The sequence below is a fragment of the Lepidochelys kempii genome, chromosome 4, assembly GCF_965140265.1.
Source record: "Lepidochelys kempii isolate rLepKem1 chromosome 4, rLepKem1.hap2, whole genome shotgun sequence".
In the NCBI taxonomy this organism is placed as follows: domain Eukaryota; kingdom Metazoa; phylum Chordata; order Testudines; family Cheloniidae; genus Lepidochelys; species Lepidochelys kempii.
This window is the reverse complement of record NC_133259.1, coordinates 32292045-32522980: the sequence shown is the minus strand read 5'-3', so window position 1 is coordinate 32522980 and position 230936 is coordinate 32292045. Positions and strand designations below refer to the sequence as shown.

The 230936-nt window shown below is 41.4% G+C and overlaps 7 protein-coding genes across 10 annotated transcripts; 3 read left to right on the top strand and 4 right to left on the bottom strand.

The window, feature by feature from the left end:
• Positions 1-16067: 16067 nt before the first annotated feature.
• On the bottom strand, positions 16068-32585 carry LRIT3 (leucine rich repeat, Ig-like and transmembrane domains 3). The gene is made up of 4 exons (XM_073340894.1): positions 32470-32585; positions 30655-31130; positions 19801-20106; positions 16068-17376 (listed from the first exon to the last, which is right to left on the bottom strand). The coding sequence occupies exons 1-4, from the start codon at positions 32583-32585 to the stop codon at positions 16310-16312; spliced, it is 1965 nt and encodes a 654-aa protein (XP_073196995.1). The 3' UTR covers positions 16068-16309.
• A 1633-nt stretch (positions 32586-34218) lies between these two features.
• Positions 34219-43784, bottom strand: RRH (retinal pigment epithelium-derived rhodopsin homolog). The gene is made up of 7 exons (XM_073340049.1): positions 43544-43784; positions 39602-39792; positions 37929-38028; positions 36965-37118; positions 36412-36580; positions 36126-36304; positions 34219-34663 (listed from the first exon to the last, which is right to left on the bottom strand). The coding sequence occupies exons 1-7, from the start codon at positions 43680-43682 to the stop codon at positions 34561-34563; spliced, it is 1035 nt and encodes a 344-aa protein (XP_073196150.1). The 5' UTR covers positions 43683-43784; the 3' UTR covers positions 34219-34560.
• Positions 43785-48752: 4968 nt separating this feature from the next.
• Positions 48753-60022, bottom strand: GAR1 (GAR1 ribonucleoprotein). Its single transcript, XM_073340889.1, has 7 exons — positions 59862-60022; positions 55998-56236; positions 55759-55913; positions 52085-52144; positions 51289-51412; positions 50253-50327; positions 48753-49885 (listed from the first exon to the last, which is right to left on the bottom strand). The coding sequence occupies exons 2-7, from the start codon at positions 56224-56226 to the stop codon at positions 49872-49874; spliced, it is 657 nt and encodes a 218-aa protein (XP_073196990.1). The 5' UTR covers positions 56227-56236; positions 59862-60022; the 3' UTR covers positions 48753-49871.
• Positions 60023-66705: 6683 nt separating this feature from the next.
• On the top strand, positions 66706-96777 carry CFI (complement factor I). Of its 2 annotated transcripts, XM_073340886.1 has the most exons (16): positions 66706-66839; positions 68317-68605; positions 69279-69432; positions 75031-75206; positions 76309-76416; positions 78435-78551; positions 79919-79948; positions 80346-80369; positions 80557-80586; positions 81964-81999; positions 85282-85320; positions 87352-87455; positions 90242-90348; positions 92622-92899; positions 94654-94755; positions 96351-96777. In XM_073340886.1, the coding sequence occupies exons 1-16, from the start codon at positions 66777-66779 to the stop codon at positions 96566-96568; spliced, it is 1875 nt and encodes a 624-aa protein (XP_073196987.1). In that variant the 5' UTR covers positions 66706-66776; the 3' UTR covers positions 96569-96777. The 2 variants fall into 2 exon arrangements, with proteins under 2 accessions (XP_073196987.1, XP_073196988.1); XM_073340887.1 differs by lacking the exon at positions 80346-80369.
• Positions 96778-105188: 8411 nt separating this feature from the next.
• On the top strand, positions 105189-116292 carry PLA2G12A (phospholipase A2 group XIIA). Its single transcript, XM_073340888.1, has 4 exons — positions 105189-105774; positions 108017-108093; positions 110090-110255; positions 115141-116292. Exons 1-4 carry the CDS (start codon positions 105585-105587, stop codon positions 115257-115259), a joined length of 552 nt encoding a protein of 183 aa, XP_073196989.1. The 5' UTR covers positions 105189-105584; the 3' UTR covers positions 115260-116292.
• Positions 116293-121051: 4759 nt separating this feature from the next.
• Positions 121052-141606, top strand: CASP6 (caspase 6). The gene is made up of 8 exons (XM_073340885.1): positions 121052-121287; positions 128536-128577; positions 129603-129645; positions 133607-133753; positions 135985-136061; positions 136551-136726; positions 139178-139337; positions 140684-141606. The coding sequence occupies exons 1-8, from the start codon at positions 121248-121250 to the stop codon at positions 140920-140922; spliced, it is 924 nt and encodes a 307-aa protein (XP_073196986.1). The 5' UTR covers positions 121052-121247; the 3' UTR covers positions 140923-141606.
• MCUB (mitochondrial calcium uniporter dominant negative subunit beta) lies at positions 141264-214610 on the bottom strand. Of its 3 annotated transcripts, XM_073340884.1 has the most exons (9): positions 211669-211689; positions 167918-168010; positions 155564-155639; positions 154920-155090; positions 148491-148595; positions 147838-148007; positions 145686-145889; positions 144270-144386; positions 141264-143224 (listed from the first exon to the last, which is right to left on the bottom strand). In XM_073340884.1, the coding sequence occupies exons 1-9, from the start codon at positions 211672-211674 to the stop codon at positions 143147-143149; spliced, it is 1020 nt and encodes a 339-aa protein (XP_073196985.1). In that variant the 5' UTR covers positions 211675-211689; the 3' UTR covers positions 141264-143146. The 3 variants fall into 3 exon arrangements, with proteins under 3 accessions (XP_073196985.1, XP_073196982.1, XP_073196984.1); XM_073340881.1 differs by lacking the exons at positions 167918-168010; positions 211669-211689 and adding an exon at positions 214283-214610; XM_073340883.1 differs by lacking the exons at positions 167918-168010; positions 211669-211689 and adding an exon at positions 214283-214590 and having other exon boundaries at positions 147847-148007.
• Positions 214611-230936: the final 16326 nt, after the last annotated feature.

The window sequence follows — 230936 nt, the reverse complement described above, 5'->3', positions numbered from 1 at the left end:
AGCATAAGCTTTCATGAGCTACAGCTCACTTCATCGGATGCATTCAGTGGAAAATACAGTGGGGAGATTTATATACACAAAGAACATGAAACAATGGGTGTTACCATACACACTGTAATGAGAGTGATCAGGTAAGGTGAGCTATTACCAGCAGAAGAGCAGGGGGGAACCTTTTGTAGTGATAATCAAGGTGGGCCATTTCCAGCAGTTGACAAGAACGTCAAGGAACGCTGGGTGGGGGGGTGGAATAAACATGGGGAAATAGTTTTACTTTGTGTAATGACCCATCCCATCTCCCAGTCTTTATTCAAGCCTAAGTTAATTGTATCCAGTTTGCAAATTAATTCCAATTCAGCAGTCTCTCGTTGGAGTCCGTTTTTGAAGTTTTTTTGTTGAAGAATTGCCACTTTTAAGTCTGTAATCGAGTGACCAAAGAGATTGAAGTGTTCTCCGACTGGTTTTTGAATGTTATAACTACATAATTATTTAAAGCCAATTTCAGTCTGTGGATTGCAAATCTCTGCAGATGACTCACTTTCTCTCTCTCCTCATCTGTAGGCTTGTTCCTCTATAGTAAATAAATGTCTGAGTCTATTCTAAGGTTTTCTTTACAAACACTTCCTGAGAAATTTGGAGTGGTATCTCTTGATTAGTTTCATGCATTAGCTCCCTTTACTCTGACAAGTTTGTGTGGCCCCATATCTCCAGCTAGCTTGATTCTCGGCTAACTTACACCAGCTTGACACAGGTAAATGTGTGTGTTTGTGTGTAACGGGTGTGAGAGGAGAATCAAAACACATATGAGGACACACAGAGATACACATGTATGTACACACATTTACAAAAGGATCCTGTAGGGTTCCTAATTTATGTCTAGTTAAATCAGATACTGTCCATAATACTATGGCAGATTACAAATGAACAGATGTAGACGCAAACATCATCGTAGGCCAGTTTTTCAAAGTAAAAAATAAACAGCGCCTCTTTCCATTGTTGTGGCTGCGACTGACTGAGATGTGGAACTCCTTGGGGGCAGATGGCAAGACATTCTTAGTGAAGGGTGCCAAACTCTGGCACTCTCTTCCTCCGACAGTTAAGCAGAGCCTTTGTTATGACTTTCTGAGCACAGTGAAATTTCCATTAATTTAATTTGGCAGAAGGCATTGGTTTGAGGGGTGGTTTTGGGGGTGGCAAAGAGCAAAATTAATAAAATGTGTTGCCAATTGCTGGCGATATTTATTTATCTATTTTTAACTGTGTATTGAGTAAACAGTGAGGTGATCTTGGGATGCAGAAAATGTAATGAATAAGTTGTAGAACCTCCTGAAGAATCCACTTAAGGCAGAGTCTTGCACTGAAAAGTGAGCAAAGCTAGCTGCAGTGCAATTTATTCATCTAAAGGTACTGCATAGATCTAAGGTGAAAAATATATGGTTATTTGGATCCTTCCCTATTGATCATCAGAGTCTTGTATGTGGATCTGCTGTACCATATTAGGAAGTAATTACAGTTGGTAGGGGAAGGGGCATCTCATCGGCAAGGGGCCCAGCCATACACAAAGCAGTCTGACCTGACACAACTTCAGAAGCAGCCTCACAGCTGCCAAGAGACAATGCCAAAGAGCCTATCATGGACCTCAAATGCCACTGTGAGAACGATATCCCGGAACTTGGCATCCAAGACACACCCTGTTTGAGGCCACAGCTGTCAATTCTCCTCTTGGGGAAAGACAAGAAAAAGAGAGCAGGGTGGGAAGACAGGCTGCAGTATTCGATGCAGGCACAACTTATGCTTGATTTTTAAAGGGCACTGATGGTTTATCAGATAAACTCACTGCTTATTTTAAATCTGCAGACAGGTGTCTTACTTTTGGAAGAAGTGAGTTTTTTTGCATATGGAGGCTCAGATTCAGGCTTGAGTGGATGCAACATCTTGGAGTCAGAATGTGCAGGTTTTCAGAAGAGAACAAACAAACAGTAACGCTACTCTGTTTGTTGCTGCTGCGTGACAGGATCTATGTGATGCAGTAATCACAAGTGTGTTTTTAGTAGGCAGCAGACAGAAACATGACTATTCCCAGAGGCGGCGCAAATGGAGGGCACGGGGGCCAGCCACTTTCCCTTTTTTGCCTCCCCTCACAGCCATTAGGTCTAGGTGAGGCACCTTGTCAAGCATATTGTGCAACTGACAAAACGAGGTGTAAGAGACACAAAGGGCTGGAGAGAAAGCCCACTGCACACTCACCCAGCAGCAGCAGCTCCTGTCCTATAGGGCCTGGCCCAGATCCCCGCTCTGTGCATTGCAGCATGCCACACAGGGTCATGCGGCACTGTGACCCCAGGCACCAGGACGCAATGCCACTCACTCAAATTTGACCTGGCTGCCCCTCTGTCATGGGATCAAACCTGAACGGCGCTGTGAACCCATGTACCAGGTCTCAGTGCCCAGAGTGGGGAGCCAGGCCACGCCCCATTGTACAGGAGCTGATGAAGACAGGTATAGGGGGGTTCACTCTTCAGACCACCACCCACCCAATTGCAACACCTGGCTCAGTCACTGAGTATTACCAGAGTGCTTTTCATGCAACTAAATATCCTAGGGGCCAAATCCTGCTTGGTTTCCCACACGTAGGTCCATTGACTTCATTGGAGACTACTCAAGGGAGCAAGGTGCAGGGGATTCAGCATTAAAGGGCTATGGGAAATCGCTTCATTGTAATCCAGTAGTGGAGTGATTCTCTTATTGGTGTACAGGACTAACAATCAATCAGCAGCATACCTGCAAACTGTCTACTCAGTTATATGGCAATGTATACTAGCTGCATAGGCTATGCTTGGATGCACAGTTTTATCGGCCACATTCGGACAGATCTTGGCTCACGTGATGGTCCCTTTGTTCCTCTCTGGGCAAATTAGGCTTCTCCTGGTCGGGGGACGGTGGGGGTTGGGGGCAGCGCGAGTGATACTCCGCTAACATAGAGCTGGATCTGCACCACTCTGTTCCCTTCCCACAATGTAGGAGATATGTCAGGAGCAAGCTAAGGAGAGAGCAGGCATAGCTGGAGTGCTGCTGTATTCTGGCAATCCCCAGCTGGCAAAGCAGCCCCTTTAGGGGCTGTATCCAGCCAGTGAGAGTTAGAGCAGCCTCTAACTTACACAGGGGTGTAACCCAGCATCTGGCAGCCTTGGGAGGAAAAAGGTGGCATCAGGCATTGCTCAGCCATTATATACAGAAATGAAAGGGAAAAAATAAAAGTCTACAACATGTAGTTCTCAGCCTGCTGCCTCTGTATGTACGCTGAGCATCAAGGAGGCCTGTGTTCTGTTTTCCTCTCTGCCACAGACTTCCTGTGTGATTTTGGGTAGGTCACAATCTCTCCCCACCTCAGTTTCCTTACCTATACAAGGGGGATATTGATACTTCCCCTCCCTCAAAAGACTGCTTGAGGCTTAGTTCATTAACATTTGTAAAGTGCACTGAGCTCAGATGGAAGGTGCAATTCAAAAGTGCAAAGCACTTGTTATAATTCATTACTACTAACAGAATACTACATAGAGAAAACAAATATGGGGGAAACAAACCAAAAAAAGATCCAGTTAGGATTATACTATATTTGCATTTGGAAAAAGTACTGATGAATTGTACCATGAGTATGATATGGTATTATCATAACATTTCTGCAAATCACTGAGAACTACTAAATATTATTTACTGTCCCTTAACAGTAAGTATCTTGAATATACATGTCTACAGTATGGTAAAATATATCAATTTTTCATTTGAGATATGTAAATATTTTTATTGCATACTGAAATCACTACACTGTATCTAGGAAGCTAAGAGCAAAATGGGTTAACTATGTAAAGTCCCTATACACACCGAGATAAGGCAACATGCAAAGGAGCCCTCTGTGATTTTACTAAATCTAGCAGACCACATCTCTAGAAAAGTACTAAGGTAGTTGAAAATAATCCGGAAACATTTCTCAGTGATCACTGGCTTGTACACTAGAAAGATAGCTACCTCATCCTCTTGTGTCATTTTATTAGATACCGCCATTAAAAATTACTGTGTTTTATTTACTGTAATAGCCCCAAAGTACTGTACCCACAGTTTTCAAGAGTGTTCCAAATACTGCAGTATCACCGTTACAAACAAGAGTGTTTGCGGCTGTTCTGTAGTATATGATAGTATTTACAAGTCATGCTCAGTGGGGTACAGTTTCAAAATGGAGTCAAATCCTTCTCCGCCAGGAAAGTGGGAAAGGGTTAGGTTTACCTCTCGGGCAATGCTTTGAAAATTAACCCTCTGTGTCCACTTTTCCAAAATGAAACAAGACTCTAGTAAGGGGAGAGGGGCGGGGGAATTCTATTCTGAGAGTTTGCATGTGTTTCCAAATGCTACTGAAACCTCTCCATTTGTGAGTATGGAGTTTGCCTGCCTTATTTGGAGCATGGCTCCCAGGCAATGCAGAACATGTTGTCAAAAAAAAAAAAAGATTAAATACCTAAAATACCTGGATCAAATAGTAACATTCTAATAATATCTCAATATCCATAGACAGACATCTCAGGACTTACCTTAAGCATGTTGGCATAAAAGTCACAAACCGATTCCTGTGTGAATTCTCAGTGTTCACAATCCCTTGATGCTACAAACATGTGGACCTCGGGCGTGGGCTCTCATCATGTTGCTGGAGCACATGCCCTTCCTCATGTTCTAGGATTAAGAATCTGGAGTGACAGCTCTTCCCCTCTAGCTATACCGCATATAGGAAATGATCATGCTCAATTTAATGGCAAAACTCCCATGGATTTCAATAAGCGGAGAACTAAGTCTATCTACAGCAAAGGGACAGATTCTCAGCTAGTGTAAATCAGTGTGGCTCCACTGAAGTAAACGTTTTTTCAATGGGATTGTGAATCTGTCAGGATGACCATGGGTCCTTTGAGAACAGGATATTTTAGTCTTATGTTCTGCAAGTTATTGTTTTTATCAATTATTATTATTAATTTAATAATTTAAAATGTATTTACCCTAAATCTGAAATCCTTACTCCATCTTAGAGTCAAAACTCCTACTGAAGTCAAAACATGCTTTGTCTGAGTAAGAATTGAATAAAACCAGATCAAGACTTTAGGATTTGGCCTCTACTGTATATTATTTTATACCGGAGTCCACTCTAGGCTGTCAGGGATTGGGACATACCATGTAGCCATTTCTGCATGTCTCTTTCATTTGTATGGGAGGGTTCAGTGACTACAGCAGCAAGCGATTGAGGTCAAAATGTCTAGTCCCTGCTACCAATAAAATCACTTGTAATTCAACATGCAGATTACTCTTCAGAAACATGAGCTGGTGAAAATATCTTAAATTGACAAGTGCTATTTTGGATCAAGTACAGTCTCACAGTTACCAGTACCTCAGCCATAAAATGAAGGAGAGGGAAAATTCCATTAAACAAGGAAAAATTCAAAACCAGAAAGCAACCTGAAATATTGTGGGGAGAGCTGTTTGTGTAGCAATGCTGAGTGGTTAGTAGGCTCTGAGCGTGCAGTTACACAGCTGGTGGTGTCCATATTTTTCTTCCTCAGACTGGGATCAGGATTGGATCCCCTGGTTTAGGCTTTGGGAGTATGTTCAGATGGTTAAAGAAGATAGAGTTCCTAGTCTTGGCATATCAGCCTCACATTCTTAATGCAGGGCCATGTATAATGAAGATTTATCTCTGAAGATGGCAGAATTCAATTTTCAACCCATAAACAAATGAGCTGGGCTACTCCTATGGCTGATGGGGGAGTTGCCCTATGGTCCAATCAAGATAATGTGGAGTCCTTTTGTTTTAGAATTCTCTTGGCAAACTGAACTGCTCAGCCAATTCCCACACAGGTGGTGAGGACTGGAAATAATATGCCTGAAACTATATTGCATCCCAAAAGTGTGGAATTCAGAGCCGGCAAATTACGGCTCAGAGTTAGGGACTATTTCTTCCAGAATTTCAAAATGAGAAAAAATATCTTTTATAACTTTTTCATGCCCGGTTGACTTACGAGTCTACTAAGAAGCAGAATTTCCACAAATCTAGAAAACCATGCCTCCTTCTGCCTATAGGCCCAGTGCTATCCTTTTCAAAGGTCTATCTGGCAAAGCGGTGGTTATGTGAGGTTCTTTGAGCTGTCTCTCTGGTCATTTGGCAAGACTTGCGGGATTCTAACCTGTATTTTAGGTCCTGCTCTGTGCTGAGTTATTACACAGACATTCAGGCTTACTCCCAGCTTTTTGTAAGGCCCCCTGGGTCTTCTAATAATGTTATTCTGTAAGGAATGTAGGACTACAATGAGATTTCCATAGGTAATTAGAATTTTTGCATAAAAATCACAGGCTGGATATGGACCCCTGTTAAGTAACAGGGCCAACTATCTCTTAAAATCATGGATAGTTTGCTGTTGTGTATCAGCATTAGCAGATATTTTAATGAGTCCTAACTCATATGTTGAGGCTAGCAGGAGATACAGGAGCACAGGTAGATGCCACTGAATTGTCCCAAGCCTCCGGAGAATATGGGTGATTAATAGGGCTCCTCAATAACGTGTCAGCCACCCATAAGGATCTCCCTGGAGCATATTCAGAAAGAGGCTTGAAATTCATAAAATGCATAAGCAATCAGATATCTAATGAACATCATATCGAAATCTTTATTGTTTATTAATAGAACAAGTAAGTTCTGGTCTGTCACGATCTTGAAGCTATCAAAACCTTGCAAACATTTTGTGAATCTCTCTCATGCTCATAGACTTGTCAATCATTCTCTCTAGTTGTGTGTACTTGATCTCAGCATCAGAAAGCTGTCTGGAACAACATGCTACAGGATTTTAAACATCTCACTGAAACTGGAGTAGTACGCCAACAACTCTAACTGCTGGCATCTGTTGAAACGGCTGTAGAATTGGAAGCATCATCAAATGCCTGTTCCAGTGATGTGGTCAATAGATTATTTAGATCCACCAAATTTTCGTGTGCTTTCTCTCAAATCCACACAAAGTCTGCTTGAAATAGTTCATAAGGAGACTGGGCTTTTGTGGAATGTGCTCCAAAAATTTACCAGAGGAAGAATAAATTTCATCATTTCAGATATACTTTTAGATCATGGTATTTCAACTATAGCTGTAACTTCCTCTGGATCTGGCCCCCAGCCCTCTTTATCAATCACATGCCCTTTGAACTATGGTGGGATTTCTTGTAGCATACATTTTTTCTACACTTATTTGTGTCAAACAGCTTCTACTACCTTCAGGACTCAAGATATGGTATAGTCCTTTTTTCTATGACACTGACAGACCCCACAGGAACACATCACTCTGTCAGTGCTTTAAGTACACTATTTCTTCCTCTCCTACCCAGTTCCTCCTGTATTGTGGAAAGAAGGCAGATTGGAACCCTCCAGACTGCATTCTACACACAAGGAAAGGCCCTTTTGTTAGTGCAATCCACTCTAGTTGTCCTTTAAGCAGGTAGTTTTCACCAAACATGGTTCCAGCTTCTCCTTTGTTTTTTGTGAGGCCCACCTCAATGATTGTAGTAACTTGCAGCGGCCACCTTAATAACCAACGTGTCAAACACATACTTCCTTGCCTTTGTAGATAGTATGGACTTTGAATTAACCCAAACATCTTATCTGTGCATGGGGTCAATTGAGCACTACCCAGAGCTGCTCCAATTTATGACTGGAAAACACCTCCTAAAAAGTCTGTTTACAAACCAGTGTCAGACCTCAACACCTGAATCAATTTTAAATTTAGCATTCAAATCCTGTTCAAGAATGGTGTGTTTGGATGCTGATGCCAGGAAACAAGCATCATTCATCTTTGCTTTGGCTATCATTCTCATCCCTCTGCTTCGACTGACATGGTCCCAATGTCCTTCTCTCTTACCTTACTTGCACATGCCTCCGCTGGTTGGGTGCACCTCATTTGAATGTGTTCTTCATTATACCTCCTACTTTTCAGTGACTCAATGCTCCTAAGCAGTATTTTTTATTGTATTTCTCTCTTCCCTACGGGAATTTTTTCTTTGGTACTTCTTGTACCACGCTTCCATGACACTCTTGTTACTAACTTGCACTTTCCCTAGATCAGGCTATCAACTTCATGGCCTATTTCAGAGTGAACTCAGACATAATTAATTTTTCTGACATTCCCGCGTTTAAAATTCCAACTACTAGACAATCCTTGATCTTATGCTTGTTCATATTATGCCTTTATTAAGGCTTCCATGAAGTCTCTGGGCCTCTGCACACCCATAAAAGAACATCTGTTTGAGTATTACATTCTTTTAAGCATCAAAATGCTGATCAAACTCTCTAAGAATGATTTCATGGTAATGGTTATTCTTCTTCTTTCTCAATGAAGGCAAATGATTTTTAAATATCTCCAGGCTCCAGCTTAATTCCTTGTTGCATGAACTAATGACTTGATCTGTACTTCATTGCTGTGTTAAGATTTGTTGGGTTCAAAATTCCACCTCATCAAACTGAAAGGCTTGTGGAGGGTTGAACTTTTGGATCATCTTTTATTAACCCTGTTTCAAATTCAGTCAACTTCTGACACTTGTGTCATGTAACAGTGGTAAAGAATCACAGAACAAGTCACTTTCTTCTATCACATGTCAGTTCAGCTATCAAAGAGTTAAGAACAACCAAATGCTGTGGTTCTGTGCACTTATTTTAAAAAATGTATATAATGCAAACGTAGATGCAAAGTAGAAGCAACAGGACTTTTGAGCAACCTGCCCCCATTAAATCCTTCCCAGGTTTTTCAATCAGGATAAGGCTTGCCAGGACAGAGCTTTGGAAGGGTATTCAGTACTGTGTGGATATTTATGCAATGCAGATACGACCAATGAAGCCAATAATAGAAAGGTGCCTAAGTGAGTCTCAGTGCTTAGATTTACAGAGCCCACAGCAATCTGGGCATAACACAGCCCCTTTAGGCTCCTGGCAGTGGCAGGTACAAAATGTCACACAGCCAGGCCATCTTGTGCTAGGGAGTGGGAGGAATATATTATTTTGTGTTAAGCAATCATCATGAGAAAGTTCTCTCACGACCAATAAAAGTAAGCTTTGGAAGAACAGCCTTAGATGCTGCTGCCTCCAGTTATAATCTGAGACCAGGAGCATAGTGCAAGATTACTTTAACAAAAGACAGAGGCTCCCACCAAAAGACAGACCAATTACTGAATTCTTCAGCAAATGCAGAAGCTAGCATAACTTATAGATATTCTGAACTTAAAAGGACAGGTGCATTATTACAGTACACTCATATTTTCCTCCCCTGTGGCTCAAAGTCCCACTAATCTTAAATGCAAAGGACTGTGCTGAGGAAGACTTAAAAAATACAATTGCTAAGAGCTATTTTTGGAAGCCTGAATATTTGGCCCAATGCTAGCAGCTCGAAAATTCAAGACACATGACTCAGAGGTCAACCTGATCAGTCCATGGCATCAGCTGTGTTAAGAAATTTAGACTTCAGCATCATTAGTTAATCGGCTTCACATGAAAATAAATACTTATGGGTACTGGATTTAACTTTCTCATCAACAAAGATGTAATTGTTTCAAAGACTGGAAAAACTTGCTACAAGGCTAACGCCCTAGGTTGTTTTATTCCTTGTTTTAAAAAAAAATTAAACTATGAGAAATATACCAGAGGGGAGCAAGAACATGATTTGACAATTAGTTTTTACTTTCACTTTTCAGAGTTTTGGAGAAAGAAGCAATTGTTTGAGAACTATAATGCTATCCCACAAGTGTTCTACTTATTGAATGAAAATATTAACAACTTAATTACAAATTATTTGTTTCATGCACTTAACTGCCCAATGGCATTCAAAATGGACTTGTGCTAAATGAATGTATTGCCATACTGGATCAGAGCCAAAGTGCATCTAATCCAGTATCCTGTCTCCAACAGCGGACAATACCAGGAGCTTCAGAGGAAGGTGCAAGAACACTGCATTAGGCAGCTGTGGGATAATCTGCCACCCACGTCCCTTTGTTTTGTGTTACAAGACAGGGAGAATAAAAGTTCCCAATCGATTTTTCTCTAGACTATGTGTTATTTATATAGTTTTATCATGACCCTTTAAAATTAGTCTCCCTTCTACATTAACATTCCTAATCTTTTCCATCTATATTCACGTGAGAGATTTTCTAGGGCCTTGATCATTCTTGCTACCTTTCTCTGAGCCCCTTCCAGGTCTGCAACATGATGTGACCCTGTGTTTTGTAGGGAAGTTGGTGCTCGACTTCAATCACCATCCAAGGTTCAGATTCTAGTCATCTGTACAATAGTCTCTATTCATAAACTTCCAACACTGAACAACTTCAGGGCTTGCAATACTGCCAGACCTAGAATTTTACCAAAGATGAATATGTACCTGAAAATGGAATTCACATTGGCTGCAGTAGTTGGAGTAATTCCTGATTCTTTTCTAGAAACGAAGATGGGAAGTCACTTCATAGTCAAACTCACTCAGAAAAACTCCATCCCTTTTCTGAATACTATTTGGGTCTTGGGACAGACATCCTTTAGCTCAAGTCTCTTTACTGTGATGATAGCTGTAAAGATTCCTGTCCTAAGCATTGATCTATGCTGTACAGTACAGGCAGTGTAAACAGAATTTTCATCACTGGCATTCATTGCTTAGGAACGCAATTCAAGATGGACTTTTGCCATTGTTGGGAAAGAGACCCTGTGGGCTTCAATATTCATTATAGTGTGGAAAATGGTATTTATTAATCATAGGAATACTTTGCATCCTGGTCCAATTGAAGACAATGGGAAAGCTTTGTCACTGATTTCAGAGGGAGCAGAATTTGACCCTCAGTCACTTTCACACACACATACTGCTTTTTTACAGAGAAAATCAAAAGGGTTAGCTCAGAGTTTCTGTAGTGAAACCGTACCATGTAAGAGAATCTATTGAATTCTGCAGACCAGTCTAAACCTTCAGTTGGAGATGTCCCACAGAGCTCTTGTTATATATAAAACCCTAGCAAGCAGCAATGAGCAATAATGCTAAAATTCAATCAGGGCAGCTGGCACTATCATTTAACTGCTCACTCACCACTAAGATATGAAGTGGGCAGCACAGGTCAAAGCATATACAATACAAGTGTAATAAGGTGACATATGGGTAAAGATGAGTTTAAGTCTACAACCAGGTAGATTGTAAAAAAATATAGTTCAAGGTCACTGTGGTTCTCCCATCTGCCCAAATAAGAAATTCAATTTGTCTTCCTCTCCCAACAATGAATATATAGAATTTTCTATTATTAATGGCTCTCTGTTAAAGGAAAGTTGTAGTAGACAGCAGCCCATTATGTTCAAGTATTATTATATGTGGGACTATATCCCTGTCAAAATCTTTACTACACATTTTTACACTTGCACACAGCATATGTTAATTATTTGCATGGATGCCTACTGTATAATAAAATATCCACGATCAGCAAACCTGCATTAACAAAGAGTTAAAATTGAAAGAATTTTTCAGTGGAATTTAGCTGACATCCCCCAAAATTGCACTCTTTACTTTAAAAAAAAAATCTAAAACTTCAAAAGAAAAAAACAAAAATACTGTAAAGCTCAAGATATTAAAAAGTCTAGGAATGATCAGTTAAGGGATCTAGTCTTTTTATATCATCCCACTTCGCTTATATCATTCACCCAAGTTGAACTTTCCCCTTTGTTCTGTTCTGTAGTGGAACAATGTTTTAAAATGTATAAATCTGATTTTATATTTTATGTAGAGTGTAGATGTTGACAGGAAATGCAGTCCTAGATTACATTAAGTTCAGTTTTCCTGTACTGTGATGAAACTGGTTGAGGAGGAGAATATTTGTGTGTATAGAAATAGAATGACAGATCTGATTTGATGTTCTGAATTGTGTTGATTCTACGCTGTTGCAGGTTTATGCACATGTATTTAGAACTTGAAAGTTTGTATTTTCAATTCTGTTAACCAATATATATAGTATTTTGTCATCAGTAAATTGTTGTATGTGTTAGTTTTATGGCATATCTGAAATGGACACCCTGAAGAGGAAATGAGATTTTATAATCCATTAATTTGTTGTTTTGATTTTTGCATATATTTTTGTAAATTTTCGGTTGCAGAGTTCAAGATGAGTGGAGTGACAGTGAGTGATGGAGGATTATATGGCAGCAGGGGGAATGGCTGGGATTCTTAACTGCTCATTTCAAGACTTCTTAGCATTAACAGGGTTGTTTGTTTTTGAAATTGTAGATTTTTTTAAAGAAAGGAATTTAAGGTGTTAGCTGAACCAATAGAATCACACCTGTATCCTATATGTATCCTATATGTATGGAAGAAATCTGCAAAACCAGATGTATGGTGCACCAGAATTGTCATGTCATACTGCACCCCTTCTGAATCATCATGATCATTTACTGTTATATAGTAGAGCAGATTTTGCCACCCTTATTCATGTTGATTAGTACCGTTATCTGCAAATAGTCCCACTGAAATCAATGGGACATCTCCCAGATTAAGATATTATTCATCTTGAGTAAGGGTGGCTGAATCTGTCTCACAATGATTCTATCATGATTCTCAGCTGCTTGCAGTAAGAGACTGAGACTATGAAAAAAGGTTACCTGGAGCTGATTTAGAGAATTGTGTTACTCATATTATATCTCTCCTAGCAATGAATTCGCAGCATTGATGCTCAAGTTTATGATTTTATGGTAACTATGAGTGAAGGTGTGCAAATGTGTGTGTTGTGCTGGTAGAGTTGTGTGGAATTGTGTGTGCATAGTTTTGTGCTGGGAGATTTGTGTTTTATGTGTGGGTTGAGTTGAACTTGGAAATGTGTATGGCTGTGTGTGTGCTGGTTGTGTTGTTGCATGGGTGGTTGTGTTGAATAGTCTGTGGATTGCATTGCGCTGGGAAAGTTGTGAAGGTTCCCAATGAAATTCACTGTTAAGTGCAAAGCAATGAACACTAGAAAAAATATTCCCAACTATACATACATAACGATGGGTTCTAAATTTGCTGTTACCACTCAAGAAAGAGATCTTGGAGTCATTGTGGATAGTTCTCTGAAAACTTCATCTCAATTCGCAGCAGTGGTCAAAAAGGCTAAAAGGATGTTTGGAACTACTAGGAAATGGATAGAAAATAAGACAGAAAATATCATAATGCCAGTATATAAATCCAAAGTATGCCCACACCTTGATCCTATGCCCAGTTCTGGTTGCCCCATCTCAAAAAGGATACAGTGAAACTGGAAAAGTTTCAGAGACTGGCAACAAAGATGATCAAGGGTATGGAATGGGTTCCATAAGGGGAAACTAATATATTAGGGCTGTTCAGCTTAGAAAAGAGACAAGGAGGATATGACAGAGCAGTGGCTCTGAACCTTCCCAGACGACTGTACCCCTTCCAGGAGTCTGATTTGTCTTGCGTACCCCAAGTTTCATCTTACTTAAAAACGACTTGCTTACAAAATCAGATATAAAAATACAAAAGTATCACAGCCCACTATTGCTGAAAAATAGCTCACTCTCTCATTTTTACCATATCATTATAAAATAAATCATTTGGAATATAAATATTGTACTTACTTTTCAGTGTATAGTGCATAGAGAAGCATAAACAAGTGATTGTCTATATGAAATTTTAGTTTGTACTAACTTCACTAGTGCTTTTTATGTAGCCTGTTGTAAAACTCAGCGAATGTCTAGATGAGCTGAAGTACTTCCTGGAAGAGGGAAGGGGGGGGAGGGATAGCTCAGTGGTTTGAGCATTGGCCTGCTAAACCCAGGGTTCTGAGTTCAATCCTTGAGGGGGCCATTTGGGGCAAAAATTGGGGATTGGTCCTGCTTTGAGCAGGGGGTTGGACTAGATGACCTCCTGAGGTCCCTTCCAACCCTGATATTCTATGACTCTATGAAGACCTCTGTGTACCACCAGGGATATGTGTACCCCTGGTTGAGAACCATTGTGATAGAGCGCTAAAAATCATGAATGGTGTGGAAAAAGCAAAGAGAGAAATGTTTATTTACCCCTTCCCACAGTATGAAAACCAAGGGTCACCTGATGAAATTAATAGGCAGCAGGTTTAATGTGAACAAGAGGAAATACCTTTTCACACAACACACAATCACCGTGTGGAACTCTGCCATGGGATGGTGTTTTGGACAAAAGAAAGAATCTTCACAGAAGAACTGGATATTCATGGAGGATAGGTCTATCAATGGCTATTAGCCAAGATGGTCAGGGACCCAACCTCTTGCTAAGGGTGACCCTAAACTTCTAACTAACAGAAACCAGGAGGGAAAGACAGGGATGAATCTCTCCAGAACTGCGCTGTTCTGTACACTCCCCCTGAAGCTCTGTCAGCTCTGGGCACTGTCAGAGACAGGATACAGGGCTAAATGTACCATTGGTCTGACCAGTAATACACTTCTTATTCATTTAACAAACTACAGAGCTATTATGCAAATAAATTTATCAAGCACCTTTGACTACCTTACCTGCTCTCTGCCCACTACTCCATATTTCTCTAGCACTCCTTTTATCATCCTAACCCACTGAGCAGCTTCAAAGAGATGCCTCGGTGTGAGGGGTTTACACTAAGTCAATTTATGACAAAAATATTTCTTCTTCCTTACCCAAATTTTCCCCACAGATTAAACCTGCCCAAGATGAGAAAGATTTAATCCCAGCCTAATAATACCTAAAAATGTTACGCCTTGAAAACCCATTATGTCATATTATTGCAGGGGCAGAAACAGGAGCTTTATCTTGTTTATCCAAGAGACCTGGGTTCTATGCCCAGCTCTGCCACTGATCTACTGGGTGACCTTGGGAGAGTCACTTTAACCACTCTGTGCCTCAAGTTATTCATCTGTCAAATGGGGAGAAAGACACTGACCTGCTTTGTAAAGCACTTTGAGATCTGTGGATGAAAAGCACTACATAAGATCCAGGAATTATCATCATCCCATTGGGAAGGGAAGATTCCCAGCTTCCCACAGCACTCACATGGAAAGGCCCAAGATATCAAAGATACTTGCTCTTTTTTTTTTTAATCCATTTTGGCATGTATTGTGGCTCCCTGTTTACACACAGTGATACTCATGGAGTTGGAACCTGCAGCAACAAAGTCAATAGGTGTCTTGTCATGGACTTTAATGGACGCAGGATTGGGCTCATGATAGGCAATCCTAGATGTTTATTTTTAAAACATATAATATGATTCTGGAAATGTCAAGTTGTGCTCATAAGTCGCTGACACAATCACGCGTTCCAAATGTTACCCTCATCCTCTCGCCTCATTCCCTCCTGCTATTTGTTACATCTCCTGTTGCATCTTGTCTGTAGCTATTGGAGGACAAGACCTCATCTTACCATGTGTCTAATACATACACGTATGTATGATATATGGTGTCAAAGGTAAATAACTGTCAACGTTAATTAAATTGCAGTATGTATAATGTTCTAAGGCTCTGATTTTGCAACAGGACCATATTAAGTAGTTTCAACTTATTGTCTCTTACAAGGCTACACACAGCAAAACCTTACCTTAAATTCACAAGCCACGAGAAGCTCCTTCCAAAAGTATTTGTAGCTTGATGAAGATGGTCTATGTTGCATCTCAAGAAACAAAGCACATGACCTCTGGGTAACAGACTTGAGTTTTGATTAACCCAAAATCACTCCCACTCCAAGAGATTATACAATGTAGTGCTATATCACATTTTGAAGCACAAGCTGTCATCAGAAAATCTGTATTTTCAAACGTTAAGTATAAGTAACTATCTTCGACGCAAGCAAAGCCAGAGTTTAAGCTCTACTCCTATAGCTTTTCTCCAGTACATAACATTTTTAAAAGAAATGCGGGGAATATTTGATGGATACAACTGGCAGGTTGTACACGTGAAATCAGATGACAAGATAAATACCAGAATGTTTAATAAAAACAGAAAATATAAGAACATAAATCAGGCAGAATTACTTTATGCTCTATTTACTCTCCTAGGAACATCACTATCTCATATCAGAAGTCACAGGATGCATGACAGGATGTAAAAAAGACAAAAAAAAAACAAATACTGGTGTCAATTTCCCTTTCCCCCTCCTACCACAATAGTCTGAGTTGTATCAGATGCTATATCTCATAGTGGCATTTCCTACCTGGCACTGATCTGCTTTCAGATACAAGACTGCAGTTTGGAATTAGTTTTACCCTTAGTGTATTTCACATTGTCCACTGTATACAACACTCAACAGAAGTACTCAGACCTGGAGCCCTCACTTTTGAACGTCATCTGAGAATCCATGCTTGACCTAGAGCAAAGCAGAAGTCTTTCTGACTCACCAGTGTCTCTTCGAGTCCAGAGCTCTCCTCCTGTGCCCACTGAACGGGGCTTCAAGGAAAGTGTTTCAAATTTGACATAGGTCTCTTTTGCAAGGTCAGCTTCCCTAGCAGATTTTGGTTTCCTGTGAAGTTTTAAAACTTTATAGAGTAAGAAAAATATCAAAGGTAGAACAATCACACATGCCACACTGCTAGTCATGACCAAAATGGAAACTTGAGAACCACTCTCATCATGTATTCCATCAGTGGAGAAAATAATGCATTGATCTTTTGTAGGTGGGACTCCTTTGGGACAGACACATGCCATGTATTGTGTACTAGGCTGCAAACCATCTATTGTGACTTTGTTTTTGCTGGGATCTGTACTCAGAGGCAGCATATCTTTCTCACCATACTTTGAGTACAATACAGTCACTGCAGAGTTGCTTGTGGCATTGATGGTTTTCCAAGTTAAGGTAACTCTTTCGTCCGTTTCACTAATAACTTTCAGGTACTTTATGGTGACATTCTGTTCAGCCAGTGCTGCTGCATTCAATGAAGTCTCCTCATCTTTTTTGCTGGTTTCTTCGGGCTTTTTGTTGTTTCCATTTGTTACTCCCTTTGAACTTTTTTTCCCATCAGCAATGGACTTGGATTGCTTTTTGTCTGTGATCTTGGCACCTGTTGGCCTTTCAGTGGTAGCCATTGTTGTGGGTAGCGATGTTAAGGGTGGAGGAGGTGTGGTGCTTTTTTCAGATTCTTGCTTGGCTTCCTCCTGTGTGTTATTTTGTTGGTCTGCTTCAAACTTCTTCCCATACTTTTGTGGTGACACAGTCGTAGTGACAACACCTACCACAGTGACAGTAACAGCAGCTTCTGACATTCCCGCCAAATTTTTGGCCTTACATCTGTAGTCCCCTGCATCCTTGTATGAAATCCCTGTCAGACTTATTATGGACCATCTGACACCTTCTCCTGGAGTTTCTTGAATTACTAAAGGAAAATGAATGCATATAGTAAAACAGTGTAACAGGAACATAAAAAAAAAGAGAAAAAGCTATGACATTACCCCTTCCATGCTTTTGCTATGTTAGAAAGAACCATTTGAACTGAACATATTGGTTTTTTAAACACAACTTGCAAAACTCCCTGCCATATGATAGTATGGAAAAAAGGAGTTGAGGTCTGGTCTGCACTACAGACCTACATCAGTAAAACTACATCACTCACTGAAAAATCCACACCCCTTAGCGACATAGTTATACCGACTTAACCCCCTGTGCAGACAGAGCTCTGTCAGCAGGAGAGCTTCTCCCGTTGGCATAGCTACCACCTCTTGGCATAGCTACCACCACCCGTCAGCAGAGAGTGTCTTCATTAAAGTGCTACCGTTACATCGGTGCAGCTGTGCTGACGCAGTGTTTTAAGTGTAGACTCGCCCCGAGTACGCTTCAAAAATAAAATTAGACATTTATATGAGAAATAAAAATATTTGCCGTTTCATTATACAAAACAAAAATGGTTAAAGGGATATAGGGTAAAGTTTCAAAAGTGCATAAGTGACTTGGCAGCCTGAATTCCATGGACTTTAGAAGCTAAACAGACTGTCAACAAGACTTCAAACCCTAAGCGTCTAAGTCACTTTAGGAAATGGTACTTTGGCTCCTAATTCACTTAAATGGTCTTGAAGGTTTCACCCATCAGCTCTTATGTTTAAGGGTAAAAGCTTGCTGCTGACTGCCTGAGGTTAGCAAGAAACATTCCCCATGGGCAGGTTATTGCATAATTACCCATTAAGGAGCTTGACGCAACTGTCTGAGGCACTGTTTTGGACTACATAGAGCACTGATGCAACCCCATTCGACAATTATCATCATCTAATCCAGGAACTTTATACACCACCTCACAAGGGAGGCTAAAGTCTAAACATGTATTGGAAATTGAATTATCCTGTTTCACTTAAAGGTAGCCCTCAGCTCAGGACTGGAGCTTGTGGCTGGAGTAAGAAGCAGCAGCCTGCACTACCCAGGCTTAACCTGTCCTGTAGACTGAACTTTCCCAGTGCTGTCTATCTAGAACCCTTAAGAGTCCCCCAGCCCCTCTCCTCCAGTTTTTTAAATCAAGATTAAGAGATTAAGTTAGATCCGTAACAATTAATAGATTTATATCTATTTTTATTATGTGGATTTTACTCTTCACCCTGTATATTTTAATTATTGTAAGCTCCCAGGGTGAAAGACAGGCACTATAAATAATAAATCAATTGTAATGTATGACATCTCGATCTTACAGACTTCTGCGTCTCCACTATTTGTGTGCTCTACAATGATAGTTGTGACATGAACAGCAAAAGCAAAGAAAAAATTTTATATATATATATATATGTATATATAGCATTCCAGTTACAAAAGCTCTCCACCAAAATTTTGGAAAAGTTTGGCTTTGAGTTCAGACTTCAAACCCACCTCTACAGAATATGTAATCATCAAAACACTTTGAGTTATTAAAATAATTGAGTTCTGAGGCAAACAGTTTAATTTCCAGGCTTTTCTAGGAGCTGCAGATTTTATACATTCGCTAGCTTCCCCTACTCTCAGCCCCTTCCTTTTTCTATCTTTTCTCTTCTACAGTTCTTCCTTAAATCCTACAGATAATCCTTAGATGCTAACTATGTCATCTACTGGCAGCCTCCAGTACTGCACTATAACAATTCATTTCCACTGATAAGCTTATTTTGTTTTAAATGAGTGATATTAGCTTACTGCTTTGAGTTAAAAGAATTTTTCATAATAAATATAACAATTTATGATTGTGGGTTTACAATAAGATGTCATACAGTTTCATTCTCATGAACCCATTACTTAGAAATAGGAAAACTTCTGAATTGCTAGATGCAATTACTAAAATTGGCTGATATTCAAAAACAATATCTGATATTCACTGTCTCTTAACGTTCGGTATGGACATTGGTTGTAAATGACCAAAATTCAAAAAAACTAATATTTATTGCAAAGCCAATGCTTATAATAAAAATTGCTGTGTTTAAGTAGCTCAGTTATGGCTGCACTGTCTTTTTTAACTTCCATTTTGTACCGGAGACAAGCCAAAACTGAAATTTAAAGTCCAAATTTCCCTCCAATTTTGGGAAACTGAATCTAAGCCTCCTATCCAGTCTTGGTTCCATGTCATGTTCAGAATTGGAAGTGACCTGTTTGCGTTGTTCATGTTCAGATATGGATGAATTTAACACAAACAGGAGTGAAGAGATTCTGGCCCCAAATGGTGGAAATATTGTGAGAATATTTGGTCTTGTTCGTTTTTCACCATTCATCAGTAATGATCTCAAAGATCATTTCAAAGCACGAATGATCAATATTTCTAGGTTCTCATATTTCTTAGTAATAAATTATGAAATACCTGTATAGTTCACCGGTAAATTGTCTGACCTGATCCAGGTAAGTTGTGGGGTTGGATATCCAGTGGCATCACAGCGTAGCAGTACATTGCTTCCCAGAGGTGATGTGATTTTTGTTGCTGAAGTCATCACTGATGGTTTAAGACACTGTTCCAGCTCTGCTCTCTGGAACAAGATACCTGCCAGGCTCTCAGGTCCACTACAAGCCACAAGAGGATCCAGAAGTATAACAGAGGTGTCCACTATTTTGGAAAATTCAATTAGCTTTGAAATCCGACAGTCACAAAACCATGGATTGTCCTGCAAACCTTAAGCAGAAAAAAAAGTATACAGTTAGTTTCAAGCATTATTTCGATTTCATAATTAGAATGGGACATACCATTGTATCTAAATGCTAATAGGGAGAGTCATGTGCCTCTTAAGTTCATTAAATATTTAATTTGTTCCTTCTATACTCTTTTTTTTATTATTTATTTATTTTTGGAGGTTCAGGAAGGAGTGTTAAAGCTGTTTTGTTAACATTTGATAAACTAGATCTTTTCCCCACAACCACCTGCACAGAAAATGGTACATGAGTTGACAAATTCTACACTAAATTGTACCATTTTTCAATTCCTTTTGAACAACCTCAGAAGGAGCAGCCTTGGTTAGCTGCCAAGTAAGGTATTTCACCAGCGTTTGGCTTCTTGGCAGACCCTTCAAATACAAGTAGATCTTCTAACTATGGACAACTATGGTTGTCTTTTGACTTCCTCTGCTCTCCTTCCCCTTCATTAAGTATGGAGTTTTCTAAGCTTCTCTTTTCTTTTCAGGCACCTTTTTCAGTGCTTGGATTTTGGCTGGGGAGAGAACAATGATAAAAGTGTTTATGACTTATACCAACTCTTCTGCCATAGAACAGAGATGGCTTTAAGCGAACAAAGTTTAGATCTGGATCTGAACTTTCCTTATGCTCAGGGGTGTTTGGATTCAGAGATCTCATTCAGGCCAATCTCTTACATACAAAATATTTAAAAGTTGTGGGGGGATGTGGAGAGAGAGGGAGGAGGGCAGAGGAACTGTCGAAAGAATTAAAAGATATTCGCATTTTTGATGGCACACAAGGACCCAGACCCGCCCATTTGACTTCAGACTATTTGCCCTTTGATTATGAAGAGCATGAGTGAGGGGACATTTCTTCTCTTGTTGAATTTGATTTCAGGTGAATTACACTGGCCATTTTATAGTAATGTAGGTCCAGATCTTATATTGGTGTAACACAGCATAGCTCTGTTGACTTCAATAGAGAAATATCTGTTTATACCAGCTGAGGACCTAGTCCACAGCATTTCATTCATGCCTTTAAATAGTTTCTGATCTGACTTTAGATCTTTGTACAAATCTCCCTGGAACACTCTATTTCCTCTGAATATTAACAATAAATAGAACTAATTCCCAATCCAAGCTATTTTTGTAGGTAACACAGGACAGCCTCCAATGCTATCATGATGGGTGCATTAAAAGTGGGCAGGCAGATATAAAATAAAAGCTACTACTTTGCAGTGAAAACCTATAATTACTGGACACTCTGAACAGTTTAGCAAACCAGTCATGAATGAAACCCAGATAAGGAGACACAGTACACAGCTCATGATGTGAAAAGATGCATTAACTTTAGGAATAATTAAATAAAAAATTGGAATTATTCCATGTTACCAACACCTTTCTTTTTCCCCTTTCTTAATATTTCATTGGCTTCTAATCTCTTTGCATTTTTAGAAAAAAATCTGTAGATGTAGAAATATATGCTTCCTTTAATCACCTGACCAAGATTAGCTTTATCTTAAGCACAAAGTCAGTGATTGGTTATACCAGTGATAAACCCTGACTAATCCCACCCTTAAAAACAAGACTTGACCTGAAGAGATTCCTTGACTATAAATTTATGACATCACAATCCAATTGTACTCCTTCCAGACACGAATGATTTTAAATCTATTGACTAATTATTACCCACAAGAAAAGGAATAGGCAAATCCAAGAAAACTGGTTCAACTATTGTATTTTTAAAAGCTAATCTGCAAAGAGAGAGAAAGAGAGAGCACGTGCACATGCTTTGGAGAGTATATACAGCTGTGGTGATGTTATATCATATACAACCTGACAACCTCTGGTGAACTGGGCATATTATTATTATATATATATATTTTCACCAGAGGTGAATTTCAACAGGTTTCCTTTAACATCAGTCCATCCTATCTGTAGCTGCCCCTTTGCACTGTATACTTAAGGTGGGGATGTGGATAAAACTAGCAGGGGAAGGAGAACGTTGATGTTCTTAATTTCCAGCCTACTCCCTTAGTACATAAGATAAACTTCCTTCCAATTCATATATGTAGTACAGGTGTCCCAAAAGCCATAAATTGCAAACAAATCCAATGTAAGGCCCCTGGTTCCCAGGATGTGTAAATGTACATGCCATGTAAGGATCTTGAGACCATTGTGCAAAGTAAAGGTGTCCAAGAACATAAGAACAGCCATGCTGGGTCAGACTAAAGGTCCATCTACCCCAGTATCCTGTCTACCGACAATGGCCAATGACAGGTGCCCCAGAGGAAATGAACAGAACAGGTAACCATCAAGTGATCCATCCCCTGTCACCCATTCCTAGCTTCTGGCAAACAGAGGCTAGGGACACCATCTTTGCCAGGTTTACTTAATGTTACTTACCCACATTTCTTAAATATACATTTCTCACATTTTGGAATATTTGTATGTTGCTGAGTTGGGACAATTATGTCTCTTAAAAAAATTAAATAGCATAAATCACATTTTTTAATGGTCTGATCCTGCAAAGTCTTACTCATGTGAGTAATAATGATAATAGGGATTTGCAGGATTAATCCTTTAGACAGGTAAATTATTCACCAATATGGCCAAGTGATTGAAATATATAAGTCTACTATGAAACTTTTAAAACATAAAAAGGCACACAAAAATATCAACAAATAATTCCACTGAAAGCAATTGTGGCAAAAGAAAGTGAAGGTTGTAGGATTAAGAATTTAATAGTCAGGCACCTCATATGCAAAGGAGCTTCTTAACTCAAATTTATTTCTCACTAATCTGTCCATGCTTCGCAAAATGCTTCTTATTAGGGCAATACATGGTTAATGAAGTTTGTGAGACATATTAATGCCGTATAGTAAAAAAGCAACATCCTACTTAGAGAGGCAAGATGGGTACAATGCAGTTGTAGCCTTGACTCTCTAATAACCTGGGACCAACACAGCTTGAACAACACTGCCTACATCATCCTGCTTGTGAGTCAGGATACTGCCACCAATCTCACTGCAGAGAATTAATTGTAAGACAGCTTCTCAGTGTCCTCCAGCATGCTCTCTGGAGCACATTTATTCTACTGAAAGTGGTCCTAATGCCACAATCCTTTTCTTAGGAAACACTCTCCCTGAAATCAGTGTAAGTTTTGCCCAGGAGAATGGCAAGATTAACTGCAGCATTTGTTCCTACTGCCGTCAGAAAAACACAGATTCCAGACTGACAGGGAACAATGTTTCTCCTAGAGCAGTGGTCCCCAAACTGGAGGAGGGTTGGGGGGGCCCACAGGGCCCAAGCCAACCCCCCTCCTCCCAGGGTGCCACCCAGCCCCCTGCTCTCCCCCTGACTCGTTCCAACCCCAGCAACAGCTCCACTCCACCCACTTCTCTGCCCCCGTCCAGCTCTGCCCTCATTCCTCTCCACCCCCGGGCCAGCTCTGCCTCCTGCCCCAGCTCCTCCCCCATCCCCAGTTCTCCCCTGGCTCTGCCTTTAGCCACAGCTCCTCTGCTGAGCCAACTGTGCAGTAATGACCTACGGGAGGGGGCACGGACAGATTCCATTACTGGTAAGGTGGGGCGGCAGGAAAAGTTTGGCCACCACTGTCTTAGAGGAATGTACCACTATTTCAGTTGCACACGGGGAATTCTCTTCCCAAATAAAACATTCAGTGCACTTTAAATATATGCTAGGATAAAATTTGAGCTGTAATAACACGTTAGGGAAGCTTCTTGTGGAATATGTTGTCTCATTTGAGGTATTAATGTCAGGACTATTTGAGATTTGTTTTGTGCTGCATTAACCTCTAATAGTCATTGCAAAATTCTTATGGTATATAAGGTGAACATTTAAAGATGTGTGTTACTCAAAAAGGCGACTAACCCTCGTAACCTGTTGAACTCTCTGCCACTGGAAATTATTAACATTTGCAGAGACAGAGTTTCAAAGTCAGGCATGTGCAACTGCACATTGACCTTTGAACATGACTAACTGATGCCTGAAAATAGCTGGTGTTCATGAACATGTCAGATACAACAGCTGAGGGTGTACAAATTGAATGCCTGCTGTCCATGTGTATATGCACAGATATTTGCTCACAAGTCCAACTCACTCAAGTACACAACTGCATGTGCCTACCTTTAAAATCTGTCCAGTTTTATTTTTTAACTGTTCTGGAGGCGGAGGCTATTCTTATTCAGAGAAATATCTATTCCTTCTTGATATTTTACAAAATGACCTGTTCTCTTCCCTATGGACTGGAGAAAAAGAGTACCGCTAAGATATTGGAAGGGAGAGTGGCTGCTCCTGAAACAAGCCCTTAAACACCGTCAGCTTTCCACACCAGTAAATTATGCTAAAAGCCAGATTAACTACCCTATAAGGCCTCTGTTCTTTCCTGTTCAAAGAGAGTAGAAACATACAGCTGAGGGGATGCGATGCAGTGGGGAAGTGAAGTTCAGGCATGAGGAGACCCCAGGATTTCCAGAGTTAGAAGTTTGCTTTCCGCATGGACCCTCAAGATTGGTAGGGCGAGCAGCTTGTCTCCCTTCACAAGGTGGCCGAGTCTTCTCCCCATGGACAGCTTGTGACCAAGCCTCGTTGGCTAACTTTTCCCCTCCTGCAGGTTTTCCAATAGGAAGTTATGACTTGTTATTTATTGCTCATATTGCAGTAGTGCCCAAAGATTCAGTCCAGATCCAGACTCCACTGGCTGAGGCACTGTACAAACAAACATATGAGACAGTCCCTGACCCACAGAGTGTATAATAGAAATAGACTGAGCAATGAGTAACAAACAGCAGAAGAGAAAGGGAAGCAAAGAACAAGGTAATACGGTCACATGGTTATTTAGGCTAGCCTTGAGGCTTCCATATCATTTGGAAGCACTGGATTTTGTGAATGGGGAAAGCTGTAGAACCCCAGAGCTACTCACCTGGCCTCTTTCCCAACATATAAATATACTCCTGAATCTGCAGGTAGAGACAAGTGGCTCTTTTCTTAACGTCTTCCATAAGGGAGGCAAAGATTTTCGTAAGTTATCTAATTGGTTCTGAGATAAATAATTGTTTTCACTGCAGCCAAACAAAATGCAGTTATTTACAGTTGATTCATTAACACTGTTTCAGTTCCATATGTCCAACATTGACCTCTGAGGAGGTAATTTCCTCATTCACATGATGGCTATTTCCAGCCAGTTATGAGCCAGGGTTTTCTTCTAATACGAAACCAACATTTTAAATTGTTGCACAATAAGCACTGATTTTCCATACATGGATATGATATGGTACAAGTAGACAGCACTGTACAATAAGCAACAGACAAAGCTTCCTTCCTAATGAACCACAATGGAGTTTTTGTGCAAATGGACAGAAAATGGCCACATCCCACAAAGTGTCCTTATCTGATTCATTTGGCGACAAGCCTGGATGCTGCAGTGATCACAACAAACTCAAATAATTTGCTTCCTCAGTAACTCACTTGGTTATTCATCCCCATCAATGCCTAATAACAGCCCATAGTTACAACTGTGAATTATATACTCCAATGTGTATCACAGAAGAATACATTTATGCAGTCCCTTCTTCTTGGTAAACAGTTTCCCCTGCACCAGTACATGCCACTGTGTCAATATGGACTTTAGCTTAAAGGCGAGCTATGTTGGAAATTTTCTCTGTAAATCAGTAACCAGCCTTGGAGCGTAATTAAATGCACATTATTCCCCTTTCACTGGGTTGTAAAGTGGCAATAAATAAAATAGTCAAGGTTCAAAACGAAACCTGGATGTCATTAACAGGTGATGTTTCCTCCACCCCAGCTGTGATGTTTCTTCCACCCAAGGCTCTCTGTAACTACAATACCATCTGCAGCCCCTGCTGCTCCTCTGGGGTTTAGTCAGTGGCTTCACATAGATTTCATGCAGTGCAAACTGCAGCTCTGTCATATGCTGTATTCCATCGTACTCTCAATGGCTCTCTAGGAGGGAGACCACAAGGGGAATGATATTACCATTGTGCATGCCTCAGATTTCAAAGCACAGTATGCTCCTACAGCCCAGCCCTGCCACCACAGACTTCAGTGGGAACAGAATTGGGCCCTTAGTGCCCAAATTGACTGAAGAAACACAAGGAATCAAAATGGGTCAAGCAAAAGTAAAGTTGGGGATTACTAACAAAGGCTAGGGAAAGGCCAGGTTCTTGTCAGCTAGACAAAAGCAGCTCCTGGTATTCCAGGGGCACAGGCAGTCACGTCGCCTGAAGATTTGGAAAGGGAGCCTTCTCCTGCACTCTCCCCTCCTCAGGTTCACTTATAACACTGCAGCTAGCCGAGCCTTCTAAATGTTAAAAATCACTTGGTTTGGATTTTGTTTCAACACAGCAGCGAATAATCTTGGTTGTCCTGGTTCCGCCAACCATTGCCCACATTGAGCAGAACCCTAACTGCCATTTTACTGGCAGCATTTCAACAACTTGACTTTGCTGTAAGTACTGCTAGGAAGCTCTGAGTTTCAGCTTCCAGTGACACTATGCTTTCAGCTAACAAGCCAGCTAGAGATAGAGCACCTAACTGGATGCTCCCGCTGGAGGGGGACAAAGTACCCAGGACTCTCTGAAGGTTCACTTTGCAGAATTTTCATCCAGAGAAGGCAGAAGGTGCAGAAAACTGCAGATCTGCGAAGAAGTGAAGCTTTAGTCCAATGGAGGGTCAGCTCCTTTGGCCCCTTCTTACCCCTGGCAATGTGGTTCCTGCAGGAGAAATGCTACCATTAGCAGGCCAGCCTCTCTGAGAGGTGCAGAAATGTAGCCTTAGTTAACACGAATTCAAGCAGAATTAATTAAGGCATGGAATCCAAGCAGATACTCACCACCTCTGGGAAGGGGGAGAGTGCTACACAGAACAACTGCTCTTTGGTTCCTTTCCCAGCCCCGAAAGCCTCAATGAGTCCCAGCTGATCTTCCATGGGTTATCAGAGAGGGCAATGTCACAGAGCCATCAGTCTCCCTTTTTCATTATTTCTACCCAGAATCCCTTCTGCTTGGAGAAGTGAAGAAGATAGTCAGGCCCATATAAATCCTACTCAACATGGTACATTTTTAAGCAACAAAAGTACAACAGGGACGGCCTCTCTCTGATGTTGTCACCAGATCCTAAAATCTATCAGGTAGTTACAGCCCTGTCCCTGTGGCACAGACCTGAAGGTGAGACTCCTGCAATGAGTGGGTGTGTGCGTGTGCGCACGAGTGTGTGTCCGCTTATGCGCTCACACATGAGTGAGAAACATGACCAGGGCACCACAGTAATACAATCAATAAAGAGGACGATATAGAAGGTTTAGTGGGAAGGGGATTGTTGGCTGGTCATGGAACAATCCAAAACACAAGCGGCGTGACACTTCAGATCTCCAGAGGAAATGTTCTTGTTCACCTTCCAATTAATTGTATAACAATCATTATCTGATCGCACTCTACCAAAGCCATTTATTGTGAGTCTATTAATGACTGGAAATGAAGTCAATCATTCACAGCTAGCCTAATTTATAGTTGCTCCAAACTCTACAAAGAAATCATCATTTTATTTTCAGGGTATTTGACTTTAGTATGTAAATCTGAAGATAGGCAATTGCATACCATCTCCACAGAACATAGGATCCAAAAACTAGAGGCAAATTGACACCTGACATCATCTCTGGAGATACAGGTTCAAATCCAGACTTGGTTCACAAATGAAAATGAGCTAACGGTCTCATGCTAATTCTCCTGAGGACATTTTTGCACATTATAAAATCATCACATAACATGGCACAATCAGTCACACGTGCTGAAGAGAACACAGGTGCTAGGGCTGCAAGGCTTGTCATGATTAAAGGCTGTTGACAAAGACTGGTGAAAAAAGTTTACACAGTTCCTGCAAGCACTCAACCAGATTCCACGATCTTTGCACAGCAAGGGCAGCACAAAGAGACTGGAAGTTGGCTAGAACTCCCGAGATGAGGATTTCGACATGGGGTAAATCATCAGCAGGTTTAGAGCTGACATACACAGCAGCAGGGAGGTTTAATTCCCCAGCACAGGTAGATAGACATACTGCTCAGGCTAGCACTTAAAAATAGCAGTGTAGCCACAGCGGTTCAGGCAGCAGTTCAGATTAGCCGCCCAAGTGCATAGTCAGGGGGTCAAAAAAGAGTGTGTCAGGGCAGCTAGCCTAAGCTACCACAGGCAAACTAGCTCATGCAGAGTGAGCACAGGTATGTTGACCGGCACCTGCACCTCACAGCTGCTGCACAGACATACCCATAGCCAGCTCCTACTCTCCTCCCTCCTGTAACCATCAGTGTAGAGCAGTGGTTCTCAAACTTTTGTACTGGTGACCCCTTTCACAAAGCAAGCCTCTGAGTGTGACCCCCCCCCTTATAAATTAAAAACATTTTTTTATATATTTAACACCATTATAAATGCTGGAGGCAAAGCAGGGTTTGGGGTGGAGGCTGACAGCTCGCGACCCCCCCCCATGTAATAACCCTTGAGGGGTCTCTACCCCCAGTTTGAGAACCCCTGGTGTAGAGGGAGTATGCAGGGATAGGGACAGAACACTCTGTGCTCCAGCCATCACCAGCTGTGTAGATTAGAGCAGCCCCCACCTATTCGAAGGCTGGTCATCCCAGGATCAGGGAGTCAGCCCCCTGCTCCCACATGCAGTCCATCCCCTCCGTACACTCTGCATCCACAGAAACTGAGTGCAGTGGAGAATCCCTCCAATTATACCTAGTCCTACACACGATTTTTTTTCTGAGCACCCAATGATCAACATGTTCTAAAAAGCAAGTATTAGCCGAAACTTTTACAGAACTGATGAGTGATTCCTGTGGGCCACACAAGTTACAAAAAGCTAAGTGTGTTATACTAACAGTTTAAGGCATGCATTAGTATTTCCTACACAGCATTTGTCCAGAACATTAGCGGTACAAATATTTAAAATAAATAGCAGGCAGCAATCAGCATAGTATAAGCAGTTTCACACTATATTTTAAACTAACATATTAGCACTGATATAACAATATGTCGCATGTTTATATCACCTTTTATCCTGAATGATCCCAAAGCCCTTTACAAACTGTGGCCTCAACCCTGCAAACACTTATTCATACAAGTAACCCACTGGCACCACTCACATACAGAGTTGCTTACTTATATAAGAGTATTAGCAAGGTGGGCACAAACTAGTTCTCACTCACAATAATTATTCTTACCTTAATAAAGGTTTGCAGGTTCAGGCCTCTGCAGTGGAACACAATGGCTAAACACAACATTACACAATGGTATTTAATTACAACTATGGGACGGAGGTTCCCCAAGCTGTGATGTATGGACTCACTGGTGGTTGTCTATGGAGAGCTGGCTGGTTACATGGTGCTAGCTCTCCCATTGTATTAAAAGATGGCTAACAGTATATAAATAAATGGAAAAATAATGTCAGGAAAGAAAGCAATCACTAGAGCTACCCTGGTGATATTATGCAATTGCTAAGTGGGGCCAGCAGGTAGGACACAAGATTAGAAATGGGAGGGGAAGTGCAAGGTGGTCTGTGAGATTGCAAATAGGAGGGGTAGGTGACCCAGAGGACCCTCTCTCTATGATGTGGTCTAGACTAATAGCAAGTTAGGGAACCCAGCAATAGGCAGGATATAATTATGCAAAATTGAGTTTGACCAGAGCGCCAGTTCTCACATCCTTCCCACTACCACTGTAGTGATAAATGCCAGGGCATCTTTAGAAACCACAGGGCTGATTCTACTCTGAGTTACCCCAGTGTGAATCAGGAATAACTGCACTGGAGTCTGTGGAGTTACACCAACATACAGCCACTTTGAGAGGGGAGTTAGACCCCATGGGAGTTCAGGGCCTCCGTTGAGCATATCATCTGGAACATAGCTCTTCTAACAACTCACTCTCCCCTGTCACCATGCAGGCACAGTAGTTCAATAGTAGAGGGAAAAGTCCCTTCTACTGAGCCACAAACACCACATCCTGCAGTACTTATTTGAGGCATTCCACTGAAGTGCTGATCAAACCTGCCCCCTGCTTAGTTTGGGCACATTTTGAGATCATTGCCTGAGATGGCATGGCTGTGTTTCCAGTAATAGATGGTGTAATGCTACACCAAGTAAATTGACAAGGGAAATCTCATCTTAAATACATATATTCTTTAAAAATCCTTAACAATAAAAAACACAAGTTTTTATGACAGTTGAATATTCCATACATCATGCACACTTACGGGAAGGATTTCAGCAATATTTACTTAGCTCTCTTAATCTGGAGATACCAACCTATTTTATGAAGAGGGGAAACTCTCATTATCTCCACTTTACAGATGACAAAGATAGGATAAGTGATCACACAACAAGCCAGCAGCAAAATCAGGATTAGAATCCAGATCTGCCGACTCCCAGTCCAGGGTCCTATCCACTAAACTAAGCTGCTTCCCTTTTAAAGAGAATATTTAGAGATGTTTTAATAAGGAATCCAATGGCCTCGTGAGCTTACCTAATATGAGTCTCTGTGCTGCCGGATCTGTGTTCCTGGACGGTGTAGCTTCTGAGAAGGGGGGCCAAATGTCCATTAGGTCTGATGGCAAGGTGATTAGTTTGTTGCTGGATAGATCCAGGTAGGTGAGGTTTCTCAGGTATCTACCGGCCTCAGATGGAATGCTGGTCAATTTGTTGTTATGTAAATCAAGGGTTCGTAAATTGGGCATCTCCACAAGAGACTCCCAAGGGAAACTTGACAGCAAATTCCCATCCAGACGCAATTCATGCAGCTGCTTCAAATTATAAAAGCTGCTGGCATCAATGTTAGCCACACAATTGTAGGTCACCCACAGGTATTTAAGGTCCACCAAGTAGTAAAAGGCTTCAGTGGGGATTCTTCGTATGACAGTTTTTTCTACACGAAGTTTTACTGTGTCCACAGGAACATTCACAGGGATCTCAAACATATCAGGGTCATTACACAGCACAGACCTAGCACCAAACAACAAAGAAAGATCTGTATTTCATTACCAGAGACTTGCATCTCAAATGCATATTAAAGTGTTAGTACCATTTCCACCACCACTACTGCCAAAATATCAGATCACTTGCAGTCTTCTATGTTTAAAAGACAGAGACAATTAAGAGGTGGACTTTCTTTCTAAAGAGAAAGTGAATATAAAATATTAATGATACTGCTGCATTAATTCCAGATAAATTTAAATGCTATCTTTTATCCAGTCATTTTAGGGCCAGAAATGTAATTCAAGAACAGAAGGATTTTATTTGTATTTTTATCATTGAAACAGGAGATTCATGACCTCTATTTTAATAAAAAGTCTATAATTGTTTGTGTCACTTTTTCTAATTTCTCTTCAAGTGTGGAGATATCAGATATTTAAGGCACTAGGGTAAATATATTTGTGGAACTTTACTTTTGTAAGTAGGTTGAAGATTACAAATTTTTCAAACTCAGTGCTTAAATTTAAGCTTCTAAATCCACAGGTAGTCACCTAAATAGAAGTGGCCTAGTTTGCAGAGATTCTGCCGACTTTCTACTTCCATTGACTTCAGTGGTGCTGGGTTTCCTCAGAACCTCTGAAAATTAGGCCATTTCAATTTATTTTAAGTGCCTATATATGGATTTAGGAGTCTAGGCATCCAGGTTTGAGAATTTTGATCAAAGTTAATGTCTCTCCTTTCTCTCCATATAGATGCTGATTTACGAAGAACATCCATTTTCCTTTCTTCCCATCAGAACTTTGTATCAGATATAGCACAAGAATAAAACTAGCTGAAATTGTAATTCCCCAAATGAGCAATAATACAATGTCCAGTGCATCTGCTATAAAATATTTCAAAGTGGTTAAGCTTTTTCTTCGTCATCATACTTTTTCTATTGTTGAACAATGAGATTTTCCTACAGATTAAAGGAAATGTTTGCATTTATCTAAAACCAGGATTACCATACCATGAATAACTGGTTTGAGAAATGGAATTTTCAAGGAAATATCGACATTTAGTAAGTTAGAGTGCAGAGAGAAGTCTCTTTCTGTAAAAATTGAAGATTTAAAAGGCATCCAGCTGCTAAGTAAAAATCAATAAGACAAGAAATTATTGCTATCTGTTAACATCCATGCACATTGCTTACTATGTAAAGTGGCATAAAAATGGAATAAACTTTCCCCTTTATACTTCTAAAAAGTACATGAACTAAAACTAAAACTACACAATCTGTATTCATCAGTGGTGTCAGAGAATGTTATTCTAAATTTCCATCAACCTATTTTCCTATAATTACGTTGTGTAACGGCAATAAAGAAAGGCATACCTTGTTCCGGTGCCATCACTTCTGCCATGGTAAATGCAAGTGCATTGTGAAGGACAAAAACTGTTTACCTCTTCAAAAAAGCTAATCATGATGCATAAACAAACAAACAGATACATGACTTCCTCCCAGCAAAATTGATATGAACAAAATCTAAAAACTTTTATTCCCAGGCACTCGTGTGCTGTGTGCTATGAATGTGAATGTAGACATCCATTTAGTAATAGCAGATTACAGTGGATTAGTTGAGATCTGTAGCTACTTAACCTTCAAATGTATCCTGAAAAGGATCAGTTGAACCAGTTTGTTCTTTATTATGCCAAAGGAAAATATTCTGTTAAAATTATACCTATCACATATCAGTGCAATATAATTAACTATCTTTATAGTTAATTATATTGAATATAGATTTACTAGATATATTTTGAGATATCCCTTTACTTCACAGGGGTGTTGTGCAGTTTAGTTAGCTAATATTTGTAAAGCACTCCGATTGTGGAAGAAAATGTACTATATAGGTGTAACATGTCAAAGACAGTATGAAATAATAAGCTCAAAGGGGCATATTCTAAGACTGAATAACTGTACAATGCAGAATGTACCTGCATTTTAATATTAAAAACATTCAAGATTAATAGCACGAGTTAGGTTTTACAACTTTTTTAAAACAATTTTTTGGGGCTTTACCAAAAAGCTTAAATATATTTAAATAATAGTTGCATTCTGAAAAGAATGTAGATGACTTCATATAAAACTTAAATGTTAATAGAACAGTCAAAGAAATAAACTAATTGTTGGTGCCATCTACTGATTATCAATTGATAGCACCAAAAATATCATGTGAAGTGAAATCCCCTTAGACTGTGCTTTAAAATGTGTGTTCTTCATTCTTCCTTGAAGCATTAGAATGTTTGCTTTTTAGAACAGATTAGCAGATGTCAGAACAAACTATATTCTCTCTCTGTTTTATTGTCAGTGAAAGGTAAAAAGTTCAACATCCAGCATTCCAAAAGGGTCTGTGTCTCTTTAAAAAAGGCACAGCAACTGGATAAGAGGAAGTGAACTCAATATGTTAAGTCGCTGTAGTTAGATGAAGCAGTTTTAGTTGAGATCTGCCTGAATGTTGTTCATATTTTATATTACTGGTAGACAAGATATTTATTCTCCAAACATCAGAAATACCAATATCAAGTTAACTACCACCTATAACTGAATCTTTGAAAAGATATTCATCCCTTCAGCCCTGAATAAACTGATTCTCCCAAGATGGCCAACCCTAGGCATTCAAAAACCATGAGTCAGGCCTCAAATATCATGAGATTTTCTTAAAATAATAAATGTGGGGGGGGGTTTACTTGCCTTCTGGTTTGAACTTCTAACATGTGCTTGGGTCACATTTTCAAGATTTTCTCTGCAGTCACGAAGGTTAGAATCTTACTATTTCTAAAATGAAAGCTGAGATTCTCACATAATCACTTGACTCCAGAAGGCAGAAAACCACATAATATCGCAAAACTGATAATAAAGAGAGTTGGCAATACTGGAGTTAAATAGGCCTGCATACTACAGTACGCACAGAAGCAACCTTTTCAGGTCAGATCAATCTGTGCATTTAAGACACGGAAGGGAATGCAGGATACAGTAGTACTGTGCCAGAAGTTTTGGGAACTGGTTTAGAGTTCAAAGAGCGAAATTACACATACCAAAAGAATTACGCATACACAAAATTTATTTCTGTTACTGTAGCACAATTAAGCAGATCCTGCTTTATTCTCCCTTCCTCTCTCCCACACCATTTTATACCACTATCCAAGAGTTACAAAACACAGTGAGCATTCACGATCGCCTTTCGAGAGGGATAAGCATATTATGCCAATTGGCCTAGTCTTCAGTACTAAAATCTTGGCATTTTACAAAAAACTGTATTAAATATTATTGAGACAAAGAGAAACAAACTGGCATGTTGGAGTGGATTATTATTACAGTGTAATACAAATTTAATTGTGGCCCAGGTTTGACCACTTATTTCCATGTAGTGTACAAAACATATACGATAGGGTAAATAAAGTGGCAGTGCTTTCAAGCAGCTTCTCGTCATGTCAGTGTGCTCTGAGAGACACTCATTGGTAAGGTGTTATTAATAGTTATCTCCTGCCGAGTTTGACATCGAACCATTGCCAGGATTGCTCTCCGGAACCTGCAATGTGAGGAGGGAAGCAAAAATTCAGATGATTAGAGGCATAGATAAAGAAGCAAAAACAGAGATAAATTAAGATCAAATTCCTCAAATGTGCTATAACAATAAGGCTTTTTATTTTAATAAAACTTTTAGAATTCAATTAGTCTCTAGTCTCGTCTTCTGCCAGTGTAAATCAAGAGGAACTCTGTGGAGGTCTGTGGAATTGCATCAGTGTGAAACTAGCATGCGTGGAATTTTGTTCGAGTGACCTTTACAATCCATTTTTTTCAGGACAGTCCCATTTTTCATTTTTTGTCACACATCACCTCCATATTGGTGCACAAAACAAAATTCATTCCACACATGGGTGGGAAAAATTAGAGGGAACACTGGTCATTTCCCGAGCAGGGGATACTGGTGCAAACTCTAGAACTTGATTTAACTCAGCCCTAGCCCCTGGGGAGAGCACCCACAGCAGCACTGCCTGTGGTGCTTGGTGGACCCCATGAGTCAGGCCAGCACATGTTGGGCTGCCCGCCAGCACAGCTATGTGATAAAATGTAGGGACATGAGTCGGTGAATGGAAGCATGCTGGTTGTGTGGTACATGAGGGTCTAGGTAAAGGGCAGATCTAAACCAACAGGGTTGGAGAGAAGAGTCAGACCATATCAACTACTCAGCAGTAACAGTTCAGCTTATCTGTATGGATGTCCCAGACCCTGCTTGCAGGTTGGGGAATGGGAAGGGAAGGATTCCAGCATCCCCAACCCCTGTATACTTCCGAACCACAAGCAAAACCCTTTTGATTTTGGCTGTTTTTGTGAGACCAGGAATATGTCCCAAAATTATTATCTCAATTCAATATGATACCTATGCTCAAAATATGATATAGTTTTATTTTGACAGAAGAGGAGCCAGCAGCTTTGTAGGTTTCCTCTTAAACGTCTCAAACTACCCCACTAGGACACTTCCCAAGCCAAGCAATTATATCCATGGGAGCTACATGTCACTAAGGCCCAGATCCTCCAAGGTATTTAGCCTCCTAACTTTAATGGAAGCTAGGAGGCTAAATACTTTGAGGATCTCTTGGGCCTAAGCAGCCATACGTTTTAGCCAGTTTAATTAAAAGCAGACAGTCCCAGATTCAGATAGGATTCAAATTTCACCCTGATCCCATCTTGGCAAAGGACTGTATCTGAAATTGTTTTGCAAAATATTTTTATGAGGATAAAATTGAAGATATCATGGAAATGTTGTCAGACACCTTCAGACATATATAGCACAGATACTACCCCCTACCTTTATTAAAACCTGTCCAAAAGATCATCCAACTCATCACAGATAACTCAACACTGGTTTAACCTTTCCATCTCTTTGTTAAACATTTTGTTGTATCTTACAGAAGGTCTTTCTACACAACTAGGATGCCCAGTAATCATAAAGTAGATGGAGGCTGTTAATTTAAAAATGGGACACTTACTTTTTGTTTGCAATGACATAAATACAGGGGTTATAGAATGTGGAAGATTTTGCAAATAGAGGTGCTATGATGGCCATTGCAGGAGAAATCTTCTTTGGGTCTCCAAAGGAAGACCATAAGCATACAATGGAATATGGAGACCAAGCCACCAAAAACATCACAATCATCACAATAGACATCTGTAAAACAAGAAAAAATGTTTGATAGACCAAACCATTTATATATGCTTACCAATATCAAAATCAAACATTATATTAATTTAAGAATTAAGACCCTCCTCCATCACCTTTGTGACATCTACTTGATCAGACCAGTCTATGTTGATGCTCTCCAGGCAGTTACTGGTAGTGTACTGTTTCATTGTTCGGGAAATATTGTAGTAACAGTAAAACATGACTGTTAAGGGCACGACAAAATTAACAGCAATTACAGTCATTGTATAAGAAACAAAGGACCTGTAAGCCAAAAAATAAATACAAGATATTACAACTGTGCAGCTTTGAAAAATGACTGAAAAATGCATTGTTCCCCTATGTTTTATTATTAATAAAACAGTCAGAAAAAACATTTTCAAAAGGTAAGTACAATTTCTTCAACTTGATACGTTTTATTAGGCTCAGTGACTCTTACACTTAGGATTCCTAACGCTTTCCAATGTCAAGTATTCTAACATCCTTTTCTGATTTATTATAGACTACTTCAGTATCTACTTCTAAACTGCCATTGACTTTTAGAAATTGCATGGTATGTTCTTAGGAGAAAACATTGACCACAGTGGTGAATAAAAATAAGTGATGGGTCTACATTTGAAAAGTAAAACAAAGTTTTCAAAATCTTACGCATCATTTTTCCGCCAGTTTATTGTGCAGGTGGCTCCTGTTGGATCTGGGGCATAGCTAGCCCAACCTACAATAGGGAGCAAGGCCCAAAAGACTGCATTTATCCAAGCAGCTAGGATCAGGGAAGTATAGGTACAGGTAGTCATTCTTCTTCCTGTAACCAAGCAAATATTTTTACATCAAACCACTCTATTCTTTTACCTCTCTCCAAGGTTTTATTTGAACCAAAAATGTTTCCAAGCAAGACAATTAGCATAGTAATTATAAATGATCCTTACAAACACCTGGCACACTGCAGCTCACCCATTTTACTTAAGCTCTCCTATATCACAGATAAATGACATTTAAATACACCCAGAAACAGAGCTGGAATAAATCTCAGCATTATCACACCTTCCCCCACACAAAGCTAGCAATAATAGATGTTGCTGATGCCATATCAAAGAATTGAGAGAAAGAAAAAGACCGGGGGGATGTAGGGAAAGTGAAAAAATTAACCATTATAATTTTTAAACCCATAATAAAGATCAAGGGAAAAATACAATATAGAAAATGAATGATATTAAGAATGCAGGTCAGCTTCAATTAGTCTTCTTAGTATTATTAAATTATTCACAGACCTGAAGAGCTCTGCGTGGCTCAAAAGCTTGTCGCTCTCACCAACAGAAGTGAATCCAATAAAATATATTAACTAACCCATTTTGTCGTCGTCCCCCCCCAGCTTCAATTATTGTCAGGAAACATTCCACTAATAAAGGCCAATGGCTTCCTTCTATATACATGACTTTGTTAGCTATATATGGGATAGCTCACATAACCAATTACTGCAGAACCATGCCCAAATTTTGGAAGTAGGTTTCCACAAGAGGAAATAAAAGAACTTGCATGAAGGTTCATAGATGTCAACTAATAAATGATTAAAATGATCATTTTTGTGCAAGAGTTATATCCAAGAGAACAGTACCTATATCAGGCCTGCAGATTGTCAGGTAACGATCAATTGCAACAACTGTAAGCAACCCGATACTTGCCATTCCAAAGAAGATATTTAAGGCAGCATAGATCTGAAATTTAAAAAGATAACATGTCCATTGCACTTACGACTGCAAATGCTTCCAAAGGTTTGAGTCTCCTCCTGTGTCCTGAAGCTAAGTGTTATCATGGGTCATATTCAATGCATTCATCAATGACCAATTTGTTTAACAAACTATTAACAATTTGACAGGTTTCAGAGTAGCAGCCATGTTAGTCTATATTCGCAATAAGAAAAGGAGTACTAGGGGCACCTTAGAGACTAACCCATTGATTTGATGCATCTGATGAAGTGAGCTGTAGCTCACAAAAGCTTATGCTCAAATAAATTGGTTAGTCTCCAAGGTGCCACTAGTACTCCTTTTTTTATTAACAATTTTAGTTGCTTAAGTAAAACTAAACATTTTAAGATAAGTGTGCTTGCATAAGACCTCATAAATCCCATTGAAGAAGTTTGCCAAAAGTCACCATTTATTTTAACTCATGTTAAATAATGAATTTCATGATCCTGGGATGCAAAGTTGTTTATTTTTTAATTAATGTTTTTGTTGCATATTGGGGAAACACAAACATTTTTCTTACTGCAGAAGTTATAAACAGAAATTCACACTATTCTACGATTTCAGTTTACAGGATTTCTTCAGTTTAGATCAAGTTGAGTTTAGAGTTCTGAAGATCCTAAGAACTCAAATCAAGGCACAGTGGAAACTCTCAAATCTCATCCACAAAATATGTCATCCTAGATGCAATTAAATGAGCTGCCCTGGATCGCTGGTGAACATTGGCTAAAATTTGAATTTGAAATTAAATCTGCAATCAGGCAAGTTGTGTGTGATTTCAGATCTTGTTGGGAGCATTCTGCTGTCCTGTTTAATTTTTGCCAGACAAATATTTGCAGGGTGTATAATGAATATGGCTGCTAAATACTCATTTAAAATCATATTTAAGTAACTGCATGTGCAGTAAGCAAAGATTATTACATTTCTGCTAATGATACAATGTTTTTAGTGACAATTTTACATGAAGAGAGAAAAATTGTGCAAATTCTAAAATAAGATGGCCATTTCTTTGAATATTTACCAAGATTTTCAAGATGACTACTGGTTATGCAAAAGTCTATTTTATGGGTACCTTAATAGACATGCCTTAAAGAGGCCTGATTTCTGAAAGTGCTAAGCTCCCAAGCTCTGCAGATCAGATACTTTAAAGTGTATCCGTTTGACCACCCAAAGATTGAGGCACCCAAAATCACTAGTTACTTTGAAAATCTTGGTTACTGAGTGATGAGAAGCATCCATGAATTCTACAATAAGTAATGGGATTTACTTTATTATAGTTATTTTAATATTGTATATTTAACATCAATACAAGTTTATGCTTCAATAATCTTCCAAAGTTTAAATAATGAAAATTAGCAATGAGTCCTAAGCAACTCCTCAGAGCCATATACCACTGAATTTTAAGGAAGTTCAGATCCAGACCTGGACCCATTGCTAAAGAACATTAAAAAAATCAAAAGGAAGGTATTTTTCATATATTCAGGTTTGTGTTTAATTGCTTAGTACTTGTTTGGTCCTTGATTTAATATAAAAAAATCCCAAATACCTGGCATCCAGTGTAGCCAAATTTCCAGCTTCCATGTAGGTCTGAAGCAGCAGACATAGGATAACCAATGCCACTAACACCGATGTCGGTAAAAGCCAGGTTAATAATAATTGCATTTGTTGCTGTCCGAAGTTCCTTGTACTTAACAAAGATGCCTAACACAATTATGTTACTGAGAAGGCTTATCACCCCTGTGAAAACACAGAAAAAGGAAGCCTTACAAGTGGCAGAAATAAAGATACAGTATAGGTAGTAACAAACCAAAATACATACTCATAATGAAATCTAAATATAGAATGGGTTTATTTGAATCTGCAGAGATCATATTTAACAGAGAGAGCTTTCCTAATTTACGGTCTCAAACTCTGATTCACTAAGGTTTATAAGGACATGATTAATTTTAAGTACAAAAGGTACAAAAAGTATCTTGATGAATCAGGGCCTCACTATCTGAGCTCAATGGGTATGGCAAGTATCCAGAATCTCTCAGACTAGAATCTTAAAAGCTCCATCCTGCTGAAGTAGTGCTGAGCCCTCACTAGCACTGCTGAACACACTGCATTGTCATGATCCAGCAGAATGAAGTACACTGAAAGGAGTGGGTGCGGCAGGCTGGTTGGGCTGGCAAAAACACTCTGGCATTGAGCTGCTGGCTGTGATACTGCTTCACAAGATGCAACAGAAGCCTTTATGTGGAAGACCCTCCCAGCAACTGCAGTAACTTGCTTTCTGCTAAGGACAGCTCTGCGGCAGAACTCTAAAATAATGAAAATGGCTACTATGCACAGAATTTGCATGTGCTAAATTATGAGTAAGCTAGAGTGCCTTGATCATCCATCTCCATCCTAGGCACACCCACTTCCTCCCTGCTCATCGGTGGTCAGTTCATTGCAGGCATAGGAGTTTGCTCACATTGTATATATTCCACTCCTTTAAGTCCAGTCCTGCTTCCTTTGAGTTTTCCAATTGGCTTCACGAGTAGCATGGTTGGACCCAAAGTGAGGGCCATTCTGCACAGCTGCTTTGTGCTGAGCACTAGCCCTTATGCTGGAGACACTATTTTCCGTGTGCTCAGCATGCTATCTGCAGGATCAATATGAATGAAGTCTCCATTTTCTTGTCTCTCCATTAATGATTTCATTTAAAACAAAGCACCCTAATTTTTCCAACATTCTCAACCAGTAGGGACAGCTTCACAATGAGCATCAGTGTATGGTTGTCTCATTGAATATACAGCCAGAGAAACTGAAACAACAGCACCAATTGAGTTCTGAATCTTATTACAGAAACTATTATATTTAAATCAAATATTTTAAACACAAATGTAGCAAAGTCTTGTTGATTTTTCAGCTATATTGCATTCTTTTTATTATCACAAGCTGTTCAGAACATTAGCAGCTATCAGAGTGGGCATGTGTTCAGACGGGAAAAGTTTCCTGTACAGCATGCATTTAAATGACAAGAAGGTGCTGAGTGTACCTAAAGGCCACATATGTTTTGATGATTACCAATGGCAGGAACGGCACAGCACAAACTATTAAAATGAAGGAAAAACGTATCCAGATTCAGAAATAGCATAGGGATGCCTCCACTTTGTTCTGTGAGATGTCTTGGCATGAAAGGATTTCCTCAATTAAACCTTGTGATATTTGCCACGATCAAGGTAACAGAGCCTTGTACATTTTTTGATCAAGAACAGCAAAAGGGGGCTCCCCTCTCTTATTCTTCTTTCTAACGGACGGGAAGAAAATTAAGGCAGTCTCTATTCAACAGGCAATAGAGCAGGACCCTGTTACTGTGAACTTCAAAATAATTAAGTAGAATGTAACTCCTGAATAGATACAATGTTTTAACTACAGAGGGAGTTTGCAGCTTCAGTTAGTAATCCTTCACTTGTAATGAAGCTATTCTGTGACTATGAAGCACTTGATTTAAGATGGTTCCATTTCACCATTGTGAGCAAGCCACAGAGACAGAAATGGTTTGAGCATACCAGTGGTCAACATTAAAACAAAAAATAACCACCCTGTAAACCAAGCTCCAGCAGTTATTTCATTTTCAGAGCATGGTGAAATATCTGCTGATACTATAGCATGATAGCTGTTGATAAATGTTGACTTAATGGTGACCACTGTATCTGTATTTCCTTTCCTTTGTCATCTTCTCCATCTGCTAACTAATACAATGAGATTAAAGTCTTCCACTGATGAGCTCTTTCTCCCATGACAATGGAACTCAATTACTGACCAACATGTTCAGGATGTGAATTTGTTAGAATGAGGTGTTCAGAAATGGACCAAACTCATTGGCAAAAGTTCCTGCACTTAACTTTGGTTCATACTATAGCTGCAATCATTGCTAGCACTGCTTCCCTAATCAACTAAGACAAAGTAACAAGAAAGAGAAAAGGAAAAAGAAAAGAAAAAGATTTTTCAGCTACAGTTATTTCAGACCGTATTTGTAACAGTTAGTAAAATGTTTTCAGACAGAAGTGTGAATGTTGGGTAGACTATGTCCCTTTAACTCAAAACCCAGCACTGTAGGTTTACACAACTGGCAAATACATACAACAGACCCACATGTCAGTTGCCCAGGTGGGAGAGAAAGAGGAGAGGTTTTTGCCTTTGCTAATCTCTGTATCTCCTGGTAATATTGCTCTTCATAAAATGGTCAAATTATTTGATAAACCAGACATTGTTACAACCCTAATCCTGTCAATTTGAGTTAAATCAAAGTCTGGACAAATGACCTACATTTCTGACAGTGCCAGTATTATCCATTTATCTGCAGATGATCTGGTGGCACCAATGAGTAAAAGAGCATATCTGGAGTTTCAATAGATTATTATTGAATACAATAGATTCTTAGCAAAACTACAAGGAGAACTTAAAAAAGATTAGAGCTGTTTAAAATATCAGCCTTGGTATCAAAAAAACTAAATGAGTTCATCTTAAACAGAAAAACGATTTGTCAAATTCTATACAAAAAAGATTCACTGAGTAAAATTTGACCTTCGTAATTACTGCACATAGACCATAAAAATCAGAATAATTAGTTGAAAATTCTTCATAAACTAATAACGCTGAAACTGGTTGGAAAAAGTATGCCCAAAACTTACAATATTTCCTAACAAAAATATGTATACCTCAAATGGCTTAATTTTTCAATTGAACAGGCATAAAATAAACCCAGACATATTTTTAAATGTGCTAGATTGTAGAATTAAAGAATTTACTTTTGAAACATTCAGTTATCGTACTGAAATAAACAAGTTTTGAAGAAAAGTTATTTCATATTTGATCTTATTTATTTCATATTTTGATCTCAGCTCCTCCAACTCTTATCCCAAAGCCCACTGCAATGAGTGGGAGTAAACTGACTTTGGATCAGGCCCCCAACATGTGTGCTACTTTTCCTAAAAATGGGTCATCAGTGAAACAAACATACTACTGAAACAAGAGTCTCCTTATCTCCCATCAATGAGCAGTCCCCTCCCTATCAGTGACATTCCAACACTTCCGCTTACAACCTCCACACAGACACCCATGCACATGCTCAGATTACACATACATTGTTGTGAACATGTGACCCTCAGAGGCATATCAGGATAACTTCAAGCATATCAGTGAAAAATGCAAAATGTTGCAACTTCTATTCTTATTCCTTTTGCACACTGGCAGAATTCCGCAGTTTTTGCTATAATCACGTATAAGCAAAATACACTTTTTTAAATAATGCAGTCTTAAACTGTACCCCTCATTTTAGAAGTTTCTATACATTTTACAGTCACCGGTTGTTTATCTACTCATCTACCTTCAAGTTGAGAGACACTAGACCTTTTGCTTTTTGTATATAAAAGATATTTCATTGGCAATAACCCAAAATGAATATTGAAGCCTAACTTCCCATTAAAAAAAAAAAATAACCCACCAACCTTCATACCTGCTGTTATTAAGTAAGCTGCGACTATATTGTGCTCAGTCTGTGAAAAGACTGACTGAGCTTCATTTTCACTTTCTGAGGAGTTAGCTGAAACATTCCAAAACATTTTAGACTGAAGAAACTGGGGTATTCCCTCCATGTCAGTTCTTCAAGAGGACATACACAAAACACTCCCAGATCCTTTCAGGCAAATTCTTCCATTATGAAACAGACTCACTGAACAATTTTAAAAAACTCCCGTCCCCCCACCCTCCGCTGACAAGCTACCAATAGGATTTAACTGGACTATGCAAAGGAGTTTACATGCCCAATTTGTGCAAGGAAAAGCTTCTAAGCAAAACAAAGAGCAGCAAAGAACTAGGTGCATTTCCAACAAGATGCTTACATTTCAGAGTCTTATTGCTAAAGAGATTAGCTGTCACATGCCCCCACACTTTTTACTTCAACTTCTTGTGCAACATTTCAGAAGATCTAGACAAGAGTTGGCTAGATTCAATAGAACTTCAGCCTTCTTTGGAATTAATTCTAATAATCACAGAGAGCACAGGATAGGAACACTAAAAATAAAAAATAGTTTCTCTAAAAATGTAGGATACACCTCATCTAAACTCCACTTTTACTCCTTACTATAACTTCTCAGAAGTCTTTGTTGATTCGACTTAAATAATCCTACTAGTAAATATTAACCTTTCATGATTTCTGTATGCTAAACTCTCATAATTTTTTTACATGTTAACCACAATCCTTTTTATGTTGTATATTTATATGTTTAGTGCCCTATACCTACTGAAACTGAAAAGTTCTTTGTCCTTCAGTTGAACCTAGTACATGAAGGGAAAGTGAACCCAGTAATGGAATGTATGTAACCTTTTACCCTGACCTTACAAAGATAGCCAAGACATCCAGGGAAGGGACCCTATGGAAGTATGTTAAAATAAATAAGACTGGGTAATTGATAAGGGGGTGTTTATAATCTCAATTACGTTCTGTCATTTATCAGGGACATTTCATAAATCGCAGAAAACGTCTGTGATGACAAATTATGACCCACTGAAAGATATTTTTAACTCAAAGGAAGTGGTTATTACAACAGGTGTTCTTAATAACTGAATTAGAAATTCCTTTAGCTTATCAATTATGTAAACTAAGTTTCCATAAAATAAATTCTGTAAGTAAACACATAAAATGAGATATCAAAAACAGAACACATAGTGAAATTAAGACTGGGAAGGTAGTTTTCCCACCAAAAAGTCATTTTTGCCTCACACTCTATAAAAGGAAAGTTTGGGAATGACCACAGCCAGAATTCCATCAGTTACCAAGGAAGAGACCAGGGTGCCGTCCTTTCACCATTAACAGGAGGAGGTAATGAAGGTTTCCTTCACATAGTCTAATACTGTATTAATTAAATAATTTTCAATATTTTAAATTAAATAATTCCATTTGAGCCTGTTATTTTGCCATTTCCCTGTTAGTAAATTCAAACACGCTACGATCAAGTGAATGGCTGAAATGAGAAAAAACAACAGCCAATATTTTCAAAAGTAGCGATTTTTGGCAGCCAATTTGACACACTTTGAAGGGGCCTGATTTTCTGAGGGTGGGTGCTCAGCACTTTCTGAAAGGCAGGCCCTTTTGATGTGGCTCAAGTTGGACAGCCAAAACTTAAGGCGCCTGTGCTGGAATGCTAAAACTAGGTGGCTTCATGCGTAACATATCTTACCTCAGTTGGTAACAGCCATACTTGGCAGTGGATTACAGTATCTTAAGAACACATCTCTTGTATCTCTCTCCAGGATGGAAGCTCTGTAGCAAGTCCAAACCTGGTACAGAAGCCTGACCTGCTAGTAGCAGCCCTACAACCTAATGTGTACATGACAGCGCCCAAAATCACTAATTCCATTTGAAACTCTTGACCATTATAAACATTTTAACATTATCATTTGATATCTACATTATAGTAGCACTGAGAGACCAACCAATTTGGGGTCCCATTGTGCTACATGCTGTACAGTGAATGACACTCCGTCCCTAGAGAGCTTACATACTGCAATTTTTCTCAGTACAAAAAATGATTACAAGTTGTAAAGTAAGAGGTGTGCCACCGCTTTCCCCTCATAAAAGTCTTTTTGGCTTTGCTTTTAGACTGCTGAGCACATACTATAGAAGATCCTGGGTAAGTCTGTGAGTTAGCCCCATCTCTTCTATTAGGACTAGAGATCTGCATTCACTTGTGTAAGTTCTCACATTGCCGCTAGTACTTGTACTTCTTTGTCACAAGAGCACTTGAGTCGGTCTTTGGAATGGGGGCAGGGTGGAAGAGTCTGTGAGGAGAGAAGAGATGATGTTGTCTTGGCAATGAAACTACTCTCTCAGCACCATGCTTTATTTTACAAGACCAAACCACAAAATGTTTCTCCTCCACGAATACGGATATCTGGTTGAAATCTGTTCTTTGCCTACATGTTTTGGCACAATTTTCAGAAGTTCTATAGCTCCTGTAAATTCCATGTAAGTCGAGAGAGGTTAGCACCTATGAAAAACAGGCCACAACTATTTCCATTCTAAACTGAATTTCAAACGCAGGTAATGGCTAATGAAGACTAGGTATAAAAGTTTGCATGTTATCAGAAAAATTGCAGTTTTCTGATCTGTGCAACCAGCTAAATATCACAGAGGTATCATATTGTTTTAGATACCTTATATTCCCAAATTTAGGATTTTTTTTTAAAGTAAGGAAATTCTCAGCCAAAAAATGTCAAAATTAAATTAAGACTAAGAATATCTGTCATTAACTTAGGGATAAAAATTCTTATAAGAACACTGCAGTTGGCAAAACAAAATAAAAAAAACAAAGCAAGAAATTTAGAATTAAAGCATATAATTAACCCAAATATTTGGATGTGCATATGGAAATGCACAATTAATTTACCAAACTACCTTAAATATATAAATACTTAGCACTTTGCCTCTTGGCAAGACTACTTTTATCAGTTAATAAGAAATAGTGTTACCTGTGACAAGAACTAGAATGATTTAGTCTTATAGCGATTATGCCACATCTAGCCTTACTAAATGTCAAAGCCACTCCCCAGAAAATGTTATTTAAAAAATTTCTGAACACAAATAGCTCACTGAAGGCAATCATTCCCCACTCTGTAAGGGCCCAGTCATGCAAGGTTGCAGAGGGTGCTCAGTACTCTGGTAGGCAGTGGATTGAGCCTTCTAATGCTGATCCAGTGGCATTAGATGTAACCAACAATGGAGATATGAAGGAGGAAAAGCCAGTGCTCGGGTACACATTTTTTATCCCACTTGTGAACCTACAAGTTCATTAGCTGTTTAAGCCATAGGCTGGAGCCTTCTCAAAAGGTCTTAGAAAAAGTTGACATCCAAAACCAGCATCTTACAAAAAAAATGCAAGAGTCTCAGAAAAGATGGGATACTGAAATTGTCCAGAATCAATATTAAGGTAGTGTGGGTACCTTAACTGTGAATTTGCATATTTTCAAGTGTTTGGGTTTCTTGTAAGCTTACTCTAAAATTTCCTGCCCTTTTAATGGCTGCTTTTTGCTACTCACAATTGGCTTGTAACAACTTTTACCTATAAAAAGTTTTACAGCTTGTCTGTGAATTACTCTGTATAGTTTCACTAGTATGTGGAACCACTAGAAAATGAGTTGTTTGATGCTAGTGAGTTCTGCTCTGAGTTATTCTCAGACTCTTCATTCATCTTAAAAGGATACAATATCTATAGTGCTTGTTTCCATCCTAGACTATTTGTAGGTTTCAGATAGCTGAACATCTGAGCTGGACAAAAAGACTTAACACAACTGTAACAAAAACATCAAACTCTCTTCTCTGGCATCCTGACTCTTGTATTCACCCTTAAACTCCAAGATCACCTTTCTCACCACTGCTCTATCACCAGGCACCACCCCACCCTCAAGTTTACAATGGATTTTATTTTCCCCACAGTATCACGTTCAACACTCCATCCTACCTTTCAAGGCTATACATAGCTCTGCCTCACATCTAATCGCCTCCCTTCCTTTGTGTGTGCTATGCATGCAAATTTGACTTTTCCACAAGCAACTACTCACTCTCTTGCATTCCATTCCTAGAACATCCTCCCAGTCTGAGCACTAGTCTTCAAATCCTTCTCAAAACATTTACACTTCCATCACTGTCCTCCACTCCAGCCCTTTTCTCGGGACACTATTCCCAAATTATAGTAAGGGCAAATTTGCAAAGGCAAAAAGGGCAGTTAAGCACCCGACCTCTCTTTGAGCATCAATAGGAGGTGAGTGCCTGACCACTCTTTGTGCCTTTGCAAATGTTCCCCTTGTTAAAAAATGACAGGGGACCAAAGATTATGCATACGTAACAGTAATCGTCCCATGTTCATTTTCATCCTCTCACTTTGTCAGTCTTTGGTATGTTAAATATAATCTAAAATTGTAACATCCTTTGCCATAGCACATCTTTCTTGTCCATAAAATACCAAGCCTGTCTGTTGGACTGTATGAGTAATGCAACACAAGATAGGGGTCATGCTTTGTGACTACAAGAAATGGAACCTTTCACTTCATTGGATCCAGTTTGGTTAAGACCAATGGAAAGTTTTTGTTGTTATCCAATAGTCATTAGTGGCATCAGTAAGAATATCTCCACCTGTATCCAGCATATAGATATCTAAATCATGACTGTTAATGACAACAGATAAGCAAAGAACTGAACTAAACATGGAGACTCAATTTACACTTAACAGAACACTACCTAAATACATTTAAAATCTCGGTTTAAGTGATTAGTTTAAGGTTTAACAGCAAGTCTGTAGCAAAACTAGGAAGAAAATTTCTACCTCCTGAATCCAAGAGCTCCTGTGCTTGAACAAGTAGACACAGTTTCCTCCCATAAAACGCAACTACCAGAATTTTACTTTATACTCTCCCATCTGTCTGTACCCATCTATTATACTTAGATTGTAAGCTTCTTGGGGCAGAAACTGGGTTTTTTTGCTCTGTGTTTGTACAGTGCATAGTACAGTGAATTCCAGGTCCATGACTAAAGCTGCAAGGGGCTATGGTAATACAAATAATAATTCACCAAGTACGGCAAGGACTGAAAAATAAATATTTTACCAAGGGTGAACATGTTAAAATATATTCACAATAAAATGAGCTTAATATTAATGAGAATATAAAGGTATGTTCCACTCCAAAGTTTATTTTCTTCCATATTGAGAACACTACACAAAACATATATTTCCACTTTATTTTGTACACCTCTTATAAAATGTCCCAGTACATGGTATAAATGATATTACCAACAGCTTCCCCTGCTGATTGATAAGAAGGTTTTACAAAAATCTTCTTTCACGTTTGCCTGCAGAGTACAGATTGTCCCCCCCCACCCAAATTCTGAAGAGCCACCGTAGTTATTAGCATTCCACCCATCCCACAATGCACCTCATTGGACAACCCTGCCAAAACCCAGATCCATAGGACAAACACACGCCAGCAGTTTGTGGAATCCTTACTGCAACACTTGTCTTACAGCACACCTGTAAGGGACTAACACTTCACACCATTTCATTATTCCACGTAATCTGGGATGAAGACTGAGGTGGCCTATAGAAGTACATGGTATTAACAACCTGGACTTTCCCAAAAGTTACAGGCCCATTTTTACTTTTAATTAAGATTTATTCAGGAAAGTGTATTAAGCATTCTTTACTATCCTCCTTTTCTTGCATGGTGCATTTTATACAAATTTTCAATTTTTTAAAAAGACAAATGTTGAAATATTTGTCTTTTAGACTCTGTTAATCATTGAAAATATTCCAAAAGAGTAAACAAGAGAAAAAATTAAGCGCGGTATGTGCAAGATACAGAGCATAACAAATGCAACAATAAAAAGACAGGGAGAACAAGACATCAGCCATGTGTAACACAGATTCATATCTGTGCCCTTAGAGAATCTGCAGCTTCTTTTTTACTTCTTCAGTGGATCGTATACTTTCAACTTCAACATGAAGTCAAGCACTAACTAAAACAGACTGTCAGAAATGAAGAATCTAAAACCATAAAATTTAAAGTCTGCTTCGATAATTAAAAAACGTTCAAGTATATTTCAAGTGAGGAATAAAGAGCTGCCTCCAATTCTTCATCAGGGAACACGTCCTCTTCATGTGTGGATACGTATCCATTAGTTGTAACAATTAAGGTTGGCAATACATTTAGTTACTCTGATTGCTTTAAAAACAAATTTTTACTTTTCAGGTCCACTAGAAAATTCAGCAGTTAGATGCCAATATCTCCACTTTTTAACGTCCTTTACCTGTTTTGAAAGAGAAAAGTGTACATTAAAAAATTCATACCCTGAAGCAAACGTCTGAAATGCACAAATACTGCACAAAGTACTACACTGAGAAGCCAACTAGAGCGGTATCCATTCTTATGCCCCATTTTTGCTCAAGTTAGTTTTGGTCTTACATGGAAATACAGAAAACTGAACTTGGACTAGAGAATCTGTTGTGAAGTGCAGAAACTACCACACAGGTAACTTTTTGCATAAAACTAGTAGAAATGTGTGCTTCTTTACAAGACTGATGGCAGAAAAATTAAAGTGAATCAAGTATTCAATAACTTTTGTGTGTCCTGAAATTGTCTTTTAAAAACACCCTGAAATTAAACAGCACTCTTACCCCTGAAACCACGGCCACCACCTCCACCTCTTCCTCCTCTGAAGCCTCCACCACCTCTTCCTCCTCTGAAGCCACCTGCAAGAAGGCAAGGAAATAAGTTTTCAGAAGTTAGTTCGCAAGTCTGTTCTGTGCTAAGAATGTAACAAGTTACTGCACAAACATCCTCTGTATGAGAAAATGAAACAAAAATAACTGTTAAGACAAGCAAGGTTTAGTGTTCACGCCAGTCCCCTTCTCCATGAGCCACCGCAACTCCTGTCCCAAAATACCAGAAGCCATTTCAAAATACCAGAAGGCATATCAAAAACAAAACATATTTGGAATTTCTATACCAAGCCATTTTGGACATATAGAGAGCCAAAACATGCTAGTTTTTTTTTTTTTTTTTTTTTTTAAAGTAAACCGGTAAAGTTTTCAAGACACTATAACTTTGAAACTCATGTTTTACATGAAACTTCTCAGAAACTATCTACTCTTGGAGGAGATGCAAAATAAAGTTTCAGAACAATTTTTTCTTTTTTGAGAAGTTAGGTGTTTGTGTGTACAGATGCATATCAAGAGAAAAATCAGTCTTTTAAGCAGAGGCCTAGCTTTGACCTTTATTTGTGGAGCAGCTACTACAATGAAGTTAAATGTAATAAGAGATGGAAGAGATCTAGCAGGTCATCCAAGCCCACACCCCAAAACAGTTTACCAGACACTATATTGAAGTATTTTGTCCAACATAGATTTTAAATGTGTCGTGAAATGGGGCTTTTGCCATTAACTTTGGGAGTATATTTCGTCATCTAATAGATTTTACCACTGGAAAATTATCGCTGGTATTCACCAAGTTTTCTTTTTCGTAATCTTGTGCCTTTATTTCTCCAATAAGCCATATTTCACGAGCTTTCATTGTGGTCTCAGATAAAAGTATGTATAAAACGTGTATTTCTTTAAAAATATACTAATGAAATACAACAATTCACATGAGTGCTTGCTTGGCTGTAGGTTTTAACAAAAAAATCTGACAATTTTTTTTTAAATAGACACTTACCACCACCTCTACCGCCTCCTCTTCCACGTCCTCCTCTACCACCTCCTCTTGGAGCGCCTTTCTCACCTGGAGGCCTAGGCAGAAACCTTTGCAACGGCAATAACTTTGCTGGGTCAATATAAAACTGCAGGAGATAACTGCTGTTAGGCTTCAGGAAGAGCATAACATGAGTGCAATATTCACCACCTTCCTCCCTCTCTTCTATACATGCAGAATTTTGGCTTATTTTTTCTTTATGTCATCAACATTTTTAAAGTCTTCTTTGCAAAGAGGGACATCAAATGCCCAAAACTTTTAAAAATGTAGTTTGTGTCAACATCATAAAATTATTTCTGTAACCAGATTAAGATTTGTGGTTAAAAGAGTAGATTTTGCAAAGGCACCGATTTTTTTTAAAAAGAGGTAGTTAAAAAAGTGTACATGAGAGCAGACAGGAAACATAAATGAACACAAATTCTGATAATGTTAACAGAGAACTAATAACTATAGAAATAAACAGATTAAAGATTTTTGGTTAGAGTGTCATGTAAAAAAGAGAGTAAATTCCTAATGAGATTAAATGTATATTAAACCAATGCACAACATAAAAATAGTTGTTTACTGCATATGCATTTCATAAGGTCCCAATTAAACATGCACTCTAGTGTTTTTCACTTCAATTATGAATGTATTTTTAGATAATGTGGTGATAGGAAATTCAGATTATATAAAGGTTTATTTGGAAATTCTTCATAAGGTTATATTTTCTTCTCTCATTGAATATATCAGAATAATTTTATGCAATTAAGATACCCACCTTTTGTAATTTTTTAAAGGAAGAAGCCTTCATGTTCTCTGACAGTTTAACTGAAAAATACTGTTAGTTTGTTTAAGGAACATAAAAGGTAACTTAACTGCATTTATAATTCTCAGTATAAACGGACAGATGTTGGTATTCTAAAAATGAGGTTATCAATTTAAATCACAGCCAGCTGATTTTTTTCTTTACTGTTACACTCATGATTACTATAAGTGAAAGATTAGAGACATATTTCTATTCTTTTCAGTTTACTTTGTGCATTTGACAGCATTTTGTGGGCATGGTTAAACCTTAATACGGGAAGGAAGAAACTCAGAAACACACCAACGGGAGGAAAGCAAAATGGTAATAGTAATCTGCATAACCACACATTTGGCAGGGGAAGAGACTAGGCTTCAATTATCTCTGGCGTCTTGACAATCAAAGACTGAGACAATGAAAAACTAATGAGCTGCAGATTTTAAGTGTTTCATGACTTAATACATTAAGGCCAACATTCTCAAAACAGAGTGCCAAAAATTAGGCAGTCAACAGGGACCTATAAACTTAAGTATCCTGATTTTCAAATATACTCAACACTCCAGTTCCCAATAAAGTCACTGAGTGAGAACTGCTAGGAGGCATGCATGTTGGAAAAACCAGGACACTCAGTTAGGTACCTAAATATGGACTTAGGAGCCTAACTTCAACCATCTATGGTAAGTGACAAAAAAGGAGGGAGAAAATTTAGCAGTAAAACTAAAAAGGTGACAAATCTATTAAACTTGCTTTGTAGGTTTCTGCTTCTGTCTACCAACCCCACTTTAAATTCATTATGAATACCATCAACAGTAAAGTGAAAAAAGCAGCAAAACAAAGTCATAACCCACACACAATCCAGAGTCACCACCATTTGGAATACCACATTAATGTCTAAAATGTATGCTGGTGTAACTTATTAAACACAGTATTTTCACCCATACGTAGGTTAGTATTTGTTTAATACACTTGCATTAATGAACAAATTAATGCATTATTAAAAACGATATGGGGAAAATGAGAAATGAAAGTCAACCAACTTGCCCAAAGTCACACATGGTGGAAAAAGATCCTGACTTTCAAAACCCAAACTTAATCCTCAATACCACCCGTGTTTCAAGTTCAGATATTCCAGTACTGAGTGCTGGTGGCAGTTTTTTGTGGGGTGAGATGGAAATGGAATTGGTTGAGTTTTTTTAAGAGCTGATAACTAGGATGATTCAATCCTATTACCAATACCCAGCACAGTGAACTCCACTTAAAGAAATGAACTATCCAAACAAACTATATTTGCAAAAACCCCACTGCCTGCCTGTCTTGTTCTATCACTACAGTCATAAAGTTAGTCTGTTTTAAGATATTATAGATTCTCTGCTGCCCATGTGGATCCACCATCTCTGCTCCTCCTGCAGCGTGCCCTTCAGTAGATCCATACACAAGTTTTCACAGAACGTTGAGATGACCCAGACTTATAAACAGTAGTCGAGTTTTATAAATGGAAAATGCTATTCTTGTGGTTCATAGTAAAAGGAAAAATACTAAGTAATGTAAGGACCCTCCAAAAACAATATCTATTCCTGAGGGCATTCTGTGCCAAAAAGATTAAAAATTCTGTGCACCATATTTTAAAATTCTGCATGTTTTATTTGTCAATAAATAAATGCAAAAAGAAAAGGAGTACTTGTGGCACCTTAGAGACTAACCAATTTATTTGAGCATAAGCTTTCGTGAGCTACAGCTCACTTCATCGGATGCATACTGTGGAAACTGCAGAAGACATTATATACACAGAGACCATGAAACAATACCTCCTCCCACCCCACTCTCCTGCTGGTAATAGCTTATCTAAATATGTATGATAATCAAGTTGGGCCATTTCCAGCACAAATCCAGGTTCTCTCACCCTCCGCCCCCCACACACAAACTCACTCTCCTGCTGGTAATAGCCCATCCAAAGTGACCACTCTCTTTACAATGTGTATGAAAATCAAGGTGGGCCATTTCCAGCACAAATCCAGGTTTTCTCCCCCCCCCCAAAATAAATAAAATAAATGCAGAGGCTCCAGCATGGCAGTGGGGAGCACAGGCCACTGGCTGCACAAAGGTGGAAGATCACCCTTCAGCTCCCTATAATCCCCCCAACACAGACTCAGTGGTGAGGCTGCACCCGACTCTGACACAGCACAAAGCCTGGGCCTGCTCCAGAAACACCCTGGGACCCTGCCCCTCTGCACCAGGTGTACCATGTGTGGGGCAGGTAGGCTCAACCAAGCAGGATCCAAGTGTGGAGGGGATCCAGGTGTGGGGTGAGAATATTCTGTGTGGGACAATCTGGGCGCAGGCAGCTCAGTGGAGGGTCTAGGTGTGGGGGGGATCTGGATGCACAGAGGCTTGTTGGGGGCGTTCCAGGTGCAGGGGCAATGGGACTCTGCAGGGGTTTCCAGGTAAAGGTTGTTGGGACTCAGCAGAAGAGTCTGGGTATGGGGGTCTTAGCAGGGGATCTAGATGCTGGGGGAGTGGGCCTTGGTGGGCTGGGGGTCTGGGTGCAGCTGTTTGGCGATCAGTGGTGTGGGGGTGGGGCATGAAGGTGGGAATTTGAGTGCAGGGACGTCAGTGGGGAGTGATCTCAGTACATGATCCGAAGATCTGGGCTCCAGATGCAGGGGTTGAGACTCAGTGGGCTACGGTTTAGGTATGGAGGGCTAGGGGGGTTCTGGCTGTACTGGTTAAGGCTTGGCAGGGTGTCTGGGTATGGGAAGTCCAGGGGCACAGGGGTTGAGTGGATGCGGGAGCAGCTCCCCATATAGTGACCCCTCCCCCACAGCTGAGGAGTGATGTGGGCAGGAAGCAGTGGAGGATGCTGAGCTTCCTGCAGCTGAAGGAGGTGTCTGGGGGTGGGTCTGACACAGCCCCAGCCACTCCTTGCGGGGAAGAGGAAGTCCTATCCTCTCCTGCCTCCAGCCCAGCCAGGACTAGCAGCTGATCCCAGCTCAGGGTAGGAGCCACTAGCTGGGGTGTCCCCAGCCCCGCGGTGATTTACCTCTCTGCCAACTGCTCAGGGTGCCTGGACTGCTACGGAGGGGTTCGTGACCACTCTTGCAGCTTCCTTTTCTTCCCTGTGAGGAAGTAATTTTTCTGCGGGGAAGCACAGCAATCTGCAGGGGACATGAATTCTGTGCACGCGCAGTGGCGCACAATTCCCCCAGGACTAAATATTTATTTATACGACTTATATTAGGCACGAGTCAAGAAAAAATAATTCAGGTTTTCCAGTGTCTAAAACAAAGAGGCTAAGGGCTTCTTTAACAGGAAAGTTATATCAATACAAGTTAAGGCCTAAATTTAAAATTATATAATTATGGTGGTAAAATTCCTCTTGTAGAAACACTTATCCCAATATAAGATTCCCCCCACGCCCCCTTTTTTTTTTTTTTTTTTAAGTTTAGCTTACATCACTTTGGAAGGAGTTTAAGGTAAACCAAAAAAAGCCGTCATTGTACCAAAATAAGCGTCCATACTACATTGGCATATCACTTTGACTAGTAAACATTCTCGTGTACACATATCCTATGCTATTTTCAAATGGCAGAGCAACTCACTTCAGTAATTGGCTTTACCACAAATATCCAGAACAATCTACTTTTGAAGGATACAAAGTCTCTTAGCTGTCCAAATATTTCATCCACTTTGCCAATCTGTTCTTTATTATCCAAGTAAACTGGTGCATTGAAATAAGGCACTCTGTTTTCTTCTGTTGTGCATTTACAAACAATGTCATCTTCACAAGGATGCATGAACTCTCCCAATACTGCAGTAAGGAAAAAAAAGATGTACTGAAAACTGGAACATTCATTCCAAATGAAAATGAATACAATCTCTCGAGATAACTTACTAACTACACTTTCAGGAGGTCCTTGGTCATATCCTCTGTTGAAGCCTCCACGTCCACCCCTTCCACGCCCAAAGCCACCTCGTCCACCACGATTGAAGCCACCTTGTCCACCACGATTGAAGCCACCTCCGCCACCACGATTGAAGCCACCTCCGCCACCACGATTGAAGCCACCTCCGCCACCACGATTGAAGCCACCTCCGCCTCCTCCTCTGCCTCTAAAAGACATTTTCTACCTGCTAAATGGGGAGAGGAAGGGGGAAAAAATCAGTCAATTAAAAAGCAATGGTCAAGGGCACTTCATAACTTACTACGTTTCCAAAAAGAAAAGGAGTACTTGTGGCACCTTAGAGACTAACCAATTTATTTGAGCATAAGCTTTCGTGAGCTACAGCTCACTTCATCGGATGCATACTGTGGAAAGTGTAAAAGATCTTTTTATACACACAAAGCATGAAAAAATACCTCCCTCCACCCCACTCTCCTGCTGGTAATAGCTTATCTAAAGTGATCACTCTCCTTACAATGCGTATGATAATCAAGTTGGGCCATTTCCAGCACAAATCCAGGTTTTCAAGCTGGCTGAGACCATACAACTTCATTTGCTGATTTAACGCTTATTGATTTGGCTCTTAACTGAAATATATGTTCATTGATCAATTCAAGATTCCATCTAAAATTAAAGCTACCACAAAGTCCATTCATAGAAGCAGAAGGGAAAGGAAGGATTTTAGACTGGTACTTTTTACACACACAGTGCTGTACGACAAACTTCTCCCCCTTCTTTTTCTATGACTGGACACTGCAACAGATTTCAGCTATGACACAAATTAATGATTGCCACGAAACAAGCACGATTTAGCATACATTTGAATTTTTTATCCTGAACGTCTCCAAAATGAATCTTATTTACTCCCAGTATTGCTGCAGGCTAAGTAAGGATACACAGAGACCAAATATTTCATCTACCTTGCCAATCTAGGTAAAATCCTAGTGGAGATGAGTCAATTTGTAGTTTTTATCTGAGTAGGCAGAACGAATTAGGATATGTCTACACTGCAATAAAAGACATGCACCAGCAAGTTTAAGAGCCTGGGTCCACTGACTCAGGCTTGGGCTGCAGGGCTAAAAAAGAGCAGTGTGAACATTTGGGCTTGGGTTGTGAGGTCTCAGAACTGGGCTTCAACCCAAGCACCTATGCTGCTATTTTTAGCCCCCCACCATGAGCTCGGGTCAGTTGACCCAGGCTCTGAAACTTGCTGCCACGGGTCTTTCATTGCAGTGAAGACTTACTTTTAGGGTACATCTACAATAAAACACCTGCAGCTGGCCCATGTCAGCTGATTCGGGCTTGTGGGACTATAAAACTGTAATACAGACATTTGAGCTCAGGCTAGAGCCCAGGCTCTGAAGTCCATTGCTGCAGGGCTTTTACTGCAGTGTAGCCGTACCCTTCGGGTAAGTCTACACTGCAATCAGACACCCACAGTTAGCCCATGCCAGCTGACTCAGGATCATGGGACTCAAGCTAAGGGGCTGTTTAACTGCGGTGTAGGTGTTTGGAGCTCTGAGACCCTCCCACCTCACAGCGTCCTAGAGCCCAGGCTCCAGCCCAAACCTGAACGTCTACACTGCACTTAAACAGCCCCATGAGCCAACGTCAGTTGGCATGGGCCAGTCACAGGTTTTTAATTGCAGTACAGACATACCCTTAGAAGGCTTAGAGACAGCGGTAGCCTAGAGTTTATCTTGATGTGCTAACTCAGGAGAAAACTACAAACTGCCTTGTCTGTACTAGGATTGTACACAAGTTAGCTGAGTGGAGCTGGGACACCTTTCCCTGGCACAGACACAGCCCGACATGACTTCAGCATATTCCACACTGCAGGCTTCTCATGTGAACCTGAAACTTGTCGGGCTGAGGCATTATTAGAGGCCTGCAGCAGGAATATTTGTGCCCCCTTCAATACTAAAACAGAAAAGTTCTTATAATAAAAGTTGAATTGGGGCCCCCTTGAGGTGCTCGGGGCCCTGAGCATTTGCTCAGTCTGCCTATGCTTAGTGTGGGTTCTGCGTTTACTGATCAGCACATCCCTTTGTCAGACGCACACGGGACCCGGCCAACAGCGCCAGCTTAGGCACGGGGCACAGCATGGCCTGGCCACACACGGGGCCTGGTCCCAGCACTGCTGGGTTCTCTCTCTGACTATCCCCAACACCAGGCCACTGATGAGGGGGCAGGAATCTGCAGCCACACCCCACAGCAGGTGGAGGGAGAAGGTGAGCAGTTCGCATGTGGCTGCCCACCTCAATGCTGGGGCATAAGCCCAGCGATGGCCCGTCAAAGCAGCACCAGGCGAAGGTGAATGGGCTCAGAGAGGATCAATTGCAGGCAGTAGCCTCAGGCATGGGGGGGAAGGACCTCTGACATTGAATGGAACCTACCGGTGGAAGGGGAGCTCTGAGGTGCGATGGGACCCATCCCAGAGACCGGGGGAAGTGGGGGGGGGGGGCTCTGAGGTACGATGGGACCCAGCCCGGGGACCGGGGGCTCTGAGGTGTGATGGGACCCAGCCCGGGGACCGGGGCAGCGGGGGCTCTGAGGTGCGATGGGACCCAGCCCAGAGACCGGGGAAAGGGGCTCTGAGGTGCGATGGGACCCAGCCCAGAGACCGGGGAAAGGGGGAGGGGGCTCTGAGGTACGATGGGACCCAGCCCGGAGACCGGGGAAAGGGGGAGGGGGCTCTGAGGTACGATGGGACCCAGCCCGGAGACCGGGGCAGCGGGGGCTCTGAGGTGCTTTGGGACCCAGCCCGGGGACCGGGGCAGCGGGGGCTCTGAGGTGCGATGGGACCCAGCCCGGGGACCGGGGCAGCGGGGGCTCTGAGGTGCGATGGGACCCAGCCCGGGGACCGGGGGCTCTGAGGTGCGATGGGACCCAGCCCGGGGACCGGGGGCTCTGAGGTGCGATGGGACCCAGCCCGGGGACCGGGGGCTCTGAGGTGCGATGGGACCCAGCCCGGGGACCGGGGGCTCTGAGGTGCGATGGGACCCAGCCCGGGGACCGGGGGCTCTGAGGTGCGATGGGACCCAGCCCGGGGACCGGGGGCTCTGAGGTGCGATGGGACCCAGCCCGGGGACCGGGGGCTCTGAGGTGCGATGGGACCCAGCCCGGGGACCGGGGGCTCTGAGGTGCGATGGGACCCAGCCCGGGGACCGGGGGCTCTGAGGTGCGATGGGACCCAGCCCGGGGACCGGGGGCTCTGAGGTGCGATGGGACCCAGCCCGGGGACCGGGGGCTCTGAGGTGCGATGGGACCCAGCCCGGGGACCGGGGCAGCGGGGGCTCTGAGGTGCGATGGGACCCAGCCCGGGGACCGGGGCAGCGGGGGCTCTGAGGTGCGATGGGACCCAGCCCGGGGACCGGGGCAGCGGGGGCTCTGAGGTGCGATGGGACCCAGCCCGGGGACCGGGGCAGCGGGGGCTCTGAGGTGCGATGGGACCCAGCCCGGGGACCGGGGCAGCGGGGGCTCTGAGGTGCGATGGGACCCAGCCCGGGGACCGGGGCAGCGGGGGCTCTGAGGTGCGATGGGACCCAGCCCGGGGACCGGGGCAGCGGGGGCTCTGAGGTGCGATGGGACCCAGCCCGGGGACCGGGGGCTCTGAGGTGCGATGGGACCCAGCCCGGGGACCGGGGGCTCTGAGGTGCGATGGGACCCAGCCCGGGGACCGGGGCAGTCAGTATTTCATTCTGAAGAGACCGTTAACCCAGTTATTCAAGGAGCCGGAAGCTTCGACCCCCCGAGCAACGCAGCCAACTAGGAGAAAGTAGCGGCAGCCCCCCGTGCGAGTACCCCTCACTCACCCACTACAAGCGCCCCACGTGGCTCCCTACACAGGCCCGGCCAGCCGGCCGCTACCGATGTCGTCAACAAACCGCGACCGAGCACGGGCGCGCGCCTCGGGTCGCCCGCGCCTCTTCCTCAGCCAATCCCAGAGGCGGACAGAGGAATTTGCCGTAAAGCAAAGGCCGTTTGTCACCAACGCGGATTTGCTTTTGCGTCAGTTAACATGTTTACGACAGTCTGGGGGCCGCGGCAAGCCGGCGCAGCACTCGTGAAACGGGGGCCGGCTGAGCGCTGCTGCGGGACCAATGAAAGAAAGCCTCCTTCCTTCGCGTCCCCGCCCCCTCGGCTGAGAGTAGCGCCCAGAGGAAGAATTTCCTCCTCAGTGGCGACACGGAGGCGCGAAGAGTAGGGAGGCGCATGCGCAGGAGGATGGTGCCGGCGTTTCCTTTTTCCCTCGCCAATCCTAGCACGCCCCCCCCCGCCCCGCGCGCTCTCAGGCTGTTGCTTGCCCTGCTCAGCGCGTGCTGCCAGCAGGGCGCCAGGCTCCCTGAGCGGGCTGGGGTCGCCCACCTGCGCACGGGGCGGGGGGGGGCGCGTCCAGGTGTAGCTGCTGTGCCCTGCTCTAGACTGATGGGGGGCGCAGGCGGGGGCCGTGGCCAGCCTGCCAGATGCGCTACGCATCGAATGGACGGGCCCGGCCCAGCAGATGGGTGACCCCGCGTCAAACCACACTTCAAGGCTTTAGACGCTGTCCCACTTGACTGTATCATGAGCAAACTCGGGAGACTAGAGGGAGTCACTGTTGGGGGTGCAGAACTGTACTGAGTGGTTCACTTGCAGACTGGCTGGCTGCATCTACTGGGGTGCCTCGGGGGGGCTGTCCTGGCTGGCTGCATCTACTGGGGTGCCTCGGGGGGGGGGGCTGTCCTGGCTGGCTGCATCTACTGGGGTCCTCGGGGGGGCTGTCCTGGCTGGCTGCATCTACTGGGGTGCCTCGGGGGGGGGGGGGCTGTCCTGGCTGGGGCTGATACTGTGTGGTGGTTTCCTTAGCGACTTGGATGATGGCATGAAGAGCATGCTTATAAAAGTTGTGGATGACACCAAGCTGGGAGGAGGAGTGTGGAGGACACTGTTAGAATTCTGAATGATCTTGATAAATTGGAGAATTGGTCTGAAATCAATATGATGAAATTCAGTAAAGGCAAGTTTAAAGTGCTACAAAACAAAACGAATGCACAGCTACAAAATGGGGAATAGCTGCCAGCCACCAGTACTGCAGAAAAGGATCTGGGGATTATAGTGAATCACAAACTAAGCACTATGCTACACTACAAATTTATGTCAGTAAAACTACATTGCTTAGGGGTGTGGAAAATCCATACCCCTGAGCAACACATAACTAGGGTTGCCAACCCTCCTGGAATAGGGCTCCATCTCCTGAAGGCTACTGAAGCCAATCCGGAAGATTTTAGGCTGCTAAAAGTCTGGAGGCACTGTGGGGCTAAGGCAGGCTCCCTACCTGCCCTGGTTCCACGTTGCTCCCAGAAGCGGCCGGCATATCCAGCAGCGGCGCACCCAGGGGGGTCTCTGTCCAGAGCGTCGACTCCACAGCTCCCATTGGCCAGTAATGGGAACAGCCAATGGGAACTGTAGGGGCGGTGCCTGTAGCCAGGGGTCTGGCTGCCCCTGGGCATAGAAGCTGCTGCCGGACATGCTGCTGCTTCCAGGAGCCACCCGAAGTAATCGCCGCTTGACCAGAGCCTGCACCCCAAATCCCCTCCCGCACCCCAAACCCCTGCCCCAGCCCCCTCCCTCACCCAAACTCCCTCCCAGAGCCCTCTCCTGCACCCCAACCACCTACCCCAGCCCTGAGCCCCTCCTGCACCCAAACTCCCTCCTAGAACCTGAACACCATCCCGCACCCCAACCACCTGCCCCAGCCCTGAGCCCCCTCTCGCATTCCCTCCTGCACCCAACTTCCTGCCCCAGGCTCAGCCTGGAGCCCCCTCCCTCACTCCAAACCCCTTGGCCTCAGCCCAGAGCCCGCACCCCTGCCCCAGTGCAGTAAAAGTGAGTGAGGGTGGGGGAGAGCAAGCGATGGAGGGAGGGGGGCTGTAGTGAGCAGGAGGCAGGGCCTCGAAGGGGCAGGGGGTGGGGCAAGAGTGTTTGGGTTTGTGCGATTAGACAGTTGGCAACCCTACACATAACACCCACCTAACTCCTGGTGTAGATAGCGCTGTGTCGACGGGAGGGCTTCTCCCGTCATCGTAGTTACTGACTCTCGGGGAGGTGGAGAGCCTACACCGATGGGAGGAGGTCTCCTGTCAGTATAGATAACATCTTCACTAAGTGCTACAGCAGCGCAGCTGCAGTGCGGTAAGGATAGACAAGTCCTGAATTTGAGACAACCGTATGATGCTGTTGCAAATGAGGCTAATTTCATTCTGGGGTGTATTAATAGAAGTATCATTAGTAAGACACTGGAGGTAATTGTCTCGCCATTACCAGGCAGTGATGAGGCCTCAAATGGACTCCTGTGACCTGTTTTGAGCACCAGACTTTTAGAAAGGTAACACTGCAGAGAGTCCAGAGCAAGAGAAATGATATGAGGTTTAGAAAACATGATCTATGAGAAAAGGTTGAAAGAATTGAGTATTCTTAGTCTAGATAAGAGAAGGCTGAAGGGGGATGTCATAACATACATATGTAAAAGGTTGTTTTAAAGAAAACAGTGATCAATTGTTCTCCATGTTTGCCAAGGGTTGGACAAAAAATAATTGGCGTAGTTTGCAGCAAGGGAGATTCAAGTAGATATTAGGAAAAACTTAAGCAGTGGAACAAGTTACCTGGGTAGGTTTTAAGAACGGGTCAGACAGACACCTGACGGAGTTGGTCTAGGTGGACTCAATCCTGCCTCAGCCTGGGTGATGGACGAAATTATCGTTTGAGGTCCCATCCAACCCTGTATTTCTATAATTCTAGAACCCTCAAAAAGAAATCTAATTAATCTCAATCATATTAACCCAGTAGTTTGAGGTCAACATTTCTGCCCTGACCCTGCCTCCTAATATTTGTTATTGCACAATCACATTTCCCTGATTTTAAAAACATGTTCCCCCGTTGCTGTTTGAAAAACCCTTACAAGTAGCAAGGGAATCTGTATAAAGGCCCTGATCCTGCAATATATGCCAGCAGTATCACACTGAAGTCCCTTTGAACTGTGAAATTCTAGAGACCTCTACGATCTTGGGTTTTTTCAGCTACAGCTAATGTCAACAGCTGTTGTACAATATTTTGTCTATTCCTGCTTTAAACTTGAATAAGCTTTGGGCTGCATTTGTATGATTAAAGAAAAAAATTATATCAGAGCCTCTGATAAATGTGTCTGACACAGCCCACAACCTTCATTGCCAGAACTTTTGCCAATATTTTGATATCACTGTTAAGTGATATTGGCCTGTCATTGGAGCACAGGTATATCTTCTTGGTTTAGTAATAACCGATAATAGAGCTTCCCTTGTGTGTAGGGAAAGGTGGTCTCCAGAAGTGACTCATTAAACAGTTCAAGCATCTTGACAGTGGGAGTTCAAAGAAGCATCTATAGAACTTGGCAGAGAAGCCATCCAGCTGGGGGCTTTCCCTACTTTCATTTTCTTAATTTCCTCAATTAACTTGACTTCCATTAGGGGAGCATTAAGTCTTCCACATTGGTCAGGTGTAATTTGTGGTAATGTAAATTTTTTTAAAAACAGATCCAAAGCATGTATGAAAAGGTTTGTTTCCAATTTGTACAGATCATTATAAACATTAAAGAACTCTTTATGAATATCTTTAGGTGTATGTAAGCATATTTTGGCCCTTTCCCTCCCTCTGCTCTTTTTAAATGCTTCAGCTGATTTTGCAATCTTTCCCTAGTATTTGGAATGATTGAGAAATACAGAAGTGAGTGATAAATTAGCAGAGTTAACTATGTTATTTTAGTTCCTCATATTTTAAATGTTTATCAATTGAGTGATAGCTGGCACTAACAAGAATACTGATGCGGTAGCAGTAATTCTGTGTATTAACTCACTGGTTATCTATCTAACTCATTTTATAAGTAAAAGTACTTTTATTGCATATTGATTTCATGATACTGCTGGACAAAATAATGGAAGGATTTGGGAGTTTAATTTCTTCTTATTATTTTCTATAGCATCTATGCAATGAATTACAGCAATTCCTTCACTAAATTCTGGTCAACCAAGTAAATAATCTGCATTTTGAAATGCCTTTAGATTAATGTTTTCACCAGAGATTATTACAACACATAAAGTCATTTAATATTAATATAATATTACTTCATTTAAATTACAATATTTTTGGAGGCAAACTGTAAAAAAAAACTCACTAAATCAAAGTTAAGCCTAATATTCTGTCCTTAATCTGCAATGCAGGGTGTGACAGAAATAAATTAAGGACTCATGTTTTGTGCTCTCCAACATTTGCACTAGCAGAGGGAATTAAAACCCGAGAGAATGAGGACATGAAAGAGGAGGAATGCCAATTCTACAGTATGCTCCCTAATTCCCTACAGCCCCACAAAATTCCTTCTGTGTGGGGTTTGGGTATGGGAAGAAAGGAAGTGGAGCTGGGGAGCAGACACTTTCCTCAGTATGTTTCCCTCCAAACTCTTGCAGAAATCTATGATGGAGTAAATGCTGCATCCACATTCAAGGTTTCTACTGCAAACTGTATAGGGAAGGTTTCAGAGTAACAGCCGTGTTAGTCTGTTTTCGCAAAAAGAAAAGGAGTACTTGTGGCACCTTAGAGACTAACCAATTTATTTGAGCATGAGCTTTCGGGAGCTACAGCTCACTTCATCGGATGCGTACCGTGGAAACTTCCACGGTACGCATCCGATGAAGTGAGCTGTAGCTCACGAAAGCTCATGCTCAAATAGATTGGTTAGTCTCTGAGGTGCCACAAGTACTCCTTTTTTTTTTTGTATATTGGGAAGGTAACTCCTGGACACATGGCTGCTGAAGAAGCATCAGAGGAACAGTGCAATAGTGCTTCTGGGATGCATGGGGGTGGAAGTAATGTTTCTCAGGGTTCCCTGGGCTCTGAAGGCTCCTGCATTCTCTGCAGCCTCCTAACCCACAACTTTAAAGGAATCATGAGAAGAAAACACCAAAAGGCCTCTCATACCCTTTAGGTTTTTTGAGGAGTGGAGGGGGAAATAATTTTAAATGTATTTAACATCCATGAGGAGTACCTAATTACACCCCAGGACAGTGAAGTTCTCTGTGTCAGAATGGGCAGCAGTGTTGCAAGCCTTAGACCTTGACTTGGATCTCTCTTAGTGAGGGTAAGTCTCCATCCCCTTCGTGCAGTGGTCATTGCTGAGACTGCCAACAAGAGTGCAAGCTGTGATGGAAATTTTTGGGACATAGACACTTGTCCTTTAAGAACTGTTCTGATTCCAATTCATTTCACATAGGCAACCAAACAGTCACTAGTGGTAATGACCTAGGCTGGATTCAAATAGGTGATTAGAGATGAAAGGATCCATTTCCCATTGCTAGTTATCTAGTCTACCACATTTCAGCTGTAATCATTAGGTTTATATATTAGAATTCCTGGGGCTTGAGCATTTCCTCATGCACAATAAAACATGCAAGTGCTGGAATTTACATCACAAATTGCTCAGAAAAACAAAAGCTCCAACTTTTAGACTTTTAGTAATACAAAGTAACCCTTGTGTACAGGAGGCAGTTGTCAGGGCCAAGTGACCAGAGGGTTCCAAAAGTAGTCCGAATTGCAGCACTTCCTTGAAATACAGGGAGGAATCAGTCAACACACAGCTCCCCAGAGTGCTGCTGTTCCAGCCTAGGATGCTAGAGCAAATAGCTGTCTGGGGTTCAGTGATCACTCAGGCTATGTTTTTGTGCAATCATAGGGTATGACCGTAGCTCAAGTAGGCATACCCTGGCCTATAATTTCCCAGGTTCTCTTTGTACCTCTTTTTAAAGCTAGGTACTATGTTTGCCCTACTCCAGACCTCTGGGACCTCACCCATCTCCATGAGTTCTCAAAGATCACTAATGGTTCTGAGATTGTTTCAGCTAGCTCCTTAAGTACCCTAGAGTGAATTTTGTCAGGCCCTGCTGATTTGAATACATCTGACTTATCTAAATACTCTTTAACCTGTTATCTGATGATCAAGCCTGTCTTTTTGTCTGACTACCAAGGTGTTATTTAAATAAAGAGAGTATAAGTGTGTGTGTGTGTATAATTCTGTTGTTTGCAGTTTTTTGGAATTGGGGTAACTTGTGCTAGAGGATAGCCTTTCTCTGGTTTTGTTTTCATTCTGGTGTTCCTAGGAACTGACACTCCCATAATAAACCACACAATATACACAGACCTTTCACTTGCCAAGCGGTTGAGTAACATGTACTGAGCATAATCTTGAAATATTAAATTACAGTACTCAGTACATCCTGGTGTTCCTGCTTTTTGTCTGTTTTGCTCCAGGATAACTCAAAGGAGGAACATACGTAAACAGCTAACAACTAGTGTAGAAGCAATGGAAGCAGCCTGAGCATTTCAATGGTATTCTTTGGCAAAAGTCAGCAGTGGAACCAATGATTGTGAGTTAGGGCATGGAAAAGTAAACTCCTAATGGGATCCTCTTTTTAATCATTTACTTTAAAGACTTTACTTTTGTTATCTTGTATTACAGTTACGGTAAAAAACGTTAGATTGAGGCAGGATCCTTACTGAAGAGTTCAAAATTATCTGTAAATCTGGAGGTTCTTGCACTTTATTTCTAAACAACCTTTTTAAATATTTTACTAATGGTTAAAAATTAATCACAGACAAATACCTAAGCCTAAAAAGAATCAGACACAGAGAAGTTCTTCTAGCTAGACAGAGAAAAAGTCTTCATCATGAAAGTATTACTAGTTCTCTTGGTTTTTTCATGCTCCTTCTTTTGTATTTGTGGATTTCAGGTAAGAATTTATTTTAAATAAGGTGATTCCTCTGCAAGTTTTTCTTCAATAATAACTGGTGAAAATATCTTATTTTTAAATGTTTTCCTGTAATGGTACTGATGCAATTATTTTAATCCAAACTTGAATACTTGAAATGTGACATGCATTTTTATTTAATGTAATTACTGTAATTGGGAATGTATGTCAGAAGGCTTCTGAAAAAGGGGGTTTAGAGAAAAATTACTGCAATTATAGTCCCAGGCCCCGTCCTGCAAGGAGTTCTGAAGGGGCCCAGGGGTCTGCCTACCCTGATTCAGTTGCAGAATTGGGACCCTAGCGAATCAAATCCTGCAGTCCATTTATACTCAGGCAAAATGTACAGTGGAGTAATGGGAGTTATGCCAGAATAAGGACTGCAGGATCTGGCTCTTAGTTTGGGCTGTACATTTAGAGGCATAATTAGTTTAACTGAATTAATTACTGGCCTCAGAATAGCAGGAAGTATGTAATACGATTACAAAACAGGGTAAAGTTTTTGGATGAAATCCTGACCCCTCTGAAGTCAACAACAAAACACTCATCAGCTTCAATGGGGCCAGGATTTCACTCTTAGTACTAAAAAGAAAAGGAGTACTTGTGGCACCTTAGAGACTAACAAATTTATTTGAGCATAAGCTTTCATGAGCTGCTTTAGACTTGAGTTGTATTGATTTAATGGACACATTCAAGGTTGATAGTCCCTTTGGTTTATCTTTTTTTCTATATGCAAATTCCATGCATGCAACTTTTATGCTTCAACGTTCTTTTTTCTTAAATAATAAGCCAATAAAAGCACTTTGTTTGTGATGACATCAGGGGGTTTGCATTTTCAAGTTTCCAAGGGGATGTTATAAATAATTGTCACTTCAGTTGACCTAAACCAAATCAACAAGTTAAGTGTAGATTCATGTTTCTTTCTTTATTGTTTGGTTACCTGTGGCTCTTTAAAAATATTTGCAAGTTACTTTTAAAATTAAACAAGAGTAGGCCAGTAAAAACATCTGTTTCCAAGCATCCAGCTGCAGACTTTTTAATTACAATTTACTGTAAATCCCACTGCCTACAACACCAGTATTTGAGTTTGTTTAAAAAATCTATAATCTGTTGTGCTGAAAAGTCAAGGACTGTTGGAAGCAAATCAGAGAGCGCAGAGCTCATCCTGCATGAAACATCCAAAAAGAAAGAGAAGAGGGATAATCAAATCCTAGAAAAATAAGAAATAAGAAAGGTGGAGTGACCAAGGATACTACTGCAAAAACCTGAAGTGAAACACTTCATTGTTGCACACAGAAGACAGTAAAAATACAAGGAATAAGCTAGTGATGGGACTGATCTAACGCCCAATTGGAATCAATGAAGGGACTTCCCAATGTTTTCAGTTGGCATTGGACTGGGCCCTATATATCGGCTGATTTGCTACTTAATCTTATTTGATTTTTTATTTCCTGTCTTGCAGCACAGAGCCTCTGAAGGTGAAGAGCAAGTTCAGCAAGAGACGTTCCTGATAAAAGAATGCTTAAATAATCAGTACACACATAACTCTTGTAAGAAAGTTTTCTGTCACCCATGGCAGAGATGTGTTGGAGGAAGTTGTATTTGCAAGCTTCCCTACCAATGCCCAAAGAATACCACTTCGGTTTGTTCTACCAATGGAAGGACATTCAAAAATTATTGTCAGCTAAAGACCTATGAATGCCAGCACCCGCAAGAGAAGTTTCTGAGTAAAGCAAAGTGTGGGCCTTCAGGTATTGAAATATCCTTTTCCAAAACTGTATCAGTCACTGTTAGGTGGATGGTGAATGCTCAACTCTTTATTCTCAGAGAGCCTGGTCATTTATTTGTAAATGTTTAATTGTAAAATGTGAAGCGGCAAAAGAAAAGTAATTGAAATGAGGCAGTATTTATTGATACTCATAAAAAAATCAAATAATTGATAGACCTACCTACCTACATGCACTTCTGTTCCTGGCAGCCCAGTCCTGCTTCCACTGTAGACAATTGGAGCTTTATTATTAATTTAGTGGGAGCAGGATCTGACCCTTGGCCCAAAGTGTCAGGGCTGTGTTATCAGAAGTCCCATAATTTTGGTATTTCATAGATAATAATAAGAGCCAGCATTTTTATGGAAAGTTTTCTCCATAGATCTCAAAGCACTTTACAAAGGTGGGAAACTTTATCCCCATTTTACTGAAAGGAGAAACTGCGATATATTGAGATGAAGTGACTGGCCCAAGATCACAAAGTCAGTCAGCAGAAGAGTAAGAAATAGTACCCAGGCCCTTGATTCCCAATCTAGTGCCCTATCCACTGATGCATTTCCCATCCATATGAATGTTATTTATCTACAAGTTCTAAAATAATGACGTATTTGTTGCTGTGGTTGTCTACATCTGATACACTCTTGCAATTTTTTTTTAGAAAAATTTGAAGTTTCTTTGGACTATGCAGATTCACAATCAGAGGGTCTTATTCAAGTAAAGCATGGGAATCATACTGAGAAGTTATTTATATGTAACAGTGAGTGGAGTATGAATGAAGCAAATGTTGTCTGCAGACATCTTGGTTTTAAAATGTAAGTTTTTTTTGTGTGGGGGGGTGTTCATTTAGATAATCACAATGTTTATGAAAATGCACTCCTGCTTACTTGTGGCCCACCTGTGGACAATTATGTGATTGGGCAGCCATGGAGAGTGTATCTACTGTAATCTTCTCATAAAGACTATGTAATTCGTCATTTGAGAGTAAAAGCCAAGAGATTTCTATCCTGATAATCTAGTATATTATCAATAATTGTTACACACTTTATATTCAAATCATAAGCATTTTTATTTAAAATACCATTAACTGCAGGCGAGATTGGGAATTTTCTCTCAGCCCTATCTTAGGGACAATTTGCAGATCTGCCACCCCAGAAAGAGCTCTGGGAAATAATTGTAACTCAGAGAGGAAATAATTTACTGTAGCCCTTTACAGGACACAGCTTACTTCTCCCACACCTGCCAGCTATCATAGAATCATAGAATATCAGGGTTGGAAGGGACCTCAGGAGGTCATCTAGTCCAACCCCCTGCGCAAAGCAGGACCAATCCCCAACTAAATCATCCCAGCCTAGGCTTTGTCAAGCCTGACCTTAAAAACTTCTAAGGAAGGAGATTCCACCACCTCCCTAGGTAACGCATTCCAGTGTTTCACCACCCTCCTCGTGAAAAAGTTTTCCCTAATATCCAACCTAAACCTCCCCCACTGCAACTTGAGACCATTATTCCTTGTTCTGTCATCTGCTACCACTGAGAACAGTCTAGAGCCATCCTCTTTGGAACCCCCTTTCAGGTAGTTGAAAGCAGCTATCAAATCCCCCCTCATTCTTCTCTTCCGCAGACTAAACAATCCCAGTTCATTCAGCCTCTCCTCATAAGTCATGTGTTCCAGTCCCCTCATCATTTTTGTTGCCCTCCGCTGGACATTTTCCAATTTTTCCAGATCCTTCTTGTAGTGTGGGGCCCAAAACTGGACACAGTACTCCAGATGAGGCCTCACCAATGTAGAATAGAGGGGAACGATCACGTCCCTCGATTTGCTGGCAGTGCCCCCTACTTATACATCCCAAAATGCCATTGGCCTTCTTAGCAACAACGGCACACTGTTGACTCATATCCAGCTTCTCGTCCACTGTAACCCCTAGGTCCTTTTCTGCAGAACTGCTGCCTAGCCACTCAGTCCCTAGTCTGTAGCGGTGCATGGGATTCTTCCATGCTAAGTGCAGGACTCTGCACTTGTCCTTGTTGAACCTCATCAGATTTCTTTTGGCCCAATCCTCTAATTTGTCTAGGTCCCTCTGTATCCTATCCCTACCCTCCAGCATATCTACCTCTCCTCCCAGTTTAGTGTCATCTGCAAACTTGCTGAGGATGCAATCCACACCATCCTCCAGATCATTTATGAAGATATTGAACAAAACTGGCCCCAGGACTGACCCTTGGGGCACTCCACTTGATACCGGCTGCCAACTAGACATGGAGCCATTGATCACTACCCATTGAGCCTGACAATCTATCCACCTTATAGTCCATTCATCCAGCCCATACTTCTTTAACTTGCTGGCAAGAATATTGTGGGAGACCATGTCAAAAGCTTTTCTAAAGTCAAGGAACAACACGTCCACTGCTTTTCCCTCATCCACAGAGCCAGTTATCTTGTCATAGAAGGCAATTAGATTAGTCAGGCATGATGTGCCCTTGGTGAATCCATGCTGACTGTTCCTGATCACTTTCCTCTCCTCTAAGTGCTTCAGAATTGATTCCTTGAGGACCTGCTCCATGATTTTTCCAGGGACTGAGGTGAGGCTGACTGGCCTGTAGTTCCCAGGATCCTCCTTCTTCCCTTTTTTAAAGATGGGCACTACATTAACCTTTTTCCAGTCGTCCAGGACTTCCCCCGATCATCATGAGTTTTCAAAGATAATGGCCAATGGTTCTGCAATCACATCCGCCAACTCCTTTAGCACTCTTGGATGCAGCGCATCCGGCCCCATGAACTTGTGCTCGTCCAGCTTTTCTAAATAGTCCCGAACCACTTCTTTCTCTACAGAGGGCTGGTCACCTCCTCCCTGTGCTGTGCTGCCCAGTGCAGTAGTCTGAGAGCTGACCTTGTTCGTGAAGACAGAGGCAAAAAAAGCATTGAGTACATTAGCTTTTTCCACATCCTCTGTCACTAGGTTGCCTCCCTTATTCAGTAAGGGGCCCACACTTTCCTTGACTTTCTTCTTGTTGCTAACATACCTGAAGAAGCCCTTCTTGTTACTCTTAACATCTCTTGCTAGCTGCAACTGCAGGTGTGATTTGGCCTTCCTCATTTCACTCCTGCATGCCCAAGCAATATTTTTATCCTCTTCCCTGGTCATTTGTCCATTCATCCACTTCTTTTTTGTGTTTAAGATCAGCAAGGATTTCACTGTTAAGCCAAGCTCGTCGCCTGCCATATTTACTGTTCTTTCTACACATTGGGATGGTTTGTCCCTGTAACCTCAATAAGGTTTCTTTAAAATACAGCCAGCTCTCCTGGGCTCCTTTCCCCCTCATGTTATTCTCCCAGGGGATCCTGCCCATCACTTCCCTGAGGTTGTCAAAGTCTCTTTTCTGAAGTCCAGTGTCTGTATTCTGCTGCTCTCCTTTCTTCCCTGTGTCAGGATCCTGAACTCAACCATCTCATGGTCACTGCCTCCCAGGTTCCCATCCACTTTTGCTTCCCCTACTAATTCTTCCCGGTTTGTGAGCAGCAGGTCAAGAAGAGCTCTGACCCTAGTTGGTTCCTCCAGCACTTGCACCAGGAAATTGTCCCCTACACTTTCCAAAAACTTCCTGGATTGTCTGTGCACCGCTGTATTGCTCTCCCAGCAGAAATCAGGGTGACTGAAGTCTCCCATGAGAACCAGGGCCTGCGAGCTAGTAACTTCCGTAACTTGCCGGAAGAAAGCCTCATCCACCTCATCCCCCTGATACGGTGGTCTATAGCAGACTCCCACCATGACATCACCCTTGTTGCTCACACTTCTAAACTTAATCCAGAGACTCTCAGGTTTTTCTGCAATTTCACACTTGAGCTCTGAGCAGTCATAGTACTCCCTTACATACAATGCAACTCCCCCACCTTTTCTGCCCTGCCTGTCCTTCCTGAACAGTTTATATCCATCCATGACAGTACTCCAGTCATGTGAGTTATCCCACCAAGTCTCTGTTATTCCAATCACATCATAATTCCTTGACTGTGCCAGGACTTCCAGTTCTCCCTGCTTGTTTCCCAGGCTTCTTACATTTGTGTATAGGCACTTGAGATAACTCGCTGATTGTCCCTCTTTCTCAGTATGAGGCAGGAGCCCTCCCCTCTCGCGTGCTCCTGCTCGTATCCCACTTCCCCACTTACCTCAGGGCTTTGGTCTCCTTACCCCGGGGAACCTAGTTTAAAGCCCTCCTCACTAGGTTAGCCAGCCTGCTTGCAAAGATGCTCTTCCCTCTCTTCGTTAGGTGGAGCCCATCTCTGCCTAGCACTCCTCCTTCTTGGAACACCATCCCATGGTCAAAGAATCCAAAGCCTTCTCTCTGACACCACCTGCGTAGCCATTCGTTGACTTCCACAATTCAATGGTCTCTACCCAGGCCTTTTCCTTCCATGGGGAGGATGGACGAGAACACCACTTGCACCTCAAACTCCTTTATCCTTTTTCCCAGAGCCACGTAGTTTGCAGTGATCTGCTCAGGGTCATTCTTAGCAGTATAATTGGTGGAGAAGCAGGAAGTAGTAGGTAGCAGGAAGGTAGTGATCCGAGGGCTTGATGAGTCTCGGCAGTCTCTCCATCACATCGTGAATCCTAGCTCCTGGCAAGCAGCAGACTTCTCGGTTTTCCCGGTCGGAGCAGCAGATAGATGACTCAGTCCCCCTGAGGAGAGAGTTCCCGACCACCACCACCCACCTCCTTCTCTTGGGAGCGGTGGTCGTGGAACCCCCAACCCTAGGACAGTGCATCTCATGCCTTCCAATCAGCAGAGTCTCCTTCTGTTCCTTTCCCTCAGATGTATCATCTAGTCCACTCTCCGCATTAGTACCTGTGGAGAGAACATGAAAATGGTTACTTACCTGTATCTGCGTTGCTGGTACATGGACGCTCCCCTTTCTTCTTCTGGAGGTCACATGCTGCCAAATTTCTTCACCGTCCTCCTGTCCCCACAGTGCAGCCTGCTCTGAATCTTCAGAATGTTGTGTCTGTAGAAGCATATCCTGACATCTGTCCAGGAAATCTACAGTTTCTCTTATGCAACACAGGGTTGATACCTGTTGCTCCAGATCTTGAACCTTCTCTTCCAATATGGAGACCAGCTTGCACTTTGTACAGACAAAGTCACTTCTGTCCTGTGGAAGAAAGACAAATATGCCACATCCAGTGCAGGTCACAACAGCTGAACACTCCCCTATATGACCAGCTGTGCTCCACTGGTCAAAATTTTGGGGGCTGGAGCCAAGCCTCCACCCACTCTCTGCCCTCTCCTCCACCACCACGCAGCCCACTTTGTCACAGGGCAAAGGAGCAGCTCTACAGAGCTTGTTTTCCACTCTGTGCAAAGGAGCAGCTCTACAGAGCTTGTTTTCCATTCTGTGCCCAGACTCATGATCTGGGTTATCCAGGCAGAGACACGTAAGGGGCCAGCCTTATTCTCCTGTACTCCCTTACATGGTCACGTAGGGCCAAGTGACAATCTAAACATGTGTGAGGGCTGGACATCTTGCTGGAGTGCCCCACACCGTCCCTATGAGACTGGGGTTTAATTCCCAGCCCTGGTCTTTAACTCTTCAGACAGCACGGGCTGAGCCTTGTGCAGAGACAGAGCGTTCAGTCCTAGATGGGGCTTACATGCCTGACCTAGCCATGGCAAGACTCTCTGGTTCCTTATTTACTTGATGCAGATTTCTTGCATGATGATAGGGCACTAATAAAGTAAAAATAAGGATACAAATCAGATGACTAAGGTAGTCTAATTTGGAACAAGAACAAAGTTGCAGGATGTTTTTAAAGACATATTTGTTGTTGCAGTTCTGATGGTCAGGAAGATTAGACAATTTGGAGGAACTCTGGCAGTTACTAAGGTTTACAACTTATTCTTATTAAGGGCGTGATCCAGCAATGTCCTCAGCACCATAAACCTGTGATGACTTTAATGGTAATTGAGGGTGCTTAGCATCATGCAGGATGGTCCTAAAATTCTGCATCATTAGAACCCACCCACAAATAAAGGTCTGATCTTACACGTTGTTCCACATGAGCAGACCCCTGTGGCCTTGCAGAGACCCAGATATTTAGGTGCCTAACTTCCACTAGACACGTAAATATTCTTCAGGATCTGGCCCTACTGACTTTGATGGAGCTGCACACAGGCACACTGTGAGGAAAAATTTGCAGGATGAGGGCCTCATTTTGTTTCCAAAAAACTCATGCAGTGTGACCTAGTACCTTTTTGTGTTGTCAGGAGTTGATGTGTGTTAATTTTTCCCAGCTATGTCGTAAACACCTTTACCTTCATGGTACAGGAGGAAAATCAAGTCACTGCTACACAGTAACTGATATGGATAATTCTCTGTGCAAGGATAATATATTTTGATTTTTTTATTTGCATCTTCATAGAGGAGCTGAATATCACAAAAAGACCTTCCAAGTCCCAGAATCTGCCTTAACTTCATCTCAATGTCTTCATGCTACTTGCAGAGGGCTAGAGACTAGCCTGGCAGAATGTACTTTAATCGAGAGCCGAAATAGTAATGAGGATTTTGCTAGTGTCGTGTGCCATAAAGAAGATAAAGGTTGGTAAAATATGTGTCTTTTTTTAAACACTCTACTTAGGGTTCTTCAGTTTAATCACTGCATCCAATTAGGAAGTTGCATTATAACCTATCAAGTATGGTACCACAGGCACCGCCCCTTCTAACTGTAGTCACATTTTATAGTCTTTAAAATAATTTTCAGCCTTTAGTTAGTTCAACAAGGAAAATAATTCATCTTCTTTCACAAAATATTCTGAGTAAAATTTCACAAAAGAAAACATAGCAAAATGTTGTGCCTGCAACTCCCTTCCCCCTCCAAGCCTAACGAAGGCCCTGAAGCTGAAGAAATGTTTCTTAAAATCCTTCTCTTGGGGAAACTTGTGCCATCTCTAGTAAGTTCTGTCTTTCCCTGATCAGCTGGAGGGGTGGCCAGTGGCATCCTTTTAGCCATCGCTCTGTACAGGATGACTATGTCATGCAATTCAGAACATTGAAGAATCCAGTAGCCTGGTACCAGCCAAGAGCCTGATTGTGTGAATTGCTAGTGCTTCTGCCAAGTGCTCAGCACCTTGCAGCATTGGTCCCAATTTAATTCCTGCACTGGTGTAAACTAAACCAGGTGTTTGCTTAAAACATTTCATAGTTTTGTATTCTATGTGATGAAATTGACAATAATTGGGCTTTCTTTGGCTGCTCTAGTATCATCAGTGGGAGATGCAGCTGGTCAAAAGAGAGATACAGATAGAGGTTCTCTGTCTTTGACCCAATGGCAAAAGCAAGAGTGTAGAGGCACCTAAAATATGATAAATATCCTTCCAGAAGAAGAGTGTACACCACATTACTCACGTGCACCACCTAGCAGTGGGTCTGAAATGGCATCTCCATCTTAGTCCTTAACAAAGAGAAATGCAGATCCCCTTTGCCAAGTTGCTGGAAGTTGGATGGGGAAAAGAAAAGGCCATGTTGAGGGTCTGATGCAAAGTCCATTGAAATAAATGAAAAGATTCCTGGGCTTTGGATCAGGCCCTAAGAAGGCTGTGACCCAAGTGTTGCAAAAATAAAATAAACAAAATTTTTCCTTGTATGTTTCTGATGATGTAGAAAGTTAAATAAGAACTTTATTTTTCTTCCTGCTTTGCAGAATGTTCAAACGAATTCCCTTGTGTCAATGGGAAATGCATTCCTTTGACTGAAACCTGTAATGGAATCAATGACTGCGGAGACCTAAGTGATGAATTGTGTTGTAAAGGTAATAGTAATTCTCCCTTCTAAACTGTCTCATAGTTATGGACAGTAATACAGTAGAAAACTTTCAAACAATTCTTAAAGTTATAAGGCACTATCAGTACATTTCAATTCCGTTGAGGAAAAGGTCTTTCAACTTTCTAAGGTGACAATACTACAGCTTCCTTATAGTTACGCAAGAAATGTTAGGCACCAGTTAACTTCTTGAATCATGTGGATGATCTGTCAGTATTAGGACAAAGAGAATAAAGATTTTTAGGAAGCAGGCAAACTTTAATATAAAGGTTTACTATTTAATATAAAGAGTCACAGACCAAGGAAAAAGTGTGGCTAGTTGGACTGAAAATGGATTATTAGAGATGGACAAATAATAAATAATTCAACAAGTTTACATCTTTTTTCTGTGAGCAAATTGTCCGTAAAGCCAATTAATATTTTTTTTAAGTTATTACTTATAAAAAATTACTCACAGAATAATATCTTTGCCTGGAGCTTGTTCCTGAGCAGTCACTATGGTCAAATATTTAAAATTCCATCTGTTTTGACTGGAAACAAAGACAGGCCATGTGATCTGACTGAATGAACATACTTTTAGAAATTGGATTTCAGATGCCAGAACTCATGATTACAAGTTCAATATTATCTTTCCCCAAATAATGTTGATTTTGTTGTTTTGGTGATTGTTCCTGCCAGTAAATTCATTTGCATGAATATTCTCGGAAAGTGAACAAAAAAGAGGTTCAAACACAGTCAAAAGGTAATTTTTTAATAAAAATCTAACATATATACATGGATTTTTAAAAGTATTTGCCAGTCTTAGTTATTACTTTTTACTTTTATCATTGCACCCAAAGTGTGCCTACTAATAGTAAGACGTGTGAAGGTAAGGTCCCTGTCCTGACATTCTTGCAATGTACATAACATTTGTGAGGAAAGTGTAGATAAAAATTAGATTTTTCGGAGTGTCAAACAAAATCTCACCTTTTCACATGGTATTTAGATTATATTCACAATACTGAAATCAAGTTTCTAAATTTCAAAGATGATGCTAAACTATGGGAACCTGAGGAACAGACCTCCTGACCCCAAAGCTTGTGCATGAAAGGATTTACTCCAAGAAGTGCTTGTTCATGTGACTAGTGCTGTTTTTCATCAGTCTGGCCCTGATCCAAAGCCTACTGATATCAAATGCACTCTTCCCCAAGCCTTATACTGGCATTAAGGAGCCATCAACTTTTCCATTAAATAAAAAATCCCTGAATATAGATTTACATGGGAGAATATAAAGTAAGTCAAGAAAACCTGGCAAACCATTGGCTTTGCCCTTCAAAATGTATCACATTTTTGTGCTAATAGAGCAGAAAGTCAGTTACCTGAATTTATAGGAATGTATCACCCAATAGAGGAGTGCCTGACTGTAATTAAGGGCCATGGTCAACATTTTCACAGTACAAGCCTAAAGTTCAGTTCCTAATCCTATATTTAGGCACTTCCCAGTAGGATTTTCAAAAGCATTGCAGTCAATAGAACTTGTGCTCCTAAATCATATAGGTGCCTAAATATGGGTTTAGAATGCTAACTTTTAGGCTCCTACTTTTGAAAATGTTGGCCCTAGTCTTGGGAAATGTAGAGCACCCTAAATTCCCATTGAAATCATCCAGAACATTAACAAGACTGAAAGGTGGGTTGGTGTTTGGCTCGGTTTGTGTGTGGGCAGAAGTTCTGGAAAAAACTGGTAACGGGTCATGCTCAAAACATTTGAGAACTACAGCACTACACTGATGAAAGCCTGAAAAATTGAAACTCTGCTTTAAAGTTGGAAAATGGGGAGTCTACAGCATTGGTAGCATCAGTTTTGCTTTATGTATCCAGGGTCTGGTTCCATTACGTATTTATGAACAGTTTACTTTTGTCATAATTGTGGCTGCATTGTAGTGAAGTTAAATTAGGTCTCCTACAGTGGTGAGGTTTGTGAATAATTTGACTCCATCCCATACAAACTGAGTTCTCTTTTTGTTACAGAATGCAAAGGCAAGAGTTTCCATTGTAACTCCGACGTGTGTATTCCAAATAAGTACCTCTGTAACAGGGAAGCAGACTGCCTTGCAGGAGAGGATGAATCTCAAGCTCTCTGTGGAGGTTAAACTTTCATAGATTTATCTTCTCTGTTCCAGTCAGTTTAAACTAGAGAATAAAGAATTCCTACATTTTAAAATATGCAACTGATTGCAAAACAAAGAGAATGCACCATTCTCCAAAAAGTTTTGCAGACATTTGTAATAATGTTATGTTAATGGTTTCTGTTGCGTTACAGCCTGTTTCTCCTCTTCCTTCTAGAGGAAGAGGAAAAGCAAGACAACTAAGGGGCTGGGGAAACAGAACATGCCTTGGGGACCTTCATTGGAAGGGAATGTCATTTGCGTCTGGAGTATTGTACTATTCTCCCCATTTTCTCTAGATTCTGCAAAGAGCCACTGGTTGTACCAAAGATCCATGGCCGGGGAGGGGGTAGTACTGGAAGTATTTCACCCCAATAGCTCCATGAGGAATCCAACCAAATATTAATGCAACCTGTCTATGCTACCAGCCCACTCTTCAAAATTTTTTTTTTCTTTTAAGCTTGATATACTCTCTCTTGCTCTAGTTCTTACACGGTCATCTCCCTTATCTGATTACCTCCAAATATTTCCCCAAATTTTCTTCTGATGGAGGGCTATCCATGAAAAACTTTAGACAAATTTTGTTTGATTTGTCTAGGAGGTGAAGGAAGAAAGGCAAAATATAGTTTATATCAGAAAGCTAATCACTGTGTTATTATTTGTACTATGGTGGTGTCTAAAGGGAATTGGGCAGTATGTTGCTCTATGCACTGTGCAAACATAAAGGAAGAGATGTCCTGAAGAGTTTACAATCTAAATTTAAGACAAGTGAGTTTGACAGACAACAAGGATGGGGGAGATAAGATGAAGGTAACAGGGAGAAGTTTGTGTTTACACAGGGTAGCTATATGCACAACTTGATGGTTCTGAATTATTTTAAAACATTGGGGTACTGAGAAGAGTGTTTTGCCTGTGATCCAACCATCATAAACTGGCTGATTTCTAGTAAACTGTGCAGTAGAAGTGGGGCTTTAGGAAGGATTTAAGGTTGTATCCTTACAGATTCGTTGAGGGAGGATGTTAGAGGAGCAGCATGGAAGAAAGAACAAAGATGGTTGAGGAAAAGAGGACAGATGATCAGTCCTCAAAGGTATTTGGGCACCTATCTCCGTGGAAATCAATAGGAGTTAAGTGCTTGAATACTTTCAGGATCTGGGCCATAGTTATTATTTGTACTGTAGTGGTTTCCAAATTGGGCATCCCATTGTTCTATGCACTGTACAAACATATAGGAAGACTTGCCTGAAGTGTTTACAAAGTAAATTTAAGACATATTTTGTTTCAGGAACAATGTACAGCAAAGAAGTGTGTTCAAACTATGCTGTTGTTTTTGTGCTTTATTTCTAGGTGATCAAAAGCCAAAGCCAGAAGTTCCAGGTAAATATTTTGGTGTTCTGTTATTTATAGATTTATTTGTGTGTGCGCGTGCATGTGTGTGTGTGTGTTTGTATTTACAGACATTTCGGTCACTCTAATATAATAAATATTTTTCAGAGCAATGCAGTACAAGTGTGAGAGCATTTGCGTGTGTATGTCAGACGGAGAGCAAGAATTTTGTATATATATTGATGTTTTTGTGTTTTATTCTCAGTGCATTCAGGTGCAAAGGTTATAATTAAAAAAGGTTAAGCTTTTCCAAGGTTGTCCAAACAATTATTGCCTGCTTTCTGCAAATTCAGCAAAATGCAGGAGTTGAAAACTCTTTGTTGCACGAACAATGTACAGCAAAGAAGTGTGTTCAAACTATGCTGTTGTTTTTGTGTTTTATTCCTAGGTGATCAAAAGCCAAAAGTTTCAGGTAAATATTTTGGTGTTCTGTTATTTATAGATTTGTGTGTGTATGTGTATTTACAGGCATTTCAGTCACTCTACTATAATAAATATTTCTCAGTGCTATGCAGTACAAGTGTGAAGCATTTGCGTGTGTTTGTCAGACGGAGAGCAAGAATTTAATATATATTGATGTTTTTGTGTTTTATTCCCAGGTCGTTCACATTCAAATGCTAACATTCAAGGTAAACATTTTGAAGTCTTTTTTTTTGTATGCTAATTATAGACCGCCACTGTGCAAAGTTCTCCACATCAATTAGCATTTAATCGTGACCTGCAACACTACTGCTACTGTGGTACAAGACCTGCAAATGGAGGTCCGAATTATCAAAATTCCTATTTATTTCAATGGGTGTTTTTATTTGGATAAAGCCTGAAGGTTAAGGTCCAATAGGAACATTTCATTTACTTTATTATGATCCAAATACCCCCAAAACCAGGCTAAAGGAGGCATTTAGCACAGAACTCAAATCATCATCAAACACACATAGTCTACTGAGGACTGTTATGCCAGCCAGAGTGACCACAATTGATGGCATCACACCAGGCATCGTGTAATGAAGTTCCCAGATCTGGCTCAATCCCGCAAATCCAATAATCTCTGGGATGGTCCCACAGACAGCATGAGGTAAGGTCGGAGCACGCCCCCTTTTGTATGTCAATGGAGAGTTTGAGAGCATGGTATGCTGGGTTATTTTTTGTCCATCCTGGAGATATTGCCAAAGTGTATGCAACGCAGCTTTTCAAATATAATGAGCAATTGAAGGAAGGCCAGATCTCTATGAGACAAAGACAAACCACTTTATGCTCAGGATTTAGCACTGACAGCACATATAGATTGCCTCTAGCCACTCCAAGTCTGCCTGCATGAGAGTCTGGGCTTTTCATCTGTATAGCAATATAGGTAGTACACAAGTTTGATAGATCCGGAACTTTGTCTTAGCGCAAAGACATTTTTGCATCCATTAGCAAGATATGGACGTCACACAGGAGGCAGCAAGCCTTATTCATCGAAGAACATCCATTTTGCTTTGACTGTTTGAACTCTGATTGCAGCCTCGGTAGATGAACTCGTCAATGTACACAATTTAAAATAACCTTGCCACATACTGCTCCTTTGAGTGCCACAAAGCTTCCTGAGATGGGTGTCACGGAATGATAAATTTTGAGGGATTCAGAGTGGAGGAGGATATTACTTGAAGGAAACCAAAAAGAAACCAAAAAGAAAGGGAGGAAAATATCAGTATGCAATTGTTTAGATGCAGAATACCCCTCTAATCTTGATTAATTGTCTATTTAGCACGTACATATGAATTAGACCATTTGTTATTTGCATGCTAATTTTAAGCAGAGAAAGCCAAAGAGTGTCATATTATGTAGAGATTTTAAAATTTAGAGAAATATTTACAAAGAACTGGGATGAAAGAGTATTTCTAATAATGTGTGGAACAATATATTTTCATTTTTTAAAAACCTACCTTTTTAACACAAACATGTTTAAGTGATAGTGTAATTTAAAATGTTTATAAACATTAAACTAATATTACATTATTTTATTACAGAACAAAAAGACATCTCAACTTCCAGTATGGATGGAGGTAAGATTGATTAAAGCTCCACTTCCTACCTGGTTGCCATGTCATGGGATGAACTTTCCCTAAATTCTCTTCTGATGGAGGATCATCCATGAGAAATTTCAGACCAGTTATGCTAGTTTTGTTTAACAGGTGGTGAAAGGGAGTCAAATTCAGTTTATATCAGAAAGCTAGATCCACAAAGGTATTTGGGCACCTGTCTTCATGGAAACCAATGGGAATTTGGTGCCTGAATGTCTTTGAGAATCTGAGCCATAGTTATTACTGGTACTATTGTGGTTCCCACAGAGGAATGGGTATCCCATTGTCCTAGGTACTGTACAAACACATAAGAAAACACATCTGAAGAGTTTACAGCAGTGGTCACCAACTGGTAGATCGTGATCTCCCAGTCGATTGCAGTCTCCGGCAGTGGAGCAGGGCTGCTGCTAAGGCAGACTCCCTGCCTGCCCTGGCTCCACGCCGCTCCCAGAAGTAGCCAGCACGGCTCCTGCCTGCAAGCACTGCCCCGTGCAGCTCCCATTGGCTAGGAATGGAGAGCTGTGGCCAATGGGAGCTGCAGGAGTGGTGCTTGCAGAGAGGGGCAGTGTGTGGAGCCACGTGCCCCCTGTTCCCCACAGGGGGGTGTTGGCCCCTTCCAGGAGCAGCATTGGGCCGGGGTAGGCAGGGAGCTTGCTTTAGCGGCAGCCACACTACACCGCCAACCGGGAGCCGCCAGAGGTAAGTGCTGCCTGGCGGGAGGTCGCACCCCAAGCCCCAGCCCTGAGCCCCCTCCCAGAGCCAGCAACTCCAAACCCCCTCTTGCACCCCAAGCCCCAGCCTTGAGCCCCCTCCCAGAGCCAGCACCCCAAGCCCCCTCCTGCACCCCAAGCCCCCTTCTACACCCCAAGCTCCAGCCCTGACCCCCCAGCCCAGAGCCAGCACCCCAAGCCCCCTCCTGCACCCCAAGCCCCCTTCTACACCCCAAGCCCCAGCCCTGAGCTCCCTCCCAGAGCCAGCACCCCATACCCTCTCCTGCACCCCAAACCCCCTTCTACACTCCAAGCTCCAGCCCTGACCCCCCAGCCCAGAGCCTGCACCCCCTCCTGAAACTCAATCCCCTACCCCAGCCCGATGAAAGTGAGTGATGGTGGGGGCGGGGGCAGGAGAATGGAGTGAGCGGGACAGGGCACATCCTGGGTTGCCCTTAAATTCAAAAAGTGATCTTGGGCATAAAAAGGTTGGAGACCACTGGTTTATAGACACATTGTTAAGACAAGTGAGTGTGACAGACAACAAGGAAGAGGGATATAGGATGAGGGTAATGGGGAGAGGTTTATGTGGTTACACAGAGTAGCTGTATGCACAGCTTGATGGTGCCAAATTGTTTAAAGCATTGGGGTTTGGGGAAGGGCGGTTTGCCTGTGATCTGGCCATTATTAGCTAGCTGATTTCTAGTAAACTGCAATAGAAGTAGGCCTTTAGGAATGATTTAAAGGAGATGATTATGTCTTTACCGATTTGTTGAGGGAGGGTGTTTCAAATGTAAGGGTCAGCACAAATAAGGTTTTAGGAGAACAGGACAGATTAGCAGTCAGAGCAGATGGTGCAATTGGGAAACGACAAATAAGAGATAAGAGAGAATAAGCGGAAAGGACAGAACCTAAGTGCTTGGATGATAAGAAGCTTGAACTTGAAGGAGTAGAAAATGAGGAGCACATCCTTCTAGCTATTAATCCTACATTTATGTATTTTATTTGTGTAGAATATGTCCAAACATTCCTATCTTTAATTGCATTTTGGATTGATAAACTGCTCTACAGTGTCTTGTCCACTGACTCATCTTTACCTGTCTTTTGCTTGGCTGTGGGTTTTGTTGTAGTGAAATAGTCTAATCAGGCCGAAGCTTCACATTCAGGTTATGCATAGCATATTCTGAAAAGACTATATTTCTTCTGAATAAAAACAAAAAGACTCTTGATTCATATAATCCGGGCATTTTTCCCAGCAGTCATATCTAATACAACCTTGGAAAATCACCAACAAAACGTAGTAGCGAAGGCATAAAACATATTCACCTATCTATGAGGATGATAAAGAAATTAACAGTATTTTATTCATCCATCAAATAAATAAATTATTTGGCCAAGGCAAGTAGACTTTTCCAATGCTGTCCAAACATCTAGTTAATGACTGCTTTCTGCAAAATCAGCAAATGGTAGAGTTGGAAACTCTCTCACCAGAACAATGTACAGCAAACCAGTGTGTTCAAACTGTACTGATGTTTTTGTGTTTTAGCCTTACATGAGCAAAAAACAAAGTCAGACATTCCAGGCAAATATTTTTATGTTCTATTATTGTATGTATATTTATAGTCATTTCAATCACTGCAGTATAATAAATATTTCCCTACTCAATGCTGTACAAGTGTGGGGAGTATTTGCATATGTGTGTCTGTGAGAGAGAGAGAGAATTTGGTGTATATTGATTTTTTGTATTTTATTCACAGAGTGTTCATATGCAAAGGTTAAAATGCAAAATTTTATTTATTTTGAAATATTTTGAAGTCTTTTTATTTTTATATATTTAACTATAGACTGTGCAAAGATCTCCATATCAACTAGCCATTTAATCTTGACCTGCAGCATTTCTGCTATTATGGTATAGGACCAACAATGAAAGCACTTTCATTTCAGCCCTTATTTAGGCAAAATCAATAATGATTTCACTAGATGTTTTGTTTGAATAAAACTTGGAGGATCATGTCCAGTAAAGGAACTTCATATGTGTCAAATTACCTCCATTAAGCAAGCTAAAGGAAGCATTTCACACACGACCGCACCATCGAAATATAAAATAACCCTGCTGCATGCCTTCCTTTGAGCTCCACAAAACTTCCTGAGATGGGTGTCAGAGAACGAAGACTTTTGGGGGCCTCATAGTGGAGGAGAACCAGATGATATTACTCAAGTGAAACAAGAAAGAAAGGGAGGAAAGTGACAGCATGTAATAGTTTAGATGCAAAATACCCCTCTAATCTTGAATAATGGGGTATATATTTATTAATTGGATCATTTGTTATTTGGGGATCACTTACGGAGAGACGGCCAAAGAGCGTCATGTTACGTAGTGATTTTGTGATATACAGCAACATCCACTAGGAACTGGGATGAAATATGTGTTGTTGTTTTTTAAGGAAAATAACATGCTACCATTATTTTGACACAAAAACATATGTTTAAGTGCTAGAGTAACTTGAAATGTTTGTAAATATTTGGGTACTAATATTTCATTATTTTACTATAGAACAACATGACTTCGTCCCAAATTCTAATATGGATGAAGGTAAGTTTCATTAAAACTCCAGCCTAGGTGGATACCATGTCACAGGGTGAACTTTCCAAAGCAATCAGGCATTTTTCAACTGAGCATTTACATTGTTTATCTAAGCCAGTGGTTTTCAAACTGTGGGTTGCGACCCAGTACTGGATCGCGGAATGTAAGGCACTGGGTCTCGGCAGTTCTGGTCAGCACTGCCAACTGGGCCGTTAAAAGCCCTGATAGTGGTGCTGCCCGGCTAAGGCAGGCTAGTCCCTACCTGAGCTGACATGGCGCTGCGCCCCAGTTCCTGGCCAATGGGAGCTGGGGGGACGGGACAGTGCCTGCAGGCAAGAGCCACGTGGAGCCGCTTGTGCGCCTCTGCCTAGGAGCCGGACTTGCTGCTGGCCGCTTCCAGGGTGCAGCACGGTCCACGGTGCCAGGACAGGCAGGAAGCCTGTCTTAGCACCCCCACTGTGCCACTGACCAGGAGCCGCCCAAGGTAAGCCTGCGCCCCAATCCCCTACCCAGAGCCCCCCCCACCCTGGAGCCCCATTCTGCACCCCAAACCCCTCATTCCCAGCCCCACCCTGCAGCCCTCACCCCTGGACCTCAACCCTCTTCCCCAGCCCTGAGCCCCTCCCAAATCCCAAACCCCTCTGCCCCAGCTCCGTTGGGTCATAGGCATCAACAATTTTCTTCAACTGGGTTGCCAGAAAAAAAGTTTGAAAACCACTGATCTAAGCTATACAAGATTTTAAAAACAAAAAAGAGCAATAAGAAATTGTGGCCCTGGATTCTTTGTTACTCTTGTCCTGAACCCAGCATGCAGAGTATCTCACAGATGTCATATTTTCAACAAGAATTTAAATCAGTCTCCAATTTCTACTGTGTTGAATTCCTACAATTGCTGAGGTAATTGTGGGCCAGATTCACTAGCAGTTAGGCACCTAGGTCCAGCGTTCATTGGGATTCACAAAACCCCCATTCAGCTGCCACCTAACATTCCTAGGGCCCAAATTAGTGCGGGTGTCGGGGGGAGTTGTTGTTGTGGGTTGTTTTATTTTTTTGTTTGGTTGGTTTTTTTGCCAGTGCAGATTTGCACACAAATTGAAAAGAAAAAAAAATCACTCTTGAGTGAGTGGCATTGTGACCTGGCACACAGGGTTGCATCATACCACCACTCAAGTTTGGCCTGGCCTCCCCTCCATCATGACGGAAGGGAAGCTGGTCCAAATTTGAGCAGCATTGCAACTTGTGCACCAGATCACAGCCACCAATACCTCCTCCTGCAAGAACCAGCTTTGGTGTCTAACTTCAGGAGAGTGTTCACACCTGTGATTCCCAAGCACAGATTGGTGCCTCCTTGTGATCTGGATTTAGATCCCTAGCTCCCTTTGAGGGGTGGAGCTCCGGCCACACCCCTCTCCTGGAACTTCCTAATGCAGTGGTCCACAAACTGTGGGGAACGCCCCTGTAGGGGGGCAAGGACGAATTTTTAGGGGGGTTCATGGCAGGGCCTGGGTCAGTCCCCATGGGGGCGGGGAGGGAGAGCCGCCCAGCTTTGGGCCGGGCCGCAGCACCTCTCTGGGCCACAGCTCCACTCCACCCCCAGGCCAGTTCTGTCCTCATTCCCTCTCTAGCCCCAGTTCAGCCCCCAGCTCCACCTTTAGCCCAAGCTCCTCTGCTGAGCCAACTGTGCAGTAATGGTGGGGGGAGCATGCAGACAGATTCCATTACTGGTAATCAGGGGTGCGACAGGAAAAGTTTGGGCACCACTGTCCTAATGGCTGGTGTAGGCAGCCGGAACCCCACCTCCCCCACTCAGCTTGCTGGCTTTTGTGGATTCCATTCTTGGGTGCCTAATTCTCCCTGTGCATTGCATACTAGGCACCTAACTGCAGGCTGTGAATTCCACTTGGTGGCAGGTGCCTAAGTCCCTGAATGTCCCTGAATCTTGCCCTGAATGGCCATAGAAATAAAATTATTTTAAAAAAAAATCTCATTTTGATGAAAATTAATGTGTTCCTTAAATGACATGCTCTTTCCTTGTTAAAGAAAGGAAAACATTAAAGACCTTGTTGCCTCAGTTAAAGTGTGGTGTTACAAGCCACCCAGTAACTCGACGGAAGCGAATCATAGGAGGAAACACTGCTAGAAAGGTACAACAAAAGTGACCTAGTCTGATAAAAGTTGTATATGGGCACTGTTGTCTTTAGCTTTTCACCACCTTGATGTACCAATGGAAGTATTGTCTTAAAGCATAATAAATGCAGAAACCTAATCAGTGTGTAAGATTGCAATTTTGAACAGAAGGGGTAAGTCTACACTTCAAGCTAGGGGTGTGATTCCCAGCTTAAGGAGACATAGACCTGCTATTCTGATTGAGTTAGTATACTAAAAATTAGGGCTGTTAATTAATTGCAGTTAACTCACGTGATTAACTACAAAAATTGATTGCGATTAATCACACTTACAACAATAGAATACTAATTGAAATGTGTTAAATATTTTTGGATGTTTTTCTACATTTTCAATATTGATTTCAATTACAACATAGAATACAAAGTGCACGGTGCTCACTTTATATTATTTTTTATTACAAATATATGCACTGTAAAAATGATAAACAAAAGAAATAGTATTTTTCAATTCACCTCATAAAAGTACTGAAGTGCAATCTCTTTATCATGAAAGTGTAGCTTACAAATGCAGATTTTTTTTTTTGGTTACATAACTGCACTCAAAACCAAAACAGTGCAAAACTTTAGAGCCTACAAGTCCACTCAGTCCTACATCTTATTCTGCCAATTGCTAAGACAAACAAGTTTCTTTACATTGACGGGAGATACCGCTGCCTGCTTCTTATTTACAATGTCACCTGAAAGTGAGAACAGGCATTCACATGGCACTTGTAAATACCTTGCAACACTGGAAGATGCCTTGGAGGACTCCCCTAAACACACCAAAGAGGAGGAGGGCCAGGAAGGGGAGAAGAAAGTAGAGAACAAAGAAGCCCCCAAGGAGGGAGAGAAACAGAAGCCCAGGCCCCCCCAAAGGGGATAAAGAGAAGAACAGTGACCCCACTGGAGTCCCGGACGCAAGAGAGGCCAAGCCAGAGGGGAAGGAGAAAGCCACCGCGGAGGAAATCAGAGATCACAAGGAGAGTCTGTAGCTTGCCGGCCTTTCCAAGCTGAGCTGATCGTCTGGGCTGTTTCTTTCCTGCTGGGCTCCCTGGGTGCTAAACAGTTTCGTTCCTCATCAGCTCGTCGCGTCTGCAATTTGGGAAAAAAGAAATAAAAAGAAATCAGTAACACTAACCATCCCGTCTCTTCCCCCCCACCCATAGCAGGGCGCATGCTTGTAATAGTGATTTCTAGGAGGCGCTGATCAGTTGATTTGAAATAAAAGCGAATCATCCCTTTTAAAAACAACAACCAAACAAACAAACAAAAAACACCAACTACAGAAGTGCCATGCCAACGTCTGTTCTCACTTTCAGGTGACATTGTAAACAAGAAGCAGGCAGCATTATCGCCTACAAATTGTAACCAGCCTTGTTTGTCTGAGTGATTGGCTGACCAAGAAGTAGGACTGAGTGGACTTGTAGGCTCTAAAGTTTTGCACTGTTTTGGTTTTGAGTGCAGTTATGTAACCAAAAAAAAATCCGCATTTGTAAGCTACACTTTCATGATAAAGAGACTGCACTTCAGTACTTTTATGAGGTGAATTGAAAAATACTATTTCTTTTGTTTATCATTTTTACAGTGCATATATTTGTAATAAAAATAATATAAAGTGAGCACCGTGCACTTTGTATTCTATGTTGTAATTGAAATCAATATTGAAAATGTAGAAAAACATCCAAAAATATTTAACACATTTCAATTAGTATTCTATTGTTGTAAGTACGATTAATCGCAATCAATTTTTGTAGTTAATCACGTGAGTTAACTGCAATTAACTAACAGCCCTAATTTTTACATTGTTTTATTTTTGAGTGCAGGCTTTTTTGTACATAATTCTACATTTGTAAGTTCAACTTTCATGATAAAGAGATTGCACTACAGTACTTGTATGAGGTGAATTGAAAAAATAATTTTGTTTTGTACAGTTCAAATATCTGTAATAAAAATAAATATAAAGTGAGCACTGTACACTTTGTATTCTATGTTGTAACTGAAATTAATATATTTGAAAATGTAGTAAACATCCAAAAATATTTAAAATAAATGGTATTCTATTGTTGTTTAAGATCACGATTAATTTTTTTAATCGCTTGACAGATCTACTAAAAATAGAATGCAGCTGTACCAGCACGAGCCACTCAAGTACATTCCTATGGTCTCACACAAGCACGTACTCAGGGTGGCTAGCCCATCGCGCCACTGCAAATGCATGCTATTTTTAGCACACTAGCATGATCAGAGCTAGTGTGAGTATGTTCCTTGAGCTGGGAATCACACCCCCAGCTTGAAGTGTAGACTTACCCAAAGATGTCAGGAAAAGCAATAGTTAAGGCTTGAATAGAAAGTTTATTTCTTCAAAGGAAGTTGAGTGTGTGTCACAGGATTGGCTCCAATATGCATTCTTAACCAAGATTTTTGCATTCAATTCTCCTTTTTTTAAGATAAGAAAATAAAGATATTAGCTGTAAAACTACTAGTAGTATTTTGAACAACTGCATGTGTTTTTTACTGCACCATTTTAAAGAGCTGCAAACTGTACGTTGGAGTTATGTAATTCAGCACTGCAGAGTGGGTGGTGTAGTGAAGATACACCAGCAAAAACTGGAGCAAATAATTTAGCAAAATACTGTAGCTAGAAAGAGTATCCTGTCAAAGCAGAATTAAAACTTGAGTAAAGTGCCTAATGATACAGTCACATATTATATTTGATCATATAGGGTCAGATCCTATCACATGAACCATGCAGATTTGTTTTATAGGGTGAATTCCCTTGGCAAGTGGCAATTAGGGAGGGTAGTGGTACAGTGAACTGTGGAGGAATTTATATCGGTGGCTGTTGGATTCTGACTGCTGCACATTGTGTCAGGTAAAAACCATTCTGAAAACAATTTGCTTCTTGCAAAGTACAGAAAACATGTTATAGGCTCTTGTACTTCTCATCAGCTTTTTTGCTGACTCTCAATTGCATAGAGGAAAAAATACATTGAGTCGCACAAGTCAGCAAACCAAAAATTATTATAATGAAACACACCAAAAACCCAGGAGAGAGTCTGCACACCAATATCTGTGCTCCGCTCCTCAATTCTTAGTGTCATTGTCGGGTAGATTCAGCCCGGTCAATATCATCACATCAGACTCCCTCTAGCTCTCTCAGCCCCTCAGCATGTTCACTGATTCTACCATAAAGGATTTCCAGATGGGGTCCTTCTTAATGTCTGAAAAGCCTTTCCTGCTTTTTAATACTGTCTATCTAGGCATTTAGACAGCGAACAGCACTATGGTATCAAAATTACATAATTCTATAATTAGGGGTCTTCTTATAAAGCTGAATTCTCTTCTCCTTTTCAGGAGGAAGATGAGCCACGTGTGAGTTAGAGAAAATCTTAAGGCTATTCTGCCAGCTCCTGCATGATTCTCATGCAAGTAGAGCAGCCTCCAGATTCTCCTAAATTTACTCTTCTTTCCCCTCTTCCAAAGGCAGACAGTGGAGAGGATTTGAGTGCTTTTTCTCTTTATGTGTTATGGAAAAGCTATGGCAAAAGGATGGATCTTGCAATTTGTCCTGAACGTGGTCTTGTTAGGTCTGCTATTCCTGAGGAAGGGAACTGCATAGTCAAGGGCCTGCAGCCCAAGTGGCTTTGTTTCCAGCTCCCTCTAGTCTTAAAGCCCCATAATCCCCCACTCTCCCTGGGCTACAAGTTCAATGCTGCACCTCTGAAGCACAGCACAGATTCTCACCCCAGGAATCCAATATATGATTACTGCAGCTCAACTGCTTGAAGCAGCATTAGTACACAGCCAGTGGAGGGGAGGGAAATCAGTAGGGGAGGTATGACAGGGATTATGATCTACTGTGGGACACCTCCTCAGGCGACCTGCTCTTTTGGGAGCTGAATTTCCTATCTGTTCCACAGGGGTGTGGGGAGAATTGGGGGAGGGGAAAACAAAAGCCTGCACATACACCTGATTGAAAAAATGAACAGGAAATTCCTTGAGTCAAAACTCTCCCTTTCCTTTCCCCTACGTGTGGAAAAACAACATAGAGCAAATGTGAGCTTTATTTTGTCACCATTTAATTTAACTGGCAGGTTGTGGATTAGAATATCAGAGTTTGCAAGAAGGCTTTAGTGGTGCTGCATGAGTACCAAGTCTAAAATTCATCCATATATATTTTTAATCCACTTGTTCATTTAATTTGTTCAGCCAAGATACATATTTTATTTGTTTAAGATGTTATTTACTGTTAAAGAAGTGTCACTGTTGATGTACATTTACACCTAGAAGATGAAAAGATAAGGAGGTCTATGCAGTTGCTTGATGTGATTTGTGGTGTTTCTTGGGTCATTGGTCTGACCCTGCTCTCACTGAAACCGTATGGCAGAACTCCCATGGACTCAATAACCATAACATGTATAAATGAATGAAGACAACTTTTCTGTCTCTCCTACATTTTACATGAAATCTTAAGTTATACAATGCATAGGTGATGCAGGAAAACAGAACCTACTGCAGAAGAATTAGAGAAGGCAGGGTGTTTGGGGTTGGCGTAGTAACTGAAAAAGTCCCTGTTGCCCGTGTCAAATGCAGAGCATGCATTAAAGGGGAGGTTGTAATCTTTCACTGTCCTTGTGGGGGGGAGGGGAACAGGAACTATTCCCTGTGTGTGCCCCTTGGGAGTGTACTTTTCCCCAAAGGGTGCACAGATGAATGGGAAGAAGGAAGTGATGGTCCCAACATCCTCTCCACTCTGGCCCAGGGAGTGGTCTGGGCATACCCGCACCAGAGTGGGGTGAGGAGAGAGGAGTCTATACCACAGTACTTCTATGTACTGGGGCACAACCAGAGAAGCATGATCCTCCTAGTGTTCCTCTTTAAGCAGTGGTAACAATATATTTTGGCCTATTAAATTATTTTTCCATGTCAGATACATCACTATACAATAAGTGGCATCTGTCTCCACATTTGATACAGTTCAGAAAGCCCTGAGCAGAGGAGTAGTAATACTTAATATGTGTAGTATTAATTATTGTTCTACAGAAATGTTGATGAATTGCTAAATGGAATAACACTTACTGCAAGCCAGAATTTACATCTGTGCTTGTATTTATTAACAAAATATAACTGACATTTCTTTTACAGAAAAAGTCGAGTTCATCAGTATCGGATATGGACCGGAATATTAGATACAATCCTCTATAATAAAGAGATAGATACTTTTAGATTAAACCAAGTGATAATCCATGAAAACTATAATGCCTCAAACTATCTGAATGACATTGCTTTGTTGGAGATGAAAACTAATGAGAAAGGAAAACCATGCTCACTGGCATACAGCACACCTGCCTGTGTTCCTTGGTCAGAATATCTGTTTAGATCTGGACATCAATGCAAGGTTTCCGGCTGGGGACTAGCAGACGGTATTTGATTTTTAGTTTATAATGAATTATTTATATTATGGTAGTGTCCAAAGGCTCAAGTCTGGATCAGAACCTCACTGTGCTAAGTACTGTACAAAATGGTAGGAAGACACAGTCCTTGTCCCAAAGAGTTTACAATCTAAATAAATTTTAAAAAGAAACAAAACAAAAACATATGGAGAGAGGTGGGGAAGGAATACAACATTCATGTAAAGTGATCAACTAAGTCATGTTAGTTAAATGTCTATTTGTCGTATATTTGTTTTATTTATAACAAAAACATAACTTTACAATTGGTCTGGAGTGAGGAAGGCACTCAAGGTTGAAGTGAAGAGGAGGATATTATTGTTGGTGTGAAGGGGGGAATTACATAAAGGGAGAGCAAAGCTGAATGGGAAAGAGGGGAAAGAGAAAGAGGGCAAAAAATATGGTGGTAAGGAGAGCCAGGCTGGGCAGCCAGGGTACTGCAGTGATGGGAGAGGGGCAGGATTAAGGGAAATAGTAAGTAAAACTCTGCATCCTGACTGATTTGCACAGATGAATGGTGTATTTTGATCACTTATTTGCCAATCTGCATGGGGTAAAGGCCTGGACGTGTGTCACAGGGAAGGAACCTGAAAAGTTCGCATCCACCTATTTTTCTTTATCACTCTTCTCTTCTTGGACCTCAGCCACACAAAGGTGCAGCCCTGTGCTCCAGTCCTCCAAGGAGTGTAAAAACACTGGATATTTTTAATGAGCTCTCCTTTTGCCAAAGAGGCGATCATTTCCCTCTCGAATTACAGCAGTGGATTAATAGCATATGGTGAATTAAAAGACTGGCATGGAAGCTACATTTGCAATGGCTACAATTATATTACCCTCTTGTGACACTCCACTTAGAAAACCAATTTCCATTTTGATCGCAAGTGGCCTGTGATTAAAATGGTACAAAAGAGACTACGCTCTATCAAATGTTGTTGAGGGACAAAAAAGTATAGTTTGTCCACAAGATAGGATGTGACTCAGTCATCTGGTAGCCCTCCTTTTGTGAAAAGAAAGAAAAGAAAAAGGACAACGTAAGAGAGATCAAGAGGGAGGGGAAATAAAGATAGGAAAGATGGGCGGAGGAAAGAAAAAATATTTGAAACATTGAAAATACTGCAAGCTATCACAAGAGTTGTTTACTCTGAACAAGATCGTGAGGATTTATGATGCTGGTCCATTTAGGAAGCCAAGATGAAGAGCTAGAATGGGAAGCATGACATTTTTATCTAGAGGCCCCTAAAAGGTCAGACTGAAATTGAACAAAAGTAAGTCTTGAGTGCGGTCTGGATTTAATTCTTTAAGGATTCTGATATTCCCAGATATAGATAATGTCCTCCCTTAAATGAGATTGCCTAGATTAACATTCTCCTCCTCACAGAAAATACAAAAGGCATTCCACCACTGTTTGTCATATTGTGTAGTCTATAAATTGAAAGCACCGACAGAAAATGAGGAAACAAACTAGGGGGTCAAGAACTGGGATTAGCTAAAAATGTGTTAGAAAATGTAACTGCTGTGTGTGATTCTGTAGTTAAATAGAACTTCTTTTATCTGGCTGATGTGCTTGCACTACATATATGGAGAAAGTATGCATGCATTTAAATTATGTATTGTATATAACACAATAGGTTATATTAAGTCAGGAAAACAAGTATGAAACTTTTGATTTATGACAATGTATCTAAAATGTATTTCAAATTCAAAGGTTCTATTCTTTTCTTTTTTAGGTTTTACCAAACAATTTGTTCTTCGATGGGGCAACATTAATTTATTTCCAAACTGTTCAGATATCTATAAAGAGCGCTTTTTTAACAAAATGGAATGTGCAGGCAAGTAATTCATCACTGTTATTTCTTTCTGGTGTCCTCATCAAGCCCACCACCCTGAAAATCTGAAGTCCTACCACACAGTGCTCTCTTATAACCCTGAAGTACAGTAAACTAGATACCACAGTGAAGCTCTTAGCAAAGTGGTAAGGAGCCAAAATGCTCTTACTAGATCTGCTGTAAAGTGATGCAGACTTTTAGTACCAACTTGCATGTACAACTACACAGCCATGTTTGTAAATGCAGTTATCATGACTACATGCAATTACTGTGATTATGCATGCAAATATCAGCAATTTTGTGAGAGATTTTATGTGCACAAGTGGGCTACTGTCAATTGAAAATCTGGCCTTTACTGTCTTTGGCCCAGATTCAGAAAGGTATTTAAGTGCATGTATAACTTAAAGCACATGAGTATTCCCATTGAATTTAATTTAACTATTTGCATGCTTAAGCACTTTGATGGGTGGAAATGACCTGATCCAACATTCTTTGTCCCCTGGAAGATGTTACCAACTTTTTAAAAGAAGAAATGATCAAACCTGGTCAGAAAGCATTAGCACTCTAGGCTACTGTTCCAAAAGCTGAAGTTTAGAGCCTTGAATTCAAAATTTTAACTTCAAGCTACTAGAAGAATTGCCACAAGCTTTCTTAAATTTAATATGTAGCCAATTAATATGACAGATGGTTCTGTCCCTCCTTTAATTCAAGTAAGCAAAGGCAATGCTTAAAAAAAAAATAGTGAAAAGTGGTCTCATTAAGATGTGAGAGAATTGAGTCTGATGCCTGCAAAGTATTGGGTCCTGTGGGACGCATGTTATCTCCTAGGTCTGCCATACTTTTCAACTGATTGTACTTTTATGTGGAAGGCAATCACCTGTTGCAGCAATGGGCAGCAGTCTAAAAGCCTAAGATATTAATCAAAGGTGAATTTTTAGAGAACTTATCGACTTCCTAGACATCAAGAAGAAAAGGGGAAGCTTTCTCTCCCCACAGCAAACACAAACCTTCAATATGGTTTTGGAACGGAGGACTGCTACTTGTGAGAGTATGTACCCACCAGCATGAGTAAGGGTTGCATAATCAAGCACTGTGTGGCTGGCCATCACACTCCACTGTCCACATCACAAAACACACCACCACCATCAGCAACAGCTGACAGTTTTTGGGAAAATTCAGAAGAGAGGCCACATTTTGATAGGCATGGTGATGGCCTCTTATTAAGAGAACAGCTAAAGTCCTAGGCAATGCTCTAGTACTGTGGCAATGGTGCTGCATTATTGTATTTTCACATTCTTCATACTTGATCTATTTTTCAGAACCACTGTATTCACTTAAAAAGGATGTTTGGTGCTTATTTTGGTTCACTTTCTATAGATTACTTTTGAAACAATATAAAATACAATGGACTGAATTCTGCTCTGATACTCTGGTATAAAACTTCAATTACTGTCTAGTAACTGAGTGAAGGTTATGCTAGTGTAATGAGGAGAATTTGGCCATCTATGATTTTAGAAAATAAGTTCTGCAGTCTTCACAATAGGAAAAACATGCATATAACAAATTTGCCTTGGTGTTTTTCCTCTCTTTTGCCTCAGGTACCTTTGATGGTTCCATAGATTCCTGTAAAGGTGACTCAGGAGGACCCTTGGTCTGTCTGGATTCAAATAATAGGGCATACGTGTGGGGTATTGTGAGTTGGGGTGAAAACTGTGGAGTTCAAGGATATCCTGGAGTTTACACAAAAGTAGCCAGATACTTTGATTGGATTAGCCGTCATGTGGGAAGGTCCGTTATTTCTTTATATAATGTGTGAAGCTTTGGGAACTAAATACTACATTCACAGCACCTACACACAAAAAAGAAGATTAGTTCTGCCTTAGAATCAGCAATCTTATTACATACTTGCAATTTTTGGAAGAAATGTTTAAACAAATCTTTGAAAATGCTGTTAGTGTTCGATAAATGTAATGATTCTTGTGGAAAGTGTTTTGTACTGAAATTAGTTCACTGCAATAAATGCATGCATACTATAAGGAAATTAAAACATCCGATTCTTTGGGGAAGGGGGATATTACATTTCATGTTTGTGCAGTGGGATGGGCTGTTAAAATGGAAAATTATGCTGAAAACAAGAAATAATCAAATGAATACACGACTGTTCAAACCGAGCAGCGAGTATAGCAACCTTAACACTGAAGAAATCCAGTCAGTCACACCAGCATGAGTATGATTACAAACCTCGAGGAAATGCCTAAAGCCTTAAAACAGACACTCAGAATAATACGTTCCACCAGCACCAGGTACAGAGGAATGAAACACTAACGTAAACAAAGGATGCATCAGCCAAGAGGGAGAGTAAGGGTCTGATCCCACACAAAGGAAGTCAGTGAGAACTTTGTCATGGACCTCAGTGGGTACAGGATCAGCCACTACAGCTTGGGGCCATTAACAAAAAGGGAGCACAGAGCAGGAGTGTTCTAACTCAATTCTGGTTCCTCCTAAATTTATGATGAAGCCACTCTACAGGACTTCTTGTGCTCTACATGCATGTGATGATACAGATGGGCGTTCTCAAGCAGAACCTAGAGGATAGACCATGCTCCGCATGTTTTTAATACATATGCACGGTGGCCATAGATGCTGGAACTAGAGGTGCTGGCCGTGCTGCCGCAACCCATGGCTTGAAATGGTTTCCATTATATATAGGGTTTACAGTTTGGTACAATGGCTCTCAGCACCCCCACTATACAAATTGGGGCAGCACCCCTGACTGTGGCCTGGCCTGAGGCAACTCCATTCCATGCTGGATATTCTTATCTCTGGCATATAATAATTTGTACAAAGAGATAAGCCTAGATCCAGGGCAAACCTGAAATCAGGCCAACAACAGTGGGCATTTGTGTTCTGGCCAAACCAAGAGAGCCAGAATTTGGCTCTAGGGCTGACGGTATGCTCTAAACATTAAATTACTAACCACTGTTGGAACTATTTCAAAGAGAACTATAGAGTCCCTAAAACAGTTTAGAATTTAATTGGAAATTAGTGAAAATGTTTGCATTACCTACTTCTAATGAGACATTACTCCTTTCACTTAATTCTCATATTATGGTAAAATGGTATAGACATTTTAGAGCGAATTCATAACCATCCGATTTAAACTGTACTTTTTATTTTCATCCCTCTTCCGCTATTTTATAGAATCACAAATGAGTGAATTTGTTTTGTGAGGTCTGACATATCGGAGTGCAATCCAGACCAGTGAGGGGCTCTGTCAACCCTGCCCTGCAACCCCTACCCTTACAATACCTTCCTGGTAGTAGCTTCCACCTGGGCTGCTCTCACAAACAGCCTTCCAGCATGCAAGTCACCATAGGTGCTGACTCAGTGGGTGCTCTGGGGCTGGAGGCACCCATGGGAAAAGAATGGTGGGTGCTGAGCACCCACCGGCAGCCCCCCTACCAGAACCTCCCCCTCCTCCCAGGGTCTCCTGCCCACCAGCGGGCCCTGCCAATCAGCGCCTTCCCCTCCCTCCCAGCACCTACTGCCTGCCACGGATTAGCTGTTGCATGGCATCAGGAGGCGCTGGGGGGGGAGGAATGAGGGCGCAGCATGCTTGGGCGAGGGAGGACGGGGGGTGGAAAGAAGCAGGGCAGGGGTAGAGTGTGGGCAGGACCTAGGCACAGCTGGGGAGGAGCACCCCCAGGTAGATTAGAAACTTGGCGCTTATGCAAGTCACACTCTAAGTGTCTGTGTGTAATTGTAGTCTGACAACCACACTTGGGTTACACTGTGGCTTTCATCAGCTGTGGTTATATCGCATGGTGACACTAACATACTCCCAGTCCCAGATTTCCCCCCATAAATGTAAGTCTTAGAATCATAGAATATCAGGGTTGGAAGGGACCTCAGGAGGTCATCTAGTCCAACCCCCTGCTCAAAGCAGGACCAATTCCCAGTTAAACCATCCCAGCCAGGGCTTTGTCAAGCCTGACCTTAAAAACCTCTAAGGAAGGAGATTCTACCATCTCTCTAGGTAACGCATTCCAGTGTTTCACAACCCTCCTAGTGAAAAAGTTTTTCCTAATATCCAACCTAAACCTCCCCCACTGCAACTTGAGACCATTACTCCTTGTCCTGTCCTCTTCTACCACTGCGAATAGTCTAGAACCATCCTCTCTGGAACCACCTCTCAAGTAGTTGAAAGCAGCTATCAAATCCCCCCTCATTCTTCTCTTCTGCAAACTAAACAATCCCAGTTCCCTCAGCCTCTCCTCATAAGTCATGTGTTCCAGACCCCTAATCATTTTTGTTGCCCTTCGCTGGACTCTCTCCAATTTATCCACATCCTTCTTGTAGTGTGGGGCCCAAAACTGGACACAGTACTCCAGATGAGGCCTCACCAATGTCGAATAGAGGGGGACGATCACGTCCCTCGATCTGCTCGCTATGCCCCTACTTATACATCCGAAAATGCCATTGGCCTTCTTGGCAACAAGGGCACACTGCTGACTCATATCCAGCTTCTCGTCCACTGTCACCCCTAGGTCCTTTTCCGCAGAACTGCTGCCTAGCCATTCGGTCCTTAGTCTGTAGCGGTGCACTGGGTTCTTCCATCCTAAGTGCAGGACCCTGCACTTATCCTTATTGAACCTCATCAGATTTCTTTTGGCCCAATCCTCCAATTTGTCTAGGTCCCTCTGTATCCTATCCCTGCCCTCCAGCGTATCTACCACTCCTCCTAGTTTAGTATCATCTGCAAATTTGCTGAGAGTGCAATCCACACCATCCTCCAGATCATTTATGAAGATATCGAACAAAACCGGCCCCAGGACCGACCCCTGGGGCACTCCACTTGACACCGGCTGCCAACTAGACATGGAGCCATTGATCACTACCCGTTGAAGTGATCACTACCCGTCTTGTACTGCCCAGCCCTCTCCTGGATAATCCAAAAATATTAAGTCCATTATTCCTTTAAGGGAACAACATACACCAGTTTACCACCTTAAATGGAGTTACCCGGACACTAATTTAAACACACTGGATTAGATAAAACAATGAAACAGGTTTATTAACTCCAAAGAGACAAATTTTAAGTGAGTACAAGCAATGAGGCATCCAAGTCAGAAATGGTTACAAGAAAATAAAGGTAAAAATGTTTAGTGCCTAGCTCCAAAGGAAAGTTTCTCACCGCATGCTTCCAACAGTATTACTGTCCAAAATTTCAGGTCAGGATCCCTCCCTTAAAGTCCAATGGCTGTTTACTTTGTCTTCTCAGGTGTGGACAGTGAGATGGACAGAGAGGGGAGGGCACCTCTTGAGATTTTTGCCCCTCCTTTTTATAGTTTCAGTCTTTCCTTGAAAAACAATTTCCACTGAGAACCAAGAGACAGGGTGTCTGGTGGATGAAGGAGACCTCATGCTATGAATGAAGGAGACCTTTGTTCAGATGCAGATCTTTGTCCCTGCCCCCTTTCTTGCCAAAGGATGGCCACTTTGTTGATACCTGGATGGGGTATCATTAGTTTTCCCTTTGTCTTTAAGAAACTGGTTTAGTCTCTCGCCACACTCAGTCATGATTTCAGCTTATGTTCATAACTTTGCACATAATGTTTCTACATGCATTTTACTATGATATCACTGATCAGCAAGTTGTGAATTTTCAAATGATGCCTCAAAAGGCATACTTTGTACAAAGATTACTACAACACTGTTTAGGGTGTGACTACAGGGGTACATTCCATCACATAAGGACATTGTCAAAGTAAGGGGTGTACAGCTCCCTATCTTCTTCCTAATTTGGCTCCCAATTCAGGAAAGCATCTCTATTCAGCAAAGCATTTAAAGAGGTGCATGTGGTTAAATCCTATATGGGAAGGCCCAGATCCGTAAAGGGGCTTTGACCCAGATCCAAAAAGAGACATAGGCATTTCAGTGATGAGGGTTGCAACATCTAACTTTTAAGAGCCTTGAAAAATCACAAAGCCTGAGTTAAGCACTCCCTATACAATACATGGGGAAAGGTAAACACCTGAGAATGGGCTCCACAAAAGTCAACACACCATGCAGGAAGCTGCCAACAAGAGGTATGCGTCCTAAACCCTGCTCTTCACAAGGAGTTTGGTGCCTAAATCTGGGTTTGGGGGGAGGAGCCCCCTCATCACCACCAATCTCTGCTTATGATCCACAACCAGGAACACCTCTCCTGGAGTCAGGTGGCTTAAGTACTTCAGTTGTTTCTTGAAAGAATGGCTTAGGCACCTGCCTAGCTCCACACAAAATGTCTAGCAGGACCCCATATAACCTTTAGTCTTAATGGTTAGAGCACTCACCTGGGATGTGGGCGTACCCCTGTTCAATTCTCCCCTCTACCTCATGAAAAGAAAGGATTTGAACAGGGGAGTCCCACCTCTCCAGTGCCCTCACCCCTGAGCTACAAAGCCATTCTATCTCTGCTCCAATTATTTAATTATTCAATTAAAGAATCGTTTAAACAAGAAAGATTGAGAAAAACCCACCTCAGAATATCCCATAGTCCAATGGTTAGAGCAGTCACCTGAAAGGTGGGGGAGCCCTGTTTAAATCCCATCTCATCAGGACATGGGGGGAATGAAACCAGGATCTTCTACCTCTGAGATGAGTAACCTAGCCATTGGGCCAAAGATTGTGGGGGAAATCTCTTTCCCCACCACTGTTTTGTGTAGCGCTCAGCACCCTCTGAAAACACCTATCAGGCCAGCCCAGCAGGTGAGATAAGCAGGGTAAGCCTATCTCCACCTGGTTTGAGGACCAGCTTGGGGGTGGGGGGGAGAGAGGACAGGACAATAGGCATTAGCACTGAGGCAACAGAACAAGTGTGACGAAGTACAACCCTTGTCTAGGAAATTTGTACGGGGAAAATGAAAGCGACAAGTGAATTCAGGTTTAGGCATCTTAGGTTTAGGCAACTTACAGGGTTAGGCATCAGCTGAGCAGGAGCTTCATGGATCACAGTGGTTCTTAAAAGTGGGACATTTGTGGATGCAGTCTGAAGTGCTTTCCTGAATGGGGGCCTTGGTTCATTGAACACCGGGAGAGTCTTAGAATATCAGGGTTGGAAGGGACCTCAGGAGGTCATCTCGTCCAACCCCCTGCTCAAAGCAGGACCAATCACCAATTTTTGCCCCAGATCCCTAAATGGCCCCCTCAAGGATTGAACTCACAACTCTGGGTTTAGCAAGCCAATGCTCAAACCACTGAGATATCCCTCCCTGCAAAATAAGGTCAAGGAGGGTACTTCCTTCCTCTTTGACAGGTGGGATAAGAGCTCCCCCCTTCTCTTTCAACTTGCTTTACCCAGTGCCAGTCACTTGTTCCTGTGTTTCTGTTGGTACTTACTTGAAAGTAATCATTTTATATCCTTGGGTAGAGAAATGAAACAATAAAATGCCGAGTGCATGGGCCTCTTGCCTGGATAGATCTTCCTGCTCTGCTTCCTGACCTTACCTGGGAGCAGGACAGCAGTGTCATTAACCAGCTTTCTGCTCTGATTAATTGTTAATTCTGTCCTGAAATTTCAAAAGCACTACATTTGAGGGGGTTGGTACATCCAAAAATGAAGGTCTCTTTGCCAGAATGAAAAAACTCTCACCACAATCCTAGTTGAGCTCATGTAAGTAGTACTTAGGATTTTTATTTGTTTACAAACTTAATTTCCAGAAACTCCAAAATGTGTTTTGCAGGTGAATTTACCTGGGCCTACATGTTCTCCTCAGCAAAATAGGAGTGGGCTCTTCATATTTAATAGTTTTACCATCATTCTGCCTTTTCATTACGGCCCAGTCCTACAGCCCTGTCTCACACAAGTGATTCTATCACTGGAGTAGGATCACTCGCATGAGTAATTGTTGCACGATTACTCTCCAATCACATTTAACAATGCCATGAAATAAAATACTGGATTGTATTGCAGAAATTAAATATATATAAATTCATTCACTATGTTCTGAATCAGTATACTTAAGATATAAACAGCCAAATCTTGCTAGGCATATGCGCACAAGCAATCCCATTGACTTCAAGTGAATAAGGTAATTATGATTTGCCCAAAACATAGTACCTCTGGTTTTGGAAGTAGTGTTTGCTCAGAGGAGTCCAACTGATGAAATACTAAGGTTTACTGATTTGTCAGGTCTCTGGGCTTGTTCTTTCTCCCACTGCACTCAATGTATAAGTGATATAGCTGATTGGAAAACTGGACCATTTTCCTGCAAAACACGTGACTGTGATTTCCTCCACCATCCAATCAAAACATTTCAAAAAGATTGTAAATTCAGCCAGCTCTAACAAATGGTCTTTGCTAACCCACTAAAACACCAAAGATTTGACATTACCACTTTCTACTAATGTCACCCAAAGCCACTGTCTCTCATGTGGTCAGCTCACAAAAGGAACTCTCCCAGTTCTTTACCTATCTTATTTTGAATCCATATCATTTCAAAATAATCTGTTCTTGAAACAGACATTACAAACTCAGGCGGAAAGGCTGCTCCCCGCCCCCAAATGACTTCTTAAAACATAAAAAGAAAAGGAGTACTTGTGGCACCTTAGAGACTAACCAATTTATTTGAGCATGAGCTTTCGTGAGCTACAGCTCACTTCATCGGATGCATACCGTGGAAACTGCAGAAGACATTATATACACACAGACACCATGAAACAATACCTCCTCCCACCCCACTGTCCTGCTGGTAATAGCTTATCTAAAGTGATCATCAAGTTGGGCCATCTCCAGCACAAATCCAGGTTTTCTCACCCTCCGCCGCCCCACACACAAACTCACTCTCCTGCTGGTAATACCCCATCCAAAGTGACCACTCTCTTCACAATGTGTATGATAATCAAGGTGGGCCATTTCCAGCACAAATCCAGGTTCTCTCACCTGGAGATGAGAGAACCTGGAGATGGCCCAACTTGATGATCACTTTAGATAAGCTATTACCAGCAGGACAGTGGGGTGGGAGGAGGTATTGTTTCATGGTGTCTGTGTGTATATAATGTCTTCTGCAGTTTCCACGGTATGCATCCGATGAAGTGAGCTGTAGCTCACGAAAGCTCATGCTCAAATAAATTGGTTAGTCTCTAAGGTGCCACAAGTACTCCTTTTCTTTTTGCGAATACAGACTAACACGGCTGTTATTCTGAAACCTTCTTAAAACATAATATGGAATAGATTAAGTCTTACTTGTCGTGGAGCTCTACAGTTTTTAACCCCTTTCCAAACAAAATAGAATGCACTATATTAGGAATATATGAAGTCCATATCTTCCCCATATTATTAATGCAGATGAGGATTTTTTGTTAAATGACTACATTTCACTGGAGAGGGAATCTACTTCAAGGGCATATCTTGTAGTATTCATGGTTCCACAATTCTTGCACAGCAAATCAAATCAGGAATACTATATAAATGCTACAAAAACCTTTATGACCTAAGCTGCTTCTTAACTTATTTTGAACCACAAGTTGTTTTCTATAGCAGAATATATTTGAAGAAGGCAAATATTTCAGAATTTAGCTTTAGCTTGGCTTTAGTTTAACCCAAAGATTTATTTATATAATGGGGAGAAACCCTCACAAAGATCTCAAAACTGCAGAGCAAGTTACAAACAAATTATCTAGGAACTGAAAAGCCTGGTACACATTCTTTGTAATGACAGGTTTCAGAGGAACAGCCGTGTTAGTCTGTATTCGCAAAAAGAAAAGGAGTACTTGTGGCACCTTAGAGACTAACCAATTTATTTGAGCATGAGCTTTCGTGAGCTACAGCTCACTTCATCAGATGTTTACCGTGGAAACTGCAGCAGACTTTATATACACACAGAAATCATGAAACAATACCTCCTCCCACCCCACTGTCCTGCTGGTAATAGCTTATCTAAAGTGATCAACAGGTGGGCCATTTCCAGCACAAATCCAGGTTTTCTCACCCTCCACCCCCCCACACAAATTCACTCTCTAATAGATCCCAACTCCTGCACAGGCTTAAACGTGCTTAACACTTTACTACCAGTAGTCCCATTGAAGTTAATGGCACTGTTAAGTGTAGTTAATTAAGCACATGTATTTTCAGGATCCAGGCCTAACCCATCACAACTCGTCTGACCTAACTCACAATATGTGAAGTGCTTTGAGATCTGCAGACAAGGGGCTAAGTGTTTCATCTATTATTTAAAACAGTTTTGTGTTTAATTCATTAGCATCCGTGAAATTGGGGCTTTATAGCTCTGTAACGTTGGAAAGCTTTAAATGGAAGACAGGACAGCAAAGGGCAAAGTCCTTCCGTAGTCTACAGTCCCCACGGGCAGCACGCAGGTCAGGCAGTAGAAATTGTGGAGCCGAGCCGAGCCGAGCCAGCCGCGCGCAGCCCGGGGCAGAAGAGCCCCCACATCCCCTGCAGGGGCTGCCGAGCCTCAGAGCCAGGGCACGCGCCGCAGAAAAGCCGCGCTCCGAACTCAGGCTCCTCCGCCCAGCGCCCGCCTCCCTTCCCGGCAGGGAGAGCCCCGCCCCGCCCCGCGCCCGGCCAGGCTGGCTGGCTGGCGGAGGCGGGGCCCGGCCCGGCCCGGCGGAGCGGTGCTGAAGTTGCACGGGATGGTGGAAGTTCCGCGGCCGGGGCAAGCGGGGGAGGCCCGGGCTGCGGGCAGGTGAGGCGCGCGGGTCGTCCCCAAGGTGCGCGCGGCATGCAGCCGGCCGCGGGGCCATAGCGAGCGCCCCGGCCAGCCCAGCGCGGACTCCCTGGCGGCGGCGGTCCCCGAGCCCGAGCCCGAGCCGCGGGACCTTCTGCGCAGGTAATGGCCTGCGCCCTGCTGCTTCTGGCCTGTGGCTTGCTGGGTCAGTGCCAGCAGGAGCCCCAGACCCCGGACTGGAGGATGACCCTCAAGACCATCCGGAACGGGGTGCACAAGATAGACATGTACCTGAACGCGGCTCTGGATCTCCTGGGAGGAGAGGACGGCCTGTGTCTGTATAAATGCAGCGATGGTAATAACAAGTCATAACCTCCTACCAAACACCCGGCTCGGGGGAGGGAGGCGCTGAGCTCCCAGCAGAGGTGGGCCTGGATTTTGGCAGAGGGTTGGAGCCAAACTTTGCAGCGGATCCCTTTCCAAAAACATACTAACTGATGGCAACGAAAACTAGATCTGGCTCTAAAAACTCTCGCTGAACTCTGGGGGAGTTCAGTTCCAGATGCCCTCATGCCCTGGCTTGGGTCCATTTCTAGGGGCAACAGATCAGTTTCCAGGTAAAATGTTGAACATCTGGTTAGGATTAATGCATTCTGAACCATGACGTCATCTGCGGCTTTTGGTTTAGGAATTTCTCTTGCCCTAATGTACCGTCATATAAAGATTTCTCTCTCTGCCACCATCAAACCCAGAAAAGAACAAAAACTGTCAGGTTCTACAGTTATTTTGATAACTGATATCTGTGGCAGCCTGACATCATTAATATCTTGTCTGGAACTTTTAAAAAAGTGTATGTTAAAAATAGGGTTAAGTACAGCCCTGTCTTCACACCAGTCTTCTGTATTACAGGGTTTAGTTTCCTTATCTTGGAGATAATGTATAGTGTCTACATTGTACTCATAAGTCTGACACAGGATTTTTGGTTGTCAGTGATTTTTTGTTAACTTTCATGACAGTGTCCAATGTTTTTGTCTGTAGCAACTCTAACTTGCTGTATCTTAGTAGTAATAAAACTGTTCTGAATACTCTTCAAAGTGACCACTCTCTTCTCACTGTAGTTAGTTGCCACAGGTGTAATTTAGTACTTTCATCATTTCAAGGGTCTTTATTACAGAAGTATTGGGCACTTAAGGGAATAACAGTTAAGCGTAGAATGGTTATTGGCTGTACTAGGATATGTTGTTTTTCAGACTTTTGTATATGAAAAATAATGTTCCCTGAAACTTCCATCAGAATTGCTAGTCCAAATTCAATAGTAAAAAGAGGACCTATTTAAGTTACTGTAGAGAAGTTACTCAATTTAACAAACACACAGTTGCCAGAAATTTAATGAAAAACTTAGAACATGATTGCAGTGAAACTTGAGCTTTGGCTTAATACCTATTAAGTTAACACATGCTATTGCACTGGTAAAACAAACTAATTTAATTTTATGTCATTGGGCATAAATATGTTGCCTGGAAGGGTCAAGACGGATTCTTTTCCTCCAGCTAGGACACTGCACATTTAATTAGGTGTAATGTGTGGGGATTTTACTTTCCTCTGCCCCTCTTATTTTTCATTGCTAGAATCTATTTAGCATATGTAAGATACTTCAGTCAGGGACTTTTTTAAAAAAAAAAATCACAAAACTATTTATAACCTCAAGACATATGAAAATGTTAAAAATGGAAGATTCACTGCATAAGCCCTTTTCAATTGGGATAGTATAAAGTCCCATCTGAAATTTCTTCCTTACACTAAATGCATTCTAGCAATTTGTATGTACATGCAGTTTTTCTGTGATGCCTCTCTCTGCTTTAGGAGTAGCAGTGACATCATGCATTGCTTTCTAGCCTCCAACTTCTACATATACCCTCTCCCATACACTCCCTTCCGTAGAATGCTTCCTTCAGTTTGGTCTCAGATGCCAAAAGCAGTTTAGCTTATTCTTTAAAAATTCCATATTTCTCCTTATTGTAGTGTAGGGTATCACAGTAATTTCATGGCATTTCCCCTTTGCATGCTTTCTAAAATACCAAGGAAGCCCTGCTCAAACAGAATCAATCAATGTTGTAGTTGTACAGAAATAAGCAACAATATTTCTGTATCATGTTCACTCCAGTTCGTAGTTCTGATGTCTAAAATGAAAATTAAGAGCAGTGTCTTGGATTATAGATAAGAAAAGTATGTAGAAGTCTTGGTAAGTTTACTAAACTTGTTTTTCTGCTTTTTAGTTCTCCCTGCATATAGTACACTTCTGCCTTACCTAATATATTCTTTGTAGGCTTGATGTTTTGAATTTGGATAGCTAAAATCAAACCAAATAAGTAAATAAAATATTAAGAAGTACTTAATACCTGTAGCTCCCCCTGACTTGCAGCGTGGTGGGAGCTTTGAATATTCAGGTGCCTAAATACGGATTTAAATGCCTAGTGTTAAGCATATAGTTTTGAAAATTTTGGCCTATATTATTTTAAGCAGTAAAATAGGGGGTCTGTGCAGTAGCTTGAAGCAAAAGATCTGTACTCAATGCTTTTAAAATTCCTTTTTTACAGGGTCGAAGCCTCTTCCACGTTATGGGTATAAGCTTTCACCACCAAATGGATGCGGATCCCCGCTATTTGGAGTTCATGTAAATCGTTCCTTCATGCATTTTATTTTTTCATATTTACTTGGACTTTCATATTTAAAAATGGGTTGTGAGCAATCTACTTCAAAAAGAAGTGTGCTAGTTTTACACTTCCATTCTAAACATAGAAATGTGCATCATATTTATAAGGCCAGAAGGGACCATTATGATCATTATGCAAGTGGTCAGACTAAAAGAAGCCAAAGAATCTCACCCATTAATTTCTGTAGGAAGCCCATAACTTTTATTTGAGTTGTAGCAGATCTTTCAGAAAAATATCCAGTCTTGATTTAAAGACTTCAAGTGATGGAGAATCTATTATATCTGTATATAAGCCGCACTGTTTGCTAAATTATTCTCACTTAAAAGTGTGCACCTATTTTCTAGTCTGAACTGGTCTATCTTCAGCTTCCTGCCCTGGTGCTGAAAAATTGGAAAAGGTTCAGAAAAGAGCTACAAGAATGATACAAAGTGTGGACAGTTTGCTCTATAGTGAGACAGCGAGATGGTTAAAAAGAAAAAGAGTACTTGTGGCACCTTAGAGACTAACAAATTTATTTGAACATAAGCTTTCGTGAGCTACATCCGATGAAGTGAGCTGTAGCTCATGAAAGCTTATGCTCAAATAAATTGGTTAGTCTCTAAGGTGCCACAAGTCCTCCTTTTCTTTTTGTGAATACAGACTAACACGGCTGCTACTCTGAAACCTGAGATAATTAAGAAGCTCAATCTATTTAGTTTATCCAGAGAAAGCTAAGAGGTGACTTGATCATGATCTCTAAGTACCTACATGGGGAAGATATTTATGGTTGTATATTGTGTGATTAGATTTCCTAAACGAAATATTCATGTTTTTCTTAGTTTGTGGCTGAATTTCTGCAATGACATGGGAGAAAAAATTAGTCACTACTAGTAATAGATAGGGCCCTACCAAATTAACAATCTATTTTGGTCAATTTCATAGTCATAGGATTTTTTTTTTTTTAAAAGGCAAGTTTCATGATTTCAGCTGTTTAAATCTGAAATTTCACAGTGTTGTAACTGTAGGGGTCCTGACCCAAAAGGGGGCTGTGTGTGCGCTGGGGGAAATCACAGGCTTATTGTAGCAGGGTCACGGTATTGCCCCCTTTCCTTCTGTGCAACTGTTGGTGGCGGCGCTGCCTTCAGAGCGGGGCAGCTGGAGAGCAGCGTCTGCTGGCTGGGAGCCCAGCTCTGAAGGTAGCACCACGGCCAGCAACTGCGCAGGAGTAAGGATGGCCTGGTATGATATTCTGTGCTGCTGCTGGCAGGCTGGTGTCTTCGGAGCTGGGCACCTGGCCAGCAGCTGCCGCTCTCTAGCCACCCAGCTCTGAAGGCAGCGCAGAAGTAAGGGTGGCAATACCTCAAACCCCCTACAATAATTCTGCAACCCCCCGTAATCCTCTTTTGGGTCGGGACCCCCAGTTTGAGACATTCCGGTGACATCTGCATAGTATAGGGTAAAAGTACACAAAAGACCAGATTTCCGGGGGGAGACCAGATTTCATGCTCTGTGACACGTTTTTCATTGCTGTGAATTTGATAGGGCCCCAGTAATAGACTAGTAACTGGATGTTTGCTAATATAAACATTTTTCTTCAGTACTCTAGAATATTACAGGAATGATATTAAATGAATGATCATTCAACAAGATATCCACCTCCCTCCCCCCAGCAAAAGATCTAAGACCTGCAGTGGATGAAATAGAATATTTTCTGATTTAAAACCAATAATATTGGGTTGACCTAATGATGGCAGAATCCTGGATTCAGGTCCTCTCTCACTGTCCATGCCAGTAACATTTTGTTTGGTATTTGCAGTAGCAGGTAATATTTTTTTGTTGTTTTTGGTTTTTTTAAATAACTTCATCAACCAGATTGATTCAACAGTGTGCATAGAAGGCAGGCAATTTTTACCAATCCCGATGCAATAAAATTATCTTGTTGGCTGGAATACCAACCTTGATTTTTTTCCTTTTCAGTTTGACATTGGTATCCCTTCGATGACAAAGTGCTGTAATCAACATGACAGATGCTATGATACCTGTGGCAATAGAAAAAATGATTGTGATGAACAGTTTCAGTATTGTCTCTCCAAGATCTGCAGAGAAGTACAGAAAACACTAGGAATATCAGAGAGCGTACAGGGTAAGGCAGAAAAATAGCATGCAAGTTATATTGAGTTGATCTTTTACTGAAGTTGTATAAAGACTCAGACTCATGGACTTTAAGCCCAGAAGGGACTATCATGATCATCTAGTCTGATGTCCTACAACCTCAGGTCACAGATCCCCACCCACTCCTGCAGTAGGCCCATAACCTTGGGCTGAGTTACTCAAGTCTTGAGTTGAAGACTTCAAGTTACAAAGAATCTGCCATTTTCTCTAATTCAAACCAGCAAGACATCTTGCTGCTCCATGCTGCAGAGGAAGGCAAAATACTTCTAGGATCTCTGCCAATCTGAACGGCTGGGAAAATTCCTTCCCAATCCCAAATATAGCTATCGGTTAGACAAGTGATACTCAGACTGAAGCAGCAGTGTCCCCTGCGGCTTTGCAGCACATGATATTAAAACACTGATTTAATTATTAACCATCAGGATGGTTTACTGTGTTTTTTTTTTTTTTTTTTTTTATCAACTACAATTGAGTAATGAGTAATATTTGGTCAGTCATTTTGCTCTGAGAATTTTTTTATATAAATTCAGTCGGAGTGTCACTGGTCTAACTGATATAGATATATAAAAAATTCTCAAAGCAAAATGACTGACCAAATATTACTTTAAGGCCAGAAGGGACTATTATGTGTATATATCTAGTAAATGAAACAATGAATTCACACTACTGTGTGTCTTTTGGATAATGTTGATTGCTAATTTGGCTCCTGAACTACTGAAGTCTGAGTATAATGGAGTTAGACCACAACAGCATGGCGAGAGCCAGACACACACATACTTGGAAAAATTCTCTGTAGTAACTCAGGGCCCTCCCCATCTAGTGTCCAATCTCTGGTCGTTGGAGATATTTGCTAATAGCAGTTGTGGGTGGGCCATAAGCCATTGTAGACAATCTGATCATATCACCCCCTCTATGAATTTATCAAGTTCAGTCTTGTAAACAATGTATAATGGTAATAACACTTCCCTGTGTCGACTGGAAATACCTCACCTGATGCATCCTAGGACTGTATCAGCCTCCAGCCACATCACATTGTCATCCTGGATCGACTAATGCACCTAGGGCTTTCTCCGCCTCTGTCACTTCTAACTGATAGGTCCTCAGCTTATAACAAGAATTCTTGCTTAGGCCCTGCATGCATGGCCTTGCACTTTGCACTATGAAATTTCATCCCATTTCTATTACCCTAGTTTTCAAAGATATCCAAATCTTCTTGTATGATGTTCTGGTTTTCCTCCATATTGGCCGTATCTCCCAACTTTGGGTCATCTGCGAACTTTATCAGCCCACCCCCACTTTTTGTGCCAACGTCATTAATAAAAATGTTAAATAAGATTGGTCCCAAGATCAATTAATGAGGAACTCCAGTAGTAACCTTCTTGCATCCTGACAGTTCACCTTTCAGTGTGACCAATTGTAGCCTCCCCTTTAATCAGTTCCTTACCCATCTTTTGATTCTTATTAATATTCTTATATTAATCCCCATCTTCTTCAATTTAACTAATAATTTCCCATGTGGAACTATATCAGATGCTTTACTGAAATCCAGGTAGATTAGATCTACTGCATTTCCTTTGTCTAGAAAAATCACTTTTATTCTCAAAAAAAAAAATAAAAATCAAGTTTACCTTTATGTGCTTACCTGCTCTCTCTTTCAGAATTTATTTTATGACCTTGCCTACAGTTTCCTGGATTTTTTCCCCCCACGCACACACTTTTCCTTAAATATAGGTATTATATTTGTAGTTCTCCAGTCATAGGGTCTGACCCTCTTAATTTTTTATATTTGTTAAAATTCCGTGCTATCGGATTCGCAATTTCATGTGTCCATTCCTTTAACATTCATGAATGGACATTATTCACCCTTCCCCTGATTTGGTCCCATAAAATGCTAGAGTTCGGCTTCCACCTCAGATGTGGGTATTTCCAGTTCCACATCCTCCTTCCCATTAGCCACCCTACCACTGTTCCCAGACTCCTCATTACTCTCATTAAAAACTAAGGCAAAACATTCATGTAAGTGTTGGGGCATACCTAGATTGTCTGATCTCTACCCCATTCTCAGTGCTTAGCAGTCCCATGTCGTCTTTCTTTGTGTTCATTTTATTTGTATGGCTAAATAACCTATTGCTATTGGTTTTAATTTCCTTTGCAAGGTTCAATTCTGCTTGGCTTTTGGCAGTTCTCCCTTTTCCCCCTGTGCTTTTTGATCTTCAAGAGAGAGCCTACAAGAAACAGAAGAAGGGGTGGATCAGCAAGGAAAAATCACCTGAAAAATCTTGATGTTTCTCATCAGCCTCTTCTCTCCTTCCCTTCATCATCTGCTCAAATCTCTTTCATAACTCAACCATAGATTCTAGTTGCATCTCCAAACATCAGACCCATCTCTTCCATCAGAGCTATCAGGTGGCATTTCATACAAATGAAGCACCTTTCAGGTACCTTCTCCAGAATAACACAAACCACATCTTTCACATCCAGTCATTTTCATTTTCTATTCTATTCTATTCTATTCTTCAGGTCACTACCACTGCTGCCTGTGTAGCGGTTGTAGCCTTCTCTCCTAAGCACCTGTCGGGGTGCAACACACTCTCCCCTGTTCTCATCCATTTGCTGTTGGGCGGGCTGGCTGCCTTTATAGGCATGCTGATTAGGGAAGCTCTGCCCCCAATCAGGGTTCAGGTGTGATCAAAAGCTCTGCTTCTCTCGCCATACACTGCCACCTGTTAGACTCTGCAAACTGAAAACAAATCAGCAAACAAACACACACTTTCAAGAACTCACTCGTAGGAACAGCGGCTTGGCTTGCCTCCCTTCTCCTTCTCCCAACAGATCTTCCAGCAGCCAATGGGAGCTGCTGGAAGCAGTGGCCAATATGTCCCTTGGCCTGCGCCACTTCCAGCAGCTCCCAGTGGCCTGGAGCAGCGAACCGCAGCCACTGGGAGCCATGATTGGCCAAACCTGCGGACGCGGCAGGTAAACAAACCGGCCCAGCCCGCCAGGGGCTTTCCCCGCACAAGCGGTGGAACAAGTCTGGGAACCACCAGTCTAAACTAATTGAATCTGAACCTGGGAGTAGTAATAAACTACTGTTATTTCACTTTCCCTCCCTATTTTTTTTAAGAGAAGAGATCTGTGAGATGTATTTTCTGGCTTTTACATATGTAGAGCTAGTAAAAAAGGTAGAGGAAGGAAAAAATTCTCTGCAAAGAACTACAACTTAATATTCTTCACCTCCTACACCGAGCTTCCCTAAAATACTACCCTAACGTGTATCTTTGTTAGACTGAAGTCAAAAGTGAGAGACTATGAAAAGAACTGGCCTAAATATTAAACCTTGTATCTTTTTACTTCATGATCCCTTTTAATGCGCATGAAAACCAGCAGTACCACTTCATAAAAATTACTATAATCCGATATATTGCTGCAGCACTGCAAATAAAATATTTTTTGTTGCATTGGATGTGATTTAACCTGCTGCTGCATGTGACAGAATAAATTGCAGGCAAATGCTGAACTGTTTCCTTTTACAAATAAAATACAGTTATCTCTTAGGTAGTGAACATTAATCCTTTGCCTAAATGTTCCTTTTAAAGTTTGAATTTTACTCTTAACAGGGTGGGCTCCAGTTACTGAAAAATCCAAGGAGACTCCTGTTCTCTTTCCAAATAATTGAGGTGTCGGTTATAGACTCCTAATGAATTTATTTGCCAGGAACGCACATTCCGGAATCCAGTGGCATAGCTGTTGCTCTTGTGACAAGAGAGTAGCCTCTTAAATTTTGCATTATGTTATATATTAGAATTGGTGCTATTTTTAGTATTCTCTTAGTTACCAATCTTACTCCCATTGAAGGCAGCAGAAGTTCTGGCAGGGACTTCAATAGGAGGAGGCTCAGCCCTTAATTTAAGGGCATGTCTACACTTACCTCCAGAGTGATTGATCCAGCGGGGGTCGATTTATCGTGCCTGGTGAAGACGTGATAAATCAACCGCTGAGCGCTCTCCCGTCAACTCTGGTACTCCACCGGAGCGAGAAGCGTAGGTGGAGTGGACGGGGGAGCGTCAGCAGTCGACCTACCGCAGTGAAGACACTGCAGTAAGTAACTCTAAGTACATCGACTTCAGCTATGCTATTTTCATAGCTGAAGTTGCGTAACTGAGACCGACTTAGCTCCACACCCCAGTGTAGACCAGGCCTAAGTAGGGGAGGAAAGTAATGCTTTGTGCAACAGCAGTAGAGGGTGGAATTATCTTTAAAGAACAATACTATGTTTTGATCTGACTTCTGTGGGAGTGCATGCTATGCTGCTTTGTGATCATGGATCCAGTACTGCAAATGTGCAATATTTGACAGCTCCAGATTGTTAAGTGCTGTGCTAAAACAGGGCCACATTGCTTGGTACCATGACTAGTCTGATTAGGAGCAATATGTTTGCAGGAGGAGGCCCTCAAAGTAGTTTGACTGCAGTGAAGTATTTGTCAGAACTAGTGAGAGATCTGCCATTAAAGCCAGAGGCATAACACTCAATGCTTTTTCACATAAATAAGGGCAACACGAAGCTGTATTACTACAATTACATTTGTATTGCATTTTCCACAAAAAATGCATCTACTCTATAAATGTTAATTTTGTCAGAAGTTGAAATATGAAAAAGATTCGACGTGTTGTGGAAATTAGAGTTGAAAATGATCATACATACATTAATTCATCAGGCTATGTTCACTATTTGTGCTTTGGCAAGTTGAAAACAATCTTTAAGAAAAAAAGAGTAATGTTTAGTTATTACAATATTCCAGTAAAAAGTACTTCTAAAATGATCTTATACTGATTTCATCTCCCCTTGTATCTTGCAGCCTGTGAATCAACTGTTCAGTTGTTGTTTGATGCAGTTATACATTTAGGATGTAAACCATACCTGGATAGCCAGAGAGCTGCATGTATGTGCCAATATGAGGACAAGACAGACCTATAAAAGAAGACACTGATGAAAGCTGATGAGCTAGAACTAAGAAAAAGACAATGTGTACGGAGAGCCAGTGTTTTGTTACAAAGCTGTTTAATTTCATTTTCACAAAGCATAACAAAAAATGGTTCAAACATACACTAAAGTATTTTCCTATTTTAAAAAACTGCTTAGCCCTCCTACTCTCTGACATACACTTGGAGCTTGAAACTGGAAGTGGTTTCCTTCAACATGTGCCCAGGGGCTTGAGGTAGGGTTGCTCATAGAATGCTACTGCAAAAACTATTGGTGTCTTTTGCTTTAAAGAATTTAAAAATTGGTGGTGGGGAATGAAAGGAGCATGGGAACCAGATAGACTAGAAACATTAAAGGTTGGTAAACCCAAAACTTGACCTACTTTAAAAAAAAGTTTGAAAAGTCTATCTCAACAGGAAAGGAAGATCTTCTGTGTTTGAAATATTTTGTGGATTCAGTATGTAATCTTAAATGTCTTGCACTTCTGTGCTTTTGGTGAAAGTATCACTGTGATGAAATGACTTCTGTTTCTCTGCTTCAACTATGTTGCTATGTTCTCATATACAGTATGTTGAAGGCTATACCAAACCTAGAACTAAAAACTGCATCTTCCTATCCGTTTTATATATCAAACTCACTTCTGAAGCACTAGTTAGATCGGAAACACTGGCACTTTTAAGGCTTAAATTGCAAAATGGAACAGTGTAGAACCTAGCAAAATATGAGGTGATACTTCTGATGTGACAACTTAAGGAAGCATTGCTGTTATTCTTACAAATTATTTCTTAAAGAAATATTTTTAATAGATGTTTATATTTTTCAAATCAAATTTATTTTTATTAAATGTACCACCCAACAGAGGCATTCTATTTAACAAAGGTGTCTTTATATGTATAGCAAGGATGGATCTTAATTGTCTAAAGAGAATGATTTTATATTTAACTCTTGTAATGTAGACTGTTACTGTATTCACTTATCTTTTTGGCTTATCTTCCTTTTACTCTTTTCTTTGGGGTTTTGTAAAAATTATAAAGAAAAATGATTTTTTAAAGTGTCTTGGTATTTCTGCTACTTGTGCAAGGGTCAGAGTATCCAAAAACATCTATGAATTTATTGCTATGTGCAGCTAACAAATATACAATTCCTAAGTTTCCCTCCGTGCATTTTTCCCTATGACTTTTAACTTGGGTCAGCGAAAGTTATTCAGTTTTATGTCCAGTGTTGTTTTATCTTCATTTTCTGTACTAACTTTAAAAAAAAAAAGTGCAAATTTCAGCAAGAGACCATGGATTTTGATTGTTTATCTCTAAGGCCAGATCTATACTACAAAGCTTGGTCTGATAGCTATGGCAATCAGGAGCGGGTGGGAACCACACATGCCAGAGCCAACATAGCTATGTCAGCAAAAAAAAAACCTCACTAAAAATGCAGCTACACCAATAGAGTGCTTCTGTCAACATAGCTAATGGTCATTCAGGGAAGTTGTGTTCCTATATTAGGGCCTGGTCTAAACTACAAAGTTAGGTCAATTTAACTACATTGGTCAGGGGTTTGAAAAATCCACACCCATGATCAGTGTAGTTAAGCCGACCTAAGTTCTTGTGTATACAGCACTAGGTGTGGAGTGTTGCAGCAAAAGCTAAAAGATCATGACATTGAACCTCTGTTTTGTATATGCTTTATAAAACTGGATTGTGGAAATATTTAGTTTGCTGGGATTCTCTGCCTTAGTTTTTCCAGTGTACCCACCTATAAGTGCACAAAGTATTTATTCCTTTCAAACTGCACAATTGCAGGCAGATAGAAGTGTTTTGGGAAACGTTAATTGTGTTTTGTGACTATCGTACTCTGGCTAGTCTTGATTTCCTGTCTGCTGTTCTAAAATTATTATTGCCAAAGTAGTGATCAAAACTGATGTAAGCTGCCACATCTAAAATTTTGACTGAACAAATCTAAAAACAACAAACGCTCCCTTGAGTTGTAAATCTCACTGGGGTAGGTAAGAGAGTTTTTACACTACACACCTGAATGAGGGAACTTTCTACTGCTGCAACAAGCTGTGTCTTGTTCTCCTCAAGCTTGTAGAGAACTTGCAGTGTAAAAAACCTTGCAGGAAACGGCCAGCTACATATTAAAAGGAGAAATACGTGTTTGTATTATTCAGCAGTGTTGAAGGTGAGTGTTGCAATGGCATAAATGGTCTCACTTGCAGTACAAAGGAAGTGTTTAATTTCTTCCACAGTATAGAGTGTTTGCATTTCTCATGAGGTTTCCGTATGGCAGAAAGCTGCTGGATGTCAGAAATTCTTGCTCAGACAAGTATCCATCAACACCACAAAAGGAAAATAGGTAAAAATGCATTATACAATAACCCCTTCTGCACACAAAGGTTACCTTTTTGTGCCTGCATCAGTTAGATCAACAGCTAATCACTTAACATAGTTGTAAAATCCCTCTTGTTCCCTAATGGAATTTAACTCATTAATGTGCTCTCCTAAGCAGTGTAGTCTGCTGCAACATTTATTTAAACATACCCACAAGATGTCCTAAGAGCCAAGGATCTAGTCCAAATTCTGTACCAACACTGGCTAGGACATGTTCCACAATCCACAGAAAACCGTTTTCTGTAGATTGGGCTGGAATGCTTTGAACAAAAGAAGGCCCGTTCTCCCCTCTGGGAGATCAGAAAAGCAGCAAGTGGTATATTAATCTGCTAGATGTAGTTGTAGTTCGGAGACACTTGCAGTAAGACTACAAAACAACCACAAACCATACCAGGGTAAACTGTTCCACAACACATACTTGCCTAGATCAAACAAAGCTTTTCCCTGTTGTCCAGTTTCAGCTTCTTGCAGTTGGCGGTTTGGTGACACCCAGAGGATGGGGATGCATCTCTGGCCATCTTGACTAATAGCCATTGATGGACCGACCTGTCCTTCATGAATTTATCTAATTCTTTTTTGAACCCAGTTATACTTTTGCCTTCACAACATCACAGGGCAACAAGTTCCACAGGATGACTGTGTCATGTGAAGAAGTACTTCCTTTTGTTTGTTTTAAACATGCTGCCTATTAAACAGAGTAAGAAAAGCAAAATCCAAAAAAAGTACAATATCATCTTAGTCTATATAATATGAAATATTTTAAATCTATTTTAAGCTCATGCCTATTTCATTCAGTGATTCTGGTAAGATACAGTTTTTCATTTTACATTAAGCCAAACTCCAGTTTCCTGAGGCATCTCAAAACTATGAATATGGCTGTTAAAACGACTTTAAACCTTGGTGAACAAAAGGCTGCTTTGGGGAGCTGTAGGTTTCAGCAAACTATTGTTTCCCTTTCTCTGAGTATCCCTCTGGAGCTCTCAGCCCATTCCCTTGAACAGTCACAGAACTTTCAGATTCACTGTTCCCAAAGACATACCACACGAACTGCTAAAAGTAGCAGCACAGATGTGAGGACAGGGGGGTTAGTGCAGGCTAGCAACACAAGTACATACCCAGGGTCACCACTCTGCTAGTATAGCCATGCTGCTGTGTCTACACTGCTATTTTTAGCCATGTTATGTTAGTATAGGAGAGTGTTACTGATACCAGTCCAACGCCATATGCACATCCCATGACAAACTCAAAAGAACGTTTTCTTTTAATATAGACAGTTTTGTTCAGCTACCCACTGACTTCTGAAACGGTTCCATTATATATTAGAGGTATCACTCTTAAAAGACACAAGAACAGAGCAAAGAACTTGCCTGCAGTTGATTCCTGAAACTTAAGCAGTTCACAATCTGTCAACATTTATGGGTCTACAGTATAACAGAAGAGTAAAATAACTCACTCACTAGGTAACTATGTGGTTACACTTGGATTAATTTCACTCCTGACAAAGTAGCTCCTCCTAATCCTTCAAGTGTGAAGTTTTAACCATATCACTGAAATTACTATTGAGTTACCATTAGGATTTAATGTGCAAAAACAAAAGAGATGGGCTTTTTGGTGGGGGAGGGGGGGTTTGGTGAACTATTAGCTGTTAGGTCCATTTATTCTAAATGCAGTCATTTTGGTTAGCGTAACTGGACTATTTTAGAGTGAAGGGAAGAACTTTAATCTGCTCTTTATTCTTTATGGACTCCTCCTCTATTTCCCTAATTTATAGTTTTTAATCTCTTTTGTTTTCCAACCCTCAGGCCCTAGTTCTATCCATTTTTATATGCACATATGTACTTTGGGATTTGGCAAACATGTTGTGATACAAGTGTAGGGAGTAAAAAACTATAGCCACAGCACTTGTGATAAATATATGCTACTGGTCCCACATGGAGCTTTTCTTTACAAAATGAATAGGTGTATAGATTAATAGTAATTATTATAGTGTCAAACATTTACACAACAATCTACCAACAGATTGAGACACGTTTCCTGCCCTAAAGTATTTACACGGTAAGTGAAAATAAAGAAAAAAGACCAGACATAAGACAGGAATTAAGGTTAAAAAAAAAAAGACATTGTGGAGAGATTATTGCAGGTTAGAACAGGATAGGAAAATTTCCTGAAAGATGTGAGTGGTAAGGAGGAATTGGAGGAAGGAGGAAGCTAACAATTGTCTGAAATGGGAAACCAGGATAAGCACAGCGGATAGAGAAAGGCAGGAGCAATAAGAAGAGACCAAGAAGGAGAGAATAAAATGGGGAATAACAGAAAATGAGAGCAAAGAGGCACAGTAGGTAGGGAGTGAGAATATATTGGGCCTTCACAGTAAAGACAAGAAGCTTGAATTTGATGCAGTAAGAAACAGGAATCCAGTTAAAGGGTTCACAAGGGGAATAACTTGGTCAGAACAGCAAGTTCCATATTTTTAAACAAAAAAAGATATTTTAAAAGACAAAATACTTAGGTGTGCACATTACACTGGGATTTCCTCCAAGCGACCTAAGGTGCAGATTTTAAGTAAGGCAGCTGTTGCGCTCAACACTATTTGGTGGCTCATTCAGGACCTAATTTTTAAAACTGTGCAGCAGTGAGGCACGCAATTGTCCCTACACAGTTCTAATGACCAAGCTGCCATTGACTCAATTTTGCATGCCAAGCCATATGTTCGAGACCCCTAAGTGTAATGCTTCATAGGCAAGGGCCAGACTTTAGGCTTAGATGGAGTTTACCACCAGCGCTGGGCTTCATTCCCATGCAACCCAACTCTAAGAAGACCTGGTCCCGGCACGCAAGGGGCCACTACCAGCCTCATACCGTCCACGGGCACCTCTTAATGGTTTCATGCCCTCTTGAACTTAAGAGGTGCCCATGGACGGTGTGAGTCCGGTAGCAGCCCCCGGCACGCCGGGACCGGGTCTTCTTGGAGTCAGGTTGCTTGGGAATGCAGCCCAAAGCTGTGGTAAACTCCATCTAAGGCTAAATACTGGCAGGAGACCGACAGTTAACAAGAACCATATGGGAAACTTGATCCAGAATTTAGGGACACTCAGATCAGCATGGGGGCAGAGGGCTGATCCACAGGGTCTCGGTTCAGTACACTAATTCAAAATATAGGGGCCAGGTCTGAAATTTCCAGCTGGCTCCTGCCCCCTGAAATCCCCCAGTTGCTGGTGGGGTTTGGCTCTGGGGTTTGGTTCTGGCCAATGATATAAAACCAAAACCCCAGTTACTGCAGGGAGGACCTGGTTGGATTTGTGCTGGTTTTCTCCCCACCCAGCTGGAGGAGGACAGCCGACTGGACTGTACAACCCCGCTGACCACACCCGGGGCTGGGGAGAGCCCGGCCGGGGCGCGCCCCCTGGGATCCCATCCGCCCGCCGGGAGCCGCCCGGGGTTGCCTGGCGCGGGAAGGGGCGGCGGCCACTGAAGGAGGGAGGCGGGCCGGGGGCGGGTGGTGCAGGAAGCGGCGGAGGAAGACGACGAGCCGGGCAAGGCTGCGGCGTCTGTTAAGCTTCGGCTGGGGGAGCCGCACTTGGAGCCTTTCTCTGGGGCCATGGCGAGCTCCAAGCAGCAGCGCATCGGCGGCAACTCCGGTAGGGCAGGCAAGCCCGGCCCGCGGGCTCCCAGCCTGCGGAGCACCCAGAGGCGAGCGTGCGGCGCCGCAGCCGGCGCCCTGCGGGGACGGCGGGAGGGCCAGGGCTGCGCTGCTTCCCCTGGGCTCTGCGGTTGGGGGGCGGCTGAGGCATCGTCTCTGGGGGCGCTGGGGGGAGGGTTTCCCCCCTCCCGGGCAGGGGAAAAGGAACCTAAACCCCATAGTTCCCCCCTGGGGAGGGGCCTCCCTTTACTGCCTCTCTCTGCAGAGCTGGGGGTGTCTGGCCAGGGGGGCCCTGCGACCATCGGCCGCGTCTCCTTGCCCTTGAGAAGGGAAAGTGAAAGGCGAGGGCGCCCTTTGTCTCCGGCCTTTGTCCCTGCCCTTTGTCTCCGGCTCTCAGCCTGGGGCTCCTGCCTCCCCAGCAACACACACAGCTGCTGCCCAGGGTCCCCAAAGCGGCCGCTGCCCTGCTGTGGGTTATTGTGTCTGCGGGTGGCAGCCCCTCAGGGCAGGGATCTGCTGTTCTTTGCTACACTCAGTGCTTAATCTGTAATGAAAGAGGTGCCCCGGCCTCAAGCAATTTTGTTTTACTTTCATAACTGATGTGGCAAGGGAGAGGTGCTGGGGCTATGAACTGCCAAGCCTAGGGGTGCCAGGGGTTAGCCCTGGCAAGCCCAGGCACGAATTAAACCCTGGTTACACTGCACCTATTCTTGCAGTGCCAGGCAAACCAGTGATTCATAAACAGCTGCCACCTTTGGTTGGCAGGGTTTCAAACAGGATGCATAAAATGCCCACTATCCACTACTTATTGATATCGGTCGAAGGAGCCAGAGGTAAATTCTTCCCATGCATACATTGCACATTAAATTAATAGGATGGGCAGTAGTACACTCTCCGTCGAACTAGCGTTTTCTTAAAATAAAGCAGGTTTGCAAAGTATGACCCCTGCAGTTATTTATAAAGGTGATTTAACCGTGCTTTTAAAAGTTATTTTATTTCTCTTGTAAAGAACAGTGTTATTTTTAAAATGTATAGCATCTCCTATAATACCCTGTGCATGTAAAACAGTGCTTAACACATGCATAAGTATTAACCAAAAATCAATTAAAAAGAAGTAGAACTCTGCAATGACTATGCTCCCAGACCTCTTCCCCAACCGTCTTTTCAGAACTGGTATTAGTAGTAGACTGCACAAAAAGATTGTTTACAAACCACCCCCGCCACCCAACCAAACAAAACCCCTTCAAACTTCAAAATATTTACCAGTTATGCCATTGTTACAGCTGTATAACCCCAGGTGGACAAACTTATTTCAGCGTAAGAGTGTCTTTTCCACCTTCCCGAGCAACATATGATCTTAGCTCAAAGAGCCAAGAAGCGAAAAAAAGACTAAACTGAAAAAAGACACTCTTATACCAGAGTAAGGCTTTGTTTATACTACCACTTTTGCTGGTAAAACTTTTGTTGCTCACAGGTGTAAAAAAAAAACCACACCCCCAACCGACATAAGTTTCACCTGCAAAAGTGCTGATGTGGACAGCGCTGTGTTGGCAGAAGAGACTCTCCTGCCGACATCGATAACGCTGCTTGTTGGGAGTGGTTTAATTATGCCCTCAGGAGAGCTCTCACCTGCCAACAAAGAGCAGCTACACGGGAGACCTTACAGTGGCACGGCTGTAGTGGTACAGCTGTGCTGCTGTAAGGTCCATAGTGTAGATATACCCTAAGAGTGTTCACTTGGGGAATGATACCAGTATAACTATATCTGTTTTAATTCACACCTTATCTTATTCCAGAATAACTTTCCCATGTAGACAAGCCCTTCGTTTGCAGCTAACTGAGTGGGTACACAATAATGATGGTTTTTTATTTAACATTGTATGTATTTTAGGAGCACCCCTCCTTTTAAAACAAAGTTTGGATGGATTGGGGTGTGGTTGCTTAGTCCCCCGTGCACCCTGTGGCATACCATAGCATAGGCTAAAGGGCAGCATTGGCACTGCAGCCGATTCAGAATGAGGTTGAAGAGAGTGTAGCTAGCACTTTGAAATTTGTACCCATGCTGTCTAATACATTGCCCTCTACCCACACTACCTGCTTATTGCCATTGCAGGTACACTTACTACAGATACACAGCTGGCTGTGTACTCTAGCAACCAAACCCTGTCATAAGGCTACAAATATTTCATAGAATCATAGAACTGGAAGGGACCTCGAGAGGACATCTAGTCCAGTCCCCAGCAGTCAAGGCAGGACTAAGTATTATCTAGACCATCCTGACAGGTGTTTGTCCAGTCTTCTCTTAAAAATCCACAGTGATGGAGATTCCACAACCTCCCTAGGCAATTTATTCCAGTTAGGACGTTTTCCCTAATGTCCAACCTAAACCACCCTTGCTGCAATTTAAGTCCGTTGCTTCTTGTCCTATCCTCAGAGGTTAAGAAGAACAATTTTTCTCCTTTCTCCTTGTAACAACCTTTTATGTACTTGAAAACTGTTATCATGTCCTCTCTCAGTCTTCTCTTCTCCAGATTAAACAAACCCAATTTTTTCAACCTTCCCTCATAGGTCATGTTTGTAGACCTTTAATAATTTTTGTTGCTCTTCTCTGGACTTTCTCCAATTTGTTCACATCTTTCCTGAAATGTGACACTCAGAACTGGACACAATACTCCAGTTGAGGCCCAATCAGCGTGGAGTAGAGCGGAAGAATTACTTCTCATGTCTTGCTTAAAATACTCCTGCTAATACATCCCAGACTGATGTTTGCTTTTTTTGCAACAGCATTACACTATTGACTCATATTTAGCTTGTGATCCGCTATGACCCCCAGATCCCTTTCTGCAGTACTCCTTCCTAGGCAGTCATTTCCCATTTTGTATGTGTACAACTGATTGTTTCTTCCTAAGTTGAGTACTTTGCATTTATTTTTATTGAATTTCATCCTATTTACTTCAGACCATTTCTCTAGTTTGTCCAGATCATTTTGAATTTTAATCCTATCCTCCAATGCACTTGCAACCCCTCCCAGCTTGGTATCGTGCACAAACTTTATAAGTGTACTCTCTATGCCTTTATCTAAATCATTGATGAAGATATTGAACGGATCCGGACCCAGAACCAATCCCTGCGGAACCCCACGCATTATGCCCTTCCAACATGACTGTGAACCACCGATTACTCTCTGGGAACGATTTTCCAACCAGTTATGCACCCACCTTATAGTAACTTCAACTAGGTTGTATTTACCTAGTTTGTTTATGAGAAGGTCATGCGGGACAGTATCAAAAGCCTTACTAAAGTCAAGATATACCACATCTACTGCTTTCCCCCCATCCACAAGGCTTGTTACTCTGTCAAAGAAAGCTATCAGGTTGGTTTATGCAATTTGTTGTTGACAAATCCATGCTGACTGTTATTTATCACCTTATTATCTTCCAGGTGTTTGCAAATTGACTGCTTAATTATTTGCTCCATTATCTTTCCGGGTACAGAAATTAAGCTGACTGGTCTGTAATTCCCTGGGTTATCCTTATTTCCCTTTTTATAGATGGGCACTATATTTGCCCTTTTCCAGTCTTCTGGAATGTCTCCTGTCTTCCACGACTTTTCAAAGATAATTGCTAATGGCTCAGATATCTCCTCAGTCAGCTCCTGACACATTGATTTATGCCTGTGCCCGTGCCCATAGGAAAGAGGGAAAAGGCATTCCTGGTGTTAGAGGAGGGCCATGTTGTAAGTGAATCTGCTTCAGATGAATACAGTTAGCTTGTGATGCAGTAAACAACCTCTGGCATTCAACTCATACCCTTGAGCAGTCACCACCCACATGTTAAGAATCATTAACTATAACATCCCAGGTTGTTCCCTTCAAGCCAGTCATCTGTTTTTCTTCACTAACTGAAACTACTTTCATTAGGTACACATTCCTACGTAGCCTCTTCCCTGCAAGGAGCTCCACAGAGGTGCATCTTTACCGAGCTCCTTGCAGGATTGAGGCCATAGTGTATAGAGTTCCTAGGTTACATTCTATTTTCGAACAACATTTTGACTATCCACATAATATCTAATAGTGATTATTTTAACTACTGATATTCTGCAGTTGTAGCATTATTATGAAGTTTCCTTTTTTGTGTGAGTGGAAAGGAATGAAGTGTGTCAGAGGCAGAAGGTAGGATAATGGGAAGCTGATACAAAATGAAGGAAACTGCCTCAGGTTTTCCTGCCTCTTTCACTCCTCACCCCCAAAACCCCCTGGGTTCTAGTTCCCCTGTCTGCCGCTGGTTATCACTAGCTTCTCCAAGTTTCCCAGTCACTCCTGCATCTCACAATCTCCTGATTCTGTGAGGTGCAAGAGGACAGACTCCTATAACGCCCTACCTGCTGCTACTGGGCACCCATAACACAAAATAAGTTACCATTTCTCACTGGCAAGAAGTGTCATTCATGGAGCTACACAAAACTTTGTAGCAGTATTTTGTCCTAGGGAAAGGTGCATTGGGTTGGGCACTCGGAGATCATAAGTTTTAGTTCTAGCTCTTCCAATGACCATGTACTTGGTCAGTAGAAGAGAATTAATATTTTTACAGGTGGTCACTAACTGTGTTCTTTTGGAGTCTGATTTGCGCAAGGACTGAGTACTATCATTGATTCAGTTTCAGGTATGAAGACAGATGGTCTAGTTGTTAGGGTGCTAACCTGTGATTTGAGGGAGCTGGGTTTAATTCCCTATTCTGCCACAGACCTTAGGCAAGTCAGAGGGTTAGATTCACAAAGACTTATGGTCTAAATCCAATATTTAGGCACCACCAATGTTCTCTAAACCACTGTGCAGTTGCTGTCTAAAGTCCCCTAAATGCCTAAGTTTCCAGCAATAGACATGTGCAACGCTGCTTGAGGAATGATGCCACCCCAGCTCATTCTTAAGCCCCAGTGAGATTCTCAAACTAACCATTCCCCCTTATCCCTACCTTTCCAGTGGGGGGACTGATCCAGTTAATGGTCTCAGAGCATGCATACTGGTTCAGGCCCTGCACAAAATACATCCAAAAGTACATGCTTGTTAATCTACTCAGTAGACCCATGGTTAGGGCACTTAGCTAGGATGTGGGAAACCCAAGTTCAAATCCATCCTCTGTCTGATGTGCACAAATACTTGAATCGAGGTCTGCACATCCCAGGTAAGTATCTTCCTGGGTATTTGTGAGGTGGATGTTCCTCTCCCAGTCTTTCCTTTGGAGCGGTTACACCTTAAATATTTTTTGGAGCAGGGCCTTGAACCTGATTCTCCCAGTTCCCAGGTGATGGCCGAAGCACTAGGCTGTAGAGTCACTCTGTTTCTGTGGCCTGGTGATATAGGAGGCCTGAGTTTCTCCTTTCAATTCCCTGCTTGCTTTGCAAACAAGATCTTCCCACATCCCAGATGAGTGCCCTAACCACCGGGACATGGGATAGACTGAGCTAGAAATACCCCACCACTGCTTGTCCCTGGCTGTCTTTTGTGCAGGGCCCTAACTGGGAGGCATTCTCTGAGAATATCTACTGGCTTGGTTCCCTTTAAGAGATCGTTTGAGAATGCCACCAGGTCTTAGGTGTGACTAGGACTTCAAGCAACTTGGTAGCACCAGCAATTCCCATAGGAGAAAACAATCTAGGCCTCAGTAAATATACCTTTACCGTGTGATTGCAGTCATTGATGAGTGAATCCAAGGATTCACTTAGAGTTAACCAATAAGGAATATACAGATTTGAGTATCAGTGAATTTTGAAAGGTATATTGTCACTTCATTTGGTGCAAATTTTAGATATTGTAAAAAAGAAACTTTTAGTATGGGATTTTCAAAGGAGCCAACAGAAATTTAGGTTCCCAGATCCCACTGAAGCCAATGGAAGTTGCGTACCCCTCTAACTCCCTGATGTTCCTTTGAAAAATACCAGCTTTACGAGACTTATGACCAACAGAACATTTTCATTAATTAAAAATTTAGAAACTTTAAAAAAAAAAACAACCCAAATGAACAGTTCCCAGCAGTGTTTGCAGTCCAAATACTGTAGAGTTTTTCTAATTGAGTATGTGAAACTCAAAGTAAAAATGACAAGAAACTGATTAAACAGAAATGAAATTAAGAGCAAGCAAGAAGTCCTCTTTATTTTTCTTTAGCCTGAGACCCAGCAAACAAAGGGTATCTTACCTCAGTCAGATAAAACTCAACACACAACATGGCTTACTTCAGCATAAGACAAGTCCTTTGGCTCAGCTATTCTCCCTTGAAGCTTATTTGTGTCAAGCCCCCTGCCTGATTCTTTCTTTCCCTTTTCTGGAATTCATTAATTCCCCACAGCTTGCACTACTCTGCATATCCCATCATTATGCACATGTAGCGGTGGCCCTTCCTAAAGAGGAAGGTTAACTTTTCCTTGTCAACACTGAGATAGGCCCAATACCCCGATCACAGAGACCTTAACTATGTATTTGCATACTTAGGTATGTTTTTTGGGAGAGGTTGGCAATTAAGTGGGAACTTAACTTGGAAATTCCAAGTTAAGGAAAGACAGTTTTTAAGGGAAACAATCATATTTTCAAGGGTTGGGTGTACTTTGGCTGAAGTGATACTTTATCAGCCTTAACTCCAGGTTTGCAGGCAAAAACTATTGTGAGTCTCATACACACACACTCTCTGTAATAGTTCTTTTGTTTAAGATTCTGAACTATGTCATTACTGCTAAGTTTAGCTGTGTCTATGCTAATACTTTTCAGCACTTCTCCCATCATTAGTCTAGCACCCTTGGTGCAGTTCTTCTGGTGGTAGCCGCGGTGGACTTGCTAGTGTAGACAGGCTACAGGTGTTTTCTACACTGTTCCATCTAACCTTGACAGTTAGACAATATGATGGTAAAAACACTGGCAACTGGGCTACACTAGCTTTTCCACCATTATTGTCACCAGTGGAGCTATACCTGTGCGAGACCAGTAATAGGAGAAGTGCTAATGTAGACAAGGCCTTCATGACTTGATTTCAATGGTAGGGTACTGATGGGGCCACAAAGGGCAAAAAATAATCACAAAATTTAACAAATGTGGTCCGTCATAGCTCAATGTTATGACTCCATTCATTTGATTTATTACAGAAACAAATTATGAAAGGGTGTGAGTTGTGTAGTATAAAAATGTGCTCACATTTTCTTTTTTGCAGCTGATACATTGTACGTTATGACAGTGACATTGGTGTGGTGTTTTCAATTGCAGGGCAAATCCAGGTGGATAGTGGGCCTGCTTTAAATACCAAAGGTACAGTAAAGTGTATTACTTTCATAAAATGGCAAGGTTAAAAAGAATATTGTGGGCTGTCACACTTTTGGTAATATGGATTGTGAGATATCTTCAGATCTATGGAGACACTAACGTATAGGTGGGAGAAGATGGGAGCAGGACATAGTTGACAGCTTTATCTTTAACATCTTTAGAACAGTAGGTCCAGCTCTGTATTCCTTGTACACTCAATAGTGTTGTTAATTTCAGTAGGAGTTTTGGGTGTACTAACACGGCTGATGTACGTATTCTATGCATTTTAGTAGAAGAAAGGGTTGTTTGCATGTTTGTTGTTTGCATGTTTTAGAATTTTTCTGCTAGTTGGATGTCCCAATACCTACATCACTTACTAAATTGTTGAGCTAGCCTCAAAGAAAATGCTTAGTTTCAGGCTGATTGCCTCATGTATTTAAAAGAAGTGCCACTATGTGCTAGTAATTAAATAGTGTATACAAAAGCATGCACAGTTTTTGCATGAAATTACAGAGGCTGTGTGTTAAAATAACCAGACGGAGAGCTTGTCATTTGCATATGCAGTGTCCATGATTGCTGATATACAATTTATGCATCCGCATTTTTGCAATTTTAAAAATCTGGTCTTTGAGGGTCACATGTTTAAGAATGGCCTCCAAAAGTAAACCCATATGATTGTGCACCCCAATAGGCGTTAATGCAAATCAGGTGATTTCATGCCTAATTATCTGGCCTGTGCATGAACTCCTTGTTTATGTTATCAAGTGTACTTTACAGATTGTTGCACGTGCTCTACACATGAGTCCTTAAAAAAGAAATGCTGGAATGGATTTCCAGCACGATCACTCATACGTGGTAGGAACGGAACCCCACCAAATGAAGTGCCGGAATGGCATTCTGGGGTGATGTAGCATGACTCAAGCCCTGATTTAAGTTTAAATTCGAAAATCTCCCACTGCCTAAGATATCAAATTTTCTTTTAACAACTGGGTTAGTAATTCAAATACCCTTTGGCTCTCTTTTTGTTATAGATGGAGACCAAAACGTCACAGAAACAGATGCCCTTGAGAGAAGGTAAAGGCCTATATTTTAATCAGAACGACTAAAGATGGTAATGGAAGAGAGAGAGAGATGTGAATGTGAAACTCAAAACATTTATGACTTGGGGTTTTTTAAATCTTTGGTAAGAGCCCAAGCTGAGTACCCAAGAAGGCCCCGTAACATTACAGAACATGTGTATCAAACTCCTACATATCACTGAAGTAGTAGTGTTCATTATTATTTTATTATGGCACCACCCAGAGGCCCTAGGAAGAATCAGAGTTCCTCAGTGCTGGACAGTGAACAAATACATACAGTAGGAAGGAGACGTGGGCTAGATCAGGGGTTGGCAACCTGCGACATGCGTGCCAAAGGCGGCATGCGAGCCGATTTTTACTGGCACACTGCTGCCAGCTGGGGTCCCGGCCGCCAGCCCCACTCAGTCCACTGCCTGCCTGGGTGAACGGAACCCCAGGCCAGCAGCGGGCTGAGTGGGGCCGGTGGCCGGGACCCCGGCTGGGAGGAGCCACCGGACAGAACCCCAGACCAGCGGCGGGCTGAGCCGCTCAGCCCGCCGCTGGCCCTGCTCAGCCCGCTGACAGTCTGGAGTTCTGGCCACCGGCCCCTTGATTTTTACTGGCACGCTGCTGCCAGCCAGAGTCCCGACCCCCGGCCCCGGTGAACAGAACCCCCGGCTGGCAGCAGGCTGAGTGGGGCTAGTGGCCGGGACCCCGGCTGGCAGGAGCCAGCGGAACCCCAGACCGGCAGCGGGTGAGCCGCTGCTGGTCTGGGGTTCTGTCCGCCACCCCGCTCAGCCCACTGATGGTCTGGGGTTCCGGCCACCAGCCCCTTGTCAGCCAGGATCCCAGCCATCAGCCCCGCTCAGCCTGCTGCCAGCCTGGGATACCAGCCACTGCCCCCGCTTACCTCATTGCTGGTCTGAGGTTCCAGTGACCAGCCCTCTGCCAGCCGGGGTCCTGGCTGCCAGTCCTGCTCAGCCCACTGCCAGTCTGGGGTTCCATTGGGGAGCCCTGTAAATGTAAAATTACTGGCACGCAAAAGCTTAAATTAATGAAGACTTGGCGTGCCACTTCTCAAAGGTTGCCAACCCCTGGGCTAGATTCATGAAGTGAACGTAGGCATTGCAACACTAACCTCCTTGGCAACCTGCTATCGAGTAGAATTCATGGTCCGAAGTTAGGTACCCGGATTTCCCACACAATGCATGGGGAGAGTTAGATTCCTAAGAATGGGATCCACTGGAGCCAGCAAGCTGATTTAGGAGCTACCTAAGCTAGCCAGGAGTGAAATGCAGAGGAAAGGGGTGTGTTTAGGGCCCAGATCCACAAAGGGATTTAGGTGCCCAAGTTCCTGGTTGAGGTGCTGCTGTGATCCACAGACCCCCTGCTCAGCTGCTGCCTAACCTTGTAGGCACCTAAATTTACTTGGTGCCTAACTTTTGCTGTAAAGGTCTGTTGGTGCAGTACGTCTCTGTCTCTGAGCGTGCGCACTGCTGCCTTACTCCAGGCATCCAGATGCCAAAGGACCAGCATGATCCTCCAACCAGGGAAAGACAGTCATTCCCCAACCTCTCTTGCTGGTGGGGTCAACGTAGTAGAAATACTCAGAGCACACCTACCAGATCAGGCCCCACTTAAAATCCAGCTGGAGGATGAGGAGGTGGTGCTACTACTCTTACAATGTTCAGCCCAGTGGCTGGTTAGGGCACTCGCTCAGGATGTGGGAGACCCAGGTTTAATTCCACCCTCTCTGCCTTGAGAGGGTGGAGGAGAAAAAAATTGAACAGGAATCTCCCACCTCTCAGGAGAGTGCTCTTACGACTGAGCTATGGGATATTCTGGTGGGGGTCTCTCTCAAGCTCTCCTGTTGAAGCCCTTCCGCTTTGTATAAATAGGTATAGTCACTAGGACAGAGAGAATGATAATTACTCTCTAGTCTGGTAGGGCATTCACCACTTCTCTCTAGCCCAATAAATATTTATTTATGCAAAGTGGAACAGCTTCAACAAGAGTGACTGAGGGAGCCTACTTCAGCTCCAATCGCCAGCTGGTTAGGGCACTCTCTTGGGAGTGGGGAGACCTGTGTTCAAAGCAGGGGGCATTCAGTCCTGGTCTCCCACATCCCAGGTGAGTTGCCTGGCTATTGGGCATAAAGGGACTAGCTCCTCATCAGTGCTGTGAGTGGTGCCTAAATGTTGGAGTTAGGCCTCTAATTCCCCTTCTGAATCTAGCTGAAGAATCAAAACATTTCGTAAATGTCAAAATGAACCATTTCTACATTTCCACATTTTTTTCAACTGAAGCAGTTCACAAAGTCAGCATTAATTTGCCAAAATATTTTGGTCAATCCAAATCTGCATTTTTTTCAGTGAAAAAAGTTTCAGCTGAAAAATTACACCCAGCTCTTAATATGCATGTGTGCGAACACACACACACACACACCTCACTGCTGCCACTTCCCCCATTACCTGTTTTGGAAGGTCTCTTTGTTCCTAGTGGTGGCTCTGCCCCCAGCCCATGAAAAACAGGTGATGCATGTCAAGTGTAACAGGGATAGGAGACACAACCAGCATGAAACTGGGTGGATGTCACCACAACACAATTCTTTTGGAATTGAGCAGTCATTTGAAATTAGGTTCGTGCATTAATTTTTTTAAATAGAGTATTTGTATTTTAAAAGGATTAAAGTAAAAGGTAAAGTTGCTTCTTCTAGCACATAGAGGCAGCAATATAGGGAATAGCGGCTGAGAAGCAGCCTCCAACTATGTCTTTGTTTACTGAAAACACGCATGGTCAGTCCTAGGGTGCCAAGTGTGATAGCCCAGGCTGGGTCACACTGCCCTACAACTGGCTCTAGTCATGCTAGCTATTTTTGACAGGTAAGTATTTGGTTTCAGGCCTTCTCAAGTGGAATGTTTACTTTTGTCCTGATTTCATGGGAGAAGTTGTTTAAAACATTGCATATGCTTCCTAGTGGGTATTTGGAAATAGCTTTTTAGTATGCATCTCAAATTAGACAGGGATCACTGTTTCATTCCATAAGATAATTTCTTTCTTCAGTAGATTCAGATAAGTTGTATGCACCAAATATTTATGGCTGATATTCATGTTTTTTTTAAACTGTGGCCTAGTATGTAAATTTATCTTTTAGAAGTCCACACCATCGCTGCTCAAGTGATTTGGAGACTATCGCTGGTTATACCCGACAATTTTCCTACTGGTGTAGGTTGAATAATTAAGGGGAAGAAAAATGCCCCATCTTTCTCTGCCTTTTTTCCCTGTCCTGATTTTTGACTACTGAGCACGGTGATTCTAAGAGCAGAAATGCTGAATATTACAGACTTGTAAGTTAGTCACGGGCATTAAGGACATTTTGATTTCATCTTGCTTGAGTTATTTGTCTCGGGTGAGCATGGACGAAAATCTCGCTCTGTCCCACCAGCATAAGAAACTTACATCGCAATGTTGTCTTCAGAAAGTTATGTGACTATTTAAAACTGCCATGTTCATGTTGCATGTGATTCAGTAAACAGTAACTTCAAACAAAATTCCAACTAGTGCACACTTACATTATCAAAAGGGGTCTGCTCTATAACTTTTAAAATAAGAAGTCTGGCTAAACTGTGAAACATGGAGAATCAGTACTGAGTCCAGACTCCACTTTAATTTATCATAATGTGCCTAGTTATTGCACTGGCAGTCGTCTGTCCTGGAATTCAACAGATAATCCAAGCAAACAATTAAAGTTACAGAAACAGCTTTTTAAACTCAGAACTTACTGGCCTTTATCTACTGCAGCCAGTTCTTTAATGAGATTTTTGAATGACTCATTTAATGTGCCCCAGGTTTTCAAATGTGACTTTGGGTACCCAATATCTCTCGTCACTCTTGAAAATCTTGGCCTCTGAACATACGTAGGTGAACTAATAATTATTTATTTGTTAATTGAAAGGCATGTTCTCTCTTTGTAACAGCCAACCATTTGATCCAGAAGCACAATACAAAATGAACCACAGGCGAAGAGGGGTTGCTTTAATCTTCAATCATGAGCAGTTTTTCTGGCACTTAACACTGCCAGATAGACGTGGCACACTTGCAGACAGAGACAATCTGAAACACAGGTAAGATGATATTTGGCTGCTTTACAGAAGGATACTATTTTTAGATAAGTTAAATAAAAATATGCAATTCAAAGTGATTTGTCATGAAGGTTATATAAGCAGCTATAAAATAACTGATTTCATTGACATAATTGTGACTGAAAGATTTTGCACAGTACCCCATGATAAAAAGAGTTAAATGCTTGCTTCTGCTCCCTTTGAAATAATAGGCAGAACTCCCATTGATTTCAATGGGGACAGGATCAGGCCCTGTGAAAATAGTCTTCCTTACCCTGATGGCTGCCTGTACCTCAGCAGTCTAAGTGGTGATCTTAATTTTTAAAGGCTTTTTAGTATTGTGTAACTAAACAAACAATGTATTTTTCTATCTCAATATGATGAGGGGGAAAATAGAACACAAATATTTTCATTGGTTAATACAGAAAAAAGATAAACTTGATTGTAACGTCACAAACCGGTAGGAAGTGCCGGGAGAAAGGTAGAGTACCTGAAATTACTTTCAACTCATTTTTTGTAATTGACTAGATTTCAAGCTGATTGTGCCCATTTAATATTGCTTGGCAACATTAATTCATCTAATATCCCTAATGCATTCAAGCCAAGTGATGGTTGGACGCAAGTGGCTACGGTTGAGATAGAAGTTCTAAACATGAGATTCTTATAATTGTGCTGCTTACGGTAGGAGATAAATTGACTTTTGTTGATTCACATCTTGCACTTCCTGTGATTCACTAAACCAGTAACCAGTTTGAGTAAGTGATGTGAAGTTCAAATCTGTTTAATAACTTATGCTGTCCAATAGCAGAGTAGTTCAAGGTCAGGTTTGTAGGGTAAACAGATGTGCTGTATGATACAATTTCAAAAACTGACTGAACAGTTAAGGCAGTTAAGAAGCCTTTATTCCTATTCACCTAGCAAGTGCACGTAGTCCTAGCTGCTCGCAGATGCAAAATAGGCAACTGCAGCTTTTGGGACGCAGGACAGCTCTGTTCCAGGCACAACTGTGCTGTACATCCGTATGTTTATGTGGCTAACTCAAGGAGCCAGTATAGTCTAAGCTTAGCCACATGCTATTTTACAACAATTTAGATATGCAAAGAGGAAGGGATATGTGACTTACAGAAAACACCCATGTCTCCTAGCACTAGTTGTTGTCCGCTGTGGAGTACCAACAAATTTCAGACTCTGCCATCACTGACAATATTAGATATAGAGAGACATGGTAGTTGAGGCGTAATGTTTTTGATTAGACCAACTTCTATTTAGTGAGAGAGACAAGCTTTCAAGCCACACAGAGCGCTTCTTCGGGTCATCCCCAGACTTGAAGAAAAGCTCTGTGTGGCTTGAAAGCTGGTCTCTCTCACTAAATAGAAGTTGGTCCAATAAAAAATATTACCTCATCGTCTCTCTAATATCCTGGGACTGACACAACTTTAGCTACGCTGCATACAATATTAGATATAGTAATTAGAAACACATGTCCCTCAAAAGAAGTGATAGCAAACCCACTATTCCATTCACAAGAAATGCAGTTCCATAATGAATTTTGTTTTAGCCTATGGAACTATGCAACAACAGCACATCATGGATTGAGGAAATGAGTAAAAATGGAGAAAGCACCCAGGCTAGGCTAGCATTGACCTGATGTTTATAAAGTAACCAGTTACAAGTGTAGTAGATTAGCACAGAGCTCACAAGGGAAGTGGCTGCACGTATTAACCGAACCAAAAGCTTAATACAGGGAGGTGGCATAGCCCAGCATCAGCATATTTCAGGGCATGATTAAGTTTTTATATTCTGTTTATATTAAATTTCTGATTTGATAGTATTATAACCCTTCAAAAAAAAAGTCCAAAATTGTCCAGTTTGGCTCATAGTTGCCTGAAAATGAAATTGCATTTTGGCAAAAATGGAAGTTCTACTTTATTTCGCATATTGGTTGGTTTTCAGACAGGTCCCTGAGGGAGTACCTCCATTATTTGTGTTTTCTTTTGCTCTTAACAGAATTCCTATTTCATGAGAATGCCTTCACTTTATAAATGACTTTTTTTGGTCCTGTGCATCTTTAAGACACCCCTGGGGATCAGGTTTGGGTACCATTACATAAACTAACATGAATATCTATTCTCTCAAGGAAAAGGTACAGAGTTCTAAAGGGAGCAACAAAAGTGGTGGCATTTTTAGCATAACTCAAAAAGGATACTTATTAAAACATGTGTGTTTAATGATAGTTTGACAGAGCTTGGATTTGAAGTCAGATGCTTTGATGACCTTAAAGCAGAAGAGGTTATGCGGAACATTTATGAAGGTAGGAGACCATGTAGTTGGTATGTCTTAGTCTGCTTGCAGGAGAAGTTCTAGATAACAGTGATAGAGAAATACATTCTTAAGACAAGTTCACTGTAACCTGAATTGTTTCCCTTCTGTGATGAAGTTCCATAACATAAAAAGACTAAGGAACAGAAAATATGTAATTTTATACCGTGGTATCTTCAGTTGTATTATATTGCAAGCGTTGGAATTCCCAAGATGCATCTATGACCAACAGAAGTAGTGTTTACTAAGCATCTCTCTAAATTCCAGTTGACTGGAGCCTCAGCTTGTATGGATCAGTGTAGTTCCAGACTTCAGCAGAGCTATGCTGATTTACAGCAGCTGAGACTCTGGCTCAACATATCTCAAATACAACTGATTTGAGATTAAATGGCTAAATGTGGTCTTAAGTGGACTAACGGTGGGGTGTTTAATAAATACTGTAAGCTTGCGTAATCATCTAAACACAGTTCCACTATTTTAGTGTCAATGGACAACCACAGTGATGCTGACTGCTTTGTGTGTGTGTTCCTGAGCCATGGTGAAGATAATCACGTTTACGCCTATGATGCTAAAATAAAAGTTCAGACAGTGACAAACATGTTCAGAGGAGACAACTGCCCGAGTCTAGTAGGAAAGCCTAAAATATTTATAATTCAGGTAAGATCTCTGTTCTTGAATTTGTGTACTTTTTTCCCCAGTGGCACAGAGGACAGTTTTTTTTGTGATAACTTCTTCTCATGTGGAAAAGGCGGTGGTTATTATGACACTTCCAAGAGGCAGCTTGCTACTACCTGCCCTTAGTGAGAGGAAGTCTTGTCTGTGGATCAGCTTCTTGTCTCCATCAGCCTTTGGCAACACACGCACTACCTCTCAGGCCTCCAAAGTCATAACTCTCTCTCTCCAGGTTAATGATAGGCACATTCCAACTCCATAGTCCTCTGAGCATCCCTCTGGAGTGCTCAGCCCATTCCACTGCATGCTACTCAGATTCGCTACTCCCAAAGCAGCTTACTCAGGTCAACTAGGATCACCACTCTGCTTAACACACAGCAGTTAGAAATGTTTAAAGTGAAAACAAGAATAAGTTCATCATCAAAGAACAGAGATTCAAATAATAGAAATTAAGACTATTGAAAATAAATGGTTACATATAAAACAGTCATAACACACTTTGTCGAGCCTAAACGTAACTCATGGGACATTTCCCGGTCTTCTACATGATAGCTTACCCCAGTGCCTTTTCCCAGCGTTTTTCAACCAAGCTGGCTGAAATCCCACTTTCAAAAGATCAAGACTGCAGCTTGTCTTCATGTATTGAAGGATGCTAGGGTCTCTCTCTGCACTCCCAGATATACCAGATGAGAACTTTGATCTTCACCTCTTCTGAATTCTCTTCAAGCTCTTCATTAGCATTTAACTCAATATACTAATAAACTTTTATTGTAAAACACACAATGGTCCACTAAGGAGAAAAACTTCTCCAGACAGGAGGCACTTGTTTCAAGACATGCTGCTTTTAGCTATAAGGCCTAAAACATATTTTTCAGCATTATAATATACATATTATATATAAAAAACATCTTGCAATGATTGACATCCAGTGTGACACAGCTTTAATCAGAGACCCTAAGTGACATCTTAAAGTGAACCCAGGGGATCCCTGTCTCTCTATGCCCTCTGCCAGTTGGCATCAAGTAGTCTGTGGGTTAAATTATGTAGCCTGGGTTGGAAAATCTTAGCCAAATGTACAAAAGCGTTTGAGCATCAGTTAAATTGGATTTTTTGCTATGCTAACTAAAACAGGAAATAATTGTGTACTGAAGCTGCCAATGAGTCACAATGGTAAAATTATACTGATACATGAAAGCCAGCTCAAATCAAGACCGTGTAGGATAGATGGCCAACAATTGTCCAGCAGCAGACACCATTGCCATCATTTTTTGCGGGAAGAGAGTCAGTGGCCTCAGCTCATATTTTTAGGTGACCACAACTGGTACCTAGATGCCAGACTTAGGAAGGCTAAAGACTGAATGGGCAAATTCCATGAACTACATCTTTGCCCCATCAGATGGTTCCCTCCCAGTCAAGGATGAGGTCCCTTGGCCTGATGCTGTGGGGAGTTTGTACTGCATGACCTGTGCTTAACATTTTTGTGAAAAAAACCCCTATATTTGGAGCTTGATTAGTCCTGCACTATGTTGGCCTCTCCTGGCCTTTTAGCAAAGGAATTCTTTCTTGCTCCAGTGGGGTCTCAAATTGGCCGCATAACTCAAGATGAGTGACAGTGGCCAGAGCCTTCAGGAAATGAGTGGCCTCCATATGCAACAATCCTGTGCAGACCTGGCCGCAATTTAAAGCTGCCATCCCCTGGATGAACCACTTTATAGCTCCTGTCCTGTAGGGGTGAAACCTCATTCAGACACAGAGTCCCTGCAGAATTAAATCTGCTGTTAATCCAGCATCTTATACTGAGAGTAAATCCACTTTGGATTTTATAGAAGTAAGAGCAGCAAGCAGGGGAGAAGTTCAGTATCTCAACTGGAAAATTAATTATTTAGGGGCTCCTACTAATGTAGACTCACGCATAAAACAAAAACTAGAGACATAACCTAAAATCAGTTCCACCCTTGCTTTAATTTACAATGCAAACCAAGTCATTAGTCAAAGTAGTACTGAACCCCTTGAAACTTGCATCTTATTGAGTCCCCCACTCTGCTTCACTGACAATGCCAGCCTCGTGCACCTGCATCTCTCACAAGGGTAGTCCCACACTTCTTTTCAAGCTGCTACTTACACACAGAACACTCTCCTTGAACTGATCTGTAAGGCTACTCCCTCTTCTCCTTCCAAAAGTAGAGAATAGGTCAGTATGGGGTCTGCTATGCTTTGATATTTCTAAGTTGGTGCCCGGCCCTATTAAACAGCCTGCTCTACCAATGAAAGCCTCGGGGACGTACAAGTAGGACAAAAGGTAGTTCTTTCTGAACTTAGTTACATAAATTAAGACCATCTAAACAAACAGGAAGCACTTCTGCTTTTAGAATTTTGTTCGGTGAGGGCTAACTGTACTTGGCTGATGAGAGGATTCAGCGCTTTTTCTCCTGCTAGGCATGTAGAGGGGATAAACACGATGACCCAGTCATTGTTCCGGATGCAGTGGACAGTATTGTAGACCAGTCCAAAGTCAACGAAACTGAAGTGGATGCTGCGGCTATATATACTTTACCTGCTGGTGCAGACTTTCTGATGTGCTACTCGGTTGCAGAAGGTATGTTGTTATTTTGCACTTAAGTTTCTAGCATCTAACTCCTGTTTTACTAAATGTAGTAGGCTTGCAGAGTTTCTTTGTCACACAATCAAAACAAGAATTCAAGTTCCTTAAACTCGCCACTTTGCATGTCTGCTTTAGTAGTGGTGTCTCCTGCACATGCGGTAAAGACTTAAGAATAAATGAAAATATGCCATCTAACTTGCAATTTTTAAATGATTTTGTACCTCAAAGCATACTGATCACATCCCTATCACTGAGCTACCTGTCAGGAGGAAATATTCTTCTGCACTTCTAATCTCATGTCATTTGGATGTGATTTCTTAAACCTCCTCACACAGGTGGGTGCCCTTCCCAAACCATCTCATTCCCAATCCTGAAGACTCTTCTGTAATTCACCAGAGGGGGAATTTACAGAACTGTTTCTGCTATTGAATCAATATTGCATTCAGCTTAACATTACCTGATGTTGGAAAGGTATACAAATATTAATACAAAATCTTTTTGCAAAATATTGTATAAAGTCAAATGGCAAAATTAATCATGAACATGCAACTCCATTGTCAGAAATGGAGTTGCACCCATTATAAGTTATGAGGAGAGATTAAAAGACTGGGACTTTTCAACTTGGAAAAGAGACAATAAGGAGGGGGGCTGTGATAGAGGTCTATAAAATCAGAATGGTACGGAGAAAAAGTATTGTTTATCTCTTCATATGACACAAAAACCATGGGGCTCACCTGATGAAATTAAGAGGCAACAGGTTTAAAACAAACAAAAGGAAGTACTACTTCACACAACACACAGTCAACCTGTGGAACTCATTGCCAGGGGGTGGTGTGAAAGCCAAAACTATAATATGTTCAAAAAAGAATTAAATAAGTTCACGGAGAGAAGATCCATCAATGGCTATTAGCCAAGATGATCAGGGATGCAACCCCATGCTCTGGGTGTCCTAAGCCTTTAAATTGCAAGAACCTGGGAGTGGATGATGGCATCGATCACTCACTTGCCATGTTTTGTTCATTCCCTGTGAAGCATCTGGCAGTGGCAACTATTGGAAGACAAGATACTGGGCTAGATCGACCATTGGTCTGACTCAGTGTGGCCGTACTTATTAATCCCAGGTTAAATTTGATTATGCAAACTTGCCAAAGTACTGTTTTTATCTCTAACATCTGAGTACCCAAGACAGCATAAATAGTGCAGAGACGTATATCTAAAACTTATCTGCAGTCCATGAACATGACTGGCAAGAAGTAAATTGTGATATTGTAAGTTATTAACTGTGGCTTCTAGTCTTCATTTAAGGTTAAATGGAGTCCTATGCTCTTATTTCCCAATAGGTTACTATTCTCATCGTGAAACTCTAAATGGCACCTGGTATATTCAAGACTTGTGTGAGATGATAAGAAAGTATGGTTCTTCCTTGGAGTTCACAGAACTTCTCACTCTGGTTAACAGGAAAGTATCTCATCGCAAAGTGGATATCTGCAGAGACATTAATGCAATAGGAAAGAAGCAGATTCCTTGTTTTGCCTCAATGCTGACTAAAAAATTGCACTTCCATCAAAAATCAAAGTAGATAGGCCCATCTGAGAATGGCATCTTATTCAAATTCACTCCAAAAAATGGAAAATATCTTCATCACTTAATCTTGTAGTCTAGATCACTGAGTGAAAGGTTGTTCTCTTGTTCAATAGTTTATAACATGATTTTCAATGTAGCTAGAGAACTACACAGTTATTCACATCATGCATTTTCCTCAACAGGACTATTTACAAAAATGCTGGGATCAAATTTCAGGAACCATAATTTAAATATTTTTTAAAAACCTTTCTATATTAGAAATTATTATTTTGTTCTAATAAATCAGCATTGCAGCAACAGCAGTCTCAGGGAATTTTGGGGGAAATAATTGTAACATTGATTTCTGTGTAATAAAAATTTTAAGGTGCTCAGATGCCGTGGTAATAAGGGTCATATAAGTTCTAAGAGAGAAAGCACTTTTTAACCAATTTTTTAAAATGTTCTGACTTGCACTTGAGTGATTCCTTGTCTACTTTCTAACTGCATTATAGCATTTTGTAACTTTTTTCACAAAACTTTTAAAACTGCATTAGACTATAAAAGCTGTTTTTTTCTTGCACTGACATTAATTTATAGGGAGTGCAGCTAAGGTATGTTTGTAATTTTTTTGTATCTTAAAAAATATGTAACACCTACAACACATTAAAATGTGCAGTGTGTGTTTCACTAGGCTCCAAGCATGTGTGATATTTTGCCTTTAATTTTAGAGGAGGAAACGAACATCTAAGCAGCACTGCTGTGTTTGGGTTCTTCCTTACTAGATCAATACCTTCTCTTCACTTAACTTTAAAGAACTGCTGTAGTTAGAAAAATGACAGCATGGGGTTCCATTTATTATCTCTCTAATTTACACAATAACTATAGTCAGTTCACAATCCAAGAGACCTACCATCAATCAAAAAACCAAACAAACCAAAACCACTGATCTTTCTGCCTTTTACTTCATCAAGAATAGTAAACTCAGGTTGCCAAATCTTTTACCTGATAAATTTATTCTGCATTATTTTAAATATCCTTTTAGAAATTTGGAAGTCTTCATTGCTTGGTCAAATATTTTCACACAATCTTTGAATATGGGAAAACAACATCTTTAAATAAAGTGTGTATTTAAATTTATAGTACTCTGAACACTGTATGCCAAACTTTAATCTATTACTGTACTAGCACCCTGAGTTTATACTAGTCAGGAGAGCTATGTACAAATATGTTCTTCAGCCCCCTGAAGATGAGCATACACTAAGAATTAATACGCAATACAGGCTGAATTAAGAAAACTACAGGTGACTGACTTGGTGTCCAAAATTGTTTGTTGTTTTAGATTTGAGGTAACACATATAACATTTGATATTCGATGGAAACTAACTCTGTATGTTCATTCTAATAGGTATCTTTCTAAAAATGTATTCTTGCTGTGTAACTTAAAATCAAATAGTGCAGAGGATCTTAGTGTGTGGTTCAAGGTTTTTGTGCTCTGATTTTGTCAGTTAAGACAGCACAACTGCCAGAAGTTAGAGCCATGGAGAGAGATCCAAGAAACTGTTTCCATAATCCTGGGTCCCTCAGCTTGGGGCCTTAAGCTACTCATTTAACCTTTATATGGTTTAGTTTCCCCATCTGTAAAATGTGGATAATACTTATCCACTTTCATAAGTGGCAAGAGGTTCTGGATGGAAGATGTTGCAGAAGTATAAAAATAGAGTTAGTATCACAAAAAGAGAACTATCTTTCAGGATGACTTAACCACATGATTTAAAGTTCATCTCTGTTCAGGAAAGCACTTATACACATGCCTAATTTTAAACATGGACTTTCCTGAATTGGAATATTAGACAGGAGACCTGCTAAACTATAAAAATACATTTCACCATAAATACCAGAAATCTTTCTATGACATATCAAATTTTTGGTGCTATTCTCTGCTGTTATTAATAGTCCCCCAAAAAATAGTAAAATGCTTCAGTACACTAGAACACCACTCTGACTCTTATGCCCACATCAATTTACTAAAATGGCGAGAATTTTATTCCAAGATCTGAATGCATATTTTGAAAGATTTCTTTATTTCAGGAATTATTTTTTAAAAATCTAATGATATAATAGTTTTAATCAACATTTCTAGTAATGTTCAGAACTATAGTGGTCAAAAATATTCAGTTTGCAACATAGAAACTAAATATTGGAATCAGTTTTGGAAATGACAATTCAGTTATGAAAAAAAATTAGTCTTTGTCATTGATTTCCTGTATTGGAAGTTGCAGATGTAGGGGCTGATGCAGGCGTCTCAGGGACTCTTCAACCTGTAAACGCAAGAGAGAATTAAATGGAGGACATTCTGTGTCCATATTTATCCCTTTCAGTCACCCCTAATTTGTACCTTCCTTTCATACTCTTGATATTCTTTCCCTGTAGCCAGGTCTTTCGCTTCTGTGAAGACACTAACCTTATGGCGCAGATTTCCCACAATAATCACAAGTGTAAACTCCTGGTCAGATCGCTCTAGGGATTACCATCCAAAAACAATTCCTGCCATTAGTGAATTAATCTGTCAGTCAACAGACCGGCCAACGGGAACTGCAGCCCTACAGATGCACAAACATCCTCCTTCCAAGCGACTGAATGTATGACCCCATGCATAGTGCACGGTCATCTTCAGTCCAAAGCCTAGGAAAATTTATAAAGCCCATTTCATACAGCAGCAGAACTGAATTATTTTATATGCTCTAGCATAAATTGCAAAATTCACACTCCAGACTAGTGTCAGATAGTGAAAATATTTTAAAGCCCCAGCCTTGATAAAGGGAACTAGTCTGAATCCTACCCAATTATTTTTTAAAAAATTTAACTCCATCTATTCACTAAGGGTTCTTGATCAAAAACCCAATAAAGTCAAGGGAGAATTTCCATTTACTTAATAGGCTATAAATCAGGGTCCTTTTTATTTATTGTGGACCGGAGGACTCTCTGTATTTCTCATAGAGCAGTGAAGATTTTTCCCAGTTCCATATCACTGCCACTATGGAAGATGGAGACTAGAGAGAAACCAGTTTATCACTACTGAGCAACACAAGTGAGTGACTTGTTTTCACACTCTCCCCCAGCCTCCACAGGCTGCCTGAGCAGTGCTGCAAATTTCCATTCTTAAGTCCTTCCTTCCAGCCTTTAAAGGAACTCCAGGTAATCTGTTACATATGCACATTTTTAGCATATAAAATTAAAATGCATAAATAAATAAATAAAATCTAAAAGCCACTTTCCAATTACCTCATGATTTACTGAAAAGTTTTAAATGGTGAGACCACAGCATCATTCACTTACGGTACATTAAGAGACTTATGAAAATACCTCTGCCAGTGCCTCTTTTAGCTTGTTATACTGTTCCACATCAAAATGTTGGCTTCTGGATTTCCGGTAGAAGTAGTGGAGGAATTGTCTGTCTTTAACATCTGGGTAAACATAATCCTGACAGATAGAAAAAGGACACAAATGTTTTGGTTTTTGGGCAGGCAGAGGGTTAGGAGTGCAAAGACATTTCTACAGATGGAGTTAAATCAAACTAACATACGTAAAAAACCTTATAGTAATTAGAAGAAATCTAAACCATGACAAATAAATGACCTTATTTTCAGAATTGCAGAGCACTCACAGCTCCCATTGGAGTCAATAGGTGAGATTGTCAGAGGAGACTAAGGAAGTTGGGTTCTTGACGCCTTTAGGCTCCTTTGAAAATCCCAGACAATGGTAGCATCTGAAAATCAGGCCATTGGTATTTATCAATTTATCCAAACAGAATTACCTCAACCCTCCTGAAAGTCAGCAGAAAGCAAGAGGAGTAGAACTCACTCACAAACCCAGCCCTCAACAAACTAGCTGAGCTCCAAAACCCAGCATCCTTCCCCACCTGATGTTTCTTGCATATGTACTATAGGTTCCATATGTGCAAGTATTGGATATTCACCAACTATGTCCATACCAAACAAAATAAAAATGGAGGAGGGCATTATTGAATATGCAGCATGAAAAGGAATACAAGTAACTATCCAACTATGTGCTTTATAGTACATTGTAGGATCCCAAACATTTAATGGGCAAAAATGTAAGTTCCTTTATATTGTACAGGAATTGATGGCCATTTCCACATTCTGCACTTTGTCCACGTTCTGGGGTTTTGGTGTTCAGGAACTCTTCCCCCTCCTCTAAACATGCCTCATGCCAACCTGTGACTTCTCCTTTGCACATCCAAGAGCAAGAAAGGAAGTTAGGCCACTTAAGAAAAATCCGTATCTTACTCAAGGAAATAAACTAAAGGTAGTCCAGGAAAAACAGCTGAAAAATTTCCATGCATGCATCAAGTGACATCTGAACTCCATCAAACAGAAAAAGAAAACTGATGGGTTTGCCTTCCTGGCCCACTAATAGGTTGCATTCCTTGACCAGCCCTGCTTTAGTACTTCCACTCTATGTAGAGACATATGAGATACAGTTACCATCCGGGCCACATACAAAGAATTGAATGAAAGAGGATAGTTTTCATTTTCAGCATCAGATGGTATCCGTCTGGTCACTAATTGCAGTCAGGATTTTTAAGTGCAGCTCAGATGAGCAGTTTATCCCTGAGCTACATTAAAAACAAAGTTCCTGCCTAAGTGCAGTTCTACAGAACACACATGCACACGAACTTTGATGTTTAAATACATAGGCTAATTTATTATGAAAATCAGTGTAAGATGACTTCAGACATGTTTATATAATGGGACTTACCTGTTTAGTAAGTACAAAGTAAGCGTAGAATGCCAGGGCACTCCCGTAAGTGATAAAATACGTCACTGGCTCCATTATATCCCATGAATAGACCCACCACGTGAGCCAGGCCAGTGCTCCACCTTGAGTGGACAGTAGTGCTAAGCCAGTCCATAGGAGCCTATTGGTCTTTGCATCTGCACTTGTTGCAATTTTGGCTTTCATCTAGGACAAAAACGTTATTCATTCAACATATTCATATTCATATTCAACATATTCATATTCATCCACATATTCAACATGTGGATATTAATTTCATACATTCCTCTGACACCAGGGAGAGAACACATCCCAGTATGTACTTTCCTCCTGGATCAGAGCATGCATTTAAGACTCCTACTCACTTTACTCCTGTGCCAAAAAATTAAAAATTCTGTCAAAAAAAAAATTCTGCACACAATATTTTAAAATTCTGCATATTTTATCTGTCAAAGTAACACAACACAATATAATCATGCCAGTTTAAATTATTTTAGTAATTTATTTCAAAATATCTGTTGGCAAGTATGTCTGTAACAATGCAGACCAAAAAAAGATTCTGGTAATTTTTTTTTTTTTTGACAAATAGATTCCTTATAGGGCATATTAATACAGAATTTTGAGTAATTAATTTAAATTACAATACAGAACTGTATTTCCTGCACCCATCAGAAGCAGTGCAAAGGCTTGTGAGTGTCAGGAGTAATAGAGGAGCTGAGGGAGAGGGAAGGAGCCTGGAGTGAACCTGGAGAGTTGTTGGGTGTGGGTAGAGGTAATATGGAACAGGGTTGGGGTTTTTTTTGGGGGGGGGGAGGGGCAGGATTGTTAGGGAGTTGGGGAGGCCTCCCTCATGCAGATCCTGGCTGATCCCAAGCCTCTCCCATTCAGTCACGCACATCTGCCCCTGTTCCCACCCACCCCCATCCCAATGGGTCCCTGCAGCCCCCTTCCCTTGTTTCCATGTGGCCATGCACCCCACTCCCATTCAACTCCTGGCTCAATGCTGTCACCCCACTAGCTCCTGAGCCCACAACCTAGTCTGTCCCCCCTCACTAGCCATTCTGAACCTCAGTCTGTGACCCCCCCCCAGCAGCCCCATGTGCCCCCTCTGTCCTAACCTGGCTCCACAGGCCAGGTGCTGTGCCACTGCTTACACGCAGAATTTTTTCCCCCCACAGAAAATACATTCTGCCCCAGAAGTGCTGCAGTTCCGCCTTTTGCCCACCAGAGGCCTTTTATGGCACAGAACAGCCCGCTGCATTCATGCTGTTGGCTTTTCTGGCAGCATAGTGGCCTCTTGTGGTCAAAAGGCAGAACTGCAGCACTTCTGGGGCAGAATGTGTTTTCTGCGGAAAAAAATAAAATTCTGTGGGACACATGTATTCTGAGCATGCACAGAATTCCCCCAGGAGTATCACTTGCAGGCCTTCCCTTCCCAGAAAGGCTTTGAGTTCACTCCCTGCATGGAGTACAGAGGGAATGAGCTCTACGAGGCCTCCATCTGGCCGTCCATCCACACCTTTGGGATTCTACCAATTGGATTTGCATACATCAGCTGATGCTGCCTGATTTTTCAGAGAGGCGCTTTCACAGCAGCTCTAAGATTGCTGCCTTCAGTGTGAGGTCTGTTCCCACCCCATCAGGCTCTTACTGGTCTCCTCCTCCCTATTCATCCCTTCATGTCACTTTAGCTTGGCCTGTCTTAGATTCACCATGTTTGCCCCTTTCCTAAGTTACGGTCATCATTAGTCAGATCCAACTGGCTGACCTGGTGATAGCATCATCACAGAAAAACAACACTGTTTTTTAATTAACTAATGATTTTTCTGTGATATGGCAACATCACTCCGGACACCCAACCAGGTTCAGACAAAGTAACCAGGCAGTCCAGGGTAGTGCCAGCTCACCATAGTTTTTCTCCAGTTCTAGAAATTCTCAATAGGCTATGCCAAAAAACAGGAGGAGGAGGAGGAACTGGGTTGAAAATAATCCTGCATATGAACTGGCCATCACCTACCTGTCTGACAAATGAGGGGGGCTTGGCCCATTCATTAATGCTGGAATTGTCTTGTCATGGAAATTAGTTAAGAGAATTTTTTTTATATATATATATATATATATAAAAAAAAACAACCTTCCCAACCTGCTCAAGGGGTACTAGCTGTTCCCTTAGGTGGTCCAGTTTCTGAAGCAGTTCTCTCTCTCTCCTTAACTGGTGGTCTTCTAAATGAAGGGCGATGAACAGTCTATGAACCAAGGATTTGATATCTTCTGCTTCAGTAGCATGCTCTCTACTCCACTTCTCTGAAAAAAAGATTATGGTTGTCACAAGAGAGACAGGGTGGGTGAGGTAATATCTTTTATGGGACCAACTTCTGTTGGTAAAAGAGACAAGTTTTCAAGCTTACACAGTGACCTCCAGAAGACCTCTGTGTATCTTCGAAAGCTTGTCTCTCACCAACAGAAGTTGGTCCAGTAAAAGATATTACCTCTCCCACCTTGTCTTTCTAATATTCTGGGACCAACATGGTTACCAGCTGCAAACGTGGCTGTCATGACTGGTAAGATGTATCAAGCAATGCTCTTTGAAGAAAACACTGTCACTGTTTACAGAGAGTGTTTACATGAGGCCACAAACTGAGGCTCAAAGGGGAGATGAAGCCAGACTTATTTTTTGTGGGGACTGCCATGATTTTTTTTTTTAAAAAAAAGACAAAAATATGCCTTGGAACAGATGTAACTGGATAATCAGATTTATTAAGACTTCAACACAGCTGTGGTTCTTACCTTTTACAGGGACTTGTACACTATAAGTGGTGTTGTTGATTACAAGTTTGAAGTCATTCATCAACAAAACTTCCATCAATGCTGTAGCAGGGATCTTGCTACCATCTGCAGGAGAAAACAGGAAGGCTTAAATCCTTAACACAAAATTTACTTTATTAAAAAAAAAGAAAAACCTCTATGTCCATGGTTTCCAAAAGTAACACCAGATAAAACTGTGTCTTTTAATAAACATTACATTAAGTTTGGAAGTGGCCAGTATGCAGATACAACAACAAAGTGCTTTTAGCAAATACATTTCTTAACAGTAGTAAGCCAAGAAGCATCATCTGAAAGTGCCCGCATTTCATTTGACCTGTCTGGCATAACTCACTATTGTTAGCAGCCTCCCTTTTATTTCAGTTCCAAGGAGAGACATTGTAAGGAGAAAGCTATATTTAAAGACTCTCTTTACCTGTGTCAAGACCTTAAAATTCTCCATTTTACCTAACACTAAGTCTTGGTTACTTTTAACCATTTCCTTTTGCATTTGGCTTGGTCTGGAAAATTAAACTAGTTAGATCAGATTCACTTTCTAGAGAATGGTCTTGTGGTTACAACACAGGGCTCTGCCTCAGGAGATCTAGCTCCACCAAACTTATTGAGGGATGCAGGTAAGTCAAAGTTTCTCTTTCTGTCTCTCTGTTTTCTCTTAGTTGGAGATGGTTCTTTTAAGCTCTCAGAAACATTGAGAGGCTAACATTAATGTTTGCAATGTTTTGGATGGAGGATACTACAACATAAGACAAGACCTTAGAAATTCCACACAAGAACTCAAGGATTATGATGCAAAGTTATTTACAACCTTAATTATAGTATCACTACTGTGGTTCCATTTCTCTTTAGTTGGGATTTATTGTTTGAAATCAGAGTATCAATCACTGGAGGAAGAAAGATGAAGATGTATCTCCTTTCCATGCCAACTTTTTACTATTAAGTTGACAGCCTCTTCAGCATGGCTATAGAAGTCCTATATTTTCAGTCCTCATTCTCACACACAATTTTGGTTGAACCCTGAATAAGATTTGTTGGAAACTAAACAAACCTCACTCGGTTACAGATTTCCTTTCCCTGGATGAGTTCTTCTAGCTGGGAGTAGAGAATTTTGGCATTCTTGTTCTCCAGATTTTCCTAATCAGTCAGTACAGATGGGAAAATTTAGTGCTTATACTTTTAATATATTTTTTAAAGCAGGCTTTAGCTTTGATTGGGAGCAAGGGGTGTGTATAATGAATAGTCTTATTAAGGGAGGTAAGGAGGCAGAAAGGAGACAGTGCACTGGCCTCTGTCGAAGAGAGTTCAAACTCATTCTCATCCTTTTGTCCATAGACTTGTGGAAGTACTTATTGGCCCACCAACAATGAAAAATAAGGGTAAAAAAAAAAAGATTAATAGTTCACATGAATCTGAACAACTATTTAAGATTGCAGACAAGGGAACAAAACAGGAAGGACTGAAAGACAGGTGCAGACAGAGGACTTTTCTAAAACAGTGAAGCACTGAAAATATTGATACATGAATGGTATATATAATAATCACTGGAGTGTAGGACTCTTTTGTTGTTCCTCTCCACCTCAATCCCATTTGCTTCCATAAATCTATGGTGCAAACTGTTGACGTAAGTTTGCTTGTTGTACTGATGACCCCAGTTTAGGAAAATACTTAATCAGACGCTTAAGTCCACTCCTAATGGTTTTAAGGAAACGTTTAAGAACTTTGCTGAACTGGAGACTCAGCACCTGAAATGGACAGACTGCCTGGGAGATGTAGAAGAGGTCTGAGAAACAGGAAATCTGGGCTCTGATTCTATCTCTGCCACTGACTAACTGTTTGATCTTACCTCCATTTTCCTATTAATAATTTTGAAACTCTTGGCTGAGAGGTGCTATACGAGTGGGAAATATAAGTATGATTCCTGACTGAGCATACTGGAGGTTTTATGCTGCCATGCTACAGTCCCAGACTTTCCATCTGTCTCCATGTGCCTGTTATAGAAGCACACTGTAGATAACTCCACACCTGCACTTTCTCTGCTGTCTGGACCCATTTGGCAGTAGCTGCTGAGATTTCTATTAATGAGCCCAAGAAGCTAACACACCAGCTGGTTCTCCCTACCCACTCTGTGTGGGTCGGGTGACGAACTGAGAGCACTATCACTTTCATCCAAAAAATTTAAATTGTGCACATCCACTCAGTTTTTCAACATTTTACAAATGTCACCTTAATAATTTACATGTAAATGAGCTTCAGCAGTCTCATTAAAATGCCATTTAAGACAACAATACTTCAAAAAGGAGCACTTGTTTGAAAGCTCCAGATAGGATTTCTTTTTCATATTTGATGCAATATTGAGCTTTATTAACCTGTCTAATGCTTTGTTAACTGGAGGAAAAACAGAAAAGCACTGGAAGCCTGAAAAACATAACAATTTTCTGTACAAGGCAATTTTCCTTCCCATTTATCATACTGCAGGTACAGAGATGTCAACAAAAAGCTTTTCTTTCTCTAAATTTATACAGTGCTAGAATGATATCCATAGAAAAAGTAAAGTAAAGTAAACAAGCCAGTTCAGGTTATCTTATCTTTTTCTAATATATAGTGTTAGGTTAGATCTTTCTACTTTCATTTTATCTACTAGCAAAAACAGGAGAAATATCTGCATTTAAATCAAAACTTCCTGGGATATTCATTTCTTGTTTAAAAAAAAAATAGAGAGAGTGTCACATTTTAAAATGTAATAATCCATTGTGTTTGGCTAACACTTGTCAGTATAATAGTCATTTCCTGATAAAGTAAATATAAAAGTTATTCTACATTGTTACAATTACTTGGCATTTGAAGGTTTGTGGTGTAGAAGATTAACTATGTCACAACTGTTAAATAAATTCAAGCCAGATACTTTATCAGATGAGATGTTTCCATCCTTGGTGAAGTTAGCCATATTTCCTCTAGAATTGGTAGGGACATCTGCAAAATATGTGGCCATGCAATTTCTTATTGAAATAGCATTGTGTACTATATCAACAAAATAACTGAAGCTTAAACTGAAGCTAAGAATGCGTGGTTAACATTAAACTTTTTCAGCTTAATATATAGGGATGGGATTCAGCAGACAGTTACACTTTTAAGTGTAAATACTCCATGTAGACTCCACTAACATCAATAAGACTTTGTACTGGGGTTCCTGTGCTCACAGGTGCACTTTCTGCAGGATCGTGACGTGACTTAGTTATTTGCAAAGATTGGGGATAGCCCCATATTACCGCATAATCTATTGTGAAAACTCACATAAATCCTAGTCCAGACAGTTCTGAGGGTAACAATTTGTTTTCTTGCTTGCAGAGAATATAAGAAAGTATTACAGAATATAACTTTTGCAATGCCTGTATTTTATCCACATGCTCAAATAGACAGACTATTGCCTTCATTAAATCAATCTACACGCTTTATGAATTCAGAGGATAAAAATGTTTTAAGAGATGAAAATCAATTACAAAAAGGATATTAAGAGCCTATTTTGTAGTTCAAGTATGATATACTCTTCTACTCTGGAAAGAAGAAAATCTAAGTTTCTGCTTATAACTGTAAAAGTTTGTAAGTGGTAATATACTATTTCAGAGATAACAGTGTTCTTATAGTATGAGCACACACAGTAATGACAAGGTAGTTCTGGTTGAAAAGGCTCCCTCACCATTAATTTCTATTTTCAGCAGATTATTAAAAAAAAGTTCCCCGCTAAAAAAAAATCACCTCTGGCGCATAAGCACAAAATTTCAGCCCAAAGGTATATTTTCCTAAGTCTGCCTGGTTTTGTATTATACGGATGTGAAAAATAAAATGGCTCATTCACAGTTAAAAACTACAGAAGATGCACATTCTAATAATTTATCAAGTGGTTTTGTGTTAAAGGGAGTGTTGTGCCAATAGCAGTCTTTGTTACCATGATGTATGTTTTGTTGAATTAAAACATTGGTAGAGAAATAAAGATACATAGCAACATTTTCAAAGTGCCCAAGTGATGGTTCAGGTTCTCCCAGGGGAGGATCATCCAGAGTAGGCATCGACACCAGAGTCAGGTGCCTGGAAGAGTCTGTCGCTCTTTATCAGCAGCTCAATGTTCTATGGGGCTTTGTTTCTAAAGGACGTATGTGGTCTATCTTCAGGACAATGAGTTTTGCTTAGAGTGCCCCCGATCAGTACTGAGTTTTTAGGGCTGCCTCGGTGCCAGTGATGCTGGGGTCAGTTTCCATGCCCAGTCCTTTATTAGCACCCTCTTCTGTGCGCCAGTCTTTGGAATCGCTTGCTTATTAGACAGGGTGCTAGGTAAGGCTGGTGTGCCTATTAAAAGGACTCTAGAGCTTGTCTCCTCAGGGTCTCATGAGACCTTCATAGGTGGCTCCAAAAGATGGAGCTTCAACCTGTGACTTACATATTCTTGTGGTGAATGACAGGTGCACCAAATACCCGCTCAGCATACATGACTCTCCCAAACAGAAGAGACATTTGTGTCTATCTTTCAGGGGAATGCGACCATCACAGGACAGACAGGGCTTGAAGCCACAGGTTGAGTCCACCATGTTAAGTAGTCTATAGAGGGGGTCTATACGAGGAAGGAGGTGGGGTGGGAAACAGTCTAACCATCAATACTCAGTCCAGACAGGTCAATATAGATCATGGCAGTCGTATGTTGAAGAATCAGAAGAGTTCTGAATGTTTGTAGAAGATTTTTGGGACGGTTTAGTCAAAGCTAAGAACCATCATGTTGGACAATTGCCAGGTTTTGCCTCATTGCCATGGGCGGTAAGAGACAACTGAGGGAGAGTCAAGGTCGCTCCACACTTTATGTTTCTGAGACTGGAGAACTGCAGTTGACAGGCTTCATGGCAGAAGTGTGTTTTAAAGAGGTGTCTGAAAGAAGCAGCTTGGCACACAGCAAGAGAGGGAGTTGTAGAACTTCCTGGTGTGAGGGCCAGCATGGAAGAAGGCACAAAAATAGGGAATGGTTTAAGGCAGGAGTGCCTGGACTGAAAAAAGAGCTATACGTAACACGAGGTGATAGCAGAGTCGTGAGAAAGCACAGTGTTGGGCAAAGCCTTGAAGGTGAAGATGAGAAGTTTCAACCTGCTGGAAAGGCCAAGAGTAGGCAATGAAGGAATTCAAAGAGCGACACGACCTGGTCAGAGTGGCTAATAAGGAAGATAGTTTTGGCAGCAACATTTTGAATTGATTGTAGGAGTGTGAGGTGGGAATCAAGGTAGTCACAGCAGTAGAAACATACAGGACGAACAAATCGGATTTTGCAACAAACAGGACATAGGGGGAAGGAGAAAAGAGGGTCAAATACAACACTGAGGCTGTGAGCCTAGGAAACAGGGATTGTAGTGAAATTGTTAACAGAGAAAGATATACAAGAACCTCAGTTTTTCCCATTGTGAGCTGGGCTATCCAGAAAGAGATGCTGACACACAGGAGGAGACTGGATAGGTAGAAGAGATTGTGGTGAAGATGATGATTTTGGAGTAACAAACAACGGAAGAATGAGAGGTCACCAAGGGAAAGTATGTATGGGGTGGAAGGAAATAAAAGCAGCAGGCCAATGGCAATATTTTCTTAATTAAGGGTTTTTAAGTTTGTAAAACAAAGTCACTAACCCACTCAAAAAGTCTCTCACAACAAGCCTATAGGATAATCTCAAATTGCTTATTTAAGGGCCATATACCCATCTTTGAGCAAGACCTTAGGAATTTCTGTCATTCAGGGAATGATAAAAATTGAGATCTCTGTTCCACAGTGGGTTTTGTTTCCAGAACAATGGAACTCACTTGGTTTTGGTCGCAGAACAACAGAAGACAGATTTCTTACCAAGAAAAGAAAATCTATGCCTTCAGCTAAATAAATCCTCACCTATTGTTATTCTCAAGTTGTCTCCCAACCTCTACATCATACTCACAGAAACATTGACAGACACAACTAGTCACACAGAGAGAGAGAGAGACTCTCTCTCAACCCAGTGCAGGGGCCTTTAAGACTAGTGGTAGGAGAAATATTGGGAAAGCCAGAAGCATTAAAAAATCACTGTAAAAAAGATGAGCTTTTTGAAGACGGTATCAAAGAAAAGTACCAGATCATAAAAAGGTTAAATTGACAGGTCCAAATTCTGTATTTTTAATCAGGCTTCTCTAGGGAGATACTGAAATTAACCCATGGAACATCATTAATTTATGATAATCTTAAGGAGTACTAACAATTAAGAACCACCCATCCTCTTTAGTTCTATAGAATCTGATCAATGACTGAGAAAAAGAATACTGCCCAAGACAATTACTGTTTACAACCTATTTAAGAAAGGACAAGTTCAGGTTATTTTAAACAGGCAGCAGAGTTTGTAAATACCAGTTGTAAAGACTTCTGCCCTCTGAATTCCCTTATCTTCTTTCTGTACATCCTGCAGGAAGGTCCCCACCGTTGTTAACATTGGCTTGACGGTAAACTGACAGCGCTCTTTTCTTGAAGGTAACATAAGGGTTACCACAGGAAGGCCATATCTGTAATTGACAGTTACTTCTAAAAAAAAGGAAATAAAGCCATATTGTAATGTTTTAAATTTACACTTGCTTTTAAAAACAGAGATGTTTAATATAGAAAGACACTGACAATCTGCATTTGTTCAATGTACTGTACTTAACTACAACATAATGCTTCATACTTTAACTTCTGGAACACTCAATCATTATCAATAATAATTAAGACCCGCCACACGACTGTGAAGCAAGTATCCTTCCCATTTTAATCCTGGGGCAACCCAAGCAACAAAAGGGTAGGTGAACTGCTCAAAGTCACTCAAGAAGTCAATGACAGGGCTCAGAATAGATACCCAATCTCCGACTCCCAGTTCTGTGCAGTAATCCCTCACCATGGCTGAATGAGAGATACTTGCTGCTATGCAACTGAAGTCATGCACATTCAGTGTTTCTAAACATGTCATTTTCAGAAGGCTGGAACTGGAAGTTCAGTTGATTTGAAAAGAGAAAACTTACCATCAGATGGCACCAGTGTGCTATAGCATGCTGCTTTATAGTGCTTCAGATTTCCACTTTGCCTCAGACACAGCATCTGCAATAGAGATTTTGGCTTTAAGAAAGGGTTGGGATAGAATGTTTCCTTGGTGAGAGGCAGTCTCCAGCCCAATATGGTAATCTACTTAAAATATGAAAAATCATCTCCCTAAATACAAAAGGCTTTAGAGACTCTCTTGCTGGGCAGGACCATTCCTATTTGTCCTAATATTTCAACCAGTATGCTACTAATATCTTAAGATGAAAGCACAGCTCAGAAGCAGAGCAGCACTTCTTTAGTGTTAGGCAGTATATTGTAAATAACTTGAAATGTTTCTACACTGTCATGGCTTGTAGGAGAGAATATCACCACTCACTATGCACATAACTGCTTGGAGAAGGTCATGCAACCTATCTTTTACAATAGTATTTGTCTGTGTTGAATGAAAAATAGCTTACTTTAAGGGAACTGTGTTGTTTGAACTTCTGAGTAACCAGTAAGGTAATAAAGAAGCTGTTTTATACTGGTTTGGTAAATCTAAGTATTGAAATATCCACCAGCTTTTTGTGGATTGTCTATCCCATTCTTTGCAGTTCACCCTGAGTGACCACAGCTGGCCCCCACTAGGACCCTGATGACAGTTACCTTTTGGAATGAACACACAGAGTAATCACAGCAGGTGTTTTAACCTGAACAAGGTCACTAAAAATGTCCACCCCCTGAAATACCGGTAAATAACGATAATATGTCTCACTCAAGGCTTGTCTACACACAAAAGGTGCTTTACCTATATCGGTATAGTCAAAGCAGTACAACTCCTCCCCTCGGGTGGATCCAGTTAGATTGGTATAAAGGTTCTTAATACTGGCATAGCTATTCCCATATGGCAGTGGTTCTCAACTCTGGTCCACCGCTCGTTCAGTGAAAGCCCCTGGCGCGCTGGGCTGGTTTGTTTACGTGCTGCGTCTGCAGGTTCAGCCAATCGCGGCTCCCACTGGCCACGGTTGGCTGCTCCAGGCCAATGGGGGCTGTGGGAAGGGCAGCCAGCATATCCCCTCGGCCCGCACCGCTTTCTGCAGCCCCAATTGGCCAGGAGCGGCCAACCGCGGCCAGTGGGAGCCACGATTGGCCGAACCTGCAGACGCAGCACGTAAACAAACCAGCCCGGCGCGCCAGGGGCTTTCACTGAACGAGCGGTGGACCAGAGTTGAGAACCACTGCCATATGGGAAGGGAAATAAACCAGAGTCTCCTTTATGCCAGTACCACTACAACTACACTCAAGACTGGGCCAGTATAACTATACCTGTTTAGAAAAGAAAAAAACCAAACTCTGGCCCCCTTAACTGAAAGTTACAAAAAAAGAGTGTGGATATGGACTAAGCAAAGTTGAGACTTGACAGGGAAGGAGGAAACTGCACAGTTTGGGGTCAGTTTACCAGATAAAGGAGTAACCCCCTGGAAGGCTTGCAACACGCTTTGCCTGAGGCAGATATATTTCTGCTTTCAGTGCCTGCAAGCTAAACCCTTTATGAAATGTATCAAGGGGGCATTACAAAAGTATGGGGGACCCACCCGCAGGTAGTAGCTTGGGGACCTGATTATGATGTTCTTGTATCTAACTGAATTGTGAGCTTTTCCTTTTTGGATAATAAGCACCCTGTAGGGTAGCAAAAAGAATAAGTTTATAAAGAGTGATTCCATAGTATGTGTTGTGTGTTTCATTTATGGGTGGTGGTTTGCAGGGTTTGGATAGGAGTTTTGTTTTTTATATCTGCCCCTCCTGCAAACTGGGTTTTAAAAAGTGAGAGGTTTTCAGGTTGGGAAATTCTCAGTTGCTTGTGACAACTGAGTCTAGACAGTGGGCAGGAACCTGACATTAAATACAAAAATACCTTAAAATTATTGTTTTAAAAAAGAAAATCTGTGGCTGCTAGCCAGTCCATGATTGCTGCAGAACAATCCAGAACTTTATAGCAGTAGCATGAACTGAAATCATCTCTCCCTGCTCCAAAAGCACAAACTCCTTCCATCTGAGCAAAAGGAAACTCTCTATTAGCAAATTAGGACCTGTGACACAGTTAAGCAGTTCTGGTTCCACCTAGTAGAAGACATGCACCGCATGCCACACATACAGCGTTAGGCACAACAGTAGAAAAAAAATTAAGCAATTCATATCCCAGTTTTTCAGAAAAGCGTTTCAAAGCAAGACAAAACAAACAGACTAATATGTCCTCAGTAATCCAGTATATAATAATCACAATGTATCAGGCATGTCTCCCTGGGAGCTACTTAAGACATGCCTCTTTGTATTGATATATGATGAGCAATTACTTCTGCTTCTGCTCATTAACGAATTACCTGTGGTTCACCCTGTCCTGGACATTGTACCACACTGTTTGCATGAAGGTGCAGCTTTATTTCTTTTGTTGCAGATTTTTTGGCATCAATTTTGTTTAGACAGTGGACAACCTACTCAATAATTATCAGTTGGAAAATACTAATTCACTTTATAGATGCCTTTCTTGGAATGAGTTCTTTTAGAACATATGGGTGTATTCTTTAGAAGATTGTGTGTATTGTTTGTAACCCACTAGAAAAAAGTCTTTGTATACTGTATTTATAAAGATTGAAATGAAATTCTGACTGTAAGATAAAATGGATATAATCTGCATCTATTAATGAAGTCATGTTTGAGTGAAACAAAAGGAATAGCCTCACAGTACATATTTTATATGCTTTCTCTTTCTGCAAAGACTTATTCCTGTGCTTCTCCCCAGTGCAAACAAACAAAACCCTTGATTATATCTTTTTCTTTCCTTCCTGAAAAACAACCTGTTTATAATCAAACATGATAATACTTACACACAAAGAGAAAAATAAATGGAGGTAACTCAAGAGGCTTTATTAGCTTTAGACAGTAAGATAGCAGGAGAGGTTACTGGCTAAGAGTGAAGTCATGCTTTAGGGGATAAAATGGTTTGTTAAATGAGAAAATAGCTGAAAAAGGAGTAACAGTGAGTGGTTATAACTGGTATCTACTCAATGGAAAGAGGTCACTAGTAGATTTGCCCTAGGGTTTGTTTTGTGACTATCCTTATAGATAAGTCATATTTGATCAGAATATAAACATATGACAAAGGCTTGCTGCTGATGCTGAAAACCATGTTCTAACAAACTATATGTAGCAATGCAACCAAGTTCAGAGGGACTGGGAATATTGGTTAAGCAACTGTCTCCATTTATGCACAATGCTGTTTAATGTACAAAAAACATAATAGATAAGCCTGGGAGGGAAACAACCAGTAGACAGTGATGATACTTACTCAACAAGACAGTCATGGAGCAGATTAATCAAGAAAGTTTTATTTGTAAATGGAGACTAATCATTAGTCATCTGCACAGTGCACATAACTGCAGTACAGAAAGACATAAGTACATCAAAAAAGGAACACAATTCAAATCAAGCCAAGTGATTGTTTCTGTGCAAAGCCCAGTTTCTCCGTAAGGGAAAACAAAGGGCTGAGTTAACATCCTTGCTCTGCTCAGGATTTAAATCTGGGGTTCCAGATGTGATTTTAAGTATGAGTCTCTGGCCATTAACCTATCCCCCCCAGCATAAAGCACTGGGCTGTAGTGATTGCAGTTCTGAAAGGTCACACTGGTACATAAAAGAGAGCATCTTTTCAAACTATATTGCAATTAATTTGTCACTGTTTTTAAGGAGCCAAGAAATCACCACACATTGTAGTAAAAACAAGCAAAGACTCAAAATATTTAAGAGTCAAAAAGCTGATATTAATGAAAGACAACACATTTTTGTTAAAAGAAAAGGAGTACTTGTGGCATCTTAGAGACTAACCAATTTATTTGAGCAAGAGCTTTCGTGAGCTACAGCTCACTTCATCGGATGCATACCGTGGAAACTGCAGTAGACATTATATACACTCAGAGACCATGAAACAATACCTCCTCCCACCCCACTGTCCTGCTGGTAATAGCTTATCTAAAGTGATCATCAAGTTGTGCCATTTCCAGTACAAATCCAGGTTTTCTCACCCTCCGCCCCCCCCCCCCCCCGCCACACAAACTCACTCTCCTGCTGGTAATAGCCCATCCAAAGTGACCACTCTCTTCACAATGTGTATGATAATCAAGGTGGGTCATTTCCAGCACAAATCCAGGTTCTCTCACTCCTGGATTTGTGCTGGAAATGACCCACCTTGATTATAATACACATTGTGAAGAGAGTGGTCACTTTGGATGGGCTATTACCAGCAGGAGAGTGAGTTTGGGGGGGGGGGGGGGGCGGAGGGTGAGAAAACCTGGATTTGTGCTGGAAATGGCCCAACTTGATGATCACTTTAGATAAGCTATTACCAGCAGGACAGTGGGGTGGGAGGAGGTATTGTTTCATGGTCTCTGAGTGTATATAATGTCTACTGCAGTTTCCACAGTATGCATCTGATGAAGTGAGCTGTAGCTCACGAAAGCTCTTGCTCAAATAAATTGGTTAGTCTCTAAGATGCCACAAGTACTCCTTTTCTTTTTGCAAAGACAGACTAACACGGCTGTTACTCTGAAACATTTTTGTTAGCAGTCCAGCCACTTCATTAAGTTCCTTCAGAACTCTTAGGTGTTTGCGGTTTGGACCTTCTTACTTGTTGATACATTAATTAGCAACTTGTTCTAGACCTCCTCTTTTCACATCTCAATCTGACAGTTTCTCATCTTTATTACCTGAAAAGGGTGGCCTTTGGTAAGCCTCTCTCCAGTATCCTCTTAAATGAAGACTGATTCAAAGAAATCATTTAGCTTCTCTATATTTTCTGGTATTATCTTCCTCAATTATTCCCCTTTACCTACCTGGTGGCCCAACAGACCCACTGAATTTCCCATAGACTTCCTACTTCCAATATCCTTAAATAATTTGTGTGTTAATAGTATTTTAGATTAATTGTTCTTCAGATTAATTCCCCCGTTTCATGTTACATTTTAGCTGACATTGTTTACTTCACTTGGGCTGAATTTCCATTTATTAAAACATACCTGATTGGCTAAAATTACCACTTGATGCCTGGCTGTTTAACAATACTGGTTGTGACTTGTCATCTTACTTTCTTTTTCATTTAGGAGTCTGACTGCCTTCTGTGACTCAGTGATGGTGTCCTTAAACAGCCACCTGCCTGGGTTTTAACTGCCTTGTTCTTGACTGTAAAATATCTTTGATAAGTTTTCTAATTTAATTTATTGTAAAGCTCCATTTGATGTTAATGTTATAGCAATACTTTTGGGTACAATTCCTTCTCTGAGAACGTTGAGTTTACTTGTAACGTGGTCACTATTACTTAATAATAGTTGAGCCACGATTTTCTTGAGCCAGCTCCTTTGTGTTACTTAGTGCTATGGTGAGAGGAGCCTGTCCTCCTGTGTGCTCCAGAATTAGTTGTTCCAAGAATCAACTATTTAAGTTGTTCAGAAATTGCTTCTCTAAACCTGGTCTCCAGATTTACATTTGACCAGTTTACATGTAGGTAAGCTGAAATCATGCCTCATTAAGGCTTGATTTCCCTAAAACACTACACACTCAATATTAGAGCTGCCCAGGAACCAGGATTTCCATTCCACAGGAAATTCTGAAATTAAAAAAAAAAAATCTGAATCTTAATGTAAAGCTGAAGTTTGAAATTTCCTGTTTAAAAAAAAGAGTTTTGATTTGCCACTACTCACATGATCAAAACAAAATGTTTCAAATTGTTTCATTTAGATAAATGTATCATTTCAATAAAGTCAAACTTTATTTCAATTTTATCATTTAGAGTCATTCTGTTTAATTTATATATTAAAACATTAATTTTAATATGTTTATATATGATATTTAATTTCAATGTAAGAGTCAAAATGAAATGAAATGAAACATCAAAATGAATGAGAAAGGTGAAATGATTCACTTTGCACTTTTTCCCACTGAAAGTTGTGGGAGTCCATATATTCCAAATAAATGTTTCTTTTCTTTGAAACTGCATTTTTGATAGAAAAATGCTCCATCGTAAATTTTTCAACCAGCTTTACTCAATATATATTTTCCTAATCCAGAGCGTCAACAGCATAATCCTACTAATGTATTTGTATTCTTTGGATATGGGATTTTATCAATAATTCCGAGAGTCAAATGTGCAGCCTTTAGAGAAATTAACTGCCCCAACACATGGCTATTGTCTATATGGTACATGCTAGGTAGCCTATATTCACATTTCTCTTCTTCCCAAAGGCAATGATAATTTATTATTCTACTTTCCTCTTTCAGTACAACACAATTCACTGCTAAACATAAGCATTTTAGAACCATTTAAATTACACTGCAGTAAAAAGCACTCCATTTAAAATAGATCTTGCTGTGAGCCTTTCAACAGTAATATAGTGTTAGAGCTCTTCCTTCTTCATATGAGCAGGGGCGCCCCTATTACTACAATAACTCAGGTGCTCTCAATTGTCACCCATGGCTCTCATTTAATATCAGTGCAATTCTCTTAAACCGTCTGCTTGAGAAGCAAGGAGGAAGAAAACTCAGAAAAACCATTTGAGAAACGAGGGACTGGACAACCGAAAGGTGAATTATGTGTCCTGTCCTTCAAACTGTAATCACTCAGCGCCAAGTCACGTCCCTAGCATGACTCTCTGTATATGGATCTCATCCAGCCTGTGGAGGAAGAGGGGAAGGGAGAAGAGTCACCTGCCTCTGTAATGCTATTTGGTCTGCTGAGTCAGGGGTTGGGTCCAGAGCAGGCATGCATCAGTCCATGTTCACTGGGTGCACACACATCCCATTCCCTGCCCACCATATTGTCTCCACAGTGATTGCTAAGAAGCAGCAACATCAGCCTGAGTTATTACCTATTCTGCTGGCTCCTTGGTGTTGCAGAGCTCCCCTTTAAGAACAGCCACAGTGGGGTGGTGAGTGGGGAAGGTTAATGCTGGGGCCCCAAAGCCAGTGCAGTCCCACATGGATTTTGCATGGAAGGCCCAGGCTTCTTCCAGATCAACCCAGGATTCTCCTGGATTCCAGAGGGTCTGTGGGGTTCATTGGCAGCCCATGGCCTGTTCTATGGAAGGAGGAGCCATCCCCGTCTCAATGGGATGAAGTGCAGGAGAAAGTTCTGCAGTTTCCCTCCACTATAAAGGTACATTGCCTCAGTGCTCAATTGCAAACAGCCCAGTGAAGTTAATTCACTGGGACTGAGAAGTCAACTGATTACAGACCTTCCTAGACATTCATCTATCCCAGCAAACAACAACAGGCATACTATGTGAGGGGTTTCTATACTCCTTAACATTGGATTAGCTAAGTATAACAATGCTTCTTCTAGGTTTAAAATATTAATATGTAAAAATATAAAATGAGATTAATATAAATATAGCCAGCTATTTATGAGAAAGTTCTCAATATTTTACTTACATGTTTTAGCATCCCCAACACACAGCGACACATTATTGGGAGTAAGGGACTGGAGAGATGTGTGCGTGCATGTGATATTAATTGCAATTTTCTCCTCTAAGAGAAACAAATCTGGAAAGCAATTCATGCAGAATGACAAGATTGAAGAGCCAATAGCCGTGATTTGTGACCGAGCCTGTACTCCAGAAATTAAATGAAGGTTTAAAAAATAAAAATAAAAAGGGGTTGCACATCCAAAATCATTAGATACCTTATCCCAAAATGAATCAGTCTTTCAGACAAAGTTTATAACAAGTACAAGTGAAGTTACAATTTAAAAGTTGTTCACTAGACCTATTTTATATTTTTTCTAATGTTAGTTTTTTGTTAGTAAGAAAACATATGTATAAGGGAGCAAGATATGATGAGCCCTAATGACCACCCTAACAATCATTTTATATAACTGTTCATTTGAGCTATGGAAATGCCTCCCTGTTTTGCATGGCAACCCTTTTATTAACATTTCAATAATTTCTTCCTGCTTTTACTGACCAGAATTTTCATTGTTCTCTGCAGTTCCTAGAATTGATTTAAATCACCATGGAATAAGACATTTTTTATACAAATTACAATTCTTGTTCAGGAGGCTGGTAAATTTGAGCAATTTATCAGCAAGAGGACAATTAATTCTTTTTTTTTTTTTTTAAAATCATTCACTCTCTGAAATAATACTGTTGTATACAGTTACAATTTCACCCCAGAGAAGATAAATGCCCAGTGCTCCAAGTATCAGAAACAGCCCTTTTCTCTTTCCTAAGGAAGTCATTGCTGATAAATTCTCTTACCTTTCTAAACAACATCTTTTGCATCACAATTGGAATTAGTAAGCAAATCCAGTAGAACCTCAGAGTTATGAATGCCTCAGGAATGGAAGTTGTTCATAACTCTGAAATATTAACTCTCAACAAAACTTTATGGTTCTTTCAAAAGTTTACAACTGAACATAGACTTACTACAGCTTTGAAACTTTACTATGCAGAAGAAATATGCTGCTTGATTTTTTTTTTTTAGTTTACGTTAAGCACAGTACTGAACTGTATTTGCCTTTTTTTTTTGGTCTGTGCTGATGCCTGAGTGTGTACTTCCGGTTCCAAATTAGATGTGTGGTTGACCGGTGGTTTGTAACTCTGGTGCACACTGAGGTTCTACTGTATCTTCTCCCAAATGGAATACTTTATTGTGCTGTTCTGAACAGTACTATGGAGGATTCAACTGCACTGTACATATCTAAGGTTCAATCTCACAATTTATCGAAGAGCTACAATGTTTGTAATCTCTTTTTTCAGGTGTAAATGAAGGTTACAAAGTAACAACAGGCATCTTGGAATTCCAACTGGTACTATTACTGTAGACACTGCAGCAATTCTGATGTACCCACCGCTGTATAGTACTCTTCTGGCCCTTGGGCAAAACACCTCATGCTTTACATCTCTGGAAGTGAATGACACAAGAGATTCATAGTTTTTCTTAGGGGGCTTCAATTCTTCATAACAGTTAATTAATGATCACTAAGAATCTTTAATATCTTCCTCCTGCACAGCCTTCTGCAGATGGTTAAACACTGAATTTAAGTATCCAGATAAATAAAATCAGTGGTTAAAACAACAGCATTAATTAAGCATATCAAGATGTCAAAGTCCCAGATAATTTACCAAGAGGTCAAATACAGCCTTTCAAGAGCACAGAACATTTCTAAACTTGCTTCAGAATTCAGTTTCCATTCCTGAAGTACAGGAATGTCCTTAGCAGATTTACACTGTGATAAGGTCAGATTATGCCCCTTAGATCCACACATCTCTGCAAAAGAACCTCTCTTCCCTACATGGAAAGAGGTGAAGAGGATCAGCCACCTCTGGAACATCACTCTTCCCATCCTCGGTCCTGTAGAGGGCCTCTTGTGGGGCTGGAAGAGCAAAACGGTGAAACTCACTAGTCTAAATTCACCAAACTATGCGAAGTGCAAAAAAGAAAAACTGCATATATGGGGAACAATAAATTAGATTAGTAATTATTTTATTTTATTTTTTAACCATTTAAGATGTTACTCACAGGTAAGTGAATGTGCCTCTTAAAAATACTGTGTATGATTTTTAACATGTAGTGATCCCTTTAAATGGGACTCATACAACTGTGAACATAACCAAACAACTTGAACATAAAAACAACGAGGTGTCCAGTGCATCGTAAAGACTTAACAGATTTATTTGGGCATAAGCTTTTGTGGGTAAAAAACCCACTTCTTCTACTCTAGTGACACTATCATAGGACCCAGCCACACCATCAGAGGCTCATTCACTTGCACATCTAAGAATGTGATATATGCCATCATGTGCCGGCAATGCCCCTCTGCCATGTACATTGGCCAAACTGGACAGTCTCTACGTAAAAGGATAAATGGACACAAATCAGACATCAGGAATGGTAACATAAAAAAGCCAGTAGGAGAACACTTCAATCTCCCTGGACACTCAATAACAGATTTAAAAGTAGCCATCCTTCAACAAAAAAGCTTCAAAAACAGACTTCAAAGAGAAACTGCTGAGCTACAATTCATTTGCAAACTTAACACCATCAATTTGGGCTTGAATAGGGACTGGGAGTGGCTGGCTCACTACAAAAGCAGTTTTCCCTCTCTTGGTATTGCACCTCCTCATCAATTATTGGGAGTGGACTACATCCACCCTGACTAAATAGGCCTTCAGCATTGGTTCTCCACTTGTAAGGTAACTCCCTTCTCTTCATGTGCCAATATATATTGATGTCTGTATCTGTAATTTTCACTCCATGCATCTGAAGAAGTGGGATTTTACCCACGAAAATTTATGTCCAAATAAATCTGTTAGTCTTTAAGGTGCCACCGGACTTCCAAAATTAATGGAGTAGGCAACCTTTCTGCAAAGGTGAGCCACATGTATCTTAATCAATCAGAGCTTTGTAATCCACCAAATAAATAAATATTTATATATTTATAAATAAATATATAAATAAATCAGAGTTCACACAGTTTTTCTAACCATTCCCACATAGTTTACACAAAACAGCTGTTAGAGTAAAATGCTCAGTAAATTTTAAGCAATCACAGAAATAAACAATGGGCCAAATTTATCCAATCTCTGCAATGCTGTTACACCACTGATGTGTTTGGTCCATTATCCTGAAGCAAGATGAACATACCCCTTCTTGCTCTTCATTTTCTCTTCATCAGTTTTCTTTTGCTGGTTTCTCATCCCTGCACCTACTCCTCTTCTCAAATTTAATTGGTTTCTCTATTTCTACTATTAACGTGTGTCTACGTATATTACAGCTCCAGTTACAACTTCAGATGTTCAGTTTGGGATATTTTGGAGGCACCAGTACTCGTCAATATCAATTCACTGTGTCATAACAAGAGATGCTGAAAACAGTAACACTAACGTAGGCTGAAAATTGTGAGACAACCTCCCCTCTCCAAGAGCACTACTCCAGAAACAGTGCCTCTACTCTGCAAATGAGCATCTCTGAAAGCACTGGTGGGAGACAGAAAAAAAACTGAACAGCAGAAGAGAGCTTCTAAGCACAAGATCCTCCAGGAAGCATAAAACTATTTAGAAACTACAGGTACCCCTCCCCCAGCTTTCCTTTTCAAAGCAAGAAGACTGTCAAGCAAGTACGAAAAGGGGGGCGAACAGAATAAATATTGTTACACACGTTGGGTGCATCTGCATGTGTACACATAAGTCATACTCGCACAGGTCAAGGAAGAAACTATACCGTACTTCACACTGATTTAAGAAAATATATTTAAGCATGAAGTTAAATATTCTCCTTTCCAACCTGCACAGTAAAGCCACAATGCAGTTCAGCTGATGGATATATTATTCCCATCTTTTTGGGGGACTACATCATATTACAATTTATGACCATGAATTTAAAAATGGTTTTCAATCTTATCCTTTCTCCATAGTCTATTGCACTCCTTCTCTATTGTCTCTCTTCCTCATGCTCCAATGCGTCTCTCCTTGATCCTTCTCTCCCCACAGCCTCCCTCCCCATGGGTGAAACCTTGTCACCATTTAAGTCAAAGACAAAACCCCTAGTGTCCAACTTTGAACCTTCCATCACTCTTTTCCTCCTGCTAGGTTTCCCCATCCCTCTCTTCTTTCCCATAGGGAGAGGAAGGAACAACGAAAGTAGCTTCTGAAGGATTTAAGGTTTCAGAGAGCTGGCAGTGTCATCCACTTTCAAGAAAGCTTACAGTCAGACATTTATAGTCCTCAAACTACAAAGAATCTATACAATCTTTACAATCTATTTTATTCTGTGATCCAGAGGGAGGCTCAAATCAGGATGAGTCAGACAGTGACAGGAAAGGATTATAGCAAGAAAATATACTTGCTTCTAATCAGGAGGTAAAGTCTACATCTGAGAACTGCACCATCTGTCTTTGAACAGTCTAAAAATAAATTTAACAGACAGGAAGTATTCAAGTTGTTCCACAGAACAGATCTCTGTTCTTGAGGTCTGCTTCTATGGAAAAGGATCCTGACCAGAGAAAAGCTGTTGCAATCTTTGACTTTAAAACTAATGAAAAGAGACTTTCTTCTTAAAAAGAGGTTTAGAGTATGTCCTATTAGATAATCAGCCCGGCTGCCCCTCCCTCTGCAAATGGTTGGGAAAGAGCTTGGCATAAGACATGTTAATTGGCTCCATCCCTACTAAAAAAATAATTCAGCTCATCTCTAGCAATAGCAAAGTTCTTAAGACTGCCTGATAAGGTAAAGCTATCATTTTTGCCTTTGCTTGTATTTCAGCAGAGATGAGTTAACAGAAAAGAAAAATACGAGTGCAAACCATCAGCTAACCTGTTCATCCAATGTTGTCTGTTGCTTTACTGACGTTCTACCTAACTCACTCATTTTATTTCTGAAGAGCTTCTCAGATATCTGAAGTGTATTCTAGAAGATAGTAAAACAATTCTGAGTAGCAAATCAAACTGGTTTTTCAATTAAAAGTGACATTTTGTTTCGTTATTTAAATTGTATTAAAAATATTCAAAAAGTTTTTTTAAAAAAACCCATAAAAATGGAACTAAACGTTCAAATTTTATTCAACCCAAAATGAATTTTACACTTTTTGGTTCACTGAAATTTGTTCAGAATATCTGCATTTTGGACCGACTACCACCCACAACGTTGTTTTAATTTTTATTTTTTTTGGCTGGCCAGCAAACCAAAAAAGTTCTTTGCAGAGCTCTATCATTTACACTTATATATTTTTTTCAAACTTCACATTTCCAGAACATTTTACGACAAGTTTTGATAAGTGATTTGTAGAATCTAATATATCAGTGCTTTATCTTCAAGGGCTGGCCCAGTTAGAATGTGCTATAAGAACATGTATCCCGGATGCAGGGCTCCTTCTCCATGGAAACATGGATCTTGGAAACAAATGTAGGTTTCGGTTGAACGCTTTTTTTACTCTGCTTCAGAATCACTTCCTTCAGGGTCGTCATGTCAATGGGGCAGGCAGCAAGGTCAATGCTCCCAGTGTGTCTGATCCATGTTGTGGGAGAAGGAACTGCAGCAGCCCTGGAATGTTTTTATTTGTTGCACATGGACAGCGGGACAATAGGGATTCCACTTGACTCCTGACAGCATGAAAGGAATCACTGACACTCCAGACACATGATGAAGAGTGGACAGGTGGATGTCTGAGGCCCCTTCTAGGGTTTTGCTTTGGGTTTGTTTTTGGTGGTAGGAGGCACACAAAGAAGAGAAGGAGTGGTGAACAAGGAGAGGTAATGTACAGACAGTGAAGAAGAGTTAAACAATGAAGGGCAACAGAACTGATAGAAGAGACAATCAAGGAATAAAAGTACCAGAAGAGAAAAAACATGGACAAAAGCCCATCCTGCCAGGAGGGGTGGGGAGGGGTCTTAATCCGTCACAGACAATATGCACTGCCACCCACAGAGAGCAGACCAGGCACTAGGAAGTGCAGAAGCATCAGGAACTAAGGCAGTGGTTATCACCAGTGGAGCTACTCTCCTCAATGACAGTTATCATTCAGTGTAAAGAGTTGTCACTTTGGATGGGCTATCACCAGCAGGAGAGTGAATTTGTGTGCGGGGGTGGAGGGTGAGAAAACCTGGATTTGTGCTGGAAATCACTTTAGATAAGCTATTACCAGCAGGACAGTGGGGTGGGAATAGGTATTGTTTCATATTCTCTGTGTATATATAAAGCCTGCTGCAGTTTCCACGATATGCATCTGAGGAAGTGAGCTGTAGCTCACGAAAGCTTATGCTCTAATAAATTGGTTAGTCTCTAAGGTGCCACAAGTCCTCCTTTTCTTTTTGCGAATACAGACTAACACGGCTGTTACTCTGAAACCAGTTATCATTCAGCTTTTCATCTCCTGCTGCAGTCACAGATCATCTGAAGATAACCCCCTTGGGACCACCAAAACCATATGATGGCATAGTCATTCATTAGTGAAGTGCACTACGAGCAACTTATTTTTCTCTTCTACAAAGTCACATCCACCCATCACCCTCAGCGCAAACCATCATCTTCATCTTCTATCAGATACATACTGCATGTCAGCTTTACTTAAACATAATTCAACAAGATACATAGGCATATGCCTAACATTAAGGACAAGTAATCCCAGCATCCTAATGTATCAGGACCATAATCTTCTCTTCCCCATTATCTCTCATTTAATAAGGCATCAAAATTAATTTATTGTAACCCCATGACACTAAAAGAAAAAGGGCCATGAATTTTAATTGTAATCTAATAAAATGCACTTCACAACAGTTGAACTTCTGCTTTATCATTAGCATTGTACAAACACTACCATGCACGCCAAAAATAGAATACTTCTTAGTCACATGGAATTGTTAACTGTGCAAGCTTCCGTTGTGCAAGCTTCCATTTCACTCCTATCAAGCCCAGCTTTCCAAACCATCAGCAGCTGTGGACTCCAACCCTTCCTGCTTCATTGCTCTTCAGATCCCACCTTTAGCTTACAGTAAAGAAGGGAAGTAAGTAATCCCAGTGGGAAACACAAGACAAAGTGTAAAATTCTACCTACCCACTCACACAAGGTGAGCTGACAAGTAAAACATGAGGGACAGATTCTGTGATGCATCTTTCAAGGGACACAGCTCCAAAAATCACCACCATATGATGTGGTCCAAAGGTAAATTACAGAAGAAAAGACATCAGAATGTCTGGCTTCTAAAGACACTTCTCCCTTTTTCCTAGTGTATCTGCATTTCCAGGCATCACTTGTCTCACAGAAGTACTTTAAATCTGGAATTTAATGAACACCACACAACTGTCATTTCCTGAGTGACTAGTACTCCTCTACTGCTTTGTTTTTTATAAGGTCTGCCGTTAGGCCAGCTGCAGGCAGAAGCCTTTCCAAAGGCGAAAACACAATTTTCTTTTTGTCCCTTTAACAAGTGATGTAGGACACAGGACCTGCCACACTGGATCAGGTCAAGATCAATCTAGTCCAATACTCAGTCTCTGACAGTGGCCAGTACCAATATACAGATGTACGGTTCAGCAACTCTTACAATGGAAAGTTACAGAATAACCTACCTATGGGGAAAGTTAGTGGTTAGCTTATGCCCTGAAGCATCAAGATTTAAAATCCTTTTAAATGTTACTGTGAATGTTCTTGTGGGTCACAGAGGTGTCTAATACTTTTTTGAACTCTGATAATATACAGATCTTAGCTGTTTATTAGAAAAAGGATCCAAAGAGGGCTGGAAGGAAACCACAAAGAGCCAAAGCAACAAATGTTTGCTGGCTGACAGAGAGAAAAAAAGAGGGGTAGAAAATTTTAAGGAAAGTTTGATTGGAAGTAAGATGCAAACTGAGCACATGCTTTGGAACAAAATTGGGGGGGGGGAGTGAAGACATGCTATATTTTAAATTTAGACTCAGAGGATAAAAACATAACAAGATTAGCCTATTTAAAACCTCAATACAAGCCTGGAATTTATCAAAACCTAGCAGCCGATGAATGGGGACAAACAAAAATGCCAAGAAAACAAACCAGACTAGAGAAAGAAGAAAACGAGATTACTTTCTTGTAAGTGAAGGTTCTTCGAGATGCGTGGTTCCTATCTGTATTCCACTGAGGGGTTATATGTGCAAGCATCATGCGCCTGGAGCCAGAGCTTTTGAAAGTAGTACTGTTTGGCAGTCCGCACATATGCCCTGTGCCACCTCGTGGTCTCACCCAAGGCGATAAAGGGCGCTGCGGGCTACTGGCATCTCCAGTTCCTTCTCTACCACAGGGCTGTTGACTCTGCAGCAGAGGGGAATTTCTGGAGGGTGGGATTGGAATGCATATTGGGACCACACATCTCAAAGAACTTTCAGTTACAGGTAAGTAACCTCATTTTCTTCTTTGAGCGATGGTCCCTACTGTATTCCACTGTGGGTGATTAACAATCAGTACCTATGTGGAAGGATGTTGTGAGGAGATTGTGGAACAGAAGACTGCTGCTCCAAATGAAGGGTGCATCGCAGAATCATGCACTATATTGCACTTATATTCCAATTGATTTATTTTATAATTATATGGTTAAAATGAGAAAGTAATCAATTTTTCAGTAATAGTTCGCTGTGACACTTTTGTATTTTTAGGTCTGATTTTGTAAGCAACTCATTTTCAAGTGAGGTGAAACTTGGGGTTCTCAACCTTTCCAGACTCCTGGAAGGGGTACAGTACTCTGGAAAGGTTGAGAACTACCAGTCTAGGGTATTGGCTATTCTCCACAGCAAATCCTCGAACTAGTCATCTGATGGGACGAGGGGATTGAAGAGGCAGCTGGATCTGGACAAGATGAGGGATGCTTCTCCTGATCCATTGGGCTAATCACTGCGTCGTCCAGCACTACATTGGAATGCCTACCTGACGAGGGTTGTGATGGTGAAGTGGTGGAGTCCTCCCGAACTGAGCAGGTTTGTTTGGAGAATAAATATTGGGGCCACTCCAGTATGGCCAGCCCTGTTGACCCTGCTGTTGCACAGCCTGTGACAGCGGTGCCAGATACCAACTTTGCCAAAAAGGCAAGGTGGCAAACTGCCATTGTGCTGTTGGCACCTTCTGATAGTTGTGCCTCTGGAATGGGAGCAGTGAACCACATCGGACATCTGTATAGTCAGAATCACAGGAGTCAGAAACCTCACTAAATGGCGGTGCCATCAGAACTGCAGGAATGGGAGGTGGCAGGAACAGCTGGAGAAGGGTCCCTTTGACTTGGTGATCAGATTAGGGGTTGTGGAGACCATAGTCCCTAGAGTGAGAATAACTCATGGGGACCCAAGGCACTTCTGAGTGTCCGAGGGGTCAGTGGTATCCATTCTGCTGGAGGAGTTGGTATTGGGAACTGCATCTGTCTGGACACCAAAGGTTCCCAAGATGCTGGTGGAGTTGCCGGTCCGTAATTGGTACTAACGGATCCAGCAATCGGTGCAGCCATTTCTTGGTCTTGTGAGACTTGAAATGTGTGGTTCCTTCATAGTCAGAAGTAGTAGAGAGTGCCGAGTCGTGCTTAGACTTGAAGGAAGACTTACTGCCATGCTTATGTGCATGCTTCCTTGGTTCATGGCTAGGCCCTAGCGCAGGGTCCTTAGCACTGGTACTGGCGGAGCCTGATGGAGGTTCTGCAGCAAGAGGACATTCTTTGCCTGTTCAGGCCAATGTACAAGGCGGGTTCCCTGGCCAGGATCTGATGCTGGACCCCTGACAGCCTCCATAAAATGTTTCCTGAGATGGAAAGTCTGGTTCTCCTGAGTACAGGCAGGAAAGGAGAGGCAGATACTGCACCTGGCCGCAATGTGTGCTTCCCCCAAGCAGTACAAACAGCGCTGATGCTCGTAACTGATGGAAAAAGTGAGGAAGCACAGGTTTTGAACCCCAGCATCTTTGGCATAATCCATTACCCAGGTCTGGATACCACGTGGGGATGGGTGGGAAGTTTGGCAGGAAACACCGTCGAAGCAGCATCCCAAGTCCTAAATTAGGTACGAAAGGAAGAATTGAACAAAAAGGAAATGCAGAACAAATAAAAAAATCTAAGCTACAAGGATAGTTTTGAAAAGTGCATCACCACGATGATAGGAGTAGAAGCTCCGACTCGGGCCATGCGGCGGTGATAAGAAACTAGAGACTCCAGTGGTTTGCCGCACCCTATCTCACCTCAGGCAAGACCACGAGGCAGCGCAGGGCACACGTGCAGACCGCTGAACAGTACTACTTTCAAAAGCACCGGCTCCAGGTGCATGGCACATATGCCTCAGTGGAATACAATAGGGACCATCACTCGAAGACAAACAGAACTGCTTTGAGAGAGGAGGGCACAGAAGCCACAGCAAACCCAATAATAATCAACAGGTTTAAGAGCTTCTTGCTTCACTGCACTCCTTGGAAAACAGTGCAACAAGTCAGGTTTATAGACATTACAATAGCAACAGTAACATTACACTTCAGAAGGCAGCTTCATTCTAAGCCTCTATTTTCAGGGGTTTATAAATATTCTAGACAATTTAATCCCCTCTCCCCTTGATCTGAAGTAGCCCAAATCTAATGATCTTCCAGACATACTGCCAGGCCTATCTATTTACTTGGAAAAAGGGAGAATTGTTGGGAGAAATTGTTTTGCTGGTGCAATAGCTGCTGTTTTAATAGGATTGTTTTTTGAAGTTATGTCAAAGGAGCCTAGAGTATACATTAGTGCCTGAAATATGGACAAATAACGGAAATTTATCATTATTTAAGTAAAAAGAAGTTTACATTTTCCTCATATAGCTAGAGCTAATCAGATTCAGTGAAAGTAATTGCTGATTTAATTGAAGTCTGAATTTTTAATGAATTGATTGAACTACATGCACATTGTTTCCTGCACACCTTAGACTGGCTGCGGAAAATAACTTTGCTTTTTCATTTTGATTAATTTAAAGCTTCCTCTGGACCATATCTGAATCATGTGAATGGAAGGCAGAGTGACGGGGTTCTAGAAGATAATCTTACACAGTATCTATCTTTCCTCTTTTACTGTAGAATGTTTTAATATGCTGTGGCATTTTGCTAGATACTAAAATCAATGTATCTGATGCTTCCCTGTGCTGTAATTTTTTAAATTAGTTTTTAGGAGTACTTGCTATGTTGTTTTAATATAAGACCCAGAGTTATTTGAGGATTATATGAGGTGATTTTCCCCCCAGAGTTATTGGGTTGTTTTTTTCTTGACATCTTCATTATTGGTTGCTAAACCAATAAGGTTATTTATTACTCTATCTGGAAATGATAACTATATTTTTAAAGTTCAAACAGTAGTGATATATGTTCCCCAAGAGGACTGCATGTGTCATGTCAAGTTTGAACAAAAAGGCTTGGGAAAAAAGTTAAACTGTTTGGAACAAAAGTTACACACTGATATTTTCAAAGTAATCACTAAAAACACACACAGCTGCACAGATCTAGAAAGAGTGGACCAAATTCTGCTCTCAGATAGGGAGTTTAAATCCTGATTTGCTCCACTGAAAGCAATACAGAAGAGCACAAATTGGCCTAGTAAGCACACAGGACAATAGACACCACCATGTTTAGGTTCAATAAATATTCATTCATTGAACGAGTTACATTTTAACAGTTTGTCTTCTCTAAAAAACTCCCAACTCCCTCCTCTCAGATAATTAAAATATAAAAAACCTGGTGATACTATACCATTATGAATGCAATTCAGATGATGAAATACCAGGGTTCTTAGAACCACTCTGACACTTTCTTCACAAATACCATGACACTACGCTTAACATCATGTCCCCTAATGCAAAATCCTACCCACAGCGCATCATTGCTACCCACAGCGCAGTCTCGCTACCCATACACCACTATCCTAGATGTTCAAGTATCTGGACAATTTGCTTATTCCTGGGAGACATGGTGCTTGATGGCTATTCCACGTTTCTAGTTTATGTAGATTGCAGATATTAGAGGAAGGCAGAATGTGTAGATTGCAATGATACAATATTATTTTTTTAAAAATAAACAGAATGCAAACTGGTAACTGAAAGGCATGCAGATGACATGGCAATGAGCCTGGTATAAACACTTGACTAGGAAAAGTGGATCCGTTTAGTTTGGACTTAGCTAATGTGCTAGCTAAACCGGATATAAACTCAGCCTTTTTCCTAACTAGAGCATAGGCTAGAACTTGACCAGTTAAAGGAGTTACCCGGCATCTATGCTGGAGAAAAGTTGAGTGGAGATTAATCTTAAGTAGCACAAAAGCTAAGCTCAACCTAACCGCAACCACTTCTCCAAGTCAAGACAATCCCCTGGATAGATCAGGTAAGTAATTAAAAGGACACCGAAAGGCTAGAGAATGGGTAAAATTTTTCCTGATATTACAAGGGACATTAAAATTTCCAGGCAGACACGGCAACTGGCAGAAGAAAAGCAGAATAGGAGCACTGAAACCCAAAAGCTTAACAAGACCTCCAAAAAGTTAAAGCAGTATCTGCTCACGTGCTTATGCAAATCAGAAGCAAAGGTGTTCCCTTATGTGGAATATTAATGAGAGTGCATATATATGCCTTTTTTGTGAAGTATGGCCATGGTACTAATTAATGGATGGCAAAAACACTTTTTTACAGCATGGCAGAAGTTAAAAAAAAAAACCCAAACTCTTCGTTAATATGCTCGGATTGCCAAAAAAGTCGGTTTCTAGACAGCTCCTCTACCCACCCCGTTATCTCACCACGGAAGTAATGGTAACATCACTGATTGTTCTGCCCCCAAACACGATGTTCCGTATCCATCTTAAGAGATCCAGCACAGACAATTTCTGGCTTAAAGAGAAATTCTGGGGAAAACATTCCTATGTGAACTTTTGGATGCAGGACTGAATTTGAGAATAGGTGTCACACAGAGGTTTTAGAATGAATTTGGTTCTGACAGTGTTGCAAATGCTAAATGCATTCTTTCTTTCTTTCTCTCTGAGCAAAAAGACAAGTCAAAGATGGAACTAACAAGAAATGGAGATAGAGAGCTTCAAGCAGAGAAGGTTGAAAGGCTAGGCGAAGCTCAGAACATCCAGCAGGCAGATGAAATGTGACTTCATGTCAATAACAGATTGCCTGTCATAGACAATGATTTTCTTGCAGCAAATCACAAGGTCACTTGGCCTTGTAAAGTGAAAAAAAAATACAAAAAAGGAAATACAAGTTGAGGATTTACCATAGTTGAAAATTATAGATATTGTTAGCGAACTGAGCAGCTCGCCAGTAGCTAAAAAGATGCGACACTTACTAAATAAAGTTGCTTAATATAAAATTATCACCTTTGCAAAAAGAGAACCACACACACAAATTTAAGACAGCAAAATCCATTACTGACTTCTAAAAAAAAGAGAGAGAGAGCACGCGCACGCCATATATACTCTCTCACCTACATGTTTTTTAATCTGCTGCTTATTTGGGATCCAAATTACCAGGGCATGGAGCCTCTCCACTCATTCCCCACACACTGAAGGCACTGGAGAATTCATATGGTGCTCCCTGCTAGCACCTCTGCCCACACTAGCTACACAAAGAGGGTTGGGGGATGGAGTGAGGGCAAGGCCACAACCCTTCAACCCATACCCTGTCCAAAGGTGGAAGGCCTCCCAATAAAGCAGGTGCACACCTGCGTTTGTGGGCGCCTAGAGTATTTTTTTTTAATCTATGGGTTCTACTCGACATTATGATACACGGAAGCACCTCCTGATAATAGAGGGACTTTCCTTGCATGCTCCAAAACTTAGTAGGTTCTCCCTGTGTAGGGTCAAAACTCAACCTCTTTTGGGGGCGCTGACTTTATTAACCACAAAAACTGAACAATTAGACATCATGAAGTCAAATCAAAGCCTTCTTCCTCAAGCCTGACTACTACTGGGATTCGTAGTCAGCCCACACCTTAGGTCATTTCTGCATCTCACTCAATGTCCATGTTAGGATTACTTCACTCAGAAGCCTGTTCCGCCCTGCTAGCAGGCACTTCCTCCAGGCTTCATGTTGCTGGCAGGATTTGCAGGGCAAATTTCTTGATAAATACAGATTGTGAATATATACAATATAACCTCCGGGACGGGGGTGGGAGAGAACCCTTTAAGTGCCTAAGTATGTGTGTGTTAGTTCATGAAGCATTCTGCCATAGAAACATCCTGTAATGGAGTTGAAACCAATTGGGATTCAGAGTGCAATATGCCAGTACTTGGAGAGGAGACCTTTATAGTATAGCAGGCACACTCTGCAAGACATTTATTGACTTGAATGTTGATGATTCCCTTTCTTCCATAAACAGGTAATTATATCATGACAAAGCCAGAAAGGATACGGAGAAACATAATAAATAGAAGCAATGCACATATTCAAAGAATGGCCCTTTCTGAAAACATTACCCTTTGTTAGGGGATGTGGTGTTTCCCTTTAAATCATAATTTATACATAACTAGACATGCAATGCTCTGCATCAGCCACATGGGAAACCAGCTCATTTGTTAGCTATCTGCCCACAGACACTAGAATTAGAGACAGTTTGTAATAGCTAGTGCACTGAAACCAAGCTCTCACGGTAAAATAAAAGTTAAGCTGCCTCCGCCTCCTTCATTTTAAGTCTCCTATAATAAGAAAAAAACCTCCCTCACACACAAAAGTCTGAATCCAGTTCATAGTATGCAGGAGTCCATCTCACTAAAACCACCACCACAGCTGGCAATCTCAACAAAGAATCACACTTAGTTATTTGAGGTGCTTTTCATCTTGGTATCTAAGCCCAGAAGATGGAATAAGCATGAAACATCAATTACCCTCTCACCGGCAGAAACAATCCCTCCAGCTCAGAACTAGGACTATTCATGGAATGGTATGAGTGCATTATCTCTAGATGTTATACAATATAACAAGTTTAGACAAAGGCTAGTCAAACGACTGCTTTACTGAACCGCTCATATCCAACTCACCTCCTAGCCCCCGCACTCCTCCCAAGTGCTTTCCCAGTTGCTGTTTCCACTCCTTACTCTGCTCACTAACTTCCATTACAGAGAGTGGAAGAGACTGCACGGCTGTTGCCATACTACATCTCTGCTGTTAAAAGGGTTTCAAATTTCTAGATTTGTCACTCTATCCACAAGCACTCAATCCACTGTAAAAACAGCTTGGAAATACGAAGGTTATTTCACCTTGATTTCCAAGAGCATTAACTATCATTGTAATTAACTTCATTGTAAAATCATTCCATATTACCCACAATGCACATCTCACAGGGAAAATGAGATAATGATGCTGGCTGAATATGAATGATGCCTTGAAAAACACGTCCAAAAACTCTTCTCTCAGCAGCTTTGTACTAGAGAGGCCCACAAATCAGCAGGCAAACAACCAGCAGCTCAATTCTTTAAAAGTCTGTCACATTATAAAAATAGACACTTGAAAAATTATTACCATAGAGCTTTGTTCCTCCTTACTACCTTTATTAGTTAACTAGGCATCTGCATGCAGATTAAACTGGTTATATTGAAAAATTTTTTTTTTTTTTTTTTTTTTTAGGTGTGGGGAGACACTTGTAGCATTGGAAACTCAAACCAGTGAACGTTGTGTCTGAGTACCAGAGTCTGACCCTGACCAGAAGTGAGATAAAACAGACAAATGTAAACTTACAGCCCAGGCTGAGCAAAATGCAAAACAAAAAAGTATTGGGAAGCTAGTTTTACAGGGATAACATCTTTAAAAGAAAGTGACTGAAATGGACAGTGTCCTTTTAAATATACCTACCGGGACACACTTCAAAATTACAACATGCTCTGTAATTAGAAGTAATGGGCACAATTTAAACACACATTTCCAAAACACAAGAAAACTATTTTCAAGCACAGTTATTCTCCAAGAAGTGAATGAGCCATAACATTAAGATTACATGTGTAGGCACTGCTGTAGTCAAGATAACCTTTCCCATATCATCTTTTCCACTTATTAGGGAGAAATAGCAGCTCATCACTGCCATCATCTCGTATCAGATTATAACCACAAGGTTGGGCTTTTGCTAAAAGGATTAAAAACTGTTTAATTACACAGCTAACAAACCCTTGTTGCCATGGATAATTAATAAAAGCTCAAATATTTAATAACCCAGATTCCTTTTATTAGAATTTGTACACCAGTGTGATACTGAGGGACAGATCTCAGTCTGACTAGCCACTCCCACTATAGTCCCTTTTAACCCAAAATTGCCAGTTACAGTGACTGAGTGAAATAAAATAAATATGTTTATACCTGGCAGTGTGCACGATGCTGTGTGATACTTTAAAAACAAAAGCAGGCCATGCATTGAAGTGTATTCAGTTCAAACCAGAAGTTTAAAGAAAACAAACATTGAATAGACCACATTTTAACAAAAATTTCCTCTGGGATCATTCTCCCCTCAAATTCACAGCAGACGTAATCTCTCTCGCTATCCCCTCCACCAGCTAGTGGGCATCTGAGTGTGTAGAACACATAAAAGAAATACTGGCATTTAGTGCTGAATGCAGTGAAAGCTAGGCTCATTCTTGTCTCTTCATGGTGTGAGTTCTACAGTTTAGGCCCAGTCCCTATGAAAGCGGTCTTCACTGCTCACAAGCCTTCCCTATTGGTTGACAGTTTCATTGCGACAGAAGATAGTTGCTGGGAGAGGCCGAGGTTACTGAAGGAGAGGTGATCTCTCAGGTACCTAGGGCCAATCACATTGAGATATCTGAATATCAGAAGAACAGTGACCTTAAACTCTAATCAGTGTGGAGACAGTGCAGAGTATGCACAAGTGACAAGCTTCCACATCAGTCACTCTCTTCCTTCCTCTCAAATATGCGTGTACACACACACACACACACACACACACACACACTTTCCATAATACAGAAAAAAAGATTCTGCCCTCTCAAATATGGGCTACAGTCAAGTTAAAATCAAAGTGAACGCTGCAGTGTTACTAACACTCCAGTTTCAGATTCTGTGTCAGGCTGTAGCCATGCCATATTGCCTAAATACTGGGATTTAAGACTACTGCAGTCCCCATTCTGGAACACTCTTTCACCTGTCATTTTTTGAACATTTTTCATAAGAACAATCCAACCACAGTATAAGAACAAAGATGTTACTACAAATGTAGAATATAGGTTTCTCAGTGTAAATATTGTACATCAATTTTTCATAAAAATATGAAGTCTGGGTTTATAAAATGCTCCCTGCACATAACATTACTTCTCCATCTTAGAAGGAATTCAGAGTGAAATAATCACCTTTTTGTTGTCCTGCAACCTTATGGAAAATCTTTTCCCAATCTGATCCAACTCCAGTTAGAAAAGATGCAGATGGAGAACTCCTAGGTCATACAAGGGTTTATTCATATGTTGGTGTATGGTTTTTTGGGAGGGGATGAGGGACAACAGGGAGGTGGGTGAAGGAAGATGTCACACTTAGGTTCTGCCAATCATAGCTGGAGAGACAAATTGGGGGTGGTAATATATTTTATTGCACCAACTTCTGTTGGTGAGAGAGACAAGCTTACATAGGGCTCTTCAGGGACTGACATGGCTACAACAACACTGCATACAACCATAGCATGGACCTTCCCAGAAGTAAGTTTTCCAGCATGGCGAGAGGCAATTTAGGTAAACAACTGAACTGCACCACACACTTAGACCCCAAGCCTGTAATTGACTGGGGGTGAGTGAAGGGGTCCACCCACATGGAGTCAAATATAGGTCAATTAAACTTAGGATTTAATAACATGCAGTTATTTCCAAAAGGTGATCACAAGAAATCTGGGTAAATTTAAATTACAATTCATGTGAACAATGGTGCAAAAACTTTTTAGTGATGTTAGCATGGAACAGAGACTTCTTGAAAACAATAATCCATACAAAATAAAAAAATTTAAACTAGTGCCTGTGGTGAGAAAAATTGTGTTCATAATACAGTGATTTGATCAGAAGACAAGCAAAAATACAAAAGTCATGAAAACAATAAGTAGATTTTTTTTTTAAGTTCGTGTAGGTATAAAATGCCTACCTCTACAGTAGACATGTTTATTTCCCCATTTTACTGCACAAGAAGAATGGTACGAGAACTGTCACAATATATTATTTTTGTTTATATGTTTACAGCCAAGAGCACCACTATACTTGAACTGCTTTAGAACAAGATTGCTTGGAGGTACCTGAGCTGAAACTCAGGAAAGCACAGACTGTTTTGTTGTCTGTCACAAAAGGGTTGTTGGAAGAGTTATTTTTTTTCCATTTCCTCCACCCCTTAACAAAAACAAAAAGGATGGCCTATTAAATTTCAGTTCATCTGCAGAACAATTCCCCACTAATTAACACTAGGAAGCAAACATGATCAATACATGGCACATTTCCAGAGGTACACACTGGGACCAATATTTCTGGGGTGAGGCTTTATATACCAGTAAACAATATGGTATTTTCAACAGAGTTTAACACATCTGATTTCCCCATGGAAGTTTTGTCAGTGCTAATTATCATGTTAAAATAAAACTGCTAGTTAAATTCTCTTACTTTATTCACACCTAAAAATGTTTTGACAGAGAATTCTTTTATATACCAAAGCGATAAACTAAATGTGAAAGGTAGGATTCAGAGAAGATTGGAATATACAATTGCTTGAGTTGTACACATGAATGAGACCTAGTCAGCTATTTATCACAAGATTTACTCTGCCAAAAGCTTATTTACTTAAAGCTTATTTACTAATCTGTCAGATCAGTTTTTCACTGTCCTACATCACTGCGTAACAAGATACAGATCAACAAATCACATCAGAAATAGATTAGATTTTAAGACCAGGAGGGACCATTGTGATCATCTAGATCAGGGGTTCTCAAACTTCATTGCACCGAAACCCCTTTCTGACAACAAAAATCATGACTGCACGACCCCAGGAGGGGGGAAATCGAAGCCTGAGCCCACCCAAGCCCCACCACCTCAGGTGGGGGGAGGCAAAGTTGAAGCCCCAGAGCTTCAGCCCAATGCGTGGGGGAGTGGGGGGGTACTGCACACCTCAGGCTTCAGCTTCAGTCAGCAAGTCTAATGCCAGCCTGGCAACCCCATTAAAATGGGGGTCATGACCCACTTTGGGTTTTCAACCCACAGTTTGAGAACTGCTGATCTAGACTGACCTCCTGCATTGCACAGGCCAAAGAACTCACCCAGTAATTTCTCCATTAAGTCCATAACCTCAGTCTGAGCTAAAACATCTTTTTTTGAAAGACATCCAGTCTTGATTTAAAGACTTCAAGCTGGAGAATCTACCACATCCCTATGTAAATGGCACTAATTGTTACACTGTCACTTAAAAATGAGGATCTTCTTATTTCTCGTCTGATTTTATCTAACGTCAGCTTGCAACCACTGGATCTCATTATGCCTTTGTCTGCTAGATTAAAGAGCCATTTACTACCAGAAATCTCTTCCCCCATGTAGGGACTTAAAAAGCATGATCAAGTCACCTCTTAGTTTATCCAAGAGAAAGTTAAGTAGATCGAACATCTTATGTTTATCACTAACGGGCAGGTTTTCCAGACCTTGTTTAATTCTTGTAGTTGTTTTCTGAACCCTTTCCATTTTTTTAGCATCCTCTTCTAAATGTAAACATAGTAGAACCTGACAAACTATTCCAGTAACAGAGCATGTCTACACTTGCCATTTAAAACGCAAAAAGACCCTTTTTTTGTGCAAAAGCCATGAGAGCGTCTACGCTTGCCAATGACTTTTTGCAGTGAAACTCAGAAGTTTCACCGCAAACAGAAAACCACCTCCATGAGAGGCGTACAGTTCTTATCGGTGATACTTTTGCGGTGATGTCCAAATGAAGACATGTTCTTCCTGTTTACACAGCTTTTAGCCTCCGGAGGATATCGCACAGTGCCTAGGTGACCATGCTGGCTAGCAGCTCTGCTGCCAGGTAAACAGACATTCGCCCCTGCCCCTGTAAAGCCCTGGGAACTTTGAAACCGCCCTTCCTGTATTCTTGCAAATGCTCACTTATCATCTGGCCAGGTGACAATGGCTGCTCCATGGAGAAAACAGTCTCCTGCTTGGAGCAATGCTGAGCTACTGGAGCTGATCGGTGGACCCAGGATGCCCCGTGATCACACCTCACTTCCCAAAAGACCTATCCTCAAAATAGAGAGAGCTGCACGGTGGGATAGCTGCCCTCAATGCGCCGCTCTCATCTGCGATGTAAGTGCTGCAAATGTAAACACGATCTAATGCGTGTGGAAGTAAGTGAGAACACAAACCACCGCTTTTCTTTTACCGGTTCCCTACCACCGGTGAAACTGACAGCGCAAAAACTCTGCAAGTGTAGACATAGCCACAGTCTCACTAGTTCCTATACAGAGGTAGTACTCCTACTTGAGATTCCCTGTGTGATTTTTCCCTGATTGGATATCCAAGGTTTGCATTCCCTCTTCTGTTTACAGCATCACACTGCGAGTTCACTTTCAACTGATAATCTATCCTGACCTGTAAACCCTTTTCAGTGTCACTGCATTCCAAGATGCAGTCAGTCCCTATCTTGTAAGTGTGACCTACATTTTTTTGCTCCTATCCTTGCATTTGGCTGTATTAAAAAGCATTTTGCTAAAGCAAGCCCATCTTGACAGAGTACTGGATTGGCACGCAGAAGACTTGGGTTCTATTCCTAGCTCTGCTACTAGCCCGCTGGGTGACTCTGGGCAGGTCATCTCTTTGTGCCTCAGTTTCCCCATCCATGTAAACTAGAGCTAACCTGGTCTGTTGTACAAGAGGGGAAATGGAGGTACACCACCTCATAAATTTCATAAATAACCAGTGAGTGGGGTAATTCACTAGCCTAACTATAAAACAAAATAAGGACAGCCAGGAGGTAATTCTTCTGTTTTTCCTGTAATTAGCAAGATGATTTGTAAAAGAAAGTGGTATTATTATTATTAAGCAATCGTCTGTCCCCACCGGGGGTGTGTTTGAAAATTGTTTCTTTTCTTTTTCAGACACTCTACAAGCAAGCTGGCGCCAGCAGAAGAATAACCTATAATACCATGGATCTATGTTTTGTGTTGTTTGTCTGTGGTGTTTGTCTTGTTGCTAGCATTCTTGGGTTTCAATAAACACAAAACCTCATGACATGGGTGGGGGATGGCTTCAAAAGGCTGACCTTGGGGGGAGATGTGTATGGGAATGCAAAATGCTCAACTAGGAGGCCAGCACCTGTATAAAAGCTACCATGGTACCTGGAAATGGAATGGAACGGCAACGAAGGTGGTCCCCACAAGTCCTTTGGGAATAATGAGAAGGGGATTTGCTCACTGGGAATCAATAGAGGGGTGTGTAAAATGGTGTAAATCCAGAGAAGATGTTTGGATGTTCCCCTCCCTGATAGGCCATTGGCTGTGCTTCCCTATGGCCATGGCAAGGGGGTGGACAATTGGGTGTACTGTGTATGCGGTGTTTTGCTGGGAACGTACATATTACTAGTGGGCACAATTACATCAGCTCATAACCAAATTGCACACATCTAAACACTGCTATCTGGACTTTGGTGCACAAATGGATCTGTAAATCTTATTGCTGTCAATAATCGAACCAGGGAATATGGCCTGATTCCATACCAAGTGGTTAAGTTGGTTTCGACAATAACCCATTTCTCTGTGGACATTCAACGGACTTATAATATGGACAAAAGCACGCAAAACCTGTAGGGGCAGCTTGTTGCAACTGGACACATTAAGATCTTGACCCTGTCGAAGGAGGAAAGGCAGTGTTCGGTGGTGGCTCGGATGTTAAACCATATTGCAGTGGTCAGAACTCTTGGTGTTGCCGTGGATTATCATAGCAGCTAGTGTATTGTTAATTGTATTTGTGTGTTACGTTGCATATAAAAACAATCAAGGGGGGCACAACCCCCTAGAGAACAGCCACTAATTATAACCTATAAATAATGTAGTAAGCCCTAGACAACCTGGACCCAACCTTCTTGGGCCCACTATAACGGGAAGTCTGGAACACTAATTGGAAAAGGTGTGGTATGCCCGTACAAGAGAAGGTGCAGGGCATGGTACTACACAAGGGGCAGTGGGACTGTCTGTAAAGGCCCATGCTTTAAGGATTTAGGTATAGGTTTATCATTTAGCTAGTTATAGAAGTATAAAAGAAAGGATCTGTGTAAAGGCCTTCTCTCACTGTGACAGTCTGAGGCCCTGTTCTTAGGCTAATGCCTTTGGCCAAGCAGCAGAGGCAGCCATAAGCTGGGAAGCATACGGTAACATCCTCACCTTGAAATAAGGCAATCTGGGGCTGTTAGAAAGGTGATCCGATCTATCACCTCCAGAGAAAGGGAAGAGCCTAGAAGATGTAAAAGGAAATTTAGTTTGATAGTTTTCTGTTTGGTAACAACTCACTTATCAATAGACACAGCTGGGAAACCCCTATGTCTTTATAGATGTAGTTGTGAAATCCTCACTTCTGAATCGTTTTGTCATTATAGTTCCCCCTTTACTATTATTTATCTGAATGGTCTCTGTCTGGTTCTGTGATTGTTTCTGTCTGCTGTATAATTAATTTTGCTGTGTGTAAATTAATTAAGGTGGTGGGATATAATTGGTTAGGTAAATTTCAGTAGAATGATTGGTTAAGGTATAGACTATATAAATTACGGGCAAACAGGAAGTAAATTGGGATTCAAAAATAAGGAAAAAGGAACTTGTATTTAAGCTTGCTGGAAGTTCACCCCAATAAACATCAAATTGTTTGCATCTTTGGACTTCGGGTATTGTTGCTCTCTGTTCATGTGAGAAGGACCAGGGAAGTGGGAGAGTGAAACAATAAGCTCTCTAACACTAATGATCTCCTTTGCAAAGAACTTTGAGATTTACTGATGAAAAACAGATCAGAGCTGGATATTGTTATTAGCAGCAGTATCAAGTAATCCAGCTCAGTTTGTATAACTGACCTGCCTAATCATTACTTACCACTCTACTAATTTTGAGACTTCTGCAAATTTTACTGGTAATCATTTTATATTTTCTTCAAGATCACTAATGAAAATATTGAATCGCATTTGGCCAAGAACAGATCTCTGCAGGACCTTATTAGAAACACCCCAACTGGATGCAATTCTCCATTTATAATTACCTTTTGTGATCTACCAGTTAACCTGTCTTTAAATCCATAGACTGGACATGAATAAATTCAGAGAGGATGAAGACTAATACCCGGGCAGCTCGATCAGGTTCCTTCAATTCCAACCTTGTGATTTTCAAACTTTGAATTTAAATGGATTAATATGTATGTTTCTATGCAGTATCTTTCGTACATCAAGTTTTAAGACTCTGCTGACAGTCAAATGTAAACTAAAGAGAGAAGAATAAGTTTTAAAGGTGAGATTTTTGTTTTTTTTCTTTTGCTTTTTTGTTTTTGTTTTTGTGTTTTTAAACAGAACAGCTCACTTAGAGAGTGGATTGAGGGAAAAGGATAAATATTCCCCCTGCTACTCCACACTACTGTTCTCCATTATATATGATTGCATAGTTCCTCACCAAAGTAAGTAAGTAAGTAAATAAATAAATAATAAAAAAAATTTCAGCTAGACTCCAGCCTTTCTCAACTGATGAGCAGCTGAATTCCTTTTTTGAAAGTCTACTGGCTGCAGAGATGGGCAATTTCCAAGTAACCAGTAATAGCTCTCTAGCATCGTTCAACAAAAGGCATTCAGCTGAAAGCAAAGTCCTTGCTCATCTCGGTTCTGTGATTAATGTCATAAAAGTAACAGTAAATGCAAGAGTCAAAGATTTGAAAGAAATTAATCCATTTACTGTCTTCAGGGGACTCAGCTAATCAGTACTACTAGTAAAGGCAAGCAATGTCAAAACATTGTCTCATTGATAAGGTGTAAAAAGATATATTGTTAGCCATCAAGTTTTACATTTAGCCCAGTGAAAGTGCAAAAGGGAGGAACTGAAATGAATAACCAGCATACAGCCAGTGAACAAAACCTAGGGCAAATTGAGAGTCACCTAGTTCCCACCACTCCTATTGTGAGGCGCTACTTGTGTAATTTCTTCTATCTTCTCACCCTTCCAATATGATTTCCTAAACTCCTTGCAGGGAAAAAACACTCCTTCCCTATTTTTTCCTTTTTTGGGGTTGTATAGGGAGAAAGAGTGTGATAAAGTAGAATGACCTCCCTGACTGCAGCTGCAGAAGCAACTTTGAGGCAGCTAGCACCTGGACTGAGCGTATAGATGCAGACCAGAACGGAGTTAGCCACAGTGTTCATTCTCTCATGGAGACTTCATATTTGTTCTTTCTTCCTTGTTTTCCTTAAACTGAAATAAAATACTTAGTCCGGTCTTGAGTTCAGGGGACTGGACTAGATGACCTATTGAGGTCCTTTCCAGCCCTAAACTTCTATGATCATGCAAGTCCCTCCAGCTCATCCTCCCATACCAGGCCATCCCATCTTCACAGCTAAATAGAGTCCCACTCCTGTAAAGACTTATGCAGATGCTCAGCTTTAAGTAAGTCTTTGCCAGATTGGACTAGATGCAACTCCTTCCAGGCCAATCTGACTCTTATGCTGGCAAGTGAGGGTCAGTCAAAAGAAACACAATGGATTGCCTCTCTCCAAGCTTCCAAATGTGCTCCGCCCACATGGTACTTCCAGTATTTGCTGGTCAGGGAGAGAGCTTGAGTCCCAAACTTGAATCCCTCATGTATCACTACCAGGCCAGCTCTTTGACAGTTTTTTATTCCTTGATTGCTTTCCTATTAAATTTAAATAGTTTTCTATTGCACTGTGTCTGTTACGCAGTGGTAATCCTAGCTGCTGTTTGGTTTGGCCCACAAGCAACCTAAGAGTTCACGTCTTGGGGGCTCATTTTTGACCAGCTGAACCTAGAGGCTTGTATTTTGTTAGTGGTGAAGAGTAGCTTTTTTTCTCCAACATGCAAGATGTTCTGAAATTCCCTTCCCTGTATGTGGGTCATCTCTTTTCCTACACAGTTATCCTATCTCTGAAAAGTATTGAACCATATAGCTTTTTTTTTTTTGGTGGGGGTTGGGGTAAATTTTGACCTATAAATTATTTATTATGTAAACTCATATTATAACTGTTGTGCAAATAGGGCCAGATTCTGAGCTGGTGAACATTGGCATGGCACCATTTTGATTGTATCCTCAGCTTCTATAAAACATCACCCAAATAATCTTCAGCGTCTGCCGAAAGAACAGTGATATAGTAATGACAGTTTGTTTGATTTTTTTAGTTACTTGATCTCTCATCAGCACACTGACCAGCTATGTATAAAGGAAGACCTAGCATGTATCACAACACTGCCCCACTGCAACCAACCACAATTAGTCAGTGTAGTAACAAATAAGCAACAACCGAAGTTAATGACAGAAAGAAAAGACCGTAAACTAGATGCAGAATTTTAAATGTTCCAATGTGCCATACGCTTACATTTCTCTGCCTTGTCACTTCACTGAGAAAAGAAAACAGACAGTTTTCAAGGGCCTGGAAGCTTTTCTCAGACTGCATAAAGAAGAAAAACTACAGTTTTGAAGGTTTTCCTCATTGCAGAAAGCTCAGGGTTTCTGATGCTTTCTCTACCTCTTTACTCCAAATCTGCTCCACTCACATCAGAAACACTCTGCAGTAGCAGAGCAGAAGGAAAATGGATGCATGTAGCTCCCTGAGGCCCATGGCCAGCACGTGAACTGCTGGCTCGGGAAGGCTAGGCTCCAGCCCCTCCCCTTCTGACCGAGGCCCTTCTCCTTTCGTCTCCCGCCTGAGCCCAGGGCCCCCCACCATGGCCATGGGTCCCTGCCCCAGGCTAGCGTCCCCAGCCCCAGAGCACCCCCAGCCCTGGAGCACTGGGAGGACGGGTGGGGCAGCCCCAGTGCTCTGCTCCCTCTGCCCTGGCATGTCAGGAGGCGTGGCCCCAGCACATGGGAAGAGCCACAGACTCTCACAGCAATAAGCAGGAGGGGGACTGAGGGCGGAGCATGGGCGAGGCCACACCTGGCTGTTTGGGGAGGCTCAGCCTCCCCCAGCCTATGACACCCAACACCCATGCTGAGGCCTCTCTCTCCTTTGCTTTCCTTTTTTTTTAAAAAAAAAAAACAAAACAAAACAGTTTTAGCCCAGAACCATACAGAAAATGAAAGTGAGGGATGGCAGGGTCACACACAGGAGTTAGCTAGGACCGTTGCAATACGAAGGGAAAAGCCTCCAGCTGGTAAACAGCCCCAGCAACATAGGCAGCACTCTCTCTGCCTCTGGAGGCCAGGTCAGGGATCACTCCCTCTGTCCCTTTGCAGGAAAAGAGAAAGGACAATATACTACTACAACAATACACATTTAAATAATAACCATTTTCCTTCATAACATTTAAAGTTTCTCACACATTTGGATCAGAAACTGAGACCATTTCATGTCTTCTTCCCATCTTTTCTCTTTCATACTGTTCCCTATGTTTAACTGCAGCTGAGGATTAAGATAGCTCCCCTTCCTTTATGTTCTCTGCTCCATGAAGTCTCCACCCATTAAGGAGACCACAAGTAGGAAATAACTGACCAAAGCAGTGGAGTTTCTATTTATGGCTTACACTGTGAGCACAACACAGTCTCATTTGAAAGCTTTCATATGCTAAGTTTATGCCATTCTCCCAGAGAATGTGGTTTGCACGAGGTTTTGGTGCTATACTGTCATCAGGCAAAGCACCATACATTTTTGGAACCACTTTTTAAAATAGCTTTTCATTCATCTGTTCCCTATTCCTATCTTTTTTTTGGGGGGGTGGGGTGGGGTGGGGAGGGAGAGCCAAGATTCTACTACTAACCACCATCCGATGATAGCTTTTGCAATTTGTAAATGCCCACACATACAAATGAGAAACAGAAATTCTAGTTATGCTTTTATGTGAAGTGACACAAAATACTAAGAGTGCTGCAATTTCTGTAGGGGAATGTTTAAGCCCCGAAGCTGCATGCCATTGTCTATATATTTATTCCTTTCTCATTGTCAGAGGGGGTTGTTTTGATAGCTTCACTCTGAAATGGACTTAAAATTTGTGACATTTGCCACTTACAATAAAAACCGGCTACCAACAGCATTTATCAGTTTAGGGGATGTGAAGGATGTGTTACAGTGTAACCAGACTGCAGTATGTGATCACATACATTTTATACAAGTAAAGGTTCAAAAAGTCTAGATTTATATTGCAATAAGTAAATCAGTGGACTTTAAGTCCTTACTTCACAAACCGCATTAAAATGTGACATTTTAAAAGCGTACCCTTTACATGAGTCAGCTCCATTGGAAACAAATATTAAATCAAAACATGTTTTTATACGGCCTCCTTGGGTTTGGGAAGGTGTAAGAACTAACTGAACAATTAAACTGGCAAAGGCGTCAGAAGTCCTTTATGCAATGATTGGATTTTGATGACCTACATGGTGGTGCAGCCTCTTTGTACCATGTTGCAGGCATAATAACCAACTGAAGGAGCACTACCTAATGTCAGGGTGAGCCCTGAGGGGTGTGGAGCTGCCACAAGGGCTCTTTTAAACCAGAAGTGGGTGAGCAGCGGAAGACAGAAAAGGGGATATTGCCACCCCTAATGACACCAACCCTGGACTGCATTTTCAGCCCCCTATGGCCTGCACAGAGCAAAACTGGAATTGAGTGGCAGTATGGGGAGCTCTAAGACATTTGCACAGCACCCCAGCCTTGTGTTCTTTGCAGTTCAACAACCTTACCCCGCATGGTAGTATACCTAAGACTTCAGCTTCTGAAGCTCCTAAAAATTAAAACTGTATTAGAACTTACATTTAAATTCTCTCCGGTATTGTTATCAATAGCTGGATTCACAAGTATTGTATTAAAACAGCATCTTATTCTAGTACATAACATATTTTGAATCTAGCATTGATCAACAAAGTAATGAACCTTCCAAAAGATTTTTAGTGGACTTTGTAAGAATGTGGGGGGGATCTTTGACTTCTTAAAGCAAATCTATTTTAGGAAATTATATGGCCCCCATTACTGTGATATGTGAGCATCTCACAATCTTTAATCCCCACACCACCTGCAGAGGTAGGGAAGAACTATTATCCCCATTTTACAGATGAAGAACTGAGGGAGAGATTAAGTGACTAGCCTAATGTCACAAAGGAAGCTTGTGGAGTACAGGAAACTGGACCCACATCTCCCAAGAGCCGACTATCAACCCTTGGACAAACCTTCCTCTCATATGAATTGAACAGCAGTTTGTGTTCCCTCATTTTACCATCCTATGTTTCAGCCTAGCAGACAAAATTGCTCCCAGTGAGTGAGATAAATATTCCATTCCAACCCACTGAATTAATTTAACAAAATGTCAGTCACCTATTTTTAAATTTTAAAACCTTAATGTTTTAATCCTACACTTTTCACCATATTGCATAGTCAGAACAGACTGGAGCTACTTAAATGAACATTTTTGGCCTTGTCCGATGAGTTGGGACTGGCTGGGTAGCAGATTTGGGAAAATCAATTTTGTGGCAATTAATAAATGATTTCATACCTGTTAGAAATCTAGAGGCAAGTTCTCTTACTAGCCCGAAGTCTAGTCCAGCTCACTGTGCATCTCTCAATACACAGTGTTCACTTTACATCTTTAATTGCAAATCTCTTCTCAATCTGTATGAACTCTGGCACAGAAGTAGTTCTAAGCATTAAATAATCACAGAAGTGAAGTTATACCTCTCTGTTAAGAATTAGATGCAATGGCTGTTTAGAAGAAACAGAGTTATTTGAGGAAGACAATACTGTTATGCTTGAGGGGTGGGTTCGGCAAAACCTCACTGAAGCTAGTGGGTATAACCTCCACCCTTCATTCAGGATAAATGTAAGAAACAACGAAACACCTTTATGGAGCCACAGTGCTGAAACATTAGGAGCCCCCACTCAAGACACAGGTAGATGGCAAGGCTGGAGTAGAATCCTCAGTGTGGCCTAAGGGGTCTGGAGACTGATATAGCACAAAGAGGCTGGGTCATGGATTGGTGGAGCTGTGCATGTCTGTGCGTAAGAGAAGCAGCCAACACATGCACAGCAGTTTACAGAGAAGGAGCAAAGAAGCCCCAGACACAGCTGCACAAGCCCTGGTACAATAACCCTGAGAAAAAAGCTAAGGCTTAGTCTACACTACAAAATTTTGCCAGCATAACTAGGTCAGCTAGGACTGTGACACTCCCCCTAGCTGACACAGTTATGCCAACAAATCCCAGGTGTAGAATGACAGCAGAATGCTTCTGTCAGCATAGCTAATATCATTTGGGGAGGTGTTACTATTTAAGTAGAACTACTCCTCCAATGGGCATAGGCTGCATCTACAATAGGGTGCTATGCAACCACAGCCTGCCTACATCGGCCCTGTAGCATAGCCGTGGCCTAAGAGAGCGCTTTTGGGCAGTATGCTAGCTGAAAGAGGCTTGAAACTGAGAGTGAAGAAACAAATCTCCTGTTTGATTCCTCTTGTGTCCAGGGAAAGAAGATTTTGTACATTATTTGTAAATAAACAGGATTGCATCAAAAATGATTCCATAATCAATTTCTCCTAATGAAGCAACTGATTAGACCCCAAAAACCACTCAAGTCAAAAAAGGGTAACAATATAATGTGTGGGTTTAATGAACTATGCTGATTAAATTTCTCTGTCGCACTTGGATTCTGTTTTGAATGAAATTAAGAGTGAAAGGATCAAATGCAGAGAATCTTTGTATATAAACTGAAACCCCTTTGCTAGGTACAGAGAATGGAAGCAACGGCTAGAGAACAACATTTATATCAATTGTAGGCATCCCAACTCTGCCTGTAGATGCCTCTCAGCCAGGCATGGCCATTTAACATACATGATTTCATAATGCTTGCTGACTACATTGGTAATAAGAAGTAACTTTTGGGCCAGTAATAGGATTTGTAGGGTCCCAGGGTGCTGAAGGGGAAGGAGAAAAGTAATGATCGCTCACTGCTAGAGGAGCGATCTGGGGATGACTTTTCTCCTTTAGCTGCAGTCCAACTGACAGAGGGGAAGTTGGGTAGAGAATCTCCTCTCCCTCTAATTTGATGATGGAAGAACAGAAAGGAGGAGAGAGAAGGCCCTTTGGGGCTGTCTGGGGACATGGAATGAAGTGCAGACGTGGTTGTCTGGCTCACTGCTCCCCAAAATGGACCCAGCTGAGGGGTCCTGTTCTCTGTACCTACAAGCTCTGTTTTAGACCATGTTCCTGTCATCTGATAAACCTCTGTTTTACTGGCTGGCTGAGAGTCATGTCTGACTGCGGAGTTGGGGTGCAGGACCCTCTGGCTTCCCCAGGACCCCGCCTGGGCAGACTCGCTGTGGGAAGCGCGCAGAGGGGCAGAGGATGCTGAATGCTCCGAGGTCAGACCCAGGAAAGTGGAAGCCGTGTGAGCTGTGTGTCCTGCAGACAGTCTGCTCACAGAAAGGAGACTTCCCCAGAGTCCTGACTGGCTTCATGGGGAGCAGTTCCAGAGCATCGCCCGGAGTCCCGTGACAACTGGTGGCGGGGGGTGGGGGGGGGGAGTGTTTGCTGAGTCAGCACATGACTGTAAAAAGTATGAGGCCCCTGGCAGCTGTTTGTGTTGCTTGCCCTTAACACCAGTCCTGAGTCACCTAGACTGCTGTCAATCACAGAATGGTAAATGGATTACATAACATATCTACTCCATCTTCCTGCCAGTGCAGGATTTTTCCCTATTATATATTTACTAATGTTTTGTCCAGTTAATGTGATAAATATGGACAGGGATCCCCTCCCTTCCGTCACGGGACTATTTTACAATTCAATACATCTCAGGAAGACACTCATCTAATCAATCTGAACTTTCCAACTCTTGATTTCATCCCATTATTCCTGATTATATACCCTGATTAAATTATATACTGATTAAATATTATATATATTTTCTGTACCTCTGTGTTGCTCTTATAACGCAACACTGGTTTAGTATTAAACATTATTAGTTTGTATAGATGGTTAGTCAATAACATAACATCAAAGCCCCACCCAACAACAAATCAAATAAGCTACTAGGCCAGGTTGGTGCACAGATGAAACACAGGTTGCGTCAGAGTTCCTTGGGGAGGGGCGCGAGAAGTGGGTTCTGTCTCTCAAGTAAGCTTTTCCCATTAATGTTCAGGGCAGCACCCCTCCCGCCTCCTAATTCACCCATGGGTATGACAGCTGCATCAAGTTACTGTGAAGTTCTGAAAGGCTTTATTTCAATAACACAGAAGTACAAGGATCCATTCTTAATTTAAAACAACCAACCTCCAATATTAGAACCTGCACTGACACACGAGGTATGTCTACGCTGCAAGCTTGGGAGGGACTGCAGCACACGTAGGCACAACAGCTTTAAGCTAGCTAGTGCAAGTAACAATAACAGCGTAACTGTGGCAGCACACAGGATTCAGCATGAGCTGTATAGGCCTGCCTTGGACCCTGGATACTTATTCAGGAAGGTAGCACACTCTGAAATCTATGCTGCACCGCCTATACGGATACTGTTACCCAAAATAACGGGATTAAAGCTAGCTCAAGTATATCTATTCAAACTGAAATCACACCTGACATACCCAAAGACTCACTCTGCATTGCTCGGTAAATAGCTAGAAAGTAATGACAATTCAAGAGATTTAAGGTCTGTAAAATCTTTTTACCAACAAAACCTAAAATTTTGAGCCACCTTTGAATCCCTAATATCCTTCACCTTTGTTTTTTCATCAGCTCTTTAAATGTGCCAGAAGAAGTGTTGCCTCCATGGTGGATAAAAATCAATGATTTTTTAAGAAAAAATAAAATAAAATAAAAAAATTGGATTTTTTTGATAAAATGCTTTTTGAGGAAAAAAACCTAAAGATCGTTTTAATTAAGATACATTATAGCTCAAAGATATCTCATCATGGAATAGGGATTATAAATTCTAATTCTACAGTATGAGACAATATATTCATGTAATGTTTAAGAAAAGTTTTGTAAATGAGTTCCAATAGTTCATGGATTAGGGACCCAGTCTTATGGTGTTCCAGGGGCTTCTGTATAGATTATTTAGGGTTAATCTTTCTATCTACCCAATGGGGCTCAGTGCTCAGTCTAGAAGATAAGTATCAGGGGGTAGGTGTGTTAGTCTGTATCGACAAAAACATCTGAAGAAGTAGGGTTTTTACCCACAAAAGCTTATGCTCAAATAAATCTGTTAGTCTTTAAAGTGCCACCAGACTCCTTGTAGTCTAGAAGATACCATCAGAGATGCTTGGTTTTGCAAACTGTGAATTTGTGTCTCCAGAGATAACATGCTTGTTAACAGCAAAAATAGTTTTAAATAAATAAATATACAGAGGTGAGACATAACAGACTTCAACCCTATTGTCCCTCTGCAAATTTGTGTACATAGAGTCAATCCCTTATGTCTCTCTAAAAGTGCAAAGTTTCAAAAAGTTCAATGAATAGAAGACTGTTGGGGGTGGAATAGATCTGCATAAGAAGAAGAAGTCTGGAGACAAATATGAGAAGGGAGGGGCAGGCAGTAGAAACAAAAGTGAAACCATTTGAGCAGCATATTCCCGAAGTCTTGAGGTCTTTCTGAGTGTAGCCGTCATTGATTTGAGATATATCATACCATTCTCTCACTAGAAGGGAAAACCTATAACGGCAGCAGGCCATAAAAGAGACCCAGTTTGGGAATATTTTAATGAAGTTCCTCTACCTGTGAAGAATATGTATTAAGGTTATAACACCCAACAAGAATGCACTTTTATGTAGAAATCCATGATTAAATAGAGTAAAGTCCATTTATTTTTGTCTGAATACTGGAGACGACATAGCAGAATTTTCAGAAACCTTGATCTGTTGCTAACTTTGAAAACTAAGCAGCTGACATCCCATCACCATCCTTCCACTGGCATAGCTTTCTTGAGCTTATTTCCATCTCTGTGCCTGGTGTGACCAAAGTATATAAGTTTGTGCCTTTTGATTTCCAAGAGGAGTGTCAGCTTCTCTCCGATTAAATAGAGTCTTCTTGACTAGTGATTTAAATCATGATTTAAATCAAATCCACCCTGTCTGAAACCAGCTGCCAACTGATCGGGGCTGGTGCAACCACTAGCCGAACTAGGCAGTCGCCTAGGGCACCAAGTGGTTGGGGGCGGCGGAGGCAAGGTGAGCTGGGGCAGAGGGGCGTGGGAAGGGGGGCCAGTGCCGCACAGGGGAACCGCTCCCCGCCCCAGCTCACCTCTGCTCCACCTCCTCCCCTGAGTACGCCGCCCCGCTTTGCTTCACTCACTCCCAGGCTTGCGGCGCCAAACAGCTGATTGGCGTCGCAGGCCTGGGAGGCAGGAGAAGTGGAGCAGCGGCAGCGGCGTGCTCAGGGAGGAGCAGAGGTGAGCTGGGGTAGGGAGTGCCGCACGGCTCCCCGGGCCGAGGGGGGGGGGAGCTGCCGCACGGCTCCCCGGGCCGAGGGGAGGGGGGAGCTGCCGCACGGCTCCCTGGGCCGAGGGGAGGGGGGAGCTGCCGCACGGCTCCCCGGGCCGAGGGGAGGGGGGCGGCGGCAGGGAGCTGCCGCAGCAGGGGCGCCTCAGGGCTGGGGCGTGGAGTGGGCGCAAGGTGGAAGTTTCAACTAGGGCGCGAAACATCCTTGCACCGGCCCTGCAACTGATATGTAGTGACTGCCATTCAGTCCTGACTGAGCCTGACCACAAGAGAAACAATGAGAAGCAGAGAAAACGTTCTCCCCCCCACCCCCCCGAATCTAGTTTATTAAAGCTGGAAGAAAGTTTAAGGATATTTGCAGTTTTAACCTTCCCTGGTTGTTCATTCCCAGCATTTCTCAGAATATGTTTATTATGGGATATTTCTGCCTTGGAATATTAAAATCTCCTATTTTGTCACAAATTTGCAAGGTAGACTGGCCTGGTGTGGTAGCAGAGCATACTGACCAGGATCCAGTCAGCCACTGCTGGCTTCTCTCAGAACTTTGAGGATATTTGCAAGGTTGCCAACTCTCACAATTTTATCATGAGTCTCATGATATTGTCTTAAAGCCCCAACTCCTGGAGTCATCTGACTACATGACAATCTGAACTTCCATTGAAAAAAAAAAAAAAAGTTAAGTTTCCAGCCCTCGTGGTTGCAGAGAAAAGCTTGAAAATATGAACCCTAAATGCTCAAAACCCAGAAGGAAAATAAATGGTAGTCACAATGTATTTTTTTTTAAATCTCATGATTCAGACACATGATTTTTGGGGCCGACTCATGATATTTGAATGCTGAGGACAGGCAAGACTGAGAAAGTCTCCCCAGATTAAAATCATACCAGGGCCTAATCTATTATAAGAAACATGTATTAAATTCCACTGGCATCAGGAGAAGTCTGGGTTACTATTCTAAGGAAGGATCAGGCTCTGAAAAAGATATGTCAATTTTGTGGCCTGGACTATGCAGAGGGGCTTTAAATAATGTATTCCATCTCTGCTAAATGCTTGATTAGGTTATAAATTTATTTGCAAGTGCACTTCAGGGCACAACCTGAAATTTCACATATTCAGATTATGTGATAATTTAAAAAGGCATCTGTAATTCATCCAAATCGTTCAGAAGAGAATCTTGACATTGTCCTACTTTGATATGTATTATTAAAGCCAATGTTACAGACCATAGAACATTCAAGTGTAGTACATAATGTAAACCCCCCAATAGAGTAAAGAGGTCTTTGCACAAAAAATGCACATCTAAATGCTGAACAAAGTACTGTTTCTTATCCTGCTGGATATTATTCTGTCAATCCCAAAATGGGAATGTTAAAAATAATACAACTACATGTATAGGAGAGAATTTCATCACTTGAACAACAGGAAAACTGCTTCACATCTCTCAGCAGAATTAAAAGCCTTGGCTGTGAATTAAAATAGGGACTATCCCAAAGTTTACAAGACAACATTATCTGCATTACAGGAAATTGCCTTAGCTTTGAAAGCTACTGTACTGGCTGAGAAATGGTTCTGATTAGATAAGGATCCCAGGTCAACAGTACCGCTATGATGCCAGGGGACTTGGAACGTGATCTGGCAAAAATCCTTTATTTGAGGCTGTTTATTTGGGGCTCTCTTTTCTCAGTTTAAATGAACTATAATCAGCTTTGCAGTAATTCTTTACTCAGTGAAACCAAAGACAAGCGGAATCTATCCAAAACTGCTAGTTCAAATGCATCCCCAAGAAGTCCTCTGCTTTTGTGAGACCAAATGGAGAGAGCTACATGGTTTCAAGAAATAGTTGGGGGAAAAAAACAAACAAAAAAAACCCCAAACACTAAGCATAGGCTGGGATCAGGTTACCTGAGCAAGAAAGTTCAATCAGAAGATGGCTGCTTGGGGCTATCATTCTTCTAGTACAGGAATCAGCAACCTTTGGCCCGCAGCCGCTTTGTTTACCTGTCCTGTCCAAAGATGACTAGGGATGGCTCACTCAGCAAAGGCCTCCCTTATGGAAGTGTGGAAAAACTGGCATCTCAAAATGTCAAACAGTTCAACTGGTGAAAAGCTTAATTTTTTTTCTACAGTGACTTATAGATGTAAATCCTGGGAAACTAATGTTGTAAGAAAATTGAAGTCTTTGAGATGCAGTGCTGGCAAAGACTTTATGGATCTCCTGGAAAGAAAAGACAATGGATGCTTACATTAGAAATATTATCGGAGAGAAGCTGACACTCCTCTTGGAAATCAAAAGGCACAAACTTATATACTTTGGTCACACCAGGCACAGAGATGGAAATAAGCTCAAGAAAGCTATGCCAGTGGAAGGATGGTGATGGGATGTCAGCTGCTTAGTTTTCAAAGTTAGCAACAGATCAAGGTTTCTGAAAATTCTGCTATGTCGTCTCCAGTATTCAGACAAAAATAAATGGACTTTACTTGCTGCAAGAGACTATAATATACTGATTCTGAAATAGCATTTTCATGACGTCTCTCTTTTAATGGCATTTACATTACTGTGCTAGGATTTATGCAAAAGCTGACTTCAGATTTTCTCTACAGCCAATGCAAGACTAGGACTACTTTGTGCTTAGATTATACCTTAGGCGGTTACTGCACTTCCCTGTAGTTATGCTGTTGGTTTACCATCTCTTCAAAGATTTTTAGACAGTTTTAATCCATCCTCATTTGTTGTAAGTAATTTCAGTTGCAATCCCCAACCCACAGCAAGATCTAATACATTCTGCTCCAAGATTACTCCCCTAAAGGCAACCAGTTTAGCATTTAACTGTAGTCGCAGCGCCATCAGAATTCCCATTCAGCATCAAACACCCACTATTTCATTACAAGGGTATGACTGAATCCCCCACCCCTTAATTACAGCTTTGAGGGAAGCTTATAATTAGGCTTGGAAGGATTAAATTGTAATCTGTAAATGTCGGTAAACTTCAATTTCACTGGATACACACAAACTGATTAAAAGTATTTCTATCAACAACTGAAATTTACAGACAGGCAAAGTAAGAAAAATGCTGCTTGACAACCTATTAGAGTTTGATCTAAGGATATTTACCTTGTATATTTTGACATGTGATGTTGACAATTTGTGTTTAAATGGTTATATAGCCTTTTTGAATTTCAATGTCTACTTTCTTACAATTGTCAGATCCGCTCCATAATTTTCCACAACTGTGAAAATTTAAGCTGATAAAAATTGAAAAGAATGCTTAGAAACACAATATGATCCATCAAAATTACTTTAAGAAATACTTTCCATAAAGCCTACTTAAAATGTAAGTTTGAGGCATCATTAATCATCACCAAAACATTACTATAGTTCTAACTTTGGTCTCTGGGGCAGGGACTGTCACTTGCTATATTTGTACAGCACCTAGCACAATGGGGCCCTGACCTGGTTAGCCTCTATGCATTTCCACAATATCCAAATTAATTTACAGAAGGCATGGGACCCCTGCTCTTTCAATATAATTTTAAAGATGTTGGATCCAAGTTTCCTACAACATGTCCCTTCTCCCCCATGACTAAACATAATGAAGCATGGTCAGATTCTCCAGTAGCTCCAACACTGCAATCCATTACCTCGGGCAGGAAGGAGACTGGTTCAAAAAAATTAAACACAGCATATCAAACTGTGAATATTTCATATGAACTATGAAGAAGGAACAAATGAACATTTCCTGGAGGAAGAAAAGCCAATTATCCATACATTTTGCTCCATAAGCAGTACCTGGGTATTCTAGTCAGAATGGATACCTGTATTACACAGACAGAGAACTGTAATCATCCTTTCATGGTGCAGTGAGTATCTCTGGCTAAAATGATTTTTCTGTGATGTAATGAATTTAATGTTCAAGAAGGAAACAATAAGATTTCCCCTCTGTTGTGACAAACATTCAGGACTTCCATTTAAAGACAACTCAAGAGGCTGATCATAAAGCAGCCGCATGGGTCCCCATCACATCTTCCTCCAGCAATGGGGAGATATTCATGGAATGTAATTGCTACCTGTTTTGCAGGTAAAGTAAGAAATATTTCTTGCAGGGAACCAATTTGCATTCCTTTAGCACCAGATCACAATGTGAAGCTTGTCAAATAATTCTGGTTTAAAAAACTTGACAGTGAATGTAAGGATGGAATAAATTGCAATTGACAGTCTTACCACTGTCTAGGGTACACAAATTGGTTTTATCTTTTTAAAGATGTGTATTCTGTGCTTATCCATGATAAATGCATCTTTTAAAATATATTTTGTTTGCAGTCTAGAGGCTTCTTGTTTCAGCATCCTAAACAAGCCTATACAGTAGCAGAGAAATTCAATGAGTAGCATAATAAGGTTAAAGAACCATCTGACAGAGAAAATAATGTTAAATGCTCTCTCAGAAGCGACAGTGGCAGACAGAACCTCCTAATCATTGCACACAGCACAGGGGTTGTGTGTTGTTATTCGTCATGGCCACCAGAGCACTCTTGTTCCTTGCTCACTAGGTATGAGATGCTATAGTTCTGCTGCCAGTCCTTCCTGGATTAAAGAGAATTACTTTGTAGGTTGCAAAGGCAGACAGCCAACTAACTTTCAGTCTTAACTTTCACTCCCTTCTTTATATACACAGTTATGGCAAATAAAGTCATCCTAACAAGAGATATTTAGTTCACTAGAGATGGGCCTGACTTGCAGCCTGGATCTGAACTTTCTCAAAATTCAGCAGGGCCTCAGATCAAGTATTCCATTTTAAGCCATCTCTCCTCACAATGATGAAGCTACAAATTACATATCACTAACCCACTACAATATAAAAACACAAAGGGGTGTGCATTGATAAATTGCTACGTGACTCCCCAATGTGGCCTGCGGGGCTCCAACAGTTTTGGGACCGGGTCTCTCCCTTGGCCCCATCTGCCGCCCCCAGGCGCTCCCCCGGCAATTTAAAATGGCCCGGAGCCCCAGCAGCATAGCGGAGCTGAGCGGCACCTGCCTGCTCACTCCACGTATCTGCCAGCCCCTCTCTGCAGCAGGGCAGGACTGTGCCTCCGCACACTGCCCCTGTCCCAAGCACCCCTGCGGCCAATGGGAAGCTGCAGGGGCGGTGCCTGGGTGCAGCAGTGCGCGGAGGCCCCCTGGCCCACCCCACCTTGGAGCCCCACGTAAGCACTTCACCTCCCAACCCCAAACTCCCTCTCAGAGCCTGCACCCCCTTCCCGAACACCCCGTCCCACCCCGAAACTCCCTCCCAGAACCTGCACCCCTCCCCTTCTCAAGCCTGCACCTCCAGCCCAGAGCCTGCACCCAAACTCCATCCCAGAGCCTGCAAGCCAGACCCCCTCCCCCACCCAAACTCCCTCCCAGAGCCCAATCTCTCACCCCTTCTGACTCAAACTCCCTCCCGGAGCCTGCACCGGAGTCCCCTACCCCAGACCTCCTCTCCCACCCAAACTCCCTCCCAGAGCCTTAAGCAGGTAGGGGGCAGAGTTTTGGGGGACGGGTTCTGGGCGGCATGAGTGACATTACTGGCCCATTGGGAGCATTTGAGGAGTTTGAGACCCCTGACATAAGGGATTATTTTTTAAGCTCCTCTGTTATTATCCTATAACAGAAATAAAGTCTCAGCTGAGGAGATCCAGATCCCAAAGCACCCCTTGTAGATACAAGTATATCGCTGATTAATACTGTTAATTAATTCAGTAAAAGAACTACTATATGATGGGGTGACGGGGAGCTCCCAGGTCTATCCATCTCTTACCTCAAGCATACAACTAATGACCAGGTTTAATGCTCATTGCGCTTTCCAGACAGGCTTGGCTGCAGGGAATAAATTAGTGGCCAGGGAGATGGGCAATGGCAACCTTATCAAAGGCCTCCCTGTCCTCTCACATCAAGGGGATCACCAGATTCTTGTTCGATATTGAGACAGTACACATAGCCACCTAGTGAACAGGAAGCCACATTCCCTCATCCTTACCGTAAGGCCGAAAAGAGAAACTAGTCAGGAGGAGGAATTAATATAAGGAGCCCTGCTTCAGAACTTAGCCAATGTTGCAGCAGGGGCAGGCCCAAAGGAGTGAAATTTCAGTCCTCAACTGGATTTCAAGGAGCATAATCAATTCCCCACCACTGGCCACAGCAGAATTTAGTGACCACTCTTTCCATGAAGAGCAAAACTCATCTTTACTGTGGATTCGCAGGCATGCTATTATGGAAAAGGTGAATTAGCAACATTCCACTACACTTAACGCTCCACACAGTGATATTTCACTAGCCTATTTCTATTCAAGGTAAGAGAATCAGGGTTTAAAATGTAACTAGATGTTGAGGGCAGGTGCACTGCTTATCATTGAGGGCAGGTGCACTGTTTATTGTTCCTTGGGATGATGTCAGCAGAGTTATCATAGCAGACTGGTTGTTGTCTTGGAAAATTTGATTACACAGTCTTGAACACAAAGAGAATCAGTAAACTCATAGAAAAACATCATTTTGGATCAAATGTTTGAAGAAAAATTGAAAGTGCAGAAAAAGGGGAAAAGGTGTGGATCGAAGAGTTCTTAAAACAAGCAATTATTTTGTATGAGTCACTTAAAACTTAGCAATTATACTGTGCCTTGTGGTAAGCCTTCAAAGCACTCAAGACATTTTACTGATTGATTCTCACTGCCCTGTAAAGTATCATCCTCAGGTTAGAGAGAGAGAGAGAGAGAGAGAGAGAAATGTTAAGTGCCTTGTTCAAGGTCCTAGAAGGAATCAGGTTTGGAATTAGAAGCCAAGAGGAACTTTGTTTTGTGAAAATTTTTCCATAAAAAAAATTTGTTTGGGCTTTTTTTTGTGTGTGTGTGTGTATAACTCAATAGTTAGTTTCTTCATCTTCTGTTCATGAAATGTGTAAATCAAAACTAACTACACAAATGGAATGTTGTTTCACTTCTCATTCAGTATAAACCACCAAAATGCAAAAATTAAACAGCCTAAGTGGTAAGGAGAGATTTTTAAAGTTTTAAAAATATAAGATCTTACTACTAATGGATAAAGAAAGGTTTTTAAATATTTGTTCTTTTTTTAGTGACACAATGTGTGATCACAAGGATTCTAATCTTCTCCGGAAGCAGAGAAGATTGTTTTACATTCCCAAATTAATCGCTTTCCTGCAATTAGGTCCCTTCCAGCCCTACACTTCTATGGTATAAGAAATGTTAGCTTCTTTTAAACAATACTGTTACGATCTACAGCAGATGTCAGCCTCAAATGTTGAATAAAGCTGCCTATTACAAAACTCTTAAAACATGACCAGACATAAAATATGGTATTTTGCAGATAACTACATGCATACGCACAAGAATACTTCCTTGCAACTCACTGGTTTTGATTCCAGAATCTACACTCAGAGTGGAGACAGTGAGGAGTTGTGGATGTAAATATATGTAGAAGAACGGAAACAGAGTTTTAATTGCCCTGTACAACAGGTGTCTTTCCAGTGAGCAAATGTTTATCTCAAAGAACGCAGCAATATCCCAACTGCCAGCTGAAACAATGAGGAACATCCAGTCCCAATTCCCTTATGATATATTGGCATGGCTGCAACACTGAAGGCCAACACAATGAACGTGCTGAGGCAGGCATGTTCCCTGAAACAAGAGTGAGGAATGCACAATGGCTTTTTTTAAAAGCATCTGTGAACATTTATTTTCTAAAAAGTCATGACAAGTGCATAAATTCTCCATAAATAAATACTTTATTGTGTGTGGGGTTGTGTGTGTTTTACTGGCTTTTTAGCCTCTTGTACCTAGAACAAGGTTTGTGTGTAGAGAAGTAATGTTATATACCAATATCTATTCTTCCTAATTGTTGGGTCTGACAAAGAGACAATCATTCCAAACCTCAATGGGTGGGGCTTTAAGCCATAAAGAATTCCCTAACCTCCAAGCACACTGGTGACCAGTTCAGTCCCTGGCATAAAATAGAATAGCTTCAGGGCTGCTCTAACCTATGATACCTACTACAGCTCCCCAGTCATTGAACTGGCTAGAGTTCACTGCAGCATACAAGCACTCTACCCACAGACCCTTCCCACCACCAATAAACTTCCTATGCCAATGGGCCACATAGAGTGATTATACAGACTCCCTCACAGTCGGGGAATTCCCCATAGTCCCATGGTTCAGAGTGGCCTGAGCGGATAGGGTTTGGCCTGATGTTTAGAAATAGAGGAATAAGAGAGGGTTAAACCGTACAAAGCTGCAATTTATTTAGAATATTCAACTGCAACGCAGAGGCTAAGTGATGATTCATTACTCTCAGGCTGCTGCATGCACTGTTCTGGGGATGTTGCTTTGACAGAATCCACTATAAAACTTGACAGTGAAATGCAGGGAGAAGGGGAAAAGAAAACAAGACTGATTAAATTTCAAATAGCCCTTTGGATATTTTTACACATTTTGGGTGTTTGCTCAGGAGCTGATACACAACTGAATTTTAAAATGTGGTATTCATAACACTGGAAGCATGACAGTAATTTGAGAATAAATGCGGACAGCTGGCGAGAAGAAGAGGGAAGGATTGGAAAATTCACTCTGTGAAACCGGTCAACAGCTTACTAGCTGCAGGCATCACAGCATGGGTGACTTTGAGCTATGTTTATAAACAGGATGCAAGTATCATTGGCAACTGAGAAGCAAAACATTTTTTCCTGCTGCCTGCAGATAAACAAAACAAAGATTTTCTAACCAGCTGCAATTTGCAATCAGAAAGACTCTCCCCTCAGCAACAGGGTTACCTGCCTAGGCCTCTTAGAACATAAAGCAGAACTGGAATATTCTTTCACAAAAATGTCTGCAACTTCGTTTCGCCTGTTCTCACACTCCAGAAATTTTCTGGGGACCGTATATTTCACTGTAGGCTCACAGGAAATCACATTTTCACAGTGTAAATAGTTGTTCCTCAAACATAAGACCATTTTTAAATAAACCTTCACCAAAAAAGGAAACACATTTTGAACTAACAAAACATGAATACACTCAAATTTTGAAAATGTCTACTTTTGCACACTCTTGTCCTACTGACAGCCAAATTGATACTTAGAGTCTAGATTATGGTACTTCCCTCCTTATCCACATTCTTGCTGTTTCCTGTTAAAAATAAGGCCCTGTCTATACTTGGAATATTTGTACCAATGTAGCTTCCTGACTGCAGACTTTCAGGATGGATGTATTGCACCTGTGCAAAATGGGGATTGTACTCAAGTGGCTTCTTCTGATTTGAAACCAGCGTGGGTGATAAAGTTTTGAAACAGGACGTGCACAGCTTACGCTGGATTCAAACCAAGGGAAGCCACATGAATGCAATCCCCATTTTGTACAGGTGCAGTACATCCAAACTTGTGCATCTGCAACAGTAAGAACATCCCCAGTACAGATGGCCCATAGTTTAGTTATGTCTGCAAATGGCTGGAAGAAGTAACAAATCCCAGGCCTACAGAGATTCAGCATTCATGGTTAAAAAGACGCTAACTGGGATAATTTGTAAACTCAGGCTTACGTTAGTACCCTAGGTTGGATGTATTCCTGGAGATTTCATCACATGACAATCTTTAATTAAAGATTAATCTTTAATTCCTGGAGACTCCAGGCCAATCCTGGAAGGTCGGTAACCCTGGGAATATTTTCTGGCTCAGTGCTATGTATGAACAGCAATAATAGTGTTTTAGGTTGACTTCTGTGTTTAGAGATCTTCTCTCCACTGGGATTTTGCTAAGGGAAACCTTTTATTTCAAGAAACCAATGCACTTGTGTCAGAGAAGTAAGAACAATATTTAATAATGATCATAGGGAAATGAAAGAATTAGCTATCTGTAAAATAATCTAATACAAATAAATAAATAAACAAACAATAAAAGAGCTCTTTGTGGCTCAAAAGCTTGTCTCTCTCACCGACAGAAGTTGGTCAAAAAAAAAAAAAAGATATTACCCTCACTCACCTTGTCTCTGTAAAATAATCATAATTTAAAAAAAACACTAAGACTTTCATAAACTTTACTACAACAGTGTTTTGTGGGTCACAAACTTTGTTTTATATAGCCTGCCAGAAATATGATCAAACAAATGCTTCATAGTTTGCAAAACCTCCTCCTTACAAAGCAAACGCTTTCCCCGGGGAGAGAGGTTTGAGCCATACAAGATTCAATAATACAAAATGAAGCAGCTTTTTCTATAAGGATTAGTCAGAGGGCTTAGTAATGACTCCAAACTGGATTCCTGTAAACAGTACCATCAGCAGATTAGTTAATTTTGTCTGAAAACCACTCAGCTGGAATGCTGACAATTAGAGGCACTGCTTTCTGAGAGCACAACAACAGACATGATTCCCTGCTTTTACAAACAAACTATATCCAGTTGTCCTTTTAGGCATTATACTATGGTTCATTTGGTGCCAGAGTGGCTGATTTGTTAACTAAAACGTTTATTTACAAGTTTGAGCTATCTTAGGTAATTATATGGCCCCGTCACCATACTATCTGAGTGCCTCAAAATAAAATATTTATCTGCCCAAACCTTCTGTGAAGTGGAAGTACTGTCATACTCATTTTACAGATGGGGAAATTAAGGCACAGGAAGACTAAGAGACTTGCCCAAGGTAATACAAAGTTTGTGACAGAGTAGAGAACTGAACTCTGTTCTCCTAAACCCTGGGCAAGTGCCATAACCACTGGATAATCCTTCCTCTCCAGAGCCAGGATCCAAATACTTCTTTTTAAAAATTACACAGAACAATGGCATCCCACGGACATAACACCACATATGGAGAAATGGTAACTGAAAAAGTTAGTTAAAAATTAATAATTAAAAAGTGTTAAATTGAATGAGCCATCAGTCACCTTTTACTAGACAATCAAAATTGCTCAGGTTGATTTGCTGGGACAATTTTCAGTGCAAGCACTCTGTCAATTATTACAAGAGGTGTATACAATTCTTATGGAAACAAATGCTTCATCTGAATGAAATGTGCTGCAGACTTACAACTTGTGATTTAACATTAAACAAACACTACAAAACAAATGCTGTAAACACATTTACCTATCTTGCTAATAATATTTTAGATTTTTAGAGGGAAAATTGTAAAAAAGACAGTTGGCTTGTTACTATGTATGCCCTGTTTATTTTTCAATAATTATGCAGTTAGGGAAGTCAATTTCACTTTTGTTATCACGTTCAGGTTCTTAGTGCTACAGTATTTTAGCTTCTAAACAAGGCATGGAAATGTCTGTTAAAAAAAACAAAAACAAAAGCACCTTTAAATTATAGCCCAATGACAACATCTGTCACTGAACTCATGAGATAAAATCCTGGCTGCACTGAAGTCAATGGCAAAAACCCCATTGACTGCAAGGAGCCACAATTTCACCCATGGGCCTCATCTCCATCTATTTTCCATCACACCCAGTTAGAGCACTGGTCTCCTCTCCGTCCTCACTTATAACCTCACCATGAAAGAGTCTTCTGCCTCCACTTCCTCTTCTCCCCCAGCCCTTTGGAATGGCTTCCTAATTCATCAACTCTCAATCTCATTTGATATCTTAGCTGAAAATAGCTCTCCCTTGCCCCTCTCTCTTACTAGCTGGGGAGAGAGCAGTTATTTCATACAGTTGGAGAATTAAATATTTTTTCCACAAAGCATTTTGGATTAAGTTTGTAAGAAAGATGCTATACAAAATAGTAGACTAATCCCAAAATGTGTTGAGCAACTTTCAAGATCAAGCCATATATCACATTTTATTGAATTGTATTATTTCAAAACCCGTATTGTATGAGCTGTGAGTTAGGAGATTAAACCTTTTTTTTTGGACGCAGAAGTAAGTAGATTTAAGGAAGAGATACTAAATATATGACTATAATTTTACCTTCTTTCAATGCAGTTTCCTAAATTATGATTATATATCCTCATGCATGCATACTTTATATCAGAACTAACTTTCTCAACTACTGAAAATTAAACCTGCATTTTTATCACCAGGCAATCCAGTTAGTAGTCAGTTTTCAAAAGGAATTTAACACTCTTTGCCTGATGCTTCTACCAACACTTCTACTTTAATCCTTATTTAAATAGAGGGGAACATTTTCAAGAGGTGCAAGTTACTAAACCAGTTCAACAGCATTCTCTAAAACCACATTTTTGGCGGTTTGGCAGTTATGACATAATAAAGTCAAAATAATCAAAGCATATTTTCAAAGAACAGCACAGGGCTTTTGCTGTACAACGCCCACTGAAGCATCTGGAGTCCTGTGGCTAAGATGCCACTCAGTTCAGAACCTACAGCCCAACAAAATACTACATGGCAGAACACAATTTCCCATTAAAAATGGAGACAAGGAACCTTACAAATATTCCAGATATAGCTTCCCTTTTAGTATGAAATTCACTCAATCATAGAGGAACCTGCAAGGATCTGCACCACTGCAGTCTTGCAGTAGGCACTGGGGAAGTAACTTCAGAAGTGCCTCTGAATAATATGCCATTGTAGGCAGAGCCACAGATATCAGAGTAAGGTGAAAACACTGGTGGGAAACACCTTCAAAAAGGGCACATGGAGGAACAGTCAGTATGAAGGAGCTGCAGTAAAGCCCCAAACTGAACAGGCAACAGATTATGCACCTGTGAATTCCATCACTCAGCTCAGCTCAGCTAGAACTGGGCTCATTCTATCAGAGGCTTTGTGCAAGAGGGGTGAATTTAAACTCTTCTGAATATACAAGTCATGAAGAAAATTTGACCAGGCATGAAATTTTATTTCTATAAGAAAACACAGTAGCTGCACTTTTAAGAGTGTGTCTACACTACAGGCCCCACAGTGGCACAGCTGCAGCTATGCTACCGTTAAGTCCCTTAACATAGACACTTGCCATGTTAATGGAAGAGGTTTTTCCGTCAATGTGGGTTAACCACCTCCCCAAGGAATTGTAGCTAGGTTGATTGAAGAACTCTCCCATCAACCTAGGTGCATCTAATCTACTGGGGATTAAGTGGGTTTAACTGGAATGCTCAAAGGTGTGAATTTTTCATACCTGTGAGTGACATAGCTAGATTGATCGAAATTTTAAGTGTAGACCAGCCTCAATAAAAACTAAGATCCCTCTGTTCTTCTAACAATGTTTCACTTCAGAACATTCCACTAAACAGCCTGCAGAAGTTAAATTAAATTAAAATTAAATTAAGACCATAACCCTGTAATCTGATTTGCATGAGCTAGCCTCTGCACTCCACAGAACACAAGTTAGACTGCAGAATAAGGGTTTAAATTAGAATCCAAGTTCTCCACATGTGTACAGCTTCCAGTGAATTTCAAAGGAAAGGCAGGCATGTGAGGGCAGAGTTTTATCCCAGGTTTGGGGTTATTTTTGGGTGGGTGGGGGAAGAGGAGGGTACAGGTTTCAGGGACTGAGGGAGGAAGAATGGGGGAAGGGAGCAACAACCATTAAATTATTTTTGTATATTTCTGTCATTTCTATACTTCTCTCCTCCAGTATTTCTAGAAGGAAGCAATACAAGTTGCAGTCAGGCCTTATCTAGACTAGGATAAAAAGCTGTGTTGTTAGAACGTGTTACATGTAGGCAAGGTACACTGCCTTTAACATGTGCTAAGCTAATAGAATTTAAGCATAGCAAGCAGCCTAGTCTTTAGTATGTGTTGGAGTATACATTGCTTTGACAACATTAGACTTTCAAAACACAGACAAAGCAAGTTGTACTCTTAATATGTGTTAGCTAGTGAAGGTAAACCCTGGGAAGGAAAAGCTCCTTCCCAGGGTTTAACTCCACCAGCACACATTAGCAAATACACCTTCCTTCCGAGTGAAGACATGGCCAGAGACCATACTGTTTTCCTGTACCTCATGACAGAGTGTCATCCATTTTAGTCCCAGTTTAAAGCCAGTGTTCATTCTGTTCATTGCTTTCAACTGACTTTATGAACACTGCATCAGGAAAATTCAGTTAAGGGAAACTTTGCATATGTTAATTAAATAAACCAAACATAATTTTTACACTTCCTCTATGAATGTGTCTGTCATGTGTCCCAGACACACATTTTGTCCTTGAATAGGTTGAGAGTTGAGCGCCAACATTTTGCGAAGCTTCATCAGAGCAAACTTTTTAAAAGAAATTGATAGACTCTTTAATAGCCAAAATTTAAAAACATCCTGACAGTGGAACTTGTCAACTACATTTGTCTCCTTTCTTCCAGATTATTAGTACACAGTCACATAGTTACCTTGGGCTATGTTGTCTACAGAACTGTACCTTTCAACAGACCTTTCTTTTAAAAATAGCATTTTGACCCTTTTTGCACAGACAGTGGCTTGGGTTTTTAAAAGAGATTTCTTAAAGGGATACTAACTTAAAATACTGAGACAGAAGAGTGATTTTTTTAATTTTCTCATTTTACAGGTAACATTTAAGGTTAGTACAAATGAAAGTAATTAATAATTACAAGTTTCTAGCCTTCAGTTTGTTTACTTAGTGCATTTAACAGCACTTTGTGCACAGTCCATTTAATTGTTTCCCTGTTGAGACAGTCAGTTTCAACTTTTTTTTCTGTGGATTTTCCCACACATGACAAAGAAAAGCCATTTTAAAATACCAATTGAATGAACATAAATTGACAGGGGGACTCAGGAATAGGTGTGGTACCTAAAAACTATACTTTTTTGGGAGGGGATTTAATTGACTAATTTTTACAAGTTTAATGCCCTTTGAGAATACAGCAATGGGGCACCACAGCCCTCAAAAGGGCGACCCAAATGGATTTCCCCAACAGCTTCAAGATTAGAAGAGAAAGAAAAGAGGGGACACCTAGAATGCTACTACCTTAGGGCAGGGAAATCAGGAGCAGGAGTCACATCATGTAATTGGACATGGCATTTCCTAGCTACTAGTTCACCTCAAATAGAAGAAAAATGAAATCCACAATACAGATACCTTCATATATCTGGAACTATCAATGGCCTTTAGTGTTCATCGTAGGGTTCAAAGGCTCCCTTCTCTCTCACCCTTGTCTCCATTAAACTTCCTAATCTCAAAGCCTCATTCTGCTACAGCCATCAGTTCCCTGGTGAAGAGCTGAACTCCCTTCAAAGCCTGTCAGCAGCACTCGGACATCCATAACAGTCACCTGGGGCTGCGGGTGCTACCTTCGCAACTGTCCTCATCCAGAAAGCAGCATTCCCAAACCTGATCTCCCACATAGCAATGCTCCCATTACCGTTTATATTACAGTAGCTCCTAGATGCCCAAGTGAAGATAGAGGCATCACTGTGCTAGGTACTGTATAAACACGTAGCATGAGATGGCCCCTACCCCAAAGAACTACTGACAGCCTCAACAGGCAATGTAAACAGTAGCAGACAAAGAACGCAAAAGCAAAACATAAGGTATATAACTAGCAAGCTGTATGCTTCTGTTTATTAGTTTCCCCAATACTATTCCCTATATATATATATATATATATATATATACACACACACACAGGTTCCCTCGCCTCATCACTACTGACCCAAAAAGCCCTTCTTTCAACCTGCCCCTCACAGAGAAATAGCCTGCTTCCCAAGACAAAGTAAGCAGGGAGGGAATTCTGACATTCCAGATGCTGCAGTCAGATCCTCACAGCAGGACCCTTGCATCTATAAATAGGTCAGGCTGCAGCAATCAAACCTAGACTACCAGGTCACTCTTTGCTCAATCTTTTAGCAGTTCTCAGTCCACCTTTAAAACATGATTATATTTAAAAGCTGAAAACAATATTCCATCTGAACTGGTCCTAATCAAAATGAAACACGGCCAATGCACCCTTCCTAATTTGAGTATAGAAAATACAAAAGACAGTATTTGAGTTAAAGCTGCATTGTCAGCATGGCTAACTTGTATATTTTTTGTGTAAAAAAAGAAAAAAATCATTTTGAGAAATATTGAGAAATATCTTCAAGATTTTACAATATTATTAACACTCCCCTGCAGTGCTGAAAATTCAGAAACAACTGCACTATCTTAAAAAGAAAAGGAGTACTTGTGGCACCTTAGAGACTAACAAATTTATTTGAGCACAAGCTTTTGTGAGCTACAGCTCATTTCATCGGATGCATCAAATGAAATGAGCTGTAGCTCATGAAAGCTTATGCTCATATAAATTTGTTAGTCTCTAAGGTGCCACAAGTCCTCCTTTTCCTTTTGCGAATACAGATTAACACGGCTGCTACTCTGAAACCTGCACTATCTTAGTGTTTATGAGCCAGAAATTGGTAAGGATTATGAACAGAAACTGAACAAGGTGACTGTAATTTCCACAAATAGTGTAGTTTTATGGTCTACTCTGGCTTTAGGTTGAAACAGTAAACAAACGGGGAAAATTAAATATGATGGTAAAAAAACTTCAGTTTCAGTAATCTACTGGGTTTGTACTATTAATTACAGCAACAAAAAAAGCCTTAAGGCGAACCCTGCCAATATGCTTTTAAGAACCATGGTCAGGCCATTTTAACCTTAGACGTCTTGTCTTTTGCTGATTTAGAAAACTCGTTTCAGAGTAACAGCCGTGTTAGTCTATGCTCAAATAAATTGGTTAGTCTCTAAGGTGCCACAAGTCCTCCTTTTCTTTTATTTATAAAAATGGAATTATTTACAGGATTTCTTTTTTAAGTTCAGACTTTCCCCTTCTTCAGCATGCTCCTCACCACACCCCTCTCTCTCTCTCTCCAAGGATATTTATCAACAGACAAATAACACAGTTGTGCCAAATCAACTGTTAATCCTACAGATTGCACTGATGATTCATCATCAACCTATCAGGGAGCAGGGCAACAACGCTGAAGGAAGTAGAAAAATCATAAAGGCTGCGCTGACGGACGGCTTCCTGACGTGAGCTTTCACAAGACCGATGTTCTCCCTCTGGCCGGCTTGGCGCGCTATCCACGTCGCTTGAGCCTGTTGAAGTTCCGCTCCAACGAAAAGCGGCGCGCTCCCCGCAAGGCAGACTTCCCCGTAGCAAAGCGCGGAACGCTGCTGCCAAATGCCTTTGCCTCAGGTGCGCCTGAACCGCCACGAGCGCCGCCCCACGCCGGGTTCCTGTTCAAAGCAGGCGCTTGTAGCCAGCCTCTCTCCCGGGGAAGGATTTGGCGGGGCGTGAGTTTCAATGAGTCCCTTACAACCTCGCTTGTTTCACTGGCCTCCCCCTGCAGCTGGAGCCCCGTCAGCCCCGCACACAAAGCGGAGCGGCCAGACCCGGGGCCGAACTCCCGCTCCCCAAGCCTGGCCCATCCTCCGGGGCTGCACCTCCCGCGGCTGGAGCGCGCGGTTCAGCCCCGGAGGAACTTTCCGCCGCCCCCTGTGCGCGGGGGCGGGGGTCGGCGCCGGGGGGGTCGCAGACCTAGGACCCCCCCCGCCCCGCCCCGTACGCTCTGCTTCCCCGAGCTGCTGCTCCCCGGGGACAACGGCGCCCGGCCCACGGGCGCGGCGCGGGGCACGAGCAGCCCCGGGAGCCCGGCCCGAGCGCCGCAGTTGCCCCAGGCAAACTTTCCCCGCGCCGCCCGCCGCGCCTCACCTGGGGAGCCGGCAGGGGCCCGGCCGGCAGGGAGCGGCCGCGTCTGGCGGCGGACAGGGGCTGCTGCCATCTCCCCCCGCCGCTCCGGAGCAGCTGCCCTGCCCGCGGCAGCATCCCGCTTCGCCCGCCGCCTGGGGCGCCCCTAGGGCAGGCTCATGAGGCGCGGCGGCTGCACCCGGCGGCGTCCCGCAGCCCGGCCCCGAGACTCGGCGGCTCCGCGGGCTCGTGCCGCTGAAGGGCCGGCGAGTTAAAGGCGAGGGCGCTGCCTCCGGATCCCAGGTTTTGGTTTGGCCGACAAAAAGCCAGTCCCCGGGCGGCCGCTGGTGGGGCCACGGAAGCGGCTGCGGGCGGCCCCCAGGCACCGAGCCGCGGGGCAAAACTCTCCCTCCGCACAGGCAGCCTAAAGGGGGCGCGGGTCTCGCAACACAATTTTTCGGGGGCCTCCGAGTGCGGCCACTAGCTCTTGCTGGTGGCCGCACCGACCGTTTCCCCTAAAATACTTGATTGACTTTAGGAAAAGTAATTATAAAGGTACGTGTACACATCCAAATCCCGGTCGTTTATTATTGTAGGGGTGGGGTGGTGGTTGGCAGAGTCAATAATAAAAATAATGCTGTGGAAAGCGATATTTGCATATTGGTTAATGTTTTGCAACAAGCCCCAGGGCAAATTAAGCCTTGGAGGGGGAATCAGCGAGGGCCAGGCGTGACGGGGGGCTGGATGCAGAGCCAGGGGAGGTAGCGGGGACCAGGAGCAATGAGGGTGGGTGATGAGTCCTGCGGCCCGAGCCAGGGTCGGCAGCTGTGTGGCTGGGGGTCAGGTTCTGTGGCCACAGCTTAGTGCCCAGGGTCAGCACCGGCTGGAGCCCAGGTTAGCACCCAAGGCTGGGGTTTGGGGGGCCAGCACCTGGGTCTAGCCCCTGGGTCCAGCAGCCAGGGCTGGAGGTTGAAGCCTGAAGCCCCGTGGGCCTGGCCAGAGCTGGGGGTCAGTACCTGAAACATCACAGCTGGAGCTGGGTGTTGGTGTCCCAAACCCCATGGCTGAAGCCCTGGTCTGCACAGCCAGGCTCCCTGAGTCCTGCCACCTGAGCCCGCCACCCAACCACCCCAGGGTGGAAGCTTGAGCTCCATTGTGCCGCCGCCTATAGGTCAAGAACTCACCTTGCTCCTTCAGCGCTGTGCCCCACCTGAATCCAGAGGTGGTGCAGGGTGGCGCATCCCTGAGCAAGAGGAAGTGAGGGAGGGGGGCCGATGCTTTCCCCCATCCCCAGTCACCACACAGGAGGTCTATGGCTGCACAAAAGGCCTCCTGGTGACTGCATTTGAGTAACGCTGAGAACTGGGGGAACAGGCTGCAGGAGCCCTTGGGGCAGAGGCTGCACAGACCACCTGCAGGGGCCAGCCCTGTCTCGCCCACACCCGGCGCTCACCCACGGGCCAGGGTCTGCACATTTCCCGTGCTCCTCATCGAGGCACAAGCTGTGCGTGCCTCAGGAGACCCCTCCCTGACTTTTGGAGCCCTTCGTCCCTCCCTGCTATTGTCACCCTGTGCAGTCCGCCTCGCTAGAGGGCAAAGAAGGGAAAGCGCTGGCAAGGAGGAGGGGCTGAATGGCATTGTTAGATTAATAGTACGGCAATTTCTGCTGGGAATTGTTTGAGGATCTAGTTTAGTGTAAGTGGGAGAATAGTCCTGCTATTGTGGGGAACTTTCCTGGCTTCTGCACTACCCCGGTGAAGTGGTCTAGCGAAAGGATCGGATTCCTCGCTTCCACATCCTTTACCCAGTGGCCTCTCTGCCCTTGAAAACTCCCCTTCCACTCTCCTGTCTGGCAGAATCCTCGTAATCCCAACAAGGCTGGGCCCAGGATTCTCTGACCTTCTGATCATTACATACAATTTGAAGCAAATGCAAGTTCTTTAATCAACAATTAATTTTAAAAAGAATAGGGGAAAATGGGAAAGGTTAAAGGAAACACATCAACCCGTTCTGTGGCAGGGAACATCACAAACAGTGTCTCTGGAATGTCCGGGCAGTTCAGTCTGTTCCTTGTAAGTCCCAGGCCACCTTCTCAGGCCCTGGCTGTGCTGCAGGGATGCTGCAGGTTGGACACTCGCTCTGGTGGTGGCCACAGGCTCTCAGGCTCTAGGTGGCAAGGCCCTTCTTCCCAGCGTTGCCCCCGCCCTGTCAGGGTTACCAATCCCCCTCCAAGTCTGGCCTGCAGAGCCTCCTGGCTGAGGCATCTCCCTCTGCTGGGCCCACTGCCCAGAGTCCCCCCTCACTCTACCCAGCTGCTCACAACACCTGGCTCCAGCTCCACTGCCTCAGCTCCAGCCCCACTCTGCCTCCAGCTCCCTGGGCTGCTTCTCTGGCCCCTCTGGCTCTGGTTGCTACAGCTCTGCTCCCAGGACAGGTCTGCTCTGCAGGCTGCTCCCAGCACTGACCTGCTTCATGGGCTGCTTTTCTGTCCCCTCTGGCTCTGGTTGCTGCAGCTCTCCTCCAGGGCAAGTCTGCTCTCTCTGGGCTGTGCCTCTGGCTTTGGGGCTGCAGCTCTGCTCCCAGCACAGGGTCTGATCTCTCTGGGCTGCTTTTCTGGTCCCTCTGGATCTGGCACAGCTCTACTCCCCAGCTCAGCTTGGGTCCCTGCTCTCTCCTTAGGTCCGCCCCACTCTGTCTGACCCAGGACAGGACCTCCCTGGCCTCCTGACTCCTTGATTAGTCTGCCCACCCTGTCATTCAGGCTAACCTGGAACATTGGCCTCTCCCATTGTTCCTAGGGACTGTCAGTCTCAGGGTCCTGATTCCCCATCGACCCTTCCCCCTTTTAGTACTGGGAGCTAGCAACTAAAACACCCCCACTGAATGTTAGTAAGGGGGCAACAGTCCCCTTACATTAGGAAAAGGTAGATGTATGTAAGGTGTGGGCTCCAGTTGGGTGGATCTGTCACAATACATTTTCAGTAAGTGAAGAGGTCACCAGAAAGGAAGAAGTGGCTTTTGAAAAGAGCAGCTATTCAGCTCCATCCAAACTAAAAATGAAAACAAGTCCTTATCACCCAGCCAAATGTTTTCTTAGGGTGGATGCTCACCTGGAAGCATCTGTGTAGAAAAGCATCACCACCTCATGTGGGGGCACCCCACCCCCTTCTTTTGCAGCTATTGACAGGATATTAAAATCAACAGTCCCCCAAATCTTTTAATCGGGCACTATGCCATGCCAGATTGGTACTGACTTGGCAACACAAAGATTCCATCCCAGAGATGGGAGCTGCTTTCTTTCTTTTCCATGCTTTCCCCGCTGTAGAATGTGATTATCATGCCCAGTAGTACAATTATGACCTAGGGAGTTCCTGACTGCCAACGGGCAGAGGGCACCCCACACCATACAGTCCCTCACATCAGGCCTGATGCACGCATTGCCCCAACACACTGTTGTCATAATCTGTATTTAAGAGCTAAAAGGTGTGATGTAAGGCAGTGCTACTCAAAGTGGTGGTCCGGAAGCCATCAGCTGCCAGTCTGCGTGCACATTGGGGAAAAAAATTGCTGGTCCCCCACATCAGATAGCTTGAGAAGCACTGACGTAAGGTATCATCTGCAAACTGGTAACATGCTGGTCATTAATATTGTGTGATATATATACAGGCAGTGTATAAAGAACTATAGATGTCTGCTGGAAATACATTCTTAAAAGGTGTTTTGCAAACAATGCATAATGCCAGCCAGTCCTAGACAAAGGAATGCTATTGTGCCTGGTTTCCTGTGTCTCCAATGTAAACTGAATTAGGTAATATCTCCGAGGACAATGAAAAGTACATCTACATGGAATGTAAACAAAGGCATCAAGATAAACAAGTGGGGTAGGAGGAAGAAAGACAACTTAACCATCACAAATGAGGATGGAGCCTGCACCCCCAGGAAGCCTTAGTGGCTCTTGAAACAGATACACTTTGGAAAATGTAAGGTGAAACAGAAAGCCATTTTGGCATCTATCACCTAGGGGACAAAGAGGGAGCAGAACCTTATGAGCTCATGCAGAGTGGATCATCTTTGCTTGAAAACAAAGAGTAGCTGGAACTGACTATAGGGGAAAAACCTCCTTAGATAAAGATAACTTGCCAAAGTTAAGTTTTAGGCATCAGCAAGCATGTTTTGTTTTGTTGTGTGTACTTGTAACCATATCTCTGTCTTCTATTTTTACTTGTCACTTAAATATCTGTGCTTTGTTAATAGACTTATTCTTATTTTATTACAAAACCTTCTCAAAGCTGTGTAATAAAATGAAGGGTGAAGTCCCCAGCTAAACTAACAGGCTGATGTGTGCTCTGTCTTTTTGGAGGCAGCAAACTGAATAACTGTGAGTATCCACGGAGAGGGACTGGACAGTGGAGGGCAGATGGTTTGGGGGAGACTCAGGACTGGAAGGGCTGTTGGTTTTACCCTGCAAGGAGTAGCCAGGCTGGTGGAAGACAGAATCAGGCCATTGTGCTGTGAGCATGCTGCTGGTGAGCTGAAGCTGCACAGTGCAGAAGCACCAAGGGTTACAGGGCAGGCTGTGACAGAACGCCTATTGATCTGTGTGAGCCCCCAAAGTGTCACAATGGCATTTTAGAGGTAGGACACTACTCGACTGATTACAAACTGTTTCACTCACACCTAAAACGGGCCTCTGCTTTGCTTACTGCTGTAATTTGATCCAAATAATCCTTGTGGCTAAAATTTGAAGAAGCAGCTTCAGTGTCAGAGGCCTAGATTTTCAAAAGCAATTAGTGTATTTTCACAATGGGCAAACAAAACTACCAGGGCTTGTCTGTACAGAGGGTTTAAACCAGTATGGACCCAACAGTGCTTCACGCTGTTATGTTGGCACCCGTGAATACCCAGAGGCTGCTTGTGCTGTATCTCAAAGTCAAGCAGATGATGTGGCAGCGGCAGCAGTGGGAACTTCAGCAATGGCAGAAGAAGCAGAATAATGATAATGAGCAACTGCTGCTAGAGGAGCTGTTCCTGGACCAACTTCACCATTCAGTGTCATTTCTGGTCTCGGGAAACCAGCATTTTCTAAAGGATTGCTCTAAAGAACTGGTTAATGAAGCTGTTCACAGGCCACATGGACAGATAGCCTCAAGAGTTGCAGAATGAGGGGGAGTTGGGGGTGGGGGGAGAGAGGTTTGCATCCAGCAGTTTGAAAGAACAGTAGAATGTTTTCGGAATAGGTTGTAACCTGCAAGAAAAATAACAGGCCTAAGACTATAGCTGCATGTTGTATTTTGCACAATATTTGTGAAAGGAAGGAAGAAAGCCATGGTGAAAATCTTGGCCAATTTCTGTTGTTGAGAGGCACCAGTAAAGTAGGTTTATCTTTGGCAGACAGCACTGTTTGCAACTGGCACAAAGTGTGTTTGATAACACCAAGTCACCCTTCTGCTTCTTCTTTTTTTCCCCCCCCCCTTTCTGTCCTTTAGGGGCAAACAGTTCAAGAGCTACATCTAACTTTGTATTATTTCTCATGGCAAGTCCTGAGGTTCTTAACCATTTGTCTCAACAAGGACAAGAACAACTTCTATAAAATAGGCCTTTAGTACTTTGTTTAGCTAGGATAGTTACCAACACCAGGAAAACACTCATGTTGGAACATTTTCTCCCTGCAAAGGTATACTCAAAGGCATTAGGGTGTCACTGTAGACAGCTCAAGGAGGACCCCTACTAGATATCCAGCTGTGGTCAAAAAAAGCAAAGAAGATATTCATCAAATGGTAGAAAGCATAAGGAATAGGATAGCAAATAATCCAGAGTTAATGTCTTTTAGAAATCAGTGGTGTGGCCTCATCTGAAATTCCATGTGCAATACTGGTCACCCCATCTGAAAAAGGACGTTGCAGAACTAGAGGAGGCCCAGAGAAGGGTGATGAAAATGATCAAATGTATTGAAAAACACGTATGAAGAGAAACTGAAAAATGTGGATCATCATCTTAGAATGGAGATGAAAAGGGGGGACATGATAAAAGTATATAAAATAAAGAATAGTCTAGAGATGGTAGATTGGGAACTCCTGTTCTTCCTGTCTCATACAAAAGAAGAAGGGGGCATTTAATGAAACTGAAAACCAACAAAACCAAATTCTTTTGCACACAGCATGCAATTATACTGTGGAACTCACTGCCACAGGAAATCATTAAAATCAAGACTTTAGCAAGGTTCAATAAGGGATTGGACATTAATTTGGATAACAAGAATATCCAGAGTCATTAACAAAAATTGTGGAAGAGCTATGAAAGTTCATGCTTCAGAGTTTAAGACTCTGACTATTAGAAACCAGGATGAGACTTAATATAGGGCAGATTATCCCACATCTGCTTACAGCTGCATTCTTATACCTTTCTCTGAAATATCTGGTACAGGCCACTGTCAGAGACAGGTCACTGAACTAGATGGACCTAGAGCTTAAATCCAGAATGGCAATTCATATGGTCCTACAATACTATTTGATGATCTGGGTGTGGTCTGAGAATGGAACCTGAGGAATCCACTTCCAGAGCTGTTTTTTTTCTCAGTACCTCACACAATCATAGGTGTTCCTCACCCAGAACCAATCTATCACCACAGTGTGTTGGAGATGCTCCAGTTATGACAGTTCAGACTTTCTTTCTGAATCTCTATTTAAGAGCACTTAAACTTTCCAAAAAATTACCTTTATGAACATGCTTAACTTTATGCATTGAAAATAGGCCTATTGAAGTCATATGGCAAATGTACTAGTGGATACGGTGCTTACTTTTGTGAAGTCAGTAGTAACCACTACACTTGATAGTGATGGTAGGATCAGGCCCTAAATACTCACTATATAGACCAGGGGTCTCAAACACGGGTCAGGGATGTGCAGCCCACCATAGGCACCGACTCCACTAGCAGCCAAGCTCCCCTCACCCCCGGCCCTCCCTCCTCCCGAGCGCACCGCGTCCCCCGCTCCTCCACCTACCTCCCAGCACACTTAGGACTTTCCAGGAGGGAGGAGCGGGGACGCAGCACGCTCGGGGAGGAGGTGAAGAGGCGGGGCTGGGGAGGGGATTTAGGGAAGATGTTAGAATGGGGGTGAAGAAGGTGAGGAAAGAGGCAGGGCCTCATGGACTAGACGAGCAGTCTGAGGTATGAAGTTCAGCATGTATGGTTCTTTGCTGTGAATAGTTGGGAAGAATGTTTGTTAAAAGTGGCAATGTATTTTGTATGAATAATTACATTAAAAAGTTCCTGCCCTTACAGCTATGTTGATAGACTGTTAGTGTAGATCATTATCAGTGTTACTGACAACATAAGGAATAGTTACAGGTGTTTATATTTTATTAAAACCCCTCTTTGCATTACAGTTTTAAAAAAGTTAATACATTGACTTTTAATAGCATACTATATTACTCTTATTTTTTGCTATACTTTTGTATCATCGTATGAAAAGGTTTCAGTGATGCGGCCCTCGGGCCAACATACTAGTCCTCATATGGCCCTTGTGGTGATTTGAGTTTGAGATCCTTGATATAAACAAAGTATACAGGCAATAGAATGTATAAAAAATAGCTGTTTAATACACATTTTATTCCACTATATTTGAAGATTTGGCTTTGCTTGGTTTGACAATATTTATTTTTAGTCCATGTTCTTTAGTGGAAGATTAGAGCTTGTAGGGCTCCAAAAGGAAGTGTGTTTTCAACTTGCCATGAAGATAGTCCTCACTGAGGTTCAGTGTACTTTAACATGGCTGCAGAAAATTAATTTAGAAATAAGTTATTAGAGCTACCAACATTTTTCAAAATTAGATTTTTCAATTAGGTTTTTCAACAAAATTTTGAGACAAAAAGACAGGTGAATTTTTATTATGCTTTCCCACCATCTGTAGAGCAGAATGAAATTGCCATCCATCATGCTGTAAATTATTGCCCTATAAAAAGGGTTAATCGTGTGCATGCCAGATCCTCTCCACCCTGGCCAACTTTCTCTCTCTTCCACTAAATATTATTGTGGTGCTGCTATACCAGCTAACTTGTATATGACCAGAACAATTTAACAAGAGGCATTGCAATTGTAATCAAAACAATCCACTTACGTATGGGTATCAAAGAAATGTTAATTAAGCTAGCAATCCCCAACTCATTCACTTTTTATTAATAAGAATCAAACAATAGTTGCTAAGTGTTTTTGTCTGTGTTTACCTATATCCTGTTAGTTTACCAGTGTGACCAAATTAGCTTTTGGATGCTAAATCCATTCCATGTCTTAATTGTGTTCAGTTAACCTTAAGATCAAAGAGGTGAGATACTGTAGGAAACTATCATCATCTACAGGTTTCAGAGTAGCAGCTGTGTTAGTCTGTATTCGCAAAAAGAAAAGGAGTACTAGTGGCACCTTAGAGACTAACCAATTTATTTGAGCATAAGCTTTTGTGAGCTACAGCTCACTTCATCGGATGCATTCAATGGATATTATCTACAGCTTAACTCTGTTCTAATGCCTAATTGCCTTATGCAAATAAGTGTAACTAGATTTCCTGTGTATGGATAGGAAATTGAATGTTAACTTCAAAGTGGTGGGTTCCTGTGTGCTCAGAGAAGAATCCTGTCACATGCTGTGCTCAAAACACTTAACTGCCTGCTTCAGCTATAAGAAAAGGAGGACTTGTCGCACCTTAGAGACTAACAAATTTATTTGAGCATAAGCTTTCGTGAGCTACAGCTCACTTCATCGGATACATGGATCCGATGAAGTGAGCTGTAGCTCACGAAAGCTTATGCTCAAATAAATTTGTTAGTCTCTAAGGTGCCACAAGTACTCCTTTTCTTTTTGCGGATAGAGACTAACACAGCTGCTACTCTGAAACCTAGCTTAAATATGCAATTCAAATTTTGTATGCATTGGTGTCTCTATGACAGTGGTCACCCAATATGATAAACTAGGGCAGTACATGAATCTGCAAAGTAACGAATGTGAACTCAAGATATAATGTGCAACAGATATTTTAAAGGGGTAAAATATCACAGGAAGAATAAAATAGACATTAGTCAGTTTCGGAGCTGTCTGGAGATGTTCTTCCCACTCCTACATCCATATCCTTAAAGGTCCCAGATTACTCAAATCTTCAGTGACATAACTAAGAGAGGCATCCAGAAGTATTGGCCATTGATATTAATGATTAAAGCCCGGGGAGAAAGGGGAAAAAAATAAAAAGGACCTGGAGGTGAAAAAGGGAACCAAAGCCTTTCAAGGAGATTTGAGTTTGAGAAGCACCTACAGCTTTATCATCTGGATGTTCATGCTGCTTGTGGAGTTTACACATCACTAATGTGTGAGAATTCACTAGCCACAGTGAATGAGGGTTTTTTTTTTTTATATACAGTATATGGAAAACCATCAATACATTGTAAAAAGTATCAAAAATATGCTCAAATAGTCCAAAAGGTTTATTTTAAATTTTCAGTTAATCCTAATATTCCTGACCGCATTATCCAGATTCCTCTCCACCAACGACACAGTGAAAGTACAATTAGAAAGGCAAAAATTGACACTAGCCATCTATCTATTCTTCAAAGTTATAGGGACTGCCAAAGATGGGTGCAAGTAGATATTTAATAACCTAAAATTACGGCTGGACATTTTTGTTCTGAGCAGTTTGATCTCTATATGCTTTTACTGTAAAAGCCATATGTATAAATTGAGATTTAACCTATTGGAGCTAAAAATGTGTTGTGACATAACCTCTGTCTATTTAGGATTTCACTAGTGTGTTGCTGAAATTGAGATATACATTGGTTACATTTTGCCTTAGTTATGAAAACCAGGTAAATAATATAGGTAAATAATCTGAGTTCCTCCTTTGAGGAGTTAGTGGTAGATGGGGAAATACTATGTGAAAGCTTGAAAATACATTTTTAAACCAGCAAAACTGGTTGCTTCATATATTGAACAAAGCAATACATTTTTCATTCAAGTATTTCTTCATATGTGCTTAGGATTTATGATAAATTTTAAGAACATAAGAATGGCCATACTGGGTCAGACCAAAGGTCCATCCAGCCCAGTATCCTGTCTACTGACAGGGGCCAATGCCAGGTGCCCCAGAGGGAGTGAACTTAACAGGTAACGATCAAGCGATTTCTCTCCTGCCACACATCTCCACTCTCTGACAAACAGAGGCTCGGGACACCATTCCTTGCCCATCCTGGCTAAGAGCCATTAATGGACTTAACCTCCATGAATTTATCCAGTTCTCTTTTAAACCCTGTTATAGTCCTAGCCTTCAAAACGTCCTCAGGCAAGGAGTTCCACAGGTTGACTGTGGGCTGAGTGAAGAACTTTCTTTTATTTGTTTTAAACCTGTTACCCACTAATTTCATTTGGTGGCCCCTAGTTCTTATATTATGGGAACAAGTAAATAACTTTTCCTTATTCACTTTCTCCACACCACTCATGATTTTAAATACCTCTATCATATCCCCCCTTAGTTTCCTCTTTTCCAAGCTGAAAAGTCCTAGCCTCTTTAATCTCTCCACATATGGGACCCATTCCAAACCCCTAATAATTTTAATTGCCCTTTTCTGAACCTTTTCTAATGCCAGTATATCTTTTCTGAGATGCGGGAACGATATCTGTACGCAGTATTCAAGATGTGGCCGTACCATGGGTTTATATGAGGGCAGTAAGATATTCTCTATCCCTTTTTTAATGATTCCTAACATCCCGTTTGCCTTTTTGACTGCCGCTTGTTCCTTTCTACTTCAAACTACAGCCTACATTCTTTAACACCTGGAAAGCAAATTGAATTAAAAAATTATATTTATGGATCAAGTTGAATTCTGAAAATTATGATTAATTACATTTGTGGTACAGTCATACAAGATATAAAGGGAGATACTCTGCCACTAGGATCTACTTAATCTCAGTTTTAGGGATATATGCAAATAATATTGAAATTAGTAATATGCCACCCCTTCACTTCCTACTCCATGTTACATAAATCGATTAAAAAGTTTACTGTATCCCAAATTATACCTTGTTTTACATGATACTTTTTCTCCTTTGTTTACAAAATAGGGGATTCAAATTGCCAACAGACATATTGAAAAGGGATATAATTTAATCTACCACAGAGCTGAAGAATCTGGCAAATAGGTGTGGCTCTTGTGTCCTAAATGTAGATGGAATACCTATTAAAGCCCCTGTCCTGCAACACACACATGCTTAACTTTATTAGCATGAGTAGTCCTATTGACTTCAAACAGAATTACTAAGGCTAGTGAAGTTAAGCACATACTTAAGTGTTTATTCAATTTGGCAGCAATTCTGCAAAGGTGAATGGTACTTAGATAAAATATACTCTAACATGGACTTGAAAATGAAGGAACTAATTCCGATCTCACTTACGCTTCAGTAAAAAAGAAGCAACTTTGCTTAAATCGATGTATCTACACCAGTTTGAGAATCATCAGCTCCACAAAATCCAGTACTATATCATACTCTGAAAATTTGGAATAAGCTTCACAGAAATGATCCACATAAAAGTTTACATGTGAACATCTGAAATTACGAAAAGAAAAATATTCTAGAACTATTGGAACAGCAAAGGATACTAAACATTTGATTTATGCTTGTAACAATTTTTGTTTTTTCTGCAGCTGCAAAATAAAAACAATCTGGATGCAGAAGAGAGGACCAGCTGCAATTAAAGCTGTTTGCTAGGATTAGTGAGCTCATTTCTAACATCTCAAAGAATCCAATGTCAAATTGGATTTAAAAATAACCCTTCCAAAACACATTTAGTATCTTACCTGGGAAGCCTGATAATCAGACCTTGACACAACTCCTCATAATACAATATTGTTATGAGCAAGAATAAGATACCACCTACTATGCTATAAAGGAAACAGTTTGCAGTGTTATCTGTTCTTCAACTGGAAAAACTGGACGCCAACCTTCAATTAACATTTTAAAATTCTGGACACAAAATTGTTCCTGGCAGTGCTTGAAATCTACAGGAACGTATGCACGTTTTGGGATTGTGCTCAGGTGAAAGCATATTGGGAAACTATATTTGCTTAAACACCACATTTTTAAAGGTAAACATGGAAATATTAGCTTGTGTATTGAGCCTCTCCCACACACAGCTCAAAGGGAGATTTAAAATCCTCAGGTTTATTGCTAAGAAGATACCATAGACACTGGAAATATATCACGAATTACTGTACCTGAATAGACATGGCCCTCTAAAATGCACTTCTTATAAGAGACTTTTCTTGGACACATCTAATAAAAGCAATGATTTTTTTTAAAATACTTAAAGTCAAAAATTTTGAAAATTCCTTCTCTCTCCCACCTACATTTTACCTTTGTTTTGCCTATCCCATCCCACTCTTTTCCATCTTCACTTTAGTTTCCTTTACTTCAACCATATAATTACATTATGGTTGTGCTATCCTCCTGCAAGAGTAAATGTCTCTCTATTGTCTCAGCTGTTTGTGCATGGATTAGTTACATTTTGGAGGAAGGAGGCAATATTGAATTCAAATCTGTATTTTAAAAATACTTCAGCTTCAAAATACACTTAAAACAATGTGTAAATGAAAGGAATACCCAGAAAATATATCACAAAAAAGAGTATGTGTAGCCTCCGTTTCTATTATACTCTGGCCAGTCAACAGCAAGCATACAACAAAAAGATTGTTTTAATATTTACAGCAACATTAAAATATATTCCAATATGTCTCAATGCTTTGTGGAGCTACTGTATTATCAGAAGGTGAGTGCCTTGTGTACTATAAGTACAATGTAGCTATTCTAATAGCAGAACTAAAGGGCATTACAGAACTAGGGAAAAGCAGGTGTGTGTGGTGAGATAAGCCTGGATGTACTCAAACTTGATGCATCATTAATGAAGTGCAACTTAGGCGAACACTTTAGGGAGAAACCGGAACTTGAGATAATCTGCCCTTCCTTTCTTTTCAGTTTTTACAAAAAAAAACAAAAAAAAACAGAAGTCTTTGTTTTTGCCACTGCCCTCAAACAGTCATTTTTATTCTAGAATAAGAAAATTTCAGTTAACTGAGCACATAATAGACAAAGGAATGGAGAAAATGGAACTACAATAGACACTTGCTTTATAATTTTGTTGAAACAGACATACCATATAATGAATGTCCTACCACTGTCAACAATGATTCATTCTAGCAGGCTATGCACACATATTCCCTTAGTGGATCATGGTTCTTTTGCTATCAGGCCAAAGTTTGATTGATAAATATGAACTTTCCTTCCTGGACTACAATGGAGCGGCTGCAGCAAGAGGCCTCTGCTTCAGAAAAGTTATTGGCAATTAAACCTGAATTCTTTCCCATCTCCCTTTGCTGCAAAGCAACATTTTTACTCCACCTCCAAATACATTAGTATTCAGTTGCCAAAAAAGAGCAATTATTTATACTGGATGGAGTTACTGTATATTAGCAGATCTTATATTTTGTATTTCTGTGGTTGTTTGCCATAACCTTGATAGTAAAGACCTACATTCACTATATTCCTGCTAACTCAACCCCCTTTTATTACTGCTTTGCCAGTGACCATGAAGACACCCCCTTACTAAATGAAGACATCGCTGTTGTTCATTCCTCAGCCGAAAGACACTAGTTCCATCCAGCACAGAAACACAATGTATTTCAAACTGGTAGTAAGGAATCACCCTCATTATACCACTTTGTTTCTCCTTCAGAGTCCCAAATACCAGCTTCAATACACATTGTCCCTCTATTCAAGTCTATGACTCCCTTCATCTGGAAAGGTGGATGTTTTTCTCCTTCATAGAAAAGCATTTCTGAATAAAAGAAGAGGATTACTTGTGGCACCTTAGAGACTAACAAATTTGAGCATAAGCTTTCGTGAGCTACAGCTCACTTCATTGGATGCATTTGGTGGAAAATACAGTGGGGAGATTTATATACACAGAGAACATGAAACAATGGGTGTTACCATACACACTGTAACCAGAGTGATCACTTAAGGTGAGCTATTACCAGCGGGGGTTGGGGGGAGAGAAGGGATAGAACTTTTGTAGTGATAATCAAGGTGGGCCACTTCCAACAGTTGACAAGAAGTCTGAGGAACAATCTTGTAATAAAATACTTAAAATGCTCTCAAAAGACAAAATACACAGTCCACTACACAGAAGTATTTGTATCTCTGTACTGCTTTGCAGCTGAAAGACAGGTCACTTTCATCCTAAAATTTAAACTCCAACCCTAAATGATTTGGCAGAACTATATTCTTGACAGTCTTCTGAATGCAGCAACCTTACAATTTGAATTAATCTCTTTGCAGTACCTTAGTACCCCAAAGAATGTCTCCATTCAGACAGAGGCCCTATTTTAACTGGGTTTCAGCCACAACATGTAGGGCAGAGGTGGCCAAACTATGGCCCGCAGAACCCTCCTGCACAGCCCCTGAGCTCCTGGCCTGGGAGGCTAGCCCCTTCCCTGCAGCGTCAGTTCACTGTGCCGTCGGCGCAATGCTCTGGGCAGCGAGGCTGCGAGCTCCTGGAGCAAGATAGGAATTAACGGTCAGTTTTCACAATGGAGAAAAGCAAATAGCTGGGTGCCCACAGGACCTGTACTGGGACCAGGACTGTTCAACATATTCATAAATGATCAGGAAAAAGGAGTAAACAGTGAGGTGGCAAAATATGCAGATGATACAAAATTACACAAGATAGTTAAGTTCAAAGCAGACTGTGAAGAGTCACAAAGGGATCTCACAAAACTGGGTGACTGGGCAACAAAATGGCAGATGAAATTCAGTGTTGATAAATGCAAAGAGTAATGCACATTGGAAAACAATCCCAACTATACATACAATATGATGGGGACTAAATTAGCTGCCAGCACTCAAGAAAAATCTTGGAGCCACTGTGGATAGTTCTCTAAAAACACTCACTCAATGTGCAGCAGCAGTCAAAAAAAGCTAACAATGTTAGGAACCTTTACAAAAGAGTTAAACAGAAAATATGCCACTATATAAATCTATTGTACGCCCACATCTTGAATTCTGTGTGCAGTTCTGGACACCTTACCTATAGCTGACCTATCCATCCTCATTCTTAAAGGAAACCTGCACAACACTTTCTAAAGACGAGCCTGGGAGCTTAAAATCATTACTCCGCTAGCCACTACAAATTGTGGATTGAACAGAGAAACTGGATTTATAGCTTATTGCAACAATCTGTAACGGACTAACTCCTTTGTCCTTTGATTACAGAAATGTTAACGGGCTACTCTATCTTGAATAGTCCCTTAATAATATGTGCTACTTATGCTAAACAAACTGTTCGACTTTCCATTTTGCTGTGATGCTGGGAGTACCTTTCCCAGACTTGAAGAGCTCTGTGTAGCTCGAAAGCTTGTCTCCCTCCCCAACAGAAGTTGGTTCAAATAGAAGATATTATCTCACCCACCTTGTCCATCTCAAAAAAGATATAGTAGAATTGGAAAAAGCACAGAGAAGGGCAACAAAAATGATTAGGGATATGGAACAGCTCCCATCCGAGGAGAGATTAAAAAGACTTGGACTGCTCAGCTTGGAAAAGAGATGGCTGATGGGGTATGTGATAAAGGTCTATAAATCATGAATCGTGTAGCAAAAGTAAGTGTTATTTACCCCTTCACATAGCACATGAAGCAGGGGTCACCCAATGAAATTAATAGGCAGCAAGTTTAAAACATAAGGAAGTACTTCTTCACACAATGCACAGTCAACCTGCGGAACTCTTCGCCAGAAGGTGTTGTGAAGGCAAAAAGTATAACAGGATTTAAAAAAAAATTAGGCAAATTCATGGAAGCGTAGCCCATCAAAGGCTATTAGCCAAGATGGTCAGCGACAAAACGCCATGCTCTGGGTGTCCCTAAACCTCCGACTACTAAAAGCTGGGACAGGAGGACAGGGGATGGATCACTCAAATTGCCCTGTTCTGTTCACTCCCTCTGGCACAAACCATGGTCAGAAGACAGGATACTGGGCTAGATGGACCATTGGACCAAACTACCACAACAGCCACCTGACAGCTTCCATTACTATGCATCTTGTCTGAATTCAAACAGATTAAGAAGTCATCTTAATACTAGTGCCTTGAACCATCCAGTTTATACTATCTTTCAGCAATCTCAGTGTTTCTGGAGTCAGCTACTTTCAATGGCTAGGAGGCTGGATGTCTTCTATTTTTGTTTCTAAGGCACACTTTTTTTTTTTTTTTTTTTTAAACAAAGATCCTTGCTTCGTATGCAGATTTAATATGGCCAAAAACCTTTGTTAATTTTTTAAGTTATTCATCATAAAAGCATATCCCCCACCTTAGAATGCTACTGATGAGAGGGTCTTCATGCTTCTTCAGGGTGGTTGCACACACTTCTTGGTGGAAGCACATATCTTATGGCTTGCACCTACTGGTAATTCCTTTATGGTGGTTGGAAAAGAGACATCGGATATTAAACTAGCATCACATAAAAAGAGCCAAAAACTACCAGCTTTTCTATACTGTAAATTGCTTTTACTAAATAAATCAAATAGTTCTCATATGTATTTTTCATAACAACTTTTATATACAAAAAACATAGAAGAATAAAGCTTTAAGTAGCAGTT

Bases quoted from the DNA above. Each gene is read 5' to 3' on its own strand.
- PLA2G12A (XM_073340888.1), top strand. From the start codon at position 105,585: ATGGCCTGCGCCCTGCTGCTTCTGGCCTGTGGCTTGCTGGGTCAGTGC. The intron at 108,094-110,089 runs GTAAATCGTTCC...TTTCCTTTTCAG, and splicing joins CCCCGCTATTTGGAGTTCAT to TTTGACATTGGTATCCCTTC. The intron at 110,256-115,140 runs GTAAGGCAGAAA...TGTATCTTGCAG, and splicing joins AATATCAGAGAGCGTACAGG to CCTGTGAATCAACTGTTCAG.
- CASP6 (XM_073340885.1), top strand. From the start codon at position 121,248: ATGGCGAGCTCCAAGCAGCAGCGCATCGGCGGCAACTCCG. The intron at 129,646-133,606 runs GTAAAGGCCTAT...TCTTTGTAACAG, and splicing joins ACAGATGCCCTTGAGAGAAG to CCAACCATTTGATCCAGAAG. The intron at 136,062-136,550 runs GTAGGAGACCAT...CCACTATTTTAG, and splicing joins TATGCGGAACATTTATGAAG to TGTCAATGGACAACCACAGT.
- MCUB (XM_073340881.1), bottom strand. From the start codon at position 214,396: ATGCTGCCGCGGGCAGGGCAGCTGCTCCGGAGCGGCGGGGGGAGATGG. The intron at 155,640-214,282 runs GTGAGGCGCGGC...TCTCTATTGCAG, and splicing joins GGCCCCTGCCGGCTCCCCAG to ATGCTGTGTCTGAGGCAAAG. The intron at 155,091-155,563 runs GTAAGTTTTCTC...CCTTTTTTTTAG, and splicing joins CACACTGGTGCCATCTGATG to AAGTAACTGTCAATTACAGA.
- GAR1 (XM_073340889.1), bottom strand. From the start codon at position 56,226: ATGTCTTTTAGAGGCAGAGGAGGAGGCGGAGGTGGCTTCAATCGTGGT. The intron at 55,914-55,997 runs GTAAGTTATCTC...TCCTTACTGCAG, and splicing joins ACCTCCTGAAAGTGTAGTTA to TATTGGGAGAGTTCATGCAT. The intron at 51,413-52,084 runs GTGGGTATCTTA...TATCTCCTGCAG, and splicing joins CCTTTAAAAAATTACAAAAG to TTTTATATTGACCCAGCAAA.
- LRIT3 (XM_073340894.1), bottom strand. From the start codon at position 32,585: ATGTATCTGTTTGTTTGTTTATGCATCATGATTAGCTTTTTTGAAGAG. The intron at 31,131-32,469 runs GTATGCCTTTCT...GTTTGGTGCTAG, and splicing joins AGTGATGGCACCGGAACAAG to GTCTGTGCTGTGTAATGACC. The intron at 20,107-30,654 runs GTAAGCTCACGA...TTTCTGCTTAAG, and splicing joins AGCACAGAGACTCATATTAG to GTTTGCAGGACAATCCATGG.
- CFI (XM_073340886.1), top strand. From the start codon at position 66,777: ATGAAAGTATTACTAGTTCTCTTGGTTTTTTCATGCTCCTTCTTTTGT. The intron at 76,417-78,434 runs GTAATAGTAATT...TTTTTGTTACAG, and splicing joins TGATGAATTGTGTTGTAAAG to AATGCAAAGGCAAGAGTTTC. The intron at 80,370-80,556 runs GTAAATATTTTG...TTTTATTCCCAG, and splicing joins TCAAAAGCCAAAAGTTTCAG to GTCGTTCACATTCAAATGCT.
- RRH (XM_073340049.1), bottom strand. From the start codon at position 43,682: ATGGAGGGAATACCCCAGTTTCTTCAGTCTAAAATGTTTTGGAATGTT. The intron at 36,305-36,411 runs GTGATGGAGGAG...CTTGTTTTACAG, and splicing joins ATCAAGTAGATGTCACAAAG to ATGTCTATTGTGATGATTGT. The intron at 34,664-36,125 runs GTAAGTGTCCCA...CTCACATTGCAG, and splicing joins TATGTCATTGCAAACAAAAA to GTTCCGGAGAGCAATCCTGG.